This window comes from Trichosurus vulpecula, chromosome 1 (assembly GCF_011100635.1).
Source record: "Trichosurus vulpecula isolate mTriVul1 chromosome 1, mTriVul1.pri, whole genome shotgun sequence".
Lineage (NCBI taxonomy): Eukaryota > Metazoa > Chordata > Mammalia > Diprotodontia > Phalangeridae > Trichosurus > Trichosurus vulpecula.
Window position 1 is genome coordinate 329,831,024 of NC_050573.1, and position 288,358 is coordinate 330,119,381.

General features: G+C 36.0%; 2 pseudogenes; one reads left to right on the forward strand and one right to left on the reverse strand.

The window, feature by feature from the left end:
* The first annotated feature begins 60,993 nt into the window (after window positions 1-60,993).
* Window positions 60,994-61,534, forward strand: LOC118829466 (annotated as a pseudogene).
* A 75,631-nt stretch (window positions 61,535-137,165) lies between these two features.
* Window positions 137,166-138,409, reverse strand: LOC118837943 (annotated as a pseudogene).
* Window positions 138,410-288,358: the final 149,949 nt, after the last annotated feature.

Genomic DNA, 288,358 nt, shown 5'->3' on the forward strand with positions numbered 1-288,358 from the left:
TAATAGAAAGCAGAGAGAATTAGGCAACTTCATATGCTTCCAAAAAGTAGAAACTTGAGTTTACAAGATTTTCTTCAAAGGGGATTATGGTACATTGTTTCCAGAATACGAAATCTTCTGAACAGCTTGCAGCATCTCTAGTTCTAATTGTATTTGTGTTTGGGGAAAAAAAAAGGTGAAAAGTATAGCAAAGCAATTGAATTAGGGTTATTAGAATATCCTTAGGGAAAGGTCAATTTGTATTCTAGTCAGAATATTTTCTCCACACAATTTTACAGGCAAATTTGCACCTATGGTATTAGATTCTGTAAAGGCTGAAATCAAATACAATCTCCTAGAATTATAAATCCACCGGCTCTTTTAATAATGACAAAGACATACTGTAAAGTCCCTATTATGTTTGTATATGTAGGAAAGAAACATTTTATGCATTTTTGAACTATAAAAACCTTGTTTTTCCTGATTCAAAGTAAATCTAGTTGAAATAATGAAGGGAGAAATAGACAATTATTTGAATGATCAAAGCCAAAAAATTCCATATTTGTATGAACCACTCACACTACCACATCTTACATGTCACTGTTATAAGGAACTGTTCATTTTCTAAAAAGTATAATTAGATGTCCTCCTATTCTACCACAATCTGTACCTGTCATCTCTCTTACTCCCTTACACTGAATTAACCCCATCCTTACAAGGCCATACACTTATTTATCCATAATTACATCCCTCAGAAAATTTTTTCCTAACTATAGGTCCAAAGGTCAGATAAACCTATGTTGCCTTTTTCAACAAATTAATTTTTTTATCCCCTTGACTTTTTACCAAACCCAGGTGAAAACTGAGAGTACTTTGATTCATCAAAGTCACAGTCATACCCTACCATCACTTCAGCCTTCAATCAACCTCCATCTATTCAGTAATTTGCCTCATCCACCAATCTTTCAGTTTGCTTTGCCTTCTAATTGTCTCATTATTGTTGTTTTTTTCATACTGACCTTGTTTTGCCTTGACAAGCATCTTCTTTTCTCCATTTTCTTCTTGAGATTTCCACTCTGGAACTTGCTCACTACTGCTCCTTGATCCTTTTTTAATCTTTCTTGATCTTGCTACTCCTTCAAACTTGTCTCTTGGAATCTTAAGTAGAATTTGGTCTAATATCTGGACCTTCAGATTTTCTTCAATTTCTTCATTTTTTCTCCTGAAATTCTACCTCTATCCTTTATTAATCCAAAGACTTTCAAATTTCCATGTAATTTAATTTTCATATTCCTTCTAATTATTTCTCCTTCCATTCCTCCTACACCCTTCTCTTATGGAAGTCAGAAGTAGAGAGTTATGTCCTTCTATATGCCCAAGGTCATGGAACATTCCCACCATATAACCATTCCTAAAATAAACCTTTAGCTGTTTTTTTTTCCTAACTATGTTGGTTTTATCTTCTCTATTTATCAAATATAAATTATTTTGCCTAGTTTTCAATTTTGCCTAGGTTTCAATACAGATACTTTATATTTGTCCAAATGCTATTTTTTTAAAATCATGAACACAGTTATTGGAAAGAATGCTGGACTTGAAATCAGAAGACTTTTGTTTAATTACCAGCTCTTCTACTTCTAAGCTGTGTATCCTTATGCAAATCTCTTGGTTTCAATGTCTATTTCATTAAAATGAGGGATTTAGGTGGAAAATGCAAATTAAATTAATTCTGATATTTAACCTTACGTTCACAAATTTGCGATGACCAAAAATAGAAATAGTAAATAATGGAAAAAGCTATAAGAATATAAGCACGCTAATAGTTTCTTTGTGGAACTAAATAGGTCCAACCATTCTTGATATAAGTTTGGAATTGTGTGGAAAGAGTGATTGAATTTTCCTAGTGATTCTGCTGTTGATTTAAACAATGAGGCCAATGATGAAAAGGTGCCCAGATATTCAAAGGGAAACCCAGATATTCACAGTAGACAAAAGAAATAGAAATAAAGTGAGTACTCATAAATTGATTAAAAAAGACAAATAAATTTGGATTTTAATGTAGGATAAGTGGACAGAGAGAGAGAGAGAGAGAGAGAGAGAGAGAGAGAGATTCAGGGTAATGGAGAGATTGATAGAATAAGAATCAATACAAAAATTACAACAATTTCAATAAGAATATGACAGGAACAAAGCCAAAGCCAAATTCTAAATAATTTAAACAAGTATTGGTATTGAAGAATAGTTTGGGAAATACATTCCCTTATGTCAGAAGAAGAGGGTAGTAGGGAAACTATCGGGAAGGTATACTATAAACAGTTTTCAGACTTGATTATGAAATCAAGTGTTTTTCATCCATCTTCCTCAGTTACAAATGAGAGTTAAATATGATGGAAATTGGGTATAGAGGGGAGATAGATCCAGAAATAACTGATATAATAAAAGAAAATAACAATTCAACATTTTTTAAAAAAGAAAACATTTTCAAAATGAGTGGAATGGTTCAGATGTACTCTAAAATGTTCTTCGAGAGCTCACATTTAAAAAAAATATATTTTCAGTGTTTCTCTTATACAACAATGATTCTTTTTTACCTTTTCTGATTTTCTTACTATACTAACAATCCTTTCTTCCTATTTTCACACCTATCATTTTATTTTCATGATCAAGGGACCTGTTCTCAGTAGATCCTCCATGAAACTATGACTCAGTTTTAATAATCCGGGTAGTAGCTCCTGTGGGGGCATAAGAGCCCCCCACAGCCAGCACCCAGGAGGCTGCTGGCACGCCGGGAAAGCACAGGTTCTTTTTATCTGCTTAAACAAGGAAAGCATGGTGAAGGGGTTGACCAGCTTATTTTAATCCAGCATTCAGTTAGCATACAGACAACATTCATTTAGTTCGGGGAAAAACGCCAGCATTCAGTTAGCATTCAGTTAGTTCAGGGGAGCATACAGACAAGCATCAAGAGACAGACCAAATACAGATTCATTCACTTACTTCAGGGGAAAAAGCCAGCACCCTGAGGTTCAGAACATTAATTTAGTTGGGGGAAATGAACCAGCACCCCGAACTTCAAAAGAAAATACAAAAAAATTACAAATATCAACAGATAGACCCAATACAATTCATAGTTACCAACATTTGGGCTCAGCCCGAGAGCAAGGGCTGGCCCAGAGTCACATTTGCCACTGCTCCTGCGCCAACCAGCAAAGGAAAGAGAACTCTTCAAGCTGTCCTCTCCCCTCTTATAGAGTTTTTGACATCATCAAGTGCCGCCTGAATGACCAGGGCCGATTGGTTCTTGAGTTGGCCCCTCCCCCTAGCATAGACTAGGTTAACACCCAATAGGGCATGGTTCTGGAGTCAACACCTCCCCTCAGCCAGCCCCATGACTCGTCACACAGGAAGTTCTCTGTTCCCAGGCATGGTCTCTGGGCTTCCTGCCCCAGAAGAGGAGCACGAGACCCAGCACCCAATGAGATAAACTGAGCCACCCAAAGAAAACAAAGGCCATTCTGGTCACAGACTCCAGCCTATGCAGATTTTTCTTTTCTCTCACTACTATGCTCCTAGTCATTTAAATTTAATACCTATGTGTCCTCATTCTCTCTCTCTCTCTCTCTCCCCCTCCCTCCCTCCCTCCCTCCAATAATTTACCAAGTCTTGTGTTATTCTACCATCATAATAATAACCCCCATATACCCCTTTTCTCCTAAGACACTGCCAACATTCCTCACCTCTAGACTCATACTTTGCAACAGCATCCTCATTGATATTCCTGGATCAAGTCTCTATACAATTCTGTTCATTCTCCAGTTAATTACATTAATTTTCTTTTTTAATAGTATTTTTCCCAAATACATATCAAGACAAGTTTTAGCATTCATTTTCATAAGATTTTGAGTTCCAAATTTTAATTCCTCCCTCATCTCCCCTCTTCAAAGAATGGTAGGAAATTTGATATAGGTTATATGTGTGCTATCATGTAAAACCGATTTCCAGACTAGTCACAGCTATGAAAGAAGAAACAGAGAAAAAGAAAAAAAAAAGAAAAAGAATAAAGTAAGTGAAAAAAGTATGCTTGGATCTGCATTCAGAGTCCATCACTTCTTTATTTGGAAGTGGATAGTATTTTCCTTACTGAATTCTTTGTATTTGTCTTGAATCACTGTGTTGCTGGGAAGAGCTGAGTCATTCACTGTTGATCATCACATGGTATTGCTTATACTGAGTACAAGGTTTTCCTGGCTCTGCTCATTTCACTTTTCATCAGTCCATACAAGTTTTTCCAGGTTTTTCTGAAATCTGCTGAAATTTTCTTGTTCATCATGTCTTATTTCACAATAGTATTCCATTATATTCATATACCACAGCTTGTTCAGCCATTTCCCAAGTGATGGATATCCCCTCAATTTCTAATATTTTGCCACCATGAAAAGAGTTGCTATAAATATGTTTGATCATGTAAGTCCTTTTCCTGTTTTTTTAATGAACTCTCTGGGATACAGACCTAGTAGTGGTATTGCTGGATCAAAGTATATGCACAGTTTGGTTGTCCTTTTGGCATAGCTCCAAATTGCTCTCTAGAATGGTTAGATTAATTCACCACTCCACCAACTGTGCATTCATATCCCAATTTTCCCAATCCTCTTCAACATTTATTATTTTCCTTTTTTGTCATATTAGCCAATCTGATAGTTGCGAACGGCATTTTTCAATTAAGAGTGATTTAGAGCACTTGTCAATATGGATACCTTTGATTTCATAATGTGAAAACTGCCTGTTCATATCCTTTGACCATTTATCAAATGGGGAATGACTTGTATTCTCATAAATTTGACTCAGTTCTTTATATAGTTGAGAAATGAGGAGAATTCTGGTTTTTGCTCCCCCGTGCTATCTGCTTCCATTTTCTGGGAAAGTTCATCCCATTCACATTCAGAGTTAAGATTACTAATTGTGTATTTCTTTCCATTCTATTATTACTCTTCTTTGTTCTCTCTCTCCTTTTACCCTTTCCCTCCTCAACATAATTTTCCTTCTGTCTACCATCTCCCCCAGTTTGCCCTCTCTTCTGTCAATTCTCTACCCCCCCCCCACTGCACCCTTTATTTAATCTCCTCCACTGCTTTCCTGTTGAGTAAAAGAGATTCCTATATTCTCCTGATTGTGTATATTATTCTTTCATTGAGCCAATACTGATGAGAGTAACACTCAAGTGATATCCATTGCCCACCCTCCCATCTTTCCCTCCACTGTAATAGGGGTTTTTTGTACCTCTTCATGTGCAATAATTTACCCCATCCTACCTCTTGCTTCCTTCTATACCCAGTGCACTCCTCTTACCTTTAATCATTTTTATGACATTCCCACAGATTTATCTTATACAAGTACCCTCTCTCTAAGTATACTCCTTCTATAATTTTTAAGAATTACAAGTATTATCTTCCCATGTAGGGATGCAAAACGTTTAGCTCCATTGAATCTCTTATGTCTTCTATTTACTTTGTACTTTTTAGGCTTCTCTCTTGTCTTAGTACTGGAGATCAAAATTTTTGTTCAATTTTTGTCTTTTCCTTGTGAAAGCTTGAAATCTTTCTATTTCATTGAATAACAATTTTTTCCTCTTGAAATATTATACTTAATTTCACTGGTAGATGATTCTTGGTTGTAGTCCTACCTCCTTTGCTTTCCAGTATATCATGTTCTATGAGCTCTGATCCTTTAATGTTGAGTTGCGGTCTTGTGTAATCCTGATTGTGCCTTTCCAATATTTAAATTGTTTCTTTCTGGCCACTTGCATTATTTTTCCTTGATCTTTCCTTGAAATTCGGCTATAATATTCATTGGAGTTTTTATTTGGGGATCTCTTTCTGGAGGTGATTGGTGAATTCTTTCAATGACTATTTTGCCCTCTGGTTCCAGGATATCAGGGCAATTTTCCTTGATAATTTTCATCGATAATTTCTGGAAAGATGCTGTCCATGTCCTCTTTTGAGGGTCTATGTTCCAGATATGTTGTTTTTCCAATGAGGTATTTTACATATTCTTCTATTTTTTATTATCTTAAATTTGTTTGATTGATTCTTGATATCTCATAGAGTCATTAGCTTCTGCTTGTCCAATTTTTACTTTTAAGGAGTTGTTTTACTCAGCTTTTGGACTTCCATTTCTATTTGGCTAATTGTACTTTTTAAGGAATTATTTTCTTCAGTGGATTTTTGTATCTCCTTTTCCATTTGGCCAATTCTACTACAATTGCTTAAAAGCAATTCTTTTTTTCTTTTTCCAAGCTGTTAACTTTTTTATATAATTCTCTTGCATCACTCTCATTCTTTTCCCAATTTATCTTCTACCTTTCTTACACCATTTTTAAGCTCCCTTTTGAGCTCTTCCATGAGTCTGTTATGGGCTTGAAGCCACTTCCTATTTTTCTTTATGGCTTTGCCCATAAATGTTTTGATATTCTTGTCCTTTTCAGAGCTTGTGTCTTGATGTTCCCTGTCACCATAACTTTCTATGGAAAGATTATTTTTTGTTATTGTTGTTTTTTCTTGCTCATTCTTTTTGGTCTTTTTCCTTTATTTTCTATTTGAGCTATGTACCTGGAAGGGGCACTATCTCAGGCTTCTTGCATTAAGGGCTGCAGTTCCTGGTTGTTTACATGGTGCTGCACCGATGTTGTTCTAAGGCCCACGGGGGACCCTTGTGTGTGGTGCTTCACTGAGGGGGTGCTGTTGGAGGCCATAGGAGTCTGGCAGCTTACCTGGTGCTGAGCCAGGGTCCTAGTGCTGGTGTCTGGTTTGTGCTGAGGTCAGTGGAGTGTTTCTGTGTTTTTATGTAGCTGCACTGAAGCAAGTGGCACTCTGGCTGCTGGAAGTTGCCTCTTTGCCTGTGCTGAAGCATGTGGTAGACCTTTCCTGCCCATCTTCTCAGTTTCTTGGAAAAAGATAACAAAAAGATAGGGTGGATTAAGGGAGGCAGTGGTCAGAAGATAAACAGACTTTTTGAGAGGGGCTAATACAAAAAGAGAGAGATAAAGATAAACAAAGAATGGGATGAATGGAAATACATGGTAATCATATATACAAATATGAATGTGATGAACTCACCCATGAAACAGCACAATGGATTAGAAACTACAATGCAACAATACTTTTTTTAAAGAGAAGTACTTGAAATAGAAAGTCAGACAAAGAAAGTTAAAATACTGGGTTGGAGAAGAATTTGTTATGCTTCAGCTAAAGTAAAAAGCAGGGTAGCAAATGATCCCAGACAAAGCAAATCAGACTTAAAGAGATAATCAGAGAAACCATATTTTGCTAAAAGATAACCAAGTAATATCAAAAAAAATTATACCAATTTTTTATTAAATAGCTCATTTATCAAATCCATAGTGAACTGAGACAAATTCATAAAAAAATAAGAATCATTCTCCAATTGATAAGTGGTCAAAGAATGTGAACAGGTGGTTTTCAGAAAAGGAAATCAAATCCATCTATGCTCATATGAAAAACATCTCTAACTCAGTAATGATTAGAGACATTCAAATTAAAATAACTGTCTGGTACCACCTCATACCTGTAAGAAATGAAAATTCTGGAGGACATGAGGAAAAAAATATGAACGTTAATGAGCTGTTGGTGGAGTTATGAACTGGTCCATCTGTTCCAGGGAATGACTTGGATCTATGCCCAAACAGCTATAAAACTGTGTATACCTTTTGACCCAGCAATGTAACTACTACATCTGTGTCTTAAAGAGATAAAAGAAAAGGAAAATGACTTAGGTGTACAAAAATATTTATAGCAGCTCTTTTTTTGGTGGCAAAGAATTGGAAATTGAGGATACGCTGAGTAATTGGGAAATGACTGAACGAGTTGTAGTATATGATTGTGATATAGTACTAATAAGCTTTAAGAAAAGATAAGCGGAGGTGGATTCAAAAAAATATGGGATGGCCAATATGAACTGATACAAAGTGAAGTGAGTAGAACCAGGAGATGATTGTATACAGCAACAGCAATATTATGATGGTGATCAACTGTGAAAGACTTAGCTGCTTGATCAGTGCAATGAACCAACACAATTTCTAAAGACTCATAATGAACTCTGAATAAAAATTAATGTATACTTTTTCACTTTTAAAGTTTTTCTTCCTTTTCATGATATGGCCAACACTGAAATCTATTTTATATGATTTCACATTTATAATTGATATCATATTGTTTGTGGGTAAGAGGGAAATAATTTAGAAGTCAAAATGTTAAAAGAATATATTTGTATGTGTATGTATATTCCTGTGTGTGTGTACATATAATTTATTTTTAGGTATATAATTTATTTTTAAAAAATAAATTCTATGTGACCACTTGATTCAATAAACTCCCTTGGCTTCCCGTTATCAGCAGGATCTAAGAAAAAATTCCATCTGACTTTTAAACGCCTTCATAATTTTCCCCTTCTGACCTTAACAATCTTCTTAGACCTTACTTTCCTCTACATACTCTGCAATCCAATAACAATAACCTATTTGTTGTCCCTCATAGAATCTGCTTCATCTCCCTACTCCAGACATTGTCCCTGGCTTTCCCTCATGCCTGTAACTCTCTTCTTCCTCATCTCTGCTTAATGGATTCGCTAGGTTCCTTCAAACCTCACCTGCTGTAGGAAATCTTTGGTGGTCATCAATAATATCAATTTTTTCCTCCAATTTATCTTGTATATATCCTATTTGTACACAGCTATTTGTATGCTGTCTCCTCCATAGATTGTGACTGATGACTGTTTTTTGTTTGTTTGTTTTGTTTTGTTTTTCCTTTCTTTGTATCTTCAACACTTAACACCCAGTGCCTAGAAAATAGCAAGTCCTTAATACAGCCTTCTTATTGTTTTTGTTGTATTGTCTTGAATTGTAAAATTATCTCTTCAGGAGAAGTTATCCTGTTTTCTATTGTTTATATCAGGGATTTCAAATAATTGGATACTAAACTACTTACATCCACCAAAAAATAAAATGTGCAGTCTTTTGTGCCTTTGTCAAGGTGAAAACACAATTAAACTAATTACTGCAATTTTACAAGTGTTAGGAACTTAGAATGAAAATTGATTTTGAGAACACTGCTCTACATTGTGTAATTAAGTTATGTATGTGTACTTGTATGCCTTTGTGAGTGTGTGTATCTGCAATATAATGAAGACTTCAGAACCATTGACAGAGGATTAAATATTTCAAAACACAGGAGCTCTCTATTCCAAATTCTTTTTTCTTAGAGGCTTTGGAGAATGATAGACTCCTTCAGAGACACCTATAAGGACATGACAGAATAGACACCATCTTTGCTAGGGTTGGGGGTGGGGAGAACAATTTATATGGCAGACTAATGGGTTAGGACAGAAGATCTTCTAGGACTCTTTGCTGAAAATCACTAGCCATGGGACAAAGATGGGAAGATGTTGAATATAAGTCAAAGAAAGTGGCTAACCAGATGTAAAAGAGAGAGTTGATTGATCTAAGGTAGCAGATGGTGGTTGATGTTTACAGCCCCTCTTCTAACCTCTCAAAATGAGCCTAACATCCACTTTCGAATCCCCCTCCTCAATCTAGTAGGGGAAGTGTATGGAAGAGGTAAAATTTTTTTGTCCTTATGGCTACCAGCCTAAACAGCCTGCAGTTAGGAGCTTTAAATTTAGAAATCATCATTGCTTATTTTCATTTTTATGATATTTTAGTTATTACTAAAATACAACAATAATAACTAAATGGCCATCTACTATGAGTCTTTTACCATGAAATGTGGAAATAGATTGAGATGAGGGAATTCAGAACTTAATAAAGAGAGATCTAAAAAAAGTTTCCTCAACATTCATTTGTGGTAAGGGCCAAATCCAATTAGAGATAGAGCTTATATAACATGTTACTGATTCCTGATCAGGTAGGGAGATAGGGCAATTACACACTCATATACTGGAGAATGATTCTTTGTCTTTATTTGGGACTATAGGACTCTTACTGGTCTGACCCAAGCACTCCCCCAAATCTGTCTCTCTTTGTCGCTGTCCCCATTCCTCCTGATATTTGAATCCCTCTCCATTTACCCCTCTCTCACTCCCTCTCCTTTCCTGTATGTATATATGTATGTGTGTACATGTATATATAGATATAGATATAGATAGATAGATAAATAGATAGATAGATATACATATATGTGTATATACATACATACATATGGGGAGAGAGAGAGAGAGAGAGACAGAGAGAGAGATTCGTATAACAGTGATGCATACAATATTGCATTGCTTTACCATTTTCTAGCTGTGAAGGTCTTGATTTCCCAACTATATGATAAAGTGTTTTGAACATGACTTGTGATGTATGTATACTTTTAACAAAACCCCCACAAACATAATTTTGGTGCATACTATCAACAGATACTTTTTTTAATTGATTGTCGTAACAAACCACTAAGTATCACTGCATATTACAAGGTTGGATGCCTGAAAACTTCCTCTTTATCCATGCCCCGCCCCAAGAAAAGGAAGTGCTTTCAAAATCCTCACAAAACATATGTATTAGGATGACCTTAACATACTCTGATTCAAAAGAGAAAGAGATGAAAGGCAAGAGCAAGTAGAACTAGAAAGTAGTTCATCATTTACCTCCTGAATTCGACAAATGACATTCTCCAGTGTTTGAGATTTGCACAAACTATAGAGAATGAAGCTTCTAGCTTTGCCCAAATGCTACACCCCCTCTCTCCTCTCTTCCCTCCCTGCCTTTCTTATTTCTCCTATTGTTTCCCCTGCTGCTGGGGAAGAGAATTTTACCCATTTCCCTTCCTAGTTTTTCCTTTTAATTACGGCATTTGGATGGTGTTGTTCCTCAACCCTGTATATTCTAAAAATACATATTTTTTTGTCAAAGACATAAGCAACCACTCCAACTCCAACACTCTCTGTAGGGATCCAGACCTCCTCCTTGGAGTCATAAGTACCACTCTCCTTACCCTGGAATGCATCTGAAATCAGGTAACCTAGGCTTGAAACCATGTTTTGCCATAAGCAAAACACTTTACGTTGCACGGCTCAGTTTTCTTTTTAGTAAAATGACAATGCTTAATCAGGTGATCTCTGAAGAACTTACAGTTTTAAATTTATAAATCCTACAATCACAAAGCAATGATTCAACTTCTAGGTAACCATTGAATTTTAGCTATAACTACTTTATTGTTTTTCTTTTCTTCTACTGTCTCTTTTCCCACCAGTGAGCAAGGACAAATGTTACACAATGACAGATGCTAAGTGAGAGTAAAGGATGAGTTATTGGGAAAGAATGTGTATCTCTCCATCTCATCTCCCCAGATCAAGATTTTGTACTTTATGGAACCTCATAAATTAGTATAGTTTGCTTTTGGACTTATGTGCACTTGTTTGAAGAGATATTTTTAAAATTAGATGTTTGCCAACCTCGGACTGGAATCATTTAAGAACACGATTTGGAGTCAAAGACTAGTGTTCGAATCATGGCCCTGTCCTTTCCAGGACATGCAGGAGAGAGAAAAGAAAAGAGGAAAGATGACAGAAAGGCAAGGGGAAACAGGGGAAAAGGAAGAGATACAGGGAGAAGGAACGGAAGAGGGAGCAGGTTAATTGTGTGTTACTTATCCCTTAGGAACTCTTCTACAATAGTAATGGACTTTGCTTTCCTGAGATCAGAATATTTTTTTTAGAAGACTTCCACATTATGTGTTCAAACTTCACTGCGGTATTGTGTGTGGTCTGATTGAAAGTGGTGTGTGTGTGTGTGTGTGTGTGTGTGTGTGTGTGTGTGTGTCTGTTTAATATGCTAGAATTTAATGCTTGCTGTTCCCCCCCCCAATTAAAAATTTCATAATTTTTTTAAATTCCTCTAAGCTATAGTATTAATAACCCTTTTGAAGTTCATTTAAGGGAGAAAAAATATCCCTTCACATCAATGCTCTTGGAGCAAGAACGGTTTCTGCTATGTAATCAAGTCAAAATATTGTTTCTTGGCAGACCAATGGAGATGGTGATTGGAGGGAGCAGTAATTCCCTACCCTGCTACAACCATCTTGTCACCCTACATAAAAACTACTACCAAAATAAAGTACACTGGAACTAGTACACTGAAAAATCCACAAAAAGTCCAAGTACAGAGATAAAATCCTATACAACAAAAGAGAAAGGGGTCATAAGGACCACCATACGGCAATAAAGCTAACAATTTAAATAAAATGGATATTCACAAACACACTATATATGGATATATACACATATAGATGTATATATTATTTATTTACATATGTGTATATACATATATACTTATACAGACGTGTATATTGTGTGTGTATATGTGTGTGTGTGTGTGTGTCTGTTTAATATGCTAGAATTTAATGCTTGCTGTTCCCCCCCCAATTAAAAATTTCATAATTTTTTTAAATTCCTCTAAGCTATAGTATTAATAACCCTTTTGAAGTTCATTTAAGGGAGAAAAAATATCCCTTCACATCAATGCTCTTGGAGCAAGAATGGTTTCTGCTATGTAATCAAGTCAAAATATCGTTTCTTGGCAGACCAATGGAGATGGTGATTGGAGGGAGCAGTAATTCCCTGCCCTGCTACAACCATCTTGTCACCCTACATAAACACTACTACCAAAATAAAGTACACTGGAACTAGTACACTGAAAAATCCACAAAAAGTCCAAGTACAGAGATAAAATCCTATACAACAAAAGAGAAAGGGGTCATAAGGACCACCATACGGCAATAAAGCTAACAATTTAAATAAAATGGATATTCACAAACACACTATATATGGATATATACACATATAGATGTATATATTATTTATTTACATATGTGTATATACATATATACTTATACAGATGTGTATATTGTGTGTGTATATATGTGTGTGTGTGTGTGTGTACGTGTATATGCGTGTGTGTGTATGTCCCTTGGGCTAACTGAATAAAAAATGTAAAATTTAAATAACCTAATCTCAAAAAAAGGTAAAAGCATTTGAACAAACCATAAATAAATAAGTTCCCCCATAAAATGCAAAACAAAACAAAACTATGAATGCAAATGGAGAGGTTTCAGACTTCAGTAAAATTTGTCTAAGCCTCAGAAGATTCGTACAGCAGAGAAACCCTATAAACATGATCAGCATGGAAAAGGATCCAGAAATCAATCAAGTATTAACATCACAAAATTTACAGAAAATCTTTGAAAAGTTATCTAATTTTCTATTCTGCTTTTTATTTTGTTATCCCACATTAGACCATAAGCTCCTTGATGGTAGGTACTTTCTTTTTGCTTGTATTTTTATTCTCAGCTCTTAGTGCTGTGACTGTCACATGTAATATAGTTAATAAATCATTGTCAATTTGAATTTTTCAAATGCATGCTAGCCTACTTTTTTCCCTCTCTTCAATCTGTATTTCATTAAAAGCATGAAGAAATTGAGACATAGAAGACATCTCATACTTAATAAATGACAGAGCTAGGATTCTAACTCAACTAATAACATCATATTCATTCCAAGTTCAGTGCTATTTCCACATTTCCTATATGGTATTGCTTTTGATTTTTTTCTATTTAATCAATGATCTGACTTCCTACAGATCACTAATTCAGAAAATATTCATGTGAGATAGGGAAAAGTGTTCTGAGAAATCTTCAAGCCTTGAACCTCTTTCTTGACTATCTCACTCAAGAGGGTTATGCAGATATGTGGAAAAGACAAGGCATTTTATAGGAAGAGTTAGTTCTTATGCTGATAGGTCCAATTAGCTTCCTATACATGAAATCACAGACAGTTAGATGTCTACTAGGAGGACAGAAGTTTCAGCAAGAAAAATTCAAGGTAAAGAGAAGGTATAGGGAAGGACACCTCCATCAGAGACAGCCAACTATATGTCTACTAAGTAAGTCTAGGATCAGAAAACCAGAGGTTTTACTGAGCTACTGCAAATGTGTAGCAAAAAATATTGCTAAGGATTACCAAATACTTAAAGACTATAGCTTTGAACATTTGCTTTATCTCAGGCTTTAAAAATGCATTTATTTTTAAGGGGAATTTTTTTCCCCTTGAGCAATGAATCTAAGCTTTTAAAAGATATGTACATTATGAAGTTAAACTGACTGCCCTAGAGATTGCTATAAACAAAATGTACGTTAGGCTTTCTGGTAAGAAGAATGGTATTTTTCCCATTTGTTTTTTTTAAGTTATTTGGGGAAATGTTAGCAAAGGCATAGTACTTTTAGATCAAGAAAACTCTTCTTTGTACTTAAGTCTTAAAATTTAAAAAAAATTGTTTAGGAAATATTTGCTCATTATGATTACTTGATTGCATTACTAAACATATGAACATGCTCTGATGCTTCCAGGTCCCCATCATACCACATTACCACGTAGGTGAACCAAAAACAATGAAATTGACAGACCAGTTTAGCTCAATAGATTCAGCCCCGCGTCCAGAACACACACACACACACATACACACACACACACATACACACATGCACCCCTATCCTGTGTATATGAATACAAAACATACTTACATATAGTTACATTTATAAAAATGGTTTTGACTACACATTTGTGTATTTGAGCATTTAATTGCTCTGAAATGCTTGTTTCTATCATTTCATTTTTATGAGGAATATTATTAGCTTATGATTTTCTGAGTTAAGATCAATGATTCTCTCATATGAACAAACATTCCATTCATATTTTTGAATATCTTTTGTAGTAGTATCATATGTTTCTTTTTTAGAATATTAGTAGCATTTTGATAAAGGTCTCATTTCTCAACTATATGGAGAATGGAGTTAAATTTATAGGAATACAAGTCATTCTCTAATTGATAAATGGTCAAAGGATGTGAAAAGACAATTTTCAGACAAAGAAATTAAGACTATCTATAGTCATATCAAAAAATTTTCTAAATCACTATTGATCAGAGAAATGCCAATTACAACAACTCTGAGGTATGACCTCACACCTATCAGATTGACTAATGTGACAGAAAAAGAAAATGATTACTGTTGGAGAAGATGTGGGGAAATTGGGACACTAATGCATTGTTGGTGGAGTTGTGAACTCATCCAACACTTCTGGAAAGCAATTTGGAACTATGCCCAAAGGGCACCAAACTGCGCATACCCTTTCATCCAACAATACTTCTACTAGGTCTGTATTCCAAAAATATCATAAAAAGGGAACAGGACCCACATGTATAAAAATATATTTATAGCAGCTATTTTTGTGGTGGCAAAGAATTTGAAATTGAAGGGATATCCATCAGTTGGGGAATGGCTGAAAAAGTTGTGGTATATGAATATAATGGAACACTATTGTTTCATAAGAAATGATGAATGGGTAGATTTCAGAAAAAACTGGAAAGACTAACATGAATTGATGCTGAGTGAAGTGAGCAGAATGAGAACATTGTACACAGTAACAGCAACATTGGGTAGTGACTAACTTTGATAGACTCAGCTTTTCTCAGCAGTACAATGATCTAAGACAATTCCAAAAGACTTATGATGGAAAATGTTATCCACATCAAGAGAAAGAACTATGGATTCTGAATGTAGATCAAAGATTACTATTTTTTTCTCTTCTTTGTTGTTGTTATTTTTTTCTTGTGGTTTTTCCCCTCTGTTCTGATTCTTATTTCACAACATGACTAATGTGGAAATACATTTAATAGGATTGTACATATGTTGCCTATATAAGATTGCATACCATCTTTGAAAAGGAGGATGGGAGGGAAAGGCTAAATTTAAAACTCAAAATCTTATAAAAGTGGTTGCTGACAACTAAAAATAAACAAATAAATAGATTTTTAAAGAAAAAAATCTATTTGTATTTTCTGAGTTCTGAGGCTACGTGACACCTAGTGAACACCCAATCTTCCTTGAACTCACATGAAATGATGCTAAGTGAAGTGAGCAGAACCAGGCAAACATTGTTCACAGTAACAGCTACATTGTGTGATGATCAACTATGACAGACTAAGCTCTTCTCAACAATACAATGATTTAAGACAATTGGAAAACACCCATGATGGAAAATCCTGTCTACAACCAGAAAAAGAGCTTTGGAGTCTGAATGCAGATCAATGCATACTATTTCCAGTTTTATTTTTTTCATGATTTTCCCCTTTTGTTCTGTTTCTTCTTTCACAGCATGACTAATGTGGAAATATGTTTAACATGATTGCACATGTATAACCTGTACTAGATTGTATGCCATCTTGAGGAAGAGTGAGGGGAAAATGGGAGGGGAGGGGAGGAGCGAGAAAAGTTGGAACTCAAAATCTTACAAAAATTTATCTTGAAACTATCTTTACATGTAATGGGAAAAATAAAATACAATTTTATAATATAAAAAAGAATATTAGCAATAAATATATATGACAGGAAAATGCATAATTTGGTTGAAAAAGATATACTCCTTCATTTTTTTGTAAGATAGAGCACTGCAGTCTTTAATACAAATTCACTTTTAATCTATTGTGGTGACTGTTCACCTTCAATTCATGCTTGTTCTTGTTCTAGTGGGTTACTTTTATTAGTTTAAACATTAGAGAGAGAACAAAAGAGATTATCCTCATCTTTTAACAATTGTTTCTAGGTTCAGAATATGTGCTAGATAGTCCCTGCAAAGCCACAAAAGAAATACAGTGAATAATGAAATTAAAAAAGGCAATAAAGTATTTTTTCTTCTATTATTCTTCTTAAGCCAAATAAGCCTCTGAATTTGTTATTGTACTGTTTCACGAAACTGTTTATTGTCAACTGGAAAGCATTTATATATTCTTGTTGATGAATCTTTACTTTTTCCAATCCCCATTAGCCAAATTTTTAGTTTAGCTCTCCCATTTTGATTGATGAAAACGTAATACAATTATAATTTGGGAGTCCCTTAACAAGTCTTATTATATGGTGCTAATTCATCCATTAGCTTTATCAATTATATTTAAATGCAGTTGGCTTTTCCCTCTATACGCACATTCAGTCAGTCAGTCAACGAGCATTTAAGTGCTTCAGATTTTCCATGTATACATTATAAGAAAGTGATAGGGTTAGTCCAGAGGTGTCAAGTATTCTTCTAGCCACAACACTCCTGAGTGCATAATTGGGGAAATATTTAACAACATAAATAAAAATACAATAGATCATAAATAACATTTATTTAAGTCAACATAGAACTCACAGGGAATCTCTGTTTCTATTTGAGTTTAATTCCAATGGTTTAGTGAATACGGAGATGGTCTCCAAGTCACAAATGTCTGTGTTTGTGCCCAATACCTAGTACTTCCTGCCTGGTTTTGTGAACCTAGATAAGTTGCTGAATTTCTCCGTGTCTCAGGCGGTTTCTTCAAACTAAGTATCACAGGGCTGGTGCTGACCTACATTGCTAGAAAAAATTCTATTACAAAAAGTTCCCCATTCCAATCAACTCATACATCCAGTCTAAAATATTTTTTAAAAGAGAAAGAGAAATGAAGTGTGGATTCATTTTTTTTTTTGTATTATTCCAGTCAAAAAATAGGTAAGATTTCACTGACATATGACTGGCCTTATTCATGCTTTACTGGAGGGAAGACTCGAATTGTTGTTGCCAAAATCATATATCTGCTGTAAACTCCCTTTAAATGATGAGTATCTCAGTGTTTCTTTTTCTAAATTGGTCTTTAAAGTACAACTATATAATTCACTGCTGGTTGCACTCTCATATTCTTTTCAGTTTACACACCCGGCTAAATTTTGGTTAGAATAGCATTCAACATCAGAGGGTCCAAGAAGGATACCACAATGGGATATTGGAGGAGGCCTTTGGTGAAGATATCTATATAATTTAAAACACAAAAATTGGTGGGGTTTTTTTTGTTTTTTTTTTTTTTGTTTTTTTAAATTTAATTTATTTAATATATTTAATTTTCAGCATTGATTTTCACAGGACTTTGAATTACAAATTTTCTCCCCATTTCTACCCTCCTGCCCACTCCAAGATGGCATATATTCTGGTTGCCCCGTTCCCCAGTCAGCCCTCCCTTCTGTCACCCCACTCCCCTCCCATCCCCTTTTCCCTTCTTGTCTTGTAGGGCAAGATATATTTCTGCACCCTATTGCCTGTGTATCTTATTTCCTAGTTGCATGCAAATTTTTTTTTTATTTTTGAACATGTTTTTAAAACTTTGAATCCCAAATTCTCTCCCCTCTTCCCTCCCCACCCACCCTCCCTAAGAAGGTAAGCAATTCAACATAGACCACATGTGTATCATTATGTAAAACCCTTCCACAATACTCATGTTGTGAAAGACTAACTATATTTTGCTCCTTCCTAACCTATCCCCCTTTATCCAATTTTCTCCCTTGACCCTGTCCCTTTTCAAAAGTGTTTATTTTTGATTTCCTCCTCCCCCTATCTGCTCTCCCTTCTGTCATCCCCCCTTTTTTTATCTTCTTCTTCCTTCTTTCCTGTGGGGTAAGATACCCAACTGAGTGTGTATGGTATTCCCTCCTCAAGTCAAATCCAATGAGAGCAAGATTCACTCATTCCCTCTCACCTACTCCCTCTTCCCTTCCTACAGAAATGCTTTTTCTTGCCATTTTTATGCAAGATAATTTACCCCATTCCATCTCTTCCTTTCTCCCTCTCTCAATATATTCCTCTCTCTTCCCTTAATTTGATTCTATTTTTTTAGATATCATCCCTTCATATTCAACTAACCCTGTGCCCTCTATCTATCTATCTATACACATACATACACACACACAAACACACACACACACACACACACACACACACACACACACACACATATATATATATATATATATATATATATATACACATACACATACATATATGCATATTCCCTTCAGCTACCCTAATATTGAGGGCTCATGAATCATACACATCATCTTTCCATGTAGGAATGTAAACAAAACAGTTCAACTTCAGTAAGTCCCTTGTGATTTCTTTTTCTTGTTTACCTTTTCATGCTTCTCTTGATTCTTGTGTTTGAAAGTGAAATTTTCTATTCAGCTCTGGTCTTTTCACTGAGAAAGCTTGAAAGTCCTCTATTTTATTGAAAAGTCCATATTTTGCCTTACAGCATGATACTCAGTTTTACTGGGTAGGTGATTCTTGGTTTTCATCCTAGCTCCATTGACCTACAGAATATCATATGCCAAGCCCTTTGATCTTTTAAGGTAGAAGCTGCTAGATCTTGTATTATTCTGATTGTATTTCCACAACACTCAAATTGTTTCTTTCTGGCTGCTTGCAGTATTTTCTCCTTGACCTAGGAGCTTTGGAATTTGGTGACAATATTCCTATGAGTTTTGTTTTGGGGATCTTTTTCAGGAGGTGATCTGTGGATTCCTTCAATTTCTATTTTACCCTCTGGCTCTAGAATATCAGGGCAGTTGTCCTTGATAATTTCTTGAAAGATGATATCTAAGCTCTTTTTCTGATCATGGCTTTCAGAAAGTCCAATAATTTTTAAATTATCTCTCCTGGATCTATTTTCCAGGTCAGTGGTTTTTCCAATGAGATATTTCACATTGTCTTCCACTCTTTCATTCCTTTGGTTCTGTTTTATAATATCTTGATTTCTCTTAAAGTCACTAGCTTCCACTTGCTCCAATCTAAGTTTTAAAGTAGTATTTTCTTCAGTGGTCTTTTGGACCTCCTTTTCCATTTGGCTAATTCTGCCTTTCAAGGGATTCTTCTCCTCATTGGCTTTTTGGAGCTCTTTTGCCATTTGAATTAGTGTATTTTTAAGGTGTTCTTTTCTTCAGTATTTTTTTTGGTTCTCCTTTAGGAAGTCATTGACTTGTTTTTCATGGTTTTCTCGCATCATTCTTATTTCTCTTCTAAATTTTTCCTCTACTTCTCTAACTTGCTTTTCCAAATCCTTTTTGAGCTTTTCCATGGCCTGAGACCAGTTCATGTTTTTCTTAGGGTCTTTTGATGTAGGCTCTTTGACTTTGTTGACTTCTTCAGTCTGTATGTTTTGGTCTTCTTTGTCACCAAAGAAAGATTCCAAAGTCTGAGACTGAATCTGAGTCTGTTTTTGCTGCCTGGCCATGTTCCCAGCAAATTTACTTGACCCTTGCGTTTTCTGTCGGGGTATGACTGCTTCTAGAGTAAAGAGTACTTTGTTCCAAGCTTGAGGGTATGCGCTGTTGTTTTCAGAGCTATATCTATATAGCCAGCTCTGCCACACCAGCACTCCTCCTTCCCCAAGAACCACCAACCCGGACCTGACTCAGATCTTAAGCAGGCTCTGCACTCCTGCTCTGATCTGCCACTTAATTCCTCCCACCAGGTGGGCCTGGGGCCAGAAGCAACTGCAGCTATAGTTCTGTAGCTGCACCACCCCTGCTGCCCCAGAGCAGTTGTGGAACCATAAACTCTTTTCACTCCCTGCAGCTTTTCCCACTGTCCTTCTCTGTTGTCTTTGGTGTTTGTGGGTTGAGAAGTCTTGTAACTGCCACAGCTCACTGATTCAGGGCACTAGGGCCTGTTCTGCCTGGCTTCTGGTCTGGTTGTTCCTGCCGCTGCCCACGCTGGGCTCCACTCCCCTCTGCTCCCCTCTGCTCCCAGCTCCATATGTGATAGACCTCACTCAGCAATCATCCAGGCTGTCCTGGGCTGGAGCCCTGCTTCCCTATGCTATGTTGTGGGTCCTGCAGTTGTAGAATTTGTTCAGAGCCATTTTTATAGGTTTTTGGAGGGACTTGGCTGGGAGCTCATGAAAGTCCCTGCTTTCCAGCCACCATCTTGGCTCCACCCCCACAAATGGGTGTTTGTGTTTGATTACTAATATGACCCAAAAGAACTTCTTAAAAATTACTAACAATATTCAGTCAAGAACAAAAATGGGAAAATATACCCCCAACAATGCTGACTTGTTTAAGGATATAAAAACATCCATATTTGAAAGCATGGATCTTGATTCTCTCAAATATAATCAAACTTTTGGAAAATGAAAAGTGCATATTTTGTTATGAGTTATTGCAATTCTGACACCACTAAGGTAAATAAATATACTACCAACTGCAGTTATTTCTGATGAAAAATTTAAAGATCAAATATATCTCTCTTCTTTTTGTATTTAAGATTCAGTACACACACCATGAAACATTATTTTTTAAATGGCATCCTTGGACAAATTTCTAAGACCCAGGAAAGACCCTTAGACAAGCAAAATGCTAAATTTCTCATAGAGGAATATTAATCTTAATATCCTGGATGTGAGATGCTAAAGAATTAATTTTTTTTGCAATGAGTAACTGAGTGAACAGGAGTAGGCTAGAACATCCATGCCTTTAACCTTTCCAAAGGGAAAGGAAGCCTTAGGCTGATGGAGAAGTTTGTTAAGTAAAGCATTTATTTAATATTTGGGCAAGTTAGGTCTTATCCTTTTGAGCACACAACAAAATACTTAGGTTTCAATTCAATATAACTTCAATTGTCTGGAGTACTCCCATGATGCTTTATTTCCCTGTACGAAAGAGTAGCATTAGCGAGGAGTGTTTCATTAAAAAAACCACAATTGTTTGGGCTGAGCAAATTGGTTGCACATTATTAAACCCATAAGAATTTGATTGCCACTGGTTTTCCTCTCAAGGCAAATATTTTCCCTTGGTAGTGGGAAAGATTGTTTATGGGATACTGCACCAGAGTTAAAAAAAAAAAAAGATCAGAGTTCTAATCCTACCTTAGATGCTTGAGAGCTTTTGACCCTGGGCAAGTCACTTAACTACTCTCAGTCTTCCTCTTCTAAAAAAAATATGAATAAAAATAGCACATAATTCTCAGAGAAATAGTGAGGTTGAAATGAATTATGCATACTTTTCTTTGCACATTTTAAAACACTATAAAAATTTTGGCTACAATTATATGGAATTTTTAACCACTAATAAAAATTACTAATAAAAATTCATTAACTTTTTTTTTTCTCTGAACCACACCAAGATTCCTCGGAAAGGAACAAGAAACATAGATGTACACAACCTGGGAAAGGTTCTCAGTACCACACTGAGGTTTAGTTCTGGAGTAATTCACTAGGCTTTGACAACTTGTGTGAGATATCTGAGGAACAAAGAGATGAATGCATGTGAATTCCAAATAAGGGATTGTTTTCCCAAAATTAATAATGTTCAGCAGTTTAAAATAAGCTAGTAAGAACCGTAAAACAAAGATATTACTAAATGGGGTTTTCAGTTTTGTCATTCAATGATCTGACTCTATCAGGCTCAAAATGATACTTTTGCCTCCTTAGTCTAAGAAGAAACTACTTGTTGTTTGTCTAAGAAGGAACTGACAGAGTGTAGATATCAGAACTTAGAAAATGATGAATGTTCTTTCCCCAGACATATTTTATTTTTAGTTCTACTGACATTCATTTTGAAGCATCAGCACTTGTACAGCATCATTTTAGTCACATTAAATACCCTATTATCTTCTAAAAGTGACAGAGGGTATAGTTCTCAGATCATATTCTCTTTCCTTACTTTGAGCTCTCATGCTTTGGTTCTAAAGCTCCAAGTTTTGGCACTTATTTTGCTTCGTTGTTTATTCTTAGACAGAACTACTCATTCCACCATCTTGCCAGAACATTCTCTAGTGATTTTTTAAAATTACACTTGTAAATATATGACCATGAAGTGTTAGTTTAGCAGTTATGAACCCTGCAAAAAAGTTTTGATCTTGTAAAGCAAGGTGTGCCCCTTTCTCATTTAAACTCTAAACTGGATATATGCTATGACACTGGTGAACACTTTTTTTGCAGATTTTTTTCCTCTTCATTTCCTTCTTTATTTTTTTGTATTTTATTATTTGATATTTTTAGTTTTGAACATTGATTTCCACAAGATTTTGAGTTATGAATTTTCTCCCCATTTCTACCCTCCCCTCCACTCCAAAATGACATATATTCTGATTGCCCCATTCCCCAGTCAGCCCTCCCTTCTGTCACACAACTACCCCCCCAATCCGTTTTCCCCTTACTTTCTTGTAGGGCAAGATAGATTCCTATACCCCATTGCCTATATATCTTATTTCCCAGTTGTATGCAAAAACGTTTTTTTGGCATCTACTTTTAGAACTTTGAGTTCCAAATTCTCTGCCCTCTTCCCTCCCCACCCACCCTCCCTCAGAAGGCAAACAATTCAAAATAGGCCACATGTGTTATCAATATGCAAAGCACTTCCACAATAATCATGTTGTTAAAGACTAACTATATTTCCCTCCATCCTATCCTGTCCCACTTTATTCAATTTTCTCCCTTGACCCTGTTCCTTTTCAAAAGTGTTTGCTTTTGATTACCTCCTCCCCCAATTTGCCCTCCCTTCTATCATCCCCCCTTTCTTATCCCCTTCCCCCTACTTTCTTGTGGGGTAAGATACCCAATTGAGTGTGTGTTATTCCCTCATCAAGTCAAATCCGATGAGAGCAAGATTCACTCATTCCCCCTCACCTGCCCCCTCTTCCCTTCCATCAGAACTGCTTTTTCTTGCCACTTTTATGGAGATAATTTGCTCTATTCTATCTCTACCTTTCTACGTCTCTTGATATATTCTTCCCTCACACCTTAATTTTATTTTATTTTTTAGATAGCTTCCCTTCATATTCAACTCACTCTGTGCCCTCTCTCTGTCTCTCTGTCTCTCTGTCTCTCTCTGTCTATACACACACACACACACACACACACACACACACACACACATATATATATATATACATATATATATATATATATATATATGCATATTACCTTCAACTACCCTAATACTGAGAAAGGTCTTGTGAATTATAAACATCATCTTTCCTTGTAGGAACATAAACAAAGAGTACAACTTTAGTAAGTCCCTTATGATTTCTCTTTCTTGTTTACCTTTTCATGCTTCTCTTGATTCTTGTGTTTGAAAGTCAAATTTTCTATCAGCTCTGGTCTTTTCATTGAGAAAGCTTGAAAGTCCTCTATTTTATTGAAAAACCACATTTTGCCTTGGAGCATTATGCTCAGTTTTGCTGGGTAGGTAATTCTTGGTTTTAATCCTGGCTTCTTTGACCTCTGGAATATCATATTCCAAGACCTTCTTTCCCTTAAGGTAGAAGCTGCTAGATCTTGTGTTACCCTCACTTTGTTTCCACAATACTCAAATTGTTTCTTTCTGGCTGCTTGCAGTATTTTCTCCTTGACCTGGGAACTCTGAAATTTTGGTATGATATTCCTAGGAGTTTTCTTTTTGGGATCTATTTCAAGAGGCGATCGGTGGATTTTTTCAATTTCTATTTTACCCTCTGGTACATAGTTTTCCTTGATAATTTCTTGAAAGATGATATCTAAGCTCTTTTTTGAACATGGCTTTTAAGTAATTCAATAATTTTTAAATTATCTCTCCTGGATCTATTCTCCAGGTCAGTGGTCTCTCAACTGAGGTATTTCACGTTGTCTTCAATTTTTTTAATTCCTTTGGTTCTGTTTTATAATTTCTTGATTTCTCATGAAGTCAGTAGCCTTCACTTTCTCCAATCTAATTTTTAAGGTGGTATTTTCTTCAGTGGTCTTTTGGACCTCCTTTTCCATTTAGCTAATTCTGCCTTTCAAGGCACTCTTCTCCTCATTGGCTTTTTGGAGCTCTTTTGCCATTTGAATTAGTCTATTTTTTAAGGTGTTATTTTCTTCAGTATTTTTGGGGTCTCCTTTAGCAAGTCATTGACTTGTTTTTTCATGATTTTCTTGCATCACTCACATTTCTCTTCACAATTTTTCCTCTACTTCTCTTACATGCTTTTCCAAATCCTTTTTGAGCTCTTCTGTGGCCTGAGACCAATCCAAATTTTTCTTGGAGGCTTATGATGTAGGTTCTTTGACTTTGTTGACTTCTTCTGGCTGTATGTTTTGATCTTCTTTGTCACCAAAAAAAGAAAAAATAAGATTCTATCGTCTGAGTCCATTTTTTGCTCCCTGTTTATGTTCCCAGCCAACTACTTGACCCTCAAGCTTTTCATCAGGGTATGACTGCTTGTAGAGTAGAGTGTACTTTGTCCCAAGCTTTAGGGGCTGTGCTGCTGTTTTCAGAGCTACTTCTACTCCACCTTCACAGCAAGCTCTGCCACACCAGCAGTCCTCTGCCCCCAAGAACCTCCAATCAGGGCCACAACCCAGATCCAAGCAGGGCAAAGCAAGAGAACCCTGCCTCTGCACCAGCAAAGCAATCCCTGCACTCATGTTCCAATCCGCTGCTTGATTCCTCCCACCAGGTGGGCCTGGGGCTAGAAGCAACTGCAGCTGGAGCTCTGGCTGCAGCCACAGGAGCTTCCTGCTGTGGCTGCCACTATGCTACCTCCACCACCCCCGGGGGCTGGCGCCGGACCATTCACCTCTCTCACCATGATCCAGCAGTTTTCCCACTACCCTGCTCTGTTGTCTTTACTGTTAGAGTGTTGGGAAGTCTGGTAACTCCCACAGCTCAGTGATTCATGGCCCTGTATTCCATTATTTGCCTTTCTCCATCAACTCTACCTCAATAATATATCTTTTAACTATATCTATATCTATCTATCTATATCTATATCTATCTGTCTATATATACACATATATGTACATATATATGCATATATATGTATATATATGCATATATATATATATATATATATATACACACACATATATACGTATATGCAAGTCATAAATGATGAGGGTCTGACCAAGAGTGGTTGTGGTGTAAGAGGTTCTCTCTTGGTCAGACCCTCATCACTTATGACATAGATCAGGGCTGTCCAAAATGTGCCACACCCACCCACAGTTGCCAGCCTACAAGCATAGAAATTTCCATAATTGCTTTAGTAAACAAAGCTGAGCTACCTCAGAGCTCTCACTAAAGTGGCAAATCAAAATATATTGCCTATTTTTTCAATAAAAACCTAAGGTTGGACAGCCCTGACTTAGGCTATCGCAATAACCTCCTAATTGGTTTCACTGCATTTAGCCTCCCTTCCTCTTCAATTGATCTACACAACTGCTACATATTTATCCCTGAAATATATCTGCATTTCTACTTCATAAAGTTTCAGTGGCTCCCTGTTGCCTCTAGAATTAGATATAAACACTTCTATCATTTATAAATTTTCACAATAATTCCCCAGTGTATCATTCCACACTGATTAGATATTACTTCCACTCATATATTATATGTTCCAGCCAAAATGGCCCACTTACTGTTTCCTGCAGGTGTCACACTCTCTATTTCTCTAACTTTGTATAGGCTGCCCATTATACCTTGACTTCCAGCTTCACATCTATTCCTTGGTTCCCTATTTGTTTCAAGTTTCACATTATCTAATTAAAAAGAAATTTTATTTACTTGGTACTACCTGTACCCCAAGATACTTAGAATGTATTTTGTTTAAACCTTGTATTTCCCTATCTTTAACCATGTTGTGCCCCATGAGTACAATGTAAGTTTCTAGAAAACAAGGATTATGTAACTTTTATATCAGTAGCCTCAATGTCTTTCACAGTGCCTAGAAGATAGAAATGATAAATGATTGATTGTATGACTTCAAGAAATTTTGTATGATTTTTTATGATATGCACAATTTTCTTTGGACTAGACACGCAACTTTATTTCTGCTAAAGTGTTGTTAGAATTTTATACTAGTCCAACCATTCTGCTGATTATGCCCAATGGACAAAACTGTGCATAGTCTTTGATCAAGCAATATCATACTTGTTCTGTACCCCAAAGAGATAAAACAAAAATGAAAAGAATCTCTAAGCACAAAAATATTTTGTAGTGACCAATATTTGAATATTAAGTGGCTGCTAATTAGTTAGGGAATAGACATACAAGTTGTAGCATATGATTATGATGGAGTATTATTGTGCAATAATAAATAATTAGGAGAGTGATTTCAGGGGGCAAATGGCAAGACCTATATCAATTGATGAAAAGTGAAATAAGAAGAAGTAGGAGATTTTTATGCATAGCAATAGTAATGTTGTAATGATGGTCAACTGTACAAGACATGGCTACTCTTACTAATATAATGATCTGAGACAATTCCAAATGATTCATGTAGCATTTTTTATGATATCCCTTTCAGAATGAAAATGTTGAACTATAATGGCAAGCAAAGTGGGACTTTTCAATGTTTTTTCTCTTGGCGTGCTTCTCAGCGCTAAGGTAATCAAGTGCCTTTAATTGAGCCTTGCCTTTGTTTGAATCAAGAATCTTTGACTGAATCAAGAGTCTTTGATGACTTGCTTAAGTCACAAGAAAACCTAAGTCAAATAAACTTGAGTCACATGCCTGTGATGCCCTCTGACCCTGAAGGAAGTATATATAGATAGATAGATAGAGATATAGATATATATATAGATATAGATACACACACACACACACACACAGTAAGATTAGCATTTTGCTTCAGGGGCTCACTCATTGGAAGACTATTCCTGTGATTTGGCTGGAAGAGACACTGGGTAGCCGTTAAGGAGCGCCCCCGGCTTTGAAAACCCAGATGTTGGTGCTTCTCTCTCTGGTAACTACATACGTATTGCTATGGACAGATAGTTAGAAGCCCTGTCTGCTGATTTGTGTTATTTTCTCTGTTTATATAATTTCTGCTTGTAATTTCTGTTTGTGTTTTCTCTGAAGTTTAGGGTGCTGACTTTTTCCCCTGAACTAAGTAAATGATATATGTATATTTAATTAAAGTAAGATTGTAAACCCCTTAAAGTTGCTTTCCATAGAAAAGCAGAGCAAAGATCCTGTGCTAGCTGCCCTCCTGTGTGCTGGTGTTGTTAGTCTTACACCTCCAAAGTAGCTGCTAGTAGCATTATTGTTACATGAACTCTGATTGCAACTTGAAGTATATGTGTGTATAACTAATTGATATAATTTTGCTTGCCTTCTCAGTGGGTGGGGGGAGAGGGGGAGAGAATTTGGAGCTGAAAATTTTTTTTAAAGAATATTAAAATAAATAAATAATGGTTAAAAGTTATTTCTGTTTGTTCTAAAGGAAGATATTTAAGTATGAAACTGGAAAGAGGAAAATATTTTTATTTAAAAAGGAAGATCTGTCAAGATTTCTATAATAAACGATTTTTTTCTGTCAATGACTGTTCATTCACTGCATTTGAATTCTAATATGACAGTGCCTGAACTGCATGAATATGTAGAAATAATATTAAAAAAAGAGATAGGAAGAATAGATATACTAGCTCAAGTATGCCAAGAAAATCTGCTAGACTAGGATATCTGAGAAGATTAGGATATGATAGGAGAATATTGTGGATCTTATAACTACAAAAGGGAATAACTGAGAAAATAATTCTCCATCTCTATGCCTACATTTCAATTTCTAGAACATCCTTATGAGAATAATCTATATTTACTTCTAGCGCAATCTCAATGAAGGCAAGAGAAGGGATCAGGCAGATTTTGGACAGCAGATCACAAATTTATACTTACACAATTTACCAAAAGTTATAGAAAATACAAATTCCTACTCTATTTAGTATTTTGTTGACTTAAAACAAAGAATTTTATTAGAACAAAATGAAAAATCTGAAGCCCTCAATCAACCAGACACTTCCTACAGTTAAAATATCTTTGTGTTCTAGAAATGGAAGAAAACAGTTCATTATTCTATGGTTAATTTAACATGATTTTACACCTAAAATTTATTATATGTGCTCATGTTGCATAATCATATGTTAACTTGATTGAATTTGATTTAAAAAAGCATTCATTCCTTTAGACACATATTACAGTTACTAGAATAATTCATTGCTGCTTTTCTCTTCATTAAGTAAATTTGTTTGTTGTCACTTTAAAGTTGGACTTATTTTTATTGTCAGTGCAAAAATTCACAGTTCTTAAACACACAAAAGGTTAATTTTATTGTACTCTAATTTGTATATTTTATCAATTAAAAAATCTATGTCTGATTGCAGAAAAGACAGTTTTAACATGGCTAGGTCATTTTAAAAATTCTTATCAGGTAGCTTGGAGAAGGTTAAGAAATATGAGTGGTCAAAATAATTTATGAATAAAATCTTAGGTTCTATATCTAAGCTTCATATAGCTTGTTAGACCTTACTTCCTATGGGTTCCATTTCAAGAGCCAGTATAAAATCATCTTTCTTTCTTCTCATTCCTCACTATGTATTTAGAATTTTGAGCCATGATCTATCACTTTTGCCCTCAACCAGGTGGTGAATAAAAATGATCAGGTAGTTAGTAATATTGTGAGGACGCATTAATGAGTAATGTAGAAATGTAAGAGGTTCTCTCTTCTTCCCATATTTCCATTTGTACTGCATTAAAGATAAGTGTGCACTATAAAATTGAGTATTATTTTTAGTTCTTCAAGGGTTGGATAAACCTACTAGAAAACAACGAGACCAAAAACAATTTGTGATATGTGAGAAAGGAGGAATGCATAGCAGAAACACATTCACTGGAAAAATTTATTAATGCAACCCAACAAGGGAACTTCAGAGTGCATTAGGCCAATAGATCAGTTAAAAATGACCATATGGCCTGAGCAAAGTATACCCATAATAAAAGCTCAGCACTAATTAGATGTAGAGGAGCCCTCTTTGTTCAGCAAGGTAAAATGCTGAGCTCTGTCTGCTGTTTGACAGGACAGAATTTCTGTCATCCATTGTTCTGTACTCTATACTGAAGTATTGCCAAAACTAAAGATTTGCCCTGACTATTCTATTACCTCATGTGACTCACTGAAGAAATAAGTACTTTCTGTTGTAACCTTTTAAGTGTGTTTTTGGAAGGAATCACATACACACACATCATGGTAGAGAATCTGTAGTGTTGATATTTTTAGGAAAACCAAAACTCAAATGTGCCTAATTACAATGAATCAGAATCCTCATTTTGCTGGTTAAGCATATTTTAATAACAGTCCTTCATACCAAACACACACAAACACGTATGTGCACACACATACACACACACACACACACACACAGTGATCCATTAGTCAAACTCTGTAGCTAATGCAGGAGAAACTTGCTCAAGATGAAAAGGGTTATAGCAGTGCCGACTGGCAGCCACTGTGAGTGACTGCAGGGAGATGGAACTCTGGATATGGGAAGACAAAAATAAGAGTTTGGCTCCTGTTTGAGTCTTTGAACAATTCCAACAGTACTGTAGTGAAAAGAAAGTAGTAGAGGGAAAATCTATTTTAAAGCAAGCTACAAATGTCTCAGTGAAGCTGGCTCTAAAAGTAAGTTCCACTTACTCCCAGGGAATACCCAGATCTCTTTGGATGTAATCTCTACAGCCATCAGACCCCAGGCAATCTCTCTGTGTATCCTATCTTGCTTTCCTGGGCTTCCTTCCAGCTGTCTGAGTTAGTGAGTAGAGAGAGCACTTGATTAGTGGGGCTGGTTTCAAGCAGTTGAATTAGAGTGTCAAAGCTGGAAGGGACCTTAGAGATCATTCTGTTCAACCCTCCTCATTTTACAGATCAGGAAACAAAGACTAAGAGTGATTAAGTAATGCAAGCTAGTGACCTGAGCCAACATTAGAACCCAGGTCTCCTCATTAACAGCCCTAGGTTTTTATATTTTACCAAGCTGCCAAAGGCAAGTGTCTATTCCATTCTGTTGTCAATTACAAATCTTTCTGAATATAGCTGAGAAAAGAAAGAAATATTTCTCTAACTTAGCAATTGATTTTTCTTCCTATAGGTATGATATAACAAATATTTTTTTTTCCCTGTGAACTTCTAAAACTGGAACTTCGTTATGTTTTCATGATCATGAGGAAAGAGAGAGGGCTCCTTATATTGCATGGTAATGAGCTAATGATCCATTGTGGGAATACTTTCAAACCAACAGTACATAAATATTCCAAATATTGATATTGGTTGAAATTTTATATTGGTTAGATTTATTTTTAATTTTTTTATTTCATTAAATATTTCCCAATTCCAAGTAAAAATATTTACAATCTTCTTTTTTTGATTATGAGTTCCAAATTCTCCTTCTCTCTCTCCTCCCTTGTTAACATAGTAAGAAATTTGATTTTGATTATACATGTGGGGTCATGCAAAACATAATTCCATATTCACCGTGCTGCAAAAAAAATCACAAACAAAATGAAACCATAAAAAGAAAATTTTAAAGGTATGTTCCATCAATTCTCTCTCTGGAGAGACACACCATATTTCAATATGAATCCTTTGGAATGATTTGTCTTGATCCGTGTAGCTAAGTCTTTCAAGTTTCACAGGTGACTATCATTAGAATATTGCTGATCATATTTATTTTTAGGAGACAATTGTCACCTCAGTAGTTCTTAGGAAACCAAATGCTGAAATGACCATATAGAGTTTTACCAGGTTTTATGGATTGCATGCATTTGTGGGACAAGAAATTTAAAATTCAATCATTTTATTTGGAAGGAAGAAACATTTTGATAAAGGCTATTTCTACTTGAGATGCTTATGAAATTGGTAACTATTATGAAACCAATATTTTCTGTGTGGCTTTATTGATTTGAAAAAAAAATGTGAAACAAATTCTCCAAACCTTTGATTCTGCATTCACCCCTGAAAGAAAAAAATACAAATCTATATCCTTTGCCTCTCGCAACACTCTTCCATCACTTAACCCATGTCCCAGGAGTAGTCACCAATGGCTCAGACATGAGTATTCCCTGTAACCATTGCCCAGTAGGCAGACGTAGTAAAGGAAATAGCCTCTCAATCTCACTTTAGCAATGGGAGGTGTATTGTTATTACCTCCAACAAAGTATCTATTTAAATCTTAGTTAATTTGGTGCAGGAAATAATGTGCTGGACTTGAAGTTAGTAAAAATTGGGTTCAAACCTTACTTCAACATAGTATATGACTGTGGAAAAATTACTAAATTTCTTTGATTTAGTTTCTTAATCTACAAAAAGATGATAATATTTTTGTAGTACATAACTCCAGAAGTTATCATGATATACTTTGCAAACTCTAAAGCACAATAAAAATTTTATTATTAGTTTTATTGTACTATAAACACATTAGTATTCTTAGGTACATTATGAAATTTTTTGGTCTGGCCTGAGAATGTAACAGAGGTATAATTGTTTTTTCTCATCTGGAAAAATAAATTTAATATTCTATTTTCCAACAGTCAAGTTACAAATTAATTTGGGGAACCACATATATTCTAAGGGACTACCTATTAGTGTGATAGCTTTGTTGGGTAATTTTTGCATTCCACCCCCCTCCCCAGAAACTTGTATGCAAACAATTTCCATAGTCAGATTTTAATTTGAAATCATATGTAAATTAATACCTCAGAAAAATATAAGGATGATTCTCCTATTCTGATCTGCCTACCAAAATAGCACTAGGACAATCGTAGTTGCAATAATGATTTCCTTTTAACCTAGAAAGCACTATTTCTTCTCCCTTATGGCATTAAACACAGTAAGGAAGAGTTGTTAATTTTTCCTTACATAGGCTGATATAAGACCTTGTGAGCTCACAGCTCTTTGTTAATCCTGGGCTACTTAAGACAAAAGTAAACTGCATCACATGCAGCGAGGTGAAGTTTATATAAACTGTAATGTTGTGATTATATAGATTACATAGATGTTGGAGTGGACAAAGGTATTGCTTTGTTAATTGTTCCAATCCAATTTTTCTAAAAGATGTTCAAGTTACTGTGTTCATGACCCTTCTATCTACATAGATATATGAATAAAGAGAGGAAGAAGGGAGAAAAATATTTGACCCTTTTCTGTTTCCTTATTTCCATCCAAACTGTTGGTAATGAGTTCCTACAAGAATATTCCTAGACCATATAGGTAATTAAAGGTTTTCTCTAAAGTTACAAAAGTTCATGAATTTGCATGTAGAATGAAAGATGGACGTTCAAGTGGGTTCTAACAAGATAGAAGAGAATTCAGGTACAGGCCTGATAAGACAATGCTTGTCTTTGACCCAAAGATAAGCCCAGATTTGTTTGGAGAAGTTTATCATTGGATGTTAAGCTTTTTGGCTATAGCAAGTCATGAAAACCATATACTTGGGTGCTGAAGAGTTGAGCTCTTTATTGGTAGAGAAAGTATTAACAAATATGAAATCATCAGTGCTTGACATATTGAACTATATTGATCATGATAGGCAATTAAAATTTCCTATTTTTTTCTTTAAAAAGTATTACAAATAATTTAGTAAATAACTATTTCAAAATATGAAGTATAAGAGAATTGTACCAATTTGTTTTGGATGTTTAATACCCTATTAATTATGGATTTGTTATATATGATTCAAATGATAAAGGTAAGAAAACTCAAAATAAGATCCATATTAACATCCAGGTGCAATGAAAAAGCATTGATGATCCCCCATAACTGAAATAAGGAAGGATTTTTTTCCCTGAGATTTCATGTATTTCTTCACTTAACAGGGTCAATAACCCACCTGGTTTAGAATTCTAAAGTTTGTATAATGGAGATGAAATATGTATATGTCAAATATCTCCCCCTGACTCTCATCATCCTACAAAGCAGACTGTCATTCTGACTTGAATTTTGAATTCTAACTTTAGCACTAATTAGTGTTATGCCCTTGGATGCTACAGTCATATGACTTCTCTAGGTCACAGCTTCTTCAAGTATAAAACAAATTGGTTGGAATAGATTGTCAGTGGCTAACCTAGGCTCTACGAACTTGGGGTTTTTTGACTATTTCAGTAACTGTGTTTCAATATAATTAAATTCCTTTGTAATCCTCTTTAGAATGGTTGCTCAGGCAGTGATATGAAAATTGAATTGGAAAGGGGAGAGACTAGAAGCAAGGAGACCAATTAAGGGACTATTCTTATAGCCCCAATGAGAGGTGATAAAGATCTTTTGGGAGGTGACCATATAAATGGAATAAAGAAGATAGATGAGAGAAAACTTTTGTAAGCAAAACTGATGGAATGACTTGTAGATTTTGCTTTAAGGGGATAAAATCAATGTTAACTTTGTTCTTTAAGAAGTACAGGGAGTAAAATATAGGATCTCCATAACCTGGATTATTTTTAAAGAGACGTATAGATGTTAAAATGTCAAGGAGTGGGGAACCTTTGGCATTGAGGCCAACTGTGGCCCTCTAGCTCCTCAATTGTGGTCCCTTTGGAGTTTGGGTTCAGTCAAAGGGCTGCATTTAAGGACCTAGAGGACCACATGTGGCTTCAAGGCTGCAGGTTCCCCACCCCTGACTCAGACCATGCTATTCAGTAAGGCAACAGAAATTCTAAGAATAGAAATGAAGGCTCATGATTCCCAAGTTAATACATCACTGTCCTGTATAGTCAGTCTCTATTTTTTTATCATATATGATCACAATCTATCAATGAAAAAGATAGGATCTGAACTACTTGCATTTGCCAGAGTGAAACGCACTGATTTTTTCCATTTTTTAAAATTTTAGACAAATACGAAAACTTAAATACATAATAACAAAGGAAAAAGAAACATTATAAACTTAAATATAAAAGAAAAAGAAAAAACATGTCATGTGCACAGCAGAACATAGGAGAGGATTCAGAATATATAGCAATAACTTATCATTTCAAGAAAGCCTATATATTAAATACTGTGCATTATGTTGAAAGCTGTCCATCTTTTCTTTGCTTCCTCATAGGTTTTCTTTTGTTTCTGCTGTATACTTTTTAGTTTGTTCTTTTTGTTCTCCCTACCTACCCCCTATCACCCCAAGGCTACAATTGAGCATCGATATATTTATATATAGATATTGACATACACATATACGTGTGCATATATACTCATACATACATACATGCATACATACATATATAAACATATAATTTCCCTAAGAGATTTTAATCCTAAACTTGTTTTTATGTTTGTGCATATCTTTTTTTCCTATCTCTCCTAACTCCTCTACTTTACTTCTACCTGCTACCTTGCCCTCCTATTACTTAACCTACCCCCACTCCAGCAATCTCTCCCTTATTCTCCCATTCTCATAAATCTAAACACCCTTTTATACACCCATTTGACCTATTCTGTCCTCCTCCCCTCTAAATCTCCCTCCCTTATCCTCTCATTTTCCCAAATCTAAAGACATTTCTACATCCCCTTTTTAACCTATTTTCTCACCCTCCCCTTTAAAGATCCCTCCTTTATCCTCTCCCCCATCCCTATCGTCTTAGAGTTTTATTTCTTTCTAAATTTAGAAGACTTTTATACTTTTGAGGTGTATATGTATTTTCCCCTCTTAAACCCATTCCCACTGAAAATAGATTTTCAGAATTAACCGCCCCCCTCCTTCATCTAATTCCTTTGTATCCGTTCTTCCTTTTGTACCTCATGTGTATAAGATAGTTCCTCTTTCAGTTGTTCTTGAATGGTTTTACTTTTGAATATATCATATCATATTCAGGTCTACCCCAATCTTTCTTATAAGCTACCTAACTATTAACAATCTTAGACATAGGTTTTATGTCTTCTATACACAAAAGGTAAACATGCTATCCTTATTTAATCTCTTGTAATTGGTCATTGGTGTGTATCTTATATTTCTCTTGGCTCTTGTATGTCAAATCTTCTGTTGAGTTCAGGGATTTTTTTAATAGAGTCTTGAAAGTCTAATAGTTGATTAAATGTCAATTGTTTTTCATTCTGAATTATGCTTAGCGTTGTTAGGTAAGATATTTTTGGCCAGAGGCCCAGTTCTTTTTCTCTTCGATATATGGTGTTTCAAGAACTGTGATCTTTTAGTTTCGCTACTGCTAGGTCTTGTGTCACTCTAATTGTGGTATTGTTTTTTTTCTTGTGGCTCATAATATTTTGTGCTTGATTTAGGGGTTTTGGAATTAAACTATAATGTTTCTTTGAGTTTTCCTCTTAGGATTTCTTTCAGGTGGTGATTGTTGGACTTTTTTTCTATTTCTACTTTCCCCTCTTGTTCTAATGCTTCAAGACAATTTCCTTTAATTATTTCTTGAATTATTATATCAAGATTCTTTTTTGATCAGAGCTTTCAGGTGGTCCAATTACTCTTATGTTTTCTCTTCTTGATCTGTTCTCTCAATCTGTTACTTTTCCTATGAGATATTTCACATTATCTTCTATTTTTCATTCTTTATATATATTTTTTAAATTTCTTCATCTCTTAGAACTTCACTGGCTTCCCCTTGCCCAATTCTGATTTTCAAGGAATAATTTTCTTCCTTAAGATTCTGGATCTCCTTTTCTAATTGATTAACTTGCTTGTCATAATCTTGGTTTTTTTGTATTATTTTCAATTTTCTTTTAATTTTCCCTCCATTTCTCTCATATTATTTTTAAAGTCTTTTTTAAGTTCTTCAATGAATTCCTTTTGGGCAGGTGACCATTTGACATTATACCTTGGAGTGGAAGATGGTTTCTTTGCTTCGGTATGCTCCTCTGAAGACAAACTCCAGTCTCCTCTATTCCCATAGTAGCCATCTATGGTTGGATTCTTTCTCCTTTGCCTGTGCATTTTTTTGGTAATAATTTAGTTTTTATAATCATCTCTAGTCCTGGGGTATGGGGGATTATGCCTCTGGCCTCTGTTCTTCTTAAGTTCTCCCCTCTGGCCTTGAACTCAAACCAAGACCTCCAGCCTCCTATTAGTGCCCATAGCCAGGTGTTTTCTGCCCACTGCTTCTGCACTTACTGGGCATGTGCTGGTTCCTTCTTGCTCCAGCTTGCCACAGCACAGCTGGCTCTGGCATTCCTTTTCAGCAGAGGTTCCCTTGATTTTCCTAGGCTCAGATGCCCATCACTGTCCTGGGGGTAAAAGTTCCTGTGGCTGGGGCCACGGCAGCCTCTCAAACCAACTAACCCCAGGGCTTCCTGCTTGTTGTTAAAGCAGGCCTAGCCTGGAGGTATTTACTCTTCATAGGGAGGAAATCTTGTCCTGGGATTTTTTTTCAGGTCTTCTCCATTTGTCCCAAGAAAACCCCTGTTCTGTCCCTACTCTTACTCGATTTCAAGGCTCTATGTTCACCCAGAGTCTCTATTTTATCTGTTTTGTGGATGAAAATCTTGAGAGAGCTGGAAATTTTCTGACCTACTCTGCCATCTTCCCAGAATCCTCTCCAAACCCACTGATTTTTACTGGGATTGTTTAGGTCTGCAAAGTAGTAAACTAAAAGATAACTTAAAGAAAGAAATTAGGAACTGATTAGACTGAAATAAATATAGCTCTAGAAAAGTGGTAGATAAATAATGAAGTGAATCAAACTTTTCCCTTTACTGAAACCTAACTTTGGTTTTGAAAGTCCTATAAATATGCAAAAATACTATTCTAGCAAAAGACCACATCGACAACTTATATCTTGGTCAGGGTAAAAAAAAAACAAACAAAAAAACCCTCGGATTTATACTAAAGGGACCAGTTTGAATCCTGGATGATGCCAAAGCATCTTTCTTTCTCTATATCTATGATTCTCAGATCTCATGTTTAAAATGTAGTTTGTTACAGCAGTATAATAAATGAGCCAGATATGAACAGGCCTTAGTCTGTCAAAGACATATTACCATAAAAATGATTTCAAATTACACTCAAACTTAGAATTAACTATGAGCTTATAGAATACAACTCACATAGGATCACAGCTCTCCCTCTCAAAGGAGAGCTTTGCAAGAGAATTATAGAAACAAACTTATAGTACAAAAAATAGTGTGTGTGTGTGTATACACACATACATATATACATAATGTATACACACATATAAATATATACTTACATTTTTGTACTAAAAACACACACACACACACACACACACACTGCCTCAGATCCACAGACTCATCTTGTCAATGTTCCCTTCCAAATTTCCTTCTGCTGTCTTCTGGGCATTTAAAATTTTTATGTGTATTGAGTTGTGTGTGTGTGTGTGTGTGTGTGTATGTGAGTGTGTGTACTGTTTTAAAGATAATACACAGGAGTCACTGGAGTGTCTTGACTCCAGCCTCTAACAGGTTCACTCTCAATCTGGTCAGACAGGAAGACAGCTGAGAATGGGTTAATAATCTTACTTTATTCTATTATAAGCTTCTCCTGATTGAGTTGCTGATGATGGGACCACGAGATCCAACAGTATTCCCTAATCACCCTTCTCCCAGGGGCTGGCATGAAGCGGGGACAACTACCCCTACATCTTGATGGCATCAGTGGAGAAAGGCAGAGCTCATGCACTCCCCTAAATCCCCTTAAGTCTCAATAGGGGCTGCTTGAGGCACACACAGCATTACACTGTGATACTCCCCTTTGGGTTCCCCAACCACTGACTGGTGGCCACTTGCTTTATAAGGCAACAAACAAAGAAGGCATCTTGCCAACAATAAGCTCACAGGTTAACTTTAGCAATTTCGTCATTAAGTACAAGTGTAATAAATATCACATTATGTCACCCTATATCTCCCGGCTCAGTCTCAGTAGGACTGTCTATCACTATGATTCTAGGAATTACTACCTAGGATCCTTGGAGCTATTCTGGGAGCTATATCTAACACCTGGAAACTAGGGATTGCTATGGCCATGGATCCTGAGAAACTAAACTCTAAAAGGATAACAAAATCCTCCTTCCATGCCTACACACGCACACATACACACACAGTGTATCTATAGAAATCACATTATGTTACTCAGTTATTTTGTTCATTCCTGTCTCTTTGTGACCCCATTTGGGATTTTGAGGATACTGAGTTAAACAGGGTTAAGTGATTTGCCCAAGGTCACACAGTTAATAAGTGTCAGAAGCCAGATTTGAACTCAATAAGATGAGTCTTTCTGACTCCAGGTTCACACTCTATCCAATGTGCCACCTATCTGCCCTACATAGCTACCATAACAAATACATAAAGGCTACTTAGCATGAAATGAACAGAATATATAATTGCATATTATTTCTAACACATCCATTAAACTGATTTCAAACATGAAAGCATGCGGCTCACATTGTGAAATATGACTGAAGATCCTTTTTAAAGCCTTCTGAAGAAATAGCTATTTGCCAAAATAAACTTTGAAGAATAGATGAATAAATGTGTTATTTCAACAGATTCTTCAAAAATGACAAATGCTACCAAAGGGTTAGTAAATAGAAATTATTTGTAAAGTATTTTGAAACATTAACGATAAAGGAAAAGACATTTTTGAAAGAGATAACTAATGTAAGGTTTGATATAGAACACAGTGGTGATAATTAAAATACTACTATTAAGTGAAAAATCACATCACTAGTTTTCTGTGACAGTGTCTATATAGACAAAATGGCATTTTGGTGAGAATTTATTGTTGTTAACCTATCCCTCATCCACCATGAATGGTTCCAGCCCTCCTCCTTTCATACTATATTACCTGCATACCTTACTCTATCCTGTTCCTCTAACTTTCAAGTCTTGCTCTGGAAAGTCACCAAATCAAAAACCACCATTCCTCCAAAGATCAGGACAACTGTTAAGGAAATTAACTAAATACTTCCCTAGCTTCAAGGACATGATGAGTTTGGGAACCAATTCATCAAGCTAGATATATCAATTTGATAAGCAATGAGGCCCTTATTTAGATAATACAATTTTGTAATGGAACTCATCAAAATGGTTGGGTGGCATCCTTCAGTTCTGTTTAATAGCATGTAAGTAGGAATAGAGGAGGCAAATGGTGGGTGCAATCCAGCACCGGCAGCTGACGAAGAATGAGAAGTGATAGAAGTGGAAAGCAAGTCAAGAGTAGAGAATAATGAAATGTTTGAGAAGGTTAGCTAACAATTTTGGGAATGAATAAATGAAGCACTTTGTATTTGTCAGGCACTATAGCTAGGTCCATAGATAATGTGTAAGATATGTGTGTTATAAGATAAATTAATCTATAACGCATATCTGAGCATCTATCTCTATCATTTATCTATCTATCTATCTATCTATCTATCTATCTATCTGTCTGTCTGTCTGTCTGTCTATCAATCCATCCATCCATCCATCCATCCATCCATCTATCTATCTATCGATCTATCTATCTATCTATCTATCTATCTATCGGATAAAAGTCTCTGCCCTCAAAGAGCATATATTCTAATAGCATTGGCCAAGAAGCAGTTGTTTGGTTTGTGAAATTATGGGGATAATGAATAGGATCATAGAGTAATTGATTGCCATATCCTTTTGATGAATGCTACAGGAATTTTATGAATCTATTCAGACAAGGTCACACCTAATTTGTACAGTGTTGTACTTATGCACAAGTGGTACTTGAATCAAGAAGACCAGAGTTTCTATCTTGTGATCATTGAGCTGTTTGAATCTAGGCAAATCATTTCATTTCTCTCAGCCTCAGTGTTCACAAATATAAAATGGGGATAATAATAACACCATCCCAAAAAGTTGTTGTGAGCATCAAATGAGATAACACGTGTAAAACACTTTGCAAATCTTCAAGTGATGTGTATATATATATATATATATGTATATGTATATAAGATGGTCATTATTATTACTACTACTACTACTACTACTACTACTACTATTACTTCATGTTTCTGGACCTCACTTTCCTCAATTCAAAAAATTGGGGGGGTGTTGGAATAAATGGACTCTGAAGTCCTTTTCTCTTATGCTCTTTGATCTTATTTTATGTTAGATTTTTTAGGATTACGATTCTGTCTTCTAATATATGGAATATTTCTTGAAACAATATATGTAAATTTTTTTAAGGAATGTGTCTTCTCTAGCTTCATCCTAGTCTTTGCACATCACAAAGCAAAGGACAGATATTGGTGGAAATCCTCTATAGACCTCTTTCAAGGTAGAAAGTGACACCCTTGACCTGGCCCCCAAGACTTCCTTCTTCTAAGGCTTGTCCCGTCTTATGAAACAAACACAAGGGATATGAAGGCAAAGAGGTACCACAGGCAAGGCAAGACAAAGTGCTAATAATTTATTAAGCTCTCATTATGTGCCAGTGTTTTCCTAAGTTCTTGTGACACAAATACAAGCAAAAAGAAAGAAGGACATTGACTTAAAGGAATTTACATTCTAATGAGAGTAAACAACATACAGAAAGGAACTGAGAAAGGGTGGAAGGAGAATGAAGGTGCTGGCTGGGATCATGGTGGTAAAATTGGCTATCCTGGGACCTCTTAAGATGGGGTCACTGGGTGGAACTCACCAGTTGGGAATGGAGAGGGGGCTTGGCAAGGTAGATTAATATTCTAGGATGAGCAGGCCCCTGACTCTGAGAAGGGTTTAAGGGGTGAGACTGTATCAGTGGCACAGTTTTGACATCTGAAAAGACCAAAGAACTGGAGGGGAATGATAAGATTAGAACTTCTATTTGCTCAAGGTCAGAGGCCTCCCACTGATCCTCCTGTAAGTGACATATTTTTTTGTAAGTGTTAGGAGAAGCAAGAACATTAGGGAAAATGCCAAAAGACTTTTGAGTGACAGCTACTTGGGACACTATGTGTTTGATTTGACCATCACAAGTCTCAGTTTCCTCATCTCTAAAGTTAGAATGATAACCCTTCATAGAACTTATCCTGGGAAGGCTGTGATAAGGATTGTTGTTTAGTAGTTTCAGATTCTTCATGACCCCATTTAGGATTTTCTTGGAAAAGAAATGGGAGTGGTTTGCCATCTCCTTCTCTAGGTCATTTTACAGATGAGGAAACTGAGGCAAACAGGATGAAGTAACTTGCCCAAGGTCACTAGCTAATAAGTATCTGATGCCAAATTTAAACATAGGTCTTCCTGACTCAAGACTTAGTGTTCTATCCACTGTGACACCCAGCTGCCCATGTAATAAGAATTTGATCAGATAATATATGGAAAGTGTTTAGCCAAACCATCTGTCATATAAAATCCAACTATTTTACTTATCAGAAAAACTGATGGTTATAAAAGCTTTCCAGCTCCTTTAAAGAGTCCCCTTTGAGTCTCATGATGTTCCATTAACTATATAACAAAACCTTTTGATAGGAGAAAATCTATTAGCTGACTATAGTTAATGATTGTGTAGAATCAAGAGGAATGGGAGAAGTGTGCTAAAAGTCTGAATCCAGAATAAAGCTATGGGAGGATGCATACATGGAGATAGCTGCCTGTTCCCTATAGTTTTTTGATTTATTTATTCCTGCCCCAGATTACCCCAATTGCTTTCCTATACAAACTTTAAACTCTGGGAACTGCCTCTCAGTTCCTTCCTGTTTCTTCTGCTTTTCTGTTTTATTATGCCCTGTCTTGCATTTTAATATCTAGCACCTGCTCCCTATTTACTTTATGCTTCAAACACGAAAAAAGCTAATAATTATCAAATCATGACTTATATTTCCTCAAGAGCAGCATTGTCAAAACCAGACATAAAACCATGCCCCACCTGTACCCAGGAAATCAGAACAGACTGTATTTAATTTCTCCTATTAATGAGGAGAAAAAAACGAATCTCATTAAAAACAAAACAAAAAGAAAAGACAAGCAAAAAATCCATGAAATAAATTCAATTCAATATGTATTTATTATGTAACTACTCACTGCCAGCAACTGCACTAGGTATCAGAGATAGAAAAAAATAGATTTAGTTCCTACCTGGAAAAAGCTTGCATTTATCAAAAAAAATCATGTAGAAAATTTACAAAACTGACTACATAATTGGATTACACTGCTCGGGAAGGAAAATAGGAAGAACATTTTGGGTTATTAGAGCGCAAGTAGGTGGCACAGTAGATAAAGCATAGAGCCTGACATCAGGAAGAACTGAGTTCAAATCTAGTTTCAGACATTAACTAGATGTGTGGCCTTGGGAAAGTCACTTAACTCAATTTATTCATCTGTAAAATTATCTAGAGAAGGAAATGGCAAACCATCCTAGTATCTTTTCCAAGAAAGTCACAAATGGAGTCAACAAGTGTCAGACACAAATGAACAACTTCATGATAGTGCTTCTGGATTAAAAGTATATCCCATGCTTTGAGTTTAGAAATATAATTTGAAGAAAATCAATCAGGAGAATTAATATGTGGGGGAAAACATGTCAAAAAAGTCATAGGTCCTAAAATTAAGTCATTTTGAATTTTAGGGGAAAATACATATAAAATTTTGTCACAAGGGTTGTTATGGAGTATCAATAATTTTCATTATAAAGAGGAAATACATTTCAAAGAGTAATTCCTATTCTTTCAAACACTGGAGAAGAAAATGTTAAAAGGAATTTTTTTAAAAAAATCAGAAAACTGGTTAAGAAACTAATTATCTTTGTAGTATGCTGTCCACTGTTAACAATCCATCCATCAATCAACACACTTGTTGGACACCTAGTCAAGGCTCTGAAGAGCGGAGAGGGGAATAAAGCATTATGCTATAGTATACAGGAAAAGTAGATACAGTTTGAAATGTGGAAGTACTTGGTATCAGAAGTAATAAAGTATAATTTAATGTGCAGCATAATATGAGTGATTTTATTATAAAATAAGCCTTAAAATAAATTTTATTAAAAAATCACACTTTGATTCAACAGATAGATATTAACAAATCTACAAACAAATCATTCACAAAGCATACGTCCAGAAAAAATAGTTAAGTAGATTGGCCAACGTTGATTGAAACAGACAATACTTGAAGCCTTATACATTTAAGGATTGCTAGGTTGTTTTTTATAGTGGAGTTTGACTTTCATTTGTTTGTTTCATTCCTATATTCTCCCCCAGTAACCCTCCCCATAACCATACCAGAAAGGCATAGTATATAATATATATTATTATAAAAAGAGAAAAAGTGGATAATTCAGCATAACTGATCAATACGTTGAAAAAAATTGATAGTATATGTAATATCTGTGATACTAGCAAACCTCCCACCTCTTCTAAAAGATGGTGTGAGGGCATCATCTTATATATTCCCTTTTGCACTATGGTTTTTCTTTACAGTTTTGTACCATTTAAGTGCATTTATCTATCTTTTCACTTACATTGTATGTATCACATTTGTAAATTTTTACAGCATAGAAATAATACTGCATTATAATCATAAAACATAATTTGTTCATCATTCTACAGTTCATGGGCACCCAGTTTGTTTCCAATTCCTTGATAAAAAGTGATATCATAAATATTTTTGATGTATATGTGTCTCTTACTAATCATTTCCTTGTAGTAAAGGCTTAGTAATGCAGTATATGAGTCAAGGGGTATGAATGTTTTAGAAACTTAATCTGCATAATTCCAAGTTGTTTCCTTTTGCTAGTTCACAGGTCCACTAACAATCCATTTCTGTCTATCTTCTCACAACCTCTCTAACATTGACTATTCCATCTTTTTTTTTGCATTTTTGCCAATTTGCAAAGTATCAGGTGAAACCTCAGTGTTGTTCTGATTTTCATTTCTCTTGTTATAGGTGATTTGGTGCATTTTTCATATGTTGTATGTTACTATTTTTTTAATAAAAAGTGTATATCTTAGTACTAATGTTGTGCAATGCATTGGACTAGAGCCTTTTTGCCATATATTTTAGTTTTCATTTATATAATTTTATTTGGAGTGCATATTTTTTCTCTTTGATTTACTTTATTGTATATCATTTCATAATTCTTCATATTTAAGATTCCTTACAGAGTAATACTATTCCATTAAATTTATATCATGCAATATATTTACCAATTCCCCTATCACCCAGATGATACTTTATTACCCCCTTTTGCTACTAAAATAGCATTGTTTTGAGCAGTTTATTTCAGCATCTTTTTTTCTGTCTGTCACTAATCTCCTTCTGATATAAACAAAGTAGTAAGAATGCTAGGCCAAACAATGTGAACAATTTTGTAACCTACTTTTCATTATTTCAAATTGATTTAAACAATGTTTGGACCATTTCATAGCTCTACCAGCAAAGAATAACCAGTGTTTTCCTACTACCCTTCCAATAAAGTTTTATTCCATATTTTTTATTATCTTCATTTGCCATAACAGACTCTTTTTGACATGAAAATATTTATGGCATTTTATTTGTAATTGCCATAAATTATAAAAAGCTATGTATCTGATGACTAGAAAATGGCTGAATAAATATGATATATTAATGTAATGGGGCAGTAGGGTACCAAAGAAATAAACAAATACGAAGCAAAAATTAAATAAACAAATGCATACTTGAGCAAAGTAATACAAAACCAGCAGAAACATAAAAATGTTAACACATATTTACAACCATGAAATTATAGCCAAAAGTCATAGAATTTCAGACTAAATTGATAAGGGACACATTTTTTTTGAACTTCATTTGCTCCTGTTTAAACACTAAGAATTTTTGTAAGATTTTACCCCACAATTTATGTGTTAAATTGTCATGTCATTGTTAATGGCTAAGTACATAATTTCAAAAATAACTGCCTTGCTTTTAATTCACAGGCTTTTGAAAACTAAAATAACATTGGATGTAATTGCATCTTGAAAAACTCAAGTGCTATATTAATATAAGGACAAGATAGGCAACTCACAAGTGAGGAAACTACCTCTATACCAAAGCAAGTCAGCTCTTCTTAATTAACTTTAATGTTAGAGAATTTCCTGGGAACAGAGAAGCTAAGTAACTTGCTTAGATTCACACAGCCAGAATCTCTGAGATGGGACTTGAGCACAAGGCCTTCATAACTTCAAAAATGCTTTTAATCCACTATGGTATATTACCAATCATAAGGTAATAAATATACTACTGATGGCATGATTAGGCAAATGGAATATTCTGGTTAAAAGTGTTAGCATGCTTTGCATACATCCTATTTGCAAATTATTTTAAATATTTTCAGGCAAAAATATATTGAATTGTCAAAACATAATTGTTTTTTTGAGAACTCTAAAATACATCTTAGGATCTCACAATCCCTAAGATCACACAACTTAAGCAATGATTATCTAGTACAACTGCTTCATTTTATAAATAAGAATAAAGAGGCCCAGAGAGAAAAAAAAATACTTTTCTGAATCACATAGGTAATGAATAACAGAGCCAGGATTCTAACCAAGGTCCGAATTCTGTGCTCTTTATACTATATATACCATGCTGCATTCTATAGGTCAATACTATAAAGAGAAATCATTATTATATTGGCAAAGCCTTGAAGCACTGTCTAATACAGATTTCTGATCAACAGCATAGATAAGATAATTTTTATTGACCTTATAAATACATAAGTGATATCAAGATTTGGGTAAGAGAATTTCTTTATGATTTAGTTAATATCTTTCCCTACATTTTTATATTGTCTTTATATTTTAGATGGCTAACAAGACTTTGAGCCAAAATAGCTCTATACCAATTGCTCAACTGTACTTCATGTAGATGTTAAAAGCTACATTTTTTTCACTTTTCAATATAGGCAGTTCCTGTCACTTTTGTTCATGCTGACCAGAGGATTCATGAACAAGGAACAGGCAGCATCATCAAGAATGCTCGGAAGCCCTCTGTTTCATTAAATGTCCATTTTTCCTTGAAGTATTGCTGTTTTTTTGATGTTTTATGCAACAAATTTTTTTTCTTTTTTTTTATTAAATTTATTTATTTAACATATTTAGTTTTCAGCATTGATTTTCACAAGAGTTTGAATTACAAATTTTCTCCCCATTTCTACCCTCCCCTCCACTCCAAGATGGTGTATAGTCTGGTTGCCCTGTTCCCCAGTCAGCCCTCCCTTCTGTCACCCCACTCCCCTCCCATCCCCTTTTCCCTTCCTTTCCTGTAGGGCAAGAAAAATTTCTATGCCCCTTTGCCTGTGTATCTTATTTTCTAGTTGCATGCAAAATTTTTTTTGTTTTTGTTTTTGAACATCTGTTTTTAAAACTTTGAGTTACAAATTCTCTCCCCTCCTCCCTTCCCACCCACCCTCCCTAAGAAGTCAAGTAATTCAACATAGGCCACATGTGTATCATTATGCATAACCTTTCCACAATACTCATGTTGTGAAAGACTAACTATATTTTGCTCCTTCCCAACCCATCCGCCTTTATTGAATTTTCTCCCTTGACCCTGTCCCCTTTCCAAAGTGTTTGTTTTTTATTACCTCCACCCCCATCTGCCCTCCCCTCCATCATCCCCCCCCTTTTTTATCTTCTTCCCTCTTCTTTCCTGTGGGGTAAGATACCCAATTGAGTATGTATGGTATTCCCTCCTCAGGCCAAATTTGATGAGAGCAAGATTCACTCATTCCCCCCTCACCTGCCCTCTCCTCTCCTCCCCACAGAACTGCTTCCTCTTGCCCTCTTTATGCGAGATAATCCACCCCATTCTATCTCTCCCTATCTCCTTCTCTCAATATATTCCTCTTAATGCCTTAATTTGATTTTATTTCTTTTAGATATTGTCCCTTCATCATCTTCAACTCACCGTGTCCTCTCTCTCTCTCTCTCTCTCTCTCTCTCATATATATATATATATATATATATATATATATATATATATATATATATATATATATATATAAACATACATATATACACACATACACCCTCATATATACACATATATACATAAACATATATATATGCATATCCCTTCAGCTACCCTAATACTGAGGTCTCATGAATCATACACATCATCTTTCCATGTAGGATTGTAAACAAAACAGTTCAACTTTAGTAAGTCCTTTGCAATTTCTGTTTCTTGTTCTTTTTCTTGATTACCTTTTCATGCTTCTCTTGATTCTTGTGTTTGAAAGTCAAATTTTCCATTCAGCTCTGGTCTTTTCACTGAGAAAGCTTGAAAGTCCTCTATTTTATTGAAAATTCATATTTTGCCTTGGAGCATGATACTCAGTTTTGCTGGGTAAGTGATTCTAGGTTTTAATCCTAGCTCCATTGACCTCCAGAATATTGTATTCCAAGGCCTTCGATCTCTTAATGTATAAGCTGCCAGATGTTGGATTATTGTGATTATGTTTCCACAATACTCAAATTGTTTCTTTCTGGCTTCTTGCAGTATTTTCTCCTTGATCTGGGAGCTCTGGAATTTGGTAACAATATTCCTAGGAAATTTCTTTTTGGGATCTATTTGAGGAGGTGATAGATGGATTCTTTTAATTTCTATCTTGCCCTGTGGCCCTAGAATATCAGGGCAGTTATTGATAATTTCTGGAAGGATGATATCTAGGCTCTTTTTTTGATCATGGGTTTCAGGTAGTCCAATTATTTTTAAATTATCTCTCCTGCATCTATTTTCCAGGTCAGTGGTTTTTCCAATGAGATACTTCACATTGTCTTCCATTTATCATTCCTTTGGTTCTGTTTTATAATATCTTGATTTCTCATAAAGTCACTAGCTTCCACTTGCTCCAATCTCATTTTTAAGGTAGTATTTTCTTCAGTGGTCCGTTGGACCTCCTTTCCATTTGGCTAATTCTGCCTTTCAAGGTATTCTTCTCCTCATTGGCTTTTTGGAGCTCTTTTGCCATTTGAGTTAGTCTATTTTTAAGGTGTTGTTTTCTTCAGTGTACTTTTCAGTATTTTTTTGGGTCTCCTTTAGCAAGTCATTGACTTGTTTTTCATGGTTTTCTCGCATCCTTCTCATTTCTCTTCCCAATTTTTCCTCTACTTCTCTAACTTGCTTTTCCAAATCCTTTTTGAGTTCTTCCATGGCCTGGGACCAGTTCATGTTTTTCTTGGAGGCTTCTGTTGTAGGCTCTTTGACTTTGTTAACTTCTTCTGTCTGTATGTTTTGGTCTTCTTTGTCACCAAAAGAAGAATCCAAAGTCTGAGACTGAATCTGGGTGTGTTTTCGCTGCCTGGCCATATTCCCAACCAACTAACTTGACCCTTGAGTTTTTCAGCAGGGTATGACTGCCTGTAAACTAAAGAGTTCTATGTTCCAAGTTTGGGGGAGATGCACCAGCTCTGCCACCCCAGCACTCCTCCTTCTCCAAGAACCCCCAACCCGGACTGGGCTTAGAACTTCAGCAGGTTGTGCACTCCTGCTCTGATCTGCCACTTAATTCCTCCCACCAGGTGGGCCTGGTGCCAGAAGCATCTGCAGCAGTAGCTGCCCCACCTCCAGTCCCGCAGTTTTTCCCACTAACCTTCTCTGTTGTCTTTGGTGTTTGTGGGTTGAGAAGTCTGGCAACTGCCGCAGCACACTGATTCAGGGTGCTAGGGCCTGCTCCGCCTGGCTCCTGGCCTGGTTGGTCCGAGCGGCTCACGCTGGGCTCTGCTCCGCTCTGCTTCCAGCTCCCAGCTCCCAGCTCCGTGTGGAATAGACATCACCCAGAGACCATCCAGGCTGTCCTGGGCTGGAGCCCTGCTTCCCTCTACTCTTTTGTGTTTTCTGCAGTTCTAGAATTGGTTCAGAGCCATTTTTATAGGTTTTTGGAGGGACTTGGTGGGGAGCTCATGCTAGTCCCTGCTTTCCAGCCGCCATCTTGGCTCCACCCCCTGCAACAAAATTTTTGAAGTTTTATGCAGTTTTGCTTGTTAAGTGATTCTTGGTTTTAATCCTATTTCCTTTGCCCTCTAGAATTTCATATTCCAAGCCCTTTGATCCCTTAATGTAGAAGCTGCTAGATCTTGTGTGGTCTTGATTTGTGTTTCCAAAATACTCGAATTGTTTCCTTCTGGTTGTGTGCAATATTTTCTCCTTGATCTGGGAACTCTGGAATTTGGCTGCAATATTACTAGGAGTTTTCTTTTTGGGATCTTTTTCAAAAGGCAATCAGTGGATTTTTTTCAATTTCTTTTTTGCCCTCTGGTTCTAGAATATCAGGGCAGTTTTCCTTGATAATTTCTTGAAAGATGATGTCTAGGCTCTTTTTTTGATCATAGCTTTCAGGTAATCCAAGATTTTTTAAATTATCTCTCCTGGATCTATTTTCCAGGTCAGTTGTTTTTCCAATAAGATATTTCACATTGTCTATTTTTTCATTCTTTTGGTTCTATTCTACAATTTCTTGATCTCTCATAAATTCATTAGCATCCATTTGCTCCATTCTAATTTTTAAGGAATTATTTTCTTCAGTGAGCTTTTGGACCTCTTTTTCCATTTGGCCAACTCTGCTTTTTAAGTCATTCTTCTCCTAATTGGCTTTTTGGACCTCTTTTGCCATTTGGGTTATTCAATTTTTAAGGTGTTATTTTCTTCAGCATTTTGGGGGTTTCCTTTAGTAAGCTGTGGACTCATTTTTCATGGTTTTCTTGCTTCACTTTCATTTCTCTTCCCAATTTTTCCTTGACTGCTCTTACTTCATTTTCAAACTCCTTTTTCAGTTCTTCTATGGCCTATGACCAATTCATATTTTTCTTGGAGGTTTTTGGTGTAGGCTCTTTGACTTTGTTATCTTCTTCTGTTTGTATGTTTTGATAGTAAGATTCTATAGTCTGAGATTTTATTTAATGCTGTCTGCTCATTTTCCCAGCCAATTACTTGACTTTTGTGCTCTTTGTTAAGGTATGACTCTGGTTCCAGAGTGTAGAGTGCTCTGCCCCAAACTTCAGGGGTTTTGTGCAGCTGTTTTCAGAGCTACTTCTAGGCACCTATAAATTTTCAGTTCTTCTGAGATGATGTGATCCAAGGAGAGGTGTTTACTCCTCTACTGGACTGTGCTCTGGTCTGTGAGTGACCTCAAACATTCTTCTATGCCCTGGAACTGCATGGAGGATTCCCTCTCCAGAGCCACCATAAACTTTGCCACACCAGCACTCCTCCTCACCCCAGGACCACTATCCAGGACTGCAACCCAGATCCAAACAGGGCAAAGCAAGAGAATCCTGCCTTAGCACCAGCAAAGAGACCTCTCCACTCCTGCTCCGATCAGCCACTTGATTCTCCTATTGTCTGCAGGCCTGGAGCTCCAGAAGCAGCCATTGCTGCTATAGCCACCTCTGCCACCTTGGGGCTGGGGTCAGACTGTGCTCTTCATTTATCCAGATCCAACAGAGTTTTCCCACTGACATGCTAAGTTGTCTTTGGCATTTGTGGGTTGAAAAGTCTGGAAACTGCCACAGCTACCAGTGATTCAGTGCTCTGAGGCCTGGCTGGTCTGGTGTGCTCTAGCTCAGTTTGTGCTGGCAGGGCCACACTGGGCTGCACTTTGTTCCCAACACCATGTGATAGAAATTCCCCTTGACCTTCCAGCTTGTCTTGGGCTGCAGACTTTTCACTCTGTCATTTTATGGGTTCTGTAGCTCTAGAATTTGTTTAGAGTAATTTTTTATATTAATATGAAGGCATTTGGGGGAGAGCTCAAGCAAGTCCCTGCTTTTACTCCACCATCTTGGCTCCACCCTTTATTAATTTTTATAAAAAAAATATTGTACAGAGTAGTTTTTTATTTCATCTCCATCATTAGAAGATGAAATTACGGAAACCAGAGCTGCCTTACTTTCCATTTGTATCCCTAGCACTTAGCACAAGGCTTTTTGCATAGTAAGCACTTAATAAATGTCTCATTCATTCATTCATGCAAATAAAGAAGGAAGCTGGAATACATCCCTCTTTTATTTTGGCACTCCCCTACCCTCATTCCCACCCCACCTCCACCCAAAACAAGACAAAACCAAAAACCCAAGAGTTTTTGGAAAACATCTCCTGGTAACAAACAGCTGATAGGCTTCTATGCAGAGCTGCTTAGTACTCAAAGGTGCCATAATTCTGCCACAGATGCAATCCTGGTCATAGATTCACTTTCATAGGTTTCCTATAGCTAGGTCTTACCAGAATTCAAAAAGGTAAAATCTTCAGAATTTCCCAAACTTGGAACTCAAAGTTCTAAATATCATTTAGGGGAAAGGAATGGAAAATGTGGCATGAATTGGTATTCTTGATTTTGTAAATAAATCTCACTTGCAGAATAACTATAAAGGAAATCCATCCCCATGTTTTTGTTCCTTTACAAAAAAGACTTGGGAATACTTAGGGAACATTTGGACTTGTATCATTAATAAGTAAACATTTAAATGGCAGGCTGAGTTAAGGGACAGGGGTGGCGGTGGGAAATATAGCTTTCTTTGCAATGAAACTTGGATCAAGGTAAAAGAGAAACTAATTCTTACAATAAAATTTCTTTAGCTGGATCTGCTCCATTTATCCTATTTTTAATAGAATTTTTCCAGTCACATGTAAAGATAATTTTCAATATTCATTTTGTAAAATTTTGAGTTCCCAATTTTTCTCCCTCTCTCCCTCCCCCCTGTCCAAGAAAGTAAGCAATCTGATATAGGTTATACATGTATAATCTTGTTAAACATTTCCACATTAGTCATGTTGTGAAAGAAGAATCAGAACAAAAGGGAAAAACCAAGAAAAACCTTGAGAAAGAAAAAAAACAATAAAAAAGTAAAAATAGTATGCTTCAATGGGAATTCAGACTCCATAGTTCTTTCTCTGGATGTCATTAGCATTTTCCCTCATGAGTCTTTTGAGATTGTCTTAGATCATTGAATTGCTGAGAATAGTTGAATCTACCATAGTTAATCATTGCACGGTGTTGCCGTTGCTGTATACAATGTTCTTCTGGTTCTCCTCACTTTACTCAACATCAATTCCTATAAGTTTTTCCAGGTTTTTCTACATGGATCCTATTTCTAAGCCCTCAACTTCACAAACCAAGAGGCTCACAAATGACTTGCAAAAGAAAAAGATATTCCTTTTCCTGGTTTCTGTGCAATCTCCATTTTAGCACTATTTAAACTTGGCTTTGTGATTAAGTAGTATTCAGGGTAGCTTAAGTTTTGTTTTCATTTATCTACACATTTAGCTGTGATCTTTCTGAACTTAAATATAATATTAGAAGAAAGCTTCCACTTGATGAAACTGCCAGAGTAGTCTTATTTGTCCAAAGTAATATCAGTTGAATCATGATTATTTATACCAGTGTTCTCTAAATCAAAGAATAATAATAGGAAGGCCCTACTATGTGCCTGAGAGTTCCAGTTAAGAATAACATGGATATTTAAAATAAAATATCTAGCCATTGAAACATAATGGTACCTCTGAAGTATTTGTACTGTATATGTTTGTGAATAGATATATGCAAGTAGTCAGAAGAAGCACATGTACCTCAGACATCCTATAGGGCCCGGGGCAGCTGGGAGCCAAGAGTCCCCCACAGGGCTTTCAGGATCTGGCCTGCCCATCCATCAAACTCCTTTATTAGCAGCCCTTCATAAGCAACTCAGTCCATCCCTGCCCCCAGCTTGGCCTAGAACAAGTACCCATAATAGACTTTAAAATAATTTATCTTCACTGAAGAATGATTTAAAGACTAATTTTGATATGGAAATTGATCCCCTTCACTTCTAAAATTTTCTCTTTGATATTTCATCTTTGTATGTTGACTAAATTTCTGAGGGAGAAAGGGTGCTTTCTTCTGGAACAATACCCTATGGACTTTGAGTAGCCTTTTGCCCTTTATTACTAATACTTCTGGGCAATTTTCTTTCATAATCTCTTATAGTAATCAAATTCTTTTTTTTTTCTGGAGACGAAGTCTCTTATTCAATCACCATACTCTGCTCAGTTTTCTTGATTTGTAGAAATTTATTTCCCAAGTTGTGCTGCAATTTTGTTGATTTATTTTAATTTTACTGTCTTAGGTCTTCTTTTACTGAATTTTTGGTGTCTTTTCCATCTGGTCTTGTTTGTTCCTTAGAATTTTCCCTCCTTCATTAAAATTTTCCAGTGAATGTTACAAGCTATCAAAGGATTTAGTACCATACCTAGCACATATTAGGTGCTTAATAAATGTTTTTCTAATTGAAATATCAACATCATTTGTGATATTGTTCTTGTTTGCTCTTTAGAATTTTCACTCTTTATTAAAATTTTCCAGCTAATGTTACAAGTTATCAAAGGGTTTATTTAGTACCACACCTAGTTCATATTAGGTGATTAATAAATGTTTTTTAATTGAAATGTCAGCATCATTTGCGATTCTTTCAGTAATTTGATATGCATTTTAATAATTGCCAGATTTTCCTTTAAATCCCTTTTTTAAAACATTGAAAGTTTTTGTGGTTAGTTGCTTCTAACTTCTGTAGGTTTAGTTGTTGTTATATTGAGCTATCTTTTTGAAAATGTATTTTTTTTCTTTTTTTTAACCTATAATATTTATTGTGTTTGAGGATTCTTTTTAGCTTTCTCATTTAAAGCTCTTAAGGTTTTATTTTCTTTTGTTTTTCCTGTAAGATGTTCCATATGAGGATTTCATTTTTTTCCCTTGCTCCCTCTGTGTGTTTTGGTGGAGGTGAGAGATGTGAGTGTGGGTGTGTAATATTTTTTCACTTTATACGGTGCATCTGTTGTAATTTTGAGTTAATAAAGGTGTTCTCAGTTTAGAGTGAACCACTAAACAATCTCATCAGAAACCCCAAAATTAAATTTCAAGGACAGAATATTATAATGTCTTACAAAATTATGTTATTCTTCATATAAAATAAATTTTAAAATAATGTGACAAGCCTACATTAACATACCATGTGCTTCTGAAAACTTTTTCTACTTTTCCCAAATGATTTCTCCATCATCTGATCTCTTTCCACTTTGTACTGATTATATACACTCATCATATTTCTTCTAACATCTATGTATTCTAATGTATTCTAATATGTCTATCACTCCTACTAAACTATAAGGCAAGAACATCATTTTATTTTCTTTATATATTCCCTAATGAGTAGTATGGTGATTAAGAAACGTTCATCATACTGTATTGAATTAGTGTTTTGTTAGTACATGGAGTCTATGAACAATGCTAAAACACAGTTTCCATGACATTAGTTTGAAATAATTTTAGGATTGGTGCTAAAAATCTAAAAAAAGAAAGAAAAGTCTTTATAATTTTTATTTTACAGGTAATTTTCAATTTTAAAATACAAACCCCCAGATTATCCATATTCCCTATTGTTGATTAATTTTCCAGAGCACAGATAAGAATTACATAGCATGAAAAGACAATTTTGCATTTTTCTTCCCTTGAAATTTAACTTTATAGCTTGTGTGGATTTTTGGTAATATATTCACATTTTTTAAAACTGAAAAACACTAATCTAATATTTTAGTAATAAAAGAAAGATTAGATTAAATAACTTTTTTGTATAAGAAGAGTTTTTTGAAATTTAGACTATTCTTTGAAGGATATCACTTCTAAAACTAGAAACTGGAGAATTCCAAAATGATTCTATAGGATTTTGTTCATAAAAGCAGTTTTATAAAAAGTATCAACATAGCTACTCTGTCAAACACTTCACCAACCTCATTTTTTCACCAAAAAATGCTTTTAGTTTCCCCTCTTTCATTCCTAGGCAACCTGAATAATCAAAAACAATTTCAAAAATTTCAAAAATCAAAACAATTTCAGTGCCAAAAAGGTGGATTGAAAAGTTTAGACACCCTAATTTGATTGAACAAAATGTCATAGATTGTTACTTTTCTCCCCATGGCTCCCTATTACAAACTTGTTCCCTGAAGTTCTAAATAATACCTTTTTTCTGGAAATTAGACACAAATTCATAAGAAAAGAAGAAAAAAGCAAAGACAAAAACAATAGTGACAACCTAGCCACATACCTAGAAAACATAAAGATCTATTATTTTGGCGTATAAATATCATGGGGCATGGAAGAAAGACAACATTAGCATTAGGAATTTTTTTTCTTTTTTCTATTGAAATTTCGCCCATTGTTTGCTGCTAACCACAGCAAGGCTAACAGTCAGGCTAATGTCTCCAAATTCCCATTTTTATGTTATGCCATTTATTTTATATTCCTTAGACAAACTGATAGTGAGAACTTTGTCCCAGAATCCTCAAGCTACTGCTAACAGATGGTAATTTGGGAGAAGGGAGGAGAAGGAGCTTAATTTTTCATATCCACTAGCTCTTGGTGCTGGCAGGTTGTTTTTGCTTTTGTTTTGTTGGGGTTTTTTTCTGAAATCTTTGCATTTTACAAATTGTTGTAAATGATTAGGAGGCTCATTTGCCAAAATGATTACATTTAAATTCTGTGACTTTTTTTTTTTTTTGCAAAAAGACATGGTATACATCAGAATACTGAAAAATATACCAATTTTTTTTCTGCAAAATGCAAGAAATAGACATTTTAATTTCCTTGGTAGCAGCCAAGAAGGTCCTTTAAAAAATAAATGAGATTTTGTCAGATGGAAAAAAAATGAGGAAATATAGAGACCAGAACAAAAAATGCTTCAATAGTCTATTAGGTTGTGAGTTTTAAAGAAGAAAATAAAAAGAAAAAAAAGAAATCAACACTGAGTCTTCAAAAAAAAAAGTAGAGGAGGCATTCAATTTTTTAGGCTGTTTTGTTGTTGCAGCATTTTAAGCAAACTAATTGGCCCATTCTTTGAAATTACAAACTAAAGTAGAATGCAATCTGCTTATTTCTAGTCAGGAAAAGAAAGACTTTTTAGCCCCGTTCTGTCAAATGATTATTGTAAGCAGTGTTTGCATACAAAGCTAATTTTGTTTGTTATTCACTTAGAGATACCTGCTGGGCAGGGGTGATCATTATAGCCAGGATATTCTTGATTTGCTGAAGTGTGAGAAATATCAACTAGCATATTAATTTGTCTTAGCAACAGAGGCTCATTTAGGAAAGATGAAATGAAGCAAAGCATCTTTGTTCTTGTAAGAAAATGGTAAACATTTCTTCACATTCTTTATTCATGTTAGGAAAAAATAGTGGATTACGTAAGACTTTTGAAAGGTAAACAATATTCTCTTCAGTTTCCTTTAAATTGGAAGGATTATATTTCCAAATATGTTTTTTTATTGCCAATGAAATGAATTCAATAAAAGAAGATTTGCTCTAGCTGTTTCTTCAACAACTACAACCTTATAAGATTAAGAAATAGGCCATGGATGGCCTTCAACTACAGGGATAAGATTCATCTAACTTGAAGTAGAAATACCAGATTTTTATAACATCTCTGAAAACCGCCAACCAGGATTTAAAGAATGTGTGTGTGTGTGTGTGTGTGTGTGGTATGTGTATGTGTGTGTGTGTGTGTTTGTATGCATGTGGGCATGACTATCATATGACACTTTAAAAGAAATGCCCAAACTTATACAAAAGAGTGTAATTATCTTCTAAGTCATCATGTATGAAGGTTATACAATTATTTCAATAATATTGCTCCTCGGTAGAGCCAAGAATTCTCTGAATTCTCCCAAATCCACCTCCAAACAACTTTACAGTATTATCTCAAAATAATTCTAGAAGGCAGAGACAACAAAAGGATATAACGAAACAATTTTCCAGTCCAAGACAACTTGAAAGGTTGATAGGATAGTTCTGTCTCCCTGGGATGAAAGTAGAGTCATGTCAGGAATGGGCAGTGCCCTGGCAAGCCAGTGCAGGCCCCAAACAACATGAAATTGCAAGCACATACTTCTAGAGCTCTCAGCCTATAGATCAGAAGGGGTCCAGCACAAGACAGGAGAGCAGTAACCACACCTCTTCTAAGATTATACCATGATGGAAGAACTGAAAACTTAAACATCTCCAGTATTAGCTCTTAAAAGAGTAAGATGAAAAAATCTGAATCTTGGGACAGTGTCCATCCTCCCAGGAACAGAGCCCAATGTTGACACAAAATTAAAAGTCAAGAAATAGGCCGAAAAAAATTAGCCAAAAAAATGACCATAGAAAACTACTATGGTGACAGGGAAGATGAAAACACGAACTCAAAAGACAGCCGTGTCTAAATGGCTCATGAGGGGCAACTGGGTGGCACAGTGAGTAGAGCACCAGCCCTGGAATCAGGAAGACATGAGTTCAAATCTGGCCTTAGACACTTGACACACTTACTAGCTGAGTGACCTTGGGCAAGTCACTTAACCCCAATTGCCCTGCCTTCCCCCCTGAAAAAAAGGGAAAAAATGGTTCATGAAAATTCTCAAGAATGTAAATTGCTATCAGGCCCAAAAAGACATATTGGAAGAGCTCAAAAATATAATAAAAATAGTAATCCTACCTAAATTAATGTACTTATTTACTGCCATACCAATCAATCAATCAAAAGCTGTTTTAAAGAGCTAGAAATCAATAGCTAAATTCATCGGGAAGAGGAAAAGGTCAAGAATAGCAAGGGAATTTATGAAAAAACAAATGTGAAGGAAGGGACCTTAGCAGTTCCAGAGCTCAACCTGTATGACAAAGTGGAAATCATCAAAACTGTTTCATACTAAGACAGGGGTGGGGAACCTACAGCTTCAAGGCCACATGTATCCTTTCAGGTCCTCAAGTGTGGCCCCTTGACAGAATCTTCAAAGTTTGGATTCAGTCAAAGGGCCACACTTGAGGACCTAGAGGCCCACATGTGGCCTCAAGGCCACAGGTTCCCCACCCCTGGTTAGAAATTGAGTGGTTGATCAGTAGATCAGTAGAATAGATTGGGTACACAATACATAATAGGTAATGACTGTAGTAATCTACTGTTTGATAAATGCAAAGATCCTAGCTTTTGGGACAAGAACTCACTTTGAACCAAAACTGCTGGAAAAACTGGAAAGTAGTTCAGCAGGAACTAGATATAGACCAATATCTCTCCTGAGTTACCAAGATAATTTCAAAATAGGTACATGATTTAGACATAAAAGGTGGTATCATAAGTACATTAGGTGAACATGGGATAGTTTCCCTGTCAGATCTATGGATATAGGAAGAATTTATGACCAAACAAGAGACAGAGAGGATTATGAGATGTTACATTGATAACTTTGATTATGTTAAATTTAAAAGTTTTTGCACAAACAAAAGTTTAATCAGCCAGATTAGAAGGAAAGCAGAAAACTGGGAAAATTAATTATAGCACTTTTCTCTGACAAAAGCATAATTTCTCAAATATATGAAAACTGAGTCAAATGTATAAGGTTTCCCCAATTGATAAATGGTCAGAGGATACAAACAGGCAGTTTTCAGAGGATGAAATCAAAGCTTATCTATAATCATATGGAAAAAATGCTCTAAATCTCTATTGATCAGCAAAATCTAGATTAAAACAGCTCTAAGATACCACCTTATTTCTATCAGATTGGCTAATATGACAGAAAAGGAAAATAACAAATGTTGGAGTGTAGGTGGAAAAATTAAAACATGCATGCACTGCTAGTGGAGTGGTGAACTGATCCAACCATTCTGGAGAACAATCTGGAACTTTTTCCAAAGTGCAATAAAACTGTGCATTCACTTTGACCCAGAAATACCACTACTAGGTCTACATCACAGAAATCAAAAAAAGGGTGGGGGAAGGACCTCTTTGTACAAAAATATTTATAGCAGCAATTTTTGTGGTGGCAAACAAGCAGAAATTGAAGGTCAGCCCATCGATTGGGAAATGGCTAAACAAGTTGTGGTATATGATTGTGGTGGAATACTTTTATGCTGTAAGAAATTATGAGCAAGATGCTTTAAAAAAACATAACCCTGGAGAGACTTACATGAACTGATGTAGAGTGAAATGAGCAGACCAGGAGAACATTGCACACAGTAATAGCAACATTGTACAATGATCAACCGTGAATAACTTAGCTATTCTCAGCAATACAAAGATCCAAGACAATTATATTTGATTAAAAAAACTATCCACCACAAGATAAAGAACTAATGGAATCTCAATGTAGATGAAAGCCTGTTATTTTTTTTACTTTATTCTCTTTTTTGGACTGTTTTTTTCTACAACATAACTCTTAATACAGAAATATGTTTTGCATGACCATACAGGTATAACACATATCAAATTGCTTGGTGTCTTACATACAGGTTATGAGAGGGAAGGAAGGAAACAATTTGGAAGTCAAAATAAAAAAAAATTAAAATTGTTTTTTTATGTAATTGGAAAAAATAACAAGTAGAATTAGAGAAAAATAATATTACTCCTAAAATAGTTCTAGGATTTCTTTTTTTTTTCTTTTTTTATTTAAATAGCATTTTTCCCAAATTACATATCAAGAAAAAATTTTAGAATTCATTTTCACAAGACTTTGAATTCCAATTTTTTTCCCTCCTCTTCCCTTTTCTGAAAGTTTGACATAGCTTTGTATATGCTATCATGCAAAATATATTTCCATATTCATCATAGTAGTGGAAGAAGAAACAGATCAAAAGGAAATAATACCATGAGAAAGAATAAAGTAAGTGAAAAATATGCCTCTTTTTTAAGTGTCTAACAACACCTTTGCCACACTCCTTCAAGTAATCGCAGTAATAACAAATCTTCATGTTTGATTGTTGGATTCAGTTTTTTTTTTTACAATCCCAAATCATTTGGAACAAATTATGCTTTGTGGCTCATCTGTTTTAGCTTTTATTATATTCCAAAATCTTTCTTTGGAGAACATGGCAAATGAAGAAGGTTAATCCAATGAAGGCAATCTTTCATGTGAAATTATATTACATAAAATATGTTGTAAGAATAACAGATAAGTGCATCACCCAAACAAAAATTAGAATCCACTACAGACCTCTGACTGGAATGAAGAAAATTCCATAAGCCTAGCTAATAATTTGATTCTTTGAGGGGTGGAGGAGGGGAAATGGCACTGGTAAGCCCAGATTCTTTTGTCAGTGCATCTGGCTTCTTTGTTTAATAAGGGTTCATATTATAGCTAGATTAGTAGGAGCATGAAAGTGAATTCATATTGACCTTACCTTGGAATTCATGCTAAAATACCAGGCTCAGGAAAAAAAAAAAAAACTTCAAGGGCTAGTGACTTTAGTCAGTTTGGGAGTCTTTATTTTAATAAATATTAAAGTCCATTTTAAAACAAAAATGCATAAACAGGTACAAAGTAAGAATTTACAGATGGGGGGTGGGGAGCCACCATCTTGTGGGAGTGAAACCAATGCCTGAAGAGCCAATAAAAACAAGCAGCAGCTGCTCCAGGATGAGGAGACAGGAAGCCTGAGGCTCCGGAGCAGAGAGGTTTCTTTTGCCAATATTCAGCACATCCCCACATTGGAATATGGGGAATATATTTGCTAACCTCTTCAAGGGATTCTTTGGCAAAAAAGGAAATGCAGATTCTAGTGGTTGGTCTGGATGCTGAAAGAAAGATAACTGTTTTGTACAAACTGAAGCTGGGTAGTAATTACTATTCCCACTATAGGTTTCAACATAGAAACTGTAGAATATAAAAAACATTAGCTTCACAATGTGGGATGTAGGTGGTCATGTCAAGTTCTGACCCTTATGGCACCATTGCTTCCAGAACACACAAGGATTGATCTTTGTGGTTGACAATAGTGACAAAGAACAAGTGAAGGAGGCCCTACAAGTGATGAGAATGTTGGCAGAGGGTAAGCTTAGAGATGCCATCTTATTAGTGTTTGCTAACAAACAGGATCTTCCCAATGCCATGAATGCAGCTGAAATCACAGATAAACTTGGACGGCATTGTCTTCTTCACGGAAACTGGTAAATCCAAGCCGTTTGTGCCACGGGGGATGGGCTCTATGAAGGACTGGACTGGTTTGTCTAATCATCTCAGAAACCAGAAATGAAACAACAAAAGTTCCTCTTCCCTCTTTCCTTCTCTCCTCCTTATTTCCTCCTTTACGCCCTTTACTCTACTCTCATGTGGCAAACTATGCTACTTTGTGGTATCGAGTGCTGGAAGTTATTTTTTCCCACCCCTTGTCACAGTATGTATTGCACCATGCCGTAATTATGGCAAATGCAGGTCTGTAAAGAGGTTTCTCATTTGCTGTAAATAGATTTTGTTTCCAATGGAGCAGTTTCTGGCATTGCTATGCAATGTTACTCAGCTTTTGTTATATTATTGTAAAAAAATCAACTCACCAGTAAACACTGGGAAGAGAGTTTAAGCATATTGACAGTTGGGTTCCTGAAGGTTGATGTGAAGCAGCAGAGTCAAAAGCTACACCTACTGGCTTGTGAGATTTGTGTTGAGATCCAGTTTGGTGATTGTTTTATCAATATGAACTCAGTGTATTTTTTTAAATAGTAAAAAATAAAAGATAAGTAAAATGCTTGAATACAGAGAATAGAAAAATACGCTTAGTGTAGGTTTTGCAGTAACAACTTGAATACCAGACCATTGGAATTGTCTGCAGTTTCTCATTTGAATCTTGAGAAACCATGATGAAAATCAAACAAGAGATCGATTTTTGCACGGTTAAAATAGAGATCCATGTAATGCTACATCTCTGGATCTTTATGTATTCCATAGGTTTGTGCTTGTATTTGTGCTCACATGATACTTATTAGGAAAAAAACAAGAGCTTTGAGGTTGTGGTTCAGAGTAGGCTGAACATTGAGAGCATTAGATCTTCAAACATAAATCGTTTATAACTCGACTTCACACACACACACACACACACACACACACACACACACACACACACACCACCCTCTGCAGTTCACATCAGGCTGTGATTAGTTCTCTATCGCACTTGGATAACTCTTAGGAAGCACACAATGATGGCTAGTTATAAACATTGAGAAGAGCTTTCTGACATACTTGGACAACAAAAAAAACCCAGCTTTTTATTTTGGTCAAGTGTGTGGTGCTTCTGTTTGAAACCTCTCCACAGTAAGCACAGCCTATGTTACCTCCAAAGCTTGTCTAGAGATATTTCAAAAACAGTCAAGAACACCAGGCATTTCTCTATGGTGTGTAGTTTTGGGAAAAAAATAGATAGATTATGAGAGCTTAGGGAGTCATTCTATTCTCGATGTATTCGGTTCCATTTTGGAACAATCCTCCTATTTGTACATGTGTGAAACATTCTTTACTACCCTTCATTACTATATAGGTCAGATTTGCCATCTGAAAAAAAATTCCTTTTTTTCCTTTTCTTTCCTTTCTTCTTATTTTGATAAACACTGAAGAAGCTGAAGCTATTAAACTTCATCTGTGGAAATACTCAGAACTGGTTTGTTTTGTGTTGTGGAAAATTTTACTGCTTTCAAAACACAATTAGTAATCGAATCTTTTGTATACTTGTTTTCAGTTTTCATTTAGACAAATAAGGACTGTAATTAAAGCTATTAGAATAAAATCTTTGAACTATTTTAAAAAAGAATCTACAGATTATTCTACAATGCTCTACAATTTACAGCACTACAGACATTCATTTGCCATCTTTGTGGCAGCAAATTCTGTTCTCCAAAAAGTTAACACGTCAATAAACATTTATTATTATGTTCCTATCATGGAGCAGGGACTGTTCTAAGCACAGGGAATCAAAGCACAGGGAAAAAACACAGAACAAAGCAAAAATAGTCCCACTCTCAAGGAGCTCCCAGATCAATGGGAGAGATAACATGACAACAACTACGTACCAAACAAGATAAAGATTAGATAGATAGATAGATAGATAGATAGATAGAGTGATGAAGGGAAGGAAGGAAGGAAGGAAGGAAGGAAGGAAGGAAGGAAGGAAGGAAGGAAGGAAGGAAGGAAGGAAGGAAGGAAAAGAAAACAAGATATAGAGAGGTAAGGCATTAGTATTAAGGAGCAACAATGGGGCTTCTTACAGAAGGGCAAAGTTAGGATTTTTCCTGGGTCCTGAAGGAAATCATGAAGGCAGGAGATGTGGATGAGGAGGAAAAAAACATTCTATTCATTTAGGCCAGCCAATGAATATAGTTGAAGTAAGGAGGCGGAGTGTGATGTCCAAGAATCAGAAAGGGTAGCAGTGACGATTAATTGCAGAATATGTGGAGCAGATTAATTACAAAACTGGAAAGCTAGAAAGGTGCCAGATTATCAAGTTCTTTAAAAGCCAAATGGGATTATATATTTGCCCCTGAAGATGATAGGGTGCCATTTGAATTTTTTAAATAGAAGTGAAACAAATAGACATAAATAACATCACTTTGAGAGCTGAATGGAGGATCGATGAGAGTAGGGAGAGATTTGAGAAAAGAAAACCAATGAACAGACTATTGTGACAGTCCAAGCACGAGGCATGATGCCTGTAGCAGTAGGGAGGTGGTGCCAGAAGACAAGAGGGGAATATAAGACAGACTTAGCATAATTAAAATATAGAGACCATACCAGCAGATTCAATTTGACAGGGGTGGGGGGAGTGAATAGGCAGTCAAGAGTGATATCCAGATTGCACTTAAGTAGGATGTTGATGTTCTTGGCAGTAATAGGAATAGGGGGAAGATTTGAGGGGTAAATAATGAATTCATTTTTACACATATTGAGTTTAAAATGTCCAATTAACAAAATCCAATAGGCAGCTGGAGATGTGAGACCAAAGGTCAGAAGTTTAGGACTCAACAAATATTTCTGAGATTCTTTAGCAAAGAGTTTATAATTGAATATAGAGGAGCTGCTGAGATCACCAAATGAAATGTTATTGAGGAAAAAGAGAAAGGAGTCTAAACAAAATATTGAAGGACTACTACATTTAGGAGTGGGGGGAATTTAGAACAAAAAGAAGAGCTACCTCTAATTCTCCTCCCGTATGCTTTTTTTTTTTAAGCTAAGCTCACATGTGGAGTACAGAACCTTGGGTTCAGATGAATCTGCAGCTGAAATTCTCTAGAAGTTTATGTAGGAATAGGCTCTGGGGGTGGGGAACCTGAGGCTTCAAGGCCACATTTGGCCCCCTAGGTCCTCAAGTGCAGTCCTTTGACTGAATCCAAACTTCACAGAACAAATTCTATCCTATCTTCAGCTGGCAGTAGAGTGAAAAGTAGAAGTTTCATTCTACTTACATAAAATTTTATGAATAATTAGTCACATACATCTACTACCTATAGGAGAGTACTTCAAATGGTTAATTTACACTTCCTTACAGGTTCAATGAGAGTCTGAGAACACAAACATGCATGCGCACATGCACATACACCTCGTGGTCCTTAGTCTTAATGACTTCACAAGACAAAATGGGATTTTGCTAACTGCTTTTACTTCGTTTGACCAGACAGTAACTGGAGTTCAGGCATGGCTATATCAAAGCAAAAGACAACTCTAATTTTGAGAGAAAGGAAGAGTATCTCTGGGGTTATCTTTTTATCACAGCCATTCAATGGAAGTAGTCTCAGTAGCAAAATCTAGTTCAAATCTCTGTTGGATACTGCTGCTGATAGAATTGAATTAAGTTGAACAATTGTGGCTACAGTGAGCACCGTTCTTGATATTTCTCAGCAAAAATATAAAATAGGGAAGAAAAAGAAACACTGTTGTCTGAAAAGAAAGGGCAGGAAATCTGTACAATTCTAGTATTTGAGCTATTCATGTTTATGCCTGTTTATGGGTGGGAGTGTTTGGGCTTTCCTAAAAAAAGTATGCTAAATATCCTTAAGCATAGGAAAGTAGTAAGTTCATTCATTAAGGTCATATTTATAATTCTTCTTTGAAGGCTAATTTGTCAAACTGACAATTTATTCTTTTTTGTTTTTAATAGAATTTTTATTTTATTTTGAGTTCTGAATTCTATTCCTCCTCTCACTGAGAAGGCAAGTTACTTATTTGTATCCCTGAAAATATGATGTTAGAGGGTTATCAATTTACAAACTAATGTTTATTAATAAAGGACCCATTTTTTTCTCTATAATGTGGAACAGATTACTGTGCTAGGCACCATGGGAGGTACAAACTAAATGTGCTTGGATATCACCTCTTTTCTTTATTTTTGTTCAGTTTCAGCCTAATGGTGGATTGTATGTGCTTCTTCTTCCATCTTCTATGGATATATATGTTTGGAAGGGAAGTTATACCTAGCAAAGGAATGATATAAATGACTGTCTTAAGCTGATTCTTTTTCTGAAACAGATTTTCATCAATCTGTTCGTTTCACTAACCATTTTATTTTTGTGTCTCTCTCTCTTTAGTACCTTCCCCCCAGATTCTGTATTCTATACATTTGGTTTCTGAATTCCTTCTACTTTCCAATGTCCATTGTTCACTCTGTAAATATTGTGGATCTCTAATTTTTTTCTCTTTATAAATCACACATTTTTCTGTTTGCTTGGACACTGTCTACTTCCACAGAATAAGCTTCATTAACTCTCTCTGAACTGTTAATCTCTTGGCAAACTCTCTCACTGTTTGATCACCGTAGGTGGCTCCAGCAACATTTTCATGTTCTGAAAGCTTTAAGGGAAATGCAAATAGAACCCTGATTAATAATTTTACTAGGTACTTTCCTCTTTTACTTCCTTCAGTAATCACATAATATTTAAAAGTAATTAAATATTATAATGGAACCATTTTACAGTAATAATAATAATAACTTACACATAGCAAAATTACTATGTTTCAAATACTAAGGTAAGTGCTTTACAATCATTATCTCATTTGATCACTACAACAACCCTAGGAGGTAGGTGCTATTATTATCCCAATTTTACAGGAAAATTAGTAAAACAGCAATTAAGAGACTTGCCCAAGGTCACATGGCTTGTAAAGTCTGAGGTCAGATTTGAACTCAGAAGTTCTTGGCCCTAGGTCCTGCACTTTATCTACTTCACCACCCAGTGCTGTGGGTAGGTTCTCCATTGGTGAAGATGGAAATCTCATGAAGATGGCTTCTCAACCTATAGTATACGTTTTAATGTCTCTATATATTTCCCAGGCAGATTTTTTGTTCTGCCTTGTTTTAGACGGGAGGCCTTCTTCTGGCTATTTGTTGTTGTTGTTGTTGTTGCTGTTGGTGGTGGTAGAATGAATATAAATAACAACTGTTTTCTGTTCTGACCAGAAAGTTTGAGTTCTTCTCTTCCCAGATTGCAATTTTTGTGATGGTAAATTAGGCCATTTTTTGTCTCAATTCTTACCTAATCTTTAGTTATTGGAGGGGCACTGCCTTAGACAAACAGACATTTGGAAAGGCCCACGTCACCTACTATATCCCATGCCATTGTTCGTCATCTTGACTTTTGTCTTGCCATTGGACTTCAGTGATTTTGGAGGAGACAGTAAGGCTGATGACTTTGTGAGGCTCAACATAGCAGCACAACAAAAAAATGGGATTTTCCATTATCCCTCTATTTATGTGATCTACCACCTCCTTTTTGAGGCTTCTATGTCCTTGAGGAGATTAAAACATTTCATGCACAACTATCATTGGTAACATTCTATATAACCTATGTACTATAAATTCACCCAAACTTATTCCATCTTTCCATTTCTCTTTGGGCATTGTCTTATAACTCCCCTCTTACCTAAATTCCTTGAAAAAAAGTTATACATTTGTTGTCTCTACTTCCTTTTCTCTCATTTTCAACTAAAACCAATGTAATTGCCTTTTGACATCACAATTCATCCAAAACTCTTCCCTCTAAAGCTATAACAATTTTAATCATCAAATATAGTAGCCTTTTCTCAGTTCTCATGGTTTTTCACTTCATTGCAGTTTTTGGCATTGTTGGCATCTCTTCATGGATACTCGATTCTCTGAAATTTTGTGACATTCTTCTTTCTCAGATCTCTTCCTATCTGTCTGAGCAATCCTTACTAGTCTCCTTTGTTGGACCTTTATCTCTAATATCTGCACTAACTGGGAGCATACCTCAAGCAACTGTCTGGAGTCCTTTTCTTTTTTTCTATCTATACTATTTTGTTGAGCTCATCTACTCTTGTGGATTAAATGATCATCTCTATGCTGGTGTCTTCCAGTCTTTCATATCCAGTTGGAGTGCTAGTCTCACATCACCAGCTACCTATTAGACATTTAATACCAGACATCCTGTAGGAATTACAAATTCAAAATATTCAGTATAGTGCTAGTTACCTTTAATATGAAACTTACGTGTCTTCAGTACTTCTCCATTATTGTAAAGGGCATCATCATCTTTCTAGTAATTCGGTTTCTGAACCTTATTGTCACCCTCAAATCCTGATGCCCATTCAATGCAACCAGTTGCCAAATTCCATTATTTCAATTTCTTTTTTTTAATTTAATTTTTTTTATTTAATATATTTAGTTTTCAGTGTTGATTTTCACAAGAGTTTGAATTACAAATTTTCTCCCCATTTCTACCCTCCGCTCCAACTCCAAGATGATGTATATTCTGGTTGCCCTGTTCCCCAGTCAGCCCTCCCTTCTGTCACCCCACTCCCCTCCCATCCCCTTTTCCCTTCCTTTCTTGTAGGGCAAGATAAATTTCTACGCCCCATTGCCTGTGTATCTTATTTTCTAGTTGCATGCAAAAACTTTTTTTTTGTTTTTGGACATCTGTTTTTAAAACTTTGAGTTCCAAATTCTCTACCCTCTTCCCTTCCCACCCTCCCTCCCTAAGAAGTCAAGCAATTCGACGTAGGCCACATGCGAATCATTATGTATGACCCTTCCACAATACTCATGTTGTGAAAGACTAACTATATTTTGCTCCTTCCTAACCTAACCCCCTTTATTGAATTTTCTCCCTTGACCCTGTCCCTTTTCGGAAGTGTTTGTTTTTGATTACCTCCAATCCCATCTGCCCTCCCTTCTGTCATCTCCCCTTTTTTTAATCTTCTTCCTCCTTATTTCCTGTGGGGTACCCAATTGAGTATGTATGGTATTCCCTCCTCAGGTCAAATCTGATGAGAGCAAGACTCACTCATTCCCCCTCACCTGCCTTCTCTTCTCTTCCTACAGAAATGCTTTTTCTTGCCACTTTTATGTGAGATAATTTACCCCATTCTATCTCTCCCTATCTCCGTCTCTCAATATATTCCTCTCTCATCCCTTAATTTGATTTTATTTCTTTTAGATATCTTCCCTTCATCTTCAACTCACCCTGTGTCTGCTCTCTCTATATCTCTCTCTCTCTCTCTCTCTATCTCTCTCTCTCTCTCTCTCTCTCTCTCTCTCTCTATATATATATATATATATATATATATATATATACACACACACACACACACACACACACACATATACATATATACATACATACACACTCACATATACACATATATACATAACCATACACACACACACATATACATATACATATATATACATACATATATATATATATATATATATATATATATGCATATTCCCTTCAGCTACCCTAATACTGAGGTCTCATGAATCATACACATCATCTTCCCATGTAGGAATCTAAACAAAACAGTTCAACTTTAGTAAGTCCCTTGCAATTTCCGTTTCTTGATTACCTTTTCATGCTTCTCTTGATTCTTGTGTTTGAAAGTCAAATTTTCTATTCAGTTCTGGTCTTTTCACTGAGAAAGCTTGAAAGTCATCTATTTTATTGAAAATCCATATTTTGCCTTGGAGCATGATACTCAGTTTTGCTGGGTAGGTGATTCTTGGTTTTAATCCTAGCTCCATTGACCTACAGAATATCGTATTCCAAGCCCTTCGATCTCTTAATGTAGAAGCTGCTAGATCTTGGGTTATTCTGATTGGGTTTCCACAATACTCAAATTGTTTCTTTCTGGCTGCTTACAGTATTTTCTCCTTGATCTGAGAGCTCTGGAATTTGGCGACAATATTCCTAGGAGATTTCTTTTGGGGATCTGTTTGAGGAGGCGATCGATGGATTCTTTCAATTTCTATTTTGCCCTGCGGCTCTAGAATATCAGGGCAGTTCTCCTTGATAATTTCTTGAAAGATGGTATCTAGGCTCTTTTTTTGATCATGGCTTTCAGGTAGTCCAATAGTTTTTCAATTATCTCTCCTGGGTCTATTTTCCAGGTCAGTGGTTTTTCCAATGAGGTATTTCACATTGTCTTCCATTTTTTCATTCCTTTGGTTCTGTTTTATAATATCTTGATTTCTCATAAAACCACTAGCTTCCACTTACTCCAATCTAATTTTTAAGGTAGTATTTTCTTCAGTGGTCTTTTGGACTCCTTTTCCATTTGGCTAATTCTGCCTTTCAAGGTATTCTTCTCCTCATTGGTTTTTTGGAGCTCTTTTGCCATTTGCGTTAGTCTATTTTTAAGGTGTTCTTTACTTCAGTATTTTTTTCAGTAAATTTTTGGGTCTCCTTTAGCAAGTCATTGACTTGTTTTTCATGGTTTTCTCGCATCCTTCTCATTTCTCTTCCCAATTTTTCCTCTGCTTCTCTAACTTGCGTTTCCAACTCCTTTTTGAGCTCTTCCATGTCCTGAGACCAGTTCATGTTTTTCTTGGAGGCTTTTGTTGTAGGCTCTTTGACTTTTTTGACTTCTTCAGTCTGTATGTTTTGGTCTTCTTTGTCACCAAAGAAAGATTCCAAAGTCTGAGACTGAATCTGGGTGCGTTTTCACTGCCTGGCCATGTTCCCAGCCAACTTACTTGACCCTTAAGTTTTTCAGCGGGGTATGACTGCTTGTAGAGTAAAGAGAACTATGTTCGAAGCTTGGGGGGATGCGCCAGCTCTGCCACACCAGCACTTCTCTTTCCCCAAGAACCCCCAACCTGGACTGGACTTAGATCTTCAGCAGGCTCGTCACTCCTGCTCTGATCCACCACTTAATTCCTCCCACCAGGTGGGCCTGGGGCTGGAAGCAACTGCAGCTGTAGTTCTGTAGCTGCCCCACCTCTGCTGCCCCTGGGGTGGTGGCTGAACTGCGAACTCCTTCCACTCCCACAGTTTTTTTCCCACTAACCTTCTCTGTTGTCTTTGGTGTTTGTGGGTTGAGAAGTCTGGCAACTGCCACAGCTCACTGATTTAGGGCGCTAGGGCCTGCTCCACCCAGCTTGTGGTCTGGTTGGTCTGAGCAGCCCATGCTTGGCTCCACTCCACTCTGCTTTGCTCCCAGCTCCATGCATGAAAGACCTCATCCAGCAGCCATACAGGCTGTCCTGGGGTGTAGCCCTGCTTCCCTTTGCTATTTTGTGGGTTCTGCATTTCTAGAATTGGTTCAGAGCCATTTTTTATAGGTTTTTGGAGGGACTTGGCAGGGAGCTCATGCTAGTCCCTGCTTTCCAGCTGCCATCTTCAATTATTTCAATTTCCACAATATCACTTGTATATATCCATTTCTCTGCACTCTTGTAGCCATAACCCTAGCCCAGAAACTTAACTTCTCTGCTCTAGACTTTGAAAATAGCTTCATAACTGGTCTCTCTGAATCTAACTTCTCTCCAGTCCAATCCACCATTTCCAAAGCAATCAAAGAATTATTCCTGAAGTGTAGGTCTAACCATATCACTTTTCTAACTCAATAAACTGCAATGCATCCCTATTAGCCCTAAGATAAGATAATCCTTTCTATATGGAATTTAAAGCTCTTCACAGCCTAGTTCCTTCCTGTTCTTCTAGTCTTCTTACATATTATTCCACTTCTTGCACCATATTGTCTAGCCACATTGGCCGATATGCTGTAGCTAATGATCCATTTCACATTTCTGTGTCTTTGAATGGGCTATTCCTCACTCCCAAGTGCTCTCCATCTTCATTTCCATCACTCAGAATTGTTGGCTTCTTTCAGAGTCAGCATAATTTCTAACATCTGCAGGGGGCTTTTCACATTCCTCCAAGTGCTACCATTTTGTCCTACTAAATGACGTTTTATCTATTCAGGCATGTCTCTGAGTGCTATAGATCACAAAATGACTCTTATGAAAGGGCCTTTAAGACATTGCAGATCCTGAGCCTCATTGTATCTGAGGTAGTGTGGAGGCCTTTGTTTCTGGGTAGCAAAGAGCCTGTGGCAGTGTGTAAGGTAGAGTCTGTATAAATCTCATGCTCCACTATCTTACAATTATGTTCTAAAATGTGGAATGTATCATGAGTTCATTTCATCCTCCAAAGTCCTAACCACCAGTTTATTCCTTTTCTGCAAAAGCATGTCAGAATACAAAGGAACTTGGGCTATCCTGGAGTGGGGGGGAGGGGAGGAGATGATGAGGGCTCATGTTAACTTTATGATTACCATATAAAGCAAGTGAGCCTCAGAAACTGATCATTCTTTACAGAGTATTTCACATTTAGTAGGCAGATTTTTTTAGCTAATGATCAACTTTTCCCCATCCTTCAGAGTAACAGTTGCATAGGTGGAAATACTTTATCCTTCCTGTATCATCCCAAAATCTGATCAATAGCTACCAATCTTTCCCTTTTATTAATCTATACCATCCTCTTCCCTAGTTCCACTGTGGTATCTTGATTTCTTATTTCATTAACTAAGTCCACTTTATGCTAAATCAAATTATACGTGTCTTCTTACGCTATTGAAAATATTGTTCTAAAAAGGAAATAATATATGTGTATAAAAATATTTATAGTAGATCTTTTTGTGGTGACAAATCATTGGAAAGTTAGGGAATGTCCATCAACTGGGGAATGGCTGAATAAGTTGTAGTTTATGATTGTAATGGAATACAATTATATTGTAAGAAATGACAAGCAGGATGCTCTTATAAAAAACCTGGAGAGACTTACATGAACTGATACAAAGTGAAATGAGCAGAACCAAGAGAACATTGTATACAGTAAAATCAATATTGTATAATGATCACCTGCAAATGACTTAGCTATTCTCAGCAAGACAATGATCCAAGACAATTCTGATTGATTTATTATGAAAAATGCTATATCCATCTCAAGAAAAAGAATGGAGCTTGAATGCAGATCAAAGCATACTTTTTATTTTTCTTGTCTGTGTTTTCTTTGACAACATGACTAAAATAGAAACATGTTTTCTATCACTGTATATATATAACCTATATCAAATTGCTTGTCTTCTCAATAAAGGGAAAGGAGAGAATTTGGAACTCAAAATTTGAAAAAAATGAATATTAAAAATTGCCTTCACATGTAATTGGAGAAGATAAATTATTACATTTTTAAAAAGAAATATTTTTCCCCTTAGTATCTATGGCAACTTTCTCCAAAGCCAAATGTTTCTTCTCTCATAACCCTCGAAGAATAGAAGCAGGAGGAGGAATAGGTATATTCCTTACTCTTTTTCTCTCACCATCAAGATTTCCTTTTGCCACTATTAACTGACATCTTGCTTTTAGGTCCACTTTGTCTTAATGACCTAATCCATCACTTTCTTGCATTTATCTTCCAAAGTCCAAAGCATTCTTCCTCTTTTCAGTATCTTATTATTTTTTTTCTCTCTAATACAACCCCTGACCTTATATTTAGGGACTTCAACATACTTGTCAATGTCCATTAAAACTCCTAGCCTCACATTTCATTTGCCTTTTCAAATCTCATAATGTCCACCTTCATTCCACTTAAGCAACAGAGATGCTTCTTGATCCAACCATTACTCAAAATTATTTGAGCGTGGGGTGGCTAGGTAGACCTAGCCTTGGAGTCAGGATGATCTGATTTCAAATCTGGCCTTATTCACTTACTGAGGGGTGTGACCCTGAGCAAGACACTTAACACCAGTTGCCTCCAAAATAATAATAAAATAAAAACAAATTGATCTTGATGATTGAAAACTCTCAAATTAATCTCTGAGAAAACAGTTTCCCATTTCTGGAAATAGTAAGCATTTAATAAATATTTATTGACTGACTGCCTTTTGCCATATCCATCCTAAACATTTTTTGGCATCCTCAATCTGATGCGTAATTCCTGTACTATTTCTGATTCCATCAGTCAATCTCTCCTGCTATCTTCCTCTTTTCTTTCATTCACAGTTTGAGGTAACACTTGGCAAATTCATCTACATACAACAATTGAATCCATTACCCTCTTGTCCTACTGCTATTCCTCTTTATCATGTGCCTTACTTCTTCCACATTGCTGAAAACTCCTGATGAATGTCATGCAATCTTGCAAAATGGATTTATTACGTAAGTATACTAGCAAATATCATCTGGATTCTCACTATTGTAGAGCAAGGCTTTTTCTCTTCCATAAGTGACTGTCTACCATAAAGTCAATAGAAATCCTCTAATATAGTGCCTAGAACTTAGTAGTTGCATAATAAATGTGAATTGACATGAAAGGCAAGTAGAAATTCAGCTTAAGATCTGTATTTAAGCTATTTATAAAATTCATTTTATAGGACAACTTTCCTTCTTAATCGCTTCTTATATATAGTCTGAAAAAGGACTTTTTCCCTAGCATCACACAAAACAAAATTTCCTGAACATTTACCAAGTTTTAAAATTTACTTTACATTTTTTTTCTATTTTGAAAGTCTTTATTCCACACTTATTAAAAGCACAAGTAATCTAGAACACCAGAAATTAATTGGTGATATAATCTCTTTTTCAGTACATAGATTTTTAAAAGAGAAACTATGTGCTTTATTTGTCCCTTTTTTGTTACAGAAATGGCACTGGGGATAATTACAAGAATTAATGACCTTATAATAGTGTAGCATTAAATCAAATAAAACCTGTAAATTATTTTAATTGCAGCAGCCAGTTAAAATACTTTGGTCAATTAGCCTTTTTAGAATTGTATTTCAATGTATAAGGAGTGATTTTGCTGTGAGAAATATAATGCTAATACACATATTTATTATGGTCAACTCTAAGATGTAATAACTTTTGTTGTCTTGTCCTCTACAACCTTAATATATAATAAAATATTTTTCTTGTCTTCTAAAATTATGGGTTTGATTCAATTCTCACTGTCTCCACCATAGTACTTGCCATTATTATCACTCATTTGAACTATTTCCTTCTCTTTCTACCTCTATACTCTCTCCCTTCCAAACCCTCTTTCACACTACTGCAGATCTGATCATCATAATGTGTAGTGACTTATTCAAATAGCCTTCTAATTTTTCTCTGTCTCAAATCACTCACCTCTCCAGTCAATCCTCCACAAAACTGCCTATTTTCCTCCAGTGCATATTTGACAATGTAACTCCCTGGCTAACAACAAAATAAAACAAACAAAAACACACTTTTGTGGCATATCAGTGCCTGTAAGATCAAATAAAAACTTCTCTATTTATCTTTTAAATCCCTTCATAATCTTGCCCCATAATGCCTTTCCTACTGTAATGGCAAGTAAAGGGGGACTTTTTGTTTTCTTTTGTTTTTCTCAGCACTAAGGCAATCAAGTGCCTTTGAGTCTTGCCTTTGTTTCAATGAAGAATCTTTGATTCAATTGGGAGTCTTTGATGACCTGCTTAGGTCACAGGAAGGCCTAGGTCACATGAGTTTGAGTTGGATGGTTGTGATGCCTTATGACCCTGAAGAAGTATATATATATATATATATATATATATATATATATATACTCTGAAGTTAGCCTTTTGCTGGGGGCTCACTCACTGGAAGAGTGTTATATGATTGGACCAGACAATACTGTGGGTAGCAGTTGGAGCTCCCCAGCTTTGAAAAACCCATATGATGGTGCTTCTCTCTCTAGTAACTGTGTATGTAATGTCTTGGACAGACAACTGGAAGCCTGTCTGCTGATTTGTGTTATTTTGCTCTGTTTATATAATTTCTGTTTTTGTTTTCTCTGGAGTTCGGGTGCTGACTTTTTCCCCTGAACTAAGTGAATGATATATTTATGTTTAATTGAACTGGGATTGTAAACCCCTTAAAGTTGCTTTCCTTAGAAAAGCAGATCAAAGGACCTGTTCTAGCAGCCCTCTTGTGTGTTGGTATTATTGGTCTCACACAGCCACAGTAGCAGCAAGTAGCATTGTTGTTACACCTACTTCATTACATATTACTCCTTTCCCATATTCTGTGATCCATAGGATTCTTCCTCATACATTGCATTCCATCTTGCATCTTCTTGCACTTACATTGACTACTCTCATTCCTGGAATACATTTCCTCTTCGTTTCTGCATCATAAAATATTCCTCCTCTTTCTTGATGAAGATTAAGCAACACTTTCCTCATGAAGCCTTTCCTGATTCTCCCAATTGCTGATGCCCTCCCTCTGGACTTTATTATCTCTACCTCCCAATTACTTGTACTTATTCTTGTTATTTTTAATCACCACATACTTTATATAGTACTTATCTTCACCATCAAATATAAGCTTCTTGCAGGTAGGGACTTTATTTTTTCTTTGAATTTCTTTGCACAGGCCCTAACACATACTAACCCCATTTAAAAAATGTTAGATTAATTAATCAAATTATCTTTCTCTGGTCATCTTTTAGTGACTATCTACTGGCTCCCAATTAAATTTCAAACTCCTTTTCCTGGCAGTCAACGTCCTCCAAAATTTGGCATCAAACTACCTTTCCTGTCTTATTTCACACCATTCTCCTTTGCATACACAGTTATTTAGTCAAACTAAACAACTCCCCATATGTATCTTATAAATGCTCTTCCTTGTGCCTTTGTTCAAACTGTTCTATTGCTGGAAATATTTCCATTTCCTTTATCATATTGACTTTTTACCCACTCTTCATATCTATGAGTATGTGAAGATTTCATTATTTTTATTTTTCAAAGTAATATTTTTTACACTATTGCCTTACAAAGGGTTCTTTCTTGTCATGAAGGAAAAAAAACAAGTTTATATGAACTGCCACAGAAATCTTAGCTACCTTACTTTTTCATGAAAAAAAGGTTTTTTTTTATATAGTTGGAACTGTTTTTTAGTTTTTTATTTTATTGTACCCTTTATCCTTTGCCCAACACCCAGAGTTGTGAAAGGTATTTTTCCCATTTCTCTTTATTATGTTTTATTATGTTAGTTGCTTGGGGATATTTTTATTGTGGCAACTCACAAAATCATCCAATAAACATTTATTAAATGCCAAATATGTGTTGGGCACTGTCCTAAGCATGGGGTACTAAGGTCTTTTCTCATATATGACTCCCACCTGATGCCATTATGATAGTAGTAGAATGGCAGAAAAGGAGGAAATTAAGGGGCTACTAAGAGTCAGTCCTTAGAAAGTCTACATATGTCAGTACTTTTAGTATCTGATCTTTGTCCCATGATCCACAGAGGTAGCTTGATTAAAGAATTGAACATATCCATATTGGTTTTCATTTGTTATACATTTTTCTAGAAAAAAAAAACAGAGAAGCTGTAGGTAAATGGAAGGATGATGGTCTCTACAATTCCTTAGAGAGATGACAATAATGATTGTTAGAATTAATTTTCATCATGAGTCCAAAGGCAAAATGAAATATTTAATTCAGCATATTTTTTCTTGCCTTGAAGTGTTCTATCAATAATCATTAAACACATCTATTTTCTTAGCACTATATTACTCCTTGAGAATTTAAATATAAAAACAATGGAGTCTTTATCTTCAATAATCTTTCCTTCTATTCAAAATATATGTTCACAGAAAAATGATCACAGCATAGAAATAAATATAGATACAAAATACATTGGGAATGCTGTATAAACAACTTGGAATGGCACAAAACAGGAAAGGCATGTTTAAGGAGGTGTCATTGGAACTGAGCCTTTAAGGACCTGTGAGGTTTAAGACACAAGGTTGGGGAAGGTAAGCATTTTAGTCATCAAAACTTGTGCAGACACCAAAGTGAGAGATTTAATGCCCTGTATAGAGAACAGAAAATAAGCCAAAGAATTGGGAGTAGTGCTATTTAATCAGTCTGGCAAAATGTTCCAGAACTAAACTATGAAAGATTTTAAATATCAGAGTTGTTTGCATTTTATATAAAAACAATAGAAAGCCAATGAAGTTTCTTGAGCATGGGAATAACAGTTATCCTTTATTTGTTGTAATTTTGACAGCTATATCCACTATTGGGGAGAGGATAGATGGAAAGATGTTGAAGTCATAAACTTAAAGTGACTGTGGTAAAGTAGATAGTTGTGACAAAGGGGAAGATCACATTGAAAAAATTTGGCATCTCATTGGATATGACAGAAAAGGGAAAGTAAAGAATTAAGGATGAGTTCTAAGTTGTATGCCTGTGTATCTAGAAAATATCCACTTACTTTTGATAGAAAATATGGAAGTTAGGAAGAAGTATCCTTTACAGAGTGTAAGGTGTTTTACATTTATGATGTGGGCATTTTGTTTGGTGAAGGGATAGGAAAAAAGAACAATTTGTTGAAAACAGAAATTTAGCCTGAGGAGTGATAATCATTTAATATCAATCTAGTAACTTCAATAAGGGTCAGAGCCTGAACTGATTAACCAGAGGAAGAGCTAAAACTGATTAACCAGAAGAAGAGTCTTAAGCTAAGCTTCTTTGTTCTCTGAGTAAACTCAGAGAATACCTCTTCCACATCAACAATGCCAAATCAGGCTGACTTAAAGGCATTCTTTAGCTGTGTCTATTAGCTATTAAGATTGAGATCCTTAACCTGAGAAACTATATTGCTTAATATTTTATGGCATATATTGTGTTATGGAATGTTAATGGTAAATTAAACACAGAAACCTTGGGTTGTAGTTTCAACTGACCCTTGTCAACTCTCTTATTGTATTTACAATCTATTCAATTTAGGAAAGATCCTTTTCTTGTATCATGGCTAAACATACATGGGGATCATAAAATTGAGTAACACAGGCATGTTGAGTTGTGACTGTTCTAAAAATGTATTTAAACCTTCTCATTCTTCTGTTCAGGCAGTCAGATTTTGTCTGGCTCCATACATGTATGTATCCACTAGATTTAGGGGAATAAACAATATGAATTTACATATCACCTAGGTTGTTTGCCTACTTTAAGCAAACTTTCAGGTTGACAGGAGAAAAATAGAAAGTGGTGAGGACCTGAGAGAAAACATGTAGTGCAGTAGATACAATATTGGACTTATTTTCAGAAAGATTTCATTTCAAATCCTGACTCAGACACTTACTAGCTGTGTGATCCTGGGCAAGTCAGTTAACTTTCTTGGATCTCAATTTCCTGATCTACAAAATTAGCATATTTGACTCTATAGCTTTTAATATCCCTTCCATCGCTAAATCTATGATCCTTTGACAAAATTCCTAGGAGTAATTGAGTGAAAGCACCTGAAAGCAAAGTAACTGATTCATATCAAAGATGATTCTGCACACTGTTTCACAGCATTTAATTTAAATATGACTGTTTTTAGGACTTTGGGTGTTCGTTGATACGAAATTTTAAAATGAATAACTATTTGGACACATCAGTATATGTAATGTTTGAGAGAAATGATTATTAATAACCAATGATTTGGAGAGATCCGGAGTTCCCCCTTTTCCTACAGTCCTTACTTCAAAGTTTAGTCTCTTGAAGGACATTACTGATGACTGAATTAACTCTCCTCAATCTCTGTCAAACCCCACCCAACCTTCTACTCAGATTTGGGTGGGGATATAGTCTTTAAATGGACTGCCCAAGACTGGGCAATTTAGAAGTAAATGATATAATCAAAGTTCATTCAAATAGATCCATCCACTCATTTTAATATTCATTCTTTCTCATTATTTGTTAACCATTCAGAGTTGATTGCTATCCTCTGGAACACCCACTTTTCCAAAGCAATATAAGCCTTGAGTCCACTGCCCTGAGGGTCTTTGGCATTCAAAAAATGCCACTGACCTTTAAGTAAAATGCAAGCATTATGAATAAAATGATTAATCACCCAGAAATTACATCTCCCAAACTTTTTAAACATCACACTTTGTGTCATTTATGACAGAAATATAGATTTGGGTTTTCTTATTCTAAGTTAGAAATGGGTCACTGCACATGAGGAAGCCCCAATTTCAGTTAGGATATTATATAAGAAGTCAGAATGGAAGGAAGATTGGAAGCTAGGTCAGGTATCAGTGACTGAAGGAGTTTAACACAGGGTAACTACTAGAGAAGCCAAGATATAAGAAGACAAATTGTAGAACACAGAAGCTCATGGAACTTGGAAGCCAAGGGACTGACAGACTGATAGGAACTGAGCTAAATTGATGTGGAGGTTCTGTGTTGACACAGAGAACTAATAAGATTGGAGGAAAGCAGTGATGTTTTAAAGGGCTTATTGAAAGTAAGGAGAATCCTGTGGGTGGAGGAAGTCCTAGCAGGGGAAAGACTCCCCTGCTCTCTATTAAAACTTGAGAAAAAGACTCAAACCATTACCTGTTTTGCTCTTAATTGCCCTCTATGGCATGAAAAGCAATCCCCTAAAAGATTATAGGAGTAAAAATCCGAATAGCTTTGCATATTCAAGAATTCAGCTTTTTCATTGAACTTATTATGCTTCCTCAGCACTTAGTCAAAATAGCAGAACTTAAAAGCTCAAAAAATGCCAGGATTAAGGCTGATTACCTTAAGAATTTTAACGCCTTCTCAATGACTCAAGTTTAGCAGGGAAGTAGACTTATCCACCAGGGAAGCTAGAAAAATAGCAGAGAAATGATTTCCTCTAGCAGGAAACTAGAGAGGATAAGAAAAAATGTCTTTACTCATCCAGTGTTGATAAAAAGATATGGACTAATTTTGCATCTTTGGGAATCACTTTCAATAACACAGTGGGGTACTGAGGAGATCACTGAGAGACTTTAGAAGTGGAGATCAGACAGGTAGGTTATAGATCAAGTCTGCTAAAACACACATACCTTCTGTCCTCCCTGATCTACCAGTTCTGGAAACATGATCAAATCCATCTACCATTAATGCTGGAAATGGTGTATCAGTCTACTCTCTACTCCCCTATGGCTCATCATCCTAATAACTTTCAAACAAAAAAGGAGCTCAAACACTACCACTCCCACATTTGTATTTATCTCCCTAGTGGAATATAAATGCCTTGAAGCAGAAATTACATTTGCTTTTTAAAAATTGTATTCCCTAGCCAATAGAACTCAATCTGGAACATGGAAAATACTTTGAGTGTTTTTTATTCATGCATTCAATCATTCATTTATTAATGTCTGGAACAGAGAACAAATTGATGAACAGTAGAGCCTAGAAGTCAATGGGAGGAAAAGAGCAGTTTAAATCATCTTAAAAATTGCAAAATTGCTTTAATGTTTCCCAATTTATCCCAGAAACAAAGGCTCATCTTTTAGATAATAACATTCTACTGGTATTACCATATAGCTGTGAACACTTGGATTATAATTATTTCTAAAAATTGAAAATGATTGTTGCTTAGAGAAAAATAGAGTGGCATTTAGTGAGTTTGATAAGATAGTAATACAAAAGGAACTTTGAAGAACAAAAGTAAGGGATGTCATTGGAGAAGTATGTGATTCAAAAAATAATTTAGACCTCATGGACAGTTCCATTGTTATTCTTGTAATGATAAGAAAAAATGAGGAAGTCCTGTGTCACATTGGGTGGACTCCCTGTGATTTTGGGGCAAGCATGACATAAAACCCAGAGGATGGTCAGCCATGAATCAGGTGTAATTTCCACTGTTACATGGAATATTCAATTCAAGTAAATCAAAATTACTTTTGCATTATGATTTAATTGAATTGAATATTTATACTTATGATCTTATCTATCTTTTGAACCATTCATTTTTTGTGGTCTTTAAGAAACTTAAAAAATTCACTTTTGAATTTGGAAATTAGGATATATTCTCATTCATTTGGTCATCATTGGGAAATGGGGACAATGAATGATAACTTTGGAGATCACTATTAAAAGATGATTTACTTTATGAAGAATTTCTGTCATGCTATAGATTTAGCTTTATTTTTCTATCTGGTATATTTTTTTAAATTAGGGGGAGGAGCTGAAGAGTTTTGTTCACCATCTGGCCAATCATGTAATCTTCTCCATGAGATTTTATCAATGGGAAATTTCCTTGCCATTGACTACTATATTTGTCCCCTTGCCAAGATGATCACATTGTCATTAATTAAGGCATATTCTGATCTTTGTAAATTCCATTATGTCACTTAATTTATATTGGTTAAACTTTTTACAAGGTTTTTATAATTGGGGCAAATATTTACTCTAGCTATTTAAATAGAACAGGATGAGCTGTTTTATTTTCAGATCATATTTTTTCTCATTTTTATAATTTTTATATTTATCTATCAAATTAATATTTATTTTAACAAGTTATATAACCACACATAGAAGAATTATGAATGACTCCAGCAAGAGTAATCAGTCATTTTCTAGGTTGAATATATATACAATTTTAGATTTTATGATATTATTTCTGGTTTAATTTTTTCCATATCCATCACTTCCAAATTCACTACTCAATTGTGATGTGTAATACTCAATAGTGATGTGGAAGTGTGAGGTACCTATAGTCAACATGCTTTTGATTTATCTTATTCATGACTCTTGAACAATATTTTGCAGTTCTCTCCTCCCCCACTTTGCCTGTGCTTATCTTTCCATTAAGTCATTACTTATGAAAATATGTTTTATTTAATTCGGAGGAACATATTAAATCACTTATACATTTCTTGGCCTTTTCATCTTTTACAAATGATATTGATATATAAGCTGCCATTATTTCAAGTATTTATCATGATCACTGCAGTATGAGATAACCTAATGACCTATGAAAGAAAGGAGCTCTCTATGTCTTTAAAAGTTAGTTTAAATAAAACACAGAAGAAATGGTTGGGAAAACAGGATCTTCCATGAACCAAACAGTTCTTTAGTCTGCAAGATAAAAAGATTTAGACACCAAAAAGAAAAAGAAAAAAGAAAATTACCTATTTATATAAAAATATTTATAGCATCTTTTTGTGATGGCTAAGAATTGGAAATCAAGAGGATGCTCAGCCAGTGGCAAATGGCTAAACAAGTTGTGGTATATGATTTTGATGGAATATTGTTGTGCTATAAGAAATGACAAGCAAGATGATTTCAGAAAACCCAGAAAGACTTACATCAACTGATGCAAAGTGAAGTGAGCAGAACCAGGAGAACATGGTATGCAGTAACAACAATATTGTTTGAGGAACTGTGAATTACTTAGCTATTCTCAGCAATACAACAATCCAAGATAATCCCAAAGGACTCATCATGAAGAATGCTATCTACCTCCTGAGAAAGAACTCATACTGTCTGGATACAAACTAAAGCATGCTATTTTCCTTTCTTTCTTTCATCCTTCCTTTCTTTTTCTCCTTCCTCTTCTTCTTTCTTTTTTAGTTTCTTTCTCTCTTTACCCTTTCTTTCTTCCTTTCAATTCTTCTTGTACAAAATGAATGACTAATATGGAAATGTTTACATGATTGCACATATATAAACTATATCAAATTGATTGTCATCCCAGGAAGAGGTGAGAGGACAGAGGGATGGAATTTTGAACTCAAAACTTTCAAAAAAAGTTTTTAAATTTTTTAAAATATAATTGGGGAAAATTAAAAATATTATATAAAATAAAGAACTATACAGAGTTTAAGAAAATAAATGGATTAGAATAAGCAGAAGAGTGGCTAAGTATGGCATGGGAAAGGAAATTGACTTAAGCAAATAAACAATGAGAAAAAGGTATCAAGGAAAAAAAGAAAAGCAATAAGAAGGATAGCTTGAGGATACTGGATATCAATGTATAATAAAAATTAGAAATTATAAAAAGCTTCTGATACTGGACCAAAACATAGATAAAGCAGGTTCATATAGAAGGCTAAATAACCAAGGCCTAAGAATAAATGTGCTCATTGGTCTAGTATTTGCTAAACCAAATAACATTAACTAATATGAAATCAATTTTTCTCTTTTGGGGGGATAGGAAACAAAAAGTCAAGAATTTCCAGGAAAAGTATAAAGGAATCTGGAAAAAATACGTCTAATCTATGTTAGCATGTAACATCATTTCTTCATAAATCCCAAAAGGAAAAATGATAATGATGATGATGATGTATATGTATGTGTGTATGCATGAATGCATGTATAGTCACACTTTAAAATAATTAAAGGTGGAAGGGAGTATCTATAGCCATGTAATAGATAATACATAAAAATTGAATGCAGATATTCTAATTTGTATAGAACTTTAACACTTCTGCAATATAAAGTGAATGTAGATAAACTGAGAAGAAAATGCATGGATTGAGTAAGATTTCTTGCATTCACTATCTGTAATAAAGAATTGGCATCCTACATCAAAAGCAAATTGATAATGATATCTACAATGATAAACCATTTACAAATACAGAAGTTGACTAAAGGTATTAACAGTATTTAAATGATGAGTACACTATTAATAAACACTTAAAATGTTCAAAATCACTTACATGATAGAAATATAATATTTTTTTAAAAAAAATTTGAAAGATGAAGCATCATCTCACAGCAATCAAGTTAATAAACATTTTAAAAAACAATAAAAACATCTTATATTAGCTGTAGAAAGACAGGTACACAAATATATTTTTATGGAGCACTGAATTGCTTCAACTGCTCTCAAAATTAGTCAATAATTAAAAATTAATTAAGTACTAGGATATAAAAAGAGGAAAATGGCCATCTCTAACCTCAAGTGTTTACAATCAAATGGGGAGCGACCATACAAAAATATATAGAAAACAAGGTAGATACAGAATAAATAGGAAATGATTAGCATTGGGAAAGTACAAGAATTAAGAGGATTTATTAAAGAGTTTCTGTAAAAGATGGGATTTTATTTTTTCCCTTTTTTCAGCAACATATTCTCACACTGTCTCCCTCCTCCACCACCCATCAAAAAGGCAAGAAATACTCTAACACACACACATATAGTCATATAAAATATATTTCTGCATTAACTGTGTTCTGAAAAAAAGCAAGAAAAATAAAGAAAAGAAAAAATATGGTTCTATTTGTACTCTGAGTATCACTTCTGGAGGTAGATAGTATTGCACATCATGAATACTTTGGATTTATGTTGGAATTTTGTACTAATCTGAGTTACTAAGTCCTTCACAGATGATTTTCTTGACAATATTGCTGTTGCTGTATAGCTGTAGAACTCACAGTTCTGCCCACTTTACTTTGCATCAGTTTGTGTAAGTCTTCCTAGGTTTTTCTGAAACCATTCCTTCATCATTTATTATAGCACAGTGTATTTTATCTTATTCTTTTACCATAATTTTTGCAGTCACTTACCAGTTGGTGGACATCCCCTCAGTTTCCAATTTTTCTGCCACAGTAAGAGTTGCTATAAATAACTTTGTACATTATGTACATACATATACTTTTTTTTCTTTGATCTCTTTGTTGTGTAGACTTAGTAGTGGTTATTTGGTTTATTAGGTCAAAGGATATGCAAAGGATATAGTAACCCTTTGGGCATAATTCCAAACTGTTCTCCACAATGTTCGGACCAATCCACAGCTGTAACAATAATATATTAGTGCACCTATTATCCAACATCACTTCCAGTAATTGTTATTTTCCTTTTCTGTCCTCTTAGCCAATTTGATAATTATGTAATTATGATGTGGTACCTCAGTGTTATTTCAAGCTGCATTCCTCTATTTTTTAGTGATTAAAAGCATTTTTATATGACTATTACTAGCTTTGGTGTATTCTTCTGAAAACTGCCTATTCACATCTTTTGACTATACATTGGGGAATGACTGCTATTTCTTACAAATTTGCCTTAGTTTTTTATATTATGAAAGAAATGAGATCTTTATCATTGAAACTTGCTTACGAAAATGTTTCCCAGTTTCCTATTCTTATTCTAATTTTGGCTCTTTGGTCTTTTCCTGCAAAATTTCAATGTTATGTGTTAAAAATCATTTACCTTACTGCCATGAAAGTGTCATTTGTTTGGTCATGAACTCTTCCCTTATTCATAGATCTGACAAGTAATTTCTTCCAGACTCCCCTACTTTATGTATGATATCAATATTAGATACATCTTTATGCCTAAATCATGTATCCATTTTGATCCTCAGTACAGTATATGGTATAAAATATAGTTCTATGCCCAATTTCTGCCAGGCTAATGTCCAGTTGTCTGAGCAGTTTTTCTCAATACTGAGTAGTTCTTGTCCCAATAGCTGAGATCTTTGGGTAAATCAAGTACTAGGATATTGTGTCCATTTGCTTCTGTATATTTTGTTTCTAATTTATTCCATTGACTAACCAATCTATCCAATACCAAATTATGTTGATGATTACAACCTTGTAATACAGTTTGAGAGCTGGTGTTGCTCAGCGCCTTCTATCACATTAAAAATCACTGGTTCACTTGATAGCCTTGAATTTTTTTCATTCAGATAAATTTCATTATTATTTTTCTACTTCTATTAAGTAATTCTTTGGTTATGTATTTGGCATGGAACTGGATAAGTAAATTAATTTAGGCACATTTTCATTTTTCATTATATTGGATTGACCTAATCACGAGCAATTAATATTTTTCCATGTATTTGCATCTGTCTTTGCATAAAAAATATTTTGTAATTATGTTCATACAGTTCCTATGTATGTGTTGGCAAGTAGACTCCCAAGCACATTATACTCTCTGTAATTATTTAAAATGGAATTTCTCACTCTTCCTTCTAGGATTTCTTGGCAATATATAGAAATGCTGATGATTTGTGTGGGTTTATTTCACATTCTTCAACTTTACTAAAGTTGTTCATTGTTTTGACTAGTTAAAAGATGGTATTTTAGTTGGGACTTAAAGAAGCTAGGGAGCTAGGAAAGTAAGTAAGTAGAATTGAGAAGGGAGAAAATTCTATGTAGGGGGACAGTCAGAGCCAAGATATAGCGTGCCTTTTTTGGTAGAACAGCCAGGAGGGCAGTGTCGCTGAATGAAAGAATATATGATGGTAAGTAAGATGCCTGGAAAGATAGGAGATAACTGGATCATTAAAGATTTTGAAAGTCAAAAAACAGCATTTTGTATTTAATCCTGGAGGTATAGGGAAGCACTGGAGTTTAGTGAGTAAGGGGCTGAGATAGGCCATTGACATAGAGGAGGATTAAGGTGACTGATGGCCTCCATGAGAATGGTGGCAACATCAGAGGAAAGAAGGGGGTTATATTTGAAACATTTTGCAAAGTCGAAATCAAAAGACCTTGACAACAAATTGGATATGGGTAGTGATATAGTGAGAAATAGTGGCAACTCTTAGATTTCAAACCTGAGGGGTTGAGTGTGGTGTTGCCTCCTATAGTAATGGGGAAGATTGGGAGATTTAGGAAGAAAGATAATGGTTTTTGTTTTGGACATGTTTAGCTAAAGATGTCTACTGGACATCTAACTTAAGATGTCTGAAAGGCTTTTGCAGATGTGAGATTAAAGTCAGTGATATTGGGGAAGATTTGAGAATCAGCACAGATATGAGAGTTAAATCCATGGGAGCTGATGAGATCACTATGTGAAATGATGTAGAATAAAAAGAGAAGAGAGCCTAGGACAGAACTGTGAGAGACATCTGTGATTAGAGGACATTTAAACTATTCTATTTTGAAGTTCCCCAACTATGGCTATTTTCCAAAGAAATTATTAATAGTAAGAGAAAGCCCACAAGTCCAACAGTACCCATTTTGGCATCATTTGTGATAGGGAATTTTTTTAAAAAAAAAGCTAGGGAAAAATACATACACAACAATTTTAGGATGCTTAGCAAATTACAGTACGAGAATATAATGGGATATTAAAATGATCTTAGGAAGAAAAATCTAAATAGGTTTTATATGTTAATAAAAGGTAAAATATTTCATGGGATACTTGATTATCAAAGGCATCAGAGAAAAGACAAGTAAGATCCTATTGCATAAGTATTTCAAAGGATATCAGTCTTAAACGGAAGGAAAATTCTCAAGAAGGAAATTTTGAATATGTAAAGGGAAACAAGTTTAATGAAGAAGAAAAATGAAATTTTGTTAAGAAGATCATGTCTAAGGAACTCATAAATAATTTCTTTAAATGTACAGAAGATGGAAGTGAAACCATTTAAGAGATGACAAATAGAAAAGTGTGACAGTAGTGCAAAACGGAATTACAAATGTTGAAGCTCAGAGTAAGTGAAGTAAAGGACCTTTGTCTGAGGTTTATGGGACTATGATAACTGAAAAAAGAGGGAAGGTGATTGATAGAGAGTTTCTCAACTCTTATTAGTTTCTGTTTGCCTTGAAAAGGAAAAGAGCTTTCATATTAGAAATTATAAAACAAAAATAACTATAAGTAACTGCTACCAAGGATGTCAGTCATTCAACAGTGACAAGCGTTTAATAAGTATGGAGCACAGTATTAGGAAATGAGATAATCACTGGGAATACAAAAAATGTCAAAATCATATCACCTACTATCAAGGAGTTCACATTCTTATGTATAGTAAGATACATACAGTGCAAACCACAGAATCTTGGGGAAAGGCAGTGAAAGTTGAAGGTAATACAAAAAGCCTCTTAGAAGTAGAATGTGAAATGAGTTTTGAAATAGGCTAGAGAAATCAAAGGTAGAGATGAAGAAAGAGTGTGAGTTCCAAGCATGGGGGACAGCTAGTGAAAATTCAAGGGATAAAGTATGATGTTTAAGGACCACAAAACAGGACAGTTTCATTGGATCAAAATGTAAGTGAATAGCAATAATTGCAAGAATCCTGGAAAGGAGGGCAGAACCAAAATGGCAGAGTAGAGGCAGGGACTTGCCTGAGCTCTCCCCCAAACCCATGCATATACCTTTAAATAATGACTCTAAACAAATTCTGGAGCAGCAAAACGCACAAACAGATGGAGTGAAACAATTTTCTAGGCCGAGATAACTTTGAAAGTTGGCAGGAAAGGTGTGTTGCACCAGGGTGAGAGAAAAGCATAGTCCAACACAGAAAACACCAGCACAGACCAGGCCCCCGCAAAACAAAAGCAGGCCTCTGTGACTAAATCATTGCAGTAGTAGTGATTTCCAGACCTCTCAGCTCAAACATGCCAAAGACAACCTATATCAAATTATTTGACTTCTTAATGGGTAGGGAGAAAGGGAGAGAATTGGGAACTCAAAGTTTTAAAAGGAAATGCAAAGATTTGTTTTTACATGTTACTCAGGAAAAATAAAATACTAAATGGAAACAAAAAATAATTCTGAAAAGGTGGGCAGGGTTACAAAAAATCTCTAATGAACAAATAGTATAAATTTTATATATTTTATTTTGGAGCTGCTTGGATTTTTGGGATGGAAGAAAAACATGTTTAAACCTATATTTTAGGAAAATCACTTGACAGATGAGTAGAGTACGAAATGGAGTGGGAGACACTTAAGATAGAGAGGCCTAGCAGAAGGTTTGTGCATTGCTCTGAGCATGAGATGATGAGGGCCTGCACCAAGGTGGTAGTCATATGGATATGGAGAAAGGACAGACAGTGTGAAGGAAGAAATTGGAAGTGTCAAAAAGAGATTGGAGGTGCGGAATAAGTGCAAGTGAGAGGAGTCAAATCACCTAAGCTTACATGCCATAGGACTAGTAGAATGGTGGTATCCTTGAGAATAGATTTTGGAAGAGGGAGTATCTGAAACAAAAGATAGATGGGGTAGAGCCAAGATGGCAGTGTGGAAGCAGGGACTTACTGGAGCTCTCTTGCAAATTCTGTCACATACCTCTAAAAAAGTGAATCTGAGCAGGTTTGAAAGAAAGAAGCCACTAGGAGACTGAGTGTGGCAGGTTTCCAAGCCAGGAGTGTCCACAGGGTCAATAGGACAGATCAATGGGGTAGGAGAGCACAGTGTGCACGGAATTAAACCATACATGTGCAGGAGTGGGAGGAGGTCCAGGGCTGAACTCCCGGCTATGGCAGTGATCCCCAGGCCTCTCAGCCCAGGACAGGAGTCTGTCAGCACTAGGGGAGGAAGCAGTGCAGAGCCTGCGGCCATGGCCCTAGCTACATCTGAGGCTTTCAGCCCACAGACTAAAGGTTTGAAACGTGCCTTCTTGAACTTCTGGGAGCCATGATGACCAGGTAAAATGGCTCTTATCCCTCCTTCCCTCTCCCAGAGAAAATTGCCCTGGCAGAAACCCTGGAATAGAGGAGTGGGGATTCAGTAGCCTTTTAGCTCAGGAAGTTGGGGAGACCCCATCTTGTGGTGGCAGATGAAGCCTAGTGCAGGAAAAGAGGTATGCCAGCAGGCCCCACCTAAGCAGTACAGTGGGAGTTCTCGAGCCCCAGGGGAGATGGAGCTATGAAGTGTCAACACCAGGACCCCAGATGTGCCTTTGCACAGCCCAGGGAAGTGGCAGGCATCAGTGCAGACAACTCCTGAGACCACCCATGCTGTGGTGCAGCCCTAGGGGAAGAGGAGATTTCCAGCAGCCTGACCACCACTACCCCACGCCTCACATGAGGAACTGTGGTGTAATTTAGAGGACCTCAGAAAGACATCTGCCTGGCCTCGAGCTTCACACACCAGCCAGGTCCAGCTCAGCACCAGCTGAGCTAAAGAATTATATAGCCTCTAGCTGACAAAACCAGAGGCCATAGCACAAAAAGCCAGTAACCAGGCCCCCAGCTCCCAGCACAAGAAGCTTGGGACAGAGCCCCCTGAGCCCCAGAAGCAGAGATCCACTTTAAAGGCCAGGTGAAAGACAAAACTATGAAGAAACAATCCAGAAAACCAAGGACTACTGATTCTGATTATGGAGACAGGGAAATACCAATTCAGAAGAGGACAGCATAGACATTATACCATCTGAAACCTCAAAAAGGAATGTGAACTGGACTCAAGCCCAAAAAGCATTCCTAGAAGAGCTCAAGGAGGATTTTAAAAACCAAATTAGAGGGGTAAAGAAAAAATGGGAAAAAAATTCACTGATGAGAACAAATCTGTAAGAAGTAAAATTGGCCAAATGGTTAAGGAGGTTCAGAATCTAAAGAAGAAAACTACTCCTTGAAAAGTAAAATTAATGAAATAGAAAAGGAGGTACAGAAGCTAAATGAAGAAAACATTTCATTAAAAATTAGAATTGAGGGGGCAGCTAGGTGGCACAGCAGATAGAGCACCAGCCAGTTGAAATCTGGCCTGAGACACTTGACACACTTACTAGCTGTGTGACCTTGAGCAAGTTGCTTAACCCCAATTGCCTTGCCTTCCCCCCTCCAAAACACCAAAAACCTCTGGAAAATTTGATCTTCAAATACAAAATGCAAGAAAAACATAAAAAGGTAAACAGGGGGGAAATATATATTATTCAATGAGGGCTAATTGTTTACATCCTCATATGGGATTATATTGCTTTATATGTTATACATAAACACATACATATATGTATATATGTCCATTTTGAGAATGGTACAATTATTATGACTGAGGGTGTCAGTATAAAGTAACTGATGTGATGATAAAAAACATAATTAAAAGGTGCAAAGGGATTGTTCTGGGAGAAGAGGTAAGGAGGAGGTAGAAAAGGGTAGATTAAATCCCATGAAGAGGCTCAAAAACATATTATAATAGAAGGAAAGAAGGGAGGGAGAAGAGCAGTGTTTGAGCTTTACCCTCATTGGGCTTGGTTCTAGGAGGGAATAACATACTCTGATAAATAAAGAAATCAAACTTGTCCTACAGGCAGTAGGAGGGGAAAGGAGAAAGAAAAGTGGGGTGGCTAGAAGGGAGAGAAGAAGTAGCAAGGGGAAAAGGGTAAGATAAGGGAGGGATGGGAGAGAAAATTGAGGAAGTCAGTGCTCAAATTCAAAACTCTTTTGAGGAGTGGAAGGGAGAAGGGAGAAATAAAAGCATAAACAGGGGGGAGAAGGGAAATAGGATGGAGAAAAAGACACGGATAGTAATCATAACTGTGAATGTGAATGGGATAAACTCTCCCATAAAACGGAGGTGGACAGCAGAATGGATTAAAAACCATAATCCTACAATGTGTTCTATACAAGAAACACATTTGAAACAGGGTGATACACACAGGGCAAAGGTAAAAGACTGGAGTAAAATATATCATGCTTCACCAGAAGTAAAAAAAAAAAAGGCAGGGGTAGCGATCCTAATCTCAGGCAAAGCAAAAGCAAAGGTAGATCCAATTAAAAGAGATAAGGAAGGAAACTATATCCTGCTAAAAGGCACCATAGACAATGAAGTAATATAATTACTTAACATATATGCACCAAGTGACATAGTATTCAGATTCTCAGAGGAGAAGTCAAGGGAGTTAAAGGAAGAAAAAGAAAGCAAAACTATACTAGTGGGAGACCTCAACTTCCCCCCTTTCTGAACTTGATAAATCTAATCTCAAAATAAACAAGAAAGAAGTTAAGGAGATGAATAGATTTTTTAAAAAGGTAGATATGATAAACATCTGGAGAAAACCGAATGGAGATAGAAAGTATCTTTTTGTCAGTGGTACATGGCATATACTCAAAAATTGACCATATACTAGGGCACAAAAACCTCACAATCCAGTGCAGAAAGGCAGAAATAGTCAATGCATCCTTCTCAGATCAGGAAGCAAAAAAAAATTATTTGTAATTATGGACCATGGAAAGATAAACTAAAAATTAATTGGATACTAAACAATCTAGTCCAAAAGAATAAGTGGGTCAAAGAACAAATCATAGAAACAATTAATAACTTCATTCAAGAGAATGACAATAATGAGACAACATACCAAAACTTATGGGATGTAGCAAAAGCAGTTCTTAGGGGAAGCTTTATACTTCTGAATGCTTACATGAATAAAATAGAGGAAAAAAGAAATAAATGAATTGGGCATACAACTGAAAAAGCTAGAAAAAGAACAAATTGAAAATCCCCAATTAAATACCAAATTAGAAATATTGAAAATCAAAGGAAAGATTAATAGCATTGAAATCAAGGAAACTATTGAAGTAATAAATAAAACTAAGAGCTGTTTTTATGAAAAAGCAATAAAATTGATAAACCTCTGGTCATTTTGATTAAAAAGAAAACAAAATTACAAGTATCAAAAATGAAAAGGCTGAATTTGACTCCAATGAAGAGGAAATTAAAACAAAAATTAGGAATTATTTTGCCCAACTGTATGCCCACAAATTTGACAATCCTAGGGAAATTGATGAATATTTACAAAAATATAAATTGCCCAGGTTAACAGAAGAGGAAATAAAATACCTAAATAACCCCATCTCAGAAAAAGAAATTGAGCAAGCCATCAATGAACTCCCTAGAAAAAAATCCAGGACCAGATGGATTTACACATGAATTCTATCAAATATTTAAAGAACAATTAATTAGAAAAACTATCAGCATAATTGATCATAGCAACAACAAAACTAGTAGAAACCATATGATTATCTCAATAGATGCAGAAAAACCTTTTGACAAAATACAACACCCATTCCTATTAAAAACACTAGAAAGCATAGGAATAAATGGAGTCTCCCTTAAAATTATAAGTAGCATCTATCTAAAACCAACAGCAAGTATTATATGTAATTGGGATAAGCTAGATGTATTTCAAATAAGATAGGGGGTGAAACAAGGATGTCCTTCATCACCCCTATTATTCAATTTGGCACTAGAAATCTTAGCTGTAGCAATAAGGAAAGAAAAAGATATGGAAGGAATTAGAATAGGCAAAGAAGAAACTAAATTATCACTTTTTGCAGACAATATGATGATTTACTTAAAGAATCATAGAGAATCAAGTAAAAAACTACTTGAAATAATAACTTTGACAAAGCTGCAGGATCTAAAATAAATCCACATAAATCCTCAGCATTCCTATACATTACTAACAAAGCCCAACAGCAAGAGATAGAAAGAGAAATTCCATTTAGTTACTGTAGACACTATAAAATATTTGGGTGTCTACCTGCCAAGGCAAACCCATGGCCTATAAGAACACAATTACAAAACATTTTTCACACAAAGTCAGATCTAAATAAATGGAAAAACATCACTTGCTCATGGGAAAGCTGAGCTAAGATAATAAAAATGACAATTTTACCTAAATTAATTTACTTATTCAGTGCCATACCAACCAAAATATCAAAAATTACTTTACAGAGCTAGATAAAATAATAACAGAATTATCTGAAAGACCAAAAGTTCCAGAATATCAAGGGAATTAATGAAAAGAAATGCTACAGAAGGTGGCCTAGCCATACCAGATATTAAACTGTTTTATAAAGCATCAGTCATCAAAACTACTTAGTACTGGCTTAGAAATAGAGTGGTGGATCAGCAGAATACCTTAGGTATACAAGACACAGTAGTCAATGACTATAGTAATCTACTCTTTGATAAACCCAACGAATCCAGTTTCTGGGTTAAGAATTCACTATTTCACAAAAACTGCTCGGAAAATTGGAAAACAGTTTGGCAGAAACTGGGCATAGACCAATAACTTACACCATATACTGAAGTAAAGTCAAAATGGGTTCATGATTTAGGAATAAAGGCTGAGACCATAAGCAATTTGGGAGAGCAAGGACTAACTTGCCTGTCAGATTTACAGAAAAGCAAAGAATTCAAGGCACAACAAGAAAGAGAAAGCATTACAAAATGCAAAATGGATAATTGTGATTGCATAAATTGAAAAGGTTTTTATACAAACAAAGCCAATGCAACAAAGATTAGGAGGTAAGCAGAAAATTGGGAAAGAATTTTCACAACCATTATCTCTGATAAATATACAGGGAACTGAGTTAAATTTATAGGAATACAAGTCATTTCCCAACTGAGAAATGGTCAAAGGATATGAACAGGCAGTTTTCAGAGGAAGAAATTAAGGCTATCTATAGGCAAATGAAAAAATGCTCTAAATCACTATTGATTAGAGAAATGCAAATCTAAACAATTCTTAGGTACCACATGTCTCCTGTCATATTGGCTAACATGAGAAAACAGGAAAATGAAAAATGCTAGAGAGGATGTGGGAAAATTGGAACATTGCTACATTGTTGGTGGAGTTGTAAACTGATCCAGCCATTCTGGAGAGCAATTTCAAACTATGGCTAAAGAGCCATAAAAATGTGCATACCCTTTGACCCAGCAATATCACTGCTAAGGCTGTATCCCAAAGAGATCACACAAGTGGGAAATGGACCAATATGTACAAAAATATTTATAGCAGCTCTTTTTGAGGTGGCAAAGAATTGGAAATCAAGGGGATGCCCATCAATTGGGGAATGGCTAAACAAATTGTGGTATATGAATATAATTGAATACTACTGTGCTCATAAGAAATGAGGAGTAGACAGACTTCATTATAACCTGGAATGACTTACATGATCTGATGCTGAGTGAGGGGAACAGAACCAGGAGAACATTATATACAATTATAAACACACAGTATTTGTAAGGACTAACTTTGATAGACTTGGCTCTTCTCATTAATGCACGGTTCAAAGACAGCTCCAAAAGACTCATGTGGAAAAAGCTATCCAAATTCAGAGAAAGAATTACGGAGTCTGAATGCAGATTGAGGCAAACTATTTGCACTCTTTTTTCCCTTCTTTTTTGGTTTCATTTCTTCTTTCTCATGATTCATTCCATCGGTTATGATTCTTCTTTACCACTTGACTCTTCTGTAAATAAGTTTAATGTGAAGGTATATGTAGAACCTATGTTGGATTACATGCTGTCTTGAGGGGGAGGAGGGAAAAGAGAGAGGGAGAGAAAATTTGGAATTCAAAAACTTGTGGAACTAAGTGTTATGAACTAAAAATTAAAAATAAATTTAAAATAAGAAAACAAAAATTAATTCAGTTTTAAATTTATTAAGTTTGAGATTCCTACTAGGTATCCAGTTTAAGATACCCTAAAGTCCGTGATAATGACAAGACTGACAATTAGAAGACCAGGAGATTGTGTGTGTGTGCGTGTGTATATATATGTGTACATGTATATATGTGTACATATACATGAATAAATACATATATATGTAGAGAGAGAGAGACTCTATTCTCATATATTTTTTATCCTCTGTAATCCTTTAAATTTACATTTAATGCATGTAAAAACATCATTCTCAGGAGAGATCCACAGACTTCACTAGGCTTCCAAAGCAGTCCAGGACAGAACAAAATTAAGGCCCTTGCTATAGAAGGAGAAGGGGGGGCCAATTAAGACGCTTTGGAGAGACTCATAATTAATGGGAATAATTTGGCTGGAGATCCCACAAAGGATAATGAGAAAAAGTAGCACATAGATAGGAAGAAAACTAGGAAAGAATATTGTAATGAAAAACCAAGAAAGGAGAAACTGTCTGTGAAAGGAGAATGAGTGAGGAGAGAGTAACACAGCAACTACCTGCCCAAGATGAATTCAAATTATTTGACCCAGAAGAACTATCTTGTAGGCCCTGAGAAAAATGTTAGATGTGGTTGCTGAGCCACTGTGAGTGATGTTTGAAAAATCACGCATCAGTTCAAGTGCTACCTTTTCCATGATATCCTTCCTGCCCACCCCATCCTCCAAATATTAGTACCTTCCTTTCAAACATTACCTCATATCTGCTTTGTAAGTATTTTGCATATGCCTACATATGGATATGTTGTCTCTCCAATGAGAGTGTATGCTCTTTGAGGGCAGGGACAATTTTGCTTTGGTCCTTTTTCTATAGAACTTAGACATGTAAGTGGCATACAGTAAGTACCTAATAGATGCTTCCTTGCTTGATCAATTGCTTGATATGTAGCAATAACTTTTAGATAGCCTAGATGTCCCATCAATATATAGTGTAAAGAGATCTTGAGGAAGGCAATATTATATGGATGCTCTTTCTGGCAGATATAGGGGAAAACAAAGGTAAGAGTCACATAGAGTTAGAAGGTATCCATGGTGTGTAGTCAGTTTTGTTGGAACGAGTGCCCAAACAATAGCTATCACAAATCCACTACAATGTATTTTTATAGTGCTTTAAGATTTCAAAGCTATTCCAAATGAAATTTCTTTAGAATTTTACACTAACCATGTGAAATAGGAATCACAAAAATTATTCTTATTTTTATAGATGAGGAAGCTGTGGCTCAGAAAGATCAAACAATTTAATGATAATCTCCCTCCATTGTCACAACACATTCAGTAAATAAATCAAATGATTATTGTTTGGCAGTGCACTTCACTAAAATGTTAGATCTTAATATTTTAGTAAATGTTAGAGTGCTTTTCTACACAGCTTCAAGTTATAGAGCTTGTAATAGCCTTTTCTTACCTCAAGCTGTTCAGGTAACTCAGGTTTTAATGTAATGAGATGCTTATAAAATACCTGACATTTAACAAAAGGAGGTTAATTTTTTTATTAATTTATATTAAACTTAAATGCAAAATAAGAAAAGGAAAAAAAAGAATTGACATGTGCAAAGCAGAACATAAGAGAGGATTCAAAATATACAATAAATTTCCATTTCAAGAAAGCCTATATAATAAATATCTGGCTTTATATTTAGAGCTGTACATCATTTTTTAGCTTCCTTGTAAATTTCTTTTGTTTTCTGCTGTGTATCTTGTACTTTGTTCTTTTTCCCCATCACATACACACACATGTATATGTATGTATATATGTACATATATACATATACAAACATACATATATATACACATATATGCATACACATACATATACTTAGATATCTATAATCATACTCCTATATAGACATGTACATTCATATGCATCTACATAAGACCATCCTATACTTTTTCTCTGAGGGTGGATAGCCTCTTCCTTCATAAGTCCACGGCTTTCCATATTTTTCTTAGCCCACCAACTCATCATTTCCTACACCACTGCATTATTCCAACCTTATACTGTCTAGTTATTTTAAATAATCTAAAACAATATTGATTAATATGGTTGACATATAGTGTAGTTTCCCAGGTTTTCTCTTTTAATTACATCTATTTTAGCTTTAGCTTTGTCTGGGGTCATGATTATTACTCCTGCTTTTTTCCCTAGTAAATTCTACTCATGACCTTTATTTTATATATGTGTATATTTCTCATTTCCTATTCCTCCTGACTCCTCTACTTTACTTCTACCCACTACCTTGCCTTCCTACTACTTAACGTAACTCCCACCAAAGATCCTTCCCTTATCCTCTCCCCACTCCCTATCCCCATAGGCTTTTTTTTCTTTCTGACCTTAGAAGACTTTTATGCCCTTCTAGAAATATATGTATTGTCCCCTCTTTAACCCATTCCTGATGACAGTAGGGTTCCAGAACTATAAACCCTCCTTCCCCATCTAGTTCCTCTGTGTCAGTTCTTCCTCTCATACCTCATTTGTATGAGATAATTACTCTTTTTACCTTTTCCTAGATATCTTATTTTTTTAGTATTATATCATACTCAGTTCTATCCCAATATTTCTTTAAAACTCCCCAACTAGGCAGAGATGGAGGACTAACACCTGTAAAAATAACTCTAAACAAATTCTAGAGCTACAGAACCCACAAAATGACAGAGTGAAACAAATCTCCAGCCCAAGGCAACCTGGAATGCCTACAGGAAGGGTCTATAGCACTGGGCTGGGAGCAGAGCACATTCCAGCTGAGACTATGCAAGCATAGACTGGGCCAGAGAAGGCCTCAGGAGATTGAATCCCTCACAGCTGTGGTGATTTCAAGACCTTTCAACCCAGAAATGCCAAAGACAAAGTAGAAGGTGCCTAGATGTATCTCTGACAACAGCTACACAAAACCCCTGAAGTTTGGGCAGAGCATTCTCCATTCTGGAAGGAGAGTCATACCTTGACAAAGAGCTCAAAAGTCAAGTAATTGGCTGGGGAAATGAGCAAAGAGCATAAAAAATTAGAATATAGAATCTTACTTTGATGACAAAGAAGATCAAAACATACAACCAGAAGAAGACAACAAACTCGAAGCAACTACATCCAAAGCCTCCAAGAAAAATATGAATTGGTCATAGGCCATGGAAGACCTCAAAAAGAAATTTGAAAATAAAGTAAGAGAAGTAGAGGAAAAATTTGAAAGAGAAATGAATGTGAAACAAGAAAATCATAAAAACAAGTCAGCAGCTTGCTAAAGGAGAGCCCAAAAATACTAAAGAAAATAACACCTTAAAAAATAGAGTAACCCAAGTGGCAAAAGAGCTCCAAAAAGCCAATCAGGTGAAGAATGCCTTAAAAAGCAGAACTGCCCAAATGGAAAAGGAGGTACAAAAGCTCACTGAAGAAAATAATTCCTTAAAAATTGGAATGGAGCAAGTGGAAGCTAATGACTTTATGAGAAATCAAGAAATTATAAAACAGAGCAAAAAGAATGAAAAAATACAAGACAATGTAAAATATCCTTTTGGAAATACCACTGACATGGAGAATAAATCCAGGAAAGATAATTTTAAAATTCTTGAACTACATGAAAGCCATGATCAAATAAAAGCCTAGACATCATCTTTCAAGAAATTATTAAGGAAAACTTTCCTGATATTCTAGAACCAGAGGGTAAAATAGAAAATGAAAGAATCCACCAATCACCTCCTGAAAAAGATCCCAAAAGAAAACTCCTAGAAACATTGTAGCCAAATCCCAGAGTTCCCGGGTCAAAGAGAAAATATTGCAAGCAGCTAGAAAGAAACAATTTGAGTATTGTGGAAACATAGTCAGGATAATACAAGATGTAGCAGCTTCTACATTAAAAGATCAAAGTGATTGGAATATGATATTCTGGAGGTCAAACGAGGTAAGATTAAAACTAAAAATCACCTACCAAGCAAAACTGAGTATAATGCTTCAGGGGAAAAAATAGACATTCAATGAAATAGATGACTTTCCAGCATTCTTGATGAAAAGACCAGAGCTGAACAGAAAATTTGACTTTCAAAGAAGAATCTGTAGAAGCATGAAAAGGCAAACAGGAAAGAGAAATCATAAGGGACTTATTAATGTGGAACTGTTCACATTCCTACATGGAAAGATGATATCTGTAACTCATGAGACATTTCTCAGTATTAGGGTAGTTGAATGGAATATGTACATACATATATATATAAATATATATATATATATACACACACATACATACATACATGCACACACATAAACATACACACATATACATACACAGACATATATACAAATACATACACATATACATATATGTATCCACATATATACACATATACAAATACATATATGTGTGTGTGTGTGCGTGCATGTGTGTGTGTGTGTGTGTGTGTCTATAGAGGGCACAGGGTGAGTTGGATATGAAGGGATGATATCTAAAAAATAAAATGAATGGGCGAGAGAGGAATATATTGGGAGAAGGAGAAAGGGAGAGATAGAATAGGGTAAATTATTTGACATAAAAGAGGCAAGAAAAAGCTGTTACAATGGAAGGGAAGAGAGGGGAAGTGAAAAGGAATGAGTCAACCTTACTCTCATCAGATTTGGCTTAAGGAGGGAATAACATACACACTCAATTGGGTATCTTACCCTACAGGAAAGTAGGGCAGAAGGGGATAAGAGGAGGGGATGACAGAAGAGAGAGCAGATTGGGGAAGGAGTAGTCAGAAGCAAACACTTTCAAAAAAGGACAGGGTCAAAGGAGAAAATAGAATAAATGGGAATGCAATAGGATGGAGAGAAATATAGTTAGTCTTTCACAATATCACTATTATGGAAATGTTTTGCATAAGTACACATGTATAACCTATATTAAATTGCTCACCTTCTCAATGAAGGTGGGTGGGAAGGGAAGAAGGGAGAGAATCTGGAACTCAAAGTTTTAAAAACAAATGTTAAAAATTGTTTTTACATGCAACTGGGAAATAAGATATACTGGCAATGTGGTATAGAAATCTATCTTGCCCTATAAGAAAGTAAGGAGGAAGGAAATAAGAGGGAGGGGGATGATAGAAGGGAGGGCAGACTAGGGGAAGGGGTAAGCAGAATGCATGCCATGTTGAGGTAGGGGTGAGGGGAAAGATGGGGAGAAAATTTGGAACTCAAAATCTTGTGGAAATAAATGTTGAAAACTAAAAATAAATAAATTAATTTTTTTTAAAAACTACCCAAATAATAACAATCTTAGACATACAATTTACATTTCCTCATATAAAAAGTAAATAGTTTGTCCTTATTGAGTTCTTCATATTTAGTCTTTGATGTTTACCTTATATTTCTCTTGGATCTTGTATGTCAAATTTTCAATTATTTCAGGTCTTTTTGCAAGAAAATCCCAAAAATATGGCAATTCATTGAATATCCTTTTTGTCATTCAGGATTATGCTTAACTTTACTGGGTATGGTATTTTTGGCCACAACCCCAGTTCTTTTGTTCTTCAAATATGTAGTTTTCCAACTCTTGTAGTCTTTTACTGTGGCTGCTATTAGGTCTTCTGTGATTCTAATTGTAGCACTGCCATATTTGTATTTTTTTCTTGTTGCTCATAATATTATTTTCCTTAAGCTGGGCATGTCAGAATCTAGCTATGATATTCCTGTAGGTTATAGAATCTCTTGGTGATAAGTGGATTTTTTCTATTTCTACTTTCTCCTCTTGTTCTAATATTTCAGGATAATTTTCTTTAATTATTGCTTGTATTACTTTATCAAGATTCTGTTTTGTTTTGTTTTGTTCTTAATCACAGTGTTATTCTGTTGTTTTTAAACATAGCATTCAGGTAGCTAATCATTTGTATGTTTTCTCTTCTTGTTAAGTTCTCCAGATCAATTGTTTTTCTCATGAGATGTTTCATTTTCTCTTCTATCTTTTTCATTCATTATATTTTGTTTTGTTATTTCTTCCTCTTTTATAACTTTGCTGGCTCCCCCTTGCCCAGTTCTAATTTTCAAGGAGTCATTTTCTTCCTTAACATTCTAAATCTCCTTTTTCACTTGGTTGATTTTTCTTTTCTTTTTTTAAGTTTTATTTTAGACTGAAACACCAGAACACAAATACAGAATAGAGAAAAGAAAAAAAAAACATAATATGAACTTAAATACTGGAACTTAAATACAAAGTAAGAAAAGGCAGGAAAAGCATGTTCTATGCATAGCAGAACATGAGAGGATTCAAAATATGTAGCAATACATTTTCATCTCAAGAAAGCCCTTATGATAAATACTAAACATTGTGTTGAGAGCTGTCCATCTTTTCTTTGCTTCCTTTTAAGTTTTCTTTTGTACTCAGCTCTGTGCTGTTTTCTTTGTTCCTTTTTTACCCTTCCTTACCCACTCCAGAAGGCTACAATTAATGCATATATATTTCTACATAGATATAGATATGTACATATACATATACATGTATACATATACATACACATATAGACATATAGTTTCCTTAACAAATTATACTTTTGATTTTTGTTTTTATCTTTGTACATATCTCTTGTTTCCTATCTCTCCTGACTCCTCCACTTTACTTCTACCCTCTACCTTGCCCTCCTACTACTTAGGCTACTCCACTCCAAGGATCCCTCCCCTATCCTCCCATTCCCATAAATCTAAACACACTTCTCTGTACCCCTATAACCTATTCCCTCATCCTCCACTCTAGAGATCCCTCCATTGTCCTATCCTCGCTCCTTATCCCCTTACCATTTTATTTATTTTGAATTTAGAAGACTTTTGTACTCTTCTAAATATAGATGTATTGTTTCCTCTTAAACTCACTCCTGATGAAAATAGGTTACCAGAACTACCAGCCCTCCTCCCCTATCTAATTCCTCTGTATCAATTCTTCCTCTTGTACCTCATTTGTATAAAATAATTACTCATTTTAGCTGCTCCTAAATGGTTTTCTTTTTAAAGTCATATCATACTCAGGTCGACCCCAATCTTTCTTATGAACTACCCAATTACTAATGACAATTCTAGACATGCATTTTTACATATATAAAAAGTAAATGGTTTGTCTTTACTGAATCCCTTATAATCAGTCTTTGGTATGCAACCTTATGTTTCTCTTGGCTCTAGTATGTTAAATCTTCCCTTAAGTTCAGGTGTTTTTTTAACAAAGTCTTGAAAGTCTGACAGTTGATCAAATGTCCATATTTTTATTCAGGATTATGCTGACTTTTGCTGGTGTATTGGTAATTAGGGTGGGTCTTTTTAAACTGTTTTCTCTTTTGGAGCACTTAGGTAATCAAGTGCCTTTGATGAGTCTGGCCTTTGTTTCTTTGATTAAATTTGGAGTCTTTGATAACCTGCTTATGTTAAGGGAAAGCCTACTTCACATAGGTTTGAGTCACATGGTTGTGACTCTCTTTGACCCTGAATATGGTATATAAACTCAGCAGTTAGTGTTTTGTTTGGGGCCCTCACTCACTGGAAGAATGTCATGTGATTTGACCAGAGGAGACTCTGGGTAGCCCCTGGAGCCCCAGGCTTTGAAAACCCAGATGTTGGTGCATGTGTTCTGGTAACTGTGTAATTCTTTGGTCCTGCCAAGTTTATGCAAAGGCCATTCTCCATTTTTTCTCTTGCTTTGCCAACTGCTCCTGTTGAGTCTATAAGAAGGCAGTTCTCCACTCCTGTTTCAGGGCTCCACATACCATACAATCTCAGGACATTCACCCCTTAAGCACAACCCAGAGCCAGGCTAATCTACTCAAGCTCTGGCTTTGGCCAGCCCCACCTCCCACAAGCCTCTGTTTGTTTTCTTCCCACAGTTGCTACACCAGCCTGTCTCCTCCAGAGTGCTAGTGGGATAGGAAGGGAGAGAGAGAGGTTATCTCCCAGGGGCCCTGCTCTGGGTACCCAGGAAACTACTCCTGTCACTGCTACTTGCCTGTTTTCCTTCAGGCCTCTGCTGCTCCTGGGGCTCCACAAAACCATAGCCACCACAAGTATAAAGAGTAACCCAATAACTGGGAAACACCCAGCAATTACCCCTGTACCTGAAAACCATATACTTTCCTTTTAATTTGCAGATCCTGCCATGACTATGCCATTTTGCTACAACAATGATACTTGCTGCTACTGTGGCTATGTAAGAGCAACAGCACCAGCACACAGAAGGGCTACCAGCACAAGTTCTTTGATCTGCTTTTCTAGGGAAAGCAACTTTAAGGGGTTAACAATCTCACTTCAATTAAGCATGCATACACCATTCACTTAGTTCAGGTGGAAAAGCCAGCACTCTGAAATTCAGAATAAATACAAACAGACATTACAAGCAGAAATTATATAAACAGAGCAAATAACACATACAGATCAACAGACAGGCCTCTATCTGTCTGACCAAAGAATTACATAAGGCACCAACATCTGGGTTTTCAAAGCCTGGGACTCCAGGGGCTACCCAGAGTCTCCTCTGGTCAAATCATATGACACTCTTCCAGTGAGTGAGAGCCCCAAGCAAAAGGTTTACTTCTGAGTTTATATACCCTTTTCAGGGTCAAAAGGAGTCACAACCATTCGACTCAAACCTCTGTGAAGTAGGCTTTTCCTTGACATAAGCAAGTCATGAAAGACTCCCGATTTAATCAAAGAAACAAAGGCCAGACTCATCAAAGGCACTTGATTACCTAAGTGCTCCAAAAGAGAAAACAGTAAAAAAAAGTCCCACCCTAATTACCAATACAGCTGGGTATGATATTTTTGACCTGAGACCCAGTTCTTTTGCTCTTTGGTATGTAATGTTCCAAGATGTGCAGTCCTTTGGTTTCTTTGCTTCTAGGTCTTGTGTGATTCTAATTGTGGCACCATCATATTTAAATGTCTTAGTTTTTTTCTTGTTGCTTTTAATATTTTATCCTTGAGCTGGGGGATTTGGAAGTTGATTTTAATATTCCTATAAGTTTTCCTCATAGGATCTTTTTCAAATGGTGATTGATGGTTCTTCTATTTCTATTTCACCCCCTCCCCCTTGTTGTAATGCTTCAGAACAATATTCTTTGATTATTTCTTGTATTATTGTATCAAGATTCTTTTTTTGATCATAGCTTTCAGGTAGTCCAATTATTGTTGTTTTCTCTTCTTGATCTTTTCTCAAGATCAGTTGTTTTTCTTACAAGATGTTTCACTTTCTCTTCTATTTTTCATTCTTCATATTTTTTTATTATTTCTTGATTTCTTCTAACTTTGCTGGCTTTGCCTTGCCCAATTCTATTTTTCAAGGTATCAATTTCTTCCTTCAGATTCTGGATCTCCCTTTCTAATTGGTTGACTTTCTTTTCATAATCTTCCTGGTTTTCTTGCATTGTTCTTTTTATTTTTAGTTTTCCCTCCATCTCTGTCACTTGATTTTTAAAGTCTTTTTGGAGATCTTCTATGAATTCTATTTGGGCAGGTGACCATTTGACATGATGCTTTTGGGGCTTCTTTATGTCAATATCCTCTTCTGAAGATGAACCCTGGTCTTCTCGATTCCCATAAGAGTTTTCTATGGTTGGATTTCTTCTCCTTTGCTTGTCCATTTTTAGTGGTAATAGCTTAATTTTTGTAATCACCTCTAGTCCTGGGATATGGCAGTGGATGGTGCCTCTTTTTTCTTTTTTTTTAATTTTTATTTTACAACATTCAGTTCCACAAGTATTTGAGTTCCAAATTTTCTCCCCCTTCATCTCCCCCCCCTTTCCCCCAAGACAGCATATAATCTGACATAGGTTCTACATATATCTTCACATTAAACTTACACAATAGTCAAGTTGTGAAGAATTATATCCAATGGAATAAATCAAGAGAAAGAGAAACAAAACCAAAAAAGAAGGGGATAAAAGAGAGCAAATACTTTGCCTCAATCTGGATTCAGACTCCATAATTCTTTCTCTGAATGTGGACAACTTTTTCCATCATGAGTCGTTTGGAGCTGTCTTTGAACCTTGTATTGCTGAGAAGAGCCAAGTCTATCAAAGTTACTCATCACTGATACCATGTGTCTGTAATTGTGTATTGTGTTCCCCTGGTTCTGCTCCCCTCACTCAGCATCAGATCATGTAAGTCTTTCTAAGTTAATATGAAGTCCATCTGCTCCTCATTTTTTATTGCACAATAGTATTCCATTACATTCATATACCACAATTTGTTTAGCTATTCCCCAATTGATGGTCATCCCCTTGCCTTTCAAATCTTTGCCACCACAAAAAGAGCTGCTATAAATATTTTTGTACATATTGGTCCATTTCCCACTTGTGTGATCTCTTTGGGATACAGCCTTAGCAGTGATATTGCTGGGTGAAAGAGTATGCACATTTTTATGGCCCTTTGGGCATAGTTCAAAATTGCTCTCCAGAAAGGCTGGATCAGTTCACAACTCCACCAATGATGTAACAGTGTTTCTATTTTCCACCATCTTCTCCAGCATTTGTGATTTTCCTGTTTTGTCATGTTAGCCAATCTGACAGGAGAGATGAGGTACAGATGGTGCCTCTTGTCCCAGATCTTCAGGTTTCCCCTCTAGTGTGGAATCAAAGCCAAACCTCCAGCTTCCTGTAAGTGCCCACAGCCAAGGGCATCCCCCCCCCACTTCTGCCCTCACCAGTCATGTGCTGATTCCTCTCACCCCTGCCACTCTTTCAGCACAGCTGGATCTGTCATTCCTTGTCAGCATAGGTTCCCTAGATCTTCCCCAGCTCAAATGTCCAACTCCCCTCACTATCCCAGGGGTAAAAGTTCCTGTGGCTAAGGCCAAGGCATCCTCCCAAACCAAATAACCCCAGGGCTTCCTGCTTGTTGTTAATAGGGACCCTAGCCAGGAGGTGTTTACTCTTTACCAAACCTATCCTGGGATTTTTCTTCTGATCTTCTCTAGTTATGCCAGGAAGACACCTGTTGTGCCCCTAAGTCATCTTTATTGTGGTCAGCCCTCTATTAACTAGGCCATGTCTCTCTTTATAGGGATTTTAAGAATAATCTAAGTTAGGAGGTAGCCAGGAAGTGATGATCTGAGAGATATATATATATAATGTATATGTATATGTATATATGTATGTATATATATATATATACACATACATACATACACACATAAACTATTTGCTCGAAGTGATGTGAAAATTAGCTAGGAAACAGTAAATTAATCAAATTAATTGACATAAATTTATAACTTTTAATAATAAAATATTTTAATATATAATATGTTCTTTTTGATGCAATAACTATTTTAACATCTTGAGATTCTGCATAACAGAGTAGGCTTACTAAAATCCTATGGAAGCACCTTATACAGTAGTTGCATCTATTATTCAGTGCCATGGAATGACCTCTGAGCATTATAATGAGACTCTAGTGTATATACTGCTTAGTGTGTTAGGTAGGTATTAGACCTGTCTCCTGATATTATCATCATGAAGAGTCTGCACTGTATTTTCACAGAATGTAGAAAAGACTAAATAATAAATTGAATTTCTACAAAACTGTGAGTATAATTACAGTGATGATTGACAGACCTTGGTCATTGCAATTCTTGGCAAAAGGAATTGCAGGTATAGGCATGATTAATAGACTTGTACGTATGTCATCTCAGACCTGGATGAGGGCACCTATTTTCTATGTTTACAATTCAGAGTAAAGGTTGATCTTTACAATTCCACATATCCACTTATTCATAACAAATAGACTTTCTTTTCTTTGACAAGGAACAATGAACTCAAAACGTCTCTCTCACTGTACTTCATTTTGTCTGTCTTCCTTGTTGCTGTAAGTTTCTAGAGATTTTGCTCTTGGTAAATTTTTTGTGCTTCTGTGTTAGCAATTTTATCGTGTAATGAGGTGAAGCTGAAAACACTGCAATGCACATTAAGATTGCTTTTGCAGAAATACTGAAGATTCAGATGCTGAAAATTACAGCTTACATATTTCCCAGTCAGTTACTGATTTATTTAGCTTATATAATACCTAGTTGAGAGGAGTATAGGAAGATTCCAAAAGAAATGTAAAATACTGAAGTGCATTTAAAATATATTTTTTTTAATTGTGAACAAGAAATATGGGTAGAAGTCCATGTGTCTCTTTCCGATCTCTATAAAATCTTTATGTGAATGGTCTATGCATATACTGTGGGTTGTCCTTGATGAAAACATGAGAAAAAAATACAGTTAATTACACATAATTTTCCATAGTAAATAGCATCTTAACCAAATGACTGAGAAATATACATTGTACAATATCCCAAGGCAATTTTAAAAAAGGCATTTATCTTGGTAGGACTAAATGCAGTCTTGAAAACTCCCCTTAATAAAGATATCTTCTACACATCCCAAATTATACATAATTGTAAGACAAATGCATCTATAGAATTTGTTCTGTAATCTCTTGAGTACTGATATAAAACTGGGTTTGACAGGGAGATATAGTCTCATCTGAGGTGCCTGTCAAAAACACGGAAATCTGAAGTTTGGTGTATGTATAGTCACATGACCTAGTTCTGAATCTCATTTTTGCCATTTCCTACCTGTAAACATAGAACAACTCATTTAACTTCTTTGGGTCTCAGTTTCTTTATTATTAAAATAAGGGATTTGGACAAGATAATTACTTTTAGCTTTAAAACTGTATTCAATTGATATTATGCCTTTTGTGGAGCCCAGATTGAAGTATTCTCTATCACCAATGAGTTTCCCCAAACTATCCTATTTGTAAAAAATATATTCATTTCATCCAACTAACAAAGTCTACAAAACCTGTGAGTGTACATTAGCCCATAGAAATGGGAGTCTTATCTCACCATCCACAGCAAGAAAAAAGAAAAGATGAAAAACACGTATTATTCCCCAATTGATAAATGGCTAAAGAATGTGAACAGACAGTAATCAGATGAAGAAATCAAAGCTATCTATAGTCACATGAAAAATGCTCAAAATCACGACTAATTAGAGAAATGCAAATTTAAAAAAAATCTGAGGTACCACCTCATACCTATCAGATTAGCTAATGTGACAGAAAAAGAAAATGATAAATGCTGGCAACGATGTGGAAAATTGGGACACTAATGCATTATTGGTGGAGTTGTGAACTGATCCAGCCATTCAGGAGAGCAATTTGGAACTATGCAGAAAGGGCAATCAAAATGTGCCTACCCTTTGAGCCTACCCTTTTGAGTAAGTAAATGTACTTACACAAGGTCTTTATTTAAAAAAAAATAATAAAAAAGGCAAAGGATTTATGTGTAAATATTTATAGGAGCTCTTTTTGTGGTGGCAAAGAATTGGAAATTGAAGGAATATCCATCAATTGGGGAATTGTTGAAAAAGTTGTGGTACATGATTGTAATGTAATTTTACTGTGCTATAAGAAATGAGGAACAGGATGCTCTCATAAAATCCTGCAAAAGCTTACACGAACAGAAGCAAAGTGAAGTGAGGAGAATAAGGAGAACATTGTACATAATGATAGCAACATTGTACAATAACCATGTGTGACTGACTTAGCTCTTCCCAGCAATACAAGAATCCAAGATAATTCCAAAAGGCTTATGATGGAAAATGCTATGTCCTTTGGGTACAGTTCCAAAGTGGTCTCCGGAAGGGTTGGATCAGTTGGCAATTCAACCAACAACATCCTCCAATTTCCCAAATCTTCTTCAAGATTTATCATTTTCTTTTTCTGTCATATTAGTCAATCTGATAGGTGAGTTGTTTTAATTTGGATTTCTTGAATAAGCAGTGACTTTGAAAATTTTTTCATATGATTGTAGATGGCTTTAATTTCTTCACCTGAAAATTGCCTGTTCATATCCTTTGACCATTTATCAGTTGGGGATGAGTTGTATTCTTTGACTCAGTTCTCTATATATTTTAGAGATAAGGAATTTATCAGAAACACTGGCAATAAAAACTTTCCCAGCTTTCTGCTTTCTTTCCAGTCTTGATTGCATTGGCTTTGTTTGTACAAAACCCTTTTTAATTTAATGTAATCAAAACTGTCCATTTTGCATTTCACAATGTTCTCCATCTCTTGTTTGGTCATATATAATTCCCTTCTCCATATTTTCTCAGACAGAAGGAATTTTCCTTGCTCTCCTAATTTGCTTATGGTAACACTTTTTTTTTGTCTAAATCACATACCTATTTTGATTTTATCTTGATATATGGTATGAGATGTTGACCTATTCCTAGTTCCTGCCACACTATATTTTTAGTTTTCCCAGGAGTTTTTGTCAAATAGTGAGTTCTTATCCCAGAAGCTGGAGTCTTTGGGTTTATCAAATAGTAGATTACTATGCTGATTTATTACTGTGTTTTATGTAGCTAGCCTATTCCACTGATCCACCACTCTATTTCTTAGCCAGATGAATATTTTCTGAGCTCTATAAAATATTTTTGGTAGTTTGATTGGTATGGCACTGAATGAGTAAATTAATTTAGGTAGAATTGTCATTTTTATTATATTAGCTTGGTCTACCCATGAGCAATTGATATTTATCCAATTATTTAGATCTGAATTTATTTGTGTGGAAAGTTTTGTAATTGTGTGCATATAGTTCCTGGGTTTGTCTTGGCAGGTAGACTCCCAAATATTTTATGTTGTCTGCAGTTATTTGAAATGAAATTTCTCTTTCTATCTCTTGCTGCTGGACTTTGTTAGTAATATATAGAAATGCCAATGATTTACATGGGGTTATTTTATATCCTGCCACTTTCTAAAGTTGTAATTATTTCAAGTAGTTTTTTTAGTTGATTCTGTAGGATTCTCTAAGTATACCATCCATATCATCTCCAAAGAAGGATAGCCTTGTTTCCTCATTACCTATTTCAATTCCTTCAATTTCTTTTTCTTCTCTAAAGCTAACATTTCTAGTACAATATCGAATAATAATCGTGATAATGGGTATCTTTGTTTCACCCATGATCTTATTGGAAAAGCTTCTACCTTATTACCATCACATATTATGTTTAGTGATGATTTTAGATAGATACTTCTTATCATGTTAAGGAAAAATCTATTTATTCCTATGCTCTCTACTGTTTTTAACAGGAATGGGAGCTGTACTTTGTCAAAAGCTTTTTCTGCATGGATTGAGATAATCATATCATTTCTATTAGTTTTGTTGTTGGTATTGTCAATTATGCCAATAGTTTTTCTAATATTGAACCATCTCTGCACTCCTGGTATAAATTCCAACTGGTCATAGTTTATTATCCTGGTGATATATTGCTGTAATCTCTTTGCTAATATTTTATTCAAAATTTTTGCATCAATATTCATTAGGGAAATTGGTCTATAATTTTCTTTCTCTGTTTTAGCTTTTCCCTGTTTAAGTATCAGCACCATATCTGTGCCATAAAAAGCACTTGGTAGGACTCCTTCTTCAACTATTTTTCCAAATAGTTTATATAGTATTGGAATTAAGTGTTCTTTAAATATTTGATAGAATTCACTTATAAATCCATGTGGCCTTGGAGAGTTTTTTCTTAGGGAGTTCATTAATGGCTTGTTCAATTTCTTTTTCTGAAATGAGGTTATTTAAGTATTTTATTTCCTCTTCTGTTAATCTGGGCAATTTATATTTTAGTAAATATTCATCTATTTTGCTTGTATTGTTAGACTTATTGGCATACATCTGGGCAAAATCATGGCTAATTATTATTTTGCTTTCCTCTTCACTGGTGTTGAATTCACCCTTTTCATTTTTTGATACTGGTAACTTGGTTTTCTTCTTTTTTAAAAATCAAATTAACCAAAGATTTATCTATTATATTGTCTTTCTCATAAAACAATCTCTTAGTTATATTTATTACTTCAATATTGATCTCTCCTTTGATTTCCAGCATTTCTAATTTGGTGTTTAATTGGGGATCTTTAATTTGTACTTTCCCTAACTTTCTTACTTGCATACCCAATTCAGTGATCTGCTCTTTATTTTATTCATGTAATCATTTAGAGACATAAAATTTCCCCTAATAATGGCTTTGGCTGCTCCCCATCAGTTTTGGTGTGTTGTCTCATTATTATTATTCTCTTTCATGAATTTATTGATTGTTTCTATGATTTGTTGTTTGACCCACTCATTATTTAGGATTAGATTATTTAATTTCCAATTAATTTCTAGTCTATCTTTCCACAGTCCTTTATTATATGTAATTTTTATTGCATTAGGATCTGAAAAGGATACAATTAATCCTTCTGCCTTTCTGCATTTGATTGTGAAGTTTTTATGCTGTGGGGAACCTGTGGCCTCAAGGCCAACTGTGAGGAACTTGTGGCCTCAAGGCCAACTGTGAGGAACTTGTGGCCTCAAGGCCACATGTGGTGTTTTAGGTCCTTAGCTGTGACTTTTTGACTGAGTCCAAGTTTTACAGAACAAATCCATTTATTAAGGGGATTTGTTCTGTTAAGTTTGGATTCAGTCAAAGGGCTGCACTTGAGCACCTAGAGAGCCACATATGACCTCAAGGCCACAGGTTCCCCACCCCTGTCCCCACCCCTGGTCATTTTTTGTAGGTGCCATGTACCACTGAGAAAAAGGTATATTTGTTTCTATCTCTATTCAACTTTCTCCAGAGGTCTATCATATGCAACTTTTTTAAAATTTAGTTTTAGGCTCAAATGCCAGAACACAAATACAGAATAGAGAAAAGAAGCAAAAATATATCATAAACTTAAATACTGAAACAAATACAAAATAAGAAAGAAAAAAAAACATGTTATATGCATAGCAGAACATAAGAGAGGATTCAAAATATATAACAATAAATTCTTATTTCAAGAAAGACTGTATGATAAATAATATACTTTGTGTTGAGAACTGTCCATCTTTTCTTTGCTTCCTTGTAAGTTTTCTTTTGTTCTCCTCTGTGTACTTTTTTATTTTTATTTCCCTCCCCCAACCTCCTTCCCCAGAAGGCTACAATTAAGTTTGGATCTGTTTCTCTATACCTATAGATATATACATACATATACATATACAGACATATACTTTCCCTAACAAATTCTACTCCTGATCGTTTTTTATGTTCGTGCATATCTCTTGTTTCCTATCCCTCCTGCCTCCTTTACTTTATTTCTACCCACTACTTTGCCCTCCTATTACTTACCTACCCCCCTCCAAGGATACCTCCCCTATCCTGCCATTCCCATAAATCTAAACAACCTTTTATACCTCCCTTTTACTTACTCCCTCACACTCCCCTCTAGAGATCACCCCTTGTCCTCTCCTCCCTCCCTATGCCCTACCATTTTATTTCTTGTGAATTTAGAAGGCTTTTATACTCTTCTAAATATATATGTATTGCTCCCTCTTAAACCCATTCCTGATGAAAGTAAGTTACTAAAACTAACGACCCTTCCTCCCCCATCTAATTCCTCCATATCGATTCTTCCTCTTGAACCTCATGTGTATAAAATAATTACTCCTTTAGGTATTCCTAAATGCTTTTATTTTTTAAACTCAAATCACATTCAGGTTTTCCCCAATCCTTCTTACAATCTACCCAATTATTAATAAGAATCTTAGACATATGCTTCAAATTTTACATATAAAAAAACTAAACAGTCTGTCCTTATTGAATCCTTTATAATGAATCTTTGTTATATTGTTATCCCAAGAGCGAGTGAGACACTCCACAGAGTATAAGTTTTAAATGGAGAATTTATTAGCCGACATCCATTCGGGGATCAACCCAGATCAGAATGGCCCTGGGTTGGGGTAAAGAAGTAGTTTATATAGAAAATACAGGGTGCAGTGGTTAATTATCTCTTGAAACTTACATATGTTATTTTCAGCAGGCTTGGCAAGCCTTTGTTTTTCACTTTTATGATCATGATCCCTGAAGAGGAACCTCCTGAATAGATTGTAAATACAGCATATCAGATAGCTGACAAAGTGTCAACTGAATTATAATCCAGGATCTCTGTGTCCAATTTGCCATACATCCTGCAACATGACTCATGAGATAAGATTAAGGAACAGTCATGTAATTCAAGGGAATGTCTGGGACTGAGGCTTTCATCCTTCAAGGCCATAGGCAGACCAAGGGATGCTCCAGCTGGTTTTGTTGACACAAGATAGAGACATCTCTCAGACAGCTCAGGAAACAAACCGAGATTTGCTAGCATCAGGCCCCTCCCCTGGCCAATCAATCCATACTCCCAGAACAGTCACAGGGCCCAAGGACACCCACTGAATGCCAAATGGCAGGAACTAAGTCTGTTTTTCTTATTCAAACTGCGTTTTTAGTTAGGGGCTGGGGGCAGGGTTCTCCTCAATTTCTCCAGTACTACAATATACCTTATATTTCTCTAGGCTCTTTTATGCCAAATCTCTTATTAAGTTCAGGTTTGTTTGTTTGTTTGTTTTTTAACAATGTCTTGAAAATCTGACAGTTGATCAAATGTCCATTTTTTTCATTCAGGATTATGCTTAACTTTGCTGGGTATGATATTTTCAGCCAGAGCCCCCGTTCTATTGCTTCTCATTATATAGTGTTCCAAGACCTGCAGTCCTTTAGTGTCTCTGTTGCTAGGTCTTGTGTGATTCTAATCGTGGCACCATCATGTTTAAACAGTTTATTTTTGTTGTTTTTAATATTTTATACTTGAGCTAGGGTTTTTGGAATTTGACTAGGATATTCCTATGAGTTTTCGTCATATGATCTCTTTTAAGTGGTGATCAATGGATTTTTTTTATTTCTACTTTCCCCCCTTGTTCTCATGCTTCAGGACAATTTTCTATAATTTCTTGCATTATTGTATCAAGATACTTTCAATTAGTCCAATTATTTTAATGTTTTCTCTTCTTTATCTGTTCTCCAAATCCATTGTTTTTCTTATATGTTTCACCTTCTCTTTTATTTTTTAATTATTCATGTTTTGTTTAGTTATTTCTTGATCTCTTATAATTTTGCTGGCTTCACCTTACTAATTCTAATTTTCAGTTCTAATTTTCAAGGTGTCATTTTCTTCCTTTAGATTCTATATTTTCTTTTCTAATCAGTTAACTTTCCTAATCTTCTTGTTTTTTTCTTCCTTTGTTTTCTCCATCTCTTTTTCCATTTGGTTGATTTTACTTTTCAATGAGACATTTTCTCCACTTATATTCTGATTTTCAATAACCATTTCCCCAATTTTACCTTTTAAAGATTTGTTTTCCTCATTGAATTTTTTTTCCATTTTTTCTTTTACCTCCCTAATGTGGTTTTTAAAGTCTTCCTTGAGTTCTTCCAGGAATGCTTTTTGTTCAGGAAACCAGTTCACTTTCCCTTTTGAGATTTCAGATGTGGGTATAGTGTCCATGCTGTCCTCTTTTGAATTGGTATTTTGATCTTCCCTGTCTCCATAACACAAATCAATCATCTTTGGCTTCTTAGCATATTTTTTCATGTTGTTTTTTTTCTCCTGGCTTCTAAAATGGATCTCTGTTTCTGAGGCCCAGGGGGTTCCGTCTCAAGTTTCTTGTGTAGGAATCTGTAGGTCTGCTCACTGGTTTTATGTTCTATGGCCTCTGGTTTTGTGAGGTGTGGGTTAGGGGTGGTCTGGTTGCTGAGGGGGTCTCCTCTTCCCCAGATCTGTTCAACAAAATGGGTGGTCTCAGCTCTTGTCTGTGCTAGTGTCTGCCACTTCCTCTGGCTGTGCAAAGCCATGTCTGGGGTCCTGGCATTGATGTTAGTCAGCATCATCCCCTGGGGCTCAGTTACTCTCATTGTTCTGCTGAGGCGAGGGTTGCTGGGACACCTTCCTTCCTGAACCAGTCTCCTTCCACCACCACGGGAAGGGCCCTCTCCCCCACTTCTCTCACTACTGAAGCCCTCTTCTGGCTCCTCTGTTTCTCCTGGGATATTATTCTCTGGATTTATTCAAGGGAGGGATAAAAGCTGTTTTACTTGCACATCATGGCTCCTGGAAGTTCAAGAAGGCGAGTTTCAAACTTTTAGACTGTGGGATGGTGGCTTCCGTGCTAGCTGCTCCCACGGCCACAGGCTCTGTGCTCTGACAGACTCGTGTCCTGGGCTGAGAGGCCTAGCGCTCAATCACAGCCATAGCCAGTACTTCTGCCCTTGGCCTGTTCCTGCTCTGGCATTTTGCTCACCCAGTGCTCTCCCAGACCCGTGCTCTGGCTGGATTTCTCTGCTGTGTTCCAGTTGGTTTGGTCAGGTGCTGTTCTGCATGCCCAGTGCTCCTGCCCTTCTCAGTCTACTAGTGGCTTCTAACTCTCTCAAAGCTGTTCAGATTTACTGTTTTAGACACATCTGACAGAATTTGTGAGAGAACTATAATAGTTTCTTCCTTTCACAGTGCCATATTGGCTCCACTCCTCCAATCTTCTTATATTTCTTGGATCATTCTTATGGTTTGTTTTTGTTTTTGTTTTTTAGTTTTTCCTCCATTTCTGTCATTTGATTTTCAAAGTCTTTTTAAAGATCTTCTATGAATTCTTTTTGGGCAGGTGACCATTTGACATTACTCTTTGGGGGTTTATTTACTTTAATATCCACTTCTGAAGATGAACCCTGGTCTTCTCTATTCCCATAATAATTTTCTATGGTTGGATTTGCTCTCCTTTGTCTGTGCATTTTTAGTTTTAATGGCTTAATTTTTGTGATCACCATTAGCCCTGTGGTATGGAGGATGGTGCCTCTTATCCCAAATTTTCAGTTCTCCTCTGTAGCCTGGAACCAAAGTCATAATTCCAAATTCCTGTAAGTTCCCAGAGCCAGGGCCTTTCTGCCCTACTGCTTCTGCACTCATTGGGCATGTGCTGGTTCTTTATGCCCCCCACAGCTCTTCACAGCACAGCTGGGTCTCACATTCCTTGTCAGTAGAGGTTCCCTTGATTCCCCTCAATATCCCAGGGGTAAAAATTCTTGTGACTGGGGCTGAGGCAGCCTCTCAAACCAACTAATTCCAGGGCTTGCTGCTTGTTGATTAACTGGCTTGCCCCTTATTAAAGCAGACCCTAGCCTGGAGGTATCTACTCTTCACAGGGACCAAACCTGTCCTGGCATTTTTCTTCTGATCTCCTTGACTTGTCCCAGGAAGAACCCTGTTGTGCCCTGTAGTAGCAATTTTGATTGGAAGATCTTTCTCACCCATTAATAGGCCATGTGACCTGTATACATCACAGGAAGAAGCCTAAATTACATGGTGGGAGAAGCTTCCTGACAGAAAAAGGAAGTTATATCACAGAAAATTCTGAGAGAGAGAGAGAGAGAGAAAGATGTTATGGCTACTAGTGGCTGCTAATGGCCACCCTCATGACTGTTAGAATTGAACAGGCTGGCTCAGCTGTACTGTGAGTTTGTTTTGGGGAAGTCCCCAGCAGGGAGTCAGAGAGGTTTTGGGATGGCAAGTTTCCAGGTTGTGATATGGTATTTTAAGTTCCTTGCTGTTGTGATGAAGTGGACTGACTGGCTGTGGGAGCTGAACATTGGGTTATGGGATATGATTTTCTGGTGTCTGAATAAATGTTATACTTCTCTGACCTTCTTTATGGAGAGTCTCTTGTACTTTGTGATACAGAACTACATAGGCATATTCACGATTATCATTGATGTTGTGTTTATTGCCTTAGTGTTTCGTCACCCTATTCTTATTTATTTTTACCTACACTTTATTCACCCTGAAGTGCTATCTTATCTCTTTTGTGGGGGAAAATCTTGAGAGTACGGAATATTCTGACCTACTCCACCATCTTCCCAGAATCCTCTTCCATATGCAACTTTTTAAAAATTCTATTTACCTCCTTCACTTCTTTCTTATTTTGTGATTCCTTTTATCTTGTTCTGAGAAGGGGAGGTTGATGTCCCTAACTAGCATAGTTTTATTGTCTGTTTCTTCCTGCAACCCAATTAACTTCTCCACTAAGAATCTGGATTCTATACTACACGGTACATATATGTTTAGAATTGATATTACTTTATTGTCTGTTATCTTTTAGTAAAATGTAGTTTCCTTCCTTATATTTTTTAATTAGATCTACTTTTACTTTTGCTATGTCTGAGGTAAGGATTACTACCCATGTTTTTGTTTCTGTTTTTTGTTTTTTATCCAGCTGAAGCATAATATATTCTCCAGCCTCTTACCTTTACTCTGTGTGTTATCTCTCAGCTTCAAATGTATTTCTTTTAAACAACATATTGAAGGATTCTGGTTTTTAATCCGCTGTGCTGTCCACTCCCATTTTATGGGAGAATTGATCCCATTCACATTTGTAGTTATGATTACTAACTGTGTATTTCCCTCCATCCTATTTCCAACCCTTGCTTATACTTTTCTCTCTCCTTTCACCCTGTCCCTCTTCGCCAGTGGTTTGCTTCTGACCATTGCCTCCCTCAAGTTGCCCTTTCTTCTAAAAGCTCTCCCCCTTTTTGTTCCCCTTTCCCTCCCATGTCCCTATAGGGTAAGATCAATTTCTATGCTCAGTTAGGTGTGTATGTTATTCCTTCTTTGAGTCAAATCTGATGACAGGAAGCTTCAAGTGATGCTCACCCTATCATCTTCTTTCCCTTTATTTTAATAGGTGTTTTGTGTCTCTTCATGTGATATACTTTTACCCTATTCTGCCCCCTGCTTTCCTCTTCTTCCAGTATTTTCCTTTTTTGCCACCCCTTAATTTTTTTTAATATTATCACATCAAAGTGAACTTATACCCACATTCTCTATCTATGTATACCTCTTCTAACTGACCTAATAGAGACACAGTTCTCAAGAGTTACAAGTATCATCATCTTCCCACGTAGGGGTTTAAACAATTTATTCTTATTGAATAATGTGGTTTTTTTCTTTCCTCTTTACCTTTTTATGCTTCTTTTGAGTCTTTTATTTGAAGATGAAATTTTCTGTTCAGCTCTGATCTTTTCATCAGGAAAGTTTTCAAGTCTCGTATTTCATTGAATTTGCATCTTTTCCCCTGAAAGGTTATGCTCAATATAGCTGAGTTGGTTGAAATCTCTTAGTCGTAATCCAAGCTCTTTTGCCTTTCAGAATGTAATATTCCAAGCCCTCGATCCCTTAATGTAAAAGCTGCTAAGTGCTGTGTAACCATGACTTTTGCTCCTTGATATTTGAATTATCTTTCTGGCTGCTTGCAGTATTTTCTCCTTGACCAGACAGTTCTGGACTTTGGCTTCAATATTCCTTGGAGTTTTCTCTTTGAGATGTCTTTTACGAGGTAATTGGTCCATTCTTTCAATGACTATTTTACCCTCTTGTTCTAGTATATCAGGACTATTTTCCTTAATATTTCTTGGAAGATGCTGTCCAGGCTCTTTTTGTTTTATCATGGTTTTTAGGTAGTCCAATAATTCTTAAATTATCTCTCTTGAATCTATTTTCCAGGTTAGTTGTTTTTCCAGGCACTTATTTTGCATTTTCTTCCTTTTTTCATTCTTTTTATTTTGTTTGATTCTTGATGAACATTACCTTCCACTTGACCAATTCTAATTTTTAAGGAATTATTTTCTTCAGGTAGCTTTTGTACCCCCGTCTCTATTTGGCCAATTCCACTTCTTAAGGAGTTGTTTTTCCATTTGGCCAACTGTATTTTTTAAGGATTTGGTTGTTTTTTATCAATTTTTGTCCTTCCTTTTCCAATCTGTTGACTCTTTCATACCTGTCATTTCTTTTCACAATTTTCCTTCTATGTCTCTTATTTGATTTTTAAAATAATTTTTGAGCTCTTGCAAGAAGAGTTTTGGGGCTTTAGACCAATTCAAATTCCCCTTTGAGGTTTCACATTTTGACAATGTTGTCCTTTTCCAAATTTGTGTTTTGATCTTCCCTGTTGTGCCATAGCTTTCTATAGTCAGGATTCTTTTCTGTTTCTTGCTCATTTTTTAGCCTATTTTGTGACTTTTAAAATTGAGCTCTGCTCCTGGGGCACAGGGGGCCCAGTCCTAAGCTTCTTGTGCTAGAGACCAGAGGTTTGGTCACTGCTTTCTGCTCTGGGGCCTCAGGTGCTGGTGGTTTGCTCACTGCACTTCTGTGGCCCAGCCTAGTTGTGCCTGTTGTTCCCTGGGTTCTGAGGCTGGGAATTTGCCTTCTGGGCTGGGGCTAGGGGCCTCACATCTGGCCTTTTGAGCTACAAACTCCAGGCCTCAGTTGCTGTTCTGTGTTATGGCTAAGTGACTCCACTGGCTTGCTCAAGCATCATCATCTGGGCTGGGCTGCACTCCACTTCTACCCAAGTGAGACAGATCTTTCCTGAAGTTCCTCCAAGTTATCTTAAGCTTGAAAATTATTTCACTCCCTCTTTTTGTAGGTTCTGTTGCCCCAGAATCTATTTAGAAGCTTGATTTAACATTGTTTCTCAGGGAAACTAAGGAGAGCTCAGGCAACTCTCTGCTTTTTCTCTACCATCTTGGCTCTGCTGCTGGATTGTCTACTTTAAAAAACAAAATAAAAAAAAAACAGGCATCCTAATATATGAGAAGGTATAAAAGAGTGAGATTTGCTTTGATGGATTGGTGGAACTATGAGTGTAAATACCTAGTTTACTTTCTAAAAACATAGGAGAAAGAAAGTAGTAGTGCCTTTGAAAAAGTAATAAGTATTCATTTGTTCATTTGGAGGATATTTCATGACAACTTGAATTTGCATATAAATACTAAAAATTATTTTCACTTTACTATGTTGTTCAATGTAGTACCAATATCTAACTTATTGGCCTTATAATATGCTAATGAGAATTAATTATGCAATGGATTATAATCAAATCATTGAATCTCAGAACTACAAAAAATTTTTAGAAGTAATCTAACTGAAATTTTACCTTAAATGGGACCTCATCTATAATATCTCTGGCAACTAATCATTTAGCTTCCTCTATTAGTGGAGAACTCATTAGTTTTCAAAGCAGTGCATTCCACATTTTGACCAGCCTTAATTACAAGGAAACTTTTACTTACATGCAATTGAATTTAGCTTCTCTGTGATCTTTTTCATTGCTCTCATTTCTGCCTTCTGACTTTAAAAATGTCTATATGATGTCTATTCATGTCCATCCTGAGCCTTGGCTAAACTTTTCAGTTCCTTGAATTAATCTTTTTTATAGAATAGACTTCAGTTCCATATTCAACTGGATATCTTCCTTTGTATTTTCCACAACATAAATAGCCCTCCTAAAATGCAGTACCTATCAAAAATCACAATAATTTAGATATAGACTCCCCAGACACAAAATATTGTGAGGCCATTGACTCCATAGTTCTAGATATCAACTTTATTACCATAGCTCAAAATCCCATTCCTTCTTTTTAAAAGCTATGTTAATCTTTTGGCATACGTATTTTGGATACCAGCTATGGTGTTCAATAGTTTTGATATTTTGGCTTTGTACTATTCTCAAATGATATCTATATCTATATCTATATACCATATTTACCCATGTATAAGACATACTTTAATTTTGGGGCCCAAAATTTGAAAAAAAATGCATTACATAAAGTTATTGAACTCAAGTTTTATTCATCTGCTCATAGCTTTCAGGCATCTTTTGGGCAAGTCTGGTGCGTGTCCACATACTTAGTCCATTCCGTTTTTGGAACCTGAAGCACCAATTGGGTTCTCCTTTGAAATCAGTAACTCCTTTTTCATCAGCAATTCTTCTTGCCTCATGCTGAACCACCTTTGTGGTCATAGGAATTGCAATTGCCCTTTGTTCTTCAATCCATAGCTTCAATTCCCTCTCTAAATCAGGCCATTTTGCTGACTTGCCTTTCATGGCCTTCTTCTGCCATGGCATTTTCAATAGGGTTCCCTCTTCCTGTAGCCAGTCTCAGAATGTTTTCTCAGTTGGAGGAGGACCAAACTTACGTTCAGCAGCACAATTTCCATTCACTTTTGCAAACCGGATCACTTTTAAGTTGAATTTAGCACGGTATGAAAATCTTTTCTGAGCCATTTCCGGGCAGAACATGGCAAAACGTAACCTGATATACTGGTAACAAATGCTAAACAATGAGCGCAAAGACAACAAGCATGAATAAGCTGGAAATGCAAGTAAAAATATCTGCAACAATGAGTGCAAAAACAAGTGCGACAAAGTAGGAAATGCAAGTAAAAATAATCTACAACCACTGTATAAGGTGCACCCAGTTTTTAGACCCCAAATTTTTCGAAAAAGGGTGAGTCTTATACATGGGGAAATATGGCATCTATATCTACACATATATACATATATGTATGAATGGATGCATGCATGGATGGATGTATACGTACATGTGCGTACATATGTATATGTACATATACATAAGCATATATATACATGTATGTATACATATATTTACATATATACATATGCGTTTACATATATAAACTTTATCTAAACAACTGGTAAGAATACTGAACACTGAAAGGCCAAAGATAACTTCAAAGTAATTTCATTTAAGTATGCTCTATTGGTTGACATCAATCTATTCACTATTATTGCTTTTTGGGTCTAGTGATCAAACCAGTTCTGAGTCCAGCTAATTAAACTATCATATCAGCCATCTCTCTATATGGCATCAACAAAGTTATCACAAGATCTTCTGTCAAATATTTGGTTGAAATTCCATTGTCTCATGTTTATAATATCTAATCTTTTGAAAGAAAAAAATAAATTTGAATACATTAAAATTATTTGAATGTGACCATCTGATCGTGGAGGCTATTGGTGATCACAACTTATCTCCAAGATTTCACAAACTATTTCTTAATGGTAATTTTTTAAGTAAATCATTTATTTTATGATCTCTTTGGAATACAGCCCTAGAAATGCAATCGCTGAGTCAAAGGGTATGCACATTTTTATAGCCTTTTCAGCATAGTTCCAAATTGCTCTCCAGAATGGTTGGATCAGCTCACAGTTCCACCAGCAACGAATTAGTGCTCCAACTTTCCCACATCTTCTCCAACATTTATCATTTTCCTGTTTTGTCAGGTTAGCGAAATCGATAGGTGTGACGTGGTACCTCAGAGTAGTTTTGATTTTCATCCTTCTATTCAATAATGATTTAAAGCATTTTTTCATATTACTATAGATAGATTTAATTTCTTCCTCTGAAAACTGCCTGTTCATAACTTTTCACCATTTATCAATTGGGGAATGACTTGTATTCTTACAAATTTGACTGAGTTCTCTATTTTAGAAATGAGGCCTTTATCAGAGACACTAGTTGTAAAAATTCTTTCCAGTTTTCTACTTCCCTCCTAATCTTGGTTGCATTGGCTTTGTACAAAAATTTTTCAACTTAATGTAATCAAAATTATCCATTTTGAATTTCATAAGGTTCTCTATCTTTTGTTTGGTCATAAATTCCTCCATTCTCCATAAATCTGACGAATAAACTATTCCTTGCTCTCCTGATTTGTTTATAGCATCAGCCTTTATATCTCAATCATGTACTCATTTGGACTTTATTTTGGTGTACAGTGTCAGATGCTGGTCTATGCACAGGTTCTACCATACTATTTTCCAGTTTCCCCACTAGTTTTTCTCAAATATTGAGTTCTTATCCCAGAAACTGGAGTCTTTGGGTTTGTCAAAGTATAGATTGCTATAATCATTGACTACTGTGTCTTGTGTACTTAACCTATTCAACTGATCTACCGCTCTATTTCTTAGCTAATATCAAGTGGTTTTATTGATTTCTATTTTATAATACAATTTAAGATCTGATATGGCTAGGCCACCTTCCCTAGAAGTTCTTTTCATTAATTCCCTTGATATTATGGACCTTTTCTTCTTCCAGATGAATTTTGATATTATTTTTTCTAGCTCTATAAAGTAGTTTTTTGGTAGTTTGATTGGTATGGCACTGAATATGTAAATTAATTTAGGTAGAACTGTCATTTTTATTATAATAGCTCTGTCTACCCATGAGCAACTGATGTTTTTTTTTTCCATTTATTTAGATCTAATTTTATTTGTTTGAAGTGTTTTGTATTTGAGTTCATATAATCTCTGGGTTTGATTTGTCATGTAGACTATCAAATATTTTATAATGTCTACAGTAACTTTAAGTGGATTTTCTCTTTCTATCTCTTGCTGTTTGGCTTTCTTAGTAATATATAGAAATGTTGAGGATTTATGTGGGTTTATTTTATATCCTACAATGTTGCTAATGTTGCTTATTATTTCAAGTAGTTTTTTTTAATTTGGTTCACTAGGATTCTCTAAGTATACCATCATATCATCTTCAAAGAGTGATAGCTTTGTTTCTTCTTTGCCTATTCTAATTTCTTCAATTTCTGTTTCTTCTCTTATTGCTAAAGCTAACATTTCTAGTACCATATTTACGAACAATAGTGATAATGGACATCCTTGTTTCACCACTAATCTTATTGGAAATTTGTGTAGCTTATCCCCATTACATATAATGCTTGTTGATACTTTTAGGTAGATGCCACTGATAATTTTAAGGAAGGCTCCAATTATTTCTATGCTCTCTAGTGTTTTTTTTAATAGGAATGGGTGTTGTATTTTGTCAAAACCTTTTTCTGCATCTATTGAGAGGATCATATGGTTTCTGTTGGTTTTGCTGTTGATATGATCAATTATGCTGATAGTTTTCCTTATATTGAACCAAGCCTGCATTCTTGGTATAAATCCTACCCAGCCATAGTGTATTATTCACACATTGCTGCGATCTTTTTGCTAATATTTTATTTAAAATTTTTGCATTTATATTCATTAGGGAAATTGGTCTATAATTTTCTTTCTCTGTTTTGGCTCTTCCTGGTTTAGGTATCAGTACCATATTTGTATCACAAAAAGAATTTGGTAGTACTCCTTCTTTGCAAATTTTTCCAAATACTCTATATAAGCATTGGAATTAATTGTTCTTTAAATGTGTGATAGAATTCACATGTAAATCCATCTGACACTGGAGATTTTTTTCCTAGGGATTTCATTGATGGCTTGTTCAGTTTCTTTTTCTGAGATGGGGTTATATAAGTATTTTACTTCTTCTGTTAATCTGGGCAATTTATATTTTTACAAATATTCATCCATTTCCCTAATATTGTCAAATTTATTGGCATACAATTGGGCAAAATAATTCCTATTGTTTTAATTTCCTTTTCATTTTTGATACTGGTAATTTGGTTTTCTTTTTTTAATCAAATTAGCCAAAGGTTTATCATTTTTATTGTTTTTTTTTTCATAAAACCAGCTCTTACTTTTATTTATTAGTTCAGTAGTTTTTTTAATTTCAATTTTAATGAGAATAATCTCTCCTTAGGTTTTCAGTATTTCTAATTTGGTATTTAGTTGGGGATTTTTAATCTGTTCTCTTTCTGGCTTCCTCAGTTACATACCCAATTCATTGATCTCTTCTTTCTCTTTTTTATTCACTCAGAGATATAAGACTTCCTCTAAGAACTGCTTTTGCTGTATCCCATAAGTTTTGGTATGTTGTCTCATTATTGTCATTCCCTTGAATGAAGTTATTGATTGTTCCTATGATTTGTTGTTTGACCGACTCATACTTTAGGATTAGATTACTTAGTTTCCAATTAATTGTTGTTCTGTCTTTCCATGGTCCTTTATTACAAATAATTTTTAGAGCATCATTATCTGAGAAGGATGCATTGACTATTTCAGCCTTTCTGCACTGGATTGTGAGTGTTATGCCCTAGTATATGGTCAATTTTTGAGTATGTGCCATGGACTATTGAGAAAAAGGTATATTCCTATCTATCCCCATTCAGTTTCCTCTAGAGGTCTACCATATCTACCTTTTCTAAAATTCTATTCACCTCCTTAACTTTTTTCTTTATTTTGAGGTTAGATTTATCAAGTTCAGAGAGGAGGAGGTTGAGGTCCCCCACTAGTATAGTTTTGCTCCCTTTTTCTTCCTGTAAGTCCCTTAACTTCTCCTCTAAGAATTCATTTTTTTTGTTTTGTTTTGTTTTTTAAATATTTTTTTTTTATTTTTAATTTACCACACACGGTTCTACATAATTTTGAGTTCCAGATTTTCTCCCTCCCCTTCCCCCTCCCTCCCCAAGATGGCATGGAATCTCATATAACTACCATGTATAACTTCTCATTGAATTAATTTATACACTAGTCAAGTTGTGGAGAAGAATTATGACCAATGGAATGAATCATGAGAAAGAAGAGACAGAACCAAAAAAAAACCACCCAAAAACAAAAAGGAAAGAGATAAAAAAGGGGGGGGGGAAATGTTGAGTATGAAGTGTGCCTCAATCTGCAATCATACTTCATAGTTCTTTCTCTGGATGTAGATAGTATTCTCCATTGTGAGTCCTTTGGAGTTGTCTTTGCACCTTGTGTTGCTGAGAAGAGCAAAGTCTGTCAGTGTTGGTCCTCACGGAATCTATATATCTGTGGTTGTGTACAATGTTCTCCTGGCTCTGCTCTGCTCACTCAGCATTATGTCGTGTAGGTTTTTCCAGGTTGTTACAAAGTCCATATCATCCCCATTTCTTATGGCACAATAGTATTTCATTACCTTCATATACCACAGCTTGTTCAGCCATTCCCCAATTGATGGGCATCCCTTTGATGTCCAATTCTTGGCCACCACAAAGAGAGCCACTATAAATATCTTTGTACATATAGGTCCCTTTCCCTCTTGTGTGATGTCTTTGGGATACAACCCCAGAAGTGGTATTGCTGGGTCAAAGAGTATGAACATTCCTATGGCCCTTTGGGCATAGTTCCAAATTACTCTCCAAAATGGCTGGATCATCTCACAACTCCACCAGCAATGTAACAATGTTCCAATTTCAATGTTCCAATTTTCCCACATCCTCTCCAGCATTTATCATCCTCCTGCTTTGTTATTTTAGCCAATCTTACAGGAGAGATGTGGTATCTAAGAGTTGTTTTGGTTTGCATTTCTCTAATCAGTAGTGATCCAGAGCATTTTTTCATATGCCTTTAGATAGCTTTAATTTCTTCCTCTGAAAACTGCCTGTTCATATCCTTTGACCATTTCTCAATTGGGGAATGGCTTGTATTCCTATATATTTGGCTCAGTTCCCTGTATATTTTAGAAATGAGAACTTTATCAGAGATACTAGTTGCAAAGATTTTCTCCCAATTTTCTGCTTCCCTCCTAATTCTTGTTGCATTGGCTTATTTTGTACAAAAACATTTCAATCAATTTAACATAATCAAAATGATCCATTTTGCATTTTGTAATGATCTCTATCTCTTGTTGGGTCATGAATTCTTTTCTTTTCCATAAATCTGATAAGTAAACTATTCCTTGCTCTCCCAAATTACTTATAGTATCAGCCTTTACTCCTAGATCATGAACCCATTTTGACTTTATTCTGGTATACGGTGTAAGATATTGGTCTATGCCCAGTTTCTGCCCTACCCTTTTCCACTTTTCCCAGCAGTTTTTGTGAAATAGTGAATTCTTGGCCCAGAAGCTGGCCTCTTTGGGTTTATCAAAGAGTAGATTGCTATAGTTGGTGACTTCTCCATCTTTTGTACCTATCCTATTCCACTGATCCACACCCCTGTTTCTTAGCCAGTACCAGGTAGTTTTGATGACTGCTGCTCTGTAGTACAGTTTAATATCTGGTATGGCTAGGCCACCTTCTCTAGCATGTCTTTTCATTAATACCCTAGATATTCTAGACCTCTTGTTTTTCCAGATGAATTTTGTTATTATTTTGTCCAGCTCAGTAAAATAATTTTTTGGTAGTGATTGGTATGGCACTGGATAGATTAATTTATGTAAAATTGTCATTTTTATTATATTAGCTCAGCCTAACCACAAGCAACTGTTATTTTTCCATTTATTTAGATCTGCCTTTGTTCACGTGAAAACTGTGTCATAGTTATGTTCATATAGGCCCTGGGTTTGTCTTGGCAAATAGACTCCCAAATATTTTATAGTGCCTTCAGTAATTTTGAATGGAATTTCTCTTTCTATCTGTTGTTGTTGGGCTTTGACAGTAATGTATAGGAATGCTGAGGATTTATGTGGGTTTATTTTATATCCTGCAACTTTGCTAAAGTTGTTTATTATTTCAAGTAGTTTTTTACTTGATTCACTAGGAATCTCTAAATAAATCATCATATCATCTGCAAAAAGTGATAATTTAGTTTCTTCTTTTCCTATTCTAATTCCTTTAATTTCTTTTTCTTCTCTTATTGCTATAGCTAATGTTTCTAGTACCAAATTGAACAATAGGGGTGATAATGGACATCCTTGTTTCACCCCTGATCTTATTGGGAATGCATCTAGCTTATCCCCATTACAAATAATGCTTGTTGATGGTTTTAGGTAGATGCTATTTATAATTTTAAGGAAGGTTCCATTTATTCCTATGCTTTCTAGTTTTTTTTTAATAGGAATGGGTGTTGTATTTTGTCAAAGGCTTTTTCTGCGTCTATTGAGATGATCATATGGTTTCTGCTAGTTTTGTTGTTGATATGGTCAATTATGCTAATAGTTTTCCTAATATTGAACCAGCCTTGCATTCCTGAAATAAATCCTACCTGGTCATAGTGGATTATTCTCATGATGAGTTGCTGCAGTCTTTTTGGTAATATTTTATTTAAAATGTTTGCATCAATATTCATTAGAGAAATTGGTCTATAATTTTCTTTCTCTGTTTTGACTCTACCTGGTTTGGGTATTAGCACCATATTTGTGTCATAAAAAGAATTTGGTAGGACTCCTCCTTCACCTATTTTCCCAAATAGTCTACAAAGTATTGGAATTAGCGGTTCTTTAAATGTTTGATAGAATTCACATGTAAAACCATCTGGCCCTGGAGATTTTTTCCTAGGGAGTTCATTGATGGCGTGCTCAATTTCTTTTTTGGGATGGGGTTATTTAGAAATTTTACTTCCTTTTCTGTTAACCTGTGCAGTTTATGTTTTTGTAGATATTCATCCATATCTCTAAGGTTGTCAAATTTATGGGCATACAGTTGGGCAAAATAATTCCTAATTATTGTTTTGATTTCCTCTTCATTAGAGGTGACCTCACCCTTTTCATTTTTGATACTGGTAATTTGATTTTCTTCTTTCTTTTTTTAATCAAATTGGCCAAAGGTTTATCAATTTTATTGTTTTTTTCATAAAACCAGCTCTTTGTTTTATTTATTAATTCAATAGTTTTCTTGGTTTCAATTTTATTAATCTCTCCTTTGATTTTCAGTATTTCTAATTTGGTATTTAATTGGGGGTTTTCAATTTGCTCTTTTTCTAGCTTTTTCAGCTGTATGCCCAGATCATTGATCTCCTTTTTCCCTATTTTATTCATAGAAGCATTTAGGGATATAAAACTTCCCCTAAGAACTGCTTTTGCTACATCCCATAAGTTTTGGTATGTTGTTTCATTATTGTCATTCTCTTGAATGAAGTTATTAATTGTTTCTCTGATTTGTTCTTTGGCCCACTCATTCTTTAGAATTAAATTATTTAGTTTCCAATTAGTTTTTAGCTTATTTTTCCATGGTTCTTTATTAAAAATGATTCTTATTGCATCATGATCTGAAAAGGATGCTTCGACTACTTCTGCCTTTCTGCACTGTATTGTAAGGTTTTTATGCCCTAGTACATGGTCAATTTTGAGTATGTGCCATGTACCGCTGAGAAGAAAGTATATTCCTTTTTATCCCCATTCAGTTTTCTCCAGAGATCTATCACATCTGCCTTTTCTAAAATTCTGTTTGCCTCCTTAACTTTTTTCTTATTTATTTTGAGGTTAGATTTATCAAGTTCAGAAAGGAGGAGGTTGAGGTTTGCTTCAGCAATATTATATTTTTATAGTTTTTGATGTCTATTTCTTCCTGTAACTCCCTTAACCTCTCCTCTAAGAATTTGTATGCCTTACCACTTGGTGCATATATGTTAAGCAATCTTCATTGTTTATGGTGCCTTTTAGCAGGATATAATGTCCTTCCTTATCTCTTTTAATTAAATCTATCTTTACTTTTTCTTTGTCTGAGATTAGGATTGCTATACCTGCTTTTTCAACTTTAGCTGAGGCACAGTATTTTTTACTCCAGCCTTTTACCTTTACGCTATGTGTATCCCCCTGTTTCAAATGTGCTTCTTGTAAACAGCATATTGTAGGATTATGGTTTGTAATCCATTCTGCTATCCACTTCTGTTTTATAAGAGTGTTCATCCCCTTCACGTTCAGAGTTATGATTTCTATCTGTGTCTTTTTCTCCATCACAGTTCCCCCTGTTTATGCTTTTATTTCTCCTTTTCCCCTTCTCCTCCTCAACAAAATTTTGCTTTTGACCACCGCCTTCCTCAGTTTACCCTCCCTCTTTATTCCCCTCCATTATCTTACCATTTCCCACTTGCTACTTCTCCCCTCCCTTCTGACCACCCCCCTCCCTTTTTCCCCCTTTCCCCTCTTACTTCCCGTAGGACAAGTTAGATTTCTAAACTTATCGGGGTATGTTATTCCCTTCTTGAACTAGATCAGGTGACAGCAAAGCTCAAATACTGCTCTTCTCCCTCCCTTCTTTCCCTCTACTATAATATGTTTTTGTGCCACTTCATTTGATGTCATTTACCCTTTTCTACTACCTCCTTACCTCTTCTCTCATAGCCCTCTGTTTACATCTCTTACTTGTATTTTTTATCTTTACATCAGTTAATTTATACAGGCATTCACAACCTATGTATGTCCCTTTCAATTGTCATAATAGCTGTACCATTCTCAAGACTGACATATATATGTATATATATAAAACATACATAAGATGATATAATCCCACATAAAGATGCAAACAACCTGCCCTTATTGGTTAATAAAGTTTGTGGGGTTTTCCCCCCTGGTTACCTTTTTATGTCTCTCTTGAGTTTTGTATTTGGAGATCAAATTTTCCATTGAGTTCTGGCCTTTTCATCAGGAAGGTCTGGAATTCCCTTATTTCATTGAATGTCCATCGCCTTGCCTGAAAAATTATGTTTAGTTTTGCTGGGTAGTTGATCCTTGGTTGTAGTCCCAGCTCCTTTGCCCTTCAGAATATCATATTCCAATTTCTCCTGTCTTTTAATGTGGAAGCTGAGAGATCCTGCATGATCTTGACTGCAGTTCCACGATATGTGAATTTTTTCTTTTTGGCTGCTTGCAGTATTTTCTCTTTGAGTTTATAGTTCTGAAATTTGGCTATAATATTTCTTGGTGTTTTCAGTTTGGGATCTCTTTCAGGGGGTGATCGGTGAATTCTTTCAATGACTATTTTGCCCTCAGGTTCTAGGACCTCTGGGCAGTTGTCTTTGATAATTTCTTCGAAGATACTGTCAAGGTTCCTTTTTTCATCGTGGATTTCTGGTAGACCAATAACTCTTAAATTGTCTCTCCTGGATCTATTTTCCAGGTCAGTTGTTTACCCAATCAGGTATTTCACATTTTTTTTCTATTTTTTCATTCTTAACGTTTTGCTTTACTACTTCTTGGTGCCTCATAGATTCATTAGCTTCCTCTTGCTCAACTCTAATTTTTAATGAGTTAGTGTTTTCATTTTGCTTTTGAGTCTCCTTTTCCAATTGGTTGATTTTGCCTCTCAGGGTGTCATTTTCTCTCTTTAGATTCTGAATCTCCATAGCCATTTCGCCAATCTTATTCTTTAGGGACTTGATTTCATCAGTGGATTTTTTTTCCATATTTTCTTTTAGCTCCCTAATTTGGTTTTTAAAATCCTCCTTTAGCTCTTCCAGCAATGCTTTTTGGGCTGGAGACCAGTCCACATTACCTTTTGAGGTATCAGACACGTCTATAGTGTCATTACTGTCCTCTTCCATATTGGTATTTTGATCCCTCCTGTCTCCGTAAAAAGAATCTATTGTTCTCGGTTTTTTTTTTTTGTTCTTCTTCATGTTTGTTGTTTTGCCTTTTCCTGGCTTTACAACAAGTTTCTGTCTATGGGGCTCAGGGCTCTCTGTCCCAGCTTTCTTATTCTGGGGATTGTGAGTGTAGAATTATAGCCTTCAGTTTCCTGAGGTGTGGGGGAGGGTTCTGGCTCCCTGGCTTCTCACTCCCTATGGGTGCTCTCCAGCACTTGCTTTTCAGCAATGGTCTCAGCTGTTTGTTGTTTGAGCTTATCTCTGACTCTTCCCCTGGGGGAGCAAGATTACGTCTGGGCCGATCAAGTCTGCCGACTCTGCCCCTCTGGGACTAATAAACTTGTACTATTTGACCACTGAAGCCCCACTTCTTTCTCTGTTCCAGCGTTCTTTTTTTTTTATTTTTCCCGAGGAATTCTCTGGGTGAATGGGGGAGAGATTAGAGCCGTTTACTTGGCCATTATGTCTCCTGAAAGTTTGAGAAGCTGAGTTTCTGGGCTGCAAGCATCAGGAGTTGGTATTTCATGGCCAGTGGCATTGCGCTGCCTCTCCTCGCTTCCAAAGACTGCCGTCCTGTGTTGGGTGGCCTGGGGATCTCCCCCGGTTTCAGGCGCCCAGCTTTCTCCCAGCCTGTCTCCCACATGGATTTCCCGGCCAGCCGCCTCCGCTTTGGTCTGGAGCAGCTCCTCACCGAGCCCTCTCCAAGCCTACAGATTCGTGCCTTCAGCCTTTCAGACTCTCCCAGCTCAGAAATTTGCCCCACGCAGACTGCTCGCAGTTTCTGACTCTCTCAAATCTGCTCAAATTCACTTTTTTTATGGGAATCTGACAGACCTTGTGAGAGAGCTCCAGTAAGACGCTGCCTTCATGCGGCCCTCTTGGCTCTGCCCCCCCTCCTCTAAGAATTTGAATGCTATACCACTTGGTACATATATATTTAATAATGATATTACTTCGTTTTCTATGGTGCCTTTTAGCGGGATATAGTTTCATTCCTTATCTTTTTTAATTAGATCTTTGTTTGCTTTTGCTTTGTCTAAGATTAGGATTGCTTCCCCTACCTTTTTTACTTGAGCTGAAGCATACTATATTCTACTCCAGCCTTTTACCTTTACCTGTGTGTATCTCTCTATTTCAAATGTGTTTCTTGTAAACAGCACATTGTAGTATTATTGTTTTTAACCCATTCAGTTATCTGCTTCCGTTTTATAGCAGGGTTCATCTTATTCACATTCAAGATTATTATCTGTCTTTCTCTCCATCCTATCCCCCCTTCCCCATTTATGCTTTTATTTCTCCCTTCTCCTTTCCCCTCCTCAAAAGAGTTTTGCTTTTGACTACAGCCTCCCTCAGTCTACCCTCTCTTCTATCAGGCCCCCTCCCTTTTCTTTCCCTTTTCCCTTTCTACTTCTTCCCTCCCTTCTAACCACCCCCTACCTTTTCTTTCCCTTTTTCCCTCCTACTGCTGTAGGGCAAGTTAGATTTCTATACTTAACTGAGTGTGTTATTCCCTCCTTGAACCAAATCTAATGAGAGTAAAATTCAAACAATGCTCCCTTATTCCCCTCTACTATAGTATGTTTTTGTGCCTCTTCATGTGAGGTAATTTACCCTTTTCTACCTCCTCCTTAGCTCTTCTCCATTACAGTCCCTTTGTACCCCTTAGGTTTTTTATCATCATATCAGTTAATTTATACCCACACCCTCTGTATATGTATATCCCTTTTAAAATGTCATAATAAATATACAATTCTCAAGATTTACAAGTATCATCCTCCCATGTAGGCATGTAAATAGCTTGTCCATATTGAATAACATGGGTTTTTTTTTCCTGTTTACCTTTCTTTGCCTCTCTTGGGTCCTGTATTTGAAGATTCCATTGTGCTCTGGCCTTTTCATCAGGAAAGTCTGAAGTCCCCTATTTCATTGAACGTCTATCTCCTCCCCTGAAAGACCATGATCCTTGGTTGTAATCCAAGCTCCTTTCCCTTATGAAATATCATATTCCAAGCCCTCTGATCTTCTAATGTAGAAGATGCAACGTCCTACATGATCCTGACTGTGGTTCCATGATATTTGAATTGTTTCTTTCTGGTTGCTTGTAATATTTTCTCCTTAATCTGAGAATTCTGGCATTTGGCTACAATATTCCTTGGCATTTTCAATTTGGGAGCTCTTTCAACAGGTGATCAGTGGATTCTTTTGATGACTGTTTTACCCTCTGATTCTAGGACCTCAGGGCATTTTTCCTTGATGATTTCTTGAAAGATGCTGTGCAGGCTCCTTTTTTCATCATGGTTCTCAGGTAAACAAATAATCCTTAAATTCCCTTTCCTGGATCTATTTTCCAGGTCAGTTGTTTTTCCAATGAGGTATTTTATGTTTTCTTCTATTGTTTCATTCTTTCAATTTTGTTTGACTGATTCTTCATGTCTTATAGAGTCATTAGCTTCCAGATACCCAATTCTAATTTTTAGTCAATTATTTTCTTCAATTAGCTTTTGAACCTCCTTTTCCATTTGGCCAATTGCACTTTTTAAAGAGTTGTTTTCTTCAGTGTACTTTTTCCCCCAATTTTGTCAATTGTATTTTAAAATTTTTCTTCTACCTCTCTTATTTGACTTTTAAAATTCTTAATGAGCTCTTCTAAGAAGATTTTTTGGGCTTGACACCAGTTCATATTCCCCTTTGAGGTTTCAGTTGTGGGTATATTGACCATGTTGTCCTCTCCTGAATTTGGGTTTTGATCTTCCCTGTCACCAAGATATTTCTCTATCATCATTGATTTATTTTTATTCTTCTTGCTCCTATTGTTTGCTTTTTTTTTGCTTTTAACTTTGATCCCTGCTTCTGGGGCCCAGCAGGCACTGTCCCAGACTTCTTGTGCAGGGGGCTACTAACCTGGTTACTGGTTTTCTATGTTAGGGCTTCAGGTGCTGGCAGTTGAATGTTGTTTAACTGATGCTGAGGTGGAGGTGCTGTGTGCCTGGTGTTGGTGCCTGCCTGTTCCTCCACCCTGGAGATCAGAATCTCCCCGCTGGTCTGCTGAGATGGGGCCTGCTGTTGGCCTGGTGGGATGCCTCCTGCCCTACACTTTTCCCCTTCAGCACATTAAGATGGAGCTTTCCCATTAATCTCTAGCCTCCTGATGTAGAGCTAAAAGACTGCCATACCCTGTTTTTCTGCTTGCTCTACTATTCCAGGATTTTACTTGGGGCAATATTCTCTGGGTTTTTCAAGGTCAAGGAAGAGTGAGAGCAACTTATGGTTTACTCAGTCATCTTGGCTCTAGACCAACCCCCCTCTTGCACCGAGGGGCTTGGGAGTCACCATTGCTACAGTAATTCAGTCTGCTGGGGTCTGTTTCAGTCTGGTTTTGATCAGGTCTGCACTGGTATAGTTTGTATGCTAGACTTCACTCCTCTCCCAGCCTCAGTGCAATACATCCTTCCTGTAGACCCTGAAGGTTGTCTTGGGCTGGAAACCTGCCACACTTTGTCTCTTTGTAGATTCTGCCACTCTAAAATTTGTTCAGATTCACTTTTTACAGGTATCTAAAGGAGTCTGTCAGAAAGCTCAGGTGAATTCCTGCTTTCACTCTGCCATCTGGGCTCTGCCCCCTGCAAGTTCTTTTAGTACTGATCCTTTGAGACACCCTTTTTCATATGGCTCAGTAATTGATACATTTATACATGAATGTTCTGATACCAGAAAGGACAAGAAAAGAATTTTCTTTCAATAAAAATGGTAAAAACATTTGTATAAAATAGACTTCAAGTTGAGTTTGAGAGATTTTTTTAACAGAAACCATGTTGCTGCATAACTATAAGCATTTCAATTACATTGTAAATAATATAGATGTGTTTGGAATAGTTTGATATGTTAAAGAGACAATGAAAGAACATATATTTATTAAAAGTGGAAAGATAAGGATTTAAGAAATTCAGTTCAAAGACATCAAAGGGGTTAGAGGACCATCAATAGACTTTACAATAACATAGCCTTTGTATAAATAACTATTTTATGACCAAAAATGATACAGCTAAAATAATAAAATTCCTATGAAAATTTTGAGACAATTAATTTAAAAAATATTATTGGTTTCCTAGAGAAATCATTGAGAGTTACTTCCTTGTTAAATGAAAGGTAAGTCATTGTGCATTTAAGCCATTTGGGCTCAGGGGTGGGGTGGGGAGGAACCTAAGAAGAACTGAAGGGGTTCTGAAAAACAATTCTTTGAGAGTTGTGATAGCCTAGAAGCTGTCACCTGATAGAAGGCTTTGACTAAGTGATTTTGATTGGTAGTATAGAGAATTGATTTCACTGGCCAACAGCTTCACTAAATGCTACTGACTTTCATTGCCATCTAAAGTTGGAGAGAAGTGACGCTTCTCATAAACCCATTGCTTTTTACTGCTATATATGGATTAAGAAGGAAAAAGAGAAAGGAGAGCAGGCTTTGCATCTTCTTTATATACTGAGCTAGATAGATGGTTTGCTTTAAATTCTATTCCGATGGGACAATGCAGCATCTGGATTCATGAAGAGCTGACTGAGCTGGACTGTATAGCCCAGAAATTGCAAGTCTGATGAGCTTCGTAATTCTCTGAAAGAGAAGAATGAAACTAAAAATTGCAAGAACATTTAGTAGATAAAAAAGTAAATTTGAAAGAAGGCATGAATTATATACCAATGAAATTGACTGACACAGAAGAAAGGTACTCAGAGATAATTCAAAGATCATTGGAATGATAAAAGAAATAAATTTTTAAAATCTGAATACCATACTATAGGAAAAATATAAGAATAATGCTCGAAACTTTTGAAGAGAAACCAAAGAGTACTCATTGGTCAAATCCAGAGATTGCCTCCAGGAAAACACACACACACACACACACACACACACACACACAACTATATGCTTGAAACTACAAGGCATACAGTGCTTGATTTAACAATTTCATACCAACCAAAACATTTCGAAAGAAGCCAGAAAAAAGCATCTTGACAATTAAAAAAAATGCCAACTCAAATAACTCAGTATTAACTTGAAGTCACAAAAAATCACAGAATAAAATTCAATGGGAAATCTCAAAAAACAAAGGTGTTCACATTGTAACCCAAAATGAACTATGTGGCAAAGTTGATCCTAATCATCATTGAAAAAAGATGGACTTTTACAAATCTAGTAGGCATGAGGTGAAACCCTATAGTAGTTTTAATTTGCATTTCTCTTATTATTCTTTTATTTGATAATTATGTAATGATTTTTATGCTTGTATATTTATATACCTGCAAAAAATATTTTGGATAGTTGAAATTTAGCTGACATTCCTGCAAATTTGTCCCCCAACTGTTTTTTCCTAATTCTGACAACACTGATTTTGTTCACATAAAGCTTTTCAACTTTACTGAACTAAATTATTTATCGTATATGATCATGTCTATATTAATTCCACCTTTTTTAGTGCTGAAACATTTATAAAAATAGGTTATATCCATTTGAGGTCATATCCATTATGTACAATTGTACACACACATATATAGCAATGCATCATGTATATGTACCATCATATTACTTATGTATATATGTAACATATATATATATAGAAAACATATAAATGCTTATATATTCATGCAAGAATATACATTTGTACAAATCTATGTTTGTGTAAATATATGTATATGTGTTCATACAACCAGAATGTGTGGGTCTGTGTGATGAAGAAGAGATTCCAGTCATATAATCAACAAGATAGAGGCCCACGCTTCTGTTATTATTATAATTTCTACTCTGTCCTCCTCCACCCCCATTATTGACCACCTCTGTTTGCTACAGGAACATGAAACAGAGCCTGGCTGCAGCTGAGAAGAGTAACAATCACAAAATTCCAGGACATTAGGTGCTGTTACTTGGGGGAATAATCGGCATCACTAAGAGCTGCTCAATACTACTGATGGCTGCTTGGTCTATTAGTGGTAGCTTTGCTGTGCAGATGATGATATTACTTTAGCCTGAGGGAGTTGATGCTCATGGCATCTCAGTGGCATCTGAGAGCTCAAAATCACCCTGCACATTCATGCTGACCAGCTTTTCATTGTTCAGTGATTGGGGAGACTCTCAACTGAGGATGGCCTGGACCTTGAAAAAAAGATACCTGGATCTTGCCCTCCACCCCTTCCTGGGACTTGGCAATGCAGTGGCACAATGAATTAACACTCCAGACTGTACCAGAAACCATTGTACATCAAATTGTGGAATTTTAAGTCTAGGCCTTATTTGATTTTTCGAATTTTTTAATTCATGATGAAAGCCTCACTAGCTAGATGACTATGGTACAAATCATTCTCCCTCTGGTCTCTTATATCCTCCGAACTCCATCCTGATGAATCAGTTCTCTGCAATGTATATTCAGGAGACCTCATGTTTGCCTGCAAATTCATTCAGATAGAGGAAGGGCTCTAAGGACATGTGGTGGGATGTGCCATCTTTAATAATGATCATCTGCATGGCAACACCTCTCTTGAACTGAATTTCTAAGCTTTCTGGGATGTTGTGAACCTTTGTAGGTTCCTATGTCTCTTATATAGAGGCCAGGAAGCACCTGGTTCTTGGAGTTCTCAAGAATTCTTGCCCTTTAGTTGATATCCATGAGGTTCTCATCCATGCTCTAGGGGTCCTTGGGGGTAACTGAAACTGAGATTCAATATTGCTTGGCATAGTCTATCAGACTGTTGCCTCCTTTGAACCTGTTGTAGAATTCAAGCACACTTCAGGAAATGATGACCTTAATCTGAGGGGCCAAGTAGTGTCAAATGAGCTTCATCCTGATGTAGTTATTCTCCTTTCTTATAGCACAAAGGAAATGTACTTGGCCCCTTCCCAGTGTGCAATTTCCACCTGTTTGTGGGCAATTTAGAATCTGACAAGGGAGGTGTCTAGGTAGCATTTTTCATACATGGTAATCTACTGGACAGTTAGCTATATGAACTCCTCCACAAATTCCTTCTTAATATCCTTCATAAAAGTTTTTTTTCTGGCCCCAAGTTTTAATATCATCTTCCTAGACTCTTCAAAATTCTCCTTTTGTCCAGTTTTGGCAAGTTAGGCAATAACCAAAATACAGGAAGTGTTCAGGCCTCTGCTGTAGGACAGAAGTATCAAGACTTTACCTGACATCTTATCATTGCTTGGTGAGGCAATAAATATTTTCAAACCTTTCCAAAATAGAAATTATATGCAAGATATAAAGCCATTTCAGCTGCTCTGATGGTCTAGGACAGGGGTAGAGAACCTATGGCCATGAGGCTACCTGAGGCCTTCTAGGTCCTTCTGTGCATCCTTTTGAATGAGTCTAAATTTTACAGAACAAATCCTTTTATTAAGGAAATTTGTTCTGTGAAGTTTGGATTCAGTCAAAGGGCTGCACTTGAAGTCCTAGAGGGCCACAAGTTGCCTTGAAGCCATAGGTTCCCCACCCCTGGTTTAGGATACCAGGAAATGTAATGAGGTCAAAATCCAATTAAATAACAATAGTGAGAACTAATCCTAACTCCTCCCATCCTCATCAGCCCCACCTCCTCCAGGGCCATTCACATTCAGGGCAGAACAAAGTGACCCAAAAGGCTTGAAAATGAATGGAACTTATAAACCCCTCTGGGTACCTGTACAACAGAAAACCAAAAGGCAGAATCTTGCTCTGGCTGGAACACACACACACACACACACACACACACACACACACACTTACCACACCCTTATTACTTACAATTATAATTTGTTTTATTTATTGTATTTTTACCCCCAACATCCAGCACAGTACTTTGGTAAGTAATAGGTGCTCGAGAAATATTTGTCAGTAGTTTATCACTTGTTAACCACAAGAATTAAAAGAAGTAAGAAGTGGTCATCATGTTTAATAAGTATTTAGAAGTTCTCCATCACAATTATATGTATGTATAATACATATTCACACATATACATGCATATAAATATATAAAATTACATATAAATATATGTGTTTATGTTTATTTATCTATATGTATCATGAGGTGCCCAGGTAGTGCAGTTGATAGAACACAGTAGTTAGAGCAAGGGACCTGGAGTTGAGAAGACATGAGTTCAAATACAGCCCAGACACTTACTAATTATGAGACCCTGGATGACTGGAAAGACTTAACCTCTGCCTACTTCAATTTCCTCAACTGTAAAACAAGGATAATAGCAACACACCTGACAGTATTAATGTAAAGATCAAATGAGATAATATTTGCAAAGCACTTAGCATATTTCTTGGTACATAAAAGGCATTTAATAAAAGCTTATTCAAGTCATATACACATATGTATGTATACATGCACGTGTATGGATACACATACATGTACATATAACATATTTATACACATCTGTACACATTAATATATTTCTTTGCAGTTGTGAATTATATATGCATGATAAATAAATGCAAGTAGGTGCAAAATAGCTAAATTCAAAATAGTTCAAGAGGTGGGACACTAGAATTTGAGGGTTCCAGGAAAGGTATCACATTGAAAGTACTGTTTGAGCTGTATTTTGAAAGAAAAGAACTGTTTTCATATTTTCAGTGGGTCTAGAATACTCCCCTAAACATGGAAAGCACTTTATATTTTTATATCTAGATCTATCTATATCCATATCTACACATCTATCTACCCATTTGTGTCTACCTATCGACCTATTTTATAATTGGTTAAAATAAAATCCAGATTAAGTAAAACTGTATCTTATCATTTCCTCTACCTTCTGCACTATGAAAGTATTGCTGTTAAGCCAATAATTTACTAACATGCTGTAAAACAAAGAACTCCAGGAGACATACTGATAGGTGACATGGACCATCACTATTCTATTATGTGTCTATCTTGGGCTTGTGTAAAAACTTTGGAATTCGTCATGGTTTCTGCCTTCTGACAGGATCACCATAATATTCTCTTTCCCTCCAATTGATATCACTTCTGTTCTTTCACTGTTCTTTCACATCCTAATGTTTTCCATTATGTTTCACTCTTCTGATTCAAAGATTTCTTTGCACAGTACACTATATTCTCTTGACATATGATATTATTCAATCTTATCTATTCTTTATTTTATTAAATACATTCTGCTTGAATAGAGTTCAACTTTCCATTCTTATATTCAAGTGACAATTCATATTCCACAAAGCCTAACTCTTTTTTATGAGATCAACTTTGCCTCTTTTCATTGAGATCTCTATTTCATAAAAAAATAAATAAAAGCTCTACTCTGTGCATTTCTACATAAATATCTGAGTCCATGTCTTTTATTATCTTTCTTGGACCTTGTTTCTTGAAAAGTATTGGACCAATCCACAAAACATCTTGCTATCTTTTGCCTTATATTACTTTTAAAATTTAGGTCAGTAAATGCATGTTTTCTCATCCTACTTATATTTCTTGTTTGAAAACAATGATCAGATCTAAATGTCTGGAAACAAACATATTTTAAACTGGATTCATCAGATGCCCTCTGTTTCTGCAAAACAGAGTGTCATCATTAAAAACCTAGTACAAAAGTCTAAAACTAGTTCTCAGACACTATTTACTTAATCCAGTTATTGAAGTTTTTATATTCCTTTTTCTTCTGAAGTTTCATTTCCCTGGTAAATTCATCACCTATACCCTTAAAGTCTTAGTTCTTTATTCGGTGATAGAAACTGTTGTTAGAAAAAAAAAATGTGAAGTAGCACATCTGAGGCCCCCGGATATGCAGCATCATAGAACAGCCAATTTTGCCTTAGGTCCACCTATTTAAGAAGTAGTGTCAGTAGTGTTAGAGGTTTGTTGGTAGATATTAGCCAAAGGGTATCTAGAGTACAGGGTATGTGTGATGGTAATGTTTTAGAGATACGTCTCATGAGAAATATCTCTAAAACTGTTTCCTAGATTCCTTCTGGAAATATCAGGTGTTACCATATGACAATAGAAGTAGGTAAGTTTAACAAGTCCTTAGAGAATTTTCATCATGTCCTATAGGAAGATTGTGATTAAAGTTACATTATCAAGTTGCTAACTTTTTCCTCTTTAGGAAGGAGTCACCCACCTCTACCAATCATCCCTGCTTCCTAATATTAGTAATGGATGCTCTTTCTACTGATGGAGCCTCCTCACTTTTGCATGGAGTGTAACAATTCATTTCATCCTCAAATATTCCAGTTCTACCCTTGATGGGAAGAACTTCAAACCTTTTATATAGCTCCAAAATATCTGTGGCTCTTTTTCCCTTCCTTTTCTGTGTCTCATTGTTGCATAAACCAATCTTATAATACAGATTAGATTCCCCAGTTTATCCTTGGGTTCTCTTTCCTCTCTGTTGTTTTTTTTCTTTAAGTGCTTTTATATTACTTAAAGGAACACTGAGCAAACCACCTTTCATGCACATAGAATAATTCAAGTCAACAAGAATGTATTAAGCATCTGTTAGTTTCCAGGCACTTTGCTAAGTGCTGGGGAAACAGCGAATAATAGTCTCTTCTCTCAAGAAGTTCACAGTCCAATGGCAAAGAGAACAAGCAAACAACTATGTAAAACAAGATATAAACAAGATAAACTGGCGATAATCTAAGAAAGCAGGCTCAGGTATCAGGAAAAGCTTTTTCTATAAGGTAGTTTTATCTGGGACTTGAAGGAGTCCAGGGAAGCGAGATAGGGATGAAGAAGCAAAGAATTTCAGCCATGTGGAGTGGATCAGTCAGTGAAAATTCACAGTTTGGTGACCAGATATCTTGTCCCAGGAACAAGGAGGCTAGTGCTATATTGTAGATTACATGAAGGGGACTAGAGTCTCAGAACAGTTGAAAGGAAGGGAGGAACAAGATTATTAAGGGCATTAAAATCAGAGAATTTTATAATACACAATAGTAATATGATGGTAATAGGGAGATAAAGAGTTTAATGAATGGGGGTGTTGCACTGACATGGTCAGACTTGTGCTTTAGAAATATCAATTGGATAGTTGAGTGGAGGAGAAGCTTCAGTGGAGAGAGACTTGAAACAGAGATGCCAACTAGTAGGCTTCTGCAGTAATTCAGCCATGGATGATGAGGGCATGCATCAGGGTGCTGGCAGTATGAGAGGAGAGAAGGGAGCTTATACGGGAGATGTTATGAAGGTATAATTGATAGAAAAACTGATTGGATATGGGAGGGGGTGATAAGAATGTGAGCTGTTATCAGAAATACAAGTAAAATACTTAATAGATCACTGTAATAGTCCTCTCACCCTCACTACTTGCTAAAAGAGAAATTCAATGTTTTCTGTCTTTCATGTTGTTAACTCATATAGCTAACTAACCATTCTGAAGGCTCTGTTGATGGGTCTTCTGAGTAAGCCTATCATTTTTATGTTGTATTTTTTGTCTTTTTGAATATTTGGGTACAATCTGGCAATGTGAATTTGATTTGAAATTAGCAATCAGAAGACTCCTATAGCTGCTGTCAGAGACAAGGCTTTTGTAGAATCCCAACTACCAAGCATTTCTCAACATTTTCTTTTCTTTCCCTTTTATGGGTGATCAGACATAAGACTCAATTTATTTGTTTTATCTTGACACTGTATTCTGTTCTCAAAATGTATTGGGCTCTAAGATACCTCATTCTGTTGCTAATTACTTGTTCCTGGACAGGGAAAATTTATTAGCAATTGGTTATCATGATGTCATTTTTTCTTGGTTCTGATCAAACATGTATTTTGATATACATATATTTGTATATGTCCATATACATATATTGATATACTTATTAATATTTTTAAAACTCAGTTACTATCAAACTATATAGCATATATAACAATGCATCACCATGATTCCTTTCATTTAAAAAAATCCTCAAGTTAAACCTTCAGGAGTTGTGAGAATTATTGTTGTGGTAGTAGTGGTGGTGGTGGGCTGTGGTGGTTGACTTTCATTTCTCTTTTTTATTTGTTGTTTCATAAAATAAGGACTATAAGATTTAGGCCATGGAGCTAATTACAGATGTAATTTATCCCCTTTCCCTAACTTGCCATTATCTTACTCCTTCTTACTTTACATTATTGTTATCAGAGGAGCTGAATCATGACTTTGCCATGCTAATTAACATTAGAAATCCTATTTAGGGTCAGTTATGCATTGCTTTCTTAAACCCAGTTCAATAGTATCTCAGCAGAGTAAAAGATGTTATGTAAGACACTTAGACACTTAGATTTTGAAAAACCGAGGAACTTTAACCCAAAACTAGACCACATTTTAGAAGATACTGAATGTGTGTGTGTGTGTGTGTGTGTGTGTGTGTGTGTGTGTATGTGTTTGACCCATCCCTAAGCCTATGGGTATGGCACTTTCTCCTTATTGGTGGAGATGAAGGCCCTGTCCCATATGAAGCGTCTGACAAAGTTGGTGAGAGACAAGAGAGTGGCTTTCTCCAGGTCCTTTGTGTCCTTTTTGGTGACTCATTGTCTTGATTCTTCAAGAGATATATCGTTAACAAAAGTGACAGATACTTTCTCACCAGTATTTTCCTTTCACTCTCATATTATTCCTTTTTACTCTCTATCCTCTCAAATACATTTAAATTTCTTTTTCTTTTGAATCATCCTTAGCTGAGCTTTCATTCTTTTCCCCTCCTGTCATCTTTCTAGTCTCAAAAATAGGTTTTTGTCAAAGGGGCCCATTCAACCTGTCTTAGTGCCTCTTATTTTCCACTGAGTTAACTAGTAGTAGCATAGATTTCCTTGAAGGTTATTGAGGGGATAGTGGAAGTAATGCGCTACTTCAGGTGCTCCTGGCTTCCAGCTTTGAGGGAGAAGATGGAAGAGGCCACCCCACTTCAGATACGAAAGGAGCAAATGGTTTCCATCAGTTTCCTATTCCCCAGCTTGCTATTCTAGAGTAGGGCTGTCCAACCTTAGGTTTTTATTAAAACAATAGGCAATATGTTTTGATTTGCCATTTTAGTGAGAGCTCTGCGGGAGCTCAGCTTCCTTTACTAAAGCATTTATGTAAATTTCTATGCTTGTAGGCTGGCCCTATAAATTGCACAGAACTACATGCGGCACGCAGGCCACATTTTGGACAGCATGGAGAGTATTCAGGGAGTTTTCCCTTAAGTGAGATCTAGAAAACTCTTTGTTGAACTGAGTTATCTCTCTCCTACTGGGATTGCTCCTTCAGTCTGTATGATCTGACATATATTTTCCTAAGTATACTTTCTTTCATTTCTATTTTACTATGATTTGGATAAATGGATTTATTTTATTTTTTGCTGTTCTCTATTTTTATTAACTTTGTGAATGGTGTGGGAAAGGGGTCAATCCTTGCATATAGAGCTTGAAGTTCCCCTTGACCCCAGAAATGACAAAGTGATCAAAACTTAGCTAGAACCCAATATCCCCTAGGATGATGAACAATATTAAGGAATAGATAGATATACTTCTAACATGGTACCTCCTTCTCTCTGAGAACAAAGTGGTAGCCTCTAATCCTAATTTCTTGCTTACCTTCCTGGCAAGAATGAAAGTCTCCTTGCTTCCCTTGGAGAAAGGTGGAGAAAAAAGAGGGTAGAGATGTCTGTTCTGCCACCCTTTGAGCCACACACACAAAGACAGACTTTGCTACATATAGCCCCCTTGCACCATGGCCTCACTACACATCTGAGGTCAATTCATTGTTACATATATGTGGATGTGTGTATGTATATAATTTGCGCAGGAGATACACAGACTTGTGTGTGTGTGTGTGTGTGTATGTAGCTAGACAAACTGGATGTGGAAATTTTTTTTTGATTAGCTGTCCATCTCACTGTAAAATGAACATAAACCTAGTACTTTATGATTATTCCAGGTACAACCACACTAGAAAAGCCAAATGATTGAATTATATATCCTAACCTTAGGACTAACCTAGCTGAATTGATTTGTTGAAATGAGGAGGGGAGGATTAGGTTGGCAGGGAAAAGGGTGGTGGTTATCACCTGGACAGCCAAAATTGTTGAATTTTTCTCACCTGGAAGCTCTTGAAGACTATCTATTAAATGATAAAGGCATAGCTACCTCTGTCAGTGGAGAGATTATGCACACCAACAAGATATTAGATCCTTGAAAAATAGAAGTCAGAATTATTAGATTCAATAACTTTAAAAGAGTGAGGTATATCACAAGCAGAACATGAATTCTAAATGATGAATCAAATTTGTGGATCACTATTATATTTTTACAGTGAGCATAATATTCTGTTCTTTCTTCATCTCTTTCTCTTTTTCCCTCCCTCTTTTCCTCCTTTATTTTTTTCTTCCTTCCTCCCCATGTATTTTTGGTTTTGTCTATCTATATGTCACCTTACAGATTAAGTTGGGAAGTATTTTATCACCAGATAGAAAAAAATTCTTATTTCAATGAATTCAAGTCTTGAGAAAACAAAGAAACCTTTAAATCAATGAGGTTTCATTATTCAAGAGTCACTTCCAGTTCCAGTGCATGAAATGAATTTCAAGGGAAATTTAATCAACTGTAATATACATTTCTATAAGGGATAACATCTGTCCCTCTACCAGGCAAAGCCCAGGGCAGTATAAGGATGTTTAATCTATGCAACATAAAATGCCTTATTATCTATTACTTCAGAAGCTACTTCCCTGTTCTGATATGGTAGGTAAATTAAAAACCTGAGAAAGCATTTAGTTATCTCTGTATTTTCCAACATTTGGCTCACTCAGGAGGACTTTAATTTGTCTTTTGTTTCTGAAAGAAATATATTATTAATAAAAGTTGCACTTTCTCACTACCATTTTTCTTTCATTCTCATATTATTCATTTTTACTCTTCCTCCTCTGCAGTGTATTTAAATGTCTTTTTCTTTTGAATCACCCCTTACCTTAGCTCTCATTTTTCCCCCTCCTGTCATCTTCTCAGTATCTAAAACAGTCTTTGAGTGACTAGAAATAGCATGGATTTTTTGAAGGTCATTCTGTGGATAGTTGAAGTAACTGGCTTTCTGTTATTTTTTTTAAGAATTACATTGATAACATGATGGTTCATGAGTGAGTAAAAAAAATCTGTCTCTGCTCATTCAGTGTCACAGGAAGAAACCAAAGGTCTTAGCAAATAATAGAAGAAATGGAATATGAGGTATTAAGCAGCTAGAACCAAATTTCATCACTTATCTCCAGCATTTAGAGATAAAATCTGGAAACAAGGAGCATCAAACTACCAACAAGCTATCATGTCACAACTGAGTGGCAGGACTATAAAAAGAAGTGATGAAAAAGTGGCTTTCTGGTAGGGGGAGTAGAGTCCTTTTAGAAGTACTAAGGACCCTTACTAATTCTCATAATTGGAAGGAACCTTAAGCCAACTAGTTCAACCTAGACAATTGCTCAAAATGCCTTTGCTTGAAGACATCTTGGGGGAGAAACTTTGATTCTTTTCCAAAGTAGCCAAAATCAATTTGAGATAGTGCTAATTATTAGCAACTCTTTCTTTATGTCTAGCCTAACTCTTTCTCTTGCAAACTAGTCACATTGCTCCTAGTTTTTGCCATCTGATCTCTCTCTCTCTCTCTCTCTCTCTCTCTCTCTCTCTCTCTCTCTCTCTCTCTCTCTCTCTCTCTCTTTTTCCCTCCCCACCATGTACATGCACACACACACACCTGAAAGGGGTAATATTTCAACTGGCAGCTTTCCCTGTTTCTGATATACCCCTTATTCTTTAAAAATCTCACCTTTCTTATTTGCTTTGTTTTATGCCCCTATCTGATTATATGTTTAAGATCCATGCTTATATGCCTTAACTTACCAACTAGATTGAAAGATCTTTGAATTCAGGAAGCATATGAGCTTTATTGTTATCCCTTTAAAATTTTCTCTACTATTGTAATGTATTGTAAATAGTAGGTACTCTGTATTTATTGAATTGAACTTATTCTTCTATCTGGTAGAAAGGTTCTAAAGGAGCTAGCGCTACAACAGAATAGCTAAATAATAAAAAGGGGCAGATAAGTGGTGCAGTGGATGCCATGCCTGGAGTCAGGTAGACTTATCTTCCTGAGTTCAAATCTGGCCTCGGACAGTTATTATCCATGTGACCCTTGGTAAATTGCAATCCTGTTTGCCTCAATCCTTCATCTGTAAAATGAACTGGAGAAGGAAATGGCAAACCACTCCACTATCTTTGCCAAGAAAACCTCAAATGAGGTCACAAAGAGTTGGACACGCCTGGAAAAAAAAAACAACACTGAACAACAACAAAATTTTAAAAAAATACTTCAAGTATAAATATTACAAAATGGTTTAGATTTTCATATCATAGATTGACAACTACAGATACCTCAACTTTATTTCCTTAGTCAACCCCAACTGGGATCTTCTAGTTCCTACAATCACCACCTGAAGATATACTGAATAGAAACATATGACAAGTTTCATTTCTCTTGGACAGAGTTGGTGTTGTTTGCAGTAAACTAACAATATTACCCTCTCTTTTGTAATAATAAAACTTGAATCAATAAGAATGCAGTACATATTTCACAGTCTTCCTAAGAACAGCAAGAAACCAAGTGCTAAGACCTATGGACAATGCTACTCATTGATCTATTTAGACCCAGGGGCATTTCTTTCTTCCTGGAGAATCTGCAGTGTTACCAAAGGCCAGAATAGAAAGGGGGGAGGGGGAATATACCAATTCAGTGAGGGAAGAAAGTAGAGGGAGAGAAAGAAAATGATCAATGAGTAGGGAAAATCAAGCAATATGCTTGAAAAATGAGCGGTACATAAGCAAATCAGTTCAAAACACATGTAAACCAATAATAAGATATTGTAGCATTATTTAAATGCATTGTTTGCTTTGGTACTTATATAATGCTCTTCCTCCCACCATGTCTTCCACCACCACTCTATCCACTCTAACCATGCTCTGCTATTCAGAGTGATAAAAGCTGCCAGTTATTTAGGGTACTTTTCCACAAACTTCCAATTTTCATTTATTGGCATCCTGAGAGTCGAGTCAAATAAAGATATTTTAATGAGAAGCAAAGAAAAAGTGGACTGAGTACCTGCCTTCTATTTCCAAAACTTCCACTCTGAGTCTGAACCGAGGAATGGCTTCTATGTATTTTAGTGTCCCATTTGCTCTGGCAAGTTGCTGGTTCCCATTATACAGGTGTATACAATCACCATGCTGTGATTGTAACATTTCCTATAAGTGTTATATTTGGGGAAAATGGAAATATGCCCTACCGTTCTGAATTGTTAACCTACAGGATGCATGAGCATCATGCTGGTGTTTGCTATTTGGAACTTTATCATCAGATTCTTCTAGAAGAGAAACCATGAAGCCTCAACCATTTTGTTTTTATTTTTATAAAGCGTAAAACACTAAAATGTTGTTAAACTATATTTAACCAATTTTTCCACCTAAATTTCCTATTTGGATTTAGCAGAATGCAATGATATAATGGATAAAGTGATGGGCTTAGATTCAGGAAGACCTTTCCGGAATGCCAGAATAAAACCCCTCAATCTTCCTGATTGAAAATCCAGACCTCTTTCTGCTGTTCCTGGTTTCCTTCTGCTAAGTGATACCAGCCTTTAAAAATAGAATCTGCATTACTATGAACATATCACTTGATTTCTCTAAGCCTCAGTTTCTTTATCTGTAAAATGAGGTTAATAATACCTGACAGGATAATGAGATTAATGCATATAATAAATGAATAAAAACCATTTATGGAGTATTTATTACTTTTGTAGCAGGGTACAGGTTGAACTATAGTGATGAGAGACTTGCAGCCAATTAGGAAACTATTGCAACAATCTAGAGGAGAGGAAATGTGCACCTGAACATAGGTGGTAGATAGATAGGTGGCAGAGACAAAGCATTAGAAGCAACAGATTATTTGAAGTTAGGAACTGTGAGAATTTGACAACTGACTGGATATGTTCCAAGCACTGTGCTAGGTGCTAACAATATAAAGAGAAAAGTGAGATAGTCTCTGCCCTGAGGGGCCTTGCATTCTGCAAGAGGGACACAGTCGTGGCCAGGAAAGGGAATTTGTGTCTTGGAAGTTACATCAATTTTGAATGAAGCCATGAGGCAGGTGATTATCATGCCCTTTCCAAAACTAGTTATAGAGCCATGGTAAAACTAGAACTAGAGATAGAAGTGAACTAGAAGTAGGAAGTAACAGGGATGTGAAGCAGGTGTGGAACCGCTGAAAGATGAGGATAAGTAAATAGGGTAGCACAGTAAAGTACAAGAAGTGCCAAAATGTCCAGGTTGGATACACAGGAAGCATGGTTTGGGGATAGCTCAATACAGATCCTTGCGGATTTTGTACTCATTCATGGGTTAATCATATTCACTCCTAAGACATGGTTCCAAGCTGAGTGAATGATTAACTCATCCAGAGAGGAAGGGTAGATTTCTGACAGGGATGGCATTATTCTATGCATGAAGGAAAGGATCAACATTAGGGGACATAACAAGATGCACTAAGGTGTCAGGGATGGATAGAGGTAAGTGAATGATTTTCTGGAGTTGTAAATAACTATATAAATGTCAGCTTTTTTCATCCATGGGTAAAGCTGTTATAAAAATGATACTTTAGTTTTCAAAGATCATGGGCATGATCTCCCAAATAGGAGCTACTATGTGGATCAAATTAGACAATAATTGTAAAGCATTTAGCACAATACCTGGTACATAGTAGGTACTATATAAATGTTAATTATTGTTATTATCAATAATTATAAAATGCAAAAGTCCTCATTTTAACATGGTTTATTATCACTTCAGGTTGTGTTGTTGTTATTGTGTTTGTCCTTCATTCATGAAGTGGACCATGACATCAGGGAAATGACATGACTTGAAATTGACTTTGATTTGAGTGAGGGAGGGCTGTATAAGGTCACCAGCCTCACTTTCTCCTCCAGAGCCATCTGGGTACAGTGGCCTGATATTCGCCAGGACAATTGAAGATGGCCCAGGATGCATTGGGAGACCCTGGTCCTTTCAGGCTAAGGTTTTTACAGGTTCTCACTTTGAGTGAGGTAATGCCCATTCAGTGAATGGGCCTCTTTAAGAAGTTAATCAAGGGATGGCCTCTTTAATCAAAACTCAAAAAAAATCAAACTGGGAGGGGAAGACCATCAGGGTTGCTGGCCAAAAGAGAAACAGTTACTATTTAATATTTACATTCACTCTGCTCAAGGAGAGCAGGGACCTATTGTCCAGTCTATGAGCTCCAGAATGAGATGAGGTTAAGGCATGATTTTTGAGAAAAAAATCTAGCCAGTAAACTCTGAGTTAAGGAAGAGGCCTTCAGCCATGGAAATGTACCTTCCTTTGGGCAGAGGAGGGAGAGGGAGATGGAGATGGAGGTGCAAAGGGAGAGGGAAAGGGAGGAAGAGGAGAGGAAGAGGCCACTCATAGGTTGTGTTTTCCCCTCGTTCTCAGGTATCTTCATTGCTATGGAATTTGGAAAGTCATTAAATTCAGTTGAATAAATACATATTGATTTGAGGTTCAGGAACTTTGCTACGTACTGAAAATACAAAGAAGAAAATGAGGCAGCTAGGTGGCTCAGGGGATAGAATGCTGGACTTGGATTCAGGAAGAGCTGATGACTAGATACTATCTGTATGACCTTGATTGAGTCACTTAATCTCCATTCACCTCAGTTTCCTCAGCTGTAACATGGAGATAATATTAGCACCAACCTCCCAGGATTGTTGTATTAATACTAATACTACTATTAATAATAATAATAAATAATAATAATAATAGATAACATTGATGTAGCACTTACTATTGCCAAGCACTGTGCTAAGGGCTTTTCAATTATTATCTCATTTGATCCTCACAAAAACCATAAAAGGCATAAAGTACTTAGTATAGTTTCTGACATATCATAAGTGCTTAATAAATACTTGTTTCCTTCCTTCCCTTTTCCAGAGAACTTATTGTATTTCTCCATGTATAAGATGTACCCTTTCTTGAAAAATTTAGGGTCTAAAAACTGGGTACATCTTATACAGTGGTTGTAGATTTTTTTTACTTGCATTTCCCGCTTTTTCGTGCTCGATTTTTGTACTCATTGTTGTAGATTTTTTAATTTGCATTTCCTGCTTTTTCCTGCTTGTCTTTGCATACATTGTTTCACATTTGTTACTGGTATATTAGGTTACATTTTGCCACGTTCTGCCCAGAAAACACTCAGAAAAGATTTTCTTACAATGCTGAATTCAAGTTAAAAGTGATCCAGTTTGCAAAAGTGAATGGAAATCTTGCTGCTGAATATAAGTTTGGTCCTCCTCCAACTGAGAAAACAATCTGAGACTGGCTACGGGAAGAAGAAACCCTACTGAAAACTCCATGGCAGAAGGCCATGACAGGCAAGAGTGAAGAAACCAACTATGGGAGCAGTTTGCACCTGGGTGAAAAGATCCTGGGATAATACCAAGATTGAGATCATTGTCAAGTCATTTAAGAAGTGTGGCATTTCAAATGCCATAGATGGAACTGAGGACAAGGCAATAGATGAAGACAGTGGTTAGTCATCAAACACAGATGAGGACAAGCTAACGGATGGGAGTTTTGACAGTGATGAAGAGTTGTATGAATTTTATGATGAATAAAACTTGAGTTCAATAACTTTATGTAATACATTTTTTTTCAAATTTTGGGCCCCAAAATTAAGGTGCATCATATACATGAGGAAATACGATACATACAATTTAAGAAATACTTAGGACTATATGTCATCTACTATTTCCTCCAATTACCTCCTCATTAAAAATATGTATATGTAAATATGTATATGTATTTGTTTGTCTGTCTCTTCAACTCCTTACTTTCCCTTACATTTAATCAATTGCCATATCTTACAGTTGCTACCTTCCCAGCACCTATCACATCTGACCCCTCTATACTCAGATAGCTACTACCTTAGTTCAGCGTCTTGTCACCTCTCCACTATGTAATTGCAACGGACTCCTAATTTTCCTCCCTGCTTTAAATCTCTCATCACTCTAATACATCCTACACATTATAGTCAAAGAAATATTATATAAGCTCAGATCTGACCATGTGACTCCTCTATTTAACCATCTCCAAGGGCTTCCTGTTGCCTTTAGAATAAACTATAGTCTCCTTCGCTTAGTTTTTTAAAGCCCTTCACAACCTGGACCCACCTTAACTTGCTAGCTTCACTGGAAAGTACTATTTCATACACTATGAAATTGAAAAGAGTCAAACTAGCCTTCTCTCTGTTCCTCATTAATAATACTCCATCTCCCATCTTCCAACTTCTATCTCCATGTCTTTGTACTGACCACACCTCAATGTATAAAATGTATTCAGTCTTTACCTCTGCCTCATAGAGGTCCCCTTTTCCTTTAAGATGCACCTCAGGCACCATCTCCTGCATTATTTTTTTCCCAATACCCATAATTGACAGTGATCACCCTCCCAAGCTCTCTTATATTTAACCACATTGTGCATGTATTGCAACATTTTTTTAAAAATTTATGTTGTGTATATTTTATATGTAGTTGTTTCCCACATTAGAGTGAAAGCTCATGGTAGAGTAGAAGCAGGAACTCACCCAAATTCCCCCAAATTCACCCTCAAAGAACTTTAAAATAATGCCACAAATCAAACTCTGCAGCAATAGAACCAACAAAAAGTCAAGGTAAAACAATTTTTCAGCCCAAGGCAAGCTAGGAGATTTGCAGGAAAGGACTTTCACATTGGGATGGTGGTCAGGCCTAGAGCATAGCACAGGTTAAACTCCATCAATGAGCTATAACAGTGGTGGCAGCAGCTTCTGGAGCACTCAGCCCACAGATGATAAGGGGTTGGACAACTGGACACAAAAAGATTACAAAAGACCTTTTGTTTGCACTGGATCCAAGAACCTGTTGCATTGTCTAGATGGAGTTCTAGGTCACAGTTTAAGGGCAAAGAGGAGAAGCATCAGGAGAGAAGTGGCCATGGTCACAGTCCCTGAATGGAAAGGAGTCCTTGTGGTAGCTCACAAGGAAGAAGAGGCCCTGGTCTCAGTTCTAAGGCAGAAAGGAATACTAGCACTTGCAGCTGAAGGAAACCGGGCCCTGAGTCACAGTCAGGACCAGAAGAGGTGGCAGCACTTGCAGCCACAGGGTGGAATACAGGTGATCTAGTCACAGCTGCCGGGCAAAAAAGAATGCTTGCGGTTTCTTACAAGGGAGTAGGGGCCCTGGTCTCATTCCAAGGGCAGAAAGGAGCACTATCACTTGCAACTACAAGAGGACCTGTTCACAGAGGAACCTAATCACAGTTCCAGGGCCAAGACGAACACTAGCATTAGCAGCTAGAGAGGAACAAGGTCCCTTCCTGAGTAAAGACCAGAGCAATGATCCCATCTGTCTTTAGATCACACCACTTTGGAATCACCAAAAACATATAGACCAGTATTACATAAACTAGTTGGAAAAACCGGCACAAAAGAGTCATATTTGTGACACAAATATGGTTCCAATAACTAAACCAGGGAAAATAAAAACATATCCAAATCCAACACTCTTTCTGTTATAATGCACTCTTATTGAATTAAATAATCTCAATTTTAACTAATTTTTTTGTGAGTAACCATATCTTCACAATCGAAATGACTAATATACATTAATTATTAACATTTTAAATTAGACACATAGTGTTTGCTCAGGTTGTGCTAAATACTATATAGGATACAAAACAAAAAGGTAAAAATCTTTGCCTGTATAGAACTTAAAAATTCTTCAAGGAGACATGAATGTCCTTTTACACATATATGGTTCATGAATACTTTCAGTAATTTGGTGATACAGAAATCTCATCCAAACCTCCATCAGTATGGACCATTCTCTTTCTTCATCTCACATTGGGAAGTTCTTGTTCTCTTCTTTACCCAATTTGCCCATTGAGGACTTGCCAATTATAGTTTCATTCCAAACTCTAGGTATTCCTCGAGTACTACTTCTGTTGTGGCTCACCCTTTCTCCATGAATGACCACCTACTTTTTCTTAAATATATTTAAAGCAATTTGGGAGGGGGTGTTATGTTTTGGGAGGGGGTGTCATATTTTTTTACATTGTTTGTAGTTAGCAAGTCATCCTTGCTAACACAATGAAACTTGCTTAGGCCCAGCATTTAATTCAAGAAACAGATACATGGTATATGTATTCATGTATTTACCTTCTAAACTTTAGATCTATATTCCACCAACTCTTAGGGATATTTTTGAAGTCACATTCAATTCAGTTTTTAAGACCAGCAGAAATGTCAGTTCTATTACATTTGCTATAGTAGTACTAATAATGAGGATGATGTTTATTTTTAGTCTAATGTTATTTACATTATTTCATGGTCTCCCTATTTTCTGTAAATCATAGGACTTAGAGCTAGAAGAGATATTAGAATTCATGTAATCTAAATACCTTATTTCAAATATAAGGAAAATCAGGACCAGAAATGTGAACTAACTGAACCATAGTGACATTGACCTGTAACCAGCAATTCTAATGTATAGGGAAAAAGCAATTGTGTTAGGAGGATATGGAAGTGGTCCACAGGTTGGAGGGGAAGCAATGGGTAGTTTACCTCAGACTCACAGAATTGTTCTCAGGAAGGAAGGCCATATCACTGCTTCTTGAGGCAAGAGACGAGTGGACCAGTATAGATGTAGGAGAAAGCAAGCTCTGAGAGAAGACTAGTGAGTGCCCATTGGATGAGAAGGTCCAGGTGAGACAATAGGGTAAAAGGCAATCATGCTGTAAATATTGGATCCCGTGGACTATGTTGCATCAGAACAGAATGATATGAGGCACCACAAGAAGGAAGGATGTCCCCTGAATGTCAGCACCATGGGGCAGAACCCCAATCACTGTCCTACTTTTGGCTCTAAAGTCAAGTGACTTTGCCAAGGTCATTGAAATAATATCTGGCATGCCAACTCAAGAACACTGATGACAAATCTAGTGGTCTTTCCGCTAAATTTTTTGTGAATAACTGTATCTTCACAATCAAAATGACTAATGCTGCATGAATTCCAAGTTGGTTGGTTGGTTCATTTATTGTTGTAGCTATTTGCCACTACCATCATTTAAAACTAAAGAAATGTGCGAAAACAAGAATTTTATGAAATGTCGTATTGATAAAGGGCTGTAGACCCAAGAACTAAAATTGTATCTCAGAAACTGGGAACACAGTCAAGAACTAAATTAAGGACAAAGATTTCACATTCAGTGGCTGTTTGGGTATCTGAGGAAACATTTCTATATATAGCCCAACTTAATGATATTTTTTTTGCAAATGTTGTCAATGGGATTGAAGTACTTAAATGAAATTGCACCAGAGATTCATTTCAATTAAACAAAATGTATTTTTTTAAAATTACAGTGTTAAGTATACAGAGTAAATCCAACAATTAAATAATTGCCTCTGTTTCCAAGAAAGTTACATTCGAGAAGGGAGATGAAACATATACACAGTACATTCTTAACTCAGATTCCAAAAGAATCTTCCTTCCTCCTAAGGTACAGATATAACAATGTCACTCCACTGCTCAAAAAACCTTCAATGAGTCCCTCTTTCCTGAAGGATAAAATACAATCATCTTAGCTTCATATTTAAAATCTTTCACAGAGCATGTAAGTTTCATGGCCCAGGATATGGGGAAATCACTTAACTCCATTTAAGCATGGGTTTGAACATGCCATTCTCCTACGAACTGAAAAAATGTTATACCTGGAACTCCTTAGAAATGCTCCAGCTACCAGATTCAAAAATCACATCACCACCAGATGATTTCCAACTCTTGCCCTACTCCTTTGTGGCCCCTAAGCAGTTCTGGAACCAAGAACTAAGATCAAATCAATTGTGCCATTTTTTCCCTTGATGAAATGTTTTCAAAATATTCCCTTATGGCATCACCATCCATATATCTTATGGCTTCCTTATAACTGGACCAAAGTGTCTTTTCCTAACCAGCACTATTCTTTGTGTTTTATGTACTACCTTTACTCCTACAATATAAATTCCTTTAGAGCATGGACTATCTTCACTTGTATGTTTGTGTCCTTCATGCTTAACACAAGACTTGGCACACAGTAAATGTTTAACTTTTTTTCTATTCAACCATTGCAACTGATGCTAAATGAACTATGAAAAATTTATAGATTCTCATATTTTGGTCATTTGTTTCTATTGTTATCTAGTTGTGGGACCTTGAGAAAATCATTCAATTTCTTATCAGCAAGAGAAAGACTTCTCTAGATATCTTGCAAGATTATTTCAAAGTTATAGACATTGGTTAAACATTAAAACTAATATCATTTGTTGCTTACATTTGAAATGTTTATGCTATTTCCAGTTTTGTATAGAAGAAGAATGGTACCTCTTTTGTGGCAGCAAGTGTGATTTTTTACTATATTTAAGGAACCTTTACCTGAAAGAATAGCTGTTGAAATAGTGCATTGTCATAATTTACTTAAGAAAACAATAATTTTTTTCTACCCTAAAATCCATAAAACTAGCATGGGTAAAGATATTTACATGGAGGTCTTCCTAAGAGAATATTTCTTATATAAGTTTTTCAAAATGCCAGTCATATGGATTGTCTTTTTTGGATATGTTTCTTCTGCAGAGGAAGAGGTATTTGGCTCATTCTGACTGGCAACAGACAGAAAAAGTCGAATCAATGTATGTGATTTATAGAGGCAGATTGATCTCTATGTGAAGTCAAACATACTAACCATCAGACCACCCCAAAGTGGAATGGGATGACCTGGGAGACTAGAGGTCTTTAAACAAAGATTAGACGACCTCTTGTCAGATATACTGAATGAAGTATTCTTCAAGGATGGGTCATATCAGAGAGTCTGTAAGGTCCATCCCCTTGGGAACTTCCACCCTGAAGTACACACTGCCCTGATTAATGAGTATGTGTGTGTGTAAACTCATATAACTCACTGTACCCAGCCAGCTAGACATCTTCTTGTCTTCTCTCCTTTTGCCATTCTCTCTCTCTCTCTCTCTCTCTCTCTCTTTCTCTCTCTCTCTCTCTCTCTCTCTCTCTCTCTCTCCCTCCCTCTCTCTCTCTCTCTCTCTCTCTCTCTGTCTCTCTCTGTCTCTCTCTCTCTCTCTCTCTCTCTCTCTCTCTCTCTCTCTGTCTCTCTCTCTCTCTGTCTCTCTCTCTGTCTCTCTCTCTCTCTCTCTCTCTCTCTCTCTGTCTCTCTCTCTCTCTCTCTCTCTCTCTCTCTCTCTCTCTCTCTCTCTCATATTTCACCAGGAGTCAATATTTCCATTGCAGTAGTCCAGTGACTTCCAAAATCAAAATGCCTCTCTCTGGTCATCACATCCTTCTATATGTTGTTTCTCCCTACTAGAATGCAAGAAGCTAGAGAGCAGGATTTTTCCTCTTCCTCTTAGTGGTCAGCACACAGTATTTAAGAAATGCTTTTTTATTTCATTCATTCATCCATTCCTTGGAACTCTGAGAATCTGACATTACATATTTTTATTTGGAGGCCCATGTAATAATCATTGTAGTGATAAGAAATTTGGAAAGTTCCAATTGGCTTGAGCCACAGTAGTCAAAGACTGACTTGCTTCATTTCATCCATTGACATATCCCGAACGTTGAGCAAGAGGAGGAAGAATAGGGTAACTGTTCGTGGCAGTGGCAGAAGAAAGTGGGGTTACCTGATATGCTATGTGTGACTACCCTGGACTCTGAAAAAATGATCTTAATGCAACTAGACTAAGATAATAGGTTAGAGAAATAAATTTTACAAATTGGAGGTGGGCAGACCATTCAGGCAGCAAATAGACCAGGGTGGAGGACCTCATCTTGGTCAGAGACAAATGACAGAGGGTACCACTTTCTAAAAGTTATTTGATCATAAAGAACAGAGAAATTGATTTTTAATGAGATGTTAAAGATGTAACAAAGAAAATTTAAGTGATATTAAAAGAATGCAGCCTGAGACATTAATATAAAGGGTAAAAGGGTAAAAAAGCCTTGGGTAAGACTGACATTGAGCACAAAATTGTTGGAGAAGGACTTAGTGAACCAAACAAATAAAGGGACAGAGAGATTTTAAAACCTAGTTTCTGGTACATCTAAGTTCATAGCCAAGTTTTCTGTAAACCTGAGTATTTTCCTCTTGGTTGCATTAAATATCCTAAACAATTCATGGTGGTAGTATGTAGTAAAATCTCTTTCATATGCCTAAAAGAAAAATAGTGCATTGTTTTAGGGAACAGGAAAAAGAAACCAAACTGAAATAGTAGAGGATCTAGGTTCTGATACAATAGAGAGGAGTAGCTAGAAACTAGGAGAGTACCAATGAGCTACACAATGGGGTGTACTGATAAATAAGAGTTCGAGGGTCATATAGTTGAGATAAAGTAGAATAAATCTGATAGTATGGGAGGGAAAATGATGGAAAGGAAATGCACTAGATAATGAATCAGAAATTTGGTCCTCATGTATGACCTTGGGCAAATTGTTTATACTCTGTATGCTTCAACTACTTATATAGTCAAATGAAAAAAGGTTGAGATAAATGGTCTCTTTGGTCTCTTGAATCTCATAAATAATATAATTCTCTCTCTGGCGTAAATTCTAATCTATGTATGTACCTATGTGTGTATATAAGTGTGTGTGTGTATAATAGGCATATATAATATAGGTTATATATAATAGGTAGTATATATTATATAGGGACTGTATTACATATAGGTATTATATATGTGTACATATGTAGTATGCATATATGCATACTACATATGTACACATGTGTACAATTTTTTTTTACTTTTCCTTCACGTCACATATCCAATCTGTTACTAATCCAATTAATTCCATTTGCTAATTTCTCATATCAGTGACCTCCTCTCTATTAACATTAGTAAAGAAACTCATGGGCATCTCTATGGATTTTTGCAATAGACTTTTAAAAGGTCTTTCCTTCTCCCATAGAGTGATTTAGGTATGAAAGATCTATTTGACCTATCACATCTAGAACTACTTGTCCTATTCCCACTAGACTCTCCTTCCTTGTTCATAGATCAGATCACATAACTCCTCTTTCTAAAAGTCTGTATTGCTTACCAAATCATGTCTAGATTTTCCTGGTATTCAATTACCTACATAATCTTAAAAGAAACAAACACAAACCATCTATTTTTAAGTTAATTTATTTTTAGTTTTCAACATTCACTTCCATAAGTTTAAAATTTTTCCCCCTCTCTCTCCCCTACCTCCCCAAGATGGTCTGCAATCTGATATAGGCTCTACATATACATTCCTATTAAACATATTTTCACATTACTCATGTTGTATAGAAGAATTAGAACAAATGGGAGAAACCATGAAAAAGAAAAAACAAAATAAACAAAAAAAAGAAAACAGTCTGTTTCACTCTACATTCAGACTCCACAGTTCTTTCTCTGGATGTGGATGGCATTTTCCATCATGAGACCTTTGGAGTTGTTTTAGGTCTTTGCATTGCTGAGAAGGGCTAAGTCCATTAAAGTCAGTCCTTACATACTGTGTCTGTTACTGTATATGGTGTTCTCCTAGACCATCTATTTCTTGATGTATATGTCTCCTTGACAATCAAAATTCTAGCTGAACTGAAATATTCACTGTCACTTGAATGTCTACTATTCACTTCCACACCCATGTTTTTATTAATAGTTTATTACCCTTGGAAGATTTTCCTTCAATTGCTACTCATTTTGAATTGTAACACATTCTTTAAAGTTCCACTCAAATCTCAAGGGCTAACTCCTATGTTAGGCCTTCCTTCCCATAGCCCATTACCATTTTTCCCATTAAAGCTCACATAGCACTTTTTCTTATATGTTTCCAATGTAGCTATATATTATTTTGTGTTGTGGTTAACCGTGTGTATCTCACCTACCCAAACATACATTCCATGGGCTAAGGGTAATGTTTTAGCTAAATTTTCTATCTTTCTGAGAAGCTAACTATGCACATCAAACTTTCCATGATTTCATTGTTTGGGGAAACTTCCTATGCAAAAGTCAGATCAGCCCCTGTTTTTAAACTTATAGTCATATCAAATTGTCTGGGGTACTGAGACATTAAGTGGTTTGTCTAGCCTCACAATGCCCGTGTACATCAGAGGCCTGACTTGGACCCAACTTCCTAACTTCCTAACTCTGAGAGCAGCTTACCATCTACTATGCCATCCACATTCCCTTGCTTCTTTGCACACAGTAGGCACAAAATTGGAAAGGATATGGTAGATGAAAATACATCAGGATTTAGAGGAATTTTATCTAAAGAGATGAGATTTAATTCAAATAATCATAATGTCCTATACTTAATTTGAAAACTTCAATTCCCCGATTGCAGGATGAAGAAGGTGTCATTACAATGTTTTGTTTTGTTTTGTTTTTTTCCTGAAAAAGTCAAGGGATTATTTTACTACAAGCTCAGTTGAGGAAAACACATCAAAATGATAGCCCAAAAGGTTGATATCTCATAGATATTGGGAAGTGACAGTTTTCCCATACTCTGGCAAGATTAGATCACATATAGAAGATTACTGCGTTCGATTCTGGTTGCCATATTTTAAGAAGAGTATTGACAAGCTAAAAAGCAACCACAAACAAGTAGCAATGATGTTAAGATGACTGGAAAGAATTCCACATGAAGTTTAACAAAAGGAATTTATGAGGGCAATATTGGGAAAAGAGAAGGCAGGAGAGAGTGTCTAGTTTTGTTTTGTTTTCTTATATTGGAATGACTCACGTGGAAGAGAGAGCAGATTTGCACTGCCTGTCTCCACTCCAGAGTACAGGACTCTGAGCAAAAGTTTCAAGTGTAGATTTTGGGCTCAAAACAAGGGGAAAAATCATAACAATAATACTTATCTAGTCTGAATAGAATATCTTGAAGGTAGTGATTTCCCTTAATTAGAAGAATCCAAGAAAAAGCTGAATGATCAATTATGGGATATATTGTAAAACGAATTTTTAAAACTATAATTTAGACTATATGCCCTCTGGGGTCCATTTTAACTTGGAAAATTTGTGGTTCTGTTACATGGGATAAATCCTTCATTAGTAGAAACTGGTAGTAAAAAGTGCATGTTTTCATTGGTAATATTACTGAAATTGTTCTGTTTTTGGAACAGCCTTGTGTTTTCATTGGCATATACCATTCCTGATGAGGAAATTCCTCCTACCAATACATACTGGCACTTGCTATACAGTTTATATTCATTAAGAGTTGACCAGTACACTGCGAGATCAAACATCTTGCCCAAAGTCCCACAGTCAGTATATTTTAGAAGTTAGATTCAAACTCTGGTCTTAGTTCAATCAAGCAAAGTTTCCTTATGGTAAGCAGGAGTTTCTCATGCTAAATAACCTCTATGTCAGATCCCCAGCTGATGTTATTTTCCCACTTGCCAACACTGAGTACAACATTCTTGGATTTCTCTATTTGCTAGGATGTGTGGTAAAGGTTCCTGGTATTATATGTAGTTGAAGATTGGCCCTAAGATGAATTCTGTTCAGGGTTGAAATTGCAGTGGCAATTGAGGGGAAGTTAAGCATTCTTACACAATTTACCTTAATGAGTACAGTAATGCACTGGTACAAAGGAAGAAGGAACTGTGAGGCTGACCATGCTGTGTGAAATTGAGATAAGCACACACCTTCTAATTAGAGGCTGAAACAGACAGTCATTTCTTCCCAGGGCTTGGATAACTTGACCCTATATGAAAAGATCTGGGTCAATGGAATCTATTTTTTGTAGCATGTGGGATGTGGCAGATAACCTGGCCTTCAATTGCCTGCTTTGTATTTCGTCTTATTTATGGCTGGTCACAGCCGCCGAAAGTGAAGGAATAGACTTGAGAAGAAAATCTTCTTAACCTTGTAAGGGAATGATTTAGGTGTGGAAGATCTATTGGATGACTTCAGGGGAGACTATTTTGAGCCTTTATGATTAAAATTTGGAAACATATCACACAAACTGATGCCTAACTCAAAAGAACTGAAAAACCTATTCTGTCCATTTATTTCCTCTTTTTATTACAGGAACAGGAGCAAAACTACTGAGGAATTATTTTCCAACATAGAATGTATACTGTTTTTCGGTGATGGAAAAATACATTGCAGGGTCCTGTAATTAACAGAACTCAAAAATGTGACTGGAGACATTACTATTCCTTGCAAAATGCCCTTGTCAGCTCATGGAATTCTGCTTACTGCATTTTATCTTCCATGCTTCAATTGGGGCAGAAAGATCTTTAACATACTGCTACTGTGCAGTATAGCTGAAATGCTGATGGAAGGTGCAGCTAGGTGTGCGTTCAGTCCAAAGTACCTACACGCTGTATAGAAAGGGACAAATTAAAAGAAATGCCTAAAGCTCTATCGATACTAAAGAGCTTGGAGCTTGTGATCTCTCACAGCCTATCTTGAAGGAAGATAAAATAATGAAAAAAATACTTGGCTAAACTGCTGGCAAAACTCTTATTGTTTGTACCACTTCTGGAAAAAGACCCTTGGGACCAGCAGTGGAATCCTGGCTATTGATTGGCTGGTTAAATAGAGGACTATTAGCTTCAGACAGGCTAGATTGATTATACAGCAGCAGAAAGAGCTCAGGCTCAGAGCTGAGTGAACGTCAAGGTGAGGGAGGGAGGGAGGAGGGAGAGAGGGAAAGAGGGAAACAGAGAGAGAGGGAGGGAGAGAGAGGGAAGCAGAAAAGCAGAAGCTGAGAAGGGGAGACAGAGAGAGAGGGGAGAGAGAGAGAGAGAGAGAGAGAGAGAGAGAGAGAGAGAGAGAGAGAGAGAGAGAGAGAGAGAGAAGAGAGGAGGGAGAGAGAGCGAGCGCGCGAGAGAGAGCGCAGAGAGGCAGCCTGTCTGCAGACTAGAGCATCAGTATGGAACTGCTGGTGCCTGAGAATTCTGATACCCAGCTCCCACAGTGAACAAGTTATTGAGCTACCTTGCAAGAGGATGCAAGCTCTGAGTCCCTCCAAGAGAAAACAGACTGAATCTTGGAATAGTTCACCTTACTCCTATATCTTTGAGGAAGAGGTCTTTTTCCTGAACAAAATATATGTACATATTTCAAGTTCCCTTTCCAACCTTCCCAAGTCCCAGCATTGAATATATACCGTTTGAGCTTCCAGGTAAGGAAATTATGCTTTTATCTATCTGGCTTTTTTTCCTTTTCAGTCATTCAAAGAAAATGTATCCTTGTCTTGCCTTGCATGTTTCCCAAATCTCTAGGTATTTGTTTTATCTACAGCTGTCCATATGTATACATGAGTACCAATGTTTCCCTGAGATGTGTGTAAATATTTTCCATTTTAACAGTTTGCATATCCAGGGCAGAAGAAAATGTAGTGGTGTGAGATTCCTGAATTGGACTTTAAGGAACAAGCACATTATAGGAAAATAGGGCAATTATAAAAATGACATTTTTCTAACTCATGAAATGTTTCAATATAAACTATCTTACAGATACTAAGCAACTTTGTGCATAATAGTGTTTCACCAAATTTCCATCGCACTAATTGCTTACTATGTATTCCACACACACGATGGCACATACTTCTCTGTGATTGTCAGGAGGTGTGTGTGTGTCTGTGTGTCTGTGTGTGTCTGTGTGTGTGTGTGTCTGTGTGTGTGTGTGTGTGTGTGGTGTGTGCATGTGCTCTGTCTTTTGACTGCAGTCAACTCTTAAGCATTAAAATGATCTGTCTTAAATAATATGGCATTAGACTGCCATCATATTATAGTTATGATAATGAGGGTAAAGTGTTCTGTCTGGGACCAAAACACAGACACAGGGATTCAAGGCTATTCTATGTCTGCTGTTTGGAGCTGCAGCAGCCCATCAGGTTGATTGTTTTGATGTGACAATGACACTTGTCTCTTAAAGTGTCTCTAGGTACTGGTAAACTTTTCACACATTACTGTCTCATCCGGGGCTGTGGAGGGGATGGGAAGAGATTTCATTATGTCTATAGAAGGCACTAGGTCTCAACAGGAATAATCGGCTTTGGGCAATGCAGCAGCCACAGAGTTGATCGACTTCAGGTTTACAGGTAACAAGAGTCAATTGCTAAAAAGACAGCCTTGTGCTTCCAGACAAAAGGGATTTTTCTCATGCCTGCAGGAGCTGTGATGACTTGTAATACACTTAATGTCAGTGTTTGCTTTTTTTTTTCTTTTTGATCCACGAAGAAAGAATTCTTACTATTGAAGCAAGTTGGTTTGTTCCTTTTTGAGTGTATTTCCTTGAATCACTGCTGTAATAAGGGGGAGGGGGGGAAAGAGCTGCTATTCATAAGTGAGTACAACTTTTGATGGATTGTTCCATTAGTTAGACAGCCCTAGTGGTCACTCATGTAGTGTGAGGAATGTTTTATAAAGTGATTCTCTTTCTCCCTAGTCACGACAGCCTCCCTGCACAAATTGTAACTGTGCAAAGCTGTGTTCATGAATGAAAATGCTTTGAAACATTTCCGTAATCTCCCGAACAGGACAAGATACTAAAAATCCCACTACCATTATGGTGGGTCTGCTTACTAATGTCTGCCTTAAAATTTGCATTTAATCCCAAGATCTAGAAATAACTGAATTACATTGCAGCCTAGGTACCTACAAAGTTCAGAATGTGGTATTCATTAAAAGAGACAGGGATGTGCGCTGAGAGTTAATTGAAGCTATATACTTTCACATGTTGTTTAAAACAAATGCTTCTACCACAATGCTCTCTGCATTTTATGTTCATTGTCAAATGGGGAAAATAAGAAGGCAAATATTTAGCCATGAAAAGAAGCCAATACTTTATGTCTTATATGCCTATATTCCTGTACTATATTCCTATAGATATGTAGAATCCTCTTTTAGTTTTTCCAGAGTGCTTTCTTTATAAATGATGTGTGTATATATGTATATAATATATATATGTATATGTATATGCGTAGGTATGTTTTATATTTATATATATTTGTGCGGAGTCAATACCTAATTTATTTTTAATATTTTCATCTTCACTGATAAAGTCATTCATCTTTTCATAGGCATTATGAGGTACATTTAATTATTTCATCTACTGTTATTAAACATTTTTAGCTTGCAACATAAAGTGCTTAAAAATTACTTCTTATATTCAAATATTGCCTAAAATTTACTTTTTCATCTTCTTAGCAAAGTACCTATTTTGTGCGACATTCCTTTAAACTGGTATATAGGGTTAAATATTTGAAGATTTTACATTATGAAATTTGCCATTCTTGCATAAACAAATTAACTTTAAAAAAATCAACCCACCTAAGTATCCTTTTGTTTTTATAGCTCACAGACATAGATACCCTATCTTTCATGCTTTTAATCATTACTTAAGCTCTGTGATGTGCACTCACTCTCTCTCTTTCCCACTCTGCTCTATTCCCTCTATCTTTATACACCTTATAGCTTTTTCCTAAATCCCTTACTAGTTTGAAGAATCATAATATTATGATTTCTTTTGTGAATGCTATAGCTGCTGTATTCTCTTGGTAGGGACTAAAATCCGTGCCAAAATTCCAGAAGGGTTACATATAGTAGCAGTAAGTTAGAAGGTCAAGTGTTTATCACTTCTGTGTTTAAATGTATAGTTCTTCATTTAAACCTCCACCCCCCCTTCTTCTCACTGTTACCAGATTTGGAGATTTTCCCTTTTCTCTGCATTTTTGAGCATAACTAAAGATGACCTTTCATTCAAGTTTACTTTTAATGGAATAGCATCACTTGTCTTTCCTGATTACTCATAGTACAACTCTGCAAGACCAAAACTTAGAGGGAGAAAATCTATTTTATTTCCACAGATAACTGAGCCATTAGGGGGCTCTTTCTCACTGTGTTATTCATGTAGCAGACTACGTTGGGCAACTTTATTATTCTTGATACTGTCTTTTCCCCTTTTAAAAAAATACAAGTGCTTCTTGAATTAGCTTTTTTTTTAAGAGAAACAATAAAGACCTACAAGAACATATTGATTTTAGAAAAAGTAGTTATTAAAAAATCTGCTAATACTATATCTAATATTTTGCAGTTTACTTATTTTCATATTATTACTTGTAGGTACGCAGTATTAGGTCTTTAATAGCAGCAATAAAAGAAAATATCACAATTATCTGTAATGTGCCATTTTTATACATATGTGATATTACATTATAAGAAGAGTGTAATGGAAAAATCATTCCTAAAGGAGAAACATCTTCTGCACATTCATTTGTAAATATCTTTGAACTGGAGAGTGAATCAGTTTTCTGGCATGTAGTATTCTTTGAGAAGAGAACAGGTTACTGAAAATGAATGCTATCTATTCAAATAAGAAACAGAAGAGGTGGAAATAACAGGAATGCTTTAATATCAATGGCATAAGTTGTAGGAATCAAACTACTTAATTAAAATGCATGTTCTTCCTACAAAATTTGAAAGTTAGCAAAGCAAAGGTTAGCAAGCAAACACACACACATACACAAGCAAACATGTACACATATACCCATACCCCCCACACACACACACATGCAAACATGTACACACATACACACACACAGAGTGATGTAAGAACTGGTTCTGAATACCCTGATTCTATTCTTTTATCAGAGCATCCCTCTGAGTAACACACAATGTAATATCTTGCATACTTTCTTAGTGATGAGCAAACATTTCAACAATTTCCAACATTGCTGAACTAATTGTCTTTGCTCCAGAAACTTGATAATCTAGCTCTATCTAAGGCATCTCAATCATTCTGCACATTTTTTTTCTTTAATGAAACGTACTAAAAAGTGAAAAAGGAGAAACTTTTCTAGTTTCCCTTATGAAACTGTATATTTCTGAAGGGTGAAAGGTGGGAAGAATTGAGGATACCCCTGCTGAGAGAGAGGAACTTAGCTTCCTCTTTGAAATAGTCATTCCTTACTTCTCCTGTAGTAGTAACAAGGGTTTACACTAGGGCCAAAGATAAGAAGAGAAAGAATTAATAGAAAGCAGGCAAAAAAAAGTGTTGAAGAATCTTCTTTTGATGGAAATTTGATTCTACTGCTTACTTGACACGTTAAGTACCCCAAGAAGAGAGAATCTGAAACTTTTTTGGGAAACCATATGAGGCCACTTTGGTCAGAGAAGGGCTGATCAAAATGTTAATTCTAGTACATTCATAGTTAAAATCATTTTAACAAAAAAAATTTAATTTTTAAAGGATTTATCTTATCAAGAAAGGAGTAATCAGGAAGACATAAAATAGTACTACTACCAGATTTGTTGACAGTTCCATAATCTTTAGCAAGTCATTTCACCTGTATTGACATCAGAATTTCATCATCTGAATATGAAAATTGTCAGTTACAGTGAAATGGAGATTAAGGAGCTGGAGTCAAATCTCAGCTCTGCCATTTCCTTTCTCTGCAAACTTACACAAATCATTCAACTTCTCTGAACTTTCAGATGATGGATCCTTAAAATGGAAAGGCTGGACACTAAAATATATGTGTATATACATACATACATACATATTATACATGTATATGTACATATAGCATGTGTGTTGGTAAGCAAAATGGGTTCTTAGCACTTAGTTCAACAAATGCCCTTGAAAAGTTTGGTTTGTTTCCTTTGAGTAATTCAGTGTATTTCATTGAGCCTTACTAGGTGCTAAGCCCCAGGCCCAAACCTGTGTTAGGTGTAAAACCTATGTGGGTGTGGATTGGTAACTAAGGTGGGGCCCAAGGTGGGGCTAACTTAGGGGAAGACCTAGTTTACAAATGAGTTTGAGTGATAGGTTTGGGACATCAGAGGGTTTAAGTTGCCTCTTTGTGACAATTTTAGGTCACTCGGGTGAGTCGCATGTGTGACTCACCCCTGACGCTGAAAAAGATATAAAACCAGGGGTTGGCCTTCTCTTCTTTGGAGCTCTTACCCACAGCAGTGGTGGCGCATGTGACTCTGGGCCAGCCCTTGTTCTGAGGTCCTGGGCTGAACCTAGATGTTGGTCATGAATCTGTATTTGGTCTGTCTGTTGATGTTTGTAATTTGTTTGTAATTTGCTCTGAAGTTCAGTGTGCTGGTCTCTTCCCCTGAACTAAGTGAATGGTATTTGTATCCTGAATTAAAGTAAGCTTGTCAACCCCTTTAACCTTACTTTCCTTAGTTAAGCAGATCAAAAGAACCTGTGCTTTTGCAGTGTGCTGGCAGCTTTCTGGGTGCTGGCTGTTGGTGGATCTTACACCCCCACAAAAGCTGCTAGCCGGATTGTTGAAACAGCAAGAAACCCATACAAAATCACAGAGTGGCCAAATTTGACCCACAGGCATTACTTTGTCAGCTTTGCCCTAGAGGACCTCTACAGATACTTCCATTTCTAAACTTATTATATTATGCGAAGATGAGCACCAAAATTTCTTCTATCTATAATGATCTCTGACTCTTTAATTTAAACTTCCATCAATATAAATTATTTTTCAACAAAACATAACATATAAACATATTCCCTTCATGTATAGACCATGTTTGCCAATATGTCCTTTTAAATATACAAAAGGTGCTGGCCCTCTTAGTACATGAAATTGGAGGATATAAATGTGCTGTAGGGACAGCTAGGTGGTACAGTAGATAGAGTGCCAGGTCTGGATTCAGGAAGTCTCATCTTTGTGAGTTCAAATGCAGCCTTACACAATTACTAGCTGTGTGACCCCGGTCAAGTTACTTAACCCTGTTTGCCTTAGTTTGCCTTAGTTTGGCCTGTTTGGCTTAGTTTCCTCATCTGTAAAATGAGCTGGAGAAGAAAATTGAAAACAACTCCAATATCTTTGTCAAGAAAGCCCAAATGTTGTCATGAAGAGTCAGACATGACTGAAATGACTGAAAACAAAAAATGTGCTGTGATTCAAAGGATACAAAGGTAGCCCTCCCTACTTGTATCTCTTTTACCCATTTTCTTGGCAGAAGCATTGTTAGGGAACTAGACTGCAGATTTTGGCATTGTCATTGAAGGCTTTGGTTGAAGTCAGAAGAGAAATAAGTAAGGTAATGCAATAGCTATACTGGCTAGTGATAGTCAGACAGGATATTCATTGATACAGTTGTCTGGTATCAAAATCTGGTGGGAATGGTTTAAGGTAGGTATATCCATATGTCAAAAATATTGTAGAATTCATATTGAGGAGGGTTGCTTCTAATTCTAGGATTTTATTATCAGAAAGGAAGTGATAACTTATGCATTGAAATATAAGGTTACATCCAAGTGGGTAAGAGAGTCCTTCAATGAACAGTTATTTGGAAGAGTAGTTGTCTGTAAAGCCGCAGACCCACCTGTCTGTCTTTACCCATTGATAGAAGATTCTGATTTTCAAAGGGGCTCTTCCATTGGCTCTGTAAGGATAGAGCTCAACTACCACTCCAGTGAACATAATCATAGAAGTCTGTGATTGAATAAATCAACCAATTTATCATAATTGTGGATTAGTCTTTACTCCATTTGCAAGTATTACAATTCTTTGTCGATTTGATAAAGGCAGATATACCAGAGAGAAAACATCTTTTGGTTGTATAAAAGAATCTGATACAACCCTGGGTTTATATATTGTGTCAGTAAGGCAAGACTCATGACCTCGAGGAAGACCATGAATATGCCTGTATTGTTCTGAAATGCAAAATATGAAAAACTCTAGGTAGAAAGCAGACGAAGTATAACATTTATTTAGATTCCAGAGGATAAAATCCTAAGAGCAATGACTCCAATTCGATATAGCAGTAATTATATTACAAAACAAGAAGGCCACCTCAATGTAGCAACAAGGAAATTATAACACAGCATTATAGCAAGGAACCAAGTCATCATGTAACCTTCCCCCCTGCTACGGCCTTTCTGTAAACAATCACTCTTGAATCCCAACTCTGTTCAGCACTCTCTTCTGTAGCTCTGTCTGATCTCTCAATCAATGTCTGCTCTTCAGCACCGTCTTGACGTCTGCTACCTCAATGTCTTCCTCTCAATTCTGCTTCTCTCAGGTCTGCTGCTCTCATTTCTGTCCCTTCTGGTTCCCTCACACTCTGGGCTCTCCTTCTATACAGTCCTAGCCTGATTGGCTAGAACTCAGGTTGGCTGAATTCACGATTGACTAGAACTCAGTGCACATACCATTGTCTCTGGTCTTAGCAACTCCCCTTAGGGTCCTGAGGGCTTCACACCCATGTTGGCTTAGTAACTAGTAAGTGGAGGCTTTAGGCCTGCTTACAAACAAAAATATAATCAAGCTTTCCTACCTAGCCTTACCTGAGGCCTAATGAATGGGTGGGGAAGATCTTTGGTCACACTAATAGTACACACTTTCAAAAGAAGTCATATAAACAATGAACTCATTTAAGTGGTGAACCAGTCTAGTGATTGAAAACTTCCATTTTGGAGAATTCCAGTTTGAGAATTGGAACTACGTATCTGAAAGAGAATTACTTCGAAACATAAGAGATAGTTTTTTGCTCTTTACTTTCCCCATTCAGCCCCCATGCCATGCCATCAGAGATTGAACCAGTATGAGAGGGTGAATCCTGCTTGGAATCAGAGAGTCTAGTTGTCCTGAACACAGTACGTTCACCTGGGAGTGATAGTGAAAGGCAGTTTTTAGAGAGCAGAACCTCTCAGTTCCGTTATACAAATATAGGTTATTAACTGCAAATACAGGCTAATAACTATACAGAGTCCATGACCCCTAGATCCCAGATGAGAACTATACCTAAGAGAAACTTCATGAAGATTTCACAAAGGAGGAAAAGGGTTTCCATTAACTAGGAGTTTTGATTGCCCTTTTGCCCTATGGTACCTTTATATATATGTCTTTCTTTATATTTTAAGTTTGTGTTCACCATCCACAAAGACTCTGCGTACATTGTAGGAGAGTGTTCCAGGAATTCAGGAGGAATATTTTGTACTAATTGTACTTCTTAATGCACCATTTTATTTACTTAGCAACAAAGCTGATTAAGTTTGGAAGATTATAGATGAGAGACCCACTAGTAGGGGCTCATAAGCAACAGTACCAACCTAGCCCATCAGAGTAACCCTTAGAACATTGAGAGTAGTAGTTACCTACCCTCTGGGTACTTAGTTTACCAATTTGATTGATAGTTACAGTGTTATAGCTTAATTCCTGGAGATTAAATAATACTCATTTATGCCCCATTCTTTTCTGAGATTCAAAAGGGTCATAGAAGTAGAAATTTAGAGGTAAAAAGGAATTCAACATATCTATTCCTCTATCTATAGATATCTATCTATCTCTATACAGGGAAACTGGGGCATAAAGAGGTAAAACAACTGGTCAAAGGTCAAAAAGAAAGCAGTATAATCTGAATTGTTTACACAGCTCCTCAGGAATCCAAAGTCAGTGTTCTTTGCACTGATTCTCTTTGGCTACCCAAGTTTTGAGATGCTTTTTTAGGCTTCTTCCCACCTTATAGGTATAAAAGATAAGATAGAATAAAACAAAAAGAAGCATAATTGATTCTAACCTGCATTATGTCCCATTGAGTATAAGAACCATCACAATCATATCCTCAGGAAAGCCAGGCAGATTGCTAGAAATGGGGAAGAGAAGCAGGGGACATTTTTCTCCTTGTAATCACATGATTTTCCCTCTAGAAGTATCATTTTCCCAGGGATACCGATGCAGGCTTGGACCAGGCTCATAACAGTGTCTAAAATTACACAGTGAGAGAGTTCTTCCTTTTGTTTCCTCACCTGATTGTCTTCTTCTAAAATATAAATAGTCCTGGCAGCAACCACGGATTAACGTTCTTCACACTATCATTTCAATGCGGTAGGTTAATATGTAGAAGTATTCACTGAAAAAAAATAACTCTCTGCTAACAGTTAGGGCAAATAAGAGAACAAGAAGGAAAAGCACTGATTAATTGGGTTAATGGAGAACAGAATTAAGGGATAAAGAATGGGAAAAAACTAAAAGTGAAGGGCGCTGAGGGCAAAATTGAACCAAGTATTTCACAATTTTGCAGAGGACTAAAACATAAGTCTATGTATAAGAGAAATATGTGTAATGTTTTTTTAAGAACAATGATCCTTAAAGAAATTAACAAGGTTCATATTAGTAGAGAATTTTAAGTTTTCCATAGTGCTTTCCTTATAAGAACTCAGCAAGGTAAGCAATACATATAACATTTAACATACGAGGAACCTGAAGCACAGAGAGATTAAGTCATTTGCCCAAATCATATAACTAGCATTCATCTGAACCAGTTTCAATCTTTGTGTTTTCTGGTTGGAGCAATGGTGTCCTTTCTCAGGACCACATGAGCATGATAATTACTGAGACATCTGTAGCTATGAAAGAAGGAAGGTAAACTGGTTATTTGGATATGCTAACATAGTATGTCATAGATCATAAAAAGAAACAAGTATGGCAAATCTCACTGTGATCTGTAAATTGTACTATTGAATACTATAATATCCAGGATGATTTAAAAAAATAATAAAAATGGAAGGTATTTCTTCTATTGAATTAAGTTGATCTGTCTGTGGGAAACCTGAATATATTTTTGCCTTTGGATGATAGAAACTCATTGATATGAGAACTCCCTCTACTGGTCCAGCTTGCAATCATTCCAGTCCTCCTCATCCTGTATAATTCTTCTATACATTTTGAAGTGATCCCTCAATAAACTGTTTATCCAACAGGCTACAGTCCCACTACTGATTCTTTTAATGTGCTACGGATACCAATGCAAAAATCAGCTACCCATCTGTTATCCCTGATGCTCTGTGTGTAACCAGGCTTTTTCTTTTTCATTCATGTTCTTGTGATTTATTTAATCAACTTCATAATATTCTATTACCAAAGGGGGCCTTTGATTTTCATTTCTTATTTTATGAAGTGCATTCCCCCTTCATAAATTTCACCCTGATTCTCCAATGAGTAGGTCAGCATTGTTTCCTAACAATTCTAAGATTTGAACTTGGGGACACCTTATCTCAGCATTTAACATGTGAAAGTGCTTTTTTTACAAACTATTTTCATGATGGTAAAATTTGAACTGGTGAATGATTACATATGTTTCATCTAAAATCATTCTACTATTTGAACTTATGGCCACTCTGAACTATGACATGCAACTGTTTGTCAAAAAGAAAGGCATATGGCAGGCCCTGGATAATATGGTACAAGGTTTGATCATGTATTTTATTTTTTGCATTTATCTAGATATCTTCAAATTTTAACACAGAAACATACACACACACACACACACACACACACACACACACACCTGCTCCCTCCCAAAATCAAACAGTATTGAGGAAAATAAACAACAAAAAAACAAGCACATAAACTGTGTCGTGGGTAGGACCAAAATCTAGGACTGGACTGAATTCTGTGGCAGCTCTATCCATCAACTTTTATGATTGCTAGCTTCACCTCTGTTGCACAAAAACAGATTACCTGAGAGAATGTCCCTAGTTTAACTGTAACAGATAACAAATCATGCTTTATGCTTCTACTGTCTCTTCCCTACAATCTTTCTTTCATGCACATGACACTATAATCTTTCTTATACATAGTTCTGATCTCATCTCTTTGGCTCAAAAAATCTTCAGTGGCTCTCACTTGATTACCAAGTAAATATCAAACTCCTTTATGTGCTCAACACCCTGGAAAATCTGATGACACTGAACCTTTCCATACTCATATGATTGTATTAGGTGTATGCTATTACATTCCAGACAAATTGGATTGCCCTTTGCCTACAAATCTGCCATAAACTCATGCCTCCACTGCTCACTATGCCTATTTTGTCCTCACTTTCCTATGCTGATTTCATCTTTTATACCCCATTTCAAACACCAGTTTTATAAAACTTTATCTGAAACTGTTAGTATGGACTTTGCCCCTCAGAAATCATACAGCACTTGGTTCTACAGCATTCTGATACACTTGAAATATTATACATTATAAATAACTGTCCTTAGTCACAGCCATTTAGGCTGTGAGATATTTAAAGGCAGGGACTATGTCTTATCCAAATTTTCACAATAATATCTGATATTTATAGAGCAACGTAGGTTTGTTCTTCATATATGCTCCTCAGAATAATCCAGTGACTCTAGTGCTATTATTATCCCCATTTTTCAGATTATAAAAGAAAGGCTGTATGAGATTTAATTACTTGATCAGGGTCACATTGCTAAAAATCGTCTGAGGAAATAATTAAGTTCATATCTTAATGACCCTCCAGTCAGGCAGTCTATCCAATGTACCCCTAGTCCCTAAAATAGTGCCGTGCAAAAATAGTTTTGTGGGAAAAAAGTTTGTTAACTTATTGTACAAAGAATTAAAGCTATGAAACAACGGGCAATTTTTAATCCTCAAGGTTTCCATAAAAAGCAACAATATTCATATATTGATCGTGTCTGGCAAGCTATGATACCACACACTATGAGAAATAAAAAGAATTGCAAGGCATTTTTTTCCTGTTCTTATACACCTCATATCTGCAACTAATTTGAGTTACAGTAGTGTTTTTGAAAGAAAACAAGATTTGGAGTCAGAGGATTTGGGTTGAAATGATGCCTCTGCTACAGACCACCTTTGTGATTTTGGCCAAGGAAAACTCTCTAGGTTTCACTTTTTGAATTTTTAAAATGAAGTGGTTGGATTAGATAATCTCTAAGGACATTTCCAGCTCTAAATTTATAATTCTATGAACCTTCTCTCATTGCTGAAAATCCCTACTTCTCTCTCATTCTACCTGTTAAAACACCACTCTAAAATTTCAAAAACACTGATTTCATCAAGCCATTCTCTTCAGAATCTTTAATAGCTACCCCACTCCCACCACTGCCTATAGAATAAACTTCACACTCTTTTGATTAGCTCTCAACATTTTCCAGTTTTGCCCAATCCTATTATCTTTCTCTATTCTCCAAGACAATCTCTGTTCTAGTTGTTGGTTATTTTACGATTCAGTCAGTCACTTCATAAACATTTATTACATGCCTACTATGTTCCAAGCATTGTGTTATGCACTGGGAATAATAAGGAAGGTAAACGACAGTTCCTACCATCAAGGAGCTCACAATCTAATAGAGGAGACAACATACAAACAACTATGGACAGAACAAGCTATAAACAGAATACTATGTAATAATTAATAGAGGGAAGCATTAGAATTAAGAGACTGGGAAATATGTGTTATGGAAGCAGGGATTTTAGTTGGTTTATAAAAGATTGACATGGTTAGACCTCTGCTTTAGAAAAATCACTGACTACTGAGTGAAGGATGGACTAGAATGGGAGATTCTTGTAGCAGGCAGACAAACCAACAGGCTATCACAATAATCTGGGTGTGAGGAGATGAGGGCTAGAACAAAGGTGGTGGCAGTATCAGAGCAGAGGAGGGGTATTCAGGAGATATTAGAAAAATGAAATCAACAGGCCTTGGAAATGGATTGGATATGGAGAGTGAGATATAGTGAGGAACTGAGGCTGACGCCTAAATTGTGTGTCTGGAGAACTGGTAGAAAGATTGTGATCTCAATCGTAATATGGAAGGTTGGAAGGTGTTGGGGAAAGAATTTGGGATGTTAAGTTTAAAATGTCTAAAAGGAAGCCAGTTTGTGATGTATAATAGGCAGTTCCCCCCAAAATGAACTCCACATAGCTGACTGTCAAGATTTTGCCCCAATTCTAATTCTTCAATAAGACCTCCTATGGCCTTTTACCAGTGCTCCAGCTCACATTAATTCTCCCTTTTCTGGAGAGCTAAAGCACTCACTTTCTGGAGCACTTATAGACTGCCTCATATCATTACTTCATTTTTAATATGTTCATATCTTATTTCCCCAAAAAGACTAAAATATTTTCTAGAGAAGGGATGATATTATCTATACATTTTTGTATCTTTCTAAGTTTTGAGCATGGTGTTTTGCACATAGTCACTCTTGTAGTTGTAACAGAGCAGAGTGGCATAACAGAAAGAGGGCTAGATTTGGTATCAGTAGAGACAAGACAGCAAATCTTGTCTTCAACACATAATAGCAGTGTGGTTATAGTCACAACTAATCAGTGATGTTCTAGGTGTACTATGCTCATTTTGCAGATGAGAAAACTGAGTATCTGAGAGGATAAATGACGAAAATATGGCCATACAACAAAGAAGTGGTGGGGCTGAGATTTGACGGCGGCACTTTTGATCCCAAGAACAATAAACTTTCTATTACCCAGTGGTGTTCTCTACTCCTTGAGTTGGAGTTAAATGATCACTGACTGTACACATTTATAAATGGCTTTTAAAGTAAATAAAATTGTTTTGAATATTGTTTCCCTCACCCCATTTCTATTGTTAAAAAAATACAGCAGCCTTCCAGTTTTTTTTTAAAGAACGAAATAATCTATTAGCAATCAATAGCTCTTTTGTTCTAATCCTTACATTAAGATAGATACCATCTGGAGTCTTTGGCCATGCCACTTAACTATTCTCCTTTCTTCCTGTCTATTAATTACAAATAATAATATTCACAACCACACAGCAGTAATAAGCTAATTAAGTTAATGCTTGTAAAGTGTTTTCACGATTAAAAGTGCTATAGATAAATACTTGGCCATTATACAAGGAACATCATTAGACGGAGTGTACTGAGAAAAGAAAGTATGTTTGCACACTCTTTTTAGGAAAGCACTTTGAAAGTGAGGGTAAGATGGAGAGTATCCTTCCCCCTTTTGTGGTGTTTATTTGACTCTTATAAGCCCTGCAAACAGAGCCAAGAAATGATTTTGTTTTGCTAAGACACTCATTACATTCAGAGGGATCCTTGGAACAATGTACATAGAAATCTATTTCTGTAGCATAATTAATGACATGACTTTGGAGCATGTGGCCCTTCATGGAGGTACTGCAGAGGAACTGATAGGGAAAAAAAACACTTCTTTTCATAATCTCCTTGTCCTCTTTATTTGGCAGATTTGTACTACTTTGGCAAATTAACTTGTTTGCTAAAACAACCACCCCTGACTCCTTTAATTATTTATTTCTTACTTCCATATTTTTTTTTCATAAATTCCAGTAGTTGGCTAGTATCGATGTCCTGGATGTAGTTCCTGCTATCCAGTTATTGAATGCTTCTGACATAAATAAATACAATGTTAACTTCCTAGCTAGATCTGTAGGCCTAGCTATTTATTTTGCCGAGATTTTTCTTTAATCAACTGCACCTCAACTCGGTACTAACAATTTTAAGTGGTGACTAAATTATTGTAAAATGACTACAAAAAACCACAATATATTGTTGAGAAAGGGTAAGGGAAGGGAAGAAAGGAGAGAGAAGCAGAGAGAAAGAGAGATTCCTTGAAAGAAATGTTTTAAAGCTTTTAAAGTTTTCCTATTACAACAGTGAGTCACTCAGTATTTCTGATTCTTATTCCTGAGCTCAGTCATCATTGATTGCAGGATGATAAGGTTTTCCCAATAATTAGCTTCCTGAGAAATATTATTGTTCTGCTTCTCAAGCTGGGCACTTGACCATAGTTCTTATGTATTTGCCAGGTAGGTTGTGCAAAGGATAGTATTGGACTTGGATTCAAGAAGCTCTGAGTTCAAAACTAGCCTCATTCACTTCCTACCTGTGTCACCCTAGATAATTCACTTAAACTCATTCATCCTCAGCTACCTTATCTGTAAAATGGAGCAACTACCTCACAGAATTTTTGTGAGGATCAAATGAAATAAGATATAAAGCACTCTGCTAACCTTAAAGGGATATATAAATGCTAGCTGTTGTATAAATATACAAGTGCCTCTGGACAAATACATTATAAATTTTTAAATCTCTTTAGATTTTTTCTGTCTTTGTTTTCAAAAGAACAATGCAATGTTTGAAGTAACAACAAACCTTCAAACTGATGAAGAAAAAAATCAAAATGATATCCATAACTTCTTTATTTTTTTACTTTCCTTCAAATTAAAAGTTGTGTATTCTATAACTACATAAAGGACTAGTTATGAGAAGTCCTAGAAGTAATTCCCCTGTCACCTTTATGCATAAATCATTTAAGAAGCAATAGTTGTGAATAAAATTTGGGCCAGTGCTACAAAGTCTCATCTCCATTCAGTTAGTAAAAGGTCATCAATCCCAAGACATTTTACTATGCAAATTTTAGAGCTCATTAATTTCCTTGGGCCAGTGCCCTAATGTATGGAGAGACTATGTTCACTAAAACACATGACCTAGTCCCATTCCTAGTTCCTCCTCTCCACACTGTTCAAATGTAGGGAGCACTATGGAAAGAAAATACACCTCCTAAATATTTTCACAGAGGAATTTTTTAATATTCCAATATCACGCTAATAAGTCCTGGACTCAAGCACTTAGGGTGAGACTTACAGATTGAGCTTTGAGTATTTCAGTTTTAATTGCAGCATTTTGTGTCCTATCTGTCCTTGTTTTAGTGAGAACTGTCCATGTTTGAAAAGTATTAGTATAATTGATCATAAACCAAATTTAACACTGGCAAGAACCAAAAAAAGAAATAAATTAAAATAAAAGCTTTGAAATATTCTGCTTGACATGATTCTACATTCTTTGCTTAGTCATTCTAAATTTATTTTAATAATCTTGATTTTCAGCACAGCAGTGGATAGCATCAATAGATAAACCTATATAGGGTCACATTTTAGCTAATGTTAATAAAGTACATGAGGCATCTCTAAAGAGATTTACCAAGGTTTTTTTTTTCTTTCTGATCCTTAAGATTATTCCTTAGGAATTATGCAAATGAACTACCATGGAGTCCATTGCATATGAGCAATATATGTCATCCCTGATCCCTAAGCACTTTTTAGACTCTTTGGTATACATTTTTTAACTTATTTCTGCCTTCACTAATTTATTATTCATCTTATTTTGTTGAGTCATTTTTTAGTCATGTCCAACTCTTTATGACCCCAATCCTGGGGTTTTCTTGGCAAAGATACTGAAAGGGTTTGACATTTTCTTCTCCAGTTCATTTTATAGATAAGGAACTGAGGCAAAGATGGCTAAGTGATTTGCCCAAGGGTCATGCAGGTAGTAACTATCTAAGGCTGGATATGAACTCAGGAAGATGAGATCAGATCTTTTTGACTCCACACCCAACACTCTATCCACTTAGCCACCTACCTGCCCCATCCATGTTATAAATTAACTATTTTTTCATTTAAAGCCTTGCCACCTAAATTCATTCACAGTTTGGAATTACAAAAATTGAAATGAGGTCACTTGTTCATCTCTTCTTTTTTAAGCCTATTATTCCTTAGATAATTATGAAATCATTTATTCTATACTCCAAGGGCTCCAAAGTATAACTGTGTTATTGATGTGGGTGAAACTAGAGCCTCAAAGGCCATTTCTGTTGAATGTAACTTCTGACAAGTCTTAGATGGGAAGATTTCATGTATGGGTCTGACTTGTGAAAATTTCCCTGCTGCATGAGGATGATTGTAAATAACTCAGAAAGCAAGTAGGTGGTCAACTAATTACACTATATATTAAAAGAATTTGTGAACAGCATTGTTGCAGAATTTTTTGGAGTATAGAAATGTTTTATATCACCTAGTTATTTTAGATAAGTTTACCATGAAACTTAGATACTGGCATAAAAATTATGAACATTCTCATATGTATATTTATCATTTCACCTTATAAATCCTACATACCTTTCTAAGTTGGGAGACTTTCATACATCTATCTATATTTTCTTTATGAAGTATCCTCCAAATATCATAGAGGATTCCTTCTGATTTATTGATTATTGATGTGTATGTGGGTTGTCAATCTTTATTCTCTCTCTGTCACTACATGTCCAGCCTCCTTTCTCTAGTCATACTAAACGTTGTGTGTGTGTGTCTGTGTGTGTTTCCATTGGAAATTGTAACTGACAAAACACTGCACTATATTCATCCCCATCATGCATCTTTCTATCACCCTTTGGATGGCCTGCAGTTTTTTCATATGAGAACACAATCAAGATACACATCTAAGCATATTTTTTGGAGTTTGGGTTTTCGGGATCCATAGCCATAACAATCTCTTGTTCCCAGGTGTTGGATATGAGTTCTGTGGTTCAAAATATCTCCACCATGACCCAACCCATGTAGATTGCAAGGACCAGGTATTGCCTATTTAGATCGTAAAGGTCAGGACCCTGGAGGGATGGAGTATAAGTATAAAGCAGGTGGGCACTGGTCAGTGAGTGTGGAACTTTTAGGGTTGAAAAGCACAAGCTAGGATGCTACTGTGTGCCTTGACTGGCCCTCAACAAAACTTGGGGGGAATCTGTTAGTCTCAACTGGCCCCCATTGAGGCTTGAGCGGGTTTAGGGGAATGCACAAGTTGTGCCTGTCTTGATTGACCCCATTGAGAGGTAAGGGGAATTCCCCGCTCCCCCTTCTCTCTGGTCTCTGCAAGAATGGTGATTAGGGAATGCTGTAGGATTTGGTGCTCAGCAACCCTTGTGAGAAGGTGAGACAGAATAAAGCCTGCATTGTTTAATGAAAGCAGGATTGTTAACCCCTTCGAAGCTGTCTTTCCTTTATGAAAGAAAATCAAAGAACCTATGCTAGCAGGCCATCTTGGGTGTGCTAGGGTACTTGCTAATACAACATCCCTATATTATCAACTGCAAAAATAATATTGTTAAAATTTGGGTTGGGGACAGCAACAATTTAAGGGATCAAAAGTACTCTTCAATTTCCTAAATCTAAATCAGTCCAATGTCGTCCTCTGACTTGATTCAGCACATTCTCTATGAGCAGCACCTCTCATATGAGCAAATGTGTTTGTATGCATGTGGATAGATAGATACTCTTTAAATATTTCTTAGGTATCCACAAAAGGATAGCCTAACAAAATGGGTACCATATTTTGAATATGCATTTTTAACCACTTGGTTTTGTTTGTTTGTTTGTTTGTTTTCCCCAGTATGTATAGGTAGTATGAGCTCACTCAAATCATGTATTTTACTAAGGAAGCATTTCAGTTTTCCATGGCTCAATGCAATAAATGCCATGTTTTCTGTTACTAAGAACATTCTAAGACTCCTAGTTTGTAGGGAACATTTTGTCTATTTTGACATGTAATGTATCTTTTCATGGCACTAGTTAAAATAGAGAAGGTATTTTCCTGTTTTAAACCTCACTATTTTGATACTTGATGACCCTTAGAACAATTGTATAATTACAGCCCCTGCTGCAGAGATAGTTTGAGTCACCCCAAGACCTTTTAGTCTTTGGGTACTTGTGCAACCAACTTGAAGGGAATAGTAGTCTGGAAATACCCTTGGGCATATGCACTAATCCCATCTGCCTATTATAATATAATAAGATTGGATCAGAGGCAGCACTGATCCCATATCCTTATTGAAAACATGTAAAATCAGGATTTTTTTTACTTGTGGATAAAAGCGGCAAGCAATTTGAAATTGTTTTGGTCATTATTCATTCATCTTCAGTCCTGTCCAACTCTTGACCTCATTTGGGCATTTCTTGGCAAAGGTACTGGAGTAGTTTGCCATTTCTTTCTTCAGCTATTTTTAATTTTTTTTTACCCCAAGATAAGGAACTAAAGGCAAACAGGGTTAAGTGACTTGTCCAGGATCACACAGTTAGTAAGTGTCTGACACCAGATTTGAACTTAGAAATATGATTCTTCCTGATTTCAAAGGAAGTACCCTATCCACTGCTCCACCAAGATGCCCTATTGAACCACCTAGTTAGGCATATAAGTAGGTAGTTACAAAAAATCAATTAGTTTACCTTTTATACCATCTGATTATTTTCCATCTGGGGAAAACATGAGTGTCCTTAAAATGCTATTTCTAGTACAGATATAATTTGTACAAATTTATTCAGGTCCATCCATATATTTAGCGATATAAGGGAACTCAGAGCCACAGCTCTTCATATTGCAGTTAAGGAAACCAAGGCACAGAAATTGTGATGTGTCCAGAGTCACTAAGATACAAATTCTACGTGTCCCCCTGTCTTAATGTCTATTTTGTTGAAAATCATTGATTCACTCCTCCTCATGTGTCAACTGGACTGGAACTGGCCTCTAATCTGTGGGTGGATGGAGCTGAACAGAGCAGTCTAGAAACGGGAGAGTCAGGGCACAAACAGAAGGTTAATTTCAGTGAAGAAATGCTTGTGAGCAGAAGTCCTCCTGAGAAGGACGGCTTAACATACTGGGGCAAAGGCAGTACTTTACATACATAAGTGACATAATCATTCTTAGGTCTTGAATAGCTATTACTATGGCAGGCTCTTGTATGAACAATGCAGGTGTTCTTGGGTCCTGTAGAAACAGTCTCCAAGTTGAGTATTTCACAGATACAAGCAGAACTAGAGTTAGTGTGGAGGGAACAAGAATGTGGTGCCTGCTACAGTTCACTTAGCTTTTATAAGAAACAGAGACTGTGAGTATGTCAAAGAGTGTGATGGATGACTCTCAGGTCCCTGGGAAACAGGGGGAGCTCCAACAAAGCAATTATTGATTAATATGAAATATAAATCCCTCAGTGATTACCTGGTGGGGGCCAAAGCAATGCACTTTGTCATACAGTGAGATCATCCAAAGCACAAACATACCATCATATTATGTACATGATGAAGTTGAGAAATCCAAAAAGAGAAAATAATTTCTGCCCTGAAGAAGCTTACATTCTTTCAGAGAAAGTAGCATGCACAACGTGTATGTGTTTATGTAAATATGAGCACATTCATGCATGTATATGAATGCACTTGTATATAAGTAATGCACTGTTATGTATATATATGTGTGCATATACATACACATGTATATGTACCTGTGTGTATGTTTATATATAATACACACATATGACACACTGCATGCATACATGTATGTGTGTGTATGTGTATGTGTGTGTGTGTAGAAACAGGATAATTGTGAGGTAGAAGAGACAAGTCACCAGCAGCTAAAGGACTTGAGAAGTTTCCCTTGTAACATGTGAATTTGAAAAGAACTTAGGAATACTAAGAAGTGGACCCAAGTAAGTCATATACTCTGTACATAGGGTACAGATTGTATAAATATAGAAAGACAAGACATGTAGTGTTTTGTATCAGGAATATAAAGTAGCACAGTTTGGAGGGTTCATAAAGCAAATAAAGTGGGATATCATGTAATAAGCTTGTAAAGGTAAATTGCAGCTAGATTGCAAAAGGATTTAAATGCCAGAGAAGAATTTGTTCTTGAATCTAGAGGCAATACGAAAGTACCAGAGATTTTTGAGCAGAGGGGTGATGTAGTCCTGCCATTTCATTAGAAATAATTATGTGGGGGGGGACGGAGCCAAGATGGCGGCTGGTAAGCTTGAACTTGCGTGAGCTCCCTGCCAGGTCCCTCCAAACACCTATAAAAAATGGCTCTGAAAAAATTCTAGAACTGTAGAACCCATGAAATAGCAGAGGGAAGCAGGACTCCAGCCCAGGACAGCCCAGATGGTCATGGGGTAAAGTCTATTGTATGGACCTGGGTGCAGAGCAGAACAGAGCCCAGAGTGGGCTGCGGGGACCAACCATATCGGGAGACAGGTGGAACAGGCCCTAGCCCCCTGAATCAGGGAGCTGTGGCAATTACCAGACTTCTCAACCCACAAACACTAAAGACAACAGAGAAGGTTAATGGGAAAAGCTGGGGGGGACAGAGTGAAAGGAGGGCCCACTTTGGCCACTGCCCCAGGGGCAGCGGAAGTGGTGCAGCTACAGAACTACAGCTGCACTTGCTTCCAGGCCCAGGCCCATCTGGTGGGAGGAATTAAGTGGCTGATCAGAGCAGGAGTACAGAGCCTGCTTAAGATCTGAGTCAGGTCTAGATTGGTGGTTCTTCGGGGAGGAGGAGTGCTGGTGTGGCAGAGCTGGGTGTGAGAAATAGCTCTGAAAACAACAGCGCATCCCCTCCAGCTTGGAACAAAGTCATACCCCCACGAAAAACTCAAGGGTCAAGTAGTTGTCTGGAAACATGGCCAGGCAGTGAAAATGGACTCAGATTCAGACTCAGACTTCGGAATCTTTCTTTGGTGACAAAGAAGACCAAAACATACAGTCAGAAGAAGTCAACAAAGTCAAAGAGCCTACATCAAAAGTCTTCAAGAAAAACAGGAACTGGTCTCAGGCCATTGAAGAGCTCAAAAAGGATTTGGAAAAGCAAGTTAGAGAAGTAGAGGAAAAATTGGGAAGAGAAATGAGAAGGATGCGAGAAAACCATGAAGAACAAGTCAATGACCTGCTAAAGGAGAACCAAAAAAATACTTAAAAAAATATTGAAGAAAACAACACCTTGAAAATAGACTAAGTCAAATGGCAAAAGTGCTCCAAAACCTAATGAGGAGAAGAATGCCTTGAAAGGCAGAATTAGCCAAATGGAGAAGGAGGTCCAAAAGACCACTGAAGAAAATACTGCCTTAAAAATTAGATTGGAGGAAGTGGAAGCTAGTGACTTTATGAGAAATCAAGATATTATAAAACAGAACCAAAGGAATGAAAAATGGAGGACAATGTCAAATATCTCATTGGAAAAACCACTCACCTGGAAAATAGATCCAGGAAAGATAATTTAAAAATTACTGGATTACTTGAAATCCATGATCAAAAAAAGAGCCTAGATATCATCTTTCAAGAAACTATCAAGGAGAACTTCCCTACTATTCTAGAGCCAGAGGGTAAAATAGAAATTGAAAGAATGCACCGATCACCTCCTGAAAAAGATCCCAAAAAGAAAACTCCTAGGAATATTTTCACCAAATTCCAGAGCTCCCAGATCAAGAAGAAAATACTGCAAGTGGTCAGAAAGAAACAATTTGAGTATTGTGGAAACACAATCAGGATAACACAAGATCTAGCAGCTTCTATATTAAGGGATTGAAGGGCTTGGAATATGATATTACAGAGATCAATGGAGCTAGGATTAAAACCAAGAATCACCTACCCAGCAAAACAGAGTATCATGCTCCAAGGCAAAATATGGATTTTCAATAAAATAAAGGACTTTCAAGCTTTCTCAGTGAAAAGACCAGAGCTGAATAGAAAATTTGACTTTCAAACACAAGAATCAAGAGAAACATGAAAAGGTAAACAAGAAAGAGAATCGCAAGGGACTTACTAAAGTTGAACTGTTTTCTTTACATTCCTACATGGAAAGATGATGTGTATAATTCATGAGACCTCAGTATTAGAGTAGCTGAAGGGAATATACATACATACATACATACGTACATACATACATACATTTGTATGTGTATATACATATATATAGATATATATGTAGACAGAGGGTACAGGGTGAGTTGCATATGAAGGGATGATATCTAAAAAAATAAAATCAAATTAAGGGATGAGACAGGAACATATTGAGAGAGGGAGAAAGGGAGAGATAGAATGGGGTAAATTATCTCACATAAAAGTGGCAAGGAATAGCAGTTCTGTTGGGAGGGAAGAGGGGCCAGGTGAGGGGGAATGAGTGAATCTTGCTCTCATTGGATTTGAGCTGAGGAGGGAATAACATACACACTCAATTGGGTATCTTACCCCACAGGAAAGATGGAGGAAGGAGAAAAAAAGGGGGGGACGATAGAAGGGAGGGCAGATGGGGGAGGAGGTAATCAAAAACAAACACTTTTGAAAAGGGACAGGCTCAAGGGAGAAAATTGGATAAAGGGGGATAGGATAGGAAGGAACAAAATATAGTTAGTCTTTCACAACATGAGTATTGTGGAACGGTTTTGCATAACGATATACACATGGCTTATGTTGAATTGCTTGCCTTCTTAGGGAGGGTGCATGGGGAGGGAAAAGGGGAGAGAATCTAAAACTCAAAGTTGTAAAAGATATTCAAAAACAGTTTTTGCATGCAACTAGGAAATAAGATGTACAGGCAACAGGAAATAGAAATTTATCTTGACCTACAAGAAAGTAAGGGAACAGGGGATGGGGGGGGAGTGGGGTGACAGAAGGGAGGGCTAACTGGGGAACAAGGCAACCAGAATATATGCCATCTGGGAGTGGGGGGAGAGTAGAAATGGGGATAAAATTTGTAATTCAAACTCTTGTGAAAATCAGGGCTGAAAACTAAAAATATTAAATACATTAAATACAAAAAAAGAAAATTATTTTGGCAATTGTGATGAAGATATATTGGAGGGTAAAGAGACATAAGGAAGGAAGAACATTTGGTGTGTAATTGCCATTGTCCAGGTGAGAAGTGATGAGACCTTGAACTGAGATAGTGCTTCTGTGGGAGGAGAAAATGGGATAGATGAAAGAGGAAATATAGAGGTATAATTGACACAATTTAAAAACTAATTGTATATGGGAATTGAGGGATAGGGAGGAACTGAGTGATAATCATGAGGCTGCAAACCTAGAAATGTTGTTATATCATCAAAAAATGAGGAAGTTGAGAAGAGTGGATTTTAGTAGAAAATAAAAGGAATTTAGTTTTGTGCATGTTGAATTTGAGATACATATGAAATATCCATTTGGAGATGTCCAAAATAAAGTAGATGACAAAAAACATAACAACTTAGAAGAAACCAGGGTTGGATGTATAAATCTGGGAGTCAAACTACATAGAGAATACTTGAATCTATAGAAACTCATGAGGCTAGCATAAGCAAGAATGGGACCCATAACAAAACTTTGGGACACTTCCTTATTTAAGAGAAATTATATGAATAATGGTCCAGCAAAAAACACTGAGGAAATGTGCGGGGGGCAGAAGGAGAACTGGAGAGCAGTTTCATGAAAACACAGAGATTAGAGAGTAAACAGGAAAGACAGGATGGTGAACCACATCAAATGTTGACTAGAATTAAAAGGAATGAGGATTAAGGAAATAAGAACTGATCTGACAAATCAAGAAATAAGTGGTAACTTTTTTAAAAATTATTTAAAATGAATATCCATCTTCTCACCACTCCCACTTTGCTCCTTCCCTCTCCCATTGAGAAGGCAAGAAAAAAAACAAAATCACCATTATAAACAAGTATACCACCCCCACTTAACAGTATTTTCTTTTCCCATTTAAAGATGGTTTTCAACATTTATTTTATGATTGTGAGATCCAAGTTTTTCACCCTTCCTTGGCCAGTCCCCAAGACCAGCATCAGTTCATGTAAGTCTTTCCATGTTTTTCTGAAATATGTCAGGTCACCATTTCTTATAGCTTAATAGTATGCCATTGGGTTCATATAGCACAACTTGTTCAGCCATTCCCAAACTGATGGGCATCCCCTCAATTTCTAATTCTTTGCCACCACAAAAAGAGTTGCTATAAATATTGCTGTATATGTGAGTCCTTTTCCCATTTTTATGATCTCTTTGGGAAACAGACCTAGTAGTAGTATTGCTAGATCAAGAGATATGCACAGTTTTAAAGCCCTTTGGGCATATTTCCAAATTGCTCTCCAGAACGGTTGGATCAGTTCACAACACCACCAACAATGCATTAATGTGACAATTTTCCCAACTTCCCTCCAACATATGTGATTTAGCTTTTCTGTCATATTCACCAATCTGATATGTGTGAAGTGGTACCTCAGAGTTGTTTTGATTTGCATTTCTCTAATCAATAGTGATTTAGAGCATCTTTCATATGACTACAGATAGTTTAATTTTTCATCTGAAAAGTCCCTGTTCATATCATTTGACCATTTATCACTTGGGGGATAGCTTGTATTCTTATAAGTATGTCCTGGTTTTCTATATATTTGAGAAATGAGACCTTTATCAGAAACACAGTCAGTAAAAATTTTTTCCCAGCTTTCTGCTTTTCTTCCAATCTTCATTGCATGCCTTTTGTTTGTACAAACCCTTTTTTATTTTAATGTAACAAAAATTATCCATTTTGCATTTATACTGTTCTCTATCTCTTGTTTGGTCATATATTCTTCCCCTTTCCATAGATATGACAGGTAAATCCTCCCATGCTCTCCTAATTTTATGGTATCACTCTTTATGTCTAAATCTTGTATACATTTTGACCTTATCTTGGTATAAGGTATGAGATGTTGGCTTATGTCTACAATGTGCCATACTATTTTCCAGTTTTCCCAGCAGTTTTTGTCAAATAGTAAATTCTTATTCCAGAAGCTCAGGTCTGGGTTTATCAGACAGTAGATTATTATAATCATTTACAACTGTGTCTTGTGTACCTAATCTATTCCACTGATCTATCGCTCTATTTCTAGACCAGTACAAAATAGTTTTGATGATTGTTGCTTTATACAATAATTTTAGATCTGTTGAGGCTAGGCCTCCTTCCTTTGCATTTTTTTATTAATTGCCTCCATATGCTTGACCTTTTGTTCTTCTAGATGATTTAAAAAAATTTTTTTCTAGTTTTATAAAATAAGTTTTTGGTAGTTTGATTGGTATGGCACTGAATAAATAAATCATTTTAAGTAGAATTGTCATTTGTATTATCTTGGCTTGTCCTAACCATGAGCTATTGGTATTTTTCCAATTGTTGAGATCTGATTTTATTTGTGTTAAAAGTGTTTTGCAATGGTGTTCATACAGTTCCTGGGTTTGTCTTGGCAGGCAGACTCCCAAATATTTTTTATTATCTACAGTTATTTTAAGTGAAATTTCCCTTGCTACCTCTTGCTGCTTTGTTAGTAATATGTAGAAATACTGATGATTTATGTCGGGTTATTTTATATCCTGCTACTTTGCCAAAGTTGTTAATTATTTCAAGTAGCTTTTTAGTTGATTCTCTAAGAATGCCATCATATCATCTGCAAAGAGGGATAGTTTTGTTTCCTCATTGCTGATTCCAATTCCTTAAATTTCTTTTTCTTCTCTTACTGATAAAGCTAACATTTCTTGTACAATATTGAATAATAGAGGTGATAGGGCATCCTTGTTTCACCAATTATCTTATTGGGGAAACTTCTGCCTTATCCCACTTACATATAATGCTTGCTCATGGGTTTAGATAGATACTACTTACCATTTTGAGGAAAACTCCCTTTATTCCTATGTTGTCTGGTGTTTTTAATAGAAATGGGTGTTGTATTTTGTCAAAAGCTTTTTCTGCATCTTTTGAGATAATCATATGATTTCTTTTAGTTTTGTTATTGATATGATCCATTATGCTGATATTTTTCCTAATATTGAACCACCATTCCCTCCTAGTATCAATCCTACCTGGTCATAATGTACTATCAGGTGATAAATTGTCATGACCACTTTGCTAATATTTTATTTTTTAAAAATTGCATCAGTATTTATTAGGCAAGTTGGTCTACAATTTTCCTGCTATCTTATGGGTCTTCCTAATTCAGGTATCAGCACTGTATTTGTGTCATAAAAGTAACTGGGTAAAACTCCTTCACCTATTTTTCCAAATAGTTTGTATAGTATGGGCATTAATTGTTCTCTAAATGTTTGGTAGAATTCATTAAATGTTTGTAAATCAATCTGGCCCTGGAGATTTTTTCTTAGGGAGTTCATTGATGGAATGTTCAATTGCTTTTTCTAAAATGGGGTCAGGTATTTTATTTCCTCTTCTGTTATTCTGGACAATTTACATTTTTTTGTAAATATCTATCAGTTTCACTTAAATTGTCAGATTTATTGGCATGCAGTTGGACAAGATACTTCTAATTATTGCTTTGATTTCCTCTTTATTGGTGGTGAATTCACCATTTTCCATTTTGATATTGGCAATCTGGTTTTCTTCTTTCTTTTTTTTTTATAAATTTCTTTATTTATTTTAAGTTTACCACGCACGGTTCTACATAGTTTTGAGTTCCAGTTTTTCTCCCCTCCCTCCCCCCTCCCTCCCCAAGATGGCATGGAATCTCATATAACTGTCATGTATAACTTCGCATTGAATTAATTTATGCACTAGTCAAGTCGTGGAGAAGAATTTTGACCAATGGAATGAATCATGAGAAAGAAGAAACAGAACCAAAAAAAAAAAACCCAAAAACAAAAACAAAAGAGAAGCAGAAAAGGCAAGCATGTAGTGTGCCTCAGTCTGTATTCAAACTTCGCAGTTCTTTGTCTCGATGAAGATAGCATTCTCCATCGTGAGTCCCCTGGAGTTGTCCTTGCCCCTTAGGTTGCTGAGAAAAGCGCAGTTTGTCAAGGTTGGTCCTCACGGAATCCATATATCTGTGGCTGTGCACAACGTTCTCCTGGCTCTGCTCCGCTCACTCAGCATTATGTCGTGTAGGTTTTTCCAGGTTGTTATGAAGTCTGCATCATCCCCATTTCTTATGGCACAATAGTATTCCATTACCTTCATGTACCACAGTTTGTTCAGCCATTCCCCAATTGATGGGCATCCCTTTGATTTCCAATTCTTGGCTACCACAAAGAGAGCCGCTATAAATATTCTTGTACATATGGGTCCTTTTCCCGCTTGCGTGATTTCTTTGGGATACAACCCTAGAAGTGGTATTGCTGCGTTAAAGGGTATGAACATTTCTATAGCCCTTTGGGCATAGTTCCAAACCGCCCTCCAAAATGGCTGGATCAGCTCACAACTCCACCAGCAATGCAACAATGTTCCAATTTCCCCACATCCTTTCCAGCATTTATCATTCTCCTGATTTGTTATTTTAGCCAATCTGACAGGAGAGATGTGGTATCTAAGAGTTGTTTTGATTTGCATTTCTCTAATCAGCAGCGATCCAGAGCATTTTTCCATATGCCTGTACATAGCTTTAATTTCTTCCTCTGAAAACTGCCTGTTCATATCCTTTGACCATTTCTCAATTGGGGAATGGCTTGTATTCCTATATATTTGGCTCAGCTCCCTGTATATTTTAGAGATGAGGCCTTTATCAGAGATACTAGTTGCAAAGATTTTCTCCCAATTTTCTGCTTCTTTCTTTTTTTAACTGACTTAATCAAAGGTTTATCTATTTTATTGTGGGTTTTTCATAAAACTAGGTCCTTAATTTTATTTATTAGTTCAATAATTTTCTTGCTTTCAATTTTATTAATCTCTCCTTTGATTTTCAGAATTTCTAATTTGGCATTTAAATGAGGATTTTTAACTTGTACTTTTTCTCGCTTTTGCATGCCCAATTCATTGATCTGTTCTTTCTCTATTTTATTCATGTAAGCATTTAAAGATATAAAATTTCCCCTAAGAACAGCTTTCACTGCATCCCACAAATATTGATATATTGTCTCATTATTGTCATTTTCTTTGATGAAATTATGGTTTCTATGATTTATTGTTTGACCCACTCTTTCCTTAGGATTAGATCATTTAGTTGTCAATTTTTAACATATCCTTCTATGGCCTTCTATTACATGTAATTTTTGTTGCATCATGATCTGAAAATAGTGCATTTAATAGTTTTGCTTTTCTACATTTGATTGCAAGGTTTTTCTTCCCTGGTATATGGTCAAATTTTGTTTAGGCAAAGTTCCACTGCAAAAGAAAAGTATATTCCTTTCTATCCCCATTCAATTTTCTCCAGAGTTATATTATGTCCAACTTTCCTAAAATTCTTTTTTTTTTTTGATTTTTAAAAATATGTTTTTATTTATTTCATTAAACATTTCCCAATTATATGTAAAAATAATCAAGAACATTCATATTTAAAAATTTTGAGTTCCTAATTCTGTCCCTCCCGCCACTCTCCCACTTTTTTTTTTTTTAATGCAATTTATTTATTTAACATATTTGGTTTTCAGCATTGATTTTTACAACAGTTTGAATTACAAATTTTCTCCCCATTTCTGCCCTCCCCCCCCACTCCAAGATGGCGTATATTCTGGTTGCCCTGTTCCCCAGTCAGCCCTCCCCTCTATCACCCCCCTCCCCTCTCATCCCCTTTTCCCTTCCTTTCTTGTAGGGCAAGATAAATTTCTACGCCCCATTGCCTGTGTATCTTATTTTTTAGTTGCATACAAAAGTTTTTTTGTTTTTGAACATCTGATTTTAAAACTTTGAGTTCCAAATTCCCTTCCCTCTTCCCTTCCCACCCACCCTCCCTAAGAAGTTGAGCAATTCAACCTAGGCCACACATGTATTATTATGTATAACCCTTCCACAGTATTCATGTTGTGAAAGGCTAACTACATTTTGCTCCTTCCCAACCCATCCCGCTTTATTGAATTTTCTTCCTTGACCCTGTCCCCTTTCCAAAGTGTTTGTTTTGATTACCTCCACCCCCATCTGCCCTCCACTCCATCATCCCCCTGCCTTTTATTTTTTTTTTTTATCTTCCTCCCTCTTCTTTCCTGTGGGGTAAGATACCCAACTGAGTATGTATGGTATTCCCCCTCAGGCCAAATCTGATGAGAGCAAGGTTCACTCATTCCCCCCTCACCTGCCCACTCCCCTCCTCTCCTAGAACTGCTTCCTCTTGCCACCTTTATGGGAGATAATCCAGCCCACTCTATCTCTCCCTATCTCCCTCTCTCAGTAAGTTACTCTCTCATCCCTTAATTTCATTTTATTTCTTTTAGCTATCTTCCCTTCATCCTCAACTCACCCTGTGTCTGCTCTCTTTCTTTTACATATATATATACACATACATACACATACATACATATACACATAGATACATGCATACATACACATTCACTTATATATATATACATAAACATATATATATGCATATATATATATGCATATTCCCTTCAACTACCCTAATACTGAGGTCTCATGAATCATACTCATCATCTTTCCATGTAGGAATGTAAACAAAACAGTTCAACTTTAGTAAGTCCCTTGCAATTTCCGTTTCTTGATTACCTTTTCATGCTTCTCTTGATTCTTGTGTTTGAAAGTCAAATTTTCTATTCAGTTCTGGTCTTTTCACTGAGAAAGCTTGAAAGTCCTCCATTTTATTGAAAGTCCATATTTTGCCTTGGAACATGATACTCAGTTTTGCTGGGTAGGTGATTCTAGGTTTTAATCCTAGCTCCATTGACCTCCGGAATATCGCATTCCAAGCCCTTCGATCTCTTAATGTAGAAGCTGCCAGGTCTTGGGTTATTCTGATTGGGTTTCCACAATATTCAAATTGTTTCTTTCTGGCTGCTTGCAGTATTTTCTCCTTGATCTGGGAGCTCTGGAATTTGGCAACAATATTCCTAGGAGATTTCTTTTTGGGATCTATTTGCGGAGGCGATCGATGGATTCTTTCAATTTCTATTTTGCCCTGTGGCTCTAGAATATCAGGGCAGTTCTCCTTGATAATTTCCTGAAAGATGGTATCTAGGCTCTTTTTTTGATCATGGCTTTCAGGTAGTCCAATAATTTTTAAATTATCTCTCCTGGATCTATTTTCCAGGTCAGTGGTTTTTCCAAGGAGATATTTCACATTGTCTTCCATTTTTTCATTCCTCTGGTTCTGTTTTATAATATCCTGATTTCTCATAAAGTCACTAGCTTCCACTTGCTCCAATCTAATTTTTAAAGTAGTATTTTCTTCACTGGTCTTTTGGACCTCCTTTTCCATTTGGCTAATTCTGCCTTTCAAGGAATTCTTCTCCTCATTGGCTTTTTGGAGCTCTTTTGCCATTTGAGTTAGTCTATTTTGTAAGGTGTTGTTTTCTTCAGTGTATTTTTCAGTATTTTTTTGGGTCTCCTTTAGCAAGTCATTGACTTGTTTTTCATGGCTTTCTCGCATCCTTCTTATTTCTCTTCCCAATTTTTCCTCTACTTCTCTAACTTGCTTTTCCAAATCCTTTTTGAGTTCTTCTATGGTCTGGGGCCAGTTCATGTTTTTCTTGGAGGCTTTGGTTGTAGGCTCTATGACTTTGCTGTCTTCTTTAGGCTGTATGTTTTGGTCTTCTTTGTCACCAAAGAAAGAAGCCAAAGTCTGAGACTGAATCTGGGCGCGTTTTCGCGTCCTGGCCATATTCCCAACCAACTAACTTGACCCTTGAGTTTTTCAGTGGGGTATGACTGCTTGTAGATTACAGAGTTCTATGTTCTACGTTTGGGGGGGAGGTGCCAGCTCTGTCAGAGCCGCACTCCTCCTTCCCCAAGGACCCCCAGTCCAGACTGGGCTCAGATCTTCGGCAGGCTGTGCACCCCTGCTGTGATCCGCCACTTAATTCCCCCCACCAGGTGGGCCTGGAGTCGGAAGTAACAACAGCTGTAGCTGTCCCACCTCTGCTGCCCCCGGGGCTGGAAGCCGAACCGCGAACTCCTTCCACTCCCGCAGCTTTTCCCACTAACCTTCTCCGCAGTCTTTGGTGTTTGTGGGTCGAGGGGTCTGGTAACTGCTCACGTATTCAGGGCGCTAGGGCCCCCTCCGCCCGGCCTCTGGTCTGGATCGTCCACGCCGCTCAGGCTGGGCTCTGCTCCACTCCGTTCCCAGCTCCCAGCTCCCAGCTCCGTGTGGAATAGAGCTCACCCAGAGACCATCCGGGCTGTCCTGGGCTGGAGCCCTGCTTCCCTCTGCTGTTCTGTGGGTTCTGCCGTTCTAGAATTGGTTCAGAGCCATTTTTATAGGTTTTTGGAGGGACTCGGGTACAGAGCTCACTCTAGTCCGTGCTTACCAGCCGCCATCTTGGCTCCGCCCCCACTTTCCTAAAATTCTATTCACCTCATTATTTCTTATTTATTTTGTGGTTAGATTTATCCAGTTCTGAGAGGGCAAGGTTGAAGTCCCCCACTACTATAGTTTTGCTCTCTCTTTCTTCCTGTAACTCACTTAACTTTTCCTCTAAGAATCTGGATGCTATAATATTTGATGTGTATATGTTTAGCATTGATATTACTTCATTATCTATGACACCTTTCAGCAAGATATAATTTCCTTCCTTATCTTTTTCAATTATATCTATTTTTGGTTTTGCTTTGTCTCAGATCAGGATTGCTACCCCTGATTTTTTGTTTTTACTTCAGCTGAGCATACTATATTTTGCTCCAGACTTTTACCTTTATTCTCTTTGTATTTCTCTGCTTGAAATATGTTTCTTGTAAACAACATATTGTAGAACTCTGTTTTTTTAATCCACTCTGCTATCTGCTTTAGTTTTATGGGAGACTTCATCCCATTCACATTCACAGTAATGATTATTAACTGTCTATCCCCCCCCCAACCTATTGCTACCCACCCCTCATTTATACTTTTCTCCCTCCTTTCACCCTGTCCCTCCTCAACAGTGTTTTACTTCTGACCAACATTCCCCTCAATCTGCCTTCCCTTCTATCAGCCTCACCCCTCCCTTTTATTTCCACTTCCTCCTTCTACTTCTGTCATTCCTTCTGTCCTCCCTTCTTTCAGCCCCCTTCCCTTCTTTCCACTTTCCCCTTCTGCTTCCCTATAGGGTAAGATAAGTTTCTATACCCAACTAAGTGTGTATGTTATTCCCTCTTTGAGTAAAATCTGATGGGATAAAGTTCAAACAATGCTCACCCCCTCCTTTCTTTCCCTCTACTTTAATATGCCCTTAGTGCCTCTTTGCATGACATAATTTACCCTATTATTCTTCCCCCTTTCCTCTTCTCCCTGTACAATCCTTTTTCATACCTTATTTTTTATTATCACATCAAAGCCAACTTATAGCCACAACATCTCTTTATACTCCTTCCTACTGCCCTAAACAGTTCTCAAGAGTTACAAATATATCTTCCTGTGTAGGGATGTAAACAGTTTAATCTTGTTGAATAACTTTTTTCCTGTTTACCTTTTTATGATTCTCATGAGTCTTATATTTGAAGATCTAGTTTTCAATCCAACTTTGGTCTTTCATCATGAAAGCTTGAATATTTATTGAATGACTGCCTTTTCCCCTAAAATATTATGTTCAATTTTGTTTGTACATGACTCTTGGTTGTGATCCAAGCTCCTTTGCCTTCCAGAATATCTCTGATCCTATAATGTAGAGTCTGCTAAGTCATGTGTAATCTGACTGTGGCTCCAAAATACTAGAATTGTTTCTTTCTGGGTACTTGTAGTATTTTTCTCCTTGACCTGGTAATTCTGGAATTTGGCTACAATGTTCCTTGGAGTTTTCATTTTGGAATCTCTTTCAGGTTGTGATCAGTGGATTCTTTCAATGACTCTTTCACCCTCTGTTTCTAGGATATCAGGGCAGTTTTCCTTGACAATTTCTTGAAAGATGCTTTCCAGGGTCTTTTTTTTATCACAGCTTTCAGGTAGTCAAATAATTCTTAAATTATCTCTCCTGGATCTGTTTGTCAAAGTCAGTTATTTTTCCAATGAGGTATTTTATATTTTCTTCTTGTTTTAAAAGTTTGTTGGACTGATTCTTTATGTCTTATAATGTCACTAGCTTTTATTTGCCCAATTCTAATTTTTAAGGAATTATTTTCTTCACTTAGATTTTGTACCATCTTTCCCATTAGGGCAATTCTACTTTTTAAGCAGTTATTTTCTTGGGTGGATTTTTTTTCCGTTTTGGTTGATAGTATTTTTTAAGGAATTTTTTTCCTAAGTTAATTTTTGTCCTTCCTTTTCCAAGCTGTTGGCTCTCTCTTCATTAACTCTCCTTTTCCCCACAAGTTTTATTCTACCTCTCTTATTTGTTTTTTTTTTAAATTCTGTTTGAGCTCTTCTAAGGAGGCTTTTTGGGTTTGAGACAAATTCTTATTCCTCTGTGAGGCTTCATGTGTAAGCATTTTGACATTGTTGGCTTCTGAATTTGTATTTTGATCTTCCCTTTTGCCATATAACTTTCTAAGGTCAGGGATCTTTTCTGTTGTTTTGTTGTTGATTGATTAGCCTATTTTGTGACTTTTAAAGTTGAGCTCTGCTCCTGGGGCACAGGCAGCACTGTCCCAAACTTCTCGTGCTGGAGCCCAGTGCCTGGTCACTGACTTTCTGGGGGCCTTAGGAGCTGTTGGCTTGCCCACTTCATTGGGTTGGCCCAGACTAGTGGTGCCTGTTTTGCCCTGGATTCTGAGGCTGGCAATTTGCCTTCTGCACTTGATCTGGAGACCTCACAACTGGCATGCTGAGCTTTCTGCCTGCTGAGCCAGGACCAAGAGAACTTAGTTACTGATCTGTGCTGTGTCTAAGAGCCTCTCCCTGACTTATTTGGACATCATTTGTGCTTTGCTGTGCTCCACTTTTACCCAAGTGAGACAGACCTTTCCTGAAGTCCTTCCAGTTATCTTAAGCTAGAAAATTGTTTCACTCCATCTTTGTGGAGGTTCTGTCCCTCCAGAATCCATTTAGAGGCTTGATTTAACATTGTTTTGGAGGGAAATTAAGGAGAGCTCAGACAACTTCCTGTCTTTTCTCTATCATCTAACAAGTAGACTTAGGACAAACAAATTTCCACATTGGTCATGCCCCCCCCCAAAAAAAATAACCCCTCAGTCTATACTTTGAATTCATTACTTTTCACAAGGTGAGAATTATGTTTTATCATTAGTCTTCTGATACCCTGGTTGGTCTTTTGGTTATCACATTGATCAGACTTCCTAAGTCTTTCAAAGTTGTTTGTCTTTATAATTTTGCTATAATTATACAAAATTCATTCTGGTTCTGCAAACATCCCCACTCATTAGTTCATACAAGTCTTCCCAGGTTTCTCTGAAACCATCCCCTTCATTACTTCTTGTGCTACAGTAATATTCCACCACTTTCATATACAGTAACTTACTCAGCGATTTCCCACTTGATGGTCACCCTAAAACCAAGTTTCCTATTCTTTGCCAGTGCAAAAAAGATCTGCTGTAAGTATTTTTGGATGTAGGAATTGTTTTCCTATTTCTCTGATCTCATTATTTTTATTTGTTTATAGCCTATTGCAAAAGTGGGTAAAGTATCCACTCTTTGTACTAGAATAAAAATATCATTATGGTTATTTCATTCTCATTTTGTTAATAGAATTCAGATACAGATGATCTGAGTGCAAGTCATAATCCAGCTAATACTCATTGATATTTAATGATCACTTAAACTTCATCTTATATTTAAACAGTCAAATAAAATAACTATTTGTATAATATGAGTATGTGAAATGAGTATCTATAATTATATAAGCTTTCCAGATTAACAAAAAAAGAAATACTTAAACAATGCAATTTTAGGGAAAAAAATTGATCAAGTCATAAATAAGCTCCCTAAGAAAACATCCTCAGGAACCCTGGATTCGCAAGTAAATTCTACCAAATATTTAAATTATAATTGATTCTGATATTACATGAATCATTTGAAAATTATAGGTAAAGAGAGAGTCCTACCAAATTACTTCTAAGACTCAAATAGGTTTTTGATACCTAAACAGCAAGATGAACAACAGAGGTAGAGAACAATTCCCCTAATGAATATTGGTGCAAAAATGTGAAATAAAATACCAGCAAGGAGACAGCAGTTTGTCACAAAGATCATATGTCAGGACTATGGGGGATTTATGCCAGGAACGCTAGACTGGTTCAATATTAGGAAAAATATTCAATTTTAGGAAAATTATCAGGACAACTGACTATATCAATTACAAAACCAACAAATGTCATATGATGAAATCAATAGCTACAGAAAAATCTTTTGACAAACTATATCATCAATTCTTATTAAAAAGACCAGAAAGCACAGGAATCAATGAAACCTTTCTTAAAATGAAAAGCAGTATCTATCTAAGACAAAGAGTAAGCAATATCTGTAATGGGCACATATTTGGAAAATTCCCAAAATGATTAGGAGCAAAGCAAGGATGTCCAGTATCTCCCTATTACTCAATATTGTACTAGAAATGCTAGATATAGCAAGAAGAAAAGAAAAATAAATTGAAGGAATAAGAATGAGCAATAAGTAAACAAAACTATCACTCTTTGCAGTTGATATGATTGTATACTTAGAATACCCTAGAAAATTGACAAAAAAACTAGTTTAAACAATTATCAACTTCAGCCGAGTTGCAGAGTACAAAATAAACACACATGAATCATCACTATTTCTATATGCTACTAGTAAAACAAACAGCTAGAGATAAGAAGAGAAATTTTAAAATAACTGTAAGTGATATCAAAAACTTTGGAGTCTACCTGCCAAGACAAACCCAGGGATGATATGAACATAACTACAAAATATCTTTTCACGTAAATAAATAAAGATCTGAAAAACTGGAGAAATATTAAGTTCCCATGATAGGCTGAGCCAGTATAATAAAATGACATTTTTACATAATTATATTTACTTATTCCCTGTCATACCAATTAAACTATGAAAAATTATTTTATAGAGCTAGGAAAAAGTAACAAAATTCATGTGAAAGAACAAAATCAAGGCAATCAATAAAAAAATGAAAGAAGAAAGCCTAGCATTACCTAATTTTAAACTATATTTCAAATCACAAAAACTGTCAGGTACTAGAAATGAAGTGGTGGATCCGTGGAATAGATGAGATACACAGTAATAAGTTACTCTGGTAATCTAATGTTTGGTAAACCAGAAGATACAAGCTTTAGGGCCAAAAACTCACTCAGACAAAAATTGCTGGGAGAGGAGTCTGGCAAAAACTAGGCATAGACCAACATCTCATACCATATAGCAAAATAAGGTCAAAAATGGGTACATGATTTAAACTTAAAGGGTGAGATCATCAGCAAATTATGGAAATATGGAAAAAATACCTGTCAGATATGTAGAAAAAGGAAATATTATGACCAAAGAAGAGATAGGGAAGCTAATGGGAATAAAAATGGATAATTTAATAACATCAAATTCAAAAGTCTTTGCACAAACAAATCCAATATAATAAGATTAAAAGGAATGTGGGAATAGGAAAAAATACCACAAATTTCTCTTATAAATGCCTCTTTTATCAAATATATAGGGAACTGAGCTAAATTTAATTTAAAAATATTTATCCTTTCCCAAAATGATAAATGATAAAAGGTTATAAATAAGCAATTTTCAGAAGAAAAAAAATCAAAGCTACCAGTAGTCATATGGGAAAAAATCCTTTAAATCATCGTTGATTAGAGAAACACACATTAAAACAACTCTAGGCTACCATCTCAGACCTATCAGATTGGCTGATATGACAGAAAAGGAAAATGAAAATTGTTGAAGGAGATATGGTAAAATAGGGATACTAAAACACTGTTGGTAGAATTGTGAACTGGTCCAACTTTTCTGGAGAACAATATGGAATAGTGCCCAGAAAGCTATAAAATTGTCCCTATATTTGACCAGTTATACCACTACTAGCTCTGTATCCTGAAGAAAAAAAAGGAAAAAGAAAAGTACTTACATATACAAAACTATTCTTTTTTGTTGTTATTGAGGAATTTCAGTTGTATCCGACTCGTGACCCATTTGGAGTTTTCTTGGCAAAGATACTGGAGTGGTTCAACATTTCCTTCTAGAGCTCATTTTACAGATGACTAACTGAGGCAAACAGGGTTAAGTGACTTGCCCAAGGTCACATAGCTAGGAAGTGTCAAAGCTGGATTTGAACACAGAAAGTTCAATATCAGCTCATTTGGTGGTAACAAAGAATTAGAAATTGAGGGGATAGCCATCACTTGGGGAATGGCTGAACAAGTTGTGGTATGTGATTGTGATGGAATACTATTGTGCTATAAGAAATAATGAGCAAGAAGGCTTAAAAATGTGAGAAGACATATGAACTTAGGCAAAGTGCAGTGAACAGAGCCAAAAGAAATTTGAAGGGTAACTGCAATGTTGTAATGATGATCAGCCTTGAAAGACTTAGCTAATCTGACCAATACAGTGATTCAAGACAATTACAAACTGCTCAAGATGAAAAATGTTATCTACATCCAGAGAGAGAAATGATGAATTCTGAGTACAGATGAAGCATTTTTCTTGCAACACGGCTAATACAGATATATGCCTTGTATGACTTCACATATATAATTGATATCATTTTGCTTATCTTCTCAACGGGTTTAGGAGGGCATAGAGGTAATTTGGAATTCAAAATTTTAAAAAGAATGCTAATGTTTTATATATATACATATATGTATATACATATTATATGTGTGTGTATGTGTGTGTACATATACAGTATGTGTGTATGTATACATATACACATAAGCATATTTTTAAAAAGAATGGAAGTATAGAGATTTAACCTCATTTTCCAGTCAAAAAAACCAGCCTCAGTATAATACCCCTGGAAAATATGGATATAATATACCTCATCCTCTTCCCACATCATTTTGCTAGTTAACTATATTTTTACAATTTAGAGATGAGTTTTTAGTATGGCAATAGCTATCAAAAAAGCAATGTTTATCTTATTTTTTTTAATTTTGTGGAACTATGCTGTTTCTAGGCAATTATTGGTAATAATTTAGTGTTTAAGAATACTATTTCATTATAGTACAAGTTATTCCTTAAGTTTTCAAGGATATTTTCAGGTCTATATTTTTAGTATTGTTATTCATCATTTCTTACTTTGTGGAGGTTTTTTTTTAGCTTCTGATAAATAATTCTAGACATTAGTCCATATCTTCCTAGGAGATTGCTAGGAGCTAAATTTTTGTTACCTACTGTCATGCATGGTATAATTTTTAAATGTTTCATTGCATAATCCACTTTGATCAATAAAACCAAGCTCCTTCAGAGCTAATTTTTTTTTATGATTCTAGTAGATCTCACTTCATCCTATATTACTGTCATAAACCTCTCCCTTTGTACAAACAAATCCTCATGACTCAGCCATTTATTTAATGTTTCTTTCTTGACATAATGTTAGTTGAATTAACATGTAAATCACCAATGGAGAGCCTCTTGATCACAGTCTTGGAGTTTCTTAACTGTTTTGTAATCTCTGTCCAGAGGCTAAACCATTTTTATTACATGCAACAAATCCAGAAGCAAGTACCTATCATCCGCCAGCACAATTGTTTGATAAAGTGGTCTCTTTTTTCCAACAGAATTTCTATACTTTATAATGCATTTATTTCTCATTTTAGTTGTTATTTCACCTGTAAAGTTTCCAAGCATCACAAAATGTCAAAACACAAATATATTATCAGTGCTGTCCCTTCTATGCTCAATACAAGACAAAATTAGCTAGGTGGCTCATTGGATAGAGCACTGGGCCTGGAGTCAGGAAGACCTGGGCTTAATTCCAGTCTCATATATGTAAACTGTGGCATGAACCCTATGGGACCTGGATCCCTCTTTCCCAAATGGAAGAAAAATGGAGAGTGGACAGGCCAGTCGTCCATGGATTCAAGCCCCGCTTTTCACACTGGAAGAAAACAAGAGGGAGACTCCGGCTATAATTGTCAAGAGTGATCTTTATTAAGCAGGTACAAACACTGTCATGGGGATCAGACAGTCTCCTGCTCTAACAGCTCAGTTTAAGGAAAACCAGAAGTAGTTTATATGCTTTTCTAAAAAAGGAAGGCAAGAAATAGGAAAGGGAGGCAGGAAATGACCTGATTAAGGGAAGAACAGGTCTAGTTATAGACAGAAAGTTCCAGGAACAGGGGAACTGACTTCTCGGTGCAAGATAATCATGATAAAGCAGAATCCAAGGCTCCAGTACAGATAACAAGATAAATAGGATGTCTCCAAGGGTCTAAGGCTAACTGATAGCTCAGGGGAAGCCCAAAGCTGGTTTGAGCTAAGCTAGTTTCAATGTTACTGATTCTGCACTTCCAGCTGGATTTACTCTGGATTATTGGTTTGTCAAGCTATTGTATATCCCAATTGGTCAAGTCAATCCCACACAGCTCCCCTTGGTAGGTTACCTAGATAATTGGGGAGCTGAAGTAAATTAAGGTAGTTAGCATAGTCATTTTCACAGATACTCAGTGGCTATGTACCTTGGGAAGTCACTTAATCTGTGTCTGCTTCAGTTTCCTCAACTGCAAAAAGCACCTAGCTCATAGGGTTGTTTTAAGGATAAAATTTATGGACAAAATTTTATACACAGACATACATATGAATGTATATATGTGTATGTGTGTATGTACGTATATACATGTATATATATATACACATACACATACATAAAGTGCTTAGCACAGTGCTTGGCACATAGTGGGTATTTTATAAATGTTTGTTTCCCCCCCTTCCCTTTTTTATATTTGAATTGGAGATTATTCTTGATGATCTGCTGAATTATGAATCTTATCATTTCAGTTTTTTACATTTAGTTACTAGATAGTCAAAGAATTAGTCTTTATAGCAAAGAAGCAAAAAAAAAAGCCAAAGCTAACCCACCCCACCCAAAACAGTCTAGTTAAATTTACCTAATGGTGTTATTGTTTGTTTGTTTTTGTTTTGTTTTGTCTTGAATGGTGCTTCATGGGGGAAGGAAACTCCCAGCAAGCAAAATTTCTGGGCCAATATTTAACCACTCTTCACCTCAGCATCTCAGAGAATTTTCTGGGAACATTGGGAAGTGAGGAAACATACCCATAGTTGCAAGGTCAGTATATGTTAGGTGATACTGCCCCCTGGAGGGGCACTGGGACAATCCGAGGGGGCAGTAGAAGCATAAGGAAAGAAAAGAAGGAAATTTTGAAAAAACATTCCTACATGTTTCATCTGTGGTATAACCGATTTGAAGTCATAGTGATTACATTATTTTCCAAATAAACACACAAAATGCAAGTTATAGCCAATCAGTGATCAAGTCCACCAACAGGTCTTAACAAGCAAATATTGGCAGGCGAAAGTGTAGTACACTTCCAGGAAGTGCAGCATGCATCAACAGGAATATGTGCATGTAATGACCTGTTTACAATATGATGCTATATGGTTACATGGCATAATATTACATCATCAAAATTTCAATGCAGGACAACACCCACAAATTTACAATAAATTATTAAATTTATGATGTCATTTAAAATATATATTTGAAATGATGCAAGTTTTAAAAAGAAAAACTGCTGAAGGGTTAAAGAAAGTAGATTTCCAGGGGGTACCAAATAATTTTTTTAAACTGGGCAGTAGGCTAAACAAATTTGGGAACCTCTGTGTTAGAGGATGGACTTGGATGCAGGTCACATTGATTCAGAGGCTGACTTTCTATCCAGTGTCAAAATGCCTCTGAATATTTCTCAAGCTTATAAAATTCCTTTTACCCCTTTTATCTATTCCTAAATGTATAATCTTGGTAAAGGTAGACTTTCAATGGCAAATATAAGCTTTATTTTATATAACTAGGTTATAACAATGATAGAATCTTATATTTGAAAAAAAGAACTAGTGTTCTTATGGTTATCAACCCTATTCTGTTTGAATACTATAGAAAGACCAATATTAAATTCAATTAACATTTATCAAGTACCCTTAGTGTGCAAGTATTATATGTGTAATAATTGTGTATTACAGGCAAGTAGGTGAAGGAGATGAAATTGCCCTTTATTATTACAGTATATTATAATATTTTATAATGGCTAACACCATCTATGATAGAAAATACTCTCCGTATTTTTAGCTGAAGACCTTTTGCTCACCCTGTGATACTGCATATGTTTTGTTATGTGATACTGTAGAATTTTCACCATCTCAGTCTTCAATAAACCACTTGGAAGAAGGAACTGAATCACCAAATTTCAAAGCTGGATGGTATATATGTAGTCATCTAGTAGTCAAACATCTAAAATAAATCTCTTCTTTAACAATCTGAAAAAAAAATAGTTAGCCAGACACTCAAAGGCCTCAAATAGGGGAGTACCTGCTATTTCTCCTAGTAATCTATTTCCTATACTGATGTATGGGTATGTGTGAATGTGTGTTTGTTGGATTGGACCTATGATTTCATTGGTATTGGGAGAGCCCACATAAGAAAATTCCCTCCACTAATGCAAATTAGCACCTGCTCAGCAAATTATAGTTTTATAGAACTGCCTAGGGCAGGAATAGAGAAATGAGGAGTTAAGTGAATTGCCCAAGGTCAGCCAGCTAGTAAGTGATAGAGGTAGAAGTTGAATTCACTCAGGAGTTTCAGTAAGTCTCTCCTCACTATGCAATGCTGCTTCACTTTTGTATATACACTGCATTGCCCTTGTATTTTTGTCACTGTTTCCCTAGCACCTACCACTCAATCCTTCCCTTACACACAAGACCCTTCAAATAAATATCTCTTGAATTCAATTCAATTACATTGATTCGAGCTGAATTCTTTTGAAATTCATTCAACTCAGAAGATAATTGTTATCATTTCTTTTTTAAAGTGCTATCACTAAGACTTTGCCTCTCCTAAGTATCTTTAAATTTCTTTTAAGACATTAGAAGAAACATCTTGTATAAGATCAGAAGAAAAGTGAAGAAAAGGACCTTAAAAATAACATCTAGCAAAGGGTAATTCAGAAAACTTGGATAGGGTGGGAACGCATGATAGCAGGCTGCAAGCTCATTCAGTCCTTGAATTTTCCATGATGATGTCTCACCTGCACGTAGCAGCTGTTTATTGCTTGGTTCAGTGAAGCATATGATGCTGAACAGAGCCATGGGTCAATAAAGTCATTTAAAATGATTGGCCCTCTGAGTGAAAGAGGTGATGAATCAACCAAATCTCCCCCAGGCACCAAAGGAACAGGGAAACTTTGTAGTTTAGGTGGCAACATATCATCCAATGGATCAGCAAACTGCACATCTCCATAACTAATTTTACTACCTTAGGAGAGGAGATGGCATGACCTCAGAAGTGCCTCCCTTGAAATGAATGATTGTAGCAGGACTTCAGACTACACACAAAGCCCTTAAACTTTGACCTCAGGAAATGTTTAGTCAGTAATTTCTTGATAGATTTTATTATTGCCATGAATTAATACTACATGTTACAAATAATAACTATATATCATTCTTCATTTTCATATGAGGATTACTTTTTATTTTTTCCTTTCTGAAAACAATTGGAAATGACTTTTCATAGTCCATAAAAAATTGATCTTATTTTTACTTTCATAGTTTTAAAGGTGGAAAGCCAAGTAAATCAGGAATAATTACACCATCATAAAGTACCTTACCTGTTTTAGATATAAGATATGACAATATCTAATTAATATTGACAGATTAAATTGAAAATATGCTGTAGATGAACTCTGGTCAAATTGCAGCACAGTGGGTTTAAATCCTGGATTTAAATTGTGGCTAAACCACTTAATACCACAGGATTTTTAACTGAAAAGACCTTGGAGATCATCTAGTCCAATTCCTTCAGTTGAGGAAACCAAAGCCCAGAGATGAAGAAATTTAAAAAAGGTCACATAAGGAATGACAGCTGAACCAAAATTTGAACCAAGATTCTCTGGCTTCAAATTTAGCCTTCTTTCCAATATGGAGTTTTTGGTACAAGTGTAACTTTGGTCATGTTATTCACCTCTGTGGGCCTCAGTTTCCTCAGATATAAAAATGAGTGGGTTGAAATAGATGATGTCTTTGGCTCCTTCCATTTGTAAAACCCGAAGCATTAACATATTCCCCTTGAGTTTGACCTCTTAGTCATAAATAATATTGCTTGTGTCTCACTTGGAGGTATAATTTTGTAATTATACATAATATATATGTGTTTTATAATATCTGCAATATCTTTTAATTAATAAGCTAAAAAGAGAAAACTATATTAGAATGTCATCAATCCACTTATAAAAGCAGTATACATAAAAATAACCTTAATTGTACCTCTTTCTTTACCTGAATAAGGCAGTATGACAGATCAAAATACAATTTATATAAGACATATTTATTTACCTCTCTTAAGAAAACACCATAAGCATGAAAAATGTTCAAATTAGAATGTTAATTCAGTAGTTTCGTTTCTGTTTTTAATATTTTACTTGTTCACATAATTCTAATATCTCTAAATAAAATCATGACAATCCTTTGATTTTATATATTGTAAGGTTTAGAAAAAAATTGACAAATGGATGTTTTTGGCCTTTTGCCATTCTAAATCTTGCCATCATCTCACTATGTCATGAACAAGATGTCATTGTTCTCTATTCACCACCCACTACAAGAAATATCTCTACATTCTATTAAACACCTATCACCTGTTCATTGAAATACCTTATGCTTTCAATGTCCTTTAATTTTTCTCTTACGCCATCTAATTAGTGCAGAAAATACTTTATTTTTTAAAAAATCACAGTTACTAAATGAGAGTAGCAAATATCGATTGAGAGGCTGATGTAGTCAAGGAACTTTGCTAGACACTGTGGGCCATATAGAGTAGCGATAAAACAAGCCCCTGCTTCCCAGAATACACAATCTATTAAAATATATTGAAATGTAATTAGAGAGAAAAATGCAATTGAAAATAAAGAACAATGAAACATTTAGGTACTCTGTTCTAGTCAATAGGAAACATTTGTGTATGTATTCATTCATCCAAGGACCATTTATTAAGCACCTATTTTCATTTACTATCACTTATGATCTTTGCTTATGCCTCTTAAATCTACTTTTTCAGCCCTTACCCCTCTACAAACATGCAGTCTTGAATCTCCAACTGACTTTTGGTTATCTCAAAATGAATATGCCATAGACATCTTAAATTCAACATGTCCTGAGCTGAACTTGTGATTTTCCCCCCAAAACCTCCACTCTTCATAATTTCTAGCCTCTCACCACTTCACACACGCATGCACACACACACACACACACACACACACACACACACACACACACACTCTCCTCACTCGCCCTGTACCATGTCCAACCTGTTGTCAGGGCCTGTCCATTTTACCTTCATAAGATCCATCACATATTCCTTCTTCTATCCTCTGACACTGCCAATACCCTTGTAAAGGCCCACATCACGTCATGCCTAGACTATTACTATAACATGCTGGTTGGTTTTCCTATCATAAATCCTTTCCACTCTAGTTCATCCTCCATTCAGCCTTCAAAGTGATCTTCCTAAAGCTCATGTGTGACTGTCATACCCAACATCCCTTACACTTTAATAAATAATCCTCACAAATGAGAAATAGCATAGCATACATATATTATAAAATTAATATATAATATTAATTATAATATAATAAAATTATATTTGACACGATATAATAAAATAATATTACTGTATCTTACATATTATAAACATAAACATACCTTATAAAAATATAAATGTAAATAATAATTACCTCAATGATAAAATGAAAAAGTCTTTTTCATGTTCAATATCCTTCATAATCTGCCTCCCTTCCCCTTTCTAGTCTTCTTATATCTTACATCCTCTCAATCCCCCCCCCCATATATTCTGTGGTCTAGCCTCTTTTATATTCTTCAAATTATACACTACATATCCAAATTCTAGGCATTTTCACTGGCTGTTCCCCATGCAATTTTCTCCCTTCTCATCTATGCCTCCTGGCTTCTCTAGCATATTTCAAATCCCAGCTAAAACCCCACATCCTACAAGAAGTCTTCATTCTAGTGTCTTCCATTATCTTCAATTAATTATGTACTACATATAATATATAATTCTGAATTAAATATCTTGTTTTTAGTTTTTTTTGCTTGTCTTTCCCATTATACTGTAAGCCACCTGGGAGTACGGATTGTCTTTCACCTTTCATTGTATCACCACCCCTTGGCATAGTGCCTGACAGAGTAGGTATTTAATAAATGTTTATTGGCTGGCTGATTGACCTTCTATCTGCAAGGTGCTGTGGAAGTTAAAGAGATAATTAAAACACAGTCCTTGAAGCACAGGATAAATTGCCAAACAATTGTTATAGAAAGCAAGTGGTGCAGATTTTTGAAGAAAATAAGTCAGTGGGATGGTCAGTGAATTAGATACAAATGAATGTGATTTAGATGAAGGGGAAGAGTTTTTCAAATGTGGGAAATAACACAAACAAATTAATGGAAGCAGGAAAGCAACAAGGCAAATTGCAACAATGAGTAAAACAGGTTGTGAATAGTAGAATTTATTTGGAAAACTCTTCCTTATAATACGATATCATATACTTCCCCATAACTTCCACCCATTGAACATTTTGAAGTATCAAGATCTATGTTTGGAAAGGAAGGTGGGGGAGAATTTGAGGAAAGCCTACATTTTGTGAATAAATCTAGTTTTATTTTGTAAAGAGAAAGAAGATAATGAAATGTTTACAAGATCTAGTGATTCATGGTGGATGGAGGAAGAAAGACTTGAGAAAGAAAGGAAGGAAGAAAAAGAAGAGGGAAAGAAGGAAGGAACAAAGGAAGGAATGAAGGAAGGAAGGAAGGAAGGAAGGAAGTGTGTGTGTCAGAGACCACTACTCACATTAAAAACAGACACTATTCTTGAGAAAAGGCAAGAAGGAATCTATTGCTTTCTCATGAGAAAGGACACACCCCAGCATGGCCCAAGATGATGCCAGCAGAGAGAGAGAGAGAGAGAGAGAGAGAGAGAGAGAGAGAGAGAGAGAGAGAGAGAGAGAGAGAGAGTGTGTGTGTGTGGGGGGGGGCATACAGCTCAAAGCAAGTTATGTAGACCACAACACAGAGTTCCCCCATCCCCTACTGGCTCCTCTTCCCATTGACTAGGTTTGGAGCTCACATTCTAAATGTGGAATCTTTTCCCAGCAACAAAGAACAAAGAACAAAAAGACAGGCGTGAGACCAGAGACTGGTATTCAGCAAAAGGGAGTAAAAGCTAGATAAACAGGACCTTGAAGGAGTCTGTCCACTGATGTAATTTCTTATCTCTACTTTCTCAGCAGAGCAGTTTCTAAAAATATAGAAGGGGTGCAGGGTGGGGGTGGATGGTAGGAGAGGTAAGGTCTTATCCCATATTGAGTGGGGCTTCGCTGTTTCAACATTCCATTCAGAAGGAAGGGTGATTGACTGTTGTAGCCTGGGTACAAAGTGATAAGGGTAATGGGAATGAAATTGACACATACAAGAAACATTTAAAAGGAAATAAATACATTAATACTGTCTAGTTATGCTAAATTAGGAAAATAAAGTAGTGATAATTTGGATGTTCAAAGTCTCAGTGAATGATGTTGGCAATGAAATAGGGAGGAGGACCATGGTTGCATCACTGAAGAAATGGGGAGTTTGGTTTTAGATATGCTGATTTTAAAGTTATGGAAGGACAATTAACACATACAAATTATTTATTTATCTAACAAACATTTATTAAGAATGAATGCATTATTACTACCTTAGCCAGGATGCTGAGATAACAAGTAAATTTTCATTATTTAATCTGTAGTTCAGATAGAGTTGTGATCTAATATAAGTATATAAACTGTTGCCTTCTATTCTCTCCATCTAATTTTCCCTTTTACCCAACTGGGAAAATGAAGCCTTTGTCCTTAATCGTGAGGATAAAAGAGGAATTTACCATATGATATTCCCCTTCACATAACTGGAAGAGAATCAGGCATCATAACCATTGCAGCTAACTCTTTTCACATTGACAATATTAGTTGAATAGGATATTTTTGTTAATTATATAGTTATGAAATATCCATCAATTACATTTTAAAAATCAAATTCTAACATAGATCCTTTGTAGACGAAATGTTTGTGAATACTATGACAATATGATGTAATGACAGCAAAATATATGATTAAATAGAAATTATATAGGCTTCTCTGTTTCCAGTTTAGCCTGGAGGAGGGAGATGGGTGATATATTACCTGGAAAATATTGATGTTCAGTGTTACCTTTTTGTTTGAATCAAACGTGACCTGAATGGAATTTAAGTACAATGGGTTACCACCTATAACATTATTATATTCTCTTAAGATTAATGAAAATATTTTTATTATAAATTCTAGCAGCAGAGATAGATAACTGAAAGGGGCTTCAGAAATCATCGAATCCTAACTCATTATACAAAAGAAAAAACTGAGGGACAAGGAAATTGTGACTTTCTCACGTAATAAACATCAGAGGTAGAACCTGAACCCAATGCCTGGGATTCCAGAGCTATCTCTCTTCCCTTTGTATCACATTGTTTACACTTGTGAGATACAGTGAATGCTGCTAGCAAAAAGATTCAAGTTACCGTGAAAAATAAATTTAGAGGTTAGGAATTTTGGTTTGGAAAGAACAAAGGTAAAAGAGAATTTGTAAATAAAATGTTTAAAGAATTCGGTGGAATAGGTCAGGAAACGGGGGTGAAATTGAAGTGAGATTGGGGAGGAGTCAAGAGTGAAACAGAATAACCTGGGTAAGGTTTTGGTTTAGCAGACACGAGCCATTTATAGCTGTAGCACTTTGTCAGAGAAAACTCCCCAGCTCGGCATTGATACAGATTTTCAAGTTGTGTCTAGGGAGGGGAAGGTTCTACTCTAAGAAGCTCAAAGGGCAGCCTGCGAGTTCCCTATTTCAACAAGAGATAATGAGCTCCCACCGGTAAGCGTACTTTTACGTATTTTTTTTTTTCATTCTCCTCCTGGTTTTACTTCTGACTCTCCAGACCTCAGCCCTATGATTCAACTACTTTTCACCTTGCAGCTTTGCTCAGGACCTGGTCTTTTCACCTTCAAAAATCCCTTTGCCACGACAGTGCCCTTTCCTCATTGATGATTTCCTTCTAGAAGTTTCTGGGTATAGATTCAGGCCAGCTAGGCTTTATTACCGCCCCGCCCCGCTGTATTTCTGACTTTTCAGACTACGCCCCCATGCCCCCCGTTCTGGCACCACCCCTCCCCCTTTCAACTCCCTTTTGGGTATTGTTTGCCCTCATTAGAACGGAAGCTTTTTGATGAGCTGAGACTTCTTTCCTTTTACTAGTATGTGTATGCTGTGCATTTGCAAATCTCTGTTTAGGATACAGTAGTTGCTTAATAAATGCTTTGTTTCCTCATCGCCTACTATACAATTAGCTCAAAGAAAAATCTTCATTAATATGGCATAATTAAGATACATCTCCCCTGTCCCCAAGGTGATATACTCTCCTGAAAATATTTACATGGCTATAGTGGATATAAATTTAGGAGTACACTAATAATGATGTATAGTGGATATAAACTTAGGAATACATTGATGACATAGACACGAGGTAGCACATGAACAAAGGAAATAACTTCTGTGATTTCGCAGTGCCCTTATGCTTTGCTTCTCATGGTTTTTTCACGTGGTATGACTCACCTGGAAATAATATTTCTTCTGTGTAGGTCACAACGTTGGGCTCCTTAAATCTGTTCTTTTCCACAGTTCTCAACTCATAGGGCCACTTCTGTCTTAAATTCATAATTATCTGTTTTGCTGCCCGAGACCATGCTCCTTGAAGTTCCTTCCTGCCCCTGACTCTGCCTTTGTCTTTTCTGCTTCTTATTGGACACAGCCTCTCTCACTGGATGAGAAAATCCTCTATAAGACTGCCCATGACCATGAAGATGAAAAAGAGGCCCCTGTGTTGCTCCTCTGAGAGAGATGCAAGGGTGAATACTCCACAAAGTATTCCATTGCCTTGGACTTTCTGCCCCTTCGCTGCTGAGTAAAATCAGTGTCCTACTAGGTGACTACCTTCACTACTACAGGACCTGGCCCATCAGGGAAAGTTAGTGGGTAGTAGAGGAGAGAAATCCCTCCCCAACTCTGTCAGAGGTACAGAGGTCACCCCCAGAAAGTTATTCCATGCCTCTCATTTTTCAACCCTCTCCAGAGCCTGGTAGGCTTAGATTTGTAAAGGCCTCCAGGGGTTGGAAAATCTTAACCCATGGTTTCCTGCTCTTCCACGGTTACTGGAAAACTCTTGTACATTTTAGAAAGGGTTAACAAAGTATACACACCAAAGCCTTCTCCTCCTCCCCCTCCACCTCATTGGAACTTTACTAACAACTGGTTACCTCTGTTATCCACCTTTTCTTTCCTGCATTATCAATATTAAATTGTGAGTAAAGCAGGAGGTAGGTGATGCTGCAGCATACTTCCTTGGAAAATAGGATTTCCTATAGCCTGAGACAGAATTTAGAACCTTGGTTTTATAGAGTGAATGTCATTGCCAATTTTATGATTTTATGTTGTTCTCAGTTTTATGCTACTGCAGATGTCCTGTGCTCCTTAACTCTGAGGGAGTGTTAATACAAGGAAAATTAGGAACCCCTAGCTACTGACAAGCACCCCCAGAAAGAATGGACTCAGATATCTTTGGCATTTAGCAAACCCCCTGGGACTCCATGACTCCACCAAGGAATCTCAATAGATAGGACCATCCCACTGAGAGATAACCTGGCAGACCCTTTCTAGCAGACATCCCTGGGGCTCCGTGACTCCACCAAGAAATGTAAATGAGACTATCCCACTAGTAAGATAACCTGACTGAATCTTTTGATCAGCCAGGACCTTTGTTCCTGTTTCTCTGCCCTGTACCCACATATCCTATATAAGCCAAGCCATCACCCCAACACATGGCCATTGATTTGTGGTGCAGTACCCCGATGGCCTCCAGCTAATAAATTCTCCACTTAAAACTTATACTCTGTGGTGTGTCTCGCTCGCTTCTGGTACAACAGAGACTTTGAATCTCTGTCTTCTAGGCTTCTTAGACTCTAGGGATCTAGGGAATAGGGAAAGAATTGAACTTTTCTCCTTCAGTGTTCTGTAACATCTTGCATTTTCAAAATATGTTTTACCCACAACCCTTAGTTATAAAACAAATTGACTAAATATGTTTTGATATGGAATGAATTCTGACTGACCTCAAAGGACTGGATTCAAATCCCCTCTCAGATATTTGCTTTCTGTATGACCTTCGGCAAGGAATTTAAACGCTTTGGTTCATAATTTCTTCATCTGTGAAATGGTGGGATTGGATTTAATGGTCACTGAGGTCTCTTGCATATCTAGATCTATTATCCTATGTGAAGAGCTTAAAAATGTCTTCTATAAAACTGGTAGAACTTCAAAAATGGTAATAACTTCAAAAATTAAAGGAAACATAAAATACTGGTCCTATTGAGCAACTTAAAGAATAATCTTTACATAGTCTTTGCAAAGTAGTTTTATGCCATCAACAAGATTTAGAGCAAGGAGAATGGGGGTAATCAAAATAGCCAAGAAAAGAATCCCTAATTAGAGAGAGGAGGGAGAGGGAGAGATCATAGGAGTATGGTGGTCTGATTTTTGTGTGCACATATGTCATATGCCTTTAAAAATAGCAGAGAATAACAGAATTTCAGATCCAGAATGGGCCCCCAGGCCTATCTAGTCCATGTTCTAAACATGAGCTATCTAATGATAAGGAGAAAACATACAAGACCCAGGAATTTATCATGTATATTAGAAGACTAAATACCTTTCCTGCAGGGAAATTAAGAAATTTCTGCACTTCAAGGGAAACACTTAGAATAAGAAGTGCTGAGAGTTCAAAGTATATTATTAAGGAAACAATGACTTCTCTCTGGTAGATAAGCAGATAGCTAAAGGCATTTGATATGACTCTATCTTCAGAGTGGGGATAAGAGTCACAGGGCATCTTTGAACAAGGTTTCTAATGTCTAAAGTTCATACCTGATGAAAAGGTAAAGGTTTTCCTTACAGAAAATAAATTCACACTTGCATTAGAAAATGATAGAAAATAAAGTTACTATAGGAGGAATACATTAAAACAACAAGAAATGAGAAGAACCTTTTAAGCTAGGCCCTCTACTTTTGTGGTGGTTGGTTGGTTGTTGTCCTTTGTTCTTGAAGAGGACCAAAATGACATCACTATGCTTCATTGAAAATTCGATGTGTCCCACTGTGGCTATTTACTTTTATAGAACTATAGAATTTTATAGAACTATTCTTGGGTCCATGGACCAAAGATAGTGTAGTGGTCCATGAGCTTGAATGGGTGAAAAAATGCTTCTTTGTTCTAACTGCTAACTGAAATTTAGCATTTCTTTATATATTGAATTTTTAAAAAATCCCCAAAAGTCATTCATAGCCTCCTCCAGAATGACAAAGGGGTCCTATGACATAAAAAGTTAATAACCCCCCTCCTTTAAAGTCTTTCTGGGCATTTTTTCATTAAACCTAGCTTTAAATACATCTGTATATTTCTCAGTAAGTTATTGAATATTTCTTTAAAGAAAGAAAGACATTTTCACAGGATAGTATAGATTGATCTGGTGCTAATCTATCTTTTTGTTTATCATAACCTAGAAAAAAGTCCAACCAAAACTATTATCACTTTGTTGCAGTAAATAAAATGGAAATATGCAATGTCTGCAGTGGTGCTTCACAATTTTTTGTTGTTCATAGTGGAGCAGTGTCCTTTGCTATGGGTAATAGCAGCACACTGCTTATTTAAGTTAGTAAGACAATGGGGGAATTGGGAGATTGCCAAATGTGTCATTTCCTATCAGTAAGAATAGCTATTATTCTTATTGTTGTTGTTGAGTTCTTTGGGAGTTTCTCATGACTCAACATGTTAGTACATTCCTGTAATAGACAAGCTTTCCTTATTTTTTTTAATACTATACTTACCATACTATCTGTGATGGGTAAGTAAACTTTATGGAAAATAAAAGTATTTATTTCCGATGACAGTCAAAATTTCATGGTATACCTAGGGAAATTTGAAGCATCATGGTGAGCCACAGCATACCTTTTATGAACCTCTGCTCTAAAACTAGATTTCCAAAGGACCCATAAGGAAAATTACTACTCACCTCCTGACAAAGAGATATTGAATTCAGTACATTACATTGACATGTATTTTTGGATATGGCTAATGTGGGAATTTGTTTTGCTTGTCCATAGATATTTCTTATAAGGGTTTGTTTTTATTTTTTTTTCCTGGGGAGTGGTGGGTATATTAAATGAAAAAAAAGAGATTTTTAAAAAGCATCCACAGAGGGAAAATGACAATAATGCATAAAATTATAAAACACAGTATTACATAGAAATGAAAAATTCTATGTGAAGTCTGAGGGTGAAGGCTCTTATGAACTGGGGATGTCACAGAAGTCTTGGTGGTCTGGTTAGCATTTGAATGAAACTTCAGAGAAATGGGAAGGAATCTGGTAGATACCGGAAAAAACTCCAGGCATAGAGACCATTCATGTAAAGGCATGGATGTATGAAGTCAGAAGTTCTGCTGAAGGCTGAGTTTTCCAGGTTGGCTACAATACTGAGTAAATTTAAGTGTACAGGTTGAGGTAAGGCTATAAAAGTAAAGTCTTTTTTTTTCCTTAATAGCATTTTATTTTTCCAATTACATGTGAAGATAGTTTTTGACATTCACTTTTTAGGATTTTGAGTTCCATATTTTTTCTTCTTCCCTCCCCTCCCCTAGACAGCATGCAGTCTTTGCAGGCTATACATGCACAATCATATTAAACATATTTCCACATTGGTCATATTGCAAAAGAAGAATCAGAACAAAAAGGAAAAACCATGAGAGAAAAAAAAAAGAAAACAGTATGCTTTCATCTTCATTCAGACTTCATAGTTCTTTCTCTGGATGTGGATAGCATTTTCCATCTTGAGTCTTTTGGAATTATCTTAGATCATTGTATTGGTGAGAAGAGCTCAGTCTGTCAGAGGGTGGTCATTGCAGAGTGCTGTTGTTACTGTGTACCATGTTCTCTTGGTTCTGCACATTTTGTTCAGCATCAGTTCATGTAAGTCTTTCTGTGTTTTTCTGAAATCCACCCATTCATTATTTATTACAGTACAGTAGTTTTCCATTACAGTCATAAACTGCACCTTGTTCAGCTATTCCCCAATTGATGGGCATCCCCTCAATTTCCAATTCTTGGCCATCACAAAAAGAGCTGCTATAAATATTTTTGTGCATGTGGGTCTTTTTCCCTTTCTTATAATCTCTTTGGGATACAGACCTAGTAAGGGTATTGCTAGATCAAAGGGTATGCACAGTTTTATAGCCCTTTAGGCATAGTTCTATAAAAGTAAATAGCCACAGTCCGACACTTTGAATCTTGACTCAAGCGTAGTGATGTCATTTTGGTCCTCTTCGAGAGTGAAGGACAACAACCAACCAACCACCATAAAAGTAAAGTCTTAACAGATGTTGAGATGACTTGAGTACTACCCCAAACGATCTGTCTTTACTTGCTAGGCTATTATTATTCTAAAATTATTCTTAAAAAAGCTCAGAATTTTTTTAGGCAAAATAACAACAACGGAAAAAAGTGATATACTTGAAGATTACAAACCAATCTGTAGACTTCTTTTTTTCCATGATAAATAATGTCAGTTCTTTTAACCTTTCCTCCTAAAAAGCCCATTTCCTTTTCACCTTCTTCCCTCACTATTCTTCCCAGTATTCCACAATTTTCTTTATACTGTTTAAGATATACAATTACTTTATGCACGATTTGACTGAGGAATTTCATATCCGTTCATTATTTCTGTCCTACTGACAGTGAATAAAGAAGTGAGACATGATTTGGTCCTACATTTCATCCACTAGCAACAAGGTTAGGGTGATCAAATAGTCAAAAGGCTGCAAATACCATCAACAGTAGGCTGGTCAAATGTTCACTGATGTATAAGTTGATCAGTTCCCCAAGCTAAGTAACTCAGAGTAAATGATAGTTCAAGTTGATTTTTTTTCCTCCCTAAACCTAGGGAGAAGCTATGATGCTCATTTGAGCTTCATTTATATTCAGTAAACAAAATGAAGTCTGTTTCTGTCACCTCTCCAGTCTTCAAGGAAAGGAAGAATGTGGCAGGGTGATTAATGGTCATGATTAACTTCCTGCAGGTTGTGGTTTCATGCCCCAGTGATTATTTGGTCATTATTCTGGGTGAGATGCTACATTAGCCACATATGCCTCTAGCCACAAAGCGTGATAAAATCTAAAGGTTAAGCTGCTTAATAGCTTACCATTCTTTCATTCTGTTTTGTCTAGTCATGCTATCAACAATTGAATTTATATGAATAAAGTGGTTTAGCAGAGGTAGGTAGCATGATCTGTTCTGAAGAATAGTAAGAATTCCAGTTATAACTACTGCTAGGGAAACAGGACTTGACATTAGGCTCCTTGGTTCAAATCCCCCTTAGGTTGCCTACAAGCTGGGTGCCTCTGGACAAGGCACAGCATCCCTTTCCTCATCTGTAAACTGTGGATAATCATTTGATCCTCACACTGTTGGCATTGAGATCAAATGAGATGATGCATGTAATTTCTACAAACCTTAAAATGCCATATAATTGTACGTTGTCGTTGTTTTTAACTTAGAAGACTATGGAAGGGTGTTTATAAAACTTAGAAGTGAATTATCTTTCATTTCCTTATAACTGGCTATGTGGTCAGTTCTCATCAATTCAAGATATTATTTGAGTTCACCAGATCAATCAATCAGTAAGTCTTTTTAAGTACATACTGTTTCCAGGTACTATACTAGGTGTAGGGTAAACAAATATAAGGAATGAAACATTCTTTTCTCTCATAAATAACTTTTATTCTAATGAGGGAGTCATGAAATATAAATTATATATACACATACACAGATACACATACACACATATGTGACATATGTGATGTATATTGTGATATATACACACATACATGTATATATGTATTACATGTGTGTATATACTACATCAATATGAAGTTAATAAATACATGTATACATATATACATACATACACACACACACACACACACACACCAACTAGTTAAATACAAAGTAGCTTGGGAGAAAAGGAGGAAACTAGCAGGTGGAGGGATCAGTTGAATCAAAGAATCATAGACTGGAGCCTGGAAAGAGATCTTAGAAGTCCTTGAGTCCATCCCTTATTTTATTTATAAGGAATTGAAGCCCAGGGAAAAGAAATGACTTGTACAGAATAACATTTAATAAGTGGCAGAGAAAGGATTTGAACCTAGGTCCCCTAACTCCTAATCCAACTTTAGAAATGTCTTCCTGCTTAGTCTCCAACATAATATATTCTTTCATTTTTGCTTCAAGGGAACAGTCAGCCTTTCAGGCCTGCCTATTCAGGAAACTTCTTGCTTCTACTAAAAAGCAATTAGTCATTTTTCAGCTCTGATTCAGAATAAACAAAGAAAATCCTATGAGTATATAACTCAAGACAAGATATTTGCTTTTAATTACAAAGTAGCAGGTACTTCAAATTATCCTTAAAACAAAATGAAAAAAAAAATCCTTTGGTCTAAGTAATGTGTATGCCTTTGAAATAAGACAGAATTATCCAAGATAGTTCTAATGAGGTTTTAATGTATGAGCTCAGAAATTTTGGTTGCTATAGCTAGTTTTTCATTATTCAGGCACTTATGTAATTGTTCTACTCATGTACAAGCTATCAAAAAGAAACTTTAAAAAGCAGTTTTTTTTCTTCAAATTATCCTACAGGCAACAGTGGCATTTGATATACATTTCATTATGCTGCTCAGATTTGGTTCCAGTTGCTTCTAAGCATCTAACTCCGTGAGATACAGGAGAACAAAACCTTAATTTAAATGACTTAAAATTATGAAGTTTTCTGAACACTGAGGCTTAATTTGCATCTCCGTGTGTCTCTTTGCAAACTCTGCAATAATAATTTAGTAGCATATGCAATTTTTCACATCTTCACATATGCCATAGAAATAAATCAAGCCTTTAAAAAATTGTGTTATATAAAGGTAAAGCGGCTTTTCTAGGTCTCTACCATTGCTAGTACCTTACCTGGGGGATTATGCGCCATTATGAGACATATCATGCATGTACCTAGTTGTTTTCATGTTGTCTCCCCCTGTTGGAGTCGTAGCTTCCTGAGGGCAGGTAACTTTGCTGTTGCCTTTGTATCTTTACCACTTAGCACAGAGCCTGGCACAGATTAAGCCCTTAATAAATATTTGTTGACTGACTAATAGTTCTGGTGCATTCCATATTTAAGTAGGATATTTAATAAGTTACTATGCCTTATGGCCTCTCTAGGAGTAGCACTGTGTTGCAGAACAAAGTCACCTAGAATAACAATAATAATAATAATAAATACTGCCAATAAATAATAACCTTATGTCGTTACCCTGATATTATGGTGATAACAAACATTACAGAGCAACACAGTGTCAAACAGAGGGATATAGCTTTATTCATGCTACCTTATCTCATTTATAACATGACTTCTCAGGAAATATAAGAAAAAAAATAACTTCACGTTCTCTCTTGTCTCATCCTGAATTTCCCAATAACGTCTCTCTTTTTCTGGGGCTTTTTGGATCTGAAATAACAGTCATTTATCTTCACATGCCAAGGGAGAGTATATCAGTTTTTATTACTGTATTGAGGCTTAAAATGATTTTGCTCATTTTAAGGTTGCCTTGTCTTCTCTTCCTTCATAGTTCTCTTTTTATCTCAACTTCCTTCTTGACCTACGTATTACTGGTTCCTCATTTGCATTGTTGGGAAGGTCTACTAATGATGCTGATGGATATTAGGCAAACTTTTAGCAGCAGGTCGCTCTATAAAGAAATGTTTGAACTGGCAAAATGTGATTTTCTGCAAACATATTATGCACTTGAACAGAGAGAATGAGGGAAGCTTTAGAAAGAACTTTTAGACTGTGATAGGAAGATGTGCTGTGGATAGCCTATTTGGAATGGAATGCTTCAGTGTTGATTCATATTACTTAAAGACTTGCTCTTACATGTAAGGAAATGAGAGATTAAGTGACAATTGGCAATTTTGATTAAAATGGGGAACTATTTTTTTTAAACTAGAGATCTATCTCCTTTTAAACGTGTTCAAGATACTGCTATAATACCAACCTTGCTAAATCATTCTCTAATATTTTTTCCACCTTGAGAGCTGTTCTGAGTGTAAAATATTATTACACACCTGATTGATAAGTATAATTTAACTCAGTGCACTAGTATTCAAGTAGAACATGCCTATTGGCTGTCTCTTTCGCTTTATGCTGTGTTTTTTTTGTTTGGTTGGTTTTTTTTGTTTTTTTTTGGTCTGGTGAGAAAGAAAAAAAAATCAACCTTGGACGACTTGGGTTCCTCTCTTCATTCTCCCTCTTCTCTCCTCTCCACATAGAAATTTAAGAAGCCAGGATTGGTTCAAGTAATCAACATACACACAGAGCTACTTCTTTAATGTAAGATACCACTGAGAATTGCTCAAAGTGCCTTCTACTTGGCTGGATATTGTAAAAGTAGAAAACTGTTTTTGTATAGCCCCCATTCTCCTTCCCCGTGTAGGCAATTGCAGTAAATATTACTCAATGGAGCCTATTTCTGCTACCAGTCCAATCCCAAAGGATTTTTTTTAAATTTCAATTCAATTTTATTTCATTTTTAAAGCTTCATTTTTACCTTACACGACATCCCCATTGAGAAAGCAAGAAAAAAAAAACAAAAGCCATAACAAACATGTTTAGTCATGCAAAATAAATAAATTAATCATGTTCCTTCTAATGCCTTACAAAAAAGTCCTCAATTTTTATTCCAAGTCCATTACCACTCTACATGGAAGTTGGTCACATGTTTCCTTATGAGTCCTCTGTAAATATGATTGTTCATTGTGCTGATCAGAGTTCCTAAGTCATTCAAAGTATTTTGCCTTTATAATATTATTGTTATATGAATACTTTTCTTGCTATTGCTCATTTCATTTGTATCACTTCCCACATCCTCCTAGTTTTCTCAGAAACCATTCCCATCATCATTTTTTGTACAAAATAGTATTCCAGTACATTCATACATCATAACTCATTTGACCATTTCCCAATTGATGGGCACTAACTGTCTTGTACCAATGAATAGAGCTTTATAAAGACTGTTAGTCCATATGGGTCCTTTTCCTCGTTCTTTGATCTCTTTGTGGTATAGACCTAGTGGTGGTATCACTAGGACAAAAAAATGTACATTTTAATATTTTGGGGAGTGTGGTTCCAAAATTGGTTTTCAGAATTTCTGGAGCAGTTCACTGTTTGTCCAGCAGTGCTTTAATGTACTTGTTTTCCCACAGTCCCTCTAGCATTCGCTATTTTCCCTTTTTTGTCCATTTTCCCAATTATAGGAAATTTTTATAGTAAGTGTGGGGTAACAGCTATTATTACCCCTGTTGGCCTATGTTGTGTGCATAGTCAAAAGAATGAATAACCTGGCCTCAGGTGACACATGAACCTAAATTGTGACTCTGTAAATCCATGAGTTTTGCCTCTCTGAGCCTCAGTTTCCTCATCAGCAAAAGGGGCTCTTACCTCATAGAGTTGTTATGATCAAACCTATATCAAACAAGATAAAGTATATTAATCTTTCTAATTTAAATACTTAATAAATTTCCAGGGCTAAGATCAATGTTTGTAATAGTGTAAGAACTAGGATGTCTCCCCATTAAGATGAGAACTCATTTTCTGAAAGATATGGTCTCTTTCAGAACAGAGGGTGATAAGTACTCTAGTACAAGGCAGAACCTGTTTTGTTAATCTAATGCAATTCTCCTTCTGTGTTCAGGGAAACAGTTGCTTGCTACCAAAGACAATTCACTTGTAGATATATTTTTTTTAATCATGCTTTATTCACTTTATGTTCCAAAAGAGGTGCGAAGCCCAGAAAAGACTATCCCCACCCACCTTTTTTTAACATTACAATTATACATAATATGAAAGGATAGTAAGAAGTGGAATATATTCTTCTGCTTTACATTTGGCATTTAAGGCAATAGAAGAGGCTGTGAACAGAGCAATATCTCTGAAGTCACAGATCCCACATTTGAATCCCTACTCTGACACCACCTATGTGACTTTAAACAAACCATTTATTTCACTTGGGTCTTATTTTCCACCTCTATAAATGAGGCAGAAAGCGATAGCAATAAAGGTCTCCACACTGAGAGAAGGACTTCCAGAGCAGATGTTGTGAACTAAAGTTTTGTCCCACTTCTTTCTTGCATGGGTACCTCACTGTTATTATGGTCAAAGTTAAAGTTTACTCCTTCCATGGATCCTGTATGTATTTGTTAGAAGAAGTAAACCAGGTTTTTAGGAGGCTTTGTATCAACAGTCAGTGGGGACTACTGCATTTGACCCTCAGGACCTCCAGTAGGAAAATCACAATCTCTGAGAGTTACCTCTAGAATGCTGAAAGTAGTAGCAGTTGCCCTCTGGGTAACTCAATCTGCCAATTTGAGCAGAAGTTGAGGAATAGTTATTTCTTTCCCTCTTCCTTCCTTCCTTCCTTCCTTCCTTCCTTCCTTGCTTCCACCCTTCCTCCTTCCCTTCATTCCTTCTCTCTCTTCCTTCTCCTTCCCTTTCTCCTTCCTCTTCCTTTTCTTCTTCCTCTTTCTAGTTGATGGGCACTCACTCTTTCTCATCCTGCTGCTGCTCCTTCTCCTCGTTATCCTCCTCCTCCATCTCCTCTTCTTTCCTAAACATATGTGCTCAGTCTCTCCACTCAGAGTACCATATCCTTTACCTGGGTGCTCTGTCCAAAGGAATATCATTTTGGTTGCTTATATTTTTGTAAGATATTTTGGAATTAAGGGGCTAGGTTTTTCAAAATTTTCAGTTAATTAATTTTTTAATTCTATTCGCAAAAGCTGGGACAATTTTATTTTTGTCCTGTGCAGTTTTTATTTATGATTTCTTCAAATATAGTTCTAGAAAACAGGCTTAAAAAAAGCCCTTGTGTTTCAAATGGATCTGCTTTTTGGCCTTTAAAAGCCCAATCACTCTGGCTTTCATTGAATGTCCAATAATAGCCTCCAGCTCAAGCCTTTGTGTGTCATTGTTTAAGTTTTGATGACTTGGAATGAGTGCAAATAGCAATTGATTTCTGTTTTGGCCAGAAACTTTGAGGGTCATCCCCTCCAAGACTTATACTTTTGTGATGATAAATTAGGTTATGTTTTTTTTTAATCTCAGTTCTTCCCTAGCCCATAGTCATTGAATCAGCATTGCTTCACAGAAACTGATACCTGGGAAAGAACTTCATTTAGAAAGACCAAGTTCACCCACTACATCCTGGGCCGTCACCAGGCATCTTGCCTTCCTGTATAAATCAAGACATTACCCTCATGACATCATTGATGTCCTCTTAGACAACTAAAGACTAATGTGAGAAATGTGTTCATTCTAGAAAGAACAATAGTCATTGTGAAGCCCAGAAAGATTTTATTTTACATTCCTTGTGAATGGGTAGCTCCCTAAGGGAGCACACTTACTAAGGCTATTTATTTCCTGTTACTGATTCAAATCTCCTCCCTTGTTCTCCTGAATGCAACTTCTGAACAGCCTCTTTCGTGTTTTCCTCCTTGATATGTACCCCCTCCTTTGTGATGCGGTGCAAGTGCATTTAAATTGGCTTGTTCTGCCCAGGTGGGGGGGGGTGGGACTTTTACTTGATCAAAAAACATGTTCTGCTAGGTCACAGCTCCTATTAGAACCAGTCACCTCTGACTTACATCCTGTTACCACTCCTGCTATCACCCCTGCAAAACTGGTAGTAGTATCTTGTGGAAGCAGAATTCCTTCTTTTGTTTCTCACAAACAACAAAGAACTAATTGCCCTCTGAGTCCTCTTTTGCTTCATGTTTGATACTATTCTAAAATCCCAAAGACTATATAACACTTCTCTCATACTGATCAATGAGTTCCCATGTCTAGTTCTACATAAGCAGAAAAATTAACCTGAGTTTATTAAAGGCAATTATAATTACTCTTGTACTCAACCCTGTGTTAGGTTCCTATCTCATCACAGTACTTATGAAAACTTTGGGTTATGGATCTGTAATTTCATCTCTCTAGGAAGCTCTTGGTGTGGAAATTTATTTATTTATTAATGGAAATCATCAAGTTATCTGTAACCTAGAGTTTTAGAGATCTATCTGAGGCATTGAGAGGTTTTAAAAGATTTGTCAAAGGTCATATAGACAGGTAGCACTTTAACCCAGGTTTTTCTGACTTCAAGGCCAACCCTTTAACCACCTTCCTTTCTGTGCTCTGTATCATTTTTTTTTCAAAACTACATGTATCTCTGGGGGTGGGAGAGGTGGGCCCACTGGGCAGCCTAGTGAAGCCTATACATTCCTTCCTGGAAGAATTTTTTTTTTCCTTTTAAATCCATGCTTTAGGGAAATACACATTTTATTTAGAGATTTCTAAAAATAAAGATGTATTTTTTTCAATCCAAGTTTATGGGTCCTCATATACCCCAAGTTAAGGATATTTGTTCTATGTAAAAAAAATCAGAAGACAATTATTGTTGCATACTGTTGCTCTGGAAATGAAACTGAGCACTTAAATCCATGACTTTTTTTGAATATGGTGACTCTCAAGAGAGGCAACATTTCTGACTGGTGTTCTGTTTCTTATTTTTCTTCTTATTTTTTCTTTATTTTTCCATTTATTTTCTATTTTCTACTTGATTTACTGATGATTTTTATGTCTTCTGTAGCACAATCACTTATTTCTTCTTGTATTCAATCAAAATTATCCAGAAGGAAATTTTTAAAAAAATACACATATGTATGACACCATCCAATTTTAACACATTGAATTTCCATTAAGAATAAAAATTATGGCTGCATCAAGACAATATATTTCTGCATACTAGCACTGACTATTCAGCTTGAAAAGGTACTTCTAAAAGAATATCATTTTGACTGCCCTTGTTCTCCATTAGTTTGGTTTAGTCATATAATAATTTATGGATATGCCTAGTAATGCTATGGGGCAACTAGGTTGCACAATGAATAAAGTGCCTCCAATGATTGGAGTCAAGAAAACACCTCGTCCTAAGTTCAAATCTGGTCTTAAACACACTTACTAGCAGTGTGACCCTGGGCAACTCATTTCAGCCTGTTTATGTTAGTTTCCTCATCTGGAAAATTAGCTAGAGAAGGAAATGGCAAACCACTCCAGTATTTTTGCCAAGAAAACCCGAAATGAGGTCACAAAGAGTTGGAGACAACTGAAAAAAAATGAAACAACAAAAGTACTTTTATTATAATAAAGCATAACAATAACAGCCTTTCCCACCTATGATGACATTTAATGATTGCTTCCATTTATATAGCACTTTACAATCAAAATGTGTTCATACATGCATTGACTCATTTCCTTCCAACAACACTGTGATGTATATAAGGACAGTATCATTCCTCCTATTTTACTGATGAGGAGATTGACCCCCCCAAAATTTAAATTATTTATCAAAAGATCTTTAACTAATAAATGAGGAAACGGAACAAATTATTTGCCTCCAAGTGCTTTCCTTACCAAATCTTGATAATAAAAAAGTATACACTATTCTAAAATGAATTTCACATATAATTCATTTTGTGCCCTAGTTACCTGTGTAAAATACTTATAACTGGGCTCTAATCTTAATTTGCTCATTAGCATTGAAAACAGTAGTTTAGTAAATTACATGAATGCAGCAGGGAGCTGAGGGTGTGCGACCCATCTAAGAATGTAAAGAGAACATAGATTTATTTCTTTCTAAAATATATGAGATAATAGCAGTTCGTGATTCTCTGAGGCTAAATTTAACATAAGACGATGAGCAATACATTTTATGAAGGGAAGAAGATGGGAAGAATTTTCTAATCCAGTTCTTTGTAATATAGTGGAATGGGTAGCCACCAATTGCCTAGTATCTCATACTTCTTACTGGGGCATGTGTTTGCTACACCCTTTCTGGGCTGACTTCCTTACTCCCATCTGTTCTAACATTGACAGGTCTAGGTTATCACAAATTAGGACCACCACAAATTAACTGCCCTGAAGTTTCCTCAGAGACTTAAAGCTAAACAAGTTTTGAGTCCATATACTTCCCAAACTCATCTCACTATATCTTAACCCCATCCCTTTCCCCTCCTCCCACACACAATACATTTTTTAAAACCAGGTACTGTTAATAATAACACTTGTAGATCATAAGCTTAACCATTTATTTAACAATAAGGCAAAATCAGAGCTGGTTTTTTTTTAACTCTCTGTTGAGCTTTCAATCTTCTTGATTTCTTAATCTTGTCAATTCTTGACTACTCCATTCAGGTTCTTCACTACTTGCAGTGGCTTAAAATCAATGCTTCCTGGTATTTGGTGACATGCCAGTTCTTTTATACTTTCTTGAATGGCATGTTTTACTCTAGAGCTAATGAGGATTCCTTTCCTGCAGGATGTTGTAAGGAAAGTTTAATAAACTGACATCAGACCAGACCTCTTATACTTGTTTTCACTTATAATCCCAAATCCAATCAGAATATGAAGTGCTTTTTTTCTTTTTAAGTTTTAGATATAGTGTTTCAAATTCATATCTATAATACATTTTCCCCCTAAATTATTGGTTTATATTGAGTGGTAAAAGAGAGTGGTTTGCTCGATTAAAGTCCAGCCTTAGAGAGAGGAAGATATGGGTAATTCCATTCCTCTGGCACATAGAAAAGCCATTTGTTTGTTCAGTGCCCCAGGAAACTCTAAGTTAAAGATGGTGTACCAGTGCATATCAGTGAAGGGTGTTTCCATACCAGTAGCTACTCCACAACAACGAAATCAGAAGTCTGGACCAAAATAAGATTTTTAAAAATTACCAAATTAAGTTAACAAAATCAAATATTGCTTGTAAATTCATTGAAAAGTAACATTTTTTTATTTGTAAATGCAGTTTGGAAGAATATGAAGTCTTTAAGGGGAAAAATAAATGTTTGTGCCTGTTACTACAATATTCTAAGGCAAGTTACATGATAAAAGGTTTATAAGGTCTATTATCTGAAATTTTTGTTGGGAAATGTAATTTAGTTTATATATATAGATATATGTAGATATTTTTCTCAACCCACGTCATTGCTATCTTATAAAATGTCATTAGATCATGGTCTCTCTCTTTTTTAAACTAAATTATTTGAACACTATCTTTGGAAAACAATGTGGTTCTCAAAGGGTGTAACTAATCTGACAGACATGGGCAAATCTCTCAAGTATATATCTCCATCTACCTATATATAAATGGAGATCAATAAAGAGATTTCTTCTTTGTTTAAGAAAGAAGTTACAACAACAGTTTATTTTATAATGTATGCCCTTTCCAAAGGAGCTATTTCTGTACAACAGAGATTTTTAAAAGTTAATCAAAACAATAAGCAATATATACTTAAAAACAATCAAAACAGTAAAAAATACATACTTTAAAAAAAACTGTTGCGAGGACAGGGTTCTCTATGTTAGATAAATTTTGTATCTCACTGGTTACCTAATAAAGTCCTGGGCACATAGTAGAAAGAAACAATAACAAAATATTTGTAATTGAATTATTTAATACTGTTCTCCTGTGTGTGTGTGTGTGTGTGTGTGTGTGTGTGTGTCTGTGTCTGTGTGTCTGTGTGTCTGTGTCTGTGTCTGAGTGTGTGTGTCTGTGGGTTTTTTTGTATTTTTTTTGGAGGAGGGAAAGGCAGGGCAATTGGGGTTAAGTGACTCGCCCAAGATCACACAGCTAGGACGTGTGTGTCAAGTCCTGAAGCAGAATTTGAACTCAGGTCCTCCTGACTCCAGGGCCAGTTCTCTACTCACTGCGCCACCTAGCTGCCCCAATTGAATTGAATTTGTCAGATCTTTACCATATATGAATTTTATCAAGACACTGTTAAAAGGATGAGGAAAAAGTGGAAATTATCTGGAAAAAATAGCAAAGTTTAGAGATTTGAAAAAAATATCTCCAATGAACAGACATTATAGAGGCCAGCATCTATCAAAACCTATGATTTTCTTCAAGTTATCAACCCTGGTTTCACTTCTCACATAAAGGCTTCCCTGACCTTTTATCCCATCACTTAACCTGAAACTTTTCTCTCTTTCCTCACATTCTTTCAGAGCCCCTGGTACTTCTTTCTTACTCCGTCATACATCATTTTCCTCCCCCAGCAGATATTAAGACCTAATATATAAACCATTGTGGCTTTTCTGTGTATTTTTGCAGCCAATAACTTTCATATAAAATATGTTAACTACTCAGTTGATTTAGGTTAAGGAATAAAAAAAGCTAATGTATGATTTTACCTGCTATTATCACATAGGGAGCAGGTCTTAGATGAAGGAAGACTAGGCTCTGTTACCTTGGTCAGTTCACTTAACCCCTAACTGTTTGAGGCTACTCTCTCAGACTATACAGGGTGTTCCTAAAGTCTGGACATGTAGGCAAAAATGCATATTTTCAAGAAATGAAATGAGTGAAATTTTCAGCATTTTATTTAATTGGAATATTAACAATTAACATCTTCAATTCTTTTGTGATGCAAAGGTTGACGCACTTTGCAAGATTCACATGAACTCCATGCAATAACTCCACATTGCCATCAATTGCCCGTGTGTCCAGACATTAAGAACACCCTGTAAATTGCAGGGGAACTACTGATTTGCTTTGGTAGAAGGAATTTCCTCATCAGGTAGTGTCCTATGTCAATTAAATCACATGCTCTGTCTCTATCTCTTGTAATTGTAGGAAACATTTTAATGAAGAGTACGATGAACTTTTTATTTCCATTACAGAGTGGGGAGGGTGGGGGAAGAAACATGGAGGGCTTAGAACAAATAAGAAGTAGAAATGAAACAAAATTAGGAAAAATATTAGGTAATTTATTGTGGAAAAGCTTATTACTGATCATGGATATACATGTATATATATACATATAGGTATATGCATTACCATATATGTATATATATATATGTGTGTGTTTATATAATGTATATATATGTGTGTGTGTGTGCGTATATATCTATATATCTCTCTCTATATATATCTCAGATGTACATATAGACTGAGAAGAGAGGATTTGGAAACTGATTTTGGAGGACAAGATTAGAAAAATAAGTGTTATGGATGGCTAGTCAGGTCCCTGAAGATAGGTGGCTAAATAAGATATTATCTCTCAAAATGATTATATAGATACACACACACTTCCTTGAAAATAGCATCGCACTGTTAGTCAGGTGCTTCTTAACATTAAAACCTTTGCCTTTATTGACGTCCCGGATAATGAAGCCCAAAGACTTGCACAGAAGTTTTCATGACTAAAAATTCTGCTCATAAATCCTCTCTTGTAATGCTGAAAGCTTAGGAGCACAAATTTATATTGAATTCTTGTTCACACTGAAGTAAATCCACAGCTCACAGCAACTCCCTGTAATTTCTCATGGGAAAAATGTTAAGATAGCCCTATCAAATGCTAGAGTTTATATTTCATTTACCAAGATGCACAATACTGTTCAAGTAACACATACTCCAAGAAAGCCAATCTGATATAATAATTTAATTAGTTGTGTACAACATATGTTCAAGTATTTTTATTTAAAATAATCTTTTAATGCTCCAATAACATGAATTTAACTTGTATATTGGGCCTGAAAAATAAAGTCAAAAAGCAGTGTTTTATGACCCCCCCCCAAAAAAGGTACAGATATATTTATAATTAAAGTATGGGTTTAGTTGTAAATGGTGTACAACGTCAGACTTCAGAAATTTCCTTTTAGTTGTGGTGATGTAAATAGCGTAGGTGCATATAAGATATAGAACTCTATACAATGTTTAGAGAATAAGCTTCACTGCTCAGTTTCATGGTCAAAGCAGTTTAAATATTCATAAATTCACATTAGAGGTTCCTGAGCTCCTTTCTCATCTTCCTGTTTCCTTTTTCTCTCATACTTGAATTTTTCTATTTTAAAATTTTCTATCTACCTCCAGCTCATTGCACATTTCTCTTCTCTGTTGTTTTCCTTATCTTTACACATGACCATAAATATGTACATAAAGCACTTTTAATTATAATTTGATGCATTTCTTATAAAATGCACATCCTATTTTATCATGCCATGAAGGTAAATCTGGTTTCTCTGTGATATGACAGTACAGTTCAAACTCTGGCAAGGCCTTCAGTGCTTTCAGCCACAAGACTCATGACAGATCATTACAATTATATTACAATTATAGAAAATGACCCTCGGTTCTCTATGGCTCACATTCATTCCTAAGTAGAAGCTTTGTGGTAATCATCAACACAATCTGATACTTGGTAAGAAACAGAGTGTTGTATCAGTGGAATAGATTAGATACACAATATACAGTAGCAATTTATTCCACTGATAGACCACTTTATTTGTTACCAAATATCAGATTATCACAAAGTTTACTACTTTTTCTGCTTAGAATAGATTGTGTACACAATACATAGTAGTGAGGAGCAAGTAGGTGTTGCAGGGCATAGAACCCTTTGCCTGGGGTGAAGAAGAACTGAGTTCAAATGTGACCTCAGACGATTACTAATTGTGTCAGCCTGAACACATTATATAACCTTGTTTGCCTTGGTTTCCTCTTCTAGAAAATGAGCTGAAGAAGAAAATGGCAAACCACTTCAGTATCTTTGCCAAGACAACCTCAAAATGAATCATGAAAAATCAGACATGACTGAACAACAACATCAGCTGATCATAGTAGTGAATGACCATGGTAATCTGACAATGTTTGATAAACACAAAGATCCAAGATTTAATTAATGGTAAAAACACAACGTTTGACAAAAGAAATGCTAGAAAAACTGGAAAGCAGCTTGGCAAAGACAATGTTAGATCTGCATCTCACATTGCATACCAAGAAAAGGTCACAGTGGATTAATGCTTTAGATAAAAAGGGTGATATCATAAGTAAATAAGGGGAGGGTTAAAAAATACCTGTCAGATCTAGGAATAAGAGAAGTTTTGTGACCAAACAAGAGATTTTGATTACAAGAAATTAAAAAGGTTTTGCATAAATAAAACTAACGCAGCTAAAATTAAAAGGAAAACAAAATTGGGAGGAAAATTTTAAAGCAAGTGTCTCTGATAAGGGCCTCATTTCTTAAATATGTAACTTAGCAAAATTTATAGAAAATAAGAGCCATTCCCTAGTTGATAAGTGGACAAAGGAGGACATGAACAGGAGTTTTCAAAAGAAGAAATCCAAGTTATCAGTGGTCACCTAAAAATGCTCTTAACTCACTATTAATTAGAGAAATGCTAATTAACAACTCTAAGGTAGTACATCACATTTACCATATTGGCTAATATGACAGAAAAGGAAAATAAATATCGTACAGGATGTGGGAAAAATTTGGACACTGATGCACTATTAATGGAGCTGTGAACTGACATACCTTCTGGGGAGTAATTTGGACCTATGCCCAAAGGGCTATAAAACTGCTCATACCCTTTGACCTAGCCCTATCAATATTGGATCAGTATCCCAAAAAGATGAAAGAAAAGGGGGAAAGGACCTATTTGTACACAAAATATCTATAGTAGCTCTTTTTGAGTTGGCAAAGTATTGGAAAACAAGGGGATACCCATAAATTTGAGGTTTTGCTGAACAGCTTGTTGTTTATGATTGTGATAGAATACTATTGTGCTATGTCCATAGTACTATATGTACTACGGTGTAATGATGAGCAGGACAGTTTCAGTGGGGGAAATGAGAAGACTGATATTAAGAAGACTTAAGCAAGGCTAAGTGACCAGAATCAGGAGTACATTGTACACAGTAACAGCAATATTATAATAATGATTAACTGTGAAAGACTTATCTACCTATCTTTTGTTCACTTATCAGTTGGGGAATGGCTCTTATTTTTTATAAATTCAACTAATAAGACCTTTGTCAGAGAAACTTGCTCTAACCCCCCACCCCAGTTTTCTGTTTTCTGTTTAATTTTGGCTACATTAGTTTTATTTGTGCAAAATCCTTTTAATTTCATGTAATCAAGATTTAGCTTGATCAAGGCATTGATTCAAGACAATTCCAGAGGACTTATGATGAAAAATGCTATCCACTGAGAGAGAGAAGTGATAAACTCTGAATACAGATTCAAGGTTTTTTTTTAATTCTATTTTTATTGTTTTATTTTGTTTCTGTTTTCTTTTTGCAACCTGGCTAGTATGGAAATATATTTGACATGACCTTGCATGTATAATTGTAGATTACATTTTCACACTTTATCTTCAAGCTCAAATTTATTGGTTTGTAGAGATAGTCTTAATGTCTTTTATCTTTAGATATTGCTCAGTCTTTTCTTCCACATCTGTATTTTCTTGAGTTTATTATTTGATTTCTATTCTCTAGTTTATCTTTTTTGTAGAGTTCTAATTTGATCTCAACAATTTTCATCTTCATCCTCTTCTTTACTTCTTTGAAAAATTATTTGTATTTAAATTTCCATTTTTAAGCCCTAAAAGGACTTACTGCAAGATTGCCATTTTTAGTGGCGTTTTCGAAATTAACTTCCTTCACACTTTAATTTTTTATGATGTTGAGTATTTTTATTCACAATTTTTACAAGCATCCCACTGGTTTATCTATAGTGTCTTTTCTGTGTCTTACTTTCCTTTCATATCTTTGTTATGTGCTATTATATTTTTACTCTGTTTGGCATAGTGATTCTTATTTATTTGAGTTAATTTATAGAAGCTAGATTTAGTCATAACTGTTCATTCACCCATCTTCTTTAAAGCCATTGTCTTTTTACTCTTTTTAGCTATTTTTTCTTTACTTGTTTTTTTTTCTAATTGTTTTTTTCGGGATGTGTGTGGTGCTAAGTGATGGTTGGGATTATAGTCAAACAATCACTCCATTTCTTGGTGGAAGATATTTTTTTATGTTTTGATCCAATTATTGTGGAGCAGAGCCTACACCACCTGTCTGTTTTCCCATTATGGCCCAAGTCTCTCATTTGTCAATGTGATACCCTTCTACTCACTAAAGAGTGGGAATTTGTAGCCGGATCACATATGTGAAGAAGCTTAGAGCATAGGGTCTGTATGTTAGGTGGTAATTGCAGAGTATAGGAGCATAGCTAAGAGTGGTAATTTTCTTATATGATCTTCTGATGTTTTGTGGCCACTATGTTTAAAGTGAATTGATTCCTTTTACTTCTTATTTTTGGCATGGTCCTTACTATATTTTACATATTTGTTGCTGTTGTAAGATGCTAAAGGGAGCATAGGTTTAGATGCAAGGTTTCAATGATTTTGCTGGAAGAATAATATATTGCTTTGATTCTCAATTATTTAAGTGTGAAAATGACACAGAAGAGACTAATGGACAATATATTGGAAAAAATGCATCACAGATTTGAGTGACAAAAGTGGTTAAAGGCTTGTGGATTATTTTGAAGCCCCAGTGCGAATTAAAGTAATGAAAATAAAACATCAGTAAATTTGTTTTCCTGCTAAAAGTAGAAGTATTTCAATAAACTCTATGAAGTGATAAGAAATGGTAAAGAAACTATTTCAAAAGCCTTCATAATGTTTCAAAAAAAATGTTAAGAGAATGGTGGAAGAGAAATAATTATTAATTTAGGTTGGACATAATTTGTTTTCCATCTAGAAAAAAGGTATAAGATAATTATCATGTGGATTTCTGAATCAAATCACCAGGAATCATTCAAATAATTAAATAATTAACTATAGGGAACAAATGTTAAGATAATCCGATAGATGAGGTTTTTATGTATATATGACAGTTAAGGTTTGACCCTGCAGGAAAAAAGTCTAATAGAGATAGATTAGATAACCGATGTCTCCAAGCAAGAGGACCTCTTCAGCTTTTCCAATAGACTGAGAAAGTATTGTCCAGAATTTTTCTCACATACAATGAACAATGACCAAGTACTCCAGCTTGTTAAGATCAAAATTATAACTTATTTTTATTATTCAAAACTCATAAATAAAACAAATATAAAATAAATTTAAATTATTAAAATTTTGAATGTTTTACAAGTTTGTAGAATTTATACTTCAAAATTTATTAAGCTAAAAACTGCACGAAGAATTTTTAGCCATTCTTAGCTAGTATAAAACCATCATTACAAAGATACCCAGAGATCAGAAACTTCCTTATTCAATCAATCAAGATCCTCCTGTGTTTATTTTGTAGGCAAAATGTGACCTTAAAGGCTCTTTCTCAACAAGGTGCTTCTCATTCTTTCTTTAGCATCATTTAAAAAAGTCTTCTTCAAGTAATAGCATAGAAATAACTTTGCTCAGTAGATTTCTCATTATTGTCAAATGAGGATCATACTCAGTTTTGATTTGTACATTAGTATTGGTTGTAATTCAAGCTCTTTTGCTTTCTGGAATATAATGTTCAAGCCTTCTGCTCCTTTAAAATGGTAGCTGCTAAATCTTGTTTAATTCTGTCTGTGGCTCTATGTCACTCAGGACTTCTCTTCACTTTTACATGAAACGGCTCATCTCTGTCCTTAAACAATGACCCAGAAATGCTAGAATAGGGGTCCCTTGTAATCTTTTACTGACCAGTTGTTAGATCCTCTTACCATCCCTGCCTTTAGGGCTCCCAAATCTGCTATTGCTTCTGTTACCACTACTTAGTCCTAACACTGGTGCTTCATCCATGTGGACTTAGGTAGAACCTCCTCTCCAGTATCACAGAACTCTCTGCTGTCCTGTGTTGTCTTGGTCTGGAGGAATCTCTCACTCTGACCTTTTGTTGTCTCCACCACTCTGTAATTCAATTTGAGGAACATTTTAAAGATGCTTGGAGAGGAATTTTGGTAAAGCTCTGCTGAGTACCTCTCTGTCATCTTGGTTTCATCCCTGAATGACCACCTTGGGATTTTGGTTCTTGCAAAAAAAAAACGTCATTATTTGTTTGCAAGAAACATATTTATTGCAGTCCTATGAGACAACAAAGAAAGAATATCTGTGGACAAACACCAAAAGGTGAAAATTTTGGGAGAGAAGGCAGAGGATTGCATTAATATTCCTTGGTCTTCTTAGCATTAACAAGCATTATATTTTAATCTTTATCATGAGAAAATAATAATTTAGTATTTCCAAATTTGAATTTTGTCTTAAATGATGGATGGTAATTTAGCAGTTGAAGATTAGGGAGAGGTGTTGGAAAAAGATCCAGAGAAAAATGTCAGCAGTTCATGGTGACCTATGAAAGCTGGTGTGAATGCCAAAGAATTCAAAATGGAAAAATATTTCAACATTTGTCATAATTTCTGGTAAATATTTTCAAAAATAAAGTTCCCTACATCACTGTCAAAAAAGCAGAAAATCTGTGAATAGGAGAGAAATCTTGAAGTTCTTGTCAAGTAGAGATGACAGACAATTTCAACAATGATTGTAGAATGCAACTTCATTTATAAAACACTACAGATGAATATGATAGAACAGGAATCATATTTTATGGCTGTCAGAAATCTTCACAAGACAAGACAAGCATGCCTCTTACCCAGAATGTCCCATACCTATGTAGGTATGTGGAAAGGAAAAGCACTAGGATCACCAGAATGAAAGGCTGATAGAGAAGGAACAATGGATGGCCAGGGACACAAATGATATAAAGTATACTCAAGAATGGTAGTGAGCAAACCAAGAGTCTGGGGAGGAAATGAATTGCAGAATACAAGGGGAAAATATGGAGGTCTTGAAGCAGGGGTTTGCTGGAAAAAAGTTGTACCATCTCACAGGAGCCCATTGTTAAATTTTCAGTGAGTAGTTATAACTTAGAAATCAGCAAAGGCTACAGATTAAGACTTTGTTTATTGTTTTGTTTATTTTCGAGAGTTGGAAAGTGAAGGAAAATGTTTAAAATGTAAATTCAACTTAAAATTTCCTGACCATACATTCTGCCTCCTCCAAAAGCTGATTGTTAAACATTTTCCAGCATACAGCTATCTCTAGTCACCTGAAGTCATTATTTGTTTGCAAGAAAAGCACATTCTGTGGAAGTGAAGACTGGGAGAATTGGAATCAAAGGTCTTGGGTCAAAAAGTTCAAGTTCTTATAGATGGTACAATTCTGCATGATTATTTTAAAGTTGAAGATGGGGCCTTGTCATTCAATGGCTAAAAAAAAAAAACCTCATAGAAATGACTGCCAAAGTACAATTTAGGAGATTAAAAAAAACAAGGTCGGGTTGTTAAAGTCATTAACAGTTATGCGTATGTATGTTGAAAGTGCTGAAGATGATGGCTAAAGATTGTATTGAAATGAGGATCAGTGTCATAGTCATTGAGAAAAGAAGGAAGGGAACCTAGGTCAGCTAATGAAAGACCTAAGGAGCAGAGAGTGCTGTGAGGAGAATCTCATTAAAATACTGCTAGAGAATGAACACTGGCGTAAAGTGATTCTGCTTTATATTTAAGGCTCTTTTGTTAAGAGAAATACAACAAAAATAAAATATCAGGTACCTATATCTATACATGAAACACTATAGATTATGTATAAACATATGCACACATATACACACACGTACGTGTATGTGTGTATATATACTTCCATTGCCCAATACATGTATTTAAATGATATGAATAATTTTTAAAGGAGTAATTGTAAGCTATTAACAACCCTCTGAAAAATGACCAATAATCAGTAACATTCAAAGTAAAGCAATTTGGATGTATCAACTTACACTATCAAATTGACTGATAATAATCTTTGATTCAAATGGTACTTTAAGGTTTTAAATTACTTTACATATATTATTTCATTTGATTCTTACTATAACCTTGTGACATGGGTGTTATTTACATATGCAGAAGCTGAGACTCAAAGTGGTTGTCATATACTTAGGGTCAGCCAGCCAGTACATGTTTTGAATAAACATTTTTGTGACTCTTGAGTCCATCATTCAGTCAACCACCGAAAAAGATTTTCAATGTTGTTAGAAATAATCTTCTTATCAAAAAATTTCATTTGGCCACTAGTGAATTTAGGAAAAAAAAAAAGCGGGGGCGGGGTTTATTTCACATCATTATCTGATAGGTGACTTGGCCTCTGTCCTTTCTGAAAAAGGGCGCACCTCAAGCACACTTAAACTAGGTACAAAGCTATTTTATAATTCAAATTCATACAGATTCAAATTTCGCACCTTGGACTCCATTGGTCAGCGTTTCAGGGCTCACTAAACCTCACCCCAGTGTGAGTCTCCACACCTGAAAGGAATTCCCCTTAATTGATTAGAGGCAAACCCAGGATGGTTTTTTTTTTAAAATTTATTTAATATATTTAGTTTTCAGCATGGATTTTCACTAAAGTTTGAATTACAAATTTTTTCCCCAATTTCTACCCTCCCCCCACTCCAAGATGGTGTATATTCTGGTTGCCCCATTCCCCAGTTAGCCCTCCCATCTGTTGCCTGACTCCTCTCCCTTCCCCCTTTCCCTTCTTCTCTTGTAGGGAAAGATAAATTTCTACGCCCCATTGCCTATGTATCTTATTTCTTAGTTGCATGCAAAAACTTTTTTTTGTTGTTGCTGTTTTTGAACGTCTGTTTTTAAAACTTTGAGTTCCAAATTCTCTCCCCTCTTCCCTCCGCACCCACCCTCCCTAAGAAGGCAAACAATTCAACATAGGCCACATGTGTATCATTATGTAAAACCCTTCCACAATACTCATGTTGTGAAAGATTAACTATGTTTTGCTCCTTCCTAACCTATCCCCCTTTATTGAATTTTCTCCCTTGAACCTTTCCATTTTCGAAAGTGTTTGTTTTTGATTACCTTCTCCCCCCATCTGCCCTCCCTTCTGTCATACCCCCTTTTTTATCTTCTTCCTCCTTCTTTCCTGTGAGGTAAGATACCCAATTGAATATGTATGGTATTCCCTCCTCAGGTCAAATCCAATGAGAGCAAGATTTACTCATTCCCCCTCACCTGCCCCCTCTTCCCTTCCTACAGAACCACTTAATTTACCCTATTGTATCTCTCCCTTTCTCCCTCTCTCAATATATTCCTCTCTTATCCCTTAAATTGATTTTAGATATCATCCCTTCATATTCAACTCACCCTGTGCCCTTTGTGTGTGTGTGTGTGTATACATATATATATACCTACATATATACATACATAGACATACACATATGCATATATATATGTATACACATATATAGATGCATATTCCTTTCAGCTACTATGATATTGAGGTCTCATGAATCATACACGTCATCTTTCTATGTAGGAATGTAAACAAAACAGTTCAACTTTAGTAAGTCCTTTATGATTTCTCTTTCTTTTTTACCTTTTCATGCTTCTCTTGATTATTGTGTTTGAAAGTCAAATTTTCTATTCAGCTCTGGTGTTTTCACTGAGAAAGCTTGAAAGTTCTCTATTTTATTGAAAGTCTATATTTTGCCTTGGAGCATGATGCTCAGTTTTGCTGGGTAGTTGATTCTTGGTTTTAATGCTAGCTCCACTGACCTCCGGAATATCGTATTCCAAGCCCTTTGCTCCCTTAATGTGGAAGCAGCCAGATCCTGTGTTATCCTGATTGTTTTTCTACAGTATTCAAATTGTTTCATTTCTGGCTGCTTGTAGTATTTTCTCCTTGACCTGGGAGCTCTGGAATTTGGCGAAAGTGTTCCTAGGAGTTTTCTTTTTGGGATCTATTTAAGGAGGTGATCTGTGGATTCTTTCAATTTCTATTTTACCTTCTGGCTCTAGAATATCAGAGCAATTCTCCTTGATAATTTCTTGAAAGATGATATCTAAGCTCTTTTTTTGATCATGGCTTTCAGGTAGTCCAATAATTTTTAAATTATCTCTCCAGGATCTATTTTCCAGGTCAGTGGTTTTTCCCTGTCACTGCTAGTGGAGCTTTAATTTAACCATTTGGGAAAAAAGAAATTATAATAATACAGATATTTATTAATTTTTTTCATAGTATTGACCTAGTAAACATTCTATTGCATTCATATCACAACACAGTATTCATATTGATAATCAATAAAGACTTATCTATACTAAGCTATTTATATCAGTAGTGTTTGTGGTAGAAAGAAACTGGAAACAAACCATGTGAGAAACATTTGGGGAATGTCTGAAGAAACTTTAGAATGCAAACATAATTGAATGTTATAAATCTCTAAAAAAGACAAATATGAATAATCTAGAAAACCTTGGTCAAATAGAATGAAGAAAGCAGAGCTGGAAAAGCATATACAATGACTACACCAGTGCTAAAGAAAACAAAACTAACCTTGAGTCAAACTCAATATGCTGTGTTAGTAACAAAGTAATAATATTCAAGCATGGATTCTTTTCTTTAAAAAAAAATTGGAGTGGAGAAACATGTATGTTTATTCACCATCTCACTTTTATGTGATTTTGTTTCACTATTTAGGAGAGAAATTTAATTTGTGCCAGTTTTATGCTGAGATTTATCTAGTATTAAAAAATCTATCTTTATTCCAAAAAGAGGTCCACGGACTTGAAGAGTTGGCTAAAACAAAGAAGTTGAAATTTAGTCAAGTCAACATGTAATTTAAGTGCTAAGTGTTTGACATTGCAGTGATAATAAATATAAACTTTGTGACTGGGAAAGATTCAAATCAACAATCTCATATTAATTTTGAGAGAAATAATGATTAATAATCATCTAATATGGTAGGATCTAATTTTTTCCCTTTCTGTTTTGACATTCAGAAATCAACCCCTATAGTTTATTCAGCCAGCCCCTGAAAGACATTACTGATAGATGAGATTGCCCAAATCCTGGGGGTATGTGCTTTTTGATCTTGGGTGGGACCCCACCCAACTAGAGGACTTTACAAACAGAATCCAGTCTAGGTGAGATCTTGCCCTTAGGAAATAAGCCCCTGACCTTGGGAGCTTCCATTAGAATTTAGGGTGACTCAGTTTCTGAAGGTGAAAACCAGTCAGAGTGGTCTGGGTGAATCCTTTTGTCCAGATTGCTAGAGGCAGCTGAGTCTTATGACTGGTTTACATTCTCAGCCAGATGGGCTAAGGACTGTTTGCCCACCTCCTCATTAATTTGTTTACCCCTCATTGTGTTAACCATTCAGAGTTGATTTCTACCATCTGGTACATCCCTTTTTTCCAGGGGACATAACTTTGGTATACAAGAGAAAGCCACTGACCACACTTGGCTATAATTAATAAAAAAATTGTTAATTACCTGGAAATTATGTCTCTTGAACTTTTCATTCTTTACAATTGCCTAGTATACAGGCGTGCATGCAGGGGTGGGAAACTGGGGGCCTCAAGGCCACATATGGCCTTCTAGGTCCTCAGGTGCAGCCCTTTGACTGAATGAGTCCAAATTTTACAGAACAAATCCTTTTATTAAGGGGATTTGTTGTGTAAAGTTTGGATTCAATCAAAGGGCCCCACTTGAGAACCTAGAGGGCCACATGTGATCTCAAGGTCATAGGTTCCCCAGCCCTGCAGCAGATTTAAAAGGCACAGAGGAGTAAGGAGAAGCCACAAGTTCCCTAACCCTATGAGAAAAAGAGGCAAAAACTGAATTAACCTTGCGTGCAGCTGCCTTCTAGGAGCTACATAAATATAATGTAGGTGGGAGAAAAAAAATTAAAAAGCTGTTCATTGACAATGACCTAGAATTTTATCATTGGTAATTCAAACATGAACTGAGCAAGTAATTTGGTATTCATAGAGAAGGGTAACTGTTAGACAATACACAGGAGGCACTGGAGGTATGGACTCCAGCCTCTAACAAGTTCGCTCTTGATTTGGTCAGACAGCTTCAAAGGGGTTAATAATAAGCTTTATTCTAGTCTAGCCCTAATCACTCTTCTCGAAGGGGCCAGTGAGAAGGACAGGGGTGAGGGTGGGAGGGGTGGGGGGGGTAACTACCCCTATGTCTAAATGGGGCCAGTTGAGACATTCAACCCCAAAGGTTTCCCCTAAATCCCCTCGAGCCTCAGTGGGGACTGGTTAAGGCAAACACAGATTCCCCCCTCCCAGGCCTTGATGGGGGCCGATCAAGGCGCACAGCATCCCAGCTTGTGCATTCTACCATAAAGGTTTCCCAACTCACTGACCGCTGACCACCTGTTTTATAGGGCACCAGACAAAAAAGGCATATTGCCAGCAATAGGCTCACAAGTTTACATCACCTCATCCCTATATCTCACTGTGCATTCACAGTGGATGTTTACAGTTTCAGCACACATGTTTATATTATTTATCCTTATATAATGCTGCGCAAACGTGGTGGAGATGTTTTGAACCATGAGCCTGGGAGTTCATATCTAATACCTGGGAAACAGAGATCATTATGGCCATGGATCCTGGGAAACTGAGGTTGTTATGGCCATAGATCCTGGGAAACTGAACTCTAACAAATAATAACAAAAATCCACTTTACACACACTTAAATCTACCTTACACTAAAATTCACCTTACTTACAGTAACAGTAAGCAGCTTCAATAGAACTATATTAGTGTTAGACGAGTAACAGAGGTAGCCAGATATAGCACGGGGCCTGAAGTTATAAAGAACAGAGTTCAAACCTAATCTCAGATACTTATCAGCTCTGTGACCCAGAGTAAGTCACTTAACCTCTGTTTACCTCAGTTTTCTCAATAGGGATAAGAGCTCCTTTCTTGCAGGAGTGTTGTGCAGATCAAATGAAATATTTATTTAAAAAAGCATTTAATACAATTCCTAGCACATAGTAGGTGCTATATAAATGCTTATTCCCTTCCCCTATCCTTATTTCTACCCCAGTCAGGTCATATCTATGTTTAGTTCAAAGCATTCTATTTGGGTTGAATTTTGATAAATTGCAATATGTCCAGAAGAGGGAAACAGACTAACTGGAACCAGTATCAACTGAGGATTAGTAGAAGTGCAGTACAAGGCAAATGATAGCTCTGTTTATTGGTTTTAAAAGTCATCATGCAGATGAGAGATTGATATTTCTTGTACCCACAGAACAGACCGTGAAACTATATGTAGAATTTAAAGGAAGGCAGATTTCAGCTCAACATAACAAACAACTTCCAAATAACTAAATTTTTTTCTGAAAAGAGAGCTAAGCTACCTCATTTGGGTAGTAAGTTTTCTATTACTGGAAATATTCCAGCAGAAGCTAGATGCTGATTTATTAGATCAGCTATTAAAGATAAGCTTCATCTTGATGAGTTAAACTGGGTGACCTCTGAGACACTGTACAATTCTGAGATTCTATACTACTGTTGCTCAGAAAAAAAAGATAGTAAAATTCTAAAGATGTTTTTAATGCACATTTGAATATTTCAGTTTTCCTATACAACTGAGAAATTTTCAAGTTAAATCAGAATTATATGATCCCAATTATCTAAGTTGACATATTTAACTCCCAAATTAATGGCCTAATTTTTCTGACATAATTTTACATGCACTGTGTAAAATTGGAATAGTCTGATGAAACAAATGTCATTCCTCAAAATAAAAAAGAAGAATTAACTAAAAACAATCTGGGAGGTAATAATAGACCCAAAAGAAAATTTACCCTCACATATTGCTTATATGTAAGCTTGAATTAGTCATTATTCAAGATCATTTTATATTTGTGACTTTTAGTTGTGCTTCCAAGAAGATATACAAGCAATGGGGCATAGAAATTTATCTTGCCCTACAAGAAAGGAAGGGAAAAGGGGATGGGAGGGGAGTGGGGTGACAGAAGGGAGGGCTGACTGGGGAACAGGGCAACCAGAATATATGCCATCTTGGAGTGGGAGGGAGGGTAGAAATGGAGAGAAAATTTGTAATTCAAACTCTTGGGAAAATCAATGCTGAAAACTAAATATATTAAATAAATAAATAAATGAAAGAAAAAAAGATACTATTTCATATGCATTTGCTTCTCTGTATTTGGAAGTTAATATTTATCATAGTTCCATGTATCTCCACAATAACTCTGATATATACGGATTTGATTTAAAGTCCTCAGCAGGTTATCTGAGATTTGCAAAGGGTCAGCACAGGTGCTATTACCAGCAGGAAAAAGCTTTAGAACATGCCCATATCTGAGCCAGCATTCTTCACATACTTGCAGAGTGATTAAAATGTCAACTCAGCTGATGGCAAAGAATAAGAAGACATTTGCAAAATAATCGCATGAGCAACTCTGCTTTTAGCAAACATTTTCCCAACATTTGGAAAAATCAAACTTTTTTAGCAACAAATAACTTGGCAAGTGATTGAGCCAGACTAACAAAAAAATCCAATCTTTTAATATGATTCTCCATTTAAAGTTCCTGTGCTTTACAAATGGACTATTGTACATTAGGCTATGGGATTTTGTGAATTTGTTTTGTCAATTCCCTACATCTGTGACTTGGTGTCAAGCATGAAAACAAGACAAATTGCTGCTTCAAAGCAAGTAAGTGTACAGACTCTGACTTGGTGATTGCATATTAATCACGACTGAGTTAGGAGTCATACTTAACAGAATTATTGATATCACTATGAGTGATTTGATTTTTATTCCTTAACATGCTTTATAGAACACTGTTACCAGTATGTGCACATAAATTAGAAATAAGATTCTTCTAATCCATGAATCATTCCTATAATAAAAAAAAATTCATGAAAGATTTTAGACTATCCTGAGAACATCTGTTCAAAGACTTTTTTTAAAAATAGTTAATTTACTGTCTCTGTAAGGTTCTTGCTTGTCAGAGTGAGAGAATAAGGTGGCCTCTTGCCTACAGTGAAGGGTGTACCAATTCAGATTTATGCGCTGCTGCCTGATGTAAATGTTTTTCAACATTGAAATGAAAGAACTTTCCATCTGGTTCAGTTTTGATGTTGCTTGTTTTGTACTAGTTGCCATAAATACATAATGCCATAGCTATTTGTGCAAGAAAGATTGGAATGAGAAGTATATTCATGGCCAGTGAATCAAGAACAACTGGAAATGACTTCTCATTGCAATGCACATAGACTACATCTGAATTGAGAACTTTGGCAGCATAAGGAATATGCTGAATTCTGCCTTGTCTAGTCCAACCACATTGTCCAGTGTTTTATTGAGAGTCTACTATGTCCAAAATGTATTATATAAGGGACTGATGGGGGATACAAAGAAATACAACAATCTGTTCTCCTAAGTTTGTTATAATCTAGGTGCCTCCATTAGTAAATTATAGTTTATGCACTAGAATATGTAAGAATATACTATTTAAATATAATATTATCTTCCCTGGTAGATTTTCATTTTTAATAGGTTAAATAATTTTAGTCAATCTAATAAATATTCAGTAATTTCCTAAAACATGTCTTGCCTGATATGTTTTGTGAGGAAATAAGAAAAGCATACTTCTCTTAACCTATTGAGAAGTGTTGATATAAATGGGAAGATGAGGAATAAACAGTCATCATCCATCACTACCCACCCCAACTTCACATACATAGAAAAGAGATACTTAGTAAAACAAAGCAATAAAGACTTAAGTGCCGGTGTTAATACTTGTGGACAGTAAGAGACTACTTCAGATTGGATTTTAATAATTAGCTCTGATAAATTAGGTGGCAGAATCCTGTGCTTTGAGATGTCCATATTTTCACCACATCCTCTGATTTTTTGCTTTTGTTCCCAGACTTTATTAATTTAGATCAGTAAATTAAAAAAGAAAGAGTTTTATTATGCTATTGTTTTTTTTTTGTCTGTTTCTCCCTTGTGTTGTATAATGTTAAGTCAGGCAAAAAATAAATTTGTTGTAAAGGAAGCTAAGCATCTTTGTCAGCATAGATGTCATGGAGGTATTTGAAATATTTTAGAGATTTTTTTTCCATCTATGGTGATGAAAATGGTTGTTATTTTTTTCAGTTTTGTCTGACTCTTTGTGACCATATTTGGGGTTTTCTTGGCGAAGATACTGGAGTGGTTTGCCATTTCCTTCTTCAGCATGTTTTACATATCATAATTTATATAATCATTCAGTTAATGAGCATTTACTGCTTACTATGTGGTAGGCACTAGACTAAGAACTGAGGATACTATAAAAGGCAAAACTAGTCCTTGCCTTCAAGAAACTTATCTTCCAATAATAGGATCTTGGATTTTAAAGCTGAACCTTGGAAACATGTTAACTAAATAACCTCATTTTATCATCCAACATAGGCCCAGATTTTTAAGTCAACAACTTATCATTCATTTGTTTTATTTGTGCCTGACTCCATTTGGGGTTTTCTTGGCAAAGATACTGTAGTGGTTTGCCATTTCCTTCCCCAGCTCATTTTACAGATGAGGAAACTGAGGCAAACAAGGTTAAGTGACTTGTGCAGGGTCCTACAGTTGGTAAGTATCAGAGGCCAGATTTGAATTTAGCTCTTCCTGACTCCAAACCCAGCAGTCTATCCATCATACCACCTTACTGCCCAAATTGTCATGCTTAGCATCTTAGAGATTTTAAGTGACAGATCTGGGATTTGAACCTAGGTCTCCCAAATCAAGTGTTTCTTTCAATATACTAAACTGTTTCTTAAATAATTTCATATAATTATTCTAATGGTTGTGCAGAGATAAGGTAATACTAAGTATGCTCCCATATAGAGTTAATGATCAGGATAAAGGTCAATGTATCTAGAAATTGGAGTTACTTGAAGTTCATCTAATTCAGCCAGCACATTTTATAGACTAAAAAGCAACGATGCAGAGAGGTTAAGTTTATTTCCCCAGGTTTCTATCCATGAAAGGAATTGTATCCCTAATATTTATACCAGCATTTTTGTATTAGTAAATGTCTGGGAACAAAGTAGTATGGCAAGGTTGTTGCTATACAAGTTGGGATTTATAATTTTAACCAAACAATACCTAATGTCTCTGCCATCGAAGTGACAATGATGAAGACATTTTTAAGAGACAGCAAAAATGCAAAAGACACTTAACTTTCAAGTTTTGATGTACTTAGGGTCTCTTTAGACATTAAGTTCACTTTATATTTGCGATTGCTTATTATACTTTCAGTAAAAGCATTTTATGACGTGAGAAATGTTATTTCATAGGAATGCATTTTCATAAGTGTTTGATTACAATGTAGGATTTTGAAATTTTCTTTCTGTAGAAAAACATCTTGAATTTTCTAAAAAACCTAATGGGAAAATAGATTTTGATATACAGAAATTACATATGTAATTATCTGATCATATTTAAATGAAGATAGTAGCCTGTAAATACACAAGTTAGAGATATAATAAAAGAAAGAAGGGGCTATTGTGGGAAACTTCTTAAAAAGAAATTGATAGAAGAGCGTTTCTAATCTCCATGTGTTAAATTGTGGTAAAATATTCATCGATAACTCCTTTTTACATTATGCTTATATGACATTTCATTTGAAGTCATAGAATTGAATACAGATCTAACTTCTTCGGTTGCTATTGTTTTCCAGACAAAATTATTTTGTAACCACTGACTATATTGTATCTATATTTTTATTTATCTTTCTTTATATATCTTATTTCCCTGTCAGTTGAATGTGAGCCCTTCGAGTTTAAGAATTGTTTCATTTTGACTTTGTGTTCCTGAATGTTCAGTATAGAGTAACTACTTAATAAATTCTATTGAGTGAGTTAATATCTGGTTTATATTTTTTAAAATCATAATATCGACATGTATTTCAAAATTTAATATACTTAAATTTCTCTGTTAATGAAATCACTGACTATCCGGAGGAAATGGCACAATAGCAATATAAAAAATGAAAACTGAGGTGGAGATCATAGAAGACAAACTTCACAAACTTAAAAATTTGTTTAGGTCAATCCTGATTCTACTTATAGATAGGTCCCAAAGTATGATCCACAAGGACAATAAAATGGTGGTATCGGGGGTGGAGCCAAGATGGCGGCTGGAAAGCAGGGACTAGCATGAACTCCATACCGAGTCCCTCCAAAAACCTATAAAAAATGGCTCTGAACCAATTCTAGAACTGCAGAACCCACAAAACAGCAGAAGGAAGCAGGGCTCCAGCCCAGGACAGCCTGGATGGTCTCTGGGTGAGGTCTATCCCACACAGAGCTGGGAGCTGGGAGCTGGGAATGGAGTGGAGCAGAACCCAGCCTGAGCAGTGTGGACCAACCAGAGCAGAAGCCGGGCGGAGGGGGCCCTAGTGCCCTGAATCAGTGAGCTGCGGCAGTTACCAGACCCCTCGACCCACAAACACGAAAGACTGCGGAGAAGGTTAGTGGGAAAAGCTGCAGGAGTGGAAGGAGTTCACGGTTCGGCTTCCAGCCCCGGGGGCAGCAGAGGTGGGGCAGCTACAGCTGCTGCCGCTTCTGGCCCCAGGCCCACCTGGTGGGAGGAATTAAGTGGCAGATCAGAGCAGGAGTGCACAGCCTACTGAAGATCTAAGCCCAGTCCGGGTTGGGCGTTCTTGGGGAAGGAGTAGTGCTGGTGTGACAGAGCTGGCACCTCCCCCCCAAACATGGAACATAGAACTCTCTAGTCTACAAGCCGTCATACCCCACTGAAAAACTCAAGGGTCAAGTTAGTTGGTTGGGAATATGGCCAGGCAGCGAAAACACACCCAGATTCAGTCTCAGACTTTGGATTTTTTCTTTGGTGACAAAGAAGACCAAAACATACAGCCTAAAGAAGACAGCAAAGTCATAGAGCCTACAACAAAAACCTCCAAGAAAAACATGAACTGGTCCCAGGCCATGGAAGAGCTCAAAAAGGATTTGGAAAAGCAAGTTAGAGAAGTAGAGGAAAAATTGGGAAGAGAAATGAGAAGGATGCGAGAAAACCATGAAAAACAAGTCAATGACTTGCTAAAGGACACCCAAAAAAATACTGGAAAAAAACACTGAAGAAAACAACACCTTAAAAATAGATTAACTCAAATGGCAAAAGAGCTCCAAAAAGCCAATGAGGAGAAGAATGCCTTGAAAGGCAGAATTAGCCAAATGGAAAAGGAGGTCCAAAAGACCACTGAAGAAAATACTACTTTAAAAATTAGATTGGAGCAAGTGGAAGCTAGTGACTTGACGAGAAATCAAGATATTATAAAACAGAACCAAAGGAATGAAAAAATGGAAGACAATGTGAAATATCTCATTGAAAAAACCACTGACCTGGAAAATAGATCCAGGAGAGATAATTTAAAAATTATTGGACTACCTGAAAGCCATGATCATCAAAAAAAGAGCCTAGATATCATCTTTCAAGAAATTATCAAGGAGAACTGCCCTGATATTCAAGAGCCACAGGGCAAAATAGAAATTGAAAGAATCCATCGATCGCCTCCTCAAATAGATCCCCAAAAGAAATCTCCTAGGAATATTGTCGCCAAATTCCAGAGCTCCCAGATCAAGGAGAAAATACTGCAAGCAGCCAGAAAGAAACAATTTGAGTATTGTGGAAACCCAATCAGAATAATCCAAGATCTGGCAGCTTCTACATTAAGAGATTGAAGGGCTTGGAATGTGATATTCCGGAGGTCAATGGAGCTACGATTAAAACCTCGAATCACCTACCCAGCAAAACTGAGTATTATGCTCCAAGGCAAAATGTGGATTTTCAATAAAATAGAGGACTTTCAAGCTTTCTCAGTGAAAAGACCAGAACTGAATAGAAAATTTGACTTTCAAACACAAGAATCAAGAGAAGCATGAAAAGGTAAAGAAGAAAGAGAAATCATAAGGGACTTACTAAAGTTGAACTGTTTTGTTTACATTCCTACATGGAAAGATGACATGTATGATTCATGAGACCTCAGTATTAGAGTAGCTGAAGGGAATATGCATATATATATATATATATATATATATATATATATATATATATATATATGTTTATGTGTATATATAAGTGAATGTGTATGTATGTATATATCTGTGTGTGTATGTATATGTATGTATGTATATGTATATATACATACATACATACATATATATATATGTATGTATATATATATATATATATATATATATATATATAAAGAGAGAGAGGTGACACAAAGTGAGTTGAAGATGAAGGGAAGATATCTGAAAAATAAAATCAAATTAAGGGATGAGAGAGTAACATACTGAGAGAGGGACATAGGGAGAGATAGAATGGGGTGGAGTATCTCGAATAAAGGTGGCAAGAGGAAGCAGTTCTGTGGGAGGAGGGGAGAGGGCAGGTGAGGGGGGAATGAGTGAACCTTGCTCTCATCAGATTTGGCCTGAGGAGGGAATACCATACATACTCAATTGGGTGTCTTACCCCACAGGAAAGAAGAGGGAAGAAGATAAAAAAAAAATAAATGGGGGGGGATGATGGAGGAGAGGGAAGATGGGGGTGGAGGTAATCAAAAACAAACACTTTGTAAAAGGGACAGGGTCAAGGGAGAAAATTCAATAAAGGGTGATGGGTTGGGAAGGAGCAAAATATAGTTAGTCTTTCACAACATGAGTATTGTGGAAGGGTTATACATAATGATACCCATGTGGCCTATGTTGAATTGCTTGACTTCTTAGGGAGGGTGGGTGAGAAGGGAAGAGGAGAGAGAATTTGGAACTCAAAGTTTTAAAAACAGATGTTCAAAAACAAAAAAAAAATTTTTGTATGGAACTAGAAAATAAGATATGCAGGCAACGGGGCGTTGAAATTTATCTTGCGCTACAACAAAGGAAGGGAAAAGGGGATGAGAGGGGAGGGGGGTGATAGAGGGGAGGGCTGACTGGGGAACAGGGCAACCAGAATATATGCCATCTTGGAGTCGGGGGGAGGGTAAAAATGGGGAGAAAATTTGTAATTAAAACTCTTGTGAAAATCAATGCTGAAAACTAAATATGTTAAATAAATAAATTTAAATTAAAAAAAATAAAAATAAAATGGTGGTATCAGATTTTTGGTACTATAATCAAATCTAAATCAGAAATTCTGAATAAAATACTCTTGTATAAACAAGTGTGGTAGCTTGAGTACACATATTCATTATAAAGTCCTTGTTTTTATATTTTTAAATGAAAAGCTTCACTTAATTAAAAGCCAGATGTAGTGGCATACACCTGTAATTCCTGCTACCAGAGGAGGATGAGACTGGTAGACCTCTTGAACTCTGTATTTATGAGATCAGTAGGGCTAAAGATAACAGCGTGTCCTGACTAAGTCTTGACACTAGTAGAGTAAAACCCTGGTGTGAGAGTGGAAAGGAGACATAGGTGCCTAAGAAGAGATAAACTGCCCTAGGTTTGAGCAGGTCAGCACTTCCACAGGGATCAGCAGTGGGATTGGGCTAGTGAGTAAGCTGCTACTAAGCCTTAGCCAAATGGGGAAGCCCAGTCAGTAAATAAATAAACAAACAAACAAATAAGTAAACAAACAAAATTTACCCAATCTGTTATCAGAGTATTGTATTGTTGCTTAAAAGGAGCTGAGGAGATTGAGTACTTTGCTTACATAAACAAGGTCAATCCTGAATATAAAATATAAGGTGTCCTTTTTTCCCCTCGCTCTTTAATATTGACTTTACAGTCAGAAAAAATCAAAGGCAATTCAATATTAAAATTATTTTCAAAATAAGAAAAATAACTTTCTCATCACTGAAAGTTTCATTGACCTTTTTTTAGATTACTAGTGAGTCAGAAACAAATAGGTGGTACAGTATCTGGCCAGGAGTCAGGAAGTCTCATCATCTTGAATTGAAATCTGGCTTCAGACACTAAGTAGCTGTGTGATGCTGGGCAAGTCACATAACTTTGTTTACTCATCTATAAAAAGAGCTGGAGAAGGAAATGGCAAAACTCTCCAGTATCTTTCCCAAGAAAACCCTAAGTGGGGTCACATAGAGTCAGACATGACTGAAATGACTGAACGACAAAACCAAATATTTTAAATAAAACATTACCAACAATATATGGATTTCTATTTGCAATGTGTTGCGGAATAAATGAACCAATGAGTTACTGAACAAATGAAGCATATGTATACTGATTCATCCAAAGTTATTAACCCACTAAAATATATTTTCAGAGCATTTTCATTTTTCAAGAGGAAATGTTAACAAGAAATTTAATTTCTTAAAGTATTATTTTGTATTTAATGTAATAATACCAATAATAGTAATGATGATAATAGTAATAATATAGCTTATCTTATTGGGTGGGTCAGAGACCACTACTCACGTTAAAAATAGACAGAGATGGTTCTTGAGAAAAGGCAATAAGGAATTTATTACTTTCTCATGAGAAAGGATACATCTCAGTGTGGCCCAAGATGATGCCAGCACGTGTGTGTGTGTGTGTGTGTGTGTGTGTGTGTGTGTGTGTGTGTGCCACGTACAGCTCAAAGCAAGTATTATAGACCCTAATGCAGAGTTCCCCCAACCCCTACTGGCTCCTCTTCCCATTAATTGAGTTTGGAGCTCACATTCTAAATGCAGAATCTTTTCCCAGCAACAGAGAACGAAGAACAAAAAGAAACAGGCATGAGACCAAGGGCTAGCATTCAGCAAGAAGGGAGTAGTAGTTAGACAAAACAGGACCTTGCAATTGTCTGTCTACTGATGTAATTTCTTATGTCTACTTTCCCAGCAGAAGAGTTTCTAAAAATATAGAAGGGATGCGTGTGGAATGGGGGTGGGGGGTGGACAGTAGGAGAGACAAGGTCTTTTCCTATGTCTAGTTGGGGCTTGACTATTGCAATATTCTATTTAATACCACACTGAGGGGGCTTCACTATTTCAGCATTGCACTCATTATGTAACACTTGACAAATTACAAATCTGTTTGTTCACTACAATCTTGTGAGGGACTTAATGCATAGGAGGGAATATGCATTTTGCAGATTCCCAATCACCTAATCCTAGAATCCTGCAGTAATTTATTAATGAATGAAAAAGCATTTATTGAGCATTTATAACTGCTAAGAATTGTGGTTAGCAATGGAGATACTGACGAAAAAGTATAGGAAGACTTAGTCCTCAACAAGCTTACATTTAATGGTGAAGACACCACCATAGGGAAGTAGTGGTTAGGGAGAAATGTTGTGGCTTAGAAAGTTACAGGGATGTTGAATAGATCCGTAAAGGGACAAAGTCATACACCCTTCCTAGTAGCAATAACAGTATTGATTTACTATGGTTCCAAAATTAGAAAGTAAGACAAGAAAGAAAGTATGTGGTCAGCAATAATAGTAAAGTAGGGCTAACAAAACTTTTAACTGCTACAATGTTCTCTACAATAATCTAGTCTCTGTAGTAGTACACTCCGTATTATGTATATAAAATGAGTTAGTTATTAGAATTTTGTAACTTAATCACTCTGAGGAATGTAAATCAATACCTTTCGGGAAGCTATGTAAACATTTATATATAGCTATATGAATAAATGATTCCTTTATCCTTTTTTAGGATCCCTCTGTAGGATCTAAGTTAGCATTTCACAAGTAGAATCTGGAGGTGGGTGAGTGTTAAAAATAAGGTGTTCAGTAAGTCAATTAATTTCTCACTAGAAATTAGAGAAAGGCCATTCTTTTGAAACTTGCTAGATAAATATACAGCTCAGTATTCTCTAAGTATTCATTTTCTTTTGCTTTTTCCTTTAACCCCTAAAACTAATCACAGGATTTCCTCATTTTCATAATTGCATCATAAACTATCTTTCTTTGTCTAGATGGCCTGATAGGATTTATCATCATAGATAAGACCCTCCATATCTGGCTCATTAGCAAGATCTGGGCAAATCTGAGAGCTTTCCAAGGTATACTCTCAACTCCTCTTCCCTCAACAGTTGTTGTACTCGAACATCCCAAATTGTAGATATGGAAGTTTAGGTAGCATATTATGCCATATACCACACTAACTACCATTCTGGAATTTCCACAAAGGAGTGAACCTGTCTAGCAGATGTTACCAGTGTGACATTTCCAATAGAAAATGAAGAACCTAGGAATCCATCTTTGGAATTGCCATTCCACCATTCTAATTTGCACATGGAATTGGAAGGCTACAACATCCCACTCATCTCTATCTCCAGCTTTCCTGAGGCCTTGACAATACAGAATATCTTTCAATCCATCTTTTTTTTAAATTTGATTTTGTTTTGAATATATACATCTTGTTTATGAGTTTGTTTCCCCTCCTTCATTGATACCACATAATCATTCATTTGAAAAGGTATTTGCTGCCAAATGAATGAACTGAAATACGTTGTGAAACTAATAAATAGAACTCATTTTAAAACCACTCCCGTTTAAGGAGTTCTCATTACAATTGCTACAGTGAGAGGTAGTAATTTAAGTTGTGAGCAAGATGACCAGAGTATAAAGTGAAACATGGATGCTATGGGTACATTGGGCTAAATGAGGTACTTAGCAGGCAGGAACCAAAGGGGAGTAATTCTTTTTTTTATTATATTTTTTGCAGGGGGGAAGGCAGGGCAATTGGGGTTAAGTGATGTGCCCAAGGTCACACAGCTAGTAAGTATGTCAAGTGTCTGAGGCAAGATTTGAACTCAGGTCCTCCTGACTTCAGGACCAGTGCTGTACTCATTGTGCCACCTAGCTGCCCCGGATAGTAATTCTTGACCTGAAAGATTACGCTGCAAATTATTGGTGGAGACTAGCCTAAAATCTGAATTTCTTGAACTCAAATCTGGTGCTCTTGGTAAATGGAACATAGGAAAAAAAAACAATTAGTGAACTTGATATCTACTGGCTTTTTCAGTCTATAAAGCAAAGTATAATTCTTTAAGGGGAAATCCTAGCCAAAGTATCCTCATGGCAAAATGTCTTTTAGTTAAAAGAAAAGAACAGTGTAAAGATAAGGTGCCAGTCATTGCATACACTCTCCTGCAAAACCTCATGCTTCTGGTGAGAGAGGGAATCTGTATGACAAGGACAGCTCGTACTTGTAGGATTGCATCCTGGGAGCATGTTTCGAAAAGCTTCTTCCAAAGTTGCCATTGTTGCTGCTCTTGTACTTTCTTTTAAGTGTCAAAGTTTATGTATTTTCCCTGAGTAGAATAGAAACTCATCAGGGGTAGGTACTGTCCCTCTGTTTTACCTGTTTTTGTATCCCATACACCAAACTCAGCACCTGGTAGATAGTCAAGGCCTAAGAAATACTCATTGACTTCACCTTGCATTGTCTTGCCCAAGATTAAGTTAAAATAATAGACATGAAATTGAGATGAGTATAGAATGTTTGTATTTTTTTCAATTTTTGTTATGAAATCAAGCTATCCCATTTTTTTTGATTTGTGCCAGAAATGATAGACACAATAATTTGTTCATAGGATCAACTAGGAAGATGTGAGTTGGAATCTGGCCTCAGACACTACCTGTGTGATCCTGGGCAAGTCACTTAACCCCTATTTGCCTCAGTTCCTCATCTATAAATTGGGTAGACACTGGAAAAGGAAATGCCAAACAACTCCAGTATCTTTCCAAAGAAAGCTCCAGGGGCAAAAGTCCATAGTGTCCTGTAGAGTTGGATATGTTTGAAGAACAATAAGAACAACAAAGCATCTTGTTCATTAAAGTACATTTCTAGGGCTAAGCAACAGCTGGAACAACTCTTTGCCTCGAAAGCTACCATTTTGCTGTCTAACCAAAAAGAAAACTGGTGATGTCATTTGAAAGTCTGATGAAACCATCTGCTGGCCTCCATCCTCTATAGTGCTTTCATCTATTGACTCATTTCTGAGATGATAGTGCCATTTGTTAATTATCTGCTAAATTACTACTGCTATTTGCTGATATCCATTAGATTATATCTTAGCACTGTGCCTTGTATTTTTTGGTGCTTAAAAATGCTTACTGACTGATTGCTATGTAGCTTTTTCTCTAATGGGAAGAAGTCACAAGTCTGTGAGAAAGTACAGAGCATGACACTATTTCAGATCTTTTTAAAGTCAGTACTACTGGAGAGCCACCAAGAATAACAAGAGTTCTTGGCTTGAAATCTAATTTTAATGCCCCCTGAAGGACAACTTCCCCCAGTTCTACCTGGTATTTTGGTTGGAAGAGATGGGGTTCCTTTCAACTCTAATCATACCCCCATGGAAGCTAAGAAGCAGAGCCTTGAAAACTACCTTGGTGTTTGATTTAGGAAAAATGGAGGGTACAGAGAGAAATGGCAATTTTTTCCATATATTTCTTCTGCTATACTAGAGCAAGACTGGTTATATATGACCCTCAAGACCTGGGGTAGTCCCTGAGTGATTAAGGGTATATTTCTCTAATACTGTCATTTAAAACCTCCATTCTTGTGTGTCTCCCCACCCCCAACTGTTAAATATCAGTTATTAATTCATTAGTTTCATTTAACCAATTTATATCAATTAGCTTTCATAAATTGGTATTTACTTAGAAGATGCAGCAGGAACAAAAGTACAAACATTTCTGCCCTGCTCCTCAGTGGAACAGTTTTCTCCACACCACCTTGGTCTCTGAGGAATGGGGAGTTTCTATATACATTGGTCCCACCAAATATATAGTCACAATATCATTGTCAGGTTTCTCAGCATCTTAGTTATCAATTGGATAGGTCCTGCACGTCATTCAGCATCGCAGGGCCTTGTTATTGGTCTGGCTAGAAAACCCAGTGTGGACTTGTGACTCTTGGATATTAGGTGTCTTGCTCACCTAACCTATCTGAGCTTACTATGGCATAGTCATCTCTAATATTCTTAAAGAAGAAATACCAGGGCAAATGAAGAAGAGTGAATTCATGCACAACAGAGTAGCCTCAGATCAAGAAAGACTAACTCATTTCACCATATAGTATCATTTCTCTTGTTTCTTTAGAATTCTGTCAGGAAGGAAGAAGTAAAGTGAAAGATCTAGTGAAGGATGTGGTCAACTAGTATCCTTTGACTGTATGCCAGTGCCCCCTACACAGCCAAAAAAGATCCTCTTCACCACGATTAACAAACCAGACCAGTTACAAAATATTTGTTTCTAAAGTCCACGTGAGAACTATATCAGCAGAGTGCTCTGTGCATGATCATGAGGACTGGGATAAATGGCCAGTCACTTTTTATGTTTACAGACAAGACTTTTGACAAACTCATGTATGTAGAATACTGTTTAATTAAGCAGTAAAAAGAAAGTGCCTTTGAAGTAAAGAGATTATATTTGAGCACAAAGTAATCTACTGAGAAGAGCTCACAACTCAAATATTAAATTTATTTTTATTAATTAATTTTTAGTTTTCAGCATTCACTTCCATAAGATGAGTTTTAAATTTTCTCCCCCTCCTACCCCTGCTCCCCAAGATGATATGCAATCTGATATAGGCTCTACATATACATTCATATTAAACATGTGTTCACATTATTTATGTTGTAAAGAAGAATTAGAACCAATGGAAGGAACAATGAGAAAAGAAACAACAACTACAAAGAAAGACAGAGGAAATAATATGCTTCAATCTGCATTCAGACTCCATCGTGCTTTTTCTGGATGTGGATAGCATTTGCCATCATGAGACTTTTGGAGTTGTCTTAGGTCCTTGTGTTTCTGAGAAGAGCTAAGTCTATCAAAGTTAGTCATTGCACAATGTTGCTTTTACTGTGTACAATGTTCTCCTGGCCCTGCTCACTTCACTCAGCATCTGTTCACGTATGTCTTTCCAGGTTTTCCTGAAGTCCACCTGCTCATTGTTTCTTGTGGAACAATAGTATTCCATTACATTCATGTACCAGAACTTATTCAGCCATTCACCAATTGATGAGCATCCCCTGAATTTCCAATTCTTGGCAACCACAAAAAGAGCAGCTATAAACACTTTTGCACATGTAGGTCATTTTCCCATTTTTATGGTCTCTTTGGGATATAGACCTAGAAGTGGTAATGCTGGGTCACAGTTTCAAAGCCCTTTGGGCATAGTTCCAAATTTCTCTCCAGAATGGCTGGATCAGTTCACAACTCCACCAAAAAAGTATTACTGTTCTAATTGTCCAAAAGCTTGTCCAACATTTACTATTTTCCTGTTTTGTCACATTAGCCAATCTGATAGGTGTAAGGTTGTACCTCAGTCAGATTTGTTTTGATGTGCATTTCTTTAACCAATAGTGATTTAGAGCATTTTTTCATATGGTTATACACAGATTTATTTTCTTCATCTGAAAATGGCCTGTTCATGTCTTTGGACCATCTATCAATTGGGGAATGACTTGTATTTTTATAAATGTGACCTGGTTCTCTATGTATTCTAATCTTGGTTCTATTGACTTTGTGCAAAATTTTTTTCAATTTAATGTAACAAAAATTATCCATTTTGCACTTCATAATGTTCTCTATCTCTTGTTTGGTCATAACTTCTTCCATTTTCCATGAGTCTGACAGGTAAACTATTCCTTGCTCTCCTAGTACTTATAGTATCAAACTTTATATCTAAATCATGTGGCCATTTTGACTTTTATCTTGGCATGGGGTGTGACATGTTGGTCTGTGCCTAGTTTCTGCCATACTATTTTACAGTTTTCCCAGCAGTTTTTGTTAAATATTGAGTTCTTATCCGAGACGTTGGGGTCTTTGGGTTTATCAAACAGTAGATTACTATAGGCATTGACTACTGTGTCTTATGTGCTTAGCCATTTCCACTGATCCATCACTCTGTTTCTTAGCCAATACCAAGTAGTTTTGATGATTGCTGCTTTATAATGCAATTTAAGATCTAATATGGCTAGGCCATCTTCCCTTGCATTTATTTTCATTAATTCCCTTCATCTTCTGAAACTTTTGTTCTTTCAGATGAATTTTGTTATTATTTTTCTAGCTCTGTAAAATAATTTTGGTACTTTGGTATGGCACTGAATAAGTAAATTAATTTAGGTAGAAGTGTCATTTTTATTATATTAGTTTGGCCTACTATGAACAACTGATATTTTTTCAGTTATTTAGATCTGACTTTGTGTGAAAAGTGTTTTGTGATTTTGTTCATATAGTTCCTGGGTTTGTCTTGGCAGGTAGACTCCCAAATATTTTATGATGTCTACAATAACTTTAAATGGAATATCAGTTTCTATCTCTTTCTGTTCAGTTTTGTTGGTAATATATAGAAATGGTGATGATTTATGTGGATTTATTTTCTATCCTGCAGTGTTGCTGCAGTTGTTTATTATTTCAAGTAGGTTTTTTTTACTTGATTCTCTAGGATTCTGTAAGTATACCATCATATCATCTGCGAAGAGTGATAGCTTTGTTTCTTCTTTGCCTATTCTAATTCCTTCAATTTCCTTTTCTTCTCTTATTGCTAAAGCTGACATTTCTAGTACAAAATTGAATAACAGTTGTGATAATGGACATCTTTGTTTCACCCCCAATCTTCTTGGAAATGCTTCCAGCTTATCCCCATTACATATAGAGCTTACTGATGGTTTTAGGTAGATGCTACCTATCATTTTAAAGAAGGCTTCATTTATCCCTATGCTGTCTAGTGTTTTTTAATAGCAATTTTGTCAAAAGCTTTTTCTGCATCTATTGAGATAATCATATGTTTTCTGTTAGTTTTGTCGTTGATATGGCCAGTTATGCTGATAGTTTTCCTAATATTGAACCAGCCCAGCATTCCTGGTATAAATCCTACTTGGTCATACTGTATTATCCTTGTGATAAGTTGTTGTAATATATTTGCTAAGATTTTATTTAATATTTTACATCTATACTCATTAGGGAAATTGGTCTATAACTTTCTTTTTCCATTTTGGCTCCTCCTGGTTTAGGTATCAGCTCTATATTTGTATTGTAAAAAGAATTTGGTAGGACTCTTTCTTAACATATTTTCCCAAATAATTTATATAGTATTAGAATTAATTGTTCTTTACATGTTTGGTAGAATTCATTTGTAAATCCATCTGCTTCTGGATATTTTTTTCTTAGGCATTCATTATGGCTTGTTCAATTTCTTTTTCCAAAATGGGATTATTTATTTTATTTCCTCTTCTGTTAATCTGGGCAATTTATATTTTTGTAAATATTCATTCACTTCACTAAGAGTGTCAAATATATTGTCATACAGTTGGGTAAAATAGCTCCTAATTATTGTTTTAATTTCCTTTTTATTTGTGGTGAGTTCACACTTTTCTTTTTCGATACTGGTAATTTGTTTTTTTTTCTTTTGTGAAGAACCAAACTAATCAAAGGTTTATCTATTTTATTTTTTTTCATAAAACCAGCTCTTAGTTTTATTTACTAGTTCAACAGTTTTCTTAACTTCAATTTTATTAATCTCTCCTTTGGTTTTCAGATTTTCTAATTTGGTATTTAATTGGGGATTTTTAATCTATTCTTTTTCTAGCTTTTTTAGTTTCTTGCCCAATTCATTGATCTCCTCTCTCTGTCTATGTTATTCATGTAAACATTGAGAGATAAAAGCTTCCCCTAAGAACCACTTTTGCTGCAGCCCATAAGTTTTGTTATGTTGTCTCAATATTGTCATTCTCTTGTATGAAATTATTTATTGCTTCTATGATTTGTTGTTTGACCCACTCATTCTTTAGGATTAGATTATTTAGTTGCCAATTAATTTTTAGTCTATATTTTCATGGCCTTTTATTACATGTAATTTTTATTGCATAATGATCAGAAAAGGATGCATTTAATGTTTCTGATTTTCTGCATTGGATTTCAAATTTTTTATGCCCTAATACAGGGCTGTCCAAAATGTGGCCTTTGGGCTGCATGTAGCCCACGGTGCAATTTATGCAGCCTGCCTAGAAGCAGAGAAGTTTACGTAAATGCTTTAGTAAAGGAAGCTGAGCTATGGCAGAGCTCTCACTAAAATGGCAAATCAAAATATATTGTCTGTTGCTTCAATAAAAACCTAAGGTTGGACAGCCCTGCCCTAATACATTGTCAGTTTTTGTGTAGGTGCCATGTAGTACTGAAAAAAGGTATGTGACTTTCTATCCCCATTCATATTTCTCCAGATGTCTACCTCATATAATATTTCTAAAATTCTATCCACCTCCTTAACTTCTTTCTTGTTTATTTTGTGGTTAGAATTATCTAATTCTGAGAGGGGGAGGCTGAGTTCCCCCACCAGTATATTTTGCTGTCTTTTTCTTCTTATAACTCCGTTAAGTTCTCCTTTAAGAATTTGGATGCTATACTACTTGGTTCATATATGTTTAGCAAAAATACTGTGCTACCCATTTTCATCTTATGGAACAGTTCATCCCATTCAGATTCGCAGTTATGATTACTCTCTGTGTCTTTCTCTCCATCCTATTTTTGCCCCTGTTTATGCTTTTCTCTTTCATTTCTCCCTTTCCCTCCTCACTAGAGTTTTGCTTTTGACCACCATCTCCCTCAATCTGCCCTCCCTTCTATCAGGCCCCTTCCTTTGTCCCATACTACTTCTTCATTCCCTTCTATCCACCCCATCCTTTTTTTCCCCTTTCCCCTCCTACTTCCTATTGGGTAAGTTAGATTTCTATACCTGACTATGTTATTCCCTTTTTGAGCCAAATCTGATGAGAATAAGGTTCAAACAATGCTCATCCCCTTCCCTTCTTTCCTTCTATTGTAAGAGGTCTTTGTGCCACTTCATGTGATATGATTTACCCTTTTCTGCCTCCTCCTTTTCTCTTCTTTCAGTATAATTTCTTTTCACCTCTTCATTAGATATTTTATCATCTCATCAAAGTCAACTTATATCCACACACTCTGTCTATGTATACCCCTTCTAAATGTTGTAATAAAATATATTTCTCAAGAGTTACAAGTATCATCTTCCCTTGTAGGGATGTAAACAGTTTGCCCTTATTAAATAACGTTTGTTTTTTTCTTTCCTGTTTACCTTTTTATACCTCTCTTGAGTCTTGTATTTGAAAATCCAATTTTTTGTTGAGCTCTGGTCTTTTCATTAGGAAAGGTTGACAGTCCACAATTTCACTGAATGTCCATCTCCTCCTCTGAAAGATTATGCTGAATTTTGCTGGGTAGTTGACCTTTGTACTCCAAGCTCCTTTGCCATATGGAATATCATATTCCAATACCTCCTGTCTTTTAATGCAAAAACTGCGAGGTCCTGTGTAATCCTGAATGTTGTTCTCCAATATTTAGTTTCTTTCTGGCTGCTTGCAATATGTTTTCTGGAATTTGGCTACATTATTCCTTGGCATTTTCATTTTGGGATTTCATTCAGGAGGTGATTGGTGGTTTCTTTTGATGACTCCTTTATCCTTTGGATCTAGGACCTCAGAGAAGTTTTCCTTCATGATTTCTTGAAAGTTCTTGTCTAAATACAGCCATCTTATTGTCTATTATTTATTTTGTTTGTTGAATAAATTTAAAAGTATACATTTCCTCTATTGTTGAGATAAATATATTCTTCCCTTTTCTTCTAACATTTTTATGACTTCTTTTAATATTTAAGTCTATGATACATCTCGAACTTATTATAGAATGTGGTATGAGCTAGTGATTTAAATTTCTTCTTTTGTCATATCACTATCCAGATTTGTCAATAATATCAATGGAATAATTAATCCTATTCCTAGGTTTTATTTTCCAGTGGATTATGTAAACTATTGTTTCATCTATATTTGATTCTGACATTTCCATTCTGTTCCATTACATATTTTTTCTTCTTTTTCCCCTTTCTTTGGAGAGCTAGTTATAAGAATGTTTTGCTAGTAACTACTTCTAAAATGTATTAGAGACTGAGAATAAAAGTCTAGCTTCATCAACTTTTTCCATAACTCAAAAAAAGAAAGAAAATTCCTGTCCAAGCCCTTTTTTATTTTTATCATGGCTTTCTGGTAGTCCAATAATTCTTCAATTCTCTCTCCAAGCTCTATTTTCCAGGACAGATGTTTTTTTCAATGAGGTATTATATGCTTTCTTCCATTTTTCATTCTTTTGATTTTGTTTAATTGATTCTTGTTGTCTCATAGAGTCATTACCTTCCACCTGTCCAATTCTAATTTTTAACAGTTTTTTTTCATTTAGCTTCTATACCTCCTTTTTTGTTTTGCCAATTCTGCTTTTTCAGGAGTACTTCTTCTCAGTGAGTTTTTGTGCCTCCTTTTCCTATTTGGCCAATTCTTTTTTTTAAGGAGTCATTTTCTTCAGTGTACTTTTTTTTCCCATTTAGCCATTTGCATTTTATAAGAAGTTGTTTTCTATAGTCAATTTTTGTCCTTCCTTTTCAGAGCTGATGACTCTGTCTTGCATACCTCTCATTTCTTTTCCTGATTTTTCTTTTACCTCTCTTATTTGACTTTTAAATCTCTCTTAATCTCCTCCAAGAAGGCTTTATTGGGCTTGATGCTAGTTCGTATTCCCCTTTGAGGTTTTGGATGGGGACATGTTGAAAATGTTGTCTTCTTCTGAATTTTTATTTTGATTTTCCCTGTCCCCGTAGAAGGAATCTGTGGTCCTCACCCTTTTCTGCTTTTTGTTCATAATGTTTGCCTATTTCCTGGCTTTTAAAGTTGAGCTCTCCTGCTGGAGTATAGTATAGCAGGCACTGTCCCAACCTTCTTGTCGTGGAGCCCAGGGCCCTGGTCCCTGGCAGATTACCTGGTGCTGAGCTGGCTTGTGCTGAGGCCATATGGGGGTTTTCTGCCTTTCTCTGGGGCTACGTTGAAGCTCTAGTGGGATCTGGCTCCTGGAGGATCTTTGCTCACCTGGGTTATGCTGAAGTACATGGAGGTTCAGCTGCTGGAGGATGCCTGCCCTGTGGCATGCATGGTGTAGGCTGGTTCCCCTGGCTTTGAGAAGACATGTGGGAAGTCCTGGTGTTGTCACTTGCCTGCTCCACTACCCTGGGGATCAGGATTTCCCTCTGGTTTGCTGAGATGGGGCTTATGGTGAGCTCGCCAGGACTCCTCCCAACCCGTACTGCTCCCCATCCACCAGAGTGAGAGCAACCTTTCCCGTTAATTCCCCAAGCCTTTTGGCCTAAAAGACTGCTGTACCCTATCTTTCTTCTGGTTCTGCTATTATAGGCTTTTTCCTGGGGCCATATTTTCTAGGTTTTTAGAGGTTAATAAAGGGGAGTGAGAACAACTTACTGCCTTCTCCACCATCTTGGCTCAAATATTAAATTTAAATAGCTGATTCATTAATTTGTCTGCTGAAAGGAAAGGAATACTATGATTGGCAAGCATTGTCTGTAAAAGACAGCTTTTTAACCTGAAAACAGCACCATGCTAGACATGAGTTGAGACAAAATCAACAATAAGAAAAGCAGTCAGAAAAAGGGAAAATTGAGTGGTAGAAGTGACTGAAGTTGATTAGAAGCTGAGGTAGCAGTGACAGCAGTTAAAATTAGAAAAGGCAGTGATGGCAGCAAGCAGCTGCTACTCTGACAGCATAGAAGAAGTCAGTGTCAATGAGAGAGATAAAGAGGAGAGATATGCTTTCAGTTAAGTATCACTTGAAAAGTAAAATCTCTTCTGTGAAGGAAGAGGGCCAACCAGTCACTCACACCTCAGTTGTTTTTACAATCATAAATATATAGTGCATAAAATCTGGGTTATTCAGAAAGATTGCTTAAGGAAAATTGTTGTTCCCATTATAATTCCTGTGAATCAAGGTATAAAATTGTTGTATCATAGATATCTTTTGTTTTTCTTTCTAACTTCTTCACAATTACTTTCATTCTAGGTTTTAATCCATTTAACCATCAAAACTTCCCTAAAACATTTCACACATATCATCATTAAAAAAATCAAGGAGTGGATAGTGAATTAAATCAGGTTTTCCTCATGATGATAACCCTTTATTTGGTCAGAATTTATTTATTGAAATTACTCCAAAGACCTTGGACAATATTACACATTAAATATTTCAAATCAGGTGCTATACCAAATGAAATGATGACTGATTATATGGTAGCTACCTTTCGTTGTCCTAAATGGATATGAAATTAGAATAATTAATAATATTTATATTGCCTTTGTTTTCTCTGCCTTTTTTATATCCTTTTATATTATTTCGTTTAGTGATATGATCAGCTCCAAAGGATTCAATTACCATCTTTATGCAAATGTTTCTTAGATTTATTTATCAAGCCCTAACATATACCCTGGCCTCTAGTCTTCTATCTTAAACTGCTGATTAGATAACTTGAACTGAATTTATTATATAAATCCTAAGCTCAAAATATCACAAAACTGAATTCATGGTATTACTCATTTCCCTTTACTCTTTTCCCCAGACCTTCACCACCACCTTTCTAACTTCCTTATTAGTGTCAAGGGTACCACCATCTTTCCAGGATAGGTATTTTCTTTTATAAACTTAAAAACATTATTTTATGAAGGAGTTCATAGGCTTTTCTAGACTGACAAAAGGGTCCATAATACCAACAAAGCTTTAAAATCTTTTGTTAAAGCTCATTTTGCCTCTGCCTAGCCTTAAACCTAAAAAACAAACAAGTAAAACAAACTAACAAACAAAAACATGGCATGCCTTCCAAGTTAAGGACAAAGAAGTAGCAAAATTTTAATTAATCATTCTATATACAGGTATTATATCAAGTTATATGGTTAACCAAAACAAACAAATAAATAGCTTCTTCTTATGGAACCATTTTCCAACTCTCTTAAGACACTGTTCAGACTCAAATATATTTAAAATTAATATATATTGAAGGAGAAATAAAATAAAACTATACAAACACATGGCAGAGCAAATGGTATGATCCATTAATGTAAAATACAGCTTGCTGGTGCAGTGGATAGGCTCTGGGACTAGAGTCAGAAAGACCAAAGTTCACATCTGTCCTCAGGTACTTAACTAGCTGTGGGACCCTGGGCAAGTCACTCAACACTTTGCCTCAGTTTTCTCATCTGGAAAAAAAGCTGGAGAAAGAAATTGCCAACCACTTCAGTATCTTTGTCAAGAAAACCCTAAATGGGAGAGGCCATGAAGAGTTGGGTACAACTGAACACAACTACCCAACAACACTAATGTAAAATTATCTGTTGTTATTAGATAGGATATAGCCTCATTCATATATGTGCTTATGTGTGTATATATGTATTATGTATATATGCGTATATATAATATATACATACATATATATGTGTGTGTGTTTCCCTCAATTACATGTTAAAACTATTTTAAAACTTTTTTTAAGTTTTGAGTTCCAAATTCTATCCCTCCTTTCTTCTCTCCCCTCCCTTATCCCTGAAATGGCAAGCAATCAGATATAGGTTATACATATGCAATCATGTAAAACATTTCTGTATCAGTCATTTTGTAAAAGAAGAAGAATGGAAGAAAGAAAATGAGAGATAGCATGCTTCAGTCTGTATTCAAACAATATCATTTTTTTCTCTGGAGCAGGATGGTGTGCATCACCATTAGTCTCTTGGGATTGTTTTGGATCACTGTATTGCTGAGAACAGCTAAGTCATTAAAAATTCTTCATTGTACAATATAACTGTTACTGTGTACAACATTCTCTTGGTTCTGTTCACTTGACTTTGCATTGGTTCATATGAGTCTTTCCATGTTTTATTTTCTAAAATCATCCTGCTTGTCATTATAGCACAATAATATTCCAACACAGTCATATACTATAGCTTGTTTAGTTATTCCCCAATTGATGGGCATCTCTTCAATTTCCAGTTCTTAGCCAGCACCACAAAAAGAGGTGCTGTGAGTATTTTTGTATAAATAGGTCCTTTTGCCTTTTTTAAAAATGTGTTTAGGATATAGACCTAAGAGCAGTATTGCTGGATCAAAGGATAATGTCTTTAGGGCATAACTCTCCAGAATAGTTGGATCAGTTCATAGCTCCACCAACAGTGCATTAGTGTCCCAGTTTTCCACATCCCCTCCAACATCCATCATTTTCCCTTTTTGTCATATTAACCAATCTGATTGTAGCCTTCTCTTAAGGGTTATCTTAATCATTCTGTCTTAAAAGAAAAACACTTCTTTGAGTTCTAAAAGCATTTGGTCACTTTCCCTTTTTTCCTACCCTTGAGTAGAGGACATTTTCTCATTCTGATAATAAATCCTTCAAAAATTATATTTTAAATAATTATCTTTTCTTCTTCCAGTGACTCCCCACTTCCTCTCCACCCTCCTAGGAATAGTTTTACTTTACTACTATAAATTCCAATAGAATTCTACTGATCACCTGTGTATTGTAAGCAGTTCTAAAAAGTTATCAAAACCTAAGCTGTTCTCTAAAAACCCAAAGCTGCTACAAACCCAACAATTTTCATTGGTATGTATTTCAAAGATAACACACAGGAGGCACTGGAGTTCCTGAACTCTAGCCACTAATAGTTCACTCTTAATCTGGTCAGACAAGAAGGACAGGAAGACAGCTTTCGAAGGGTTAATAATTTTACTTTAGTCTAGTCTTCTCAAATGGGTTGCCAATAATGGGCACACCAGCTCCTATAGCATTCCCTAATCACCCTTCTTTCAGAGGAGTACGAGAATGGGGGGCAACTATCCCTATGTCTTGATGGGGTCAGTCGAGACAGGCATAGCTTGTTCACTCCCCTACATCCCCTCAAGCCTTGATGGGGGCCAGTCAAGGCACACACAGATTTCCCTATAGGTTCCCTGTGGATTTCCCCAAGTCTTAATGGGGGCAGTTGAGGCAGATACATGCATTTCTCTATGAATTACCCATCGTTTGCTGACTCAGTGAACAGTGAAAGGGCAACAGACAAAGAAGGCATCTTGGTAACATTAAGGTGACAGGTTAACTTTAGCAATGTTGTCATTCTGCACAAGTGTAGTAAATATCAATTATGTCACCCCCATATCTCACACTACAGTTGCAATAGGACTGTCTATCACTATGATTCTAGGAATTACTATCTAGGATCTTTGGAGTTATTCTGAGAGTTATTATATAACGCCTGGCATCTAGTCATTGCCATGGCTATGGATCGTGAGAAACTGAACTCTCAAAGGGATAACAAAATCCTCCTTACATAAAACATGCTAGTAATTTTCTTTTCCTTTTAGATTGCCTACTCACATTATTTGACCTACAGCCACACAGACCTGCTGGTAGATGAGATTATTCCTGGGCTCTCAAGGAACCTAGGCTTAGACATTGCCTAGCAATATTAAGGAAAGACAGGTATTAAAGGCTCTGAGCTAGAATCTGGGTGTCAAATTGAACCAGCAGACAAAGGTGATATTTAGAAATATCTTGATAATCTCCAGGCTAGACATAAAACCTCCCATATAACCAAGAGAAGACTGTAGCCCAGTGAATTAATAGTCTTACTGTCATCCTGAAATCAAAACTTAATGGTAAGAACACATTTAAGACACTTAATATTTATACAATACCAGTTTTAATATACATTTCTAGAATTGTAAAATGAATCATAGAAAATCTGGAAAAAATGTTCTGACACACAAAAACAAAATCCTGTAGATCCTTTAGGATCTACAGGATATGCAGCTAAGTTAGTTGGAAAAATCAACTCTTCTCCAGCAAAAAATGAGGAAGCAGATTGATAGATATTCTCAGAGCATATGATAAATAGGCAAGAAAAACAACAACAAAATTTGGAATAGGTAAACATTACTACACCAAGCAACAGTAATGGTGATAACAGGTTTCCACAATTGAAATTATCTAATGTAATGAAAAGTGACTAACCTACAAAATTGAGTCTATGAAATGAGTCAAATTTAACATCACAAGGCTATCCATGTGTGAGTTCTACATGAATTCTGTCAACAGTATTTGAACAAAGAAACATCAAACAAATGTCTTAGTTAAGTTGATGTATTTATACAAAAGGAGAAATTTATAAGAGCAATCCAGGACCAGATCATCTACATGACTCAGTAACATAGATTGGATTTGAACTCTGATATCCCTGGCGCTAGGCTTAAAGTCATACAAGACTTGGACATCAGAATTCAAATCTAAACTATGTTACTCAGAGCATATCATAATCTCTGTCTGCTTCAGTTTGCTGAACGATTAAATGGAGATAACACCTCTCTCCCAGGTTTTTTGTGCAGATCAAATGAGATGTTTGTAAAGCTTTTTGCACAGTGGATAGCACATAGTAGATGCTTATTCTCTTCTACCAACAGGCATTTAAATAGGATTATCTATTATCACTGTAGTCTTATCAATCAACGCAAACAAAGCAAGAGTAGATAGAAATTGTGCGGCATTGCAGAATGTAGATAGACGTTTTCTACCTATTAAAACATAGAAATAAATAACCTGTTGGCTCAAATTATACATCAGTCTCATAACCTTTCATGGACTGACAGATTACAGGTTCCTATTATACAGATTTAGAATTCAAAATATCCTGGAGAATTCAACCGGTAAATTGTACTGGATTCTGACCATCATCACAGACTAAAGTGTTGCATATAAAGCACAGACAAAAATTGATTCATAAAAAAATTTTAAATTGTATATTATTAGCTATCACAATATTAATTATTCATAATATCTAAACTTTGTGTGTGGGGAAAGTTTTCAAAAATAAACCAATTTTTAAAACGTGGGGATAGCATAAAGTAGATATCATTGCCACTAACCTTTCTTCTACTAGGATTGTCCCAGATGTCACTATAACTAAGTTATGATGACTGTTGCAATCTGAACTCTGTTAAAAAAGATGAGAATGAGATGAATATTAACAATAATGCTGCTACTACTATCAAAATAACAATAATAATAATTTCATATTTTTTTATATAGTGACTTTTTTATAGAGTGACTTGCCAAAAGTCACATAAAATTAAGTTGTCAGAACCAGGATTTAAGTTCAGATCTTTTAACTCTCAGCTCAAAATTATTTCAACTTATAGACTTCACCCATAAAACTAACAGTGTTTTAAATTTTCTAAAGTTTGGTTTACTGATTTAGGTATAAATCAGGAAATATAAGCATTTTGATTTACTTTTGCCACCTATTTCACTCTCAAAAAATGTTGCTCTTTAAAAAAATGTTTAAACAGTAATTCTATATTCAGACAAGGACAATTTTTGGACAAGGCATATTATGTGAAAGGGAAGAAATATTAACTTTGGGGTGTATTTCTGAATTCTAATTGATTCTTAAGCTAATATCTTGTTATCCCCACACCAAACAGAAGATTGCTCCCCCCCTCCACAAAAAAATGGGTTGACCACATAAGGCAATAAAAGCATAGTCTGAACAGCATAAGAGTCTACATTTTTATGAACTAGTTTAGAATGTATTAATTTAATACATAATCTCATTCTACAATTTTTATTCTTTACTAAAGCAATTGCAAAACCACTTAAATTTCTTAGTTTTTAATTCTGTTTCTGTACTACTTTAATACTTGTCATCAGTGATATAGTAGTGTCATTGACAAAAAAACCCAAAAAAACCCAAAATAAAAACCAAAAATAAAACCACTGATAGAAAAAAGGGGGCTAGAATTTGTGCCTTAGAGTTTATTTTTAATATAGAAAAAACATTCCACAGTTGATAAATGGTCAAAGGATATGAACAGGCACTTTTCAGAGGAAGAAATTAAAGATATCTATAACCAACTATTGACTAGAGAAATGCAAACAACTCTTAGGTTCCACATCTCTCCTGTCAGATTGGCTAACATGACAAAACAGGAAAATGGTAAATGCTGGAGAAAATGTGGGAAAATAGGAACACTGTGACATTGTTGGTGGAGTTGTGAACTGATCCAGCCATTCTGGAGAGCAATTTGGAACTAAGGTGTATACCTTTGACCCAGCAATACCACTTCTAGGGCTGTATCCCAAAGAGATCATACAAGTGGGAAAATGACTCGTATATACAAAAATATTTATAGCAGCTCTTTTTTGTGGTGGCAAAGGGTTGGAAATCAAGGGGATGCCCATCAATTGGTGAATGGTATATGAATGTTATGGAATACTATTGTGCTTCAAGAAATGAGGAACTGACGGACTTCATAATAACTTGGAGATACTTATCTGATCTCATGCTGAGTGAGGGAAGCAGAACCAGAAGAACATTATACATGATTACAGACACAGGGTATCTGTGATGACTAACTATGATAGACTTGGTTCTTTTCAGCAATACAAGGTTCAAAGACAGCTCCAAAAGACTCATGATGGTAAAAGCTATCCACATTCAGAGAAAGAATTACGGAGGCTGAATCCAGATAGAGACAAACCTTTTGCTCTCTTTTTTTTCCCATTCTTTTTGGCTGTGTTTCTTCTTTCTCATTATTCATTCCATTGGATATAATTCTTCTTTGTAACTTGACTAATGTGAAAATGAGTTTAATGTGAAGGTATATGTAGAACCTATATTGGATTCCATGCCATCTTGGTGGGGGAGAAAGGAGAGAAGAGGGAGGGGGAGAAACTTTGGAACTCAAAAACTCATGGAACTGAGTGTTGTAAACTAAAAATTAAAAAATAAATTAAAAAAAAAGAAAAAACATATTTCTTTTAGGACATTTTGGTCAAATTGGAGATTTCCAGATATTCTTGAAATCTATATCCTTATCATTCAAATTGGAATTAATATGAAAGTAGTAATAGAAAGGACAGATAAAACAAACCTTTTTCAGAGGATAAAAGTAAAATATATACTAACTTTACTTTCTCTAATTCGCTTTTTGTGTGTGAATTCCTTTTTTTCAAGTCCAGGCTACTGTTGACCTTTTTCTCATAGGGGAAGATTTTATTCTCATTAAGCTTAATCATGTAGTTAATGCTTTCATTTAGGAGCCTGTTAGGCACCCCTCTGACATTTTTGAGATCAATTAAGGTTCTGACCTTGTCATCAGAATTGTCTACCCTTTAAAATGACCCAATTCTAGAATCCAAATTTTCTACTTGCAATTGAGTCTCCTGTGTCCTCTAGCTGGAAGTTTGATGAATTAGCCCTCACTTCATACTATTTTCTTTACATCCCAAGAGGATCATATCTATGACCTTCTCATCACCATTATATGCCTTGTTAATCTTTGGACCAAATGTTATTTGAAAAGAAAAAAAAACATATTGTTCATCTCTTGTTGGGGTGTCTGTGTGTGTGTGTGTGTGTGTGTGTGTGTGTTTAAACAGTGCTAGATAGAAATGAAAGTACATATTCCAGTAGCAATTACTTCCAATATTGCTAATTTTATTGACAGTGAGCAGATATTTCCAGGTATATTTGCTCTAAATAGGGCTCCTCTCAAACTGTACCCTCATCAACCATGATTATCTACAGAATTAGAAAAAAAGAATTATTAAAGATAAATTAAATGTTAAATATTAAGGTATGTTATATATTTTTGATAATAACCAAAATGACATCTGCATTATTCTGAATTAACACAATCTTATCTCTTTTAATTACATCACCTCTTTTGAAATGTTATCTTTCCCACTGAGAATATCGTTAAGTATTATACTGGTTTTGTCATTATTGAAGCTACATCAGGAACTATATGTACTGCTACCTTTTCCCCTTCCTCTCTGACATTATATTGGCCAATATTTGTGGACATTTTCAAACTGTGACATAGAATTAAAGAAGTGAGGAAAAGGACTTCGGAGGTCATCTCCCTCCATTTTTATTTAAAGACAGCTTGGTGGCAAAGTGTACTGAGCTCTGGACTTTGAGGCAGAAATATAGTTCAAATCACATCTTAAATACTTATTAGGTATGTGATTCTAGGCAAATTTAAACTCTGTTTGCCTCAGTTTCTCATCTATAAAACAGGGAAAAGAATAATACCTACCTACTAGGGTTATGGTGAGGATAAAATAAAATTGTATTTATAAAGCACACATAACAATATCTGGCATACAATAAAAGCCTTACTAAATGATTGTTAAATATTTAATATTTTTTAAAAATCAGAATCAGTTTACAACATCTTTTGATTAATGATCTCAAATAAAAGAAGTAATAATACCTAACTGTGTGACCAGTTACACTTTTGGAGAGATCTAATTGTTTTCCCTACATACAGTAGAATTTATTGAAATATGTGAGAAATAAATAATGAAAATTCTAAAACGACTGTCTAATCAGGCCAAGCTTACTTCAAGTTAGCATGATTCAGAAAAAAAATGGAAACTTTGAATAATGAAAGTATTGTTTAAATAAATCAGCTCTTTAACCAGCAACTGTAATAAAGAATGGGAGGTGGGGATGATGAAATTCCATCAGCTAGGAAATGACTCAAAGAACTAATATGCAGATGCAGTGGAGTATGCAAATGAAGAAACAATCAATAGGTAGAATTCAAAGAAATTCAGAAAGACATATAAAGTACAAAAAGAAGCAAGTAGAACCAGGTGAAAAAAATATACCGAGACCATAATAATGTAAATTAAAAGCATATTAAAGTAGACAAAAATGATTAACTGAAGTAATCAATCTTGTTCTCTGAGAACATGTAACAAAATATACTTTCATATTTTGTCCAGAAATATGGAGGCATACAGGGGAAGATGAAATCTTTTTGTCTGTTTTGCTTAGCTATTTTATTAATTACAAGAGAAGATTCAATTAAAGAATGAAGGTAAGGTAATTACTATGGGAAAATATACATAAATAAAGATTTAAACAAATAATTTTTTAAACAAAAATCAGAAGTGATTGGAAAGATTCTTTCCAAGGTCACTTCCAATTCTAACCTCTATGTGGAAGATAGTATGGAATATTATTAAGTCAAATACAAAGACAACTGAGAAATTGACCCCAAACTAGTAGTAATGATCTTTTAATATTTTGATTAATGTTATATTTGAAATAGGTACTTTCTCCAATTACATTTTCATGTCTATCCATCCTTTACATTTCTTACCTATGCTTTCCTGTTAACTTGCCACAATGTCTATGCAACATGCATGGGATTTTCCTCTAAATTGCTCGTCAATGCATAACACAACAATGAGGTATTTAGGCTACATACAAGTCCTTTCTTTGCACTTAGCATATGACCAATCTATCTTTTTTTCTCCCAAATTGTATGTGTGCATATACATATATGCATACATACACAAATATGTGTGTATATACATATTTACACACATATAAAATATATTTCTTCATTTCATTCTTTAATCTACTTCTCTTAAGTCATCCTCAATTTGTAGCAGCTTGCTTATGACTACCATAAGCCACCCTGTGTCCCTTTGGGTTATCTTAAACTTTATTACAACTACACACAGTCACAAAAAAGAATATTGTTGTTAAAAACATGGCTTTCCTAAAATCTCTCAATCACCTGCATGCTAGGGAAATGATAGATTTCCCATTTTCTGCCTTTCTCTATCTTATCATCCACCACTAACAAAATTAAAGATCTAGTAGTTTTGGAGGAGTCAAGACCAATCAAGATATGAGTATTTGGGAATAAACGAGGTTGCTTTTGTTTTTCTCCCTTGACAAGCAACAACTATTATACTGATAGTATTGCTTATGCCTAAAAACAAAATGAAAGCATGTGTGGCTAGTCCATTGTAAACCATAACATGTATAGGCTATCCATTATTAATTATAGGGATAGGACTGGACTTGTGATCTCATCAGTATAAGAAAGCTCCTGGTGAATAAATTATGTACTAATGGAGAATGACTCCACTGCAATCTATAATCGTGTAGAGTTGTCTGGGACCTTGAGAGGTTAAATGACTTGCACAGTGTCACACAACCACTATGTATCATAAGTGAAATTTTAACCTATGTTATCTGAGCTTTGAGGAAATCTATCTGCCCATTATGCTACACTGATTCATTTGTGTTATTCTCTTTATTTTTTTACATTGTGAATCTAAAAAAAAATCCCTTAGAAATGAACATTTCTAGATACAAAGTAAAACACAAAAGGAGACATATGTAAAATCAAACATCTTTGGCTAATGTTCCTGGCTTTAAATATATCAATATTTAAATATGTATAGATATAGAAAACTATCTCTATGCATGCATACACAAACATACATACACAGAACTTTCAAAACTACCCTACTTGTTTATATTTCTTTAAGACTTATCCTTCTGTCTTCCTTCAGGAACTTTTAGAAAAGGTTTTAATGCTCATCTTTTGTATGGCTAAAATAAGGTCCCTTTGATGTCCATTCCTTCTATCCCTTTCCTCCATGTTTTTTTTTAATCACTTCCTTCTTCTCCTACAACCTAATTATAAGAAATTGTATGTTCCACATCTTCCCCGCCCCCAGAACAAACTAATAAATTCCCTGTATCTTTCCTTTTCTTTCCCTTTTTCAAACCCTCAAAACAGAATACTTTCACAACTTAAGATGTTTGTCATTTCCCTTGTTTGTGTCTGAGTTCCCTTTGAAGACACGAAGGGTTCTTAGACACTTGTTGATTCTCTTCTATATTAAAATGTTAGCCCTTCATCATCTTATTACCCCTTTCAATTATTCAAATTAATTTACCAGTTTATGTTTCTATTGATTCTTGTTTCAGATTTCCTATTTGACTCTGATCTTTTCATCAAGAGTATTTGAATGTTCTTTAGTTCTGCTTTGTTTTGTTTTTCCTCAGTAGAATTATACTCAAGTTTCGAAGGTAAATTATCCTTGGCCTTAAGGACATTTAAATTGAATTTTTAAATGTTATACTCTATGATATTTCCTCATTATACTAAAAGCTCCCAGGTCCTGAGTAAGCTTGACTCTGATTTTTTTTCACACTTGAAATACTGTCTTTTTGGCTCCTTGCAGTATTTTTTTTTTCTCTATAAGCACCAGATGCTGGTTCTTGAATTCCTGGTACTTTTTCCTCCCTCCCTTCCTCCCTACCCCCCTTCCTCCCTTCCTCCCTTCCTTCCGTCTCCACATAGGGTATCATACCTTTACCTGTGGGTGTGCTAGCTGGAATGAATGTCAATTTTAATCTCTAACTTGTTTGTTTTTGTTTTTTTTCTCTTAAAAACCAGCCTGAACCTCAGATCACTCTGGCTCTCATTGATTAGCCAGCAATAGGTCCAAGGCCAAGCCCTATTTCGGCATTGTTTGGGCCCAGATTGGCTCGGGATGAATGTAATTAACAATTGTTTCTGTTTTGGCCAGAAACCCTGAGGGTCCTTCCCTTCCCAGATTTTTTTTAGAGAAGACATTCATTGCCTCATTCTTATTAAGCCTTAATTATTGAATGGTCAGTATCTCAGTTAAACTGAGACCTATTAAAGACCTTATTTTGAAAAGGCCAATGTCCCCTACTGCATCCTGGGCAATCTCCAATTGTCCTGATCCATATCTGGCCAATAGACCCAAATGGCTCCAGGGGACAAAGTGAGGCTGGTGACTTTGCACAGCCCTCCCTCACTTAAATCCAGTTCACTTGCATGTCATGGCATCACCTCCCTGATGCCATGGTCTACTTAGAGTACAAAAGACAAACAGCAGCAATCTCTCTCCCTCCCTCCTTCCCTCTCTTCCTCCCTTCTTCCCTTCCTTCCTTCTTTCCGTCTGTCCTTCCTATTAATGTATTCTGTCTTCATTTTGCCTTTTAGTTCTAAAAGATCTGGGCAGTTAATTTTTTTTAAATATAGTGTCAAGAAACCTCCTTTTATTCAGTATTTTAAAGGGAGTATCATAATTATTAAACTACCTCTCCATGACCAATTTTTTGTTTTTGATTGCAGATACCATAATATTTTTTCTTTAGTTTTTAAATTCATTTTTCTAATATTTGTCTCATAGAATCATCAATTCTGTTTTGTCTATTCTAATTTTAGGGAGTTCTTTATTTGGATAAGGTTTACTACTTTCCATTCTGTGCTATTTATTTTCTACCTTGTTTTTTTCTTCCAGAGTTTCCATTTCAGTTTTTTTAATCATTAAATATTAAGGTATGTTAAATATTTTTGATAATAACCAAAATGACATCTGCATTATTCTGAGTTGGACACAATCTTATCTCTTTTAATTACATCACCTCTTTTGAAATGTTATCTTTCCCACTGAGAATATCGTTAAGTATTATACTGGTTTTGTCATTATTGAAGCTACATCAGGAACTATATGTACTGCTACCTTTTCCCCATACTCTCTGACATTATATTGGCCAATATTTGTGGACATTTTCAAACTGTGACATAGAATTAAAGAAGTGAGGAAAAGGACTTCGGAGGTCATCTCCCTCCATCTTTATTTAAAGACAGCTTGGTGGCAAAGTGTACTGAGCTCAGGACTTTGAGATCTTTAATCATTTCATTTAGGCATTTTTGTCCTTTTTAAAATCTGTAATTTTTCCCTTTTGAGTCTCTGCTTGTAATTGGACTCCTTCATTGGATTTTTGTCTATCTCTGGTCCTATTTTAAGTCTTCACAGTGGTGCATATCTTTTATGTGTACTAATGTTTTAGTCTCTGTCTCCTGTCGTTTTTTGGGAAAGATCCACGTGGATCTTTTGAAGTTGAAAGTGCTGGATCTTTTGACATCTGAGGGCAGAGTACTAAGGACCTCAGAGTCCCAATGGCCTAGGAATTCTTTGTCTTTGTGATGCTGCTAGCTCTGATATACTACACTAATCACAGAGACTTCCCATTTCTCCAACCCTCTGTATCAGTAAGGCAAGATTCATGACCTCAAGAATGACCATGAACATGCCTGTATGGTTCTGAATCGTAAAGTATGAAAAACTCTCTAGGTAGAAGGCAGAGGAAGTGTAACATTTATTTAGATGCCAGAGGATAAAATCCCAAGACCAATGACTCCAATTTGATATAACAGTGATTATATTTCAAAACCAGTAAGCCCACCTCAATGTAGCAACAAGGAAATTATAACACAGTATTGTGGCAAAGAACCAAATCGTCCTGTAACCTTTCCCCCTGCTGGTGCCTTCCTGTAAACAATCACTCATGAATCCTAACTCTCTGCTCAGCACTTTCTTCTGCAGCTCTGTGGACACTGGCTCTCTCAATCTCTGCTCTTCAGTGCACTCTTGATGTCTGCTGCCTCAATGTTTTCCTGATGTCTGCTTCTCAATTCTGTTTCCCTTCAGTTCTGCTTCTCTTCAGTTCTGTCCCTCTTCAATGCTGGTTGGCTCTCCTTATACACAGTCCTAGCCGGGTGTCTGATTGGCTAGAACTCAGGTCTCTGATTGGCTGAATTCGTGATTGACTAGAACTCAGTGCACATACCATTGGCTCTGGTCTTAGCAACTCCCCTTAGGGCACAGATGGTACATGGTAAGTAGAGGCTTTAGGCTTATTTACAAACAAAGATATAATCAAACTTTCCCACCTAGCCCCACCTGAGGCTTGTTGAATAGGTGGGGAAGATCTTTGGTCACATTAATACCACACCCTCCAAAGTACTCAGCCATGAGTGTCCAGTCATCTGGCCTTTTCTTTGTGGAGTCCTACTCTTGCTGCCTCTTTTCTTTTACACATCCTATCATACAGTAATTGATTTTTAATGCAGTTATGGGTTGTAAGAAGTTACTTAGTTGAGCAATGGATTTCTTGGTAATTATTTGATCTGGTACTATCATAAGGTTTTTGTTTGCATTCAGGCGATCCTCATTAATTACAAAGTCTGTTAATCTGCCCATGACTGATACTTTGCCTTCTGAAAACACATTAAAATAAACTACAACAAAAGATAATTGGTTAGTTGTATCATTTTAGAAAAAGGAAAGCATGTATCTTTTATCAAATATGTTTTCAGGACTTAAATTGATGGGGTTTAGACAGTGAGAACCCTGTTGAACCCCACCCTGAATCTTCCCCCTGATCTGGCTTTTCATGCCCAAATAGCCTAGTGTAGCCTTCCACTGTCTGGTTACCTCCAGATTGTCTTCTGGATGTTTACCGCCCTTGATCAAATCAAAATATCTATACCCTAGCTGTGTTACCCTAGCCTTCCATTGTCTGTCATCTACAGGTAGCCTTCAGCTATTTCCCACCTGGAGTCTGACTTCACTCTGTCACTCTAGTCCACCCTAAACTCCTCCTTCCATCACCCCAGACTACTTGACTACCCTAGATCCTTCCTACAGTCTTTCCGTATATTAGTTCCATTTGCCTCCACGAAGGGCTCAGATTTAATCTAGCTCAGCTCAGATTAATCTGGCCTGCTAGCAGTAGTGTCACAAATGCTCAGGCTTCCTAAGACTCTACCCAATATGGTGAATCTTTAATAAACTTTGTTTTTCTTTGGCTGAGAAGGCTTGAGTCAAATTTAATTTTTAATTAGTTGAGCAGGACCTGGCATGTTGGTGTTTTGGGGTCTCAGGCACCCCTCAGCCCCAAATCTCAACAAAATGATGTTAACATGGTGCTTAATATTAATACATTCAGAAAAAATAAAATCTGAAATTTCTCAATTATATGAAAAAGATAATAAAAATAATTGCCATTTCTTCATTAGACCAAGTTATTGAAGGTTTTTTTTTTTAATTTTAGTGCCCTACAGTACATTGTGATTGAGTTTTAATTAAAAAAAGACAATGTGGTTTTAAAGAAATTTTAAATTAGGTATTATCCTTGTGCCTACCCAGTATCTGGGAGGTGGTTGGGGTAGGAGAAGCAGTATTAAGATTCCTCCAAAAAAAAAAATCTCATAGGAAAATATAAAAACTAATGAAAATCTTGCTGTTTTTCAGAAAATATCTGAGTTAGAAAATTGTAAGAATGATTCGTTCTTTAATGCTAACTTTGCTGATTTTTTTAAAAAATTGACTACTGTTGTAGCATAAAAAACCCAAAACTATGTATGAACAATTGCTTTTTTAAAAACTTCTTCTGAACCATGGTTTTGACATCAGTAGTATTTCCCATTCAAATAGCAATTTCTATGGTTTCTCTACATTCAATTTTCCCGACCATGTTAAAAACTTTGCCTAATGATCCATTAAATCCATTTGCAGAATGCCTGCTGAAAGAATAGCCTAATGTTCCAAACAGATCAAAGTCTCTCAGTCCTTTTTTTCAAGGGCAGTTGATGAGCTCAATCTCCAGACCAGACACTGCCAGCTTCATTCTTTCCTACTGAAGATAGTAGAGAAGGAATCTGTCACCCAGATCAACACACACACAACCAGTATCTCAACAATCTCTCCATCAATCTCTCCCTGAAAGAAGAGGAGAATGACAGGCCTATTTGCTACAATGAGGACAAGATAGAAATGAGTTTCTCAAGCCCAGCTTACTGGTTGTTAGGGTTATTCACATGCAAGATAATCTTTTTTCTGGTTAAGGCAATATTAATTAATACATTTGTTCTTTTCTGTCATAGGGGAAATTATCTTTTTCATACTTTTAAATTAGCTAGAAATTTTATTTATGTTACCAGTATTCAAATATATCTTCAAAATGATCCATTAGGAAGGGATGCTCAATAGTTATCAAGTATTGACTTATTTTAATTTAGATGGTCAGGAAACAATAGGTGAAATTAATTGAAAATGAATTTCATACTTAGGATGGGGTGTTTCAGAAGTGAAATTTATACCCTTTGATATAAGAATCTTTTTTAATCACTGAATATATGACAACAGGTACAGTTTATTAAACAGAAGAAAAATAATAAAAGAAGAGCATGAACAAGGGTTTTTTTAAAAAAATAACTCATTGGTTTTAGGTCAGGGAATCTGAAAACTAATTCTGATGATTTTTCTTTGAGGGTCACTTAACCTCAAAGGAGCCCCTTTGAGCTCTATGTGATTTCCACTGTTACCTAAAGAGATACCTCATCATTTGAAATCACTTTTGTGCTCTATAATGCAACTTATGTAAATAAAAATGTTTCAAAAGCAAGTGTCACTTCATTCTCCCTCCATACCTGCAAATGAATAAACTTCCACTTTGACCTGCAAGGATCTTTTGTCATAGAAAGGATTTTTTTTTTTCTGATCAAACAAGGCTTTTAGGACTCTGCAGAGATTGATGATTCAAGCATTTTCATGTTTATGCTTTCTCTAAAATCTTAACAGACTATCAGCTTATATAATTGTCTTTAAAAGTTGAAAAGGAATCAGGCTATAAGAACATTTCTTCTTTTTCAGCAAAGGGAAGATTTGAACCAACGATCTTAAGGTGAAAAGGGAAATATTTAATTTGAAGGAGTTTGTCTGCCAGTGCCTACAGAGGAGGTTGTAAATAACCTATTGAATAATCTTACCTTTAGAAGGTAGAAACTGAGATGAAAGTTCCTGATTAAAGAACAACAAAAAATATCAAATTCCATATGGGTTTATAATGTTTACAAAAGCACTTTAATAAGAAATTCTGATCAAGGATTTTTGCAATTTAACAAAATATATGTAATGTTAATGTATGAATACAGCATGATACACAAATCCTATAGATAAAACAAAAACATTTGCCTTTAACATTATGCTTTTCAAGTAGCTAGCCTGATAGTATTTTCTGAAATATAATGCCTAAATTGCTTCACTCAAATTCGTCCAGAATTTTTTAAGTTCCTACCCTGTTAGACACTGTTGCAGGTACTGAGAAGGTACTAAATTAAATATATGAACATATTTACAAGCACATACCTACATATAGATAAAGATAATTACATAAGGGGGCTATCCCAGGTCAGTAATAACAATATAACTCAACTAATATTAAGTTCTTAAGAAAGGCATGAATCATGTGTCAAGGCAATTTAGGAGAGAGACCAATTTGGTTGGAGGAAAGGGTGAGAAAATAAAGGAGGCTTAGAGAAGAAGCCAGTTTGAACAGGAAAAATTAGAAAGCTTTCCACAGTTTGAAATGGGAGTCAGGTTTAATTCCAGGTGTGTGCAATGACAGGAACATTGGTAGAAAGACAGAAAAGTCATAGAAACTATTTATGAAATGGTTAATAGTCCAGTCTTACTGGAGCAAAATAAGTGAAGCCAAGGTTGTAAGAAAAAGTCAGAGCCAAAATATAGAGGAAATGAATGCCCATCTAACATCAATATGAAATGGGGATCTATTGAAGATTTTAAACAATATAGTAAACTAATCATATCTATATTAAAATGATTATTCTTTCAGCAATATGTACCATGGATTATGAAAGGGAGATTCTGGCTAAAAACCTTGTGTTATGCATATTTATATCATTCTAGTTGTAAACTATCTGCTTCATGAGTGGTAAGAGGTACACTAAGTAGCAGTTGAAATAACTGTACATACAGGTAATTTGAATCATATCACAGAATTTATTTTTTAATTTTTTTGGGGGGGGTGCAGTTGACACATGATTTTATGGGATAGGGACATTCAGTGGTTGAAACTCCCTCCACTGAAGCAGAACAACACCTTCTCTCAAAAAAGTTTCATTGACATACTGAGACTTAATGGTATAGGGCTGACTTGTTTCTAGTTTCTAGTTGGAATTTTTAAAAGGGACAAATAAGCAAATACAATACAAAGCATATTAAATACTCAAAAGTACTCTATTAGTGCAAGACATTATTATACCTGGACTAAATTTGGGTAGGTACCACATGTGACTATACATTTTATCATATTTTATGATTATTTTTATTTATTAAATAAAGGATATCAATATGGGACACAATCACAAGTATTCTAATCAATTTGTCAGTATTCAAAAATGGCCTTATACTGCACAGGGGCAACCTTACAAAAAGGCAGAGTAGGCAGGGGCCTATTTATTAGAGTTTTGAGGGAATGGCTGTACCCTAAGGATAATGATAAGGCAAATGGCATTAATTTTCAAACAGCCTTTCCCAACACTTTCAGCCAAGTATCTTCACCATTTATGTTCTCTCCTTACCTCCCTATTAAGACATGTTCTGAGGAAAGGTTTTGTTAAATTTATTGTCATTTGATAAGTAAATGACTAATAAGAGTTAATGGTTTCCCAAAGGAAAAAAACAATGTTTAAATCTGACACGCTGTTACAGTTTTCTTGGGTAGCTGCGTATTGTGAGATGGGAAAGAAACTAGAAATAAGTAACGATGAGGACACTCTTCTTAAACAATCCCCTGACACATTCTTGTGGAAGCCAAGGAAGTTCTGATGCCGTAATTCATCCACTTAGGCTGTCATGTCATATTCAAGGTTCATGTCTATTTCATTGTCTCGGGGCAGGAACATATTTCGTTTCTCTTAATTATGAGTCAGGTACTTTTTTGTTTGTTTTCTATTAGTCTATCAGTATACAAGCATGTATTAAGCACTTACTCTGTGTCAGCTCTATACCATTAAGTCTCAGTATGTCAGTGAGGAGTGGTAGCAGGTATAATAGAATCAATGCTTCTTTCTGTGAGATACTTTAAATGTAGTGAGCACACTGCCCACTACATAGTGGGTGTTTAATAAATGCTTATTCCCTTCCCTTCCTGTTTAGTGGTAGTATATTCCATGGTCTTGTTGTGTGTAGGGAGAGAAGGGTGAATAAAGAGGTATAGCTATACCTAGTATAGACATTGGTAAGCTACACACACACACACACACACACACACACACACACACACACACACACGCATGCACGTGCCACCAATACAGGTGCTAGAGCCAGGTCACTCTCTTCCTAACAGTTCTGTTTACTCCACAATTAAGCAAAGTTCTCTATAAAAGTTCACTACTTACTTCCAATAATGGAAGAACGAGCCACCTTCGGACATGCATCAGTCCAATCCCTAATTCTGACCCTGCTGAATTCCCAATCATAAATATAAATGAAATTGAGCAGTCTTCTCTCCCAGTGCTTCTGTGCAGATGAGCAACAGCACCAATGTGTCTCTCCTTTCTGGAGAGTATAGTCTGCTGTACTCCGATTTCCTGAAAACATTGACTTTTTGCTCCTTTTTGCACAAAGTTGAAAAGCATGCATTAAAAATGCATGACACTGTACATACATATACATGTGTGCATGTAGCATATTCCCTAAAAACTTTTTTTTTTCCTAAATTAATGGAACCATATAGAATCCTGTTTGTTAATGAGCACTGAACTAACAGGAACTTTATAAGATTGGGGAATAGGCATCCTGGAATTTCTTGGCATGGTACTTCATTTTCAAGGGAAAAACAGCTTTTTACAAGGCTTTTTAGAAATAATGTCCTCTGCCAGATAATATATCCTGATTTTGGACTTGGAAAATATGTTCATAATATTTATTATTTAATTCTGTTCTGTTTTTCTTTCATGTGAAGTCTTGGCTCCCAGGGACATGATTTGACCTGTGAAGCAGACAAGTTTCCATAACAAAAGCTACAGTAAAAATTATGTTTTACTCACCAACAAAGAAAAGTTTTACTAAGTTGAATCCTAATTATACTTTTCTTACATATTCCATTGACATATTTATTATTCTGCTACATATGTATAATTAGTTATTTAGATGTCTTCTAGGAAGTAGGAATAACTCATGATTTCCTACCAGAACAAAGTATTAGGTGAGCTTCATTGTCAAAAACTATTTGCCCATAGTCTTCTGGGTGGTATTACAATTAAAATAATTAATGCAGTCACATCTTTGGAAGGATTTAGGAAAAATCAGAATTATTTTTTTTCATAATTACCAATATTCATTGCTTTCTTTATATAACAGTAAAAATTTGAAGTCTCCAGCTGCCAAGTTTGGCTCTGAAATTTTAGTCTCTGATCATACCATTTACCCATTTATTCAGAGCTTTGCTGAGTATAACCTTTCCTGTCAAATAGAAAGATTACATTCTTTCCAGATAAAAATACAAATGAAACTTTACCCATAATATTTTATATGACCTGCATTTCCAGTGTCAGGAAGAACTTTGTTGTTATTTCTCTGTTATTGTTCCCATGTTATTGCTCTTTTTTTGACCTTTTCTCTGTTCTAGCAGAAACTAGAAAAATACAAATGGCCCATTTTAAATGACAAGAAGTAGATTGACCCAAAGAGATATTAATCTTGCTTGCTGAAGTATAGATATTTATATAGATAGATATTTAACTCTATTATTTTTTAATGTAAATCACAGTGCCATTGAAAAATCAAAGCAATGCATTATCAGATGATTTTTTATACTTCATTGTCAGGAGATCCACATGATTTTGACAACATTATTTTATGTTAAACTTTAGGGGCTATAAAATTTATGCCAAAGTCTGGATTTAATGTAATTGACAAAATTACAGGGGGACAAAAGGATGGAGCCAAGAAGGAGGAGGGAAGCAAGGAAGTTGCCTGATCTCTCCCCAGTTTCCCTTGGAAACAACATTAAATCAAGCATCTAAATGAATTCCAGAATGACAGAATCCACAAAAAGATGGATGGAGACATTTTTCTAGCTTAAGATAACTTAGAAGGACTTCAGGAAAGTCTGTCTCACTTTCATAAAAGGGGAGCATAGTTCAGCACAGATGGTGTCCTGGCAAGCCAGAGGGAGGCTTTTAGCTGCAGCACAGATCAGCAACCAAGGCTTCTCAGTTTTGGCTCAGCAGTGAGGCCTCCAGCCCCAGCACGGAAGGCAAATTTCAAACCCAGGAACCACGGCACAATGGGCACAGCTAGGTAGACCACCCCCAGTGTAGTGGGCAAGCCGCAAGGACCTACAGCCCAAGCATGGAAAACCAGTGACCAGATTCCTGGTCCCCCAGCATAAGAAGCTTGAGATAGTGCCCCCCTTTGCCCAAGGACCAGAGCTCAACTTTAAAAGTCACAAAATAGGCTAAAAATAAGTAAGAGAGAAAAGAGGCCTGACCATAGGAAGCTACTATGATGACAGGGAAGATCAAAACAGAAACTCAGAGTTATGTGGGACAATTATGAAAAAGGAGTCAACAGCTTGGAAAAGGAAGCACAAAAATTGACTGAAGAAAACAATTCCTTAAAAAAATATAAATGTCCAAATGGGAAAAAATCCACCGAAAAAAATAACTCCTTTAAAAGTAGAATTTGCCAAATGGAAAAATAGGAACAAAAAAGTTAACTGAAGGGAAAAAAAAGCCCTCCTCTGCCTGAAGGACAACCAAACTCTCCATACCCCTTGCTCCAGCAATACTACTGCAAGGTCTATATCATGTACAAAAATATGTATAGCACCTCTTTTTGTGGTGGCCAAGAATTGCAAATTGAGGGGATGCCCATCAATTGGGGAATGGCTGAACAAGTTGTAGTATATGAATGTAATGGAATACTATTGGGCTATAAGAAATGAGGAGCAGGTGGATTTCAGAATATCCTGGAAAGATTTACATGAACTGATGCTGAGTGAAATGAGTAGAACCAGGAGAACATTGTACACAGCAACAGCAACATTGTGCAGTGATCAAACTGTCATAGACTTAACTCTCCTCAGCAATTATATTGTCAAGGTAATTCCAAATGGCTCATGACAGAAAATGCTCGCCACAACCAGAGAAAGAATTATGGAGTCTCAATGCAGATAGAAACATACTATTTTCACTTTTTTTTTTCTTTCTCATGGTTTTTCCCTTTTGTTCGATTCTTGTTTCACAACTTGACTAATGTGGAAATATGTTTAACATGATTGAATATGTGTAAACTATATCCGATTGCTTGTCTTGGGTAGGGGCTAAGGAAAGTAAAAGGGAGAAAAATTTGGAATTCAAATTTTTACAAAAAATAAATGTTGAAACCTATCTTTACATATAATTGGAAAAAATATTATTCAGGAAAAAAGTACAGAAAAAAAGGAAAAAGACAACAAATTCATCAGTTATTTAGAAAAATTGTTACAGGCTTTTTTTTTTCACTACTCAGCATTCCCCAACACAATACTCAGTATGGGGAATGAAGACAATTTGGTTGATCCTTTTGTATTACTCAAGCAACACCCGTGCAGGAATAATAATTATGAGCTCATGAGTGCGCTAAGCATCAGGCAGTATCTAACCCAGTATTTTAAATGTATATAAAATGCAGGTGCATCCTATACATTCATCTCATTATCTAATCTGAATTTTCATGAATGTTGAAATGTGCCTCTGATTAGTAAATAACTAGTAAGTGAACTGATTTGCTGAACTGATGAATTGAAAGTGGTCATCCGTAGCCAATAAACCAATATAATTCAAAATGATTCTAATATTCCTTGCGTTTCAGGAGATTAGGTCACTACTTTAAGTGGGAGAATAGGTATTTATATTTCTTGGTTCCTATGAATATGCCAGGTGTATTTCCAGGTTTGAATCACAAAATATAACACACTCTCTTGCTCAAAGACAAAACCAGGACATTTATTCAAACACCAGAAAGCCAAATCCATCATAGTAATAAAGAAGTCTATACACATTACCAACGCAGGGAGCACCTCCATCCCCAAGCCTTCCCTCCTTCAGGCCTCCCCACCAACAAACTCCCTTAAGCAAAATCACTCCCTCTCTCACTCAGGCCAGCTGCTCTGTCTCTGCCTGCCTCTCTCTCTCTAAGCTCCAACTCACTCCAACATCTTGCCCCACCCCTTTAGCAAGCTCCTCCCACCACAGGCTCATGTGACTCAGACTCATGTGGCTCAGCTTCCATGTGACTCAAGCAGGTCACATGGGCCTAATACCAAATGGGAAAGATCTTCCCATTGCATTAACATTACAGCTCCTCATAGAAGGAAAATTTTCTAAAAGTAGTTGATCTATTAACCCAATTTAGAGAATGTAAGCATATAGAACAATATCCAAATTGGTTAATTAACATCTTTTCTCAGTCTAGATTTTTTTTAATTCAAAGCAACAGTATTCTTATTGGGATAGGGATAAAAATGATTAATAGAATAATATGGAAACTTGAAAATACAATTGATATGCCTTTAGGTGGAAATTATACCTAAGTAAGATCCAATCCTTAAAGGTCTATCCTGTTTTAAAACACCTTTTGGGAAGTAGATTCTCCCACCATACCTGATACGTGATTACTACATTATTGTAATAATATAAGAGGCTATGTGGTGCTAGGTAGAACAATGGAGAGAGTGCTAAAACTGGAGTCAGGAAACCTGAGTTCAAATCCAGCCTCAGATACTATGATAATGTAATGAATTCAACATTATCATATTATCTTATGTGTGTATTAGATAATTATAGCATCTATTTCTCAAGGTTGTTGTGAGGATAGAATAATATTTGGAAAGCATTTGGAAATTATTAAAGCAGTATCTAAATTCAATAATAATAATAAATTATTTTAAATAAAACTCAACTTTAAAATTTTGGATCTTACAAAGCATTGAGTTTCCTCAAAGGTCATTCTTCAGAGGTAATAGATAATTTGCCAGGATTATAGACTTTAGGGAACATAAATTAGTCAAATCTGACCTAAAGATAATAGAATAACTGAGAAATCTATATAATACATTTGTTAGGAGTATAGCTCCTCTCGAAAATAATACACAAACACATGTGCTTTGCTCATGAATTGTGAGAATTTAAGTGGTCTTCTACTGAAGTTGATCCATTGGTATTTCAGCCAACTATTTCATTTCTAATAATAAGAAGAGGGGTTGTTTCAATATATTTGTTTTCTGTGGTAGAGAGAATTTCCTCATTTGGCAGTTGCTTGTACTAGAAATCACAGTTCTAGTGCTCATCCCTTAAATGGGAACCCAGCCTACAAAGAGCCTATTGTTTATGTTATTCATCTAAAATATCCCTCCTACCCTCCTCTTTTTCTCATTACTTTGCAACCCTCCATTTCCTAATCATCCCTTCCT